This window comes from Miniopterus schreibersii (genome assembly GCF_964146895.1).
Source record: "Miniopterus schreibersii genome assembly, chromosome: 12".
In the NCBI taxonomy this organism is placed as follows: domain Eukaryota; kingdom Metazoa; phylum Chordata; class Mammalia; order Chiroptera; family Miniopteridae; genus Miniopterus; species Miniopterus schreibersii.
Window position 1 is genome coordinate 47,060,477 of NC_138112.1, and position 219,924 is coordinate 47,280,400.

Genomic DNA, 219,924 nt, shown 5'->3' on the forward strand with positions numbered 1-219,924 from the left:
CAACATGTAAATGATAATAAAATGATATGTAAATGAGCACCTGCCATTTCTTGGCTGAGTGCAGGTGTGCTCTCCTGTTTCATGATGCAGATGGAGGACAGCTGTTGTTTTGGTCTCCCCTGTATGGGCCCCAGCATCTCCCAGCCACCACCTGGCTGACTTGTGGTATGCACTGTGCTTTCCCTCTGAAGGGCCACCAGCTCCTACTTCTGAATGCCCCTACATGGGGGATGGAGATGGGGACATGTGATCCAGACCTAGCCAGTCAGTTTGTTCCAACCCTCTGACCACAGTGATGGGGGAGTAGGGATTGTGACCCAAAGTGGTCGATTGAGATTTGCTCCCTAGGTTTTTGCTGGAACTATTAGGAAAGAGCATCTCTTTTTTTAGAGGGATGGGATATAAGCTGGAGCTGCTAGTGGCCATCTCTCATTGGGGAGGGCGAGGAAGATGGAACCCAGAAATGGAGACATACCTCTGATATCAAACACCTGGATCCAAAGTGCTTGAAGGAGTACACCTCCTGCCCTTCTCAGTCACATATGACAATAAACTCCAGTTTTTGTTTAAACCACATGGAATAGGGTTCCTGTTATTTGCAAGGGAAATAGTGCTAATCCAAGATATTTGGGGTCCCACAACTTTCCCAGAAATTAAAGTGAGAAGGAAGGGGACCAAGCTATAAGGAGATCTGCTACCTTACCTGATGAGATAATCACAAAATGCTATAATTCTTGTTATGTGTTGCCTCAAAAATCATATGTTGAAGCCCCCCCAATGTGGCTGTATTTGGAAATAGGTTCTGTGAAGAGGTAATTAGGTTAAATGAAGTCATAGGAATGGGGCCCTAATCCAAGATGACTGGTATCCTAACAAGAAAGGAGAGGAACACCACAGATGAGCATACAGAGGAAAGTCTGTGTGAGGATATAGCTAGATGTAGCTGTCTGCAACCAAGGGGAGAGGTCTCAGAAGAAACCAAATCTGTGACATCTTGATCTTGGACTTCCAGCCTCCGGAACCATCAGAAATAAATTTCTGTCTTTAAGTCATGCAGTCCTTGCTATTTTGTGATGGCAGCTGGAGGACACGAATACAAACCCCATTTCACAGACATGGAAACCCGTTCTGCCCATGCTCACACAGCTTCTTCAGGCCTGCCTGATGCCACAGTCATGCTGGCTCCATTGGACCTACAGTCCACACCTGCCCCTGCCCACAAGAACAAGGCCTCTGGTAGGAAATAACCAGTCTCTTTATTTGCAAGTGATTTACAGTTAGAAAACCCAGGAGGTGGGCCAGGATAGGGCATGGATGGCACTTGGGCTCCAGCAGGTCACTTGTCTGCTCGCACAAAGGAAGCAAAGACACTGTCCTTCCGGCTGAGCAGTTTCTCTGGTGTGTCGAACTCAAGGATGGCACCACGCTTCAGGACAATTACCAGGTCTGCACTCAGGATGGTGTGCACACGGTGCTGAATGGAGCAGAAGGGGGCTGGTTAGGGTGGTGGGGAAAGGGCGGGGCAACTGAAGGCTGGGTACTTCCTGCAGCTTGGAGGAGGCATGTGGCCAGAATGTCCTATTTCTGTGGCAACTGCCCTTTTCTGAGGGGGCTGCGATTCCAAGCCTTCCATCCACTAATGACATCCTCTCCCCTCACCCAGTCTCAGCTCTGCCTAACTATCCCCCATTTCCTATGGAGATGTAACCCTAGCCTAGCTCACAGGGCCTTGGGATGGGGCCCATGGGGTGGGGTGGGTGGAGGGGTGGAGCCTTGGAACTTGAAGAATAAGAGGGGAGGTCTGAGGGACAGGTGGGTACAAATCCTCCCCAAACCAAATCCTGCAATACAGAGTCCCTGCAAGCCCTCCAGACTCCTTGCCCTGCCCTGCTCCAGGGTCCCCTCTTAATTACCAGGCCCCAGTGAGCCCAAGGGCTGCTCTTTCTTTGGGTGTTCCCCCTGTACCCCATCAGTTGGCCCCTTACCGCAATGGTGACCACGGTACGGTCTGCGAAGGCTGTCATCACCACCTTCTGGAGGATGTTTTCCTGCCAGGTTGGAGCAGCAGCTGTTGGCTCACCTGCCCAGTGGATGTGGTCTGGCCTAGCTTTGGGGATGTGGGGCCCAGGGTTGTGGCCCAGCTCCTATCTGACCCAATCCTAGGCCCCCCCCCCCCCCATCTGGCCCTAGTCCACACAGGACTGACCAGGTTCTTCGCATTCAAGGTGCTCAGCTCCGTGCCTGTACATGTGCTATGAGCATATGTGGGGTGTGCTGTGTAGTGGGGGACAGGTGTGAAGTTTCTGTGGATCTGTGTGCAGCTTGTGTGTATATGGGTTGTGAATATGACCTAGGATTAGCTAGAGTCCCCAGTCTTTTGCCTCTTCTGCCACAAATGGCCTTAATGTTCAAGGGGCAACTTGAACTTCAGGGCTACTTTGTGCAAATTTCCCCCTAACACCTCCACCCTCTCCAAGACCCCCATCCTGTGGATGTGCCCAGGACCAACCGTGGCCATGTCGATGGAAGCGGTGGCCTCGTCCATGATGAAGATGCTGGTCTTCCTCACAAAGGCCCGTGCCAGGCAGAACAGCTGCCTCTGGCCCTGGCTGAAATTCTCCCCGCCTTCTGTGATGATGGCATCTGAAATCAGCCCCAAGTAGAGGAGCAGGGCTGAGTCAGTCCTGTGTTGTGAGTAGAGTAGATAGTGTGGCTGGGGGGTGTTGGGAGATGTTTGTACAGGAGCAAGTATGTGGTTGTGTGTGGTGAGTACAGGTATGTAAGGTTGCCATGTCTTACACAACAGGGGTGCCACTTGCGTGCATTACAACGAGAAGGGCACCCTCTGGAGTTGAGTGCTGCCGGGGCCCTGGACAGTTCTGGGAGGGGTGTGTGCATTGAGTGTGTATGTGCTCCACGTGTGGGGGCCTTGGTGGCCTGATTCTCTGAAGCCAAGGCTTGGTCAGCCTCTGCTGTCAAAGGGGCCGCAGCAAATACAGCAAGGCTCCGCCGACCACTGGGGTGGGGCAGAGTCTTCCCAGGAGCCTTGATGAGTGCCCTGTACTTGTGATTTCCAGTCTGGTCTCTCCTTTGTCTTTCTGGCAGAACTGGGCACGCAGTTGGACAGGGAAGGGCAGGGCTGAATCTACCGTCATGGTATCAGGGACTTTCAAGCTCTGTCTCACAGACAGAGGACCCCTACTGACCGCTCTGTGCCAGACCCTGAACTGACCAGTTGTGTGACTTGGGGCAAGTCACTTGACCTCTCTGAGCTCCTGTATGGTGAGAGGTAGGACTAAATGGTCTCTGGGGTCCTGCCAGACCTCAGATTCCAAACTCTGAACAAACCTAAGACATGAGTTTTCCCTCCCTAGCCCTTACAGACGTTCTTTAGTGCCCGACCAGCTGCTCAGCCAGCAGCAGTTACCAAGGCCCCCAGGCAGCGCCTTCACCACCAGCTTCAACTGGGCTATCTCCAGGGCCTCCCACAGGGTGCTGTCAGAGCACTTCTTCTCTGGGTCCAGGTTAAATCTGGAGGGTGACACAGAAAGCCCCCTTAGGGAGGGGAGGAGGTTCTGGTTCCATCCCCAGGGGACTTGCAGAGGGTGAGGCTGGTGAAGGGAGCAGTGATTGAGAACTGATTGACTTGTGGGTCTTGCTGGGAGGTGGGCACTAAGGCGGTGACATCCCAGACCTAAGGGTTGGGGTACCCCTAGGGACCAGTGCCCAGGCCTAATGGGAAAGAGAAGAGCACGAGTGTAAAACTCCTCTGAAGAACCCCTTGTGCCTAGAGCCTGAGCAGGCAGGTGGGTACCCAGCTAAGGGCTCCTGGCCTTGTCCACCCGTCCTCTTTGTGCTCCGGATTGGATGGATGGAGCTGTGAGGCCTGCGCGGGGCGATGGGGCTCACCGGATGGTGCCACTGAAGAGGACAGGGTCCTGCAGGATGATGGAGAGGCGCGAGCGCAGGGTGTGCAGCGGCAGCTTGGCGATGTCGATGCCGTCGATGACGATGCGCCCTGCACGGAGACCACGTTAAGGCGGGGCACCATGGGAGGGAATGGTGGTGCTGGGGACCAGTTCAGCCTGTGACGTGGGTCTCGCTGAGGATGCAGGGGAAGACAGTGACTGCTAGGCCTCCTGTGACATCTGGCCATACACCGGGACTGAGGTTTTGTCTGGGCTGTGGGTACCCGTGGGGCGCCGGCCATCCCACTCACCTTCGAACATGTCCACCATGCGGAAGAAGGCGAGAGAGAAGGAGGACTTCCCACTGCCTGTGCGACCACAGATCCCAATCTGGAAAGAGAGCGGCAGGTATGCTATGGGGGCATTGGGAGCCTCTGGTGTGAGCTATGGGAGTGTGCAGGGCTGGGGGTCACCGTGTAGCTTCTTGTCCTGGCTTTCTCACCAGCTTCTGTTTGGCCAGGTCTGGGCCCTGGGTTTGGGCTTATTTCCTGCAGTGAGTGGGTCCAGAGGGGGCTTCCATGGGGACCCGCAAGCAAGTGAAGGGTGTAGATGTCCATTTGCCTGGGCCTGGGTGTGGGCCTGGTTGTGCCTGGTACTTGGCTGCAGGGTCGTTGGGGGCACTAGTGTGTGTCTATGTGCTTGGGTGTGGCAGGAGGGCCTGGGGTGGCTGAGTGTGGTGTGCAGGGATGTGTCTATGTGTCCCACCTTAAACTGGAGCCATCTCTGTCCGCATCGCTTCCTGGCCCTTGGGTACCAACAGAAATGACAATAAAGAACGAATACAGAGACAGAGATAGTAACAAAGAGATGGAAGGAGAGGGGTAGTGGCAGAGAGAGCAGAGTGGGGGTGAGGAAGAGGGAATCAGTCAGAGAGGCGGGTCAGAGGGCCAGACAGGCTCCCTCCCCAGGACAAGGGTGACCTCACACTCTGCCCCTAGGCCCCTGCTCTGAAGCTCAGGGGGCAGTGCCCTGGGAGAGGCTTGACCATTTGCACTGGGCTAGGGGTGCTGACGAAGCCCCTTTAAGCAGGGATATCCTCCTTGGTCGGCAGGAGGAAAAGGGAAGAGGGAGGGGAGAGGTGGGCTGAGCTGTGTCAGGTGAGGGACCTGGGGGCTCTGAATGGGTGTGAGGCCTGAAGGGCCCTAGAGGGCTATGAGGTGACTTTGGGGGCTGCCAGCCCTGTGCCCTCCTGTCCTGACCTTTTGTCCTGGGGAGATGAGGGCATTGACATGCTTCAGCACAGGCTTCAGGGAGCTGTCGTAGCGCACACTCAGGTTCTGGATCTGGATCTTCCCTTGGTCCGGCCAGTTCTTCGGGATCAGCGAGGGTGCTGGGGGCCGGGCTGGGGGTCAGCCACCAGGCAAGGGCCACAACTGGTGTCCAGGAGTGCACCCTACCCCCAGGTTCCCTCCTGGTCCCCTCAACCCAAACACACCCCTCCTCCTGGCCTTCTCCCCAGAAGCCTTCCTGCACCCCTCACCCAGCAGTCCCTCGTAGCTCTCTGCCTCAGTTTTCAGGAGCCCATGGATGCGCTTCACAGCCCCCAGCTGGATCTCCATGTCTGCCAGGTTCCTCACCATCCAGTTGAGGTAGTTGGACACCTGTGGGGAATGAGGCGGTCACAGTCAGTGACCATTTGGTGTCCTATCCTTGGCCACCAGGATGCTCTTCTTATGGCTGAGGAGGGGTCAGGGCCCCCAAAATCTTCTGCTGCCCACTGGCTGGCTGTTCAGGGTGGCCCCTCCTAGAGACATGGGGAGGGTTACAATGAACACGTTCCTTAACCACCATCCGTCTGGGGCCTGGGCCCTGGGAGAAGAGGCAGGACCCTGCCATCAGCTGTCCTGCCCGCATGGTCCCTCTGGCATCAGTTCAAAGCAGCTTGGGGTAAGGCCTGGGGGGTATCTCATTTGGAAAAGGTGCCCTGGAATTCCCTGAATGCGGTTTCTGTCCCTCCTCTGACATAGCCCACTGCCACTCACCATTAGGGCGTAGGTGAGGCCCAGGCCCACCAGGCCAGCAGAGAGCTCCCTGTGCAGGGAGTTGGAGATGGAGGTCACAGCCGCGATGAGGACCACACATGCACCAATGTACTCCTGTGGAGGGATGGGAGCTGGCCTGGGCCCTCGGGGGTTGAAGCCACAGTGTCCTCCCCACTTCTCCTTCAGGCCAGAGAGTAGCTCAGCTGAGACTCACCCCCAGCCCCCAAACTCACGTAAACGTCAGCACACACAAGAGGCCTGTGAAGGCCAGAGCCCCGGGAGACAATGAGTGCACATAGCATGTGCTCCCTGTGCTCCTTAGTCAGCTGTACACATGCCTCGCCAGCTGGCCCACATGTACACAACGTGTCAAATGACTCACTTCAGACACATACTGGGTATCAGTTAAACACATACCTATTCTGACTGTCCGAATACACCTCAGATACCCAGTCCCCAGGCAATAATAGGGAGAAGGGGGGGCTCTGATCAGACCCTGGGAGGACCACCAGGGCTGGGAGAGGCAGGAGGCCTCGGTGCCCACCCTGTGTGCACACCCGAGCTGGTGGTGTTCCATACCGCTTCCCACCCTCTGGTCCATGTCTGGCCCTTGCTCTGCAGGCTCCACACCCTTTCAGAAGGCCCTGGCCTAGGCACTTGCCATGCGGACTTCTAGCCATCTGTTGGCAGCCGTGAGGAAGAGGGAGGCAATGTTGTTGGAGTCTGTGTATTCGAGGAGCTTCTGCTGGAACCGGGCCTCGTACCTGGAGGGAGGATGAGGATGGTCTGAGGGAATAATCTTGGCCCATGTAGCCTCTGGGAACCTCCCCGACCCTCTGAGGTGAATGAGATCTCTCTGTTCAAGGAACTCTGGAGGCTCCTTTCCCAACCTCGCGCCCTCACGCTCTCCTGCGGCTACTGCACACGGACCTGTCTCCTCTCTCTGACCAGCCTGGGCTCCTTGCATCACTCTCTTGGCCCCCAACTAGACCTGGCTGGCATGGCCAGGCCCAGAGGAGGGGCAGAAGCACTTGTTTGATGATGGATGACGGAATGAATGGCAGCCGTCTCAGCACTGGTCTCAGGGACGCAGCTGAGGGGACTCAGAGGGACTAGAGACAAGCCTTGGTGAGTGGCATTTGCTTTTCACTCCTAGAAGGTGTTTATTCTGCTTTGGTTGGTTATTTCTGGGTGGAGGGCCTGAGACTGAACCGTGTGTAAGGAGAGTAAAGGGAGTCTCTGAGGTGTGAGGGGCGTGCATTTGCACAGCCACTTGGTGGATGTGTGTCTGAGGCGAGTGTGAAACCACATGTCTGAAGGCCTTGATTAAGTGCGTGTAGAAGATGTGTGTGAGAGTGCCCATGTGCTTGACGGGAGAGTCCGCAGGGTATGTGAGTGGTCTGAGGTGTGAGTATGTGAGGGTGTGTGTGAGCTTCTGTGGTGGGTGGGTGTTTGGGGCCATGTGGACCCAGGTTGGAGTCTAGTCCATTACTTACTGGCTGTGTGTCAAGACTGAGACTCGGTTTCCTCATCAGATGGTAATAGTTCCTACATGGACTGCCACAACCTCTGAGCCCAACATTGAGCCCAGTGCTGGGTACTCTTGAAAGTTTTGGGGGGAGAGGCAGGGCCTCCTAGAAAAAAGAAGAGGTCAGGCTTGGGTTCCAGCCCAGCACCAGCTCTCATGACGGTGTAGCCTTGAATTGGTTACTCAGCCTCTCTGGATCTCTGCTCTTCATTTTAGTATGGGGCTGCAGTAACTCTGCTGTGGGGCTCTTGTGAGGATTGATGCAATAGCATACATACAACACTTAGCACAGGGCCTGGCACTTGGCAAGTGCGCAATCAATAAATGCTACTTAGCTTTCAACAGGGTGGGCTGCTGGGCAAAAGCCAGTGAATTAAACACATCCAAGGGATTCTTATGAAGTAGTTCATTCATTTAAAAACCACCCACTGTGTTAGTGCAGTGTGTGGGAAGCCTTGCTGGACAACAGTTCCACTGGCCAACCACAGGCTAAGTCTGGGGCTAGTTACGGGATTCTGGGATTCACTTGGATCCTACCGAGAGGGTCTGGCTGCCCTAGGCCCAGCCTGAAGGCCTCCAGGACACCAGTTATAAGACAGACATCACCAAAAGTTAGAGTAGAGGCTAGGCCCATGGGTGTCGAGGGGTCTGGACCTTGAAGGAGCTGGGGAAGTTCAGGTTTGAGAAGGAGAGGAGACCCTAGAATCACTTGCCAGGCTCCAAGGAGTTTCTGGATAGAAGACAGCACAGGCTTGCAAGGGGGAGGGAGCAGAGCCAAGGCCACTGTGGAGCTCTGCTTTCCTTTTCTTTACTCAGGCAAGTCCCCTAAATGGATCTCCCACTGGTCCCAGATGTCCCAGGGCTGGACACCTTGGACCTGGCACCTCTCCCAGGGCTGCAGCTGGACTTTGGTGGGGAGAAGATGGAAACTTCCCTGGACCCTCTCTGCTGGTCCTTGGGCTCTAGGGTTACTCTTGGACACAGGGCTTGGTGTTACATGGCTCCTGTCACACCCTGCACAGTTGTGCCATCCTAAAAATAACCTGGAATCACTCTCTGGTTGAGGCTTAGATACCAGAGCCCAACTATCTGGGTCAGGGGTTTCTGACCTGTCTTTCTGGAGGAGAGATGCCTTAATACATCTGATGGAGACTAGGGAGGGGAGCAACAGCCCCCTCCACTCCCCAGGCAGCCTCGGATGCTCCCGTCCAGCCTAATATCACAGCTCAGTGTGGCAAGAGGATGGCAGGGGCACTAAAGTTTTCAGGGCATTCCTTCAGCCTCATGAACTCTATCTACCCTTTGAGTCCTAGCTCCATTGCTACCTCCTCTATGAAGCCTTCCATGACTGCTCTCCCCTCATGTACTCCCACAGTTTGTGTCCCCCTTTCTTTCAGAGTACCTGTCACATGGGTTTGTCCTGACTTGCTCAAAGCCTGTACTTAAATGCCTCTAGGGAAAGGGCTCATCTGACTCATCTCTTTTAGTGCCTGGCATGGGGCTTAGCACATGGTGATTGCTCAGTAAAGTTTGTTGGATGAATGAGCATGTTCAATTCTGGGCTCTGTATGGCCTTACACAAAGCAGTTATATAACCTCTCTGAGTCTCAGTTTCCTTATCTGAGAAATGGGAATAGTCATTGTCATCACCTCTGATTGCAGGGCAGAATGAATGAGATTAGCATGGAAAGAACTCAGCATAGTATTTGGCTTATAGGAGATTCTCAATCAAAGATGGCTTCATGCTTGACTATATGATGTAAGGGCCTTTCTAGCATTGATATGTAAGTACTTGCCCCAGCCTTGTTTTTTTTGAAATTCCACCATAGTTCACAGAGGGCTGGCTGTGGGGCTGAGATTTTCCTCTCTGGATCACACAGTGGAGCCCACCTGGCCTGACCCCGCTGGTGGACATCATCTGGGCCTTGAGGTTTGAGAAGGGGCTGGGAGATGTATGTCCTGAGCCTTCCTAAGTGGAGCCCTGAGAATTGAATCTCATAACCTGTGACCCTGCCCACCCTCCTCCCCAGGGTGAATTTGGTACCTGAAGGCCCGAATGGTGATGAGGCCTTCCACGGTTTCAGCAAAGTGCGAGAGCAGTGGGAGCTGGGTGGTGTCGTCCAGTTGCTGCAGGTCCCTGTGCCAGGGGAGAGGAGGGGAATGGTTAGGAGGGCAGGCCAGGGCTCAGCCTGGGTCTGAATCCTAGCTCACCCCTTCGACCATGTGGGCAAATGGCTTCACCCCTCCAGACTCAGTCTCTCACCTGTGAAGAGGGAAGTCAATGGTACCACCCCGTCAAGCAGTTGTGAGGACTGGACAGATTGTTTCTGTAAAGTGCTTGACTAGCCTGCTGGCACAGTTACCGCTATCCTGGGCATCACCTGCCTCTCATCCACATCTCTGTCCCTGCACTTCTGCTGCGCAGCCCCTCTCTGCAGTGAGGCTGGACAGGCAGTGTTAGTTCCTTTCACAGGTGAACAACCTGAACCTTGAGACAGCTGTCAAAAGAATAGGAAGGCGACTAAAGCTTCCAGGCCCCTCCCCAAGAACCACAATAACTTTCAGCAGATCACAGAATCTAAAGAGCTCCTTGAGGGGGCAAGGCCAGCAGTTTCCATGGAAATAGAATTGCTCCTGTTCTCTACAGCTGCACCTTGACAAGTGCATTAGTGCTGGGGAGGCCAGGTTGGGATGCAGGAAGCAGCTTTCCTAGACTAACCATCTCCAGGGCCACAGCGGGTGCCAGGGGAACAGGGCAGTTTCTCTGGCAGAAGAAATGGACTTTGTGGAACAGCTTGTGCAGTGTTTAAAAAGCCACCATGACTGCCCTAGGTCATTCGGCTCAATGTTTAGCACATCGGCCCTGGGACTGAAGGGTGGATGTTTGATTCTGGCCAAGGACACGTACCTCGGTTGCAGGCTCAATCTCTGGCTCTGGCCAGGGCGTGTGCAGGAGGCAACCAATCGATGTGTCTCTCTCACAACCATGTTCCTCTCTCTCTCTCTCCCTCTCCCTCCCGCTCTCTCTCTCTCTCTCTCTCCCCCTTCCACTCTCTCTGAAAACCAATGGAAAAAATATCTCAGGTGAGGATTATAAAAAGAAAAAGCCACTGTGATTTTTGTGACTATTAATGTATTATGGGTACATTGTGGGTACCATTTATACAAATCTGGACCCTTGTGGTCAAGGCAATTGAGGCCAAGATGTACCTAAATTTAATTATTATTGCTAATTAGCATTTTGACTTGGGAAAGGTGCTTAACCTTTCTGACCACAACCTGTAATAAGAAATACATTTTATATCCCAACACACCCCTACACCACCCAAACAAAGCTTTCATGAAGCAAAGCTCACTGGTACTATGTGAATGCAGTCTGATATCTTCCATTCTATTTCTTTTATTTTTAAATGCTGATTGTGATCTATCATACTGATTTCATGACCAATGGCTAGGTTGTAATTGGCAGCTTGAGAAATGCTGGCCTAGAGTTTCTTTAAAACTGTCCCTATAATTCTTTGAATCTAGGAGTTAAATAGAACCACTCCTGGAAAAAAATTCCTAGAGAATGTTCTTAGAAAATTGTGAGGAGAAAAGAGGCATGAGTGTCTCCAAGGCCCCCAAGGGCGAATGTGATCATGAGAACGGCAGTGATAGACTCCCCCGTGGTGCTGAGGCTTACAGCCCTGCTCCGGACCCACGTGGCTGCGAGGTGTGGCTGCCATAACACCCCTCACATCAGGTGCCCTCTGACTTCACCCATCAGCAATCTGCCTGGTCACTGGACTCATACAACCCTCCTGGGAAGCGTTTTGGCAAAATGAATGAAGGGCATAAGCACGCATACACCCTGACCCAGCAGCTCCATTTCTGACCGTCGCTCCCAAGGAAACAGTCCAGATATTAGCTGCAGTGTGCGTGCCGACACTTGGCTACATTAGGATAGTGGGATACGAATATTTCATTTCCTTCACGTCTATCTTCCTTTCGTGGGGAACAGGACTCTACTTCTTTCATGATAAGGACCCTAAGGAGATTAGCAAACAGTCCATTGCAAGCGCCTCCTATCCCCCACCCCACCCCCAACCTCGGAGGCTGGCAAATGATGACAGCACCTGGATGCCACCCGGAAGTACTTCTGGATGAAGTAGCACACGATGGCCAGGGGCAAGAGGGCCACCAGGAACACAGGTGTGACATAGGAGATGACGGCCAGGGCTGAGACACAGAGCAGGGTGGAGCGGCTCAGGCACTCCAGGGTCGATGGGATGTGCTGGGGCGGGGAGAGGGAGAGAGGGAGGTGAACTTCGGTATTGATGATGTTCAGTGTGTCACCTGCTGCCTGGTTTTGCTCCTCACGTTATTACAGGCACATGCTTTATCTCTGCAGCCACACTGTGGGCTCCCTGAGGCAGGAGGCAGGGCTTTGCTTTCTCACTATCTAGTGCGAGGGTAAAGACCACAGGCTGAATCAAAATAAATATTCCCCACGAAACCAGTCACCTTGGTTCAGAATATGCTGGACCCTTACTGGAGTGAGCCAGGGGGCTCCTGGATGGAAGCCAAAGGGATGTGGTTTCCCTCAGCCTTATTTTGAGAGCCTCATGGGGGGCAGGGGGGCACTGAGGCAGCACTATAATCAGATTGGGGCCCACTGAGTTCCTCCCCCAGGGGTCACCTGATCTGGGGAATCCAGCAACAGACAGGGGCCTGGCCTCTCTCTGAACTGGAGAAATGGGTCCCAGTCCTGTACCTGGTCGATGGTATTACAATCAGATGAAAATCTGTTCAGGATGCTTCCAAGGGGTGTAGTCTCAAAAAACCTAAGAGACAACGAGAAGAAGTTACTCATTTGTTTATTGATTTCTTTTCTGTTTATTGAATGAAGATAGTTATTTCTTTCATTTTGGTGTCTCTGGAGTCATCCCTGGGTCTAACTTTCCAGGTGTGGTGGCCTTTGCAGATCTGTAGACATCTGGCCTGAGTGTCTGAGAATTCCCACAGCAGCCCAAACGGGTGCTGGCCCCTCGCTGGCCTCTCTTACTATCAAGTCCATGTGTGACCACTGCCACCTTCCTCAGCTGCTCTCTAGGCCTGACTCACTCAGCAGTTGTCCTCCCAGGGACATAGAGTCCTCTCCAGAGGGACAATCAGTCAGGGGAACAGGGCCCTGGGGACAGACTGTCAGCTGGCTGACCCTGCAAGGCCACTCTGGCTGTCATCACTCTAGCTGTGACACAGAACCAGCCCAACCCCAACCAGAGTATTTCAGAACCACAGATCTGGGACAAACAGAAGGTAAGTAAACATTGAGGCCATGTCTCTGGGCCACAGAGAGCTGAAGAGGCTGACAAATAAATAATGTAGTCAGATGGTGAGGTCTGGCATTGACAAGCGTGGGCCCACATGACCTGTTTGCCTGTTGTGTTTTTAAGCCGAATCGGCCGGCCAGTTGGGCAGTGACTTCTTTTACACCAAGTGGTCTCTGGGGGTTTTATCCATGTCATTACAGATTAGAGCAGCTACACCATGTCCCTAGTGCAGAACCTGCAGGCTGGCTGAGGGAGGACAGAGAGGAGGGGGACAGCTGAACCCGTGGGTGGAGGCGTGCTGATGGTACCTGCTCGGGGAAGAGAAACCAACATTTGCGCAGGGCCTGCGAACGCTCAGTTTGGAAGACCGCTGTGGCAATGAAATGAGTTAGCCATCTAAAATGCCTAGCACTGAGTCTGGCTGAGTAAATGCCAGTTTCCCTCTGCTTTCTGCACTGAGGGGGGCACTTATACACATATCTGAGTCTCCTTGAGTCTTGCCCAGCCGCTTGTGACAGAGATTGTATATCCCCATATTATAGATGGAACAACTGAGGCCCAGATAATACAGACTTGCCAACAGCCCCAGCATGGCGGGGGAGGGGGGGGTACCTCATGGGAGCCAGGATGATCCTGTTCAGCAGGCTGCGGTGCAACCTCTTGGCCACCTTCAGCCCTGTCCACTCTACTGTGACGGATGTGACCAGGCAGAGCACAATGCCCAGGCTGCAGAGCACTGTGAACACCATGGCGTAGACGGTCTGGTCGAGGGAGCATTCCTGGGCCAGGCAGAGAATGAGGCAGGGTCCTGGGGGTGTCCATGGCTCAGCCCTCTCCCCCCGGCCCCTGCCCTGGGGCTGCTGGCCCCACCTGGCTGAGGGAGCAGTTCCTTGCCGTGGGGCTCAGAGTCAGGGCGCTGTCGGTCCACTTGGCCAGCCAATAGTCGATGGCCACCAAGACCATGTGCTTGAGCAGCTGGGAGAAGACGAGCAGCGACAAGAGCAGGATGCCGGCAGATGACAGATACTTGGCGCAGGCTCGCCAGGGGATCTTGGCACGCTGGTGCAGCACTGACGACAGGTTGTCCTCTTCGTCACTCTCGGCTGCCTCCTCTGCAGGCCACAAGAACCCACCCTGTGGCTTCACATATCCCTCTGAGGGTGCACCAGGGGGTATGTTATCCCCACTTACAGATGGGAAGACTGAGGCACACAGAGGGGAAAGGGTAAAATCAAAGGCATACTACCTTAGCACCCTCAAAACCTCAAACCTTAGTCTCCCAGTGAATGGTCAGACCTCAGGCCATGATCTCACTCCCAGTCTCACTGTCTGTCTGTACCTTCCTCCTCTTCCTCATCCTGTAGGAGGCCATCTCTCGAGGACATGGCCCGGGGCAGGCCCTGGGGTGGCTCTGGGAGTTTTCTCTCCATGATGGTCTCCTGGAAGATAAAAGGGGTCTGGCTAATGTCCTCTGGTGTGCAGAGGGGAAGAGAAGATGGGGGCAACCACCCCTGGTAATGAACAGTGTCAGTTTCCAGGCTGCCCCTGCCTATGGGAAGGTCCACATGGACACATGTTTGTATTGCCTCCCCCTGCATCAGTTAACAGCATCCCAATGTCCCTGGGGGAGTCCACCTCTTCCCTATTCTTAGTCTCTTGATTTGGGTGAGCTGGTCATTCTCCCTGGCTCCAGGGGTGGGCATATGACACAGGACTGGTCAATCCTCACATTCCACATCCCTGCCCACAATGATTAGTTCAGAGGTGGGCATATGACTAAATTGGACCAATAAGAGTCAGCCTTGGGACTTTTGCTAAACAAGTCTGAAAGAGGCACTCTCTTTCTGACCGTTGTTGATCGGTGAAGAATGTAAGCCCTGAGACTGCAAATGGCCCTTACTGCTACCATGGGAATGAAGCTGATTTGAGGGGAGCAGAGCCAAGGGATGGGGAGAAACAGATCCATGATGACATTGTTTAACTGCCGGGATCTAGCTCTACCTGAAGCTATGACACCCTGGACTTTCTGGTTTCATGAAACAATAAATCCTTAACTTCCCCATTTTTTTATTTGTTTAGCCAGTTTGAGTTGATTTTCTGAAACTTTGTAAACTAAGGATAAGGGGAAGGCATTCACCTGACTCTGCCCTGGGTAGTGGCTCTCCTCTGATAGGAGCATGTTTATACTCAGCTCTCATATCTGTCCTTTGGGGGGGTTTCCTGGGGCCATTGAGGGCAGGAAGGCCTTTATGAGGTTAGTTCTATCAGAACCTTCCTCTCAGGGGGTTGCCTGGCCATAGGATATACCCACCTTCTCCAGCTCTTGGTCCTGTCGGTTCATGAGGGTCTTCCAATGCTCAAAGAGCTGGCACTCAGACCTCTGGAAGTCCTTGAGCGTGCCTTCCCTCTGGATGGTGCCATCCTTCATAGCGATGATCTGAAAAAGCAGAAACAAACTCTGCTGAGGGCTGGCTGGGGATATGGAGTGGAGGTCACACCCCGCCTGATTGAGGAGTCGGAGGTGGACCTACACACATTCATGCCCCACCACAAATGGCTTCTGATTCGTCCACTGCAGTGAGTTGGTAGTGATAACCTACCCTCACCAACACACTCCCAGAATTTAGAGTTTGGTACATCTGGGGGGTAATTCCCAATGGTTGCCCATGATTGATAGGAGGGTTTGCAGAACAACTTGGTGCATCCTGGTCAAGCTGTCTGGTTATCTGCAAGGCAGCTGTGGCAGCTGGTTTTATACACTTAATGAGCTAATTGAATACTATCCTTAGCTCCTCCTGACAGCAGGTCTGAGAGGTTCCACCAGCTTTTACAAAGCACCTGTTGGTCTAAGTGTGTATGGCCACGCCTCTTTGAAATCGATAAAACTTATTTTATTTGAAACACTCGTATTTCACACTCATGTAGACTCGTGATTAATTCAGACACTCACCCCTGTTTCTCTCACCCTCACAGACCCCATAGGGGGTTTAGGGAGGGGTGCCGGGAGTCCTATCCACTGACATTTCAAAAAACCAGGCACCTCCATGCTTGCCTTCTTTGGATTAGGGATTGTCCTGCACTGTCTTGTCAGGGTCACTATGAAAACTCAGACATGAACCTGCACCTGTTTTAATAACTTTTTCTTTTTAATTTGGATTTTTTCCCCTTTTTCATAGTGGAGGGAAGGTCTTACTACATGTAGAAGGTAGGCTTGTTTGGGGGGAACTAGAAGGGCCATTTGGCACAGGCCTGAAGCTCAGGGAGGACCTCGATTTTCAGGGGCAAATTTAAATAGGGGTCAAGCAAGGCCCAGATTTCAAAAGTCACGATTTCCAACTTAAAAATTAAGTGCTTTCCAATGAATTAAAAAGTAACTATGTCTACATGTTGAAGAGAATGGGGATTTTGTTAATGTGGGGTTTCACAAAATTGCATTCTACTGATAATATAGAAGTTTCTGTTGCTACTGCTATTGTTTGTTTTCATCTTGTCCTAATTTGAATCTGACCCACTGAGTGGCAGGAAGCTGGTTTTCTCATCCAGTGGGTACTCCGCAAAGCCAGAGGGATGAGACATCCAACTGAGCAGGAAACAGAAGGTAGGAATTAAATGTCTGCTTCATTATGAAACTTCTTTGTGCCAGCCCCTGTGGTATTCAGGCCAGGATGGGGAATGTCTGCAGCTCTAGGTGATACCAAACCCTTGGGTTGCGCAGGTCTCCCTGATCTGCCCAGTCTGCACGAAGCCATCTGGCGCTGAGCTCTTCTGCTTGGTGGCCCTCAGCCATTGCTATGAGACATCTGATTAACTCCTTTGAGGATATCAGACTGCCTCTCCTACCTCAGCCCTCCACAGCTTGACCTCCTTGTGGCCCCTCACCCAGTCTGCGTGTGGCAGGTACTGTAGCTTATGGGTCACTAGGACCACTGTCCTCTTATCATCTCTGAGGAGTTCGAGGATCCCGGCCTGCATCAGGTGGTCACTCAGATGGACATCCAGAGCTGAGAAGGGGTCATCCTGGACAGAGGGGAGAAGGCAGGGGCAAGTGTACAGGGAGGGGGTGACAGTGAGTACAAAAACCAGCAGAGTTATATCAGTTCTGGTCTAGGAAATGACACTAATTAGCTGTGTGACCTTGGGCAATATGCCTAAGCTCTCTGAGCCTCAGTTGCCTCATCTTAAAATGGGGCTGTTATCAGTTACCATTCTCAAACAGCTCTTATCACAGTCATTTCCTGATTCCTGCTAAGTTAAGTTTCCCTGGGGAAAAATTCTGTGATCAACTAGCAATGTCTGCTGTGGGCATGAGATGGGAAGTGGCAGCACACATTCCATGTACTAGTCATTCTTATAGTCAGGCTGAGCACATACTGATAAGCTGGGGCTCTCCTACAGGGAGGTGGCCTGTAACTACTACTTGCCTTTCCTCATGGCTACTGCGAAGCTCCGTGTGAAATCCACAGTGTGTCATTTGCACTATCTTTGTCTCAGTTTCCCCGTCAACAAGATGAATAAGTAAACTCTCTGGCAGGAGAAGATTTCCTGAAGGGGGAGGTAGCTGGGTGATTGTATGTGTGTGTGTGTGTGTGTGTGTGTGTGTGGGCAATGAGCCAGGGAGACAAGCCAAACACGAGGGCCCCTAGGGAGGTGCTGGCCGGTGCACTCACCAGGAAGACGACGTTGGTATGCTGGTAGAGGGCGCGGGCCACGCTGATGCGCTGCCGCTGACCACCAGACAGGTTGATGCCCTGTCACCAAAGGGGAGGAAAGTTCATACCCTCATAGCCCTTCAGGAGGGACTCTCCTGGCACCTACTCAACTGTGAGCTTTTTGGGGTAGGGGCCTGGCTCTCTCTGTCTCTTGTTCCCCCTCCCTTTGCAGAGAAAAGGAACTTGTACATGTTTTACTGAATTCACTGGGAAGTGGGGAATATAATCTCCAAGACGTATGGGTGCTAGGGACCATCTGACCAGTGAAAACCAAAACAGAGGATGTCGGGTTTCACTGTATGTGAGGAGGACGGCCACGGGAGGATCCTACTGTCAGGCTTGTGGAGGAGGGGCCCCGCCTGGAGAGCAAACAGGAAGAACATGACCCTAACCCTCCATAGTGCTGGGGGAGCTCCTAGTATATACTCAGGGCATGAATGAAGGGGATGTCAGTCATCTCCAGCCTGGGAAGGTGCTAAGCTGACCTCTGCACCAAGCAGGGCTGGAAACTTGTCAAGGACAGCCACCAGCCTGGGCTCAAGGAGATCATTTTGATCATTTTGACTATAGGAAGCTCTGCAGGCTTCACCCTCTCTCATTTTCCAGGTACCTGCTCTCCCTGAGAAGGATCTTGGGGTCTGGTGGTGGTTGGGTGGGGAGCAAGGTAGGCTGAGGTCCCTGGTTTTGAGAAAACTCCTTGAAGTCTCTACTAACCCGTTCCCCAATCTGGGTCTGGTCTCCATGGGGCAGGATGTCGATGTCTGGCTGCAGAGAGCAGGCTTCGATGACCATCTTGTACCTGGAGTGGGGTGGGGCGGGGACACAGCTGATCAGCCTGGCCAGAGAGGGGCCTGAGCACTTGCAGAGGGTCATTAGCCTCCAGGCAGCTGTGCCAGGGTGAGCAATGGCTTTAATGGGCCTCCTGCTTGGGTGCAAGCAAATACCATGTAAGCTTAAAAAAAGCTGAGGGCAGCACCTTACATGGGCTTAGAGCAAGTTAAATATTTGAAGGATGGAATTAGATGGCAGCAAATATGCCACATAAGTGACAAGAGAGGGCCCATGGACCCTGCGCAGTGGGAAAAGCGACAGTCAGAGCCCATGCTTGGGGCACTGCCAGAGAAAATTACTGCTGGTTGGTTTAGGCAGTAATGATAATGACTGGGCAAATATTTGCCCAGCCTGCTCCTCTCATCTTCACCTGGCAGGTGCCAACCAGGGTGCACAGAGGAGACATCAGAGTGTCTTGGTGACATGCACTTGGCTATCAGGCAGTTTTGGATTTGAGACCCATTTCTGTCACTAGGTGGCTGGGGGGCCTTGGGCAAGTTACCTAAGCTTTCTGAGCCTTAGTTTCCTCATCTGTAAAATGATAATAGTACCTGCCTACTGGGATTGTTGAGCATTAGAGGAAGTCACATGTACAGGGAGTTTGGCACCACACCTGGTAAGGGCTCAATCAATGTTAGTGGTTATTATTCACTGGAGGGAAAATAGTGCACAGGCTGAGGAGCTGGGGATAGGGAATCATGAGCACGAAGAATCCTGGGGAGCTTGGTCGTCCTTCCCACCAGCCACAGGAGAGGGCAGCAGGGCTCCTGCACCTCCCTCACCTCCCACCCTCCCACACAGGAGTTGGGCTGCCTGATGCCCAGGCACATCTGGATTGTTTCCAAATGGACCATATGGAACAGGCTGGAATCCAGATAAACAGGCTGGAGAGTGGACGGCTGGGTGTGGGAGACTGATGGAGGAGCAGGGCAGAGGGCTGGGGCACGGGGACTGGGGCACGGGGACTAATGCTGCCCATGATCAATTTCTCCCCTCCCCCAGCCCACCTCCCTCCAAGAGGCTTTTACCGTTGTTTGTTGAAGGGACTCTCAAAGGTGATGTTCTCCTCCACGGTGGCATTCAGCAGCCACGGTTTCTGAGAAGCATAGGCCACGGGGCCTCTCTTCCTGGGAAAAGCAGGGTGGGAGTAGGGAGGCATTTTCAGGCTCATTCTCAGAGGCAGTGGTCAAGATTATGGCTAGACTAGAGCAAGGGGACGGGGCAGCGCTAGGGTGGGGAGGTACAGTTGACAGAAATCTGCCCTTTTGGTCCCTGGTGGCCTCTCCTTCCCCAGGGCCTGAGGCAGGCTTGGATGTCAGGTCTTAGCAGACGGGGGGACCTCGACCCTTCCCTGCCCTGCACCCCATGTGCCCTACCCCAATAGTCTGTACTCCTTCCTGAGTCTCTACCCAGAGCCCAGGAGGAAACCAAGTAAACACTGCACCCCTGGTTTCCTCCTTCTTTGAGTAGCTCTCAAACCATTCAGCTTTGACGTTAGTAGGTAACTCTCCACATGGAGCTTTTAAAAAAAGCGGAGCCAAGGAAGCAACATTTAGTGTGATGCAATTTTTGGAGACCTCCCCAAGTTAAAAAAGGAAAGGAAAAGATGAGCTCCAGACAAAAATGACCTGGTGGGAAGGAGCCATCTGATGCATAGCGGCTTCCAAACTACCCCTTGGGGGCACAGAACTCCACGGCCTCCTCTCGGCAGCTGCGTGGGGCCTGGGGGCTGCCCTCCACAGCTCGCTGGCTCTCTTGGCCTGAGACCCCTTGAGGAAGCCTGCCCCAGAGGGCAGGTGCTCCCAGGACACAGTACCTGACGTCTGCCTCTGCTGCCGACTCCTTCTCTGGGCTGCAGCAGGGGGAAAAAGACGCACCTTCAGGGTTCACATGAGTGGACTGAGCTCTCCACAGCCATTTTTAGCTCTCTCAAACCCAGCACGAGTGTCTTTATCATCCCTGTGACCAAGCCTGCAGCCACAAATGCTGCATGGAGGGGTGCTGGAGTGGCGTGTGGCCATCCAGGGGGAGCCACCACTGCCCGAATCCCAGTAGTGTCCAGAATCCATGTGAGGTGTGTCAGGAGGGCCCCAGGGACCCAGTTCAGGTAAGAGGGAGAATGGCAGGAAGGCACCATTGGTGTAGGCTCATGAGGGCGGCCATCGGCATCGGAGGAGTAAGAGGACCAACATGTGGCTCCTCCAGACTCAGCCTCTGCATCAGGGCTCAAGTGCACTGGCCGGGGTCTCAGGCTGACACAGCTGCACTAGCAGCTGGGACAGGGAGTGCTGTCTGGCCGGAGCCAGGCATGGCTGGGCAGCCTGACATCATTGCCTACAGTCTGTGGGTGGGAATCTCCAGCTAATAGAAATTGGGTGGCACCCAGAGAGCTGAGAATGGCGTCAGGTGTAATTTGCAGCCCCATGTGGCCCTCTCAGAAGACAAACGAGGAATCCGGGATCTGCCTGGAGAGACCTGGTCAGCTGCGGTACCCACGTGCCCTGCACTGACCTGATCTGCTCCAGTACCAACTATTCTGTCCTGTTATTCTCAGCCACACAAGCATACTTGTCACATACCATAAGGCACGATTTTTGGCTCAAGAACTATGGTTACTGTGGCTAGAGAGGCTGGGCCTATCATCACACTCTGGCACTTGGGGACAAGGTGGAAGAAAGGGCAGAGAAAGGCGGGGACATGAAACCTCTCTGGTGTTAGAGATCGAAGGCCAGAGCTTAAACTGACAAAGTTGAGTCAACCTTTCCAGTCCTAACTTCTCACCACTTCCAGTGTGTTTGAATGTTCTTGGGAGAGGTGAGGTAAGGGAGGGTTTTGAAAGTCTCAGAGCCTCATTAATCTATTTCACTTTGATTTTTTAGACAAGAATATAAAGCTCATTGAACATAAACCAACAAGATCAAATTTTTTGGTCTGGCCTGGGGGATGCCCGCCTCCTCTCCTTACAGCTGCGTTTCTCAACCTTTTTTTTCATGGTCACCCCCTAGGGCCATTTTAGATAATTTTTTTTCTATTGTCCTTTCTATGACACATTTCTTATCCAGTTCAGTGTTTTTGTTTTATATATTCACAAGGATGTGCAACCATCACCCCAATCTAATTCCACAACAGTTTCATTACCCCCCAAATAAACCCCACACTCCCTTCCTTCCCATCACCCTATGGCAACCACAAATCTATCCACCACAAGATTTTAATACCACAGGTAAAATGTATATCTGTCTATATATCATGGCCCTTTGGAGGGCCACAAATGATTGTAATGTCTAAGTTTTTTGTCTCCCCCAGGACCAGATTTTGCCCTCATTGAGAATGCGTGCCTTACTATAAGGCCTCATGCCTCTGAAATTATGTAGGTTTCACACCCCTGAATCCACACCCAGTATCCCCACCACCATAATCATGCTTCCCCCATGGCCCCACACCCAGACCCTTCCCTTTATCGGGACCCACTTCCAACCTAGTTCCAAGGCTGTACCTGGGGTCTTCTCCCGTCTCGCTGTCAGGAAGGCTGCTGGGGCACAAATGGGGGAAACAGCACAGTTACTTCTCACTCCATTGTTTTTTTCTCCATCACACTGGGTCTTTGTGGAGAAGCAATCCCCACAGTCCCCAACCCCCACTCATCCCCAGTGTTCCCAAGTGGCTTCCTTGGGGCAGAAACTGCTGCTCTCAATCTCAGTCTCTCCTGAAGCACCTGGATGGGCACCCTCCAAATAGCAAGGGCTTCACCACTGCTCCTGGCATGACCCAGAGTGGCAGTGAGGCTGGTTGGCACTTAGATCGTTTTATAGTGGGGAAACTAAAGTTCAGTGAGGGAAAGTGACCTTCTCAAGGTCATAATCATTTCCTGCAGTGTTTTCAAACTGTGGAATGGGACCCAGTAAGTGGATCTGAAATAAGTTGATTGCAACTGTACTAAAAACAAACAAATATCATTGTGTACTGCATATGGTCAAGATGTGTATTTTTGTGTGAAATTGTTTCTCTCATTTATCAAAGAATACATGACTGTGATATCAAATGCATTTTACACTGTGGATTACAGTAAATGTGTTTTGTTTTTTAAAAAGTATATCTTTATTGATCTCAGACAGAGGAAGGGAGAGGGAGAGAGAGAGATAGAAACATCAATGATGAGAGAGTCATTGATGGGCCACCTCCCACACGCCCCCTACTGGGGATCAAGCCTGCAACCCGGGCATGCGCCCCAACCAGGAATTGAACCATGATCTCCTGGATCCTAGGTGGATGTTTAACTGCTGAGCCACGCCCGGCCGGGCTTTTTTTTTAAAATCTCTGAGTGAGGTGACCTGAATTTTGATACCAATTTTGCCAGTGCTTTTCCTTCTGCCTCAGGCCACCGCTCAACCTTGCAGAAGCAGCCTCCTGCTGATGAGATGTGTACTTCTGACAGGCACATTGGAGAGAAAACAATCTGCTCTGCTTTCAAATAGATCTTACTGTAACAATACAAAAACCAGCTAACATTTGTTGAAATTTTATAAGCACTGTGATAAGCACTGTAATAGTATCCATTTTAAAGCTCAAAATAACCACATGAAAGAGGTTTATTTTGACTGTCCCCACTTTACAAAGGAAGTGAGGCTCAGAGAGGCTAAGTAACTTGACCAAAGATACACAGCCAGCAAGTAGCAGAGAAAATAGATTTGTTTGACTCCAAAGCTTCATATTCTTAAAGACCCTGCCACATAACTTCACTGTGATTACCCATGACATAGCTCTGATAAATGCCTTCTTGTCAGGAAAACCAGGATGGACAAAAACAGGGATGGGAAGAAGCCTGAGGAAATGAGGAAATTCTTTTATCTCCAGCTGAGGGACAAAACTGAATGGAGACTCTGATGGACATGAAATCACTAGTCTCCGATCTCTTTGGTCTCATTTCATTTCCTCAATCCAACCTAACTTTGTTTTCCTAAACCATCAGATAGCTGTAATTTATGGACAAGCTGGTAAAGTGAGATGGAAAAAAATCCCCAAGCTTACAAATTCCAACTCTGCGCCACAGCCCAGGTAAGCTTATCTGTGGAGTTTCCTGCCTTGACTGCTTCCAGAGTTGCAAATGCTGTTACTTATCTGGAGGAAAGCGCATCTGCTGCCTCTCTGAGGACCCAGGCACACAGTGAGCTCTCTGGGCCCTAATTCAGTTTGCATCATTTCTGGGCTGCTCAATTAGCCCTTATAATGGACTATCTCTCCTTTTAATCAGCTCTGGTGGGAGTCTTTTATCCCAGTGGGATTTTAAGGCAGGAAGAGCATCTTTTTCAACTCCCACAGTGCTGAGCACACGACAGATCTGTAATAAATAGAGGTTGTTAACTGCCATGTTAATCATTCGGGAAGAAGGGAGGGGGCTAGCACACAATGTAGGTGTCCTCATGTCAGGCACCTGTGAAGTTGTTTGTACTCACTTCATCCTCACAACAACCCTATGGAGACGTGTTAGTATCCCCATTTTACAGATGGGGAAACTGAGGCTTAAAGTTTGCATAATGTGCCCAGTGGTGCAGAGTTGGGAAGAGGGTGAAGCTGGGAGTGAACCCAGGTTCATCCTCTCCTCTTTCTAGAGTAGTTCCAGCCTCCCTAGAATAAGCCTCCCAAGACACGCGTGTCTATGTTTTATCTTGAAAAATAAAGAATGGTACATGGGGCACACACCTTCTCTCGTCGGTTGCTGGGCTCTTAACTGAGTGTTGGGGACATTTCATTTTGTCCACACTTGCACTTTGGTCACCAAGCACAGCTCCCTGTCCTTCCCTCCAGCCAGCCATGAGCTGGGCACTTGAGTGCATCAACTTGCCTCAAGGCTCAGAACCTGCCCTCCAGGGGCTCGCAGTCTGGTAGAGTGAATCAGAAAGGCACAGAAAGTTGTAAGGGCCAGAAGAAAAGTAGGAGCAAGAAAATATTATAGAAAAATTGAGGGAAGGTACACACAGACACATATGGGAATACGCAGAGAAAATACTGGAAACCTCTGGTGATGGGGTGTTAAGTGGCTTTTATCTTCTTTATACTTGTGTATCTTTTCTAATTTAATGCACATCCTTTTAGACTCGCAGAAAAATGTAATTTTTAAAAGGACTTTGGAGGAAGAAGAAATCTGAGAAAAAGAGGAAAGGCTGGGAGGAGTTACAGCAGAGCTGAGCCTTGGAGGGGGGAGCATGGAGACACTGGAGTGGGAGGGGGCGCTGGGCCAGGCAGCCAGGAGGGGTGGAAAGGATGTGGGCTCTGAAGCTTATATCCCAGGGACTTCCCTACTCACTGGTTGTGAAATCCTAGGCCAGTCCCTTACGTAAGGGAACCTCCGTTTCCTTATGTCTAAAATGGGGGTAATGGCACAAACCTCACAATGACACTGGGACAATATATGACACATATAGCTCATGGCTGGTTGGAGGGAACCACATGGGGGTGGAGATCTGGGGGGTGTGTGTGTCATCATCTTTTCAGCTCAGTTCTTGGTCCCAAAGGTGCAGGTGGGGGAGGAACTGAATGGCCCAACACTCATTTAAGACCCCAGCAATAAGTAAAAATGGAATAGGTGGAAAGTGAAGTTGGAAGCAGACTTACAGGTCTCCACGTTCTGTTCATCCTGCCCCAGGCAGGCTTGTCATTGCCCTGAAATGTTGCCCTTTGCACCCAGACTGCCCTGTCCACATGATGTCATTGGGTCCTAATGCTCAATTTCTGAGAGAGGAAAGGGTTTTCTCAGTGTCCAGATGAGTAACCTAAGCTTCAGAGAGGTGACGTAACTTGCCCAAGGTCACACAGCTATTGCGTAGCAGAGTCAGGTGTACAACCAGAGACCATCCGATTCCCAAGCTTGGCTCCACACAGTGCCCTTTCTCCTGTCTGCCCACCATCCCACAACATCTGCCTCCTCCAGGAAACCGGGGGCGCACCTGAGCCCCTGGGCCCAACTCCCCAAAGGCTCCAGGAACTAGATGGGCAAATAAGTCCTGAGAGGAGCTTATTTCTCATTCCTGAGGAACCAGGGGCTTTGGGAGGCAGCCTTCACCCCAACCACCACAAAGCAACAATGTTCTGAGGCAGGCCCAGGGCAAGCAGGGCCCAGGCCTCCTGAGTGGTTGACATGTGGAAGCTCTGCAGGTGGTGGGGTCAGGGGGGAGGGGCAGCAGGGAGATCCGGTGAGGCTGGTTTGCATAGGGAGGTAGGACTTTCTTCCCCACCCCATGCTTTCCTCAGGGGCCCAGCTTCCTGCTGGCTCCCTGGGGGCGTTTCAAATCATTCTATGGCAGATATTAATGACCCTATTATTTATTTTCAGGGAAAAGATCTCACTTAAGTATATCTGCTAATATTGCCTTTTTGTCAAAATGTTTTCCTCTTAAAGATTAAGGAGAGAGCTTTCAAATTCCCAGGTTGACAGTGCATTGAAGCAGAAAGTGAATGTTTGGGAGCTACACGGTCCCCCCTGAAAGCTGGACCCAAGTGGCTGGCCTGCCATATCTGCTCAGGGCTGCCACAGTAATTCTCTAACCCAGAATGCCAGACCTCACCCAGTGGACCCTCTGTGCCCACCCTAGGGTCTGTCTGCACACCTTTGTCCACCCAGGACTGGTGAGCTCTCTGAGGGCAGGGGCCAGGTTTTCTCCTTTGTAGTCTGCACAGAGGGGCTCACCAAATACACATCCTATGTCGGGTACCTGGGGTCCAAGATGGAATAATCCTCCAGCCCTGTCCTCAAGGAGCTCACTGTCATGGGGGAGACAGATGCATCAGCAGATAATCCCAATACAGTGAGAGATATGCACTGATAGGACTCACCCATTCCAAATGGTGGAGAAGCTGGGTGGTAAAACTGGGGGTTAGAAGAACAGCTTGAGCAAAGGTATGCAGGAAGGAGAGACTTGTAATACACTTAAAATGACAGTCTCTTGAAGGTCGTAAGTCATTTCTGGTTCACTCATTTAGCAAATAAATTCATTTAGCAAAGCCACTGTGGCTTCAGAGACAAATAAGCTATGGTCTCTGTTCCCAGGGAGCTCATTACAGTCTCTCCTGGGAGACAATTAAAGAGCAATCGGGGAATTTTGTTACTGGTATAGAAGTCGTTATCAAAAAATATTTATAATAGTATTTATAGGGCGGTGCTTCCTACATGCTAGGTTAAGCCTCACATCAGCCCCGTGGGTAATAAGGGAAAACTGACATAGAAAGGTCCCAGAATTTCCTGAAGCACAGAGCCCAGATTTGAACCCAGGCATCCTGACTCCAGAGCTTGCTCAGCCATACTGCTCATTTGTTCATTGAAGAAATAAATGTACAGTTGTACAAACAAACCAATCTCCCCAGAGCATTCTCTGTTCTGCACCTCCTGACCCCCCAACTCCCAGCCTCGTTCCTCCTGGAACTCCTTGCTGCCTGGTCACCAGGCACTAAACTCCTCAACCAGGTTCCTCTTTCCCTTGGCTACTGGGGAGCTCCAAGCCAGGTTGTGTGTTGACTACAGTGGCCAACTTCTGCCCAGGTTTCTGAACACCTTTTCCAACCTCTTCATTTCTTGGTTCCTCTTTTTGTACTTTTAAAAAAGCTTCTATTTTATATGTATCTTTTATCAACTATTCTCAAGTGCTTTTTGGAAATAGGTGGGTATAAATAATAGATCTGTGATGGCCTCCACCTGGGGTTCTGGCTCTTTAATTAAGATAGTGATTTTTCCCCAGAAACCCATATTTGTATGGGTTACTTTTGGCTTCTCAGAACACCCACTGAATGGCCTGCTCCAGCTTTGCAGAAACTAATGTCTGCGTTGCAGTTCCCCACACTGGGAGGCAGTGCCGCTGAGTGAGCATGGCTTTGGAGTGAAACAGAATGAGTTCAAACTTCAGCTCTGCCACTTATTAGGGGGTGAATCAGGGCAAACAGTTTACCCCTCATCTAAAAATGAGAACTGTTACCAGCACCCACCTTGCTGGTTGTCATAAGGATTAAATGGAATAATGCGTGCAGAGGACGTGGCAAAGTACCTGGCCCATAGTAAGGGTTTAGTAAGCAGTAATGACGATGATGAGAATAACAATTCACAGCACTTATTGAGTACTCCCTGAACACACAGTGGGTGCTCAACAAATGCACAATGAATGCATCCTCGGCTGGGTGGGATGGTTGAAAGGAGGGCTGCCCACCTGCCCACTGCTGGTCTCTTGCCACTAACTGAATCCAGAGGATGTGTTTATTACCTGTTCCAGAAGACGACCCCTGAGATCTTCTGCATCTCCCCCAGGGTGGCTAGAAGAAGTGAGGACTTGCCGCAGCCCACCTGCCCCACGATCATGGTCAGCTGGCCTGCAGGGTAGGAGGGCAACAGATGGGGCGAGGGCCAGGAGAGAGTCTGAACAGCCACCACTCAGAAAGACAGACAGTGAGACACGCCCAACCCCGGGGCCCCCGTTTACTTTCCCCCCACCTAGAACCCCCGGGAGTCCTCTCCCCCTTGGCACCTTCCCTTCTGGACACCTACACCCTCCTTTTGGGTCCCCAGGTCCATCCTCACAGATGATTTCTCCCACCCCTTCCAAAGTTCTTGCTTCTTGCTTCCACTGTTCCACAACGTGAGCCCAGCTCCTCATGGCCCCACTAAGGCCACCCTGGGCCCCACCTCCTTCCCACTTTCGTGCTTTGCTCAAGCTGCTGCCCTTCCAGAATGTCCACTCTGCTTATCCTGAGAAGCCCCACCTCTTCCACAAAGCCTTCTCTGGCTACTGGGGTCTGATCTTTCTGCGAAGTGCCCATACTGTCTGCCACCGAGGGTTTGGCATCAAGGCCCCTGCCTTGCCCTGCCCTTGCTGCTGTGCTCCCATCTGGCACATGGACTCCTCGAGGAGAAGCCCGCCCCTTCTCTAGCGTTCAAGCCCTGGAGCACCCCCCATGAGTGCACACAGAGGAGACAATAAATGCTGATTTTTCTCTTTCTCTCCATGTCATTCGGTGGGACGTGGTGAGGGGCACTTCAGACATGACTCTAAGGGGGACATCCCAGACCATGATGGAGGGGTGGGTGGGGCCGTACCTCGGGGGATGCGGATGGTGATGTTGGACAGTGTGGGAATTCCATCGGGGGTCCACGTGAAGAAGCCTCCAATGATCTTCGTTGGCAACACCCCACCGCCCGGAAGAGAACAGAAAGACAGCCGAGTAAGTGTCAAAGTCGCCTGCCTCCCCTCCCCCACAAAAGCCAAAACACCCTGATTCCAGTCCCTGGATAATTTCCAGGAGAGGGGAGTGGGGAAATGGTTTTCTCATGCCCACCCCTGCCCAAGGCCACCTCCCGGAGATGGCAGCCAGGGGTCCACCCACTCGGTGGGGATGAAAGGCTTGTCCCTGGTCTTAGTACTCCTACGGACCCTATGGGCAGGTGGTGTTACCTTGGGGCAGAGGACTCAGCCTTTAAGTGCTGATCTCCCTCTTGGTGATGGTGCTGGGGGCCGGGCGTGGGGTGCAGGGCCTCAGACTCACCTGGACACAGCAATTATCAGCATTCCCATCTACACTGGGGGCCAGACTCTGCAGTGGGCCAGTGAGGCTGTGACAGTCCTCCCGGGCAGGACGCTTTCGGTTCACGACCTTGAGGGGCTAGGGATGGTTAGGAAGAGGTGAGGCCCATGGGGCTGGGAGCTGTGCAAGGAAGGGAGCCCTCGCTTCCTGTGAGGGAAGGCTGAGGCAAGATGCAGCAGGGCTGAGGGGCGAGGGGAGGCCAAGCACTCACCACAGCCTGGTGCTTGCTGGACTGGCCCTGGGGCGCAGGCTCCCGGGGGGCACACTGCTCCTCTCGGATCTCTGCACTGGACAGGAACTCACTCAGCTTTTGTACACTACAGAGGAAGCACAGAGACAGCCCTCACCCCTGCCAGGGGCAGAGGGGAGGGGAGAGGGTGCAGCCTGAGAGGGCAGCTCTGAGAAGGTTCTGGGTCCTTAGGTCAGCCCCCATAAAGCCCCCACTGGAGAGGGATAAAGCAGGGGCATCCGTGGGAAAATAGGTGTTACCAGGATTTGTTAGGGTTGACCAATCCTCTGGAGTGGGTTAGGGTGGATTTGGGTAGTTTTAGGAATAGTTCAATGTTAAGGTTGGTTAGACTAAAAGATGGTTGGTGTTGGACCAACCATCTTTAGAATTAAGGATGGTCAGTGTTAAGGTTAATTAGGATTCGAATTGATTATTAATAGTAGCTAATATTTATTGAGCACAAACTATATGCTGGACACTATATGTCTTATAAGCATATAACTTAATCCTGCTGGGGAGGTGTATTACTCTCAACGCATAAAGGAGAAGCCTTCCCCCCCCCGCACCTCACCCACCCCAGGAGTTTTCCTATGGAGCCAAAGGAGGCTCCAAAAGTTTTGGTTCATTCTCTTTCACCTCTGGGGGCGTGGAAGCTGTCTGGGGAAGCTTGAGAATTGTTTGTATACCTCTTTCCTCCCATTTGCAAAATGTCCAATAGGCCTGGAGCCAGACAAGCCCTCCAGCTTTCATGGCAAGAACAGTCTGAGGCTGTAAACAAACTGTGGCCCCTGGTTTCTGCTCTGTGCATGACTCACCCCTCTCCTGACTAGGAGTAGATTGCCAGCTTCTGCCTCCTGCCCCCCATCTCTCCTCCATCCAGCACTCTCTCAACAGTCATGACTGGGAAGGGTGGAGCTGGCCTTATGTCTGTTCCCACCTTCAACCCAGAGTCTCATCTCCTTCTTGGAAAAGGCCTCAGGTACCCTGATGACAATGAGATCAGGAGTGTCTGCATATGGAAATGCTTCTGAATCAGCACAAGGGATTTCCAACAGGTGCAGCATCCTTGAACCTGTGGCTTCTACGCAGAATCACAGGGCTGGGGTGAGTGTGGGGGAGGAGGGGTGATCATTAGAAGTCACAATGCCCTGGTCAATAAAACTGAGTCAGCACAGCCAGCCCTGGAAATGGGAGCTGATCTTTTCTCAACCTGTTAGACCCTGGTTAGATATGCCTTTGACCACAATTCTGCTGAGTTATACCCCTTCCATCCTCGAACGAACCCCTGCTAGAGCTTCCTTGTGTAAGTTGCTCTTCAATCAGTACTTCAGTCCAATAGCTACTCCTCCCTGCCGGCTGCCTAGGACCTGCCAGGGCCTCATGAGACAGAGGCGTCATTTTCCTCAAGGGTGAAGGGGCTTGGGTATAAGGACATTTGTTATTGCCTGGTCCCATGGGTTAAAAAGGACATAGCCAGCTTTCCCCAGAGATGTGACGGGCCATTGTTTTCCAGGAGCTATTTATCTTTAGTCAAAGCCTCAGCCCTCTACCTTCAGGCTTTCATTCCTAAGAGGGTGATGCCTCTGGGAGAGTGGCATTGTCACCACTGGGCTCTAGAGCCTGGAAGTGGGCCCTCCCAGAGCTGTGGGCTAATTGGGGACAGGACATGCAGGCATGTGGGGGAAGTTGCTTCCCTGATCAGGGCAGGGAAGGCTCTGGGACCCGTTGGAAGAACAGGGGATGCTCAGCCTGGGGAGGAGAAAGATTCAGTGGATACCTTCTGAAATCCAAGGGGCTGTCCTGTGGGGAAGGGATGGTACTCATTCTGGGTGGCTCTGGAGGGTGGAACTAGGACCAACGGGTAGAATTTATGAAGATATACCAATTTTGGCTCAATGTTGAATTTTTTTTTTTTTATAGGTATCTTGGAGGTGAATTTCTTCTCTTTGGAGGTATGCAAGCAAGTTGGCTAGCCCTTTTTCAGGGATGGCGTGGAGGGGAGCCACACAGCGCCCATGTCCCTCTGACCATTACAACCAGCTCAGTGAGACCCAGATCAATGGGGAGGCATATCCTGGGACCAAACAGCTTTGGCTGTAACGGTCAGTCACTGGAGCAAGTGCTGGGGCTGCCACAGGAGCTGCCTCTCCAGTGCCCTTGCTGGAACGTCCTCTCACCTGACTAGTGCTTTGACTGTAGACCGGACCACACTAGACAGCAGGAAGAGCGGGGTCACCAGGATGTGGAAGAGGGAGAGGGAGGCGAAGGCCACAGAGGGCGAGAAGTCAGCCTCTTTGAAGAAGCTGGCGTGGCCCACGAAAGTCTGTGGACAGAGGCACATGTAAGACAGGGGGACTCAGAGCTTGCCCCCCCCGCCCCGAAGCAGTCAGCCCAAGGGAAGGAAAAGGAGAGGTCTGGAACAGGGGCCTCAAGGGGACCTTTCAGTTAGAGACACCTCCACCATCCTCACAGTCATCTCCTGGCAAGGTCTCCAGCAAGTTCAGGACTTCAAGCTGGAGGGCTGGGGCTGCTCCCTCCCTATCCCGCGCCCTCCTTGCCAGGAGTAACCAGGGAGGAGGCCTCAGGCTGGGTCAGCTCTGCCCCCTCTCAGACAGCAGTCCTCAGCTGGCAAAATGGAATCGGGAGAATTATAACCAGCTGGTCGCAGTGCTCGCTCCGGCTACCTGGCTGGCTCAGATGCCTCTGTTACCCAGAATTCCCTGAAGAGCCAGGCCAGAACCGACCCAATAAATCAGGTTGAAAGTGAATTCCCAAGCATGCTTGACAGGCTGTGAACTCGTCATAGATCAGGGACACTGGCCCCGGGCCGGGGGGAGAAATGCATCTTTTTAAAGAACTGCAGCCATCACAGAAGCCAGGGATGGTAGTCCTGGGGGAAGGGACTGCGGACTGGTGGGGGCCCAGGCCTTTGTGGGTGGGCACACCGCTGGCCCTGACTGCTGAGCTCGCATATGGCTTTGGTCAAAATTGCTTTAGAAGAACCTCCACTATAATATTTAATGACGTGGAGGATTGTTCGTACTGTATTCTTTCTTACATTTCAAAGGGCACGTTACAAAACCCCATGTGCAGCACAGTCCTATTTTTGTAAAAAGGTCATATTATGTGCCTTCAAAAGAGACTGGAAAGAAACACATTAAAGATGCTGCCAGCAGGATTATGGGTGATTTAAATTCTCTCTGCCCTTTCCATTCTGAATTTCCCAACATTTCTACAATAAACATGTTCGATGGCTATTTTTAAAAGAAAGTTTAATTTCTTTAAAGACTAAGCCTCAGGTCCTCCCACTTGGAGGCCCAAGGCCCCTGTCTTCCTGGAGTGGGGGAGAGGGTGCCCCAATATAGGCTTTCAGTCCATTGCCCTGTGTTCCCACTGGCAAGTCACCTTCCACAGGCCCAGTGCAGAAAGGCCAAACCCTGGGTGGCCTCTCACTCCAGACATCTTGCCCCCCACACCGCACCCAGAGATAGAGGAAGGAGCCACTTACGATGAGGACAGCTGCGATGGGGATGGCCGTGTTCATGAAAACTGTGGAGGAAGCACAAGTTTAATGGGGGATGAGACAGCCCTTACTGAAGAGGGCTCCATGTCTCCGGGTGCCCACAGCAATGCCACGGCCCTCCCTCAGAGTTTCTGGCAAGGGCAGTATAAACACTATTGGTTTTCGTACAGTAGAAGGGACCCAGGTCTGGGACCAGGACACAGCACGGCCATCACTGGCTGGGAGAGGGAGGAGAAGGACTTCCATGAGGCCTGGGCCCTTGACCATCACCAACTGTATATCTCTAAACACAGGTAGCCTTGCCTCTCCCCTGCAGGCCAGTTATTCCAGCGAGTTCTCTCAGGACAGAGGCCTCCTTCAGTTCCTGTCTTGCCCACCCCAGCAATTACCAAAGGAGGGATTCAAGCTACAAGGCACCTTTGCATCACCCCTTGGCCCCCTGCTCTCCTCAAGCAATCTGAGGCTCAATTCCCAGCTAAAGAATAGGTTCAGAGTTAGACTGTAAATCGGTGCAACTCTGCTTGGAAAGCAATTTGCTGCTCCGTAGCTAGAGCCACACAGAAGTTTAGACCTTCTGATCCTGTAATCCCTCTCCTGGGAATTTATCTTGACTACATAATCACTTGATTATGTTTTTCAAGCAAGAAGCCCTCAGCAAGCTGCCATTAGCTACAGCACTGTGGAAGCAAAACCAAACCACAGCCACAGCAACAAACCACTGGAAATGAAACCAACTGGCAGCATCCTACACAAGGGGCTGTTTTACTAAATGTGGGTCAACTCTCAGGTTGAGTCTGCAGTCACAGAACACACCGTAATTGACATTTGTTCTGTGGCATGTTTGCCCTGCTCATGATTTTTCTTATATTTTTTTCTGTTTTGTTGTCTTTATTCTTATAGCTGCTTGAACTCTTTTAAGGAATGAGACAAACTAAAAATAAATTTATTTTTATTTTTTTAAAAGATTTTACTGATTTCTAGAGATTCTTTTTTTTATTTATTTTTTTATTTTAGAGAGAGAGAGGAAGGGAGAGAGAAACATCAATTGGCCTCCTCCTGTACCCCCTACCGGGGATCGAGCCTGAAACCCAGGCATGTGCCCTGACTGGGAATCAGACTGGCAACCTCTCCGTGCACAGGATGACGCCCAACCAACTAAGCCACACCTGCCAGGGCTAAATAAATTTAAAAATGAGTATTCCAAAGCCAATTCTCTCAAAAGAGAATTCATATGATATAACTAATTTCTACCCTCTCTGGCTGTTGTGTGGAGGCATTAATGAATGAAAACATAATTTTTTATTTCCCTCACCCTCCCTTGCAAGGGTGGCCTTTGTGCAAGGAACTCTGGGTCCCCTTTGGGGCAGGGGATGGGAGATGGAATTACCAGCTGCTTGTATTTTAAAGGCCACTCTGAAGACCACCCTGCTGGGCCCTGGGATGGACAAGGCTGGAACTAGAGATGCCAGTGCCAGAGACTGGGGGGCCTGGGAGGCTCTGCTACCACTCTGAGCTCAGCAGACACCCCTGAACTCTAGTGAGGGTGGGTAGGACAGGGAGCTGGGCGTCCCAGTTGTCATGGAGTGAACGCCTGTGGCTTTGCCTCTATTTTCCTGAACCACATAAAGCCTGAATAGTGTTAAAGGTGACAGAGGGGTAAAAAATGTGACCATGAATAGATTTCTCTCCAGCTCCGGCATGGAGTAAGCTGACTCACTTTGATTTGATGTAGGAAAGAAAAAGAAAAGGAGCACACGACAGTGCTTCAATCCTGCATGTTAGGGAGCAAGAAATCCTGTCATAACACTAAGTGCGAGCAGGAGATTTGAAATGGTGTGTAAGCGTGAAACTGTTGCGAACAAGTTTAGCTGCATGTAGGCGGTGTGACAGGCTCCTTCGAAAGCGAAAGCCTTTCTGTTGTGGTGAGAGGTGAAGGTAGGTGTTGCTTTAATCCTCCCCCAAAGCTATCCTTTAAGAAGTACTTGTTCATCTGGCCAGGCGCTGCTCAGCGGTTGAGGGTCGACCTAAGGTCCAGGCGATCGTGGTTCGATTCCCGGTCAGGGCACATGCCGGCGCTGCGGGCTCGATCCCCACTCAGGGGCGTGCAGGAGGCAGCCGATCAGTGGCTTTCTCTCATCATCGATGTTTCTATCTCTCCCTCTCCCTTCCTCTCTCTCTGAAATCTCTATCTATCTATCTATCTATCTATCTATCTATCTATCTAAGTACTTATTCAAAAATTATTTTTTGAGGGTCTCCTCTGTTCCAGGCCTGATGCTGGGTTCCAGGGGTAGAGCAGTGAACAATGTGTCAGCTTTTCCTAAACCCCTCCCAAATGAAACAAACCCACAAATCAACCGAAACCAAAGCGGGGCTCAGATAACCCCTCCCCTGGCTTTGCCCAAGGAAGGCGGCCTGGCCCTGTGGGTGCCACCAGCACCACAATACCAGCAGCTTTTCATTTCCAAAGATAAATATTTCAGAAGCCACGTGTCAGGGAGGCAGCCAGCCATTGATGCCTCTGCTTAACTGCAGCTTTGTCCCAGGGGTAGGGGGTAAATGAAAGAAATAAAAGAGGTGAGGGCCAGGTAAGCACACAAAAGAGAAGGTGGGACATTTGGAAGTGATCCCCTGGCTCTGACCCCGTGCACGGCCACTGGTCATAGCATGGTCACTCACGAGACTGTGAGGGTGGAGATCATGCCTGCCTCCCCTTAACCTCCAAGGTCTCAGTAGAGTCTGGCACAGAGAGAAAGCTCTGGAATGGGTGCTGCACAAAGTACAGAATGAACTGGCAGCATGTTGGTTGGTTGACTGGTAGGGCCTAGGACCCCTCTGTCACTCTTGCAAAGCTTGTTCTCAAATATATGGTAGGGCTGGATACCTAGAGTTATGCTGCTTCTGCAAGGAAATAAAGATCGAACTGATGTCTAAGGGGAGTGGCCACAGCACTTGCCTCCAGCTTTTTCTCACTTTATCTTCTACTCATTGAAATCCTGCCCATCTTGCAAGATGCCACCCAAGCCTCATCTTGCATGAAGCTCTGTGTGAACTCCCGGTCCACACTCGCTTCCTTCTTCTCTGTTTCCTGTCATTTACTGGCTGAGGACCTCAGTGAGTCATTTCACTTCACTGAGCCTCAGTCTTCTGTAATGTAAAATGGGACAATGGAGCTACACACTTTGACAAGCTGATATGAAGATTAAGTGCAGTCAGGCTTGTTGGCAGCCGGCGCAGAACAGGTCCACATAGTGTAGTGCTCCCTGCCACACTAGTCCATGTGTTAGCTGACTTCTCAGCAGACTACACACCCCTTGAGAATGGGGAGCACATCTTACTGTCTCCTGCATTTCTCCTGATACTTAGCACAGGGCCAAGCACACAGGGATGGGCTTACTCAACACCCACTGGGTAACTTTCATTTGTTTTTCTTTTATTCTAGATTTTGATGGCAGGGAAACTGCACCCATTTCCCTCCCCTGCTGCTCTTCCCTGCACCAAGGCTCCACACACAGGAGCTCTCAGTGAAGCCGAAGGTAAGACCATCTGATAGGGTGTCAGAGGTAACCTGTCTGCCCCACAGCCTGACTGGTGTAGGATGACAGACTGAAAGCCCGGCAGGCAGCACCAGATGGAAACATGACTCCAGGGCTTCTCTGTGGCACCAGGACGCCATGGCTGGCGCCAGGAGTGAGAGTTAAGGATGCCCCATTACCTTAAGCCTAATGACCTGTGTTCTGATCCCTGGTGACAGAGAACAGAAGGCAGGAAGTCTGGGAGGAGATCAATGAAAACACACTCAAAGCTTATACCTGCAGCCAGGAGGTGCCCCACCTAACCCTCCCATATCTCCCCTTCCCACTACCCAACACAAAGAACCCCATTCCAGGAAGGCAAATACTGAGCAAACAGCACTTGGCTTTTAGAGCTCTCCTGGAGGGATAGTCCTTTTCCCTCCCTGTGCCTCTTCCAGGGACCAGCCTGGGCTGCTCTGTTTATCTTTCTAGGTTCCTGAGTCCTGGATAGGTGAGGGGCCCTAGGCAGGCCCCTTCTTGGCTCCAGAGCCATTACTCCTTCCAGAGTTATCTCAGCTCTTGACAACATAGAGTCTCCTTTCCCCATGTCCTCCTGGCTCCAGCCCTTCACAAAGCCCTGGCTGTCTTCTCAGGGCCCCATGGGACAAGAGCACGTACTAGATAGGCTTTAGTGGGTTAGCCTGGGAACCTAAGCATCTTCTGATGTCGTTTACATAGGATGGAATGCAGGAAATGAGCATACATCTCCTAGAAGCAAAGTAGCTGCCACCTGCCCCCACCACTATGACCCGAGGCTGCCCCTACTTTGCTGCCAGTGCCCCCAGTTTCCTTGCTGGTTCCCTTGCATTGCAGCAAGAAATGAGCCTGCCTTACCCCACCCTGCCGTGTTATTGCTGAGAGAGAAAGTCACCTGGCTGTTGGGGTAAGCCTTTCCCTACCTCAGCAGCTGTTTCCCCTGATGAAAGCCTGGAAGGCAGGTGTCTGTAACTCAGGAGGCTGTACACAGGGTGGGGTTACTGTTAACACACGCAGACCCAGGGACAGCCAGATCTGGCAGAGAGATGGAGGAAGAAGGCCAGGGCTTTCAGTGTGGACACTGATTTCTGAGCTCCCTAGATGGTCCTTCCCAATTTCCCTTGTCCTGTGGAGTGCTCAGCCTGAGGGTCAGAGGCCACAGGGTCAGGGTTGAGGGTAAAGGGGTGAGACCAGCAGCCTGGAGTGTCTTGGTGAGGAATCCAGGAGGCAACAGCTGCCTGCCATGCTCACAGCTTCAGTCTGAGAAAATCAGATCCTAGCAGGACATTCTGCAGACAGATGCTGTGGCTGGTGCTGTGTATGGTGATGACCTAGCCACTGCTGACTGGACCAGGGTCCATACCTGAAGCACAGGACACCGGGATCTGGCTGGACAGAGGGAAGCAGGACACTTGGGTGCTCAGGACAAGCCCTGTTCTGTGAGAACCTTTAGGCTGGATGGTGGCCACCTGTCCCCACCAGACCTTCTCTAGGCAGTATGAACACCAGGAATACAGAGATGACCTGAGGGACCATCTCATTCACTGTAAGCCTATCTGTGAGATACATCCAGTGCACTACTGCCTCCCTTTCCCCACACCCAGATGTGTCTCTTCCTTGCACACCAAAAGAAAACAAAGACAAAAGAACAAATTCAGCTGGGAGAGGTGATCAGTTTTGTTCATCTCTTCTAATTTCCTCCTCTATTTTCACTCCCATCAGACCCCATTCTAGGTTGTTTCTCTTCTAAGTAAGAGAAAAATGGTGCCCTATTGTGTCCTAAGTCTTCTTCTCTGCCATCAGATTCCCAGCTCTGTGTGGAAATAGTTCAAGGCCAGAAGTTAGAGACCCCAGAGGACCTAGTCTGAGTCATGCTATTAACCTCAGAAGTGGCCTCAGGAAGGCGTGCCTCTGGATCTCAATTTCCCATCAGAAAATATTTTCTGTTTACCTCCCTTGCCACATTGTGTGTAATTTCAACAGGTTTATCTTTTAATTCACAAATTCTCTCTTTAGCTATGTTATTTCATTTAACCTGTATTCTGATTTTTGTTTGTTTCCATTTTGTTTTCTCCCTCTGAGGATTTCCTCTTGGCCCTTCCTACCATAATGGCTCATAAGCTGAACAGGTCAAGGAACCAGTGTGCGGTGTGCCAGTGGCTAACTATCAACATTCCAATTATGAACTTGGGCACCAACTACCACCGGGTGGGTCCATGGAGCCACTAGACCAACTGAGATAAACTTGAGCCAGGACTCCATTGATCACCTGACCTCATACATTCTGACTCTGACCTGGGAAATATTAACCACCCAATTAATTTCAGTAACTAAATTTTTAATTTCTAGAAGTTCTTTTGGCTTTCTTTTCCCTTGATACTTCCCTGTTTTGCCCTGTAGGTTTTATACCTTCTTTAGCTCTTCAATTATTTTAACACACTTATTTTATTATCTCTTTCAGAGTATTCTGACACCTGCAGATATTGAGGGAGCAATTCTCCTATTTTTTGCATTTGCTGACTCACTCTGGTGGTTCCTTTTTCTCTGGTGGGTTTTTATTTCTTTATTATTAGCTCATTGTTCAACAGGAATGTTCACCACAGGAGCCCCATGTTCTCTGGAAAGTGGTTTTATTATGCGTGTCTGCTGGGATCCTAGCAGTTTTACCAGTTTGGGTTTTTTTTTCTCTATCTCTGGGCTTGGGGTTTCCAAACCAGTGGGTTAATGTAAATTCAGTTAGTGTAGATACACCTGTGAGGACCTCAAACTTGAGCTCCTGTTGTTTAACGAAAATGTTTCTCCTTCTCAGGGCCCCAGATAAATGGAAGTTTCCTGGTAGCTTCTCCAGGGCAGTGGCAGCTCAGTCTGACTTATTGGAAAGGAGTCCTCACACTTAGGAGAATTCAAACTATTATTTGCTCCTTTACTGCCGCCTCTCCGTAATATATCAGCTTGGTAGCATATCAAAGACCTCGTCTCTCTCTTCACTGTATCTTTTTTTTTTTAATATATCTTTATTGATTTCAGAGAGAGGGGGAGAGAGAGAGAAACATCAATGATGAGAGAGTCATTGATCGGCTGCCTCCTGCACGCCCCCTACTGGGGATCGAGCCCGCAACCCGGGCATGTGCCCTGACCGGGAATCGAACCCCGATCTCCTGGATCCTAGGCTGATGCTCAGCCGCTGAGCCACGCCTGGCCGGGCTCATTGTATCTTGAGCCCAGCACAGTACCATATGTAGCAGGCTCTCAATACATGTTTGCTGAATAAATGACTAAAGAACACTGTGATTTCTTGGGGCTCTGCTACATGAGACAGTTGAGGCTCCCCTGGATTGGATGACCCCAAAGCCTCCTGCGTCTGCCACCGCCTCCTGCCCCAAGCCCTGGTACCCTACCCCGGCAGCACGCAGGGCTGGCTCTTTGGGGTGGACTCACTGGAAATTGAGGTGTAGATGGCGAAGGCCCTGAGACTGGTCATCTCCTTCCTGCGGGTCACCTCCACCCGCGTGCGGAAGATGTTCTCCCAGGCGTACAGCTTGAGCAGCTTGATGCCGCGGAGCATCTCGTTGGTCTGCTTCAGCCTCTCGTTAGAATACTCCTGCCAGGGGTCACCGAGTCAGAGAGGGGTTTCTTCTGCCCCCATTCTACCCGAGAGGAAGGAGCCGAGTCAATGTCCTCACCATCCCACAGACAAGGCCCGGCTCCTGTCCCCACAGGGATGCTCCCTGCCTTCTCCATTAATCCCATTTCACAGACAAAGAAATGGGTGGAGCAGACAGGTGAAGCGACCTGCTTAAGGTCAACGATAGTGTGCATGTGTGGTATCTGGGGGAAGACTGAAGGGACCCACGGATGAGAGGGGAGAGGGAGCAGGCAGACACATGGGGAAGGATGGGGGGAGGGGCAGGTGCACACCTGGGGACACTCACCAGGGTGCTCCGCTGCGCCTGGGAGAGCTTGGTGGCCACGAAGTACTGGACAGGGGCCAGCAGAATGATGACAGCTGCCCCAATTAAGGCACTGACTCCAAGGATGTAGTAAAGGAGAAGCACGCCCACGATGATCTGAGGGAGGGCAGGGGCATGGATCCCTCTGACCTGGCGGCTGCCCTGCCAGGGGGCGTTGGCAAAGTCCCCCCCTCCAGTCCCCTAAAGCGAGACAGGTCTTGGTGCCCGGGTTTCCAAACCGTCTTGGGGAAGGGGGCAGAGGAAAAGGTGTGACAAACAATTTCAGAAGGACGAGCTAACACGATGGGCTCACACAAGCAGAGAGCTTGGGCTGGGAACTAACTGCATTTGTCTGCAAGGCCGGTGGAAGCATGATCTCGCCCCAAGTCTGTGATCCAGGCGGAGGTCTCAGAGCTGAGGCTGCACAGTGGGTGTCACAGTGCAACCTTTGCTCTGTGCTGGTTACCAAGGCTGACATTTCTCTCATTGGGAAAAGTGATACATGAGCAAAGGGGCACAACTGCTGCATCCATGCCAGACAAAGCCAGTCCAGGGTCCAAGAATTTACTTTTCATTCTTATGCTCCTGGCATCTTTAATTTTTTAGTGGATCTCACAGATATTCTCTGAAAAGAGAATTCATTCTGTTTCTAACTTTATGTAAATGACTGCCTGCTTCTGAATATTTATGAGAAGTGTGAGTTACTCTTGCCAGTTCCCCAAAGCATCAAGATGACAGGTTCTCAGGTTGCCTTCAAAAGCAGGCACCTCTAAATTTGGGGCTTATTCTAGAGGAACAGATGTGCTGCCTTCCTTAATTGAAAATAAAAGCTGCCTGGGCTGGCCCTGCACTCCCTGAGCCCTGCACCAAATTCACGCTCAGTTCCCTGCACCACCTCAAGACAGGAGTAAGGGGTGGCTCTGTGATTTCCAGTCATCGCAGAATGCCTCCTGCATTAGCAGGTTCCTAAGGTTGGTAAGTGCCCCTTCACCACCTGCTTCCCAGTGTTTAGCGGATGTTAACGGCATGGATGGGCAGAGGAGCTCATTAGGAGATGAAGAACACTCCTGCTCCTGCTGGGCCCTGCCGCCATCACCCTCCGGGAAAATTATCCCTGCATCCAGTCCTTTCATGAGCTCTCCTCATATGGAAGCAATCAGGACGTCATTCAGTAGCTTGGGTAGAGCTGGACCCCAAGGAAGTTCCTAGAGTCACCACCAGCACACAGGCTGGGGGTCTGTGGCTGCGCCCCCACCACCTGCTGGGGCAGGAGCTGGGGAGGCAACATCTGCTGCTCCCAAAGCTCCCCCTCACACTCCACCTACCCCTCTTCGATCTCCTCAGGATTCTCTGTCCACTCTTCTCTTCTGCAGCGGTCTGAATGGACCCCATGGGAGAACATACCAGAAATCAGGGATTCTGAGTGTGCAAAGCAAGTGTGTGTGTGTGTGGGAAAGGCCTATTTTAGCTCCTAGTCACAAGTTAGGAAAGCCAATCTAGGGTAGTAATGGGGAGATCACAGTCCCTGGATTTTACACCCCCGAGTTTGAATGCAGTCTCAGCACTTACTGGCTATGCAATTTTGGGCAAGTTACGTAACCTCTCTGAGTCTCAGCTTCTTCATTTTTAAAATGGTGTTTTTAATGTCCACTTAGCAGGACTGTTGTGAAGATTAAGTGAACATATATGATAAGCACCTAGAATAGCGCCTGGCACATAGTTGCAGATCAATACAAGGTGGCTTATAGGGAATTTAGAAATGCATGAAGAAAATAAAAATCACTGCAACCCCACCATGAGACTTTCCAGTTATTTTTTCTGTGTGAATCTGTGAAAATGTATACATATATATATTCCAACTTAGTAGGGAGTATATTACATACACTATTTTGTAATTTACTCTTTTTTACTTAAAATATATATCAGAACACTTCAGTGTAAGCAGTTTGCTAAAACATAACTTTTAATGTCTGCAAGTGTTCCAACTATTCTGTAGTTAAAAAAATTTTTTTTAAGGTTTAAGCTGCATTTAAAAAGTCTTAATGGCACTACCTTCTCTGATCATCAAGAGAGGTGGCTAGACGCTTGCAGAGTGTGAGACAGTATAGAGACCCAGGGATACACCCCACGGAGACCTGGGGGTGGGGAGGGGTGGAAAGTACCGGCAAACATGGAGAGGAACATGGTGGACTCTTACTCACTGAGCACATACCAGCAGAGTCTGGTTTTGTGTCCCCCTCTCCCACTCTCCACCAGAGCACCATCCCTTACCTGTACTGGCATAGCCCAGAGGTTTGGGCACAAGAAGAAAAACCACATGAGCTGGTTGGTGTCGATGGCAACCAGGTTACAGATCTGTCCAGCAGTCATTTCTCCCATGGATAGGTTGGAGGTGGACAGGTGCATAATTTTATTGTAAATCTTGGTCTAGAAATGAGAGCAGCATGTTTCGCATTTGTCGTCATCATTCTAATCACCACCCCAGATGCCATGCATCTCTAATATGCCAGGGGCTTCTCGGACATTCTCCCTACGGAGCACAGAGCAGCTCTGTGAGGGGCCCTGCATTACTGTTCCACTTTTACAAATGAGGTAACTAAGGTTCAGTGAGGTACAGGGCCTTGGTGACCAATCAGGCAAGTCTGAGAGGCAGCACTCAAGCGAGAAAGCCACGCCAGCATGGTCAGCTACTCTCCCAGCAAGCGAGACTCTCCCTTGGGGACAGGATTTAATTAGCCCTTAAATCTTAGAAGCAGCTCTTCATGTCCAGTTGTATTCTTGATTTACCAGAGGCCCGTAGAAAGCATACTTTGGAGCCATAAAAATGACAAAGTGGGGCAGCCCTCTGATTTAATATGGCCATCTCCAACCGGGGATGGGGTGTGCTCCGGGGCCAAGTCCTGTCTTCATTGAGCTTTGAAACAAGACAAGGGCTCGGCCTGAAATGGTCTTATGTGAGACACAATGTATGAGTGTCGATCAGCCCAGTGCCATCCTGGAGTCCAGCCACCCTGGGGACCTTGCTTTCACCCTCCAGGCAGATGGCAACAGCTGTGGTAATGGCTTTGAACCTAAAAGCTCTATGTGCAGAGTGATTGTGCCTCCCAGGAAGAGGCAATTCTCAGGCTATGTGTTCTTGAAAGAAAGAAAAATGCCTTTCGGTCTTAAATGGCCCGGAGATGCCTGCTCTCAAATGAAATTCTATTACGTGTTCTGTTGTAAGGTGGATCCCCAGCCCTTAATTCATATTTTGTGTAAACCCAGGCTTTCTGTCGGTCCGGTGTGCTTAAAGCATAAGCCTATTCTTTGTCTTATTTGTGAGTTTACATACACCATGACTAAGGTTTAAAATAATGGCAATGACATTTTTGGACAAATCTATGCACATCCTAGGTCATGTGAATTCGGTCTTAAAATAATAATAATAAGCCTAGTTTCGGTGAAGTAGAAACATAGCTTAATCTCTTGAAGAAAGTATTATTAAGTAAAGACCAGGATGCACAGAAGTAAACAGCCGGCCAAGAGCTAGTATGTCAGAAATTCTATATAACACAGGAATTTTGCTTAATGACTTTTAATGCAAGAAATGGGATTACTCTCAAATACATGAAGACAGGACTCTTTGTCTATAATTTTCTGTAAATCTCTGAAAGAAAGAAGTTTTTATCTAATGTGTTTCCATAATTAATGCTAACATCTTCTTCTTGTGACATCTGAATCAATCTCTCTTATTAATGCAAAAATTCAGACAGTTTGATAAAACAATTATATGCTAATATGCTAAAAAACCATTTTGCCTCTTTTAGTGTAATTGGAAAATACTGGGCCGGAGTGTGAGTTATGACATACAAATAGAAAGTAGATTTAATTACAAAACTGTTTGATGACAAAATTGGCTGTTGTTTGTGGTGGTGCATGTCTGCCTGTCACTGGAAGGGTGTGAGCAGAGGCTGGGATTTTCAGAGAGGTTTTCTGAACAGAGCAATAGCTTGGTTCTTGCTAGCTCTAAGCCCCTGTGAGTCTCAGAGGCTTTTGGATTTTCCGGGGCTCTTTCCACCAATCTCACATGATGATATACATCCCTGAGGAATTGGCTCTGCTTCCTCAATGAAAAATCACTGGGGATGGGCAGCATTGTCATGATCAGCTGCTCAGTTGTGCACTGCACAGCTCTAGGGGGGCCATACACATGGACTACACCAAGGTAATCAGAATTTGGACCCTGACACTGTCCCCAGCCCAGGCTACCCCTTTTCCCTTTCAGTCCCTTTCCTACAAAGCCTCTGATCCTGGCTCCCAGAGCACCAGTCAATGTTAAAGATTCTGAGGCTCATTTCTGAAGATTAAGGTGGCTTTGGAGTTTGATGGTACTGACTTCATGGGAATTGCTGGGTATGGCAGAATCTGTAGGTGTCCCCCCATAACCATTCTCTCCTTTTCACCAGAAGAATTTCTAGCAGGGCATACGTCAAGATGAAAGCCCCCACCTCTCTAGGTACGGCCATGTGGGCAATTTCTCACTAATGGGATGGAACAGAATATGGGCAACTTCTGGATTATGGATCTAAAGGAAGGCAGCATTCCATCCTATTGTTCCAGCTTTCCTCCTCCTGGGTTAAATGTAGCCATGATAGTGACAATTTCAGTAGTCATTTTAAACCATAAGATGAAAGTAACTGTAAGAAGGCTGGCAGAGCAACAGTATAAAAGAACCAAGGTCTCTGATGATTGTGTAGCTATCACACCAGCCCTAACTGAAAAACAAACTTCTATCTTATATAAGCCATTATTATACTGGGTCTCTTCATTCCAACACTGAACCAAAATTCTAACAAAAACACTGGAGCTTAGACAACTGTCATCACCAGCTTGCCTAGAGGGGCCCTGAATCCTCCTTGACTTTCATCATCTTTCCAATGGACTCTGAGAAGGAATCCACAGAAGGCAGCGGCAAGAAGCTAGACCAAGGGCCCTATCAGACCAGATAAGTTTCTCTTATGACCCAAGATTTAAGATCTCCAATAGATCTTAGAGACTCTCTAATCCTGGTATGTCAAACATGTTCCCTGTTTTGCACCCAAAGAAGACTCTGGTAGCAGAACTCTGGAATAGTGTCTAGAGAAGGATCCTGGGCTGCATTTGTATTCAGCAGGAAAGAGTGCTGTAATGGATTAGGGATGTTGGTCCCATCCTAGGCTGGAAAATGTGAAGGCCCAAGGGCTAGGCAGACCCCACAGGACAGGAGGGGTCTAGTCCAAAGCAGACCCAGGGCTAGAACTACTACATTTCCTAAGTCCAGCCCAAGGCACTTTTCAGGATCCCACACTGTGTTGTCATGGTTATTGTTTCAAAACACGGGGAAAGAGCCACCAAAAAATAAATTCACAGCAGGATTATCCTTAAGTGTCCATGAGGACAAGTCATGTAGTTCTTACCATGAAGTGAAGAAATAATCATCCAAGTACCTGTATTGCTCCTCGCAAGTTAATTCCGGTTTCGATGGCGACATAGTAGGATGCTTGCAGAAATGTCCTTTGCAGCAGGAGGGCAAGGAACAGAAGCACGGCTAAGACGTAGGCATTGGCAAGAAACTCTTGGGATGAGACAAAGTAAACCCCAAGAAATTGTGTCTGTTGGAAAGAGAAGTTCAGAGGTGGCTATCACTGCTAGCAAAAAGGCCGCCATTAGTACCTGTTACTGTGCCATAGTGGTCATTGTTATAAGTCCCTCCATGCTTGCAAAGCCTTGTGCAATTGTTTATGAGTGAAATATCAGACTGATGGATCCTACTAAACATTCTCCTAACTGCAGGAAGGGATGCCTATATCCTCTTCAACATCCTGCTTAGGGGAACAGATGCGGCCCAGTTCGAACCTCACCCTCATAAATATCACTCACAGCGTTGTGGTCACCAGGCCCAGGGGAGCTCATGCTGAATGGAGCAAGAATAAATAGAGCAAATCACAGAGCAGCCAAAACCAGAACGGCTAGAACAAATCCCACGATGTGTGTACTCTGCTACAAAAATGGATCAGGGGAGGCCTTGTCCCACACTCACCAACAGCCTGCTCTGTAGTAATTTCTGGGCAGAAAGACCAGTGAAAAATATGGCATGGCAGCTCTCCCAGGTGAGAGATAGGAACACATCGCCTAAAATAACTGAAAAGATTTCAGACCCAAGCCCAGCAGACTCATGGGCTCCCAGGACTTCCTTTTAAATTTAAGGCTCTCTTTCTGCACCCTCCAGCAAGATCGCAGATGATAAGCAGTGAAGAGAAAAACCCACAAACATTTTGACTTTGTTGCTAAAGATACCAGGGAACAGCAGCATGTCTGCTTCCAAATTCAGCATCAAGAGCTCCCAGAAAAACTTTGATCTTGGATAAGTTCATTGCTCCCCAGCAGAGCCACATCAATATTTCCATGAAGACAGAACTGTCCCCTTTCTGAGGCTCTGCACTCTACACTGCAAGCTACTTGGAAGGGTGTGGGAGCTGCTGCAGGGGAAAGAGTGCTGGGAACAAAGTGATGAAGAGCAGAGGGCATGTCCCTGACCATGATCAGGCTGAAGGGGGCTGGACTCTGAGTGGAGCCCTTTCCCTAGAGTCAAAAATTACTGGATCCTGGATACAGGGCTTTCTGATGGGAGAAAAGATACTACCTTTTGGTCCAACGGGGCTCTCTAAACCTCACTGCTCTGTGGAGCTGGTCCTGCTCATGATGGTTTCTCCCTTTGTCTGTGGGATAGGGGTCTCTCTCTTTTGGGGACAGCAGGAAGCAGACACAGGGAGACCATTGAGGGACACATGCAGGACTCTTAGAGGAAGGCCAACTGAGGCCTGAAGCCCTCGACTTTCCTTCTCATTTGTCAAAGTACCAGAGGGAGAAGGGAGAAGGTAGTGGGTGGGAGTGGGCAAGAAGCAGCAAATGGACCTTAAAATTAGGCTTCAGGGTGGGGTGGGGGTAAACTTGACCTTACAAGGAGGCAAGGGGCAGGAAACTATTTATCAGGTGCAAAACTCCATCCTCATAAAACTCTAATGAGAAGGGAAGCATTATTAGCCCAATTTTATACATGAGGAAATGGAGTTCTTGCATGGGTAAGTGGCTGGCTCCAAGTCACATGCTGTAAAGGAGTGAACATGAACCTGTGTGTTGCTAAACACTACCCCAGACCTAATGCTTAGGCCACCTAGCCTTTCACCTTGAGGCTTTTATTGTCATCTATAAGCTTGTGACTTGCCAGGGGAAGCATGCCACTTGGCTGGTTCTGAGTCAAAACGGAAGGCATGCAGGGAATTCTTCTGTTCTGTGTTCTCTGCAGAGACCCAGCTCTGGAGAATAGAGCTCATTTTTATTTTATTTTAATTTTTTAAATTATTTTAATTATTATTTTTTAAAATATATCTTTATTGATTTCAGAGAGAGAGGAAGGGAGAGGGAGAGAGAGAATGATAGAAACATCAATGATGAGAGAGTCATCATTGATCGGTTGGTTACCTCCTGCACGCCCCTGACTGGGGATCAAGCCCACAACCCGGGCCTGTGCCCTGACTGGGAATCGAACCATGATCTCCTGGATTCTAAGTCAATGCTCAACTGCTGGGCCACGCCCGGCCGGCTGGAGCTCATTATTTTAAAGCAACAAAGCACACCATGGGAATTCATTCCAAAGGAAATAATTTAACATAAGGAAATAGCTGTATGTGCAAAAACGTCTCTCTGGATTAGAGCAGGGAGATAGTGCAAAAATCCCTTAAATGTCTAACCACAGGGAATTGTCAGGCATATTATGATGCTCACGGAAATGCTATGCATCCAAGAACACTGATCATCATGAAAGCTCTTGAGTAGCACAGAATGCCACACATGTGTTGTGTCACAATGATCAGAAAACACATGGGGTGGAGAATGAGGCCTAGAAAAATGAATGGATCTTAAATGTTGGCTAGGCTCTGGGTAGCATCTGTTAAATGCACCCATCTATATCCGGACATTTTTAACAAGGCAACAAATTCTCTTTTTGCAGCTGTAAAAGTAAAGCCTTTCTCTCTTTCCTCCTGCAACGCACACACTCTCTAGGGTCAGAAACTATACTTCTTTGGATCAAAACTTTTGTGACCTGTTAAAATAAAAATCTCCCTACAGGAATAAGTCATGAGTTCATTATTTCATCTCTCTTCAAAGAGGCAGTTTAAAAAGGGTGAAGTCTAGAAAAGCAATGTTTTAATTAAGAAGTGGGTACTAGATTAGCCAAAGAGGCCTGGGGTGCTGCCCAGGGAAAGCAGGCCCTGGTGGAGTCTAGTGACCAGGGGCCCTGGGAGGCGGTGCATGGGTGTGAGGCCATAGCCGCTGCCCAGCACCCTGAAGGCATCACGGCAGGAGAGAAAAGGCCAAGGACCTACAACTTAACGTTTGGTGGAAGGTAAATGCTTTGGAAGATCAGATGTCTTAGTCTCACATTTTCACAAGCTTTCAGGGAAGAAATTGTGTTTGTTTCCAGGGATTGCCCCAATAGTGCTCAATAAATATTTTTAAAATTAATCAATGCATATGATCTTCATCCCCCATCTGATTTCTACAGAAGTTATTACACATTTCCTCATTTTGCAGTTGAGCCAGTGAAGGCTGTAGAATGTGACTGATGAAGAGCATAAAGAGAGTCTGTAGCGGAGGGGAAACTGGAACCCAGGACTCATGACTCTACAGTGATGACCCCCAGCGCCCCTGCCTGGCCGGAGGTATGAGCAGAAAGGCTTCCTTCCCTTGTTCTCTGGACTGCAAAGGAGAGGGGTCACTTGGGCCCTTGCTTCTGATTTTGGCAGGACTTAAAAGGTGAACTGCCTTTAGGTCCCAGCCCTGGGAGGCTGGGGGTAAAAACAATGAGAACTGCCTTTGACCACTCATGGACCAACATACCCACCCATCTGCACAACCATTTGACATGGTGGTTTAGAGCCTGGACTTTGACGCAGCCATATCTGAGTTAGAGTCCTGACTCATAGTATACTATCCATGTGTCCTTAGGTTAGTTCCTCAACTTCTCTGAGCCTCAATTTTCTCACCTGTACAATGAGGCCATGAAGGGTTTCTACTTCAGAGCATTGTTGTGAGGATTCAATATAGCAATGGAGATTAAAAAATTTAGTAAGTGTAAGCACTCAATCAATATACAGTAACTTCTGTATTATTTGTTGAAGAATCATTTCTCTTGTGCCTCCTGGGTGTCAGGCCTAGAGCTGGGAGCTGGGCACACAGGGGTCAGACAATGCAGTTCCCATCTTAAGGAACTCAGGCTCAAGTCGAGGAAGTAGACAAGGGGTGCTTTGATGGTACAAGCATAGTATGTTACAGGAGCACAGAGGAGGGGCATATAATTCAACCTGGACATTTGTGTTGAGTTTTGGCAGCTGAGAAGGGGTTAATGAGGTGAATGAAGGAAGGTACCTCAGGCCAGAGCAGAGGCATGAGCACTTTCATGAGGAGACCAACCCACACATTGATTTCTCAAAGTCACAAATGCATATAAGTTCACAAAGTCACCCACAGTGATAGCCACACATATGGGCACTCAAATGGGGACACAGACACATGAAGAAAGACATACCAACAGACACAGGGATGAAATGAAAGGCACACAAATAGAAACATAAGCAGTTTCCAGGAAAACTCATTCAGAAACAAGCTCACACACTGTCACAAACCTACATGTTTTCCCACTGAGATTTAGAGGCCATTCAAAGCTTTGGCCCTTAGATTGTACCACCCTGTTCCTTCTTTCTCTGTTCAGCTGACAGCCTAGCGCAGCACTGGAAGGTTTCAGATGCCAGCAGTTCTTTTGAATCCAATTTTCTCACCCTCCAGCCAGAACAGTGGCATCCATGGCAGGTGACAGATTGTGGCTGGGGGTTGGGCGGGAGAGTGGGCTGGAAAGAGATATATAATGGGCTGTGCCCAGCCTGAGTCCCAGCTCTTCCTGGAGAGTGGCAGGGGGGACAGAAGCATCAAAGATTTGGCAGGCCATAGAATCCTTCCAGTAATTAAAGAATAAATAAGAAATGTTTGTCCTTGCAGATGCCAAGGTGGTGCGATTCTTGCCGTCTGTGAGAGTTCTGGAAAGGGAAGAGAGGGCAGGGCAGCCACTGATAATGAAGTAAACAATGGTGCCCGGCCATGCGGACTGCAGCAGGGTGGATACAGGCTAAGCAGAAAGAAGGGCTTTCTCACCGAGAGGGCTGTTAAACATTGCAACATGTGGCTAGAGAGCTTCCCTCTCTGTAGGTTCTTAAAGACCAGAATAGCACCCGTCTCTCTGGGTTAGAGCTGCTGGGAGGCAGGGGATGAACCAAATGACCCCAATAAATGACCCCTTTCCCCATTTTCTGGGCCCAGAAGCCCAAATGAGAGAATTAAGCCATATCCCAGTCAACCACACGATTGAGGATTCTTTGCTGCTGACATCAGAAACTACGCTTACTTTCAACTCTCATTTCTATGTCTGTAATGTGTCGATTGTATTTGGGCCACATGGAACAAATATTAAATCCGTAAGGCCTGCTGCCACTGAGGCAGGGCCATTGGTCTCAGGGATTTACGTGCTGACTGGTAACTGGGACAAGAGCATCCCAATAGAGGGCAGTTAAACCCAGGGTTGTGTATAAATAAAAAAGAGAAAAGCTAGTGTTCAGATGAGCTGATATTCTAAGTGCTGTTCTCACCATCTCTTCAGCACATCCTGCCTCAGAGCTCTCTCCTTAGGAGAATCCCACAAGATTTTGGGGAAACAAGGAAGGAGACGACAATGTGGACAAGCAGATAAGGGCTCTGGCCTGCGTCACTTCCTCCTAATATTAACAACTGGCTCCATGTTGCTGCAGGGTTACCAACGTAGAGTATTCTGGGGCCGCCTATGGTCAGACTTAAGCTAAAAGATAACATTCTTGTGGACAAGAGAAGCAATCTCTTCCCCCTCTCTTTTGGGGCTAAGTAAAGTTCAGAGGCTCAAAAGCCAGAGAAGGCCTCAAGAACCATCAAAGTCTAAATAAACAAAAAGAGTCCTCACGCTTTTGATTGAACAAGAAATCTGTCCATCTTAACGTGACCAACTCCTATTAATCTGTCAAGGCCCCATTCAAATACCCCTTCCTCTATGAAGCTGTCATGACCGCTGGCTGAGTTAGTCACTCCATCTTCTCATAGTTCCCTGTACATGCCTCCTAAGAGTATTATTTAACTCACGGTATAAAAATATTTTATTCAGATTTCTCTCTCTTCCATTGGATTTTACAATCCTTGGAGCCAGAGGTGATAGCTTGATAATAATAATAATTATAATAGTCAATTTAGCATCATAACTGTAAGTGCCCAGGTTATGGAGTGAAAGAGACTTTGATTCAAATCCTGACTCTGTCACTAACTAGTTGAAAGGCCCTAGCGAAAGTTACTTAGCCTTCCTGAGCTTCAAGTTACTCATCTGTAAAATGAGGGTAACAATGCCTACCTCATAAGTTGTGTGGTATGTGAATTATATCTCAATAAAGCTGTTACAAAAAAATACTTACCCTAAAAGGTTGTTTTGGGGTTTCAGTGAGAGAACACATGGATAACCCTGCACATAGCCAGGCATGTGGTAAGCAGTCAGTAAGTGGTTGTTATTATTGTTAATAGTCTTCATCATAACCATTGTCTATTCCCACAGCCTAACCCAGGTCTGACACATAGCAGGGTTCAACAAACATTTGCTGAAGAAATCAGACAAATGGACCGGAAGTGTCTCATATTCCTGACCAAAAGTGCTCAGTTGATTAATTATAGCCCATGAAAAAATTAATATAAATCTCCTAAGAAGTAAATGCTATCTGTGATTTTGGAGCCCTCGAGATGAATAGCATTTCACAAGGGAGTGTCATAAATTACTAAGATCCCTAATTAGTAATTCTCTGCATCATTTTTGGACTATTTGTGGTTAAAAGGTTATAATGATGTTCTTTCTTGGAAAATAAAACACTGAATCTTGTTCAAGGTGAAAAGTTATCCATTTCAAGACCATCTGAACCTAAGTAGCAGTAAATATACAGATGAGACAAGTAAGCACTCCACCTTCCCTCCACCCCATGGCGAATGCTATTGTGCCAAACAGGGAAAATAAGCCCCAAGAAAGACTTTCTGACTCTTTTGTCCAACAAATTTCAGTTTGTAGCATCTTTACAGGGGAAAGGCTGATGGATATCATCTAGTCCAATGGGTTTCAAATATTTTTAAGACATGAAACTTTTTAAAAAAGAAATTCAATGGAAAAGTCCAACATATTAATAAAAGTGGGGCAGCTTTGAATGAACTCTGGAGCAGGGAGAGAAAAAGCCCTATGCATGAGGGTTTGCCACGCTCCTTCCCCCCAAAGCAGCCCTCAAGGCGCCCCAGCAGAACCTCGAGTGCTATGAATATGCAGAACTGAGGAAGACAGATCCCTGAAAAGGTACTGAGAGTCTATTAAGATGACATGAACTAAAAGCCAACAAGTCATAAAAGCTCTTGACAATGAGTGCACAAATGCACTTCCTGCTACTTTCTCAATGATTAAGTAACCGGGAGAGGTGTTCTGGTGGTGATGGCATGGTGAGGAGAGTGGGGCTCCAGAAATCCTCTTGGGGCACAAGCTCGCCTCCTGGCATTTCTGTTGACCAATGTGGAGCATCTTCTGGATGGAGGTTATTGCCAAGTGAGGAGCAATACTGTGCATGTGTGAGGAGTGGTTCTACTGCAGCCACAGCTCACACACATTGGCCTCTGGCACATTCTTACCCACCAGTAAAACCTTCCAAAGGGTGCCCAGCTCTACCCCTAGGTGGCCTACCTTGGGCTGGAAGACACTGTTCTCCTTCCCAAGATGGTCCACGATTCCAAAGATACACAGGGGCCCGGCGAAGCCCAGTAGGTCGGCCAAGATGCGGAAAGTGCTGCTGAGGACCAGGCGTCTCCCGAAGGCATGGCAGAGCGCCCGCCAGATGGCCCGGGCACCCTGTGGGCTCTGCGTGTCCTTCCGCTGCCCAGAGAGACCCATGGCCAGGTCAGAGTGGCCGAGGGCCCATTCACAGCAGGGCCCAGTATCCCAGGAAGCCCCTGGATCCTGCTGCCTGGAGAAGCCTGGTGGCCACATCTGCTGCAAACAGGTGAACTCCGGGAAGAAATCAAGGAACCATCAAATCATGGGTGGGCCCTATCAATACCAACATGGTCCAGATGGGGAAATGCAGCCAGAATATCGATCAAGGTCACACGGCTGGTCAGGGACTATGTGATGAGCACAGCATGGTGATGAGGGAAGGAGCACTAAACTGGGAGTCGGGAGACTGGCTCTGACACTTACCAGCTGTGGGTCAGCTCTGAGGAGGTCATGGCCTTTCTCAGGGCCTCAGTTTCCTCTCCAGTGATATGGGGAGATCCTTATCTGGCCTTACTGATAGGGTTATTCTAAGGATCAGGCCACTAATGACCCTGCTTTCCAAAACCGGTGAAAATTCGTTTTGGCACCCTTTAATCACTGCTCCAGAATGAAGCACAGTGGGTCTCCAGTGGGGTCACTTCCCTTCTCAAGGCTTCGGTTTCCCCACCTGGACAATGAAGGTGTTAGACCAGATGACCTAAACTATAAGGGTCATTCCAGCTGTGACTGCTCTATGAATCTTTGGTCCTAGACTTGCCCCTGGTTCACTGTGTGACTTAGGGCAAGCCTCTTCCTCTCTCTGGGTCTCAATTTCCCCACCTGTCCCACCAGGGGTTTGACCTCATGCTTTCCGAGGTTCCCATTTGTGACTCTAAACCCGAGGGCAGGGAATGGATGGTGTAGCCATGCTCCCACTGACCGCCTGGGCGTCGAAGGCCTCTCGGAGCCGCTGGTAGTTGGTCAGAGCCCTCATGGCGATGGGCAGCTTCCCGATAACTCGGAGATCAATGGGCTTCTTGTGGGCAGTCTTGATGAAGGCATTCATCCACCAATAGGTGCCTTTGGACAGCAGGTTCACGAAGGGCTGCAGGAAGCGCACCCCCAGGTCCTGCAGGTCCTCCGGGGGCTTCACCTCCCTCGGCGTCTTGAAGAAGATGTATCTCTGTGGGGCACACAGGCCACTGGGGATGGGTAAGTGCAACTTCTCACCATTCTCCAGTTTGCCCAACAACAAAGACTTGGGGTTGTGACATCCTACCCTTGACCTCTAACAGATGGGGCCTGTTCCCTCTTGACCACTAATGCCATTGCCTCCTGAATTTTCATTGAGGCCTGCTCTGAATCTTTTGAGCTGGGTTGGGTTGGGTTCAAGTTAGGTTGGGGAAGAGCAGAGATCTCCCATATGTTGTCTTCTTCATAAATCTGAGGATATCACCATGTAGGGTTTCCAGAGTGTGGAGCCATGCAGACCTGGGTTCGAATCCTTACTTACTAGATTTTGGGACAAATCTTGTCTAAAATATTTCCTCATCTAAAACGGGGTGGTACTTGCATCACAGGGGGTGCTGTGAGGGTCAGTTGAGGCAGGGAATGTAGAAAACCTTTGTGCCCTGCAAATCAACTAAAAGCAGAGGAGTTAGAGAAATGCAAACTGAAGTAGCATTTCGCACTCATCAGACTGGCCCAAATTAGAAATGGCTATAACCCCCACTGCTGGTTGGAGGAAGGAAAAGGGTTTTCTTATTTATTAATGGTAGATTACAGCTTTTCTGGAAGGTGATCTGCAATATCAATTAAAATTTAAAATACACAGAGCATATGAACCAGCAACTCAACTCCTTGAACTCTCTCCCATAGATATAAAAGCAGCAATACATAAAGATATAGTTAATACTTTTAATACGCCATTATTTGCAGAGGCAAAAACTTGGCAACAAAGTGAATGCCCATTAAAAGGGTCATGGCTGATAAATTATGGCTCAATCACGATGGAATATTATGCAGCCATTAAGAAGATAGAATTAGCCATACCACACTTGGAGGGAGTCCTAAGAGATATCTGTTGGATGAAAAAAGAAGATGCAGAAAGCTGTATAATATGATCGGATTTTTATAAAATAAATATTGAGAGAAAAAACTATGTATATGAAAAAAACACTCTGAATAGATAGAAGTTTATGTATTATATCAATAAAAACAAAGACTGGAAGGACACGCACTAGGTTCTTAATCCAGGTTACCTGGGGAAGGAACTGTCGGGGAGGGGATACATCCTAGAAAGGGAAAGCGAGGCAAGCAAAAATGATGACAAAACAAGAGACATGTGTGCAGCCGCATTTACTCACGTGTACATGTAACTATATGAACGCATTAAAATAAAAACAAGATCCCTCTCCCCTCAAATCAAATAAACTTGGAGAAGCCAGTACCTGAAGCTTTTATTTCCTCCCTGTGGGATTAAACCCAGAATCCTATAACCTTGCTAACCTTCCTTCCCTCTGGGCAGCTGGGCCAGATGGAATGTTGCTCCTGAAAGTTCTGACACTGGCCTCAAGCTCCCTTTCTGAGGCAGGTAAAACGAGCAGACTTCTAGGACCTGCCTAAGAAGCAGGATGGGGCAGGGCACTGGTCAGAAGCCCCGCCCTTACCCAGGGTATCCTTGGGTGGGTGCCAGCGCAGGAGAGGCCTGCTTACCCTCACCCTGATGACGTTGACCTCCACGAGCAGCAGCATCCCGTAGAGGACCACCAGCAGCCCCGTGAGGCAGAATCGCAGCTGCGAGAAGCCGATGTTGTGGTCGTAGAACTTGACAAACTTGATGGTCTTGGTGATGAAGGCCAGGGTCCAGTAGATAAGCAGGGCTGCGGAGGAGACGGAGCACAGAGGATGTGTGTGCACAGTTTGTGAGTGTGTGCCCTCATGTATGTGCAAGTGTGTGGGAAAGGAGAGAAGTGAGTGTGTCAGAGGAGGTATGTGAACAAGCAAGTGTTACAGATGTGTGTGCACATTTCTGAGTAAAGGGATGTGCATGTGTGAGTATATGAGTGTGCAATTTTGAGATGATGTACATATATTAAAACATTCATGACAGGCATGCTCAAAAACAATAATCTTGGAAGTCAAGCTGGTCACACTTTACAATAAATAATAAGAAGCAAAATAGGAAAATTGTTTCTTTAATTTAAGTTGTTGGTGCTCTGCCAAGTAAGCACTTTATTTATTTATTTATTTATTTATTTATTTATTTATTTATTTATTTATTATTATTATTGTTAATTTAATCCTCACCTGAGGATATTTTTTCCATTGCTTTTCAGAGAGAGTGGAAGGGAGGGAAGGAGATGGGGAGAGAGAGCCCAAGCACAGAGGGAGACCTGTGGACTTATACCGCTGGCCTACCACAGCCTGACGCCCTTAGACATGCAGTCTCAAAAACAGTTAAGAGCCTGCTGGGGCGCCAGACTCCTGGCACCCTCCTGGGCAGGCTAGTGCCAGTCACAAAACCTCTAAGCCTGTTTCCTGATCTATAAAAGGGAAATAATCTTTACCTCACAGAGTTGTTGTAAAGATTAAATGAGTTAATATATGTAAAATGCTTCAGATAGTGTCTGACACATAGTAAGTGCTAAATGAGTGTTCACTGTTAGTATTTTTAACCTCTCACTTTCAATGTCCAGATCCATAAAATGGGAATAGCAATAGTAGCAATAGGAAGATTGTAGGGATTAAGTGTGATAATGCATATAAGGTTTAGCACTGAGCCTGGCATGAAGTACATGCTCAATAAACGTCAACAGTTATCACTTTTGTTTCTGCCTGGGACCCCAGTCACATGGTGTCAGAAACTCTAAGCTGCCACTCCTTCCTGAGTCTCTTTATTATTTTATTATATATTTTTGTTAATCTTCACCCAAGGAGTGAGGATATTTTTTCCATTGATTCTTTAGAAACAGTGGAAGGGAAGAGGGAGGGAGGGAGAAAGGGAAGGAGGGAGGGAGGGAGAGAGAGATAGAGAAAGAGAGAGAGAAACATCAATGTGAGAGAGACACATTGATTGGTTGCTTCCTGCACGTGCCCCAACCAGGGGTGGGGATTGAACCTGCAACCTAGGTACATGCCCTTGACCAGGAATTGAACCTTTGACTTTCCGGTGTGCAGGCTGATGCTCTCTAACCATGCCGGCCAGGGCCCAGAGTCTCTTTAAATGTTGGCAGACCACATGTTCTCTTCTCTCTCTAGGTGACCTCATCCAGGCTCAAGCTTTACATGCTACCTATAAGCCTGTGACTGCTGAATGTATATCTCCAGCCCTGCCTCTGCCCCACTTATCTAATTCTGACTCATTTATCTAATTGCCTATTCGACACCCGAGTTGGCATCTCAATGACATCTCAAGTTCAACATGCAGAGAGAAAAATGAATCCCTTCTCCACCCCAATTCCTGCTCCGTGGCCATGTCAATTATTAATACCCTTATTTGCCTGGGCACTCAGACCCAAAGCCCCTGGCCTCGTCTCTTAACCATTCTCCCCTTTTCCATTTGATTTGCCCACACTGGTCCTTTGCCAAGTTTCTTCCATTCGGAAGGCCTTTGCACTTGCTGTTCCATCTGCATGGAACATTCTTCCCCCAAATATCTGCAAGCTCACTCTTGTCAGAAGCCTCTTGTCACTGCCATCACTCTCTACCACTTACCCAGCTTTATTTCTTCATAGCATCATCACTATCTGTTTATTTACTGTCTTTGCCTGTCTGTAAGCGCCACGATGGCAGGGTTTTTTTCTTCCCCACTTCTGAACCTCTAGCACTTAGAAGAGTGCCTGGCACATGGTTAGTCCTCAGTAAACATGAACTGACAGAATGAATGGAGGTACCTGTCCCTCCCCGGCCCCTTTGCCCCCCCTACCGATCAGCAGCTTGGGGAAGTTGGAGGTCTCGATGTTGTGATAGTAGACCACGGAAGTGACAGCAGCCATGAACGCCATCCCAGCCGGCATGTACAGGTGAAGATGGCGGGATTCTGTCACCCTGAGATGGGGGCAAGAGAGAGAGACAGATAGACAGACAGGATGTGGATATGCTGAGTGCCCCAACAGAGCAGCCCAGGCCTTGGGCTTAGGGCTCAGCACACAGTGGGGCCCCCAGGACACATGCACAGCTCCACACCATATGTTGACAGCTCTGCCCAGCGCATACCCCAAATGTGCCTGTTAACTAAAGGTCCTAGGAGGCCACAGGGAGATGCTACGAAGGCTTGGTGTTCAGTCTTTGGAATTCATGGCCTTCTCTCCTGGGGTTCATGCTCACAGGCCCTGGCAGAGGGAAGCCAGCCTCGGCAGTTACAGCTGCAAAGGCTCTGGCCTGGAACCACTTTTCTGAGAGTGAGCACAGCTGGGTCTCTGTCCTCAGGGTTCTCTGGGCAGTACAGGAGCCTACACACCACAGCTCTCTTAGTGGCAGCCCCATTTAACATGAACAGCATAAGTCAGCATTGGTACTCCTCCCAGGTAGTGTAGTAATAACATCGATAGTCAATATTTATTGAGCATTTACTGTGTACTGGGCACTGTTCTAAGCACTTCGTGTATGTTAACTCATTTCATCTTCATAAAAGTCCATGAAGTTGGTACTCTTAGCCTCCTAATTTTACAGTTGAGAAAACTGAGGCATAGAAAGGTTAAGTAACAAGGCCAAGGTCACTGTTTTTGTTTCCTCCCTTAGGCTGGGGATGAAGGCAGCCAATACCAGCTCATCCCCACTTTAACTCACAGAGGCCTTGGTGGGTGGGCTCTGGTCTGGTGATAAGACCCATAGGGAGCCAGAGCTGTCTCCCAGACCCGAGGCCTCCCCAGGACTGGTGAGAAGGCTCACCTCACTTGGTCCTGATCATGCCCTTCCAAAGCTCTCTCCTATAGATAGCAAGACCCACAGCCAGCACCAAAGGTCAGTGATGTGACCTCAAACCAACTGCCCAGACTGCTCTTTCTACAGAAGCCATGTTGGGATCCCCTCTGTTGCTAGAAGGCCTTCTCTAGTCTTCTGCCTTGGTGCTGCTCTTGCTCGCACTGCTCCCTCTATACAGCATGCCGAGGGTCTCCACCCTCGACAACTGACAGTAGGGAGTGGGCGACAAGCTCAGAGCTGACTGACCAGACAGTCTAAGGAAGTGATACTGCAGATGAACAGAAGGGTGAGAGCGCAAAGGAGCTGGTGGACAAAGGAGCTTCATGGAGGAGGTGGCACCGGACTGGGCTTTGAAGGATGAACAGGAGTTCGGCAGAGAAGGAGAAGGGAACATGAGCAGAGCCACGTTGGAACCCGAAGTGGTCTGGTGGGACTAGGGCATAAGTAGAGAGGCAGGGTGAACTGTTCACCAAATAGCATGCTCCTCTCCTTCCATGCTGAAAGAACTACAAGTCTGCTCCAACAGCGGTGTACTCAGGCCCAGGGAATGGATGGTGATTGGTGCAAGCAGCCATGCAATTCCATAACTGTTTGCCAGTGAGTGCTCTAAGCGTGGTCATATCACCCAATTCTGGCCAATGAGATATAAAGGAAAGCCTGCAGAGGATATCTGCATAAGGAAGAGGCATGTGGGGGAGCCTGACCCCTTCTGTCCTTGCCTGAGTGATACCCGCAGCTGGGCAGCCGTTTTGTGACCACAAGGGAAGATATAGCAGGCACACAGAGGATGGTGTACGAAGATGGGGAGAGCTTGAGTCCCTGATGCCATCACTAAGTCACCAAGCCAACTAAAAAAGGCAACCTTCAGATTTTTTTGTTAAATGAGATGGGGTAAATGTCAGTATTCTTTAATCCTTGATTAGTGGATATTTTCAGCAAAATACTGATATGAGGGGTATAAGACAATCAGTCACTACTGGGGATAGTGAGAGCAACCAACACTCTGCCCAGGGGGCTTCAGAACTCCTGCCTCTGTACTCCTTGAAATAATTTTGGAAAACCATATACTTTCTCACACAATTTTAAAGTGACATCTAAAATGTTGCATCATTAAGTTTAAATAAATTTTTTTTTGCAATAGAAGGTGGAAATGATAAACATTTTATAAGATGATATAAGATGAGGAATAACCATAATTGAAAAAAAAATTCATGACATGATTTTATAAAATAGGTTTCAGAGGCTTTCCTGAATAATATACATGAAATTATGTAAGAAATTAGGTAAAATTTTTTACATACGGGCTTTATGCAGTGTATGGTGGTCTCGGAAAACATTCTACTTATATATTTTTAAAAGTGCTTCCTCATTAACCCATATTGCTCTCTCTGGTTGTCCTGAACCCATTACACACAGAAATAATACCCAAAGGAAGACAGGAAGCCCTGCAGGTTAAGGATGCTTCGATTAATCACTAAATGAGGCTTACCTTAAATTAAAGTCACGTTTGAAGACCACTGCTTTAACCAGCCCCCACCCTACCTGCTCCCTAGACTTCCAGGCATGTCTGCAAACCCAGGCCAGGGTAGACTGGCGGTGCCCCAGGGCAGGGACTGTGGCTTTTCCTCCTGTCTGCTCCTTTCTAATGCTCTTCCCCCAAGCTTGCTTATTCAGGGGTTTGGGGTCACAGGGGGAGGCCAGCAAAGACCAGCAAGTGCCCAGTTCAGGAGCTGACCTGCCTGCTGGGGAGGAGATGGCGGTTTGCACTGAGCTGGAGAGGTTTGGGATACAGGTTTAGCCCACAGAGGAGGAGCTGCTGGACAGCCAAAAGCAGACGTTCTCCACCTGATTCATTCTAGTCTCCCACATTCTGGGGATATGCTATCTGCCCAGGGCACTGCCACTCCTTGCTTGGCACCTTGTTTGTGCTCTCATTTTACCCTCCATGGCCCTGTGAGGCAGGCAAGGCAGGGATTGTGGTGCCCGTTTCATAATAATGAGAGACTGGGTGGTGTGTCCAAAGTCCCTCAGCTGGTATGCACATAGCAGAAGCGCTAGCAGAAGACCCAGGCCTACCTTCTCCATGGGCAGAGTGTCTTCCTCTCCGTCACCGCTAATTATAACCCAGTGAGTATTTCTGGCCTGAAGGCTCACAAGGCATCCCTCCCTTATCTAGCATTTGTGTGCTTTGAAAGCGGTGTTGGCGACTTGTCACCTATTAGTTATGTGGCAGTATGCATTCTGATCTTCTTGCTGGTCTGGGGACTTTGATAATCAGGAGGAACTCCAAGGCAAGCAGTTACAGAGATTACAGCCGAAGCCAGGTTGCAGGGACGTTGAGGGTGGGAGTGTTTGGGGAGGTGGGGGGTCCCATCCTCCTGCCATCCAGATGCAGGAGCCAGGGCTGGCAGAAGTGGAGTCTGGGCACAGTCTGATTCCATCTCAGAGGGGTTGGACCTCAGATATTTAAACCAAATACCCCTACTCATCAACACCCCTCACCCAGGCAGTTGCCGAGTCCTGCTTACTTTTCTATTCTTCCTTAGTGACAGGGCTGAGTCACCTCCTCCTCTTCTACATCCCCAACTGCTGACACACCCTTTTCAGCTGCTGTCATTTCTCACCTAGACTACTGCCATCACTTCTTAAGTGCAGTTTCTACCTCCAGGCTTTCCCTGGTTCCAAACCTGCCTGGACACCCCCTAGGGTTCTCACCTAAAAGTGCCAAGCTCGTCACACTCAGCCTCCATCGCTCCCCTCCCTCACCTGCTGGCTTCATGCTTCAGCCTCGTGCACTTCTCCCACCCTACCCGCTTTTCTAGGTGGTGCGTTTGTTCCTACAGGCACGGAGAGCTGACTGTGAGGACGATGGGTGCCAGGCTGAGGACCTGGGCCATTATATACAATTGGAAACCAAGGAAAGATCTTAAGCAAGAATGCTTTTCCCCCAAGAAGGTAACTCCAGCAGCTTGTAGAAGAGGCTGGGTATCTTCCACGAAGTTGGGGCACTCTAATAGGCTCTAGGATTATTTCACTGGGTTGTGGCATGCACACCTGGGTTCCCTCCACCCTACTTCACTGAGAGCAGGCACTGGGGCTCACTTGTGTTCAGTGCCTGGCACAGAGAGCCTGGCACATGGGACATGTTGCATAAACAGTTGCTGGATTTATTAGCAAATGATACTGGCTCACGGGATACAGGTAAGCTGGGGTCTCCCTGAGCCTTTCAGGAAACACCCTGGAGCAGATCCATTCTCCTGAGTTCTCAGAGTGACTTACCCATCAGACAGGATGCCCTCCGCGATCTCACACACCAGGACAAAGAGCAGCATGAAGGTCAGGATCCAGCGCAGGTTGTGCCCAGGGAAGTGGAGCCACGTGCTGTGGTGGATGTGTACCTTGGAGCTCTGGCTGCCCCATCCTGCAAGGAGAGCCAGGAAGAGGTGGGAAGCCTGGTGAACAGGGAGGAAGGTGCACCAACCCCAGGAAGGTGCTCAGGCATTGGGTCCACCATGGGGGTGAGGAGCGTACCCCTTTGTACACCTGTGCATGAGGATGCCGGAGTCTAGAACACACAAACTAAATATGCAAACATGATGCCTGGACCCACCCAGGCCCACCTATGCAGGTACTCATTTTATGTACTGATCTTTTGTATGACAAGTTATCACATAAATAAACCATTTGGTTGAGAACAGAAGTGTAAATGCTGGTATAATTTTTTATACACATATGAGCATATGTTGCATATGCTTCCTTCTTGTTTCTGTTTGTTTTTGTCAATAACCAGCAGCTCTGCTTCTGCAGCATCCTGCTCTTTTTAATTTTGTTACAATATTTTCTTTCTTCTCAAAAGCTATATATTAATTTTAAGATTTGCTTTTTTTTCTTAGAGTGAATTAACACTTTTTGGGGAGACAGGGGACACCCTATGAGTTGGCAAAGATGGCCAGCTTGGGAAATTCAAGGTCTTGAGGAAGGATGAGGGGGACCCTGTGAATGGGCAAGCATGATTATCAGGGCAGTGGCTCCCAACTTTGCAGCGAGCTTTCAAGCAGGGGCGCTGGGGGCCTCTGGCGTCCAAAGTCAGGGGCTGTTTGGCACAGAGCCGGAGAAGTTGCGCTCGGGAGACAACGCGCCCAGGTGAGGCGGCAGGGGAGGCGATCCCAGCCCCTCGCTCTCCCTCGGCTCTCCCCGTCCAGGCCCAGTGGGTCCTTGGGGCTGTCAGAGACGCACAGGGGTTTGCAGGGCCTCCAGCCCGCCTGCGAGGCGCAGGCTGCCCTTCTCCTGGGCCCAGCCGCGGCTGGCAGGGAGGGTGCCTTGGGGAGGGGTGACCCGGCTCGCTGCAGCCAGAGCCCTCCAGACCTTTCCAGTTTGTGCAGAAACCTCTGTTCTCCCTTTTCTCCATCGCATCTCGGGCTCTGAGGTGGCAAAACTTGGGAGTCCCCTGGGTCAGGAGCGTCCGCCGCGTTCGAGGCCGGTTTGGGGGCGCCCCGGGGAGTGAGGGGACTTGCAGGTGCGCGAGTGCGGGACCTCGGGAGGGGGACCCGCGGCGGTCGCGGGGCGGGAAGGGGCCAGGTGCGGAGCGCGGCGTCCCCTGCTCCTCCCCCCTCCCCGCGCCCCCCCGCCGCCCACGCGCGCTCACCGATGAAGAGGATGGGGAAGGTGATGAAGAGCAGGAAGACGTGCGGCACCACGTTGAGCGCGTCCACGAAGCAGCCGTTGTTGAGGACGCCCTGGTCCACCCGGTAGGCAGCCGAGTGGTTCTCGCTGCCGCAGAAGGCCAGGGGCATGGCGGCGCGGGCGGGCGCGGGCTCCGCTGCGGCTGGCTCCACGCGCCTCCGCGCCTGTGTCCCCGGCGGCTCAGCTGCCCGGCCCGGCCGCCAGGCCCCCGCCCCCCACCCGCGGGCCCCGCCCCGCCCCGCCGCTCTCCCGCTCCCCGCAACCTCGCTCGCGCTGCTCCGCTCTCCGCGGGGCCCCGGGGGCGGCCGGGAGCCCGACCGGCCGGGCCAGGCTGGGCCCGCGGTTCAGCCGCTGCGGCCGCGCGGCGCGCCCAGAAGTGCCCGGGGACGCCCTGTGAGCGCCCCCCGCGCGTGCGCTTGGCGAGGGGGCCCGCAGCTCGGGTGGGTGGGCAAGCTCAAGTCTGGGTGGAAGAGTGGGGCGTGCAGAAGCGAGGCGGAGGGTCCGCGTGGGTCTCGAGTGGGAGCGTTCGGGGTCTTGAGTGGGAGCTCACCTGCGCAGGGCGCCAGCAGGTGTAGTTAGATCGGAGGGTCCTTGCGGGGACAGAGTGACGCAAGTCCCTACCCCATACGGAAAAGAAAAGCAGTGAACATTACCTGGGTTGGGGTGGGGGGCTTGGAATATTTTTAAAAGGGGTCCCAGACGCGGGGCACTCATGGGTGCTTAATGGTGTATCCAGCGCTTTCACAAACAGGATCTCCCAACACTTTTGCTAAGTACAAGTTGTAATCTCACCTCCCACAACCCCTTTTCTGATGAGAAAACTGAGGTTCAGGGAGGTTACATGAGTAACCGAAGGTTTCACTGCCAACAAGTGGGGAAGCATAATTTGAACTCAGCTCTTCAGATTCCCACCGCACCTCCCCATCTTCCTAAGGCACACATCTAATACACTGAAACCTCCCAGCGACTGGCAGGTGAATGGGTACATTGGACCCTGGCCCAAAGCTGAAAAAGAAGCTGCTGGTGGAGTTGTATACAGTGAAAGCAATTGGAGGCAGTCAGGATGGACGGAAAGAGAGAAAGTCGCCCTAGGCTGTATTCTTAATCTGATCCGGACAGGTTTAAGGAGTTAAAGAACCTGGTAAAATTATAGACAATGCTATGTATTCCCGCAGGTTTTAGAGAGATTCTCACAGGTTTATGGCCAAAAAAGTTTGTCTTATGAAGAAAGAAAAGCAAACGGGATTGTAGGTTAGCTTTTAGAATAATTTCCTGAGTTCTCAGGAGGAGCTAGGGGACACCAAGGGAAGCTCTTTTCCCTGTGAGCTTCTCTGAGCCTGTCCTGAAGCTGCTTTGAGGCTCCGAGCCTTGTAAGGACATTGTCAGGCAAGGTCTCAATTCTGCCTCAGGCCCTGGAAGCCACCAGGGCAGGACCAGGCACCAGGGCAGAAGGCAGGTGGGTTTGGGTGAATAGCCTGGGGAGGGCAGGCGCTCAGGGTCCCAAGGTCTCAGACAGTCTTTGACTTTGGGGAATCTCTCTGAAGCTGAAAGATACTGCCTGCAGCATCAGCCAAAACAGCGAATATTTGGTGGCGATAAATGTTTAGCACTAGCGGCAGGAGTTAATTAATCTGGGTGAATGCCGGCTCTGAAAAGGCAGCTGCTGAGTCCATGTAGCCAAGTGAGCAAAGCTTATGAGATAATGTTGGGGGGAAAGGAGGAAACAAAATTGTATTTCCTATGATTATAGCTATATTAAATATGGATGTTTGAATGCAAGCCTGAGGGGGAAGCTCAGACCTGCAAATGGCTATTGCATTAGGGTGGTGGGCAGTGGGCAGTTTTATGTTACCTGCCATTGCTGTGCTTGTGATTGCTGTTACCATTTTCTTTCTGTAAAAATGAGACAACTGAGGTTCAGAGTGATGAGACGATCACCTAACAATATATTTTTTTTAGATCCAAGTTTTTTTCCAAACTTTCTACAGTGTTGCCATTTTGTTTTTGTAGTTACACTTTCAGTTTTTCACACTTTCTGCAATGGTATTTTTCCTTTTAGTATTAACAGTGTATGTATTTTTTAAATAACAAGCCCCCAACATCTGCCACTACTAGTTGTGCGGTGTTGGACAAGTCACCGTTCTGTGCTTCACTTTCCTCCTTTCTAAATGGGAAGATAGTAATACCGACCCCAGAGGATTAAAATGAGATCACGGATTTAAATATGCTCTGTAAGCCAGGAAGATGGTTCAGTCTACTTCATCCCCTGGGACCCCCTAATCATTGAAGGTTACCTAGTGGCTCATCCCTTCCTTGGCACTCAGCATGCAGTTCCTGGCACAACCCACATACTTGCCTCTTCCAGGCCATTTGAAATAAACAAAAAGCCGAATCCAGCCCAAGCTGGACCCAAGTGTAAAGGACTATTAAGGGATCCTCAGCTGGGACTAAGAGAACATTAGGTCTGGGGCCTGGAGTGGGGCACTGTGTTGGTCATCTTTAGCACAAACCACTGTGTGACTGTGGGAAAATGTCACTCTTCCCTACACTGAGCTTTATAGTAAAGATGCCCATCACACTGCCCACCGTGTGGCTGCAGAGTTATTTGAAAGTGTGGAGTCAGGTGCATAAAGGGGCATTAGCGTGGATTGTAATCTTGGAAACAACCCAAATGCTCATCAGTAAGGGGGTGGGTAAAACAAGACAAAACAAACCAAGTAATGTAGTGTTATTCATACTGGGGATGCTGTGAGGCAAGTACAAAGAATAAAGTAGGGTTACATATATAGACATGGAAAGATGTCCCAGGCATGAATGTGGAGCAACCTGTGCTGCAGGAAACCATTTATTTCTACAACAGAAATAGACATGGAGCTCCAAATGTCTCTATGGGGAGGCGCTGGGTCTCATGTTTTCCCACCTCCAGCGACGCCTTCTAGCTTCTGAACACAGCCTGCTGGAGGAAGGGCAGGCTCAAGGAGCTTGCTCAGAGCAGGGGTATTTATTCCCCTGGAGAATTCCCAGCCTTCCTCCCTGCAGGATGGAAAACCCGACCCGGGTTTCTGGGAGCCGGATTCTCCTCACTCACTGGCCCACTGGGTGGGTGTGGCCTAAGGCAGGGCCCCTCCCGTCCTTTGTCAGGCGGTGGGGGGGTGCAGAGCTTCATAAAAGTCTCTTCCAGCTCTGATGTTTGGGCTTGAGTGCCCTGTCTCTGGCTGATCAGGTGTGTGTCAGTGATTAAGTCTGAGAAGGTCATTCGGATGATACTGATGACATGATAGGGTGGGGTGATATTCCAAGAAATTAACTCTTTTAGTAACCCCAATCAGTAGTGGGCTAGTTAAAAACAAAAACAAAAAATCATGATATTATCCATACTGTGGAATACTGTGCAATAAATACAGAGAATAAAGTAGGTCCATCTGTACTCAGAAAAGCTGTCTCCTCCCCTCCCCTCATCCCTCTTTCAGGCAGCTGATTGAAGCTATGGTCAGGTAGAAAGCCGACAATTGCTGTTTCAAAGTGTGTCCTTGGGGGGACTTAGAAGACTATTAAGCCACTAAAGAAGTGGATTGAGTTATAGACAAAATGTCACGGCTGGAATCGGGAGGGAAGAGTGATTTTCCCTTTCATGTCCGTCCTGCCTATGCCAGGAGGCAGGGAGGAGAAGGTGTTGAGAGCAGGGACCTGCGCCCAGCCTCCCTGCCAGCCTGCTGTGTGTGTATGTGTGGGGAGGTGGGGTGGGGTGGGAGGCCAGGGATAGTCACCCAGCAAGCAAAAAGCTGTACATTGTGCCAGAAAATCCACACACGGGCTATTTTGAAGAAAGGTTTCCTTACCCCAAGGCAGGGCCACCAGACTGGCAGAGGCAAGGGACTCTCTGCCATACTTGCATTGGTGGATGATGTAGGAACAAGATGCACCTTTCCAGTATCCTGGCACCACATAACTGGGGAGGTAGGGAAAGAACTTCCAGAAAGCCCAGTGTTAATGTTTTCTGCCAGTGTGGTGGAATGGGGGCTTGAAATAGAAATTAAAGTTCTTAAAAAAAAAAAAAAAAGAAATTAAAGTGCTTGTTCCTGCTCATTTAAGTTTTGGTCCAAGATCATTCTTACTGCAATAACATAACTCAGAAGGCGATTCCATGCATGACCTGGATGCTCTACACACTTGAGGCCACGCAGCCTCCCGTTTCATCCCCAAAAGATCCAGCTCCCCAGTCCATCAATGAAAAACAGAGGCTTTGCTGAACTCTTCAAGGGGAGGTGGAAGGTTGTAATTTTCACACATCACAGCAGAAACTTAGTAAAATCCCCCCATTTCTCTACCCTCAATGGCCTTCTCCCTCATGTGTTATTATGTATCTCCACTTCCTTGCTTCCATACAGCCTCTTTTTAAAAACATGCCCTTTATTCCCCAGAGCTATTCAGCATTTGCATCCAGTTTGCATAGGCACTCAGGGTTTCTCAAGCATGTCTGTTTCCTTCCCAAGCTGCTGACCATCCTCAAATCTGCTCTCTTCCTGGACAGATAAATGGGGGAGTGGGAAGAGATTTTCTCCCTTTTGTTTCACCAACATTTGTTGAATGCTTAGTATGTGCAACACACTTTCCCTGTTTTGAACCTCAGAGTAACTGCTGAGTGGTTACTATTAGAGAAAACTGAGGCTCAGAGGAGTTAGATCTCCCAAGGTCACACAGCTGGGAATGGGTAGAGAAAGGATTCAAAGCCAGTTAGGCCTGGCTCCAAAGCCTGTGCTGTTAACCCTTCCCAAAGGGATGCTGGGCATACTGAGGACTTTTCTGCCTCCGAGACACTCCTGAGAAGGCTGAGAAGGGAGTGCAGGCCCTGAAGAACAGACCTTTGGGGAAACGTGCATATCTGTGCATTTTGAAAGTCCAAGTCACAGCATCTGACACTGGCATCAGCTAGGAGGCCAGATGGGAGTACTTGAGTGAGGAAGCTCTGCTGATAGGGGCCTCACACTGTGGGTAAAGCAGCCACACAAATTACCCTGTGGTGATTTGCTTTGGAAAGAACTCCCATTAGCGACAGAGGGAAATGTGAACTGTATAGGAACCATTCATGATCTGGCCCAGCACTGTGGGATCCCCTTAGGTGTGCTGACCTACCCCTTTCCCCACCTGGGCCTACACTGCAGGAGAACCTCCATGTGGGCTCAGCTAAAGAGCATGCCTCTCTCTGGCACAGCCTGACTGCTGACAGCTGTCTCAGCTGTCTGGGCCTGGAGGGCCCTGCCAGAGCTGGGGCTGAGGCCAGGGAAGATAGGGTGCTCCTGAAAAACCTGCCTTTGCCCCCAGTTCCTGTCCCCTGAGCAGAGGCTGCCTGGACCCACACTCTATGCCGGGGAACTTTAGGTCCCAGAACTACCCGACGAGCCGACCAGCCATGACCTTGGGCAGGTCAATCTCCCTGATCCTATACCACAAAGGAGGAAGAAGGGTCCCTCCCTCCTGGATCATGTGAGTGAGAAAGCCTGGCTCACAGTTCACCTCATGTCAGGCTTTTTATTTCCAGATCAGCTGAGGGCTTCTTGCCTGAAATCCTAAGGCATTTATTGATTTTTGTCCGGTTTTATTGAGATATAACTGACATATAGCATTGTATAAGTTTAAGATGTACAACATAATGCTTTGATATGTGTGTGTATTGGGAAATGATCGCCACAATAAGTTTAGTTACATCCATCACCTCACCTATTTACAATTTTTTTCTTGTCATCAGAACTTTTAAGATCTACTCTTTTAGCAACTTTCAAATATACAATAAAGTATTCTTAACTATATTCACCATGCTGCACATAATATCCCCAGAACTTATTTATCTTATAACTGAAAGTTTATATCTTTCTACTCCCTTTACCCATTTCCCTTCTCGACTCCCCCTCTAAGCCCCCCATCCTCCTGCCTCAGGCAACCACCAGTTTGCTCTCTGTTTCTATGACTTTGGCTGTTTTAGATTCCACATGAGACTATATGGCATCTGTCTCTGTCTGACTTATTTCACTTAGCATAGTGCCCTCAGGGTTCATCCACGTTGTCGCAAATAGCAGGATTTCCTTCTTTTTATAGCTGAATACTATTCCACTTCATTACACATTTTCCTACCCACTCATGCATCGGTGGACACTTAGGTTGTTTCCATGTCTTGACTATTGTAAATAATGCTGCAACACTTACTGATTTTCAGTAATTAATTGAGCTCCTATCTAAAACATAAGTGGACAAGACCAAAGTTCCAAGCCCTTTGTTGCATTATCTGGCTAGACTGTCATCTCCCTTTACGACAGGTGGCATAAGGCAGAGAGGAAAACTCACTTGCCCAAGGTCCCCCAGCAAACTAAGTAGCAGAGCCTGGGAGCTTCCTCTTGAGAAACCGGTTGGCTGGGGCAGGGGCGGGGTAAATGAGGAAGGCAAAAAGAGAGTGGGAGCAAGGGGGGTGGCCTTGTCTGGAAGTGGTGTCTGCAGAGCAAGCCCAGGTCCTTATTTAGACTTGCTGCTTGAGTATACGCGCCTATACGAAACGCATTTAGCTGACTCCCTTGCGCACTGGTGCAAACTCGGTGCATAAATGGGGATAAGTGTGGGTAGCCTGCGACTATGATTCCAAGGGGGAGGAGGGAGGGAGACCCCTTTGGTGCTTGGGCAAAGAAAGACCTCTCCACCCAAGTAAGCTGAAATCTGGAAGGAAGGGAGGGAGGGATAATTGGGGGTGAGAGAGACAGAGACAGTGGGAGACTCATAGCCACTACCTAACATTTACCTGTTTGAAGGAAACATTCCTGAAGTACTCCCCTGATGCCCATGTAGAGTTCAACGTCTATTTTTAGATAAAATGAGTACAATAAAAATTCAAATAGGTAATTATATCCAATATCAAGCTTTTGAATAGCCAGTCTGCTCTTGAGAAGATAATTAATTAATGAAGTGGGTGGTCTGGGGCTTGGGCGAAGGACAGAACTTGGAGTTTTGTCAGGAAGAGTGAGCCCCATGGTTTGGAGAAAAGCATCCCTTTTTCCATTGGGGCTGGAGAATCCAAATCAAATGCCTCCACTGGTCAGGTGGTGGACTTTATATGTCAGGCTGAGGGTTTGGACTTTGTCGTGAGGACAGCATGGGAGGCGTTGAAGAGTTTTAAGGAGAGCCAGGTGGTGGCTGCTTTACTCTGTAGCATGAAGGACACAATGGAGCAGAGAGAAGATAGGTGCAGAGAGAAGGTGTTTTATGGCTGGAGTTTTCCCTGCTGCTCCTGAAAGCATAGTCCACATGCTGTTTCTTTCTCATCTGCTTGAAGCAGCATAGCATGGGGGTTATGCTGTGGATTCTTGGAGCCACCCTGCCTGGGTCTACGTCCTGGCTCTTCCACGTACTGTCTATTTAACTCAGGCATTTACTTAAGTCTTGGTGCATCAGTTTCCTCGATGAACATAACATCATTGTCTCTCTCTTAGTAATGTCTTGAAATGATTAAATGTCACTACATGTTTAAGGCTCAGCACAGTGCTTGACACACAGTAAATACCTAGTAGTTAGCAACCTTACTCCTGCCAAGGCCAGTGAGTGGGCTCCTGGGCTGCAACCTCCAGGCCCCAGGAGGACAGCTGTGGCAGGGCCTCTGGCCCTCTGCCCTCTCCCTGTGTCAGCCCCCACCTGCCTTTCCCAGGGGGCTGTGCCTGGCCTTCCAGTTCTCACAGAGCATGGCCAGCCTGGGCCCCAGGGACTTGGGAAGGATCACTGCAAGGGCAGGAGAGAAAAGGGCTTTCAGCTCTGAAAACAGATTTTTATCCAAATCTCAGGCTTGGGAATTAGGTTGGAATTGGATGAAAACCAGCTTCCTAGCCCCACGCAGGCCTAGAGGGGTGTCTCTGAAGCAGGGAGACCGTATGCCCAGCCCTTGCACTCTGACTTCCAGATGCAGAGGTGAGAGGCTCAAGGCCAACTCAGCAAACCCAGGGACTAGCTATGGGAAACAAGTTCAATGAGATAAAATGCTAAAAGTTCAGAGTCAAAGGGCACCTTGAATTCCCAGCCTTTTTCGGTTTTGTTTCCACAGTGCAATAGAAATGGTAGCTCTGCCACCAAGTTAGGGGGACACTGGATAAGTCACCCCCTCCTTGGCCTCAATTTTCCTGAATACCCAAGGATGGGAGTTCAGTTCAAAGGTATCAAGTAGGGCTCATCTTGTGGGGCAGGTTTGATCAGTAGTTAGTGGCCACCTGTTTGGCTGGTTAGAGAGAGCTCTGAGATTAAAGCAGGGATGTCTGCCACGCGTGTGGGAGCCAGTGGGTGGTGCATGGGCAGCCCTTTGCCTGGATGGGTCTTAGTCCTGAATACTCAGTTTTGGCACTGAAGTGGATTCCCAGGTCTGGCCCAGTGCCCCTAGTGGACTCTCGTCTCAGCAGTGCCTCTGAAGGTCCCCACCGAAGGTCAAAAACTGCTTTAGGCCCTCGATACACATTCTCTAGGCTGTTCCACTTCTTACCTGGTTATTGCCAATGTCTGCTGGGGAGAGCTGTGTACCTTGGGTTCAACACGGGACAACTGTCCAATACATGAGAATTGATGTCCTTGATGCTAGTGAAGAGGCAGTCAGGCTTCATAAAAAAAAAAAGCTGAAGCCCATTGCAGGCCACACACCCTGCCAGCGCTAGGCAACGTCATGGCTCAGGACTTATGTCACCCACATCCCAGCCTCCCCTATTCCCTCTTCCCACCCTGAGCAGGGGCACACTTTCCCTGCCCCTCTGCTCTAACCAGGGGCTCCAAGCCCTCTTTATTGTCTCATTTATCAGCACTGATAAACTCATTCACTCTGAGGTGCCAAGAACTAAGAATAGCTGTAGATAACTTCAAACGGTGAAATTCTCAGCATCCACAAGCAGAAGGCCTCAGCTGCAGTGCTTGTGAATCCCAAGAGCAGGTACCATCGCCGAGCAGAAGAATGTTAGTTGTTCTTCAACTACGGGGAAAATTGTTCTGCCAGAGGTCTGGAACCTGAGACATTCCAGTGAGGCCTGCCCTGCCCTATACAGACAGCATGTAGTGAGAAGGGTGCGGTCTCTGGAGCCAGAGTGCCTGCGCTTCAAATGCCAGCTCCACTACTTTCTCATGTGACCTAGTGAAAGTCACCTATCTCTTTGTACCCCAATCTTCTCTAACAAAATGGGGATGGTGATGAGAGTAGTACCTACTTTGTAGAGTTGTTGAGGGGAGAAGGGGAGCTTAGTGCTTAGAACAGTACCTGGCATGTAGTGAATGCTAAGTGTTGGCTGTTATCACGAGGCTCCTTGGGCGGCCATGCGTCAATCCCAGTCATTGCAGTTTGAGATGGCAGGCACCAGGGTTCAGCCCAGGTCTAGCACACAGTAGGTAGCAGCAAATATGAGCCCCACCCTCCTTTTACCTTTGTTTTGGAATTGTCTCCACAGCCAAATTAGGAGCTAGATGAGAAAACACAGAGAATTCCTCAGCATGGCTGCTGTCTCTGGGAGCCAGCCTTTAGAAGGTCATTGTGGCTTTGTCTGCACTGGGATCAGAAAGTCCAGTAGATTTTCTCTCTCTTTCTTCCCCTGCCCTTCCCATTAATCATGACTTGCTGCCCACAATCCCTACTGCCTCAGCAGCCATGTTGGGTGGGACGTGACCCCACCTTTTGGCCACAGCTGATTGGACCTAGGAATGGCCCCTGACCCCAGGGCTGCCCACTCAGGTGAGTTGGCCCAAACATATTCTGCCTTAGGAATTGGGAATTGGAAAATGGAAACTGAGCCAGGTGGTGGTGATGGAGCTATAGCTGAAAGGTCACCTAGAGTTAGGAAGGAGATTATGATGGCCATGTTCAAGCTGAGCCCTGGGGAGGCAGAGGAAGCTGGTGGCAGAGACAGAGGCCTAAACAGACAGAGCTGCTCCTCTGAGACACAGTAAATCAGAACCACTTTCCACTTCTAATTCTCAGGAGGCCTGGGGACACCATGTCTCCTTGGCTTGGCTTTCCATGAGAGGCCCATATTGACATGACCCCACTCTCTTCCCTGGAGCTAGCCTGAGAACGTCTGTGGGCCCTGTAACCAGGAGGGCCTCAGCTTACTCCCTGGCAACCCTGCCTCCTTGGCTCCTTCCATGAGGTTCTGCTGGATGTAATTTCATGGATGGAGTGGACCTCTACACCTCCCTCACTCACATCCTGCCTTGGTGACCTCAGGGGAAGCTGCTGTAGCCATGCTGGGGCACCCCACAGCTTGAGGTGACCATCTGGGGCTCCTGCCTTCAGCTATGTTTTCTGGAATTGAGCAAAATCCCTACCACAATGGCCTCATTTCCTGCCACCTTTCTGCTGAGAAGTGGCAGTCCAGCTCAGCCCATCTCCTGCTGCCCCAGCCTTGGCTTCAAGCCAGCCCCTGGCCATTTGATCATGTCCTTCATGTCAGACCCAAATCCCAGCACTGGGTTCTGTTTCTCACTCTTGACTAGGAGCCAAAAGCTTATGGTTTTTATTTGACAGTCTCAAATCTACTGCCCAAATCCACACTCTCTCCTGTGAGCTGGAAAAGAAATCTGTTTATTTTATTGATGAGTTCAGAGTAAGGTTTGTGGCAGCAATCTTAGCAGCAATGACAGCAGGAGTGAGAGCAGAGGGGTGGAGAGAGACCTAAGAGTCAGGTCCTATTGGATTTCAAGGGAGGAGTCTCCCAGGGCTGGGAGAGACCAAATTCACAGGGCCGGAGAGAAGACATGAGAGTTTGGTTCCCAGGGGCCCTTTTCAGAACAGTTGGCTGCTCTCTCCCTCCATATTGGCCTTCGAAGGAATGGCCAGAGGTGCTCCTTACGCAGCACTTCTACAGGGCCAACGGGAGTCTGAAACCTCTGGGTGCTGGCTGTGTGTTTCCAGGGTTTCTGCAGGCTGGTGTCTCTCAAGGCTGGTTCCAGGCTTTGTGTTCAGAAGGCTGGGTCCAGGGCTCACTGGCTTCTAGGGGTGAATTTGGTTTCTCCTTCTGGACTTCAAAAGAAGGTCCTGTGGGGAAGATGAAACAGACCAGGAGGGTGCAGGCCTTGTGGGTGCACACTCAGCCCCGGGAAGAGCCTGACAACAGGGAGGACTCCTCAGTGGTACAAGGTCCTGCACCCTCTGGCAGCCCCTCTTGGTGTGGGCCCCGAGGAGCTACACACCAGCCATAGCCACAGCACACAGGAGGCCAGGGAGAAAGCAGGAGGGAAACCTGAGATGAGGTAGGAGGGAACCAGAAAGCAGAGGGGCTGGGCTCCCTCACAAAGAGCAGATGACAAGTGACAGAAAACATAGGGCTACTGAAGCCATCCCAGAAACCACGGCATAGCAGGCCAGTGGTCTGAGAGCATAAGGCCCTTATGTTTTGAGAAACTTGTAACAGAAAAGTCATAAGTCCAGGCCTGGGGCAGCCCTAGATGCTGCCAGCTGTGGGCTTTAGACCACACCAAACACCAGTTTCACAGCCACCTGCCAGCTCTGTCCATGGGCACAGCCCTGTCACAGGGTGGGAAACACATCCCAAAGCTGGGCTCCACAGTGTCCCACAGATAAGAATCCGGAGTCACGGGAGAGAGAAGGCACGGAGGACAGCTTGGTCTGAGCAGGGCTCAGGCCACGACAGGTCACAACAGGACATGAACAACCCCAATAGGCCAACCCTGGTTCTTTGGACCAGCCTTAATTGCCTTTTAATTGCCCTGGCTCTGCCCAAGCACGGGCGTGGTGGTGCAGGGCTCCCAGAAAGTGGCGCCCCCAAGGAAGGGGAAATCCAGGCTGCGCTTCCTTTGGGCAGCCCGTCATGCCTGGTTTGAAGCACTGTCTGTGTCCAGCAGAGAATGGTGCTCACTGCTCCATCCTGCTCACTGGGGTGCTGCAGGGGACCCGTGGCAGGTCCCAAGGGCTGTGGTGAGTCAGGATGCCCAGGTCCTAAGCATGCTACAAAGCGGGCTCTGCTCAGCTCCCCTGAGCGGGAGGGCCTTTGAGTCCAACACAATCCCAGTGTGGCCAACAGCAGGCCTGGGTGGCACTTCAGGGAGGGTGCCTCGTGCGCCCCTCCAGACACCAGTCCAAAGAACCTGCCGACGGCATGGGCAGCAGACGGCCACTGCACGCAGCGCGGACAGACGGGGCCCTGCAGCCCGCCTGCCTATTCACCGTGGGGGGCTGCCAGGCTCCAGCTGCAGGAAGAACCCGTGTCTAAGCACGGGAGCACGGTCTTCAAGGAGCTTTCGGACCGGCTGGGAGTTTTCGGCTGCAGAGGAGGGAAGAGAAGAGCTACATACGCAGAGCGGAGCAGGAAACACAAAACAGGGCTCAGTTATTCCCAGGCAGAGCTCCACCGGACCTCTCCCTTCGCTTGGCTCCTGCCTAGGCCCTGGTTCCAGAATTAGTTGCTACAGGACCTTGATTTCTCTAAGACATACGCAGAACTCAGCAGAGAGGCAGAGAGAGAGAGATAAAGATGGAGACAGAGAAAGACAGAGATAAAAATGAATGCAGAGACTCAGAGCCAGGATAAGGGGAGCCAGCAAAGGAGAGGGTAAGAAAGAAGAGGGAGGGTGATGAAGAGAGAGAAGAGAGGAAGGGGAAAAAGAGGGGCAGGCGGGAGACAGAAAGTGACAGGAAGGATGGGGGGAGACAGAGAGAGGAGGAGATAGAGACCCACACAGGCACAGGGACAGGAACGAAACAGAGAGAAACAGGCACATAGGGAACTGCAGAGAAAGGACGGACACTGGGCCAAGGCTCTTTGGAGATCCTGCAAGTGGGGCCAAAGCCTGTGCTCCTGGCAGCTTGAAGACTCAGCAAGAAGGAAAGCAGTTACCTATCAGGCAGACCTTCCAGAGAATAAAAGACAGACATCTTTAACCTAGCTGATGGTGGTGCAGGGGGTGAAGTTCTGAGTGGGGAATTAGAAGTCCTAAGGCTTTGTACCAACTTCATCATTCACTTGGTCTGAGACCTGAACCTCTCTGGGCCTTAGCTGTCCACATGTAAAGAAGAATTTGGGCAAGATCATCTTGGAGGCAGCTCTGATAATGCTTGAGGACAGTGACTTAGTTCTAGGCTTTCTCTAGCTCGGGTGCTTTCTAGCCATTCCTCCAGGCTGGATGGAGGTTGGGAGTGGGCTGGCAGAAGGCAGCCAAGGTTCTGGAGAAGGAGACAGAGGCGGCAGTGGGCCAGGCTTCCCCCCACACTTACAACTCGTCATCATATTCTTTTGGGGGGCAGGCAGCAATAACAAGGTCGATCCAGTCCTGTGGGGAGAAGGTGTGTGATTCAGGGGCATGCTCAGGGATTGATGGTGGGTCTGCGTTTGACACTCTGTTCCCATTCCTGGGCACCGCAGCCCAGGGTCAACTGGCTAGGACCTTCTTCCCATGGGAAGGTGTGCCCAGGTGGGGCTGGAGGACCTCCTGGTGGGGATGGGCCTCACTGTGCAGTCCCATGGTCTGGGGAAGCTTCCAGTCTCTGAGGCTTCAAAACCACAGAGGCCAGGGTTGCCAGGCCCTTGAATGACACCAAGTTCCCAAATGCTGATCTGTGGACCAGGCCCAGGCAGCAACCTTGGGATCGTGGACGGAATTTCTTAAAACTCTAGACTCATGGACTTGGCCCCGGGAGATCTGGGGTAGGTCCTGGGAAACAGCATTTTTAACAAGGTCCCTTGGTTATTGTGATGCATAGCCAATTAGGGAATTTCTGGCTTAGCTTCCTGATCCCAACACATGAACCCCCTCAATGGATCACTGCCATCCTTGGCTTATCCATCAGTGCCCATCTTTGGCTTGGGTATATTCAATAAAAGGTATGTGAATTATCACTAGGCCCCTATACCATGCAATAGCTCCTAATATTGAACTGAAATTTCTTCCCAGGACCTCCCTCTATCCAGTCCAGTTCTGTTCTAAGAACCACAAAGAACACTTCTGCTCCCTCTACCCTAATGCAGCCCTTCAGATAATCAAAGACAGTCATCATGTTACCCGTAAGTCTTCTCTTCTCCACATCCCTTCATGTGGGTCCCAGTCCCATCTGGTCAGCTTCCTCGGCTCTGAACTTAATACCCCAGGCTCGGCTGCCTGCATACAGTTGCACAGGTTGTGCATTGCACAACATGAGCGGGCACCATTCACACTGTAGCCGGTAGGAGGGCACCCCCTCGAGTTGTGCAGTGCACAGCCCGGGAGACCTTATGTGGTGACTCTGACCCAGGTGGGTGTCTAATGAGCACAGAGCAGGTTACCATCAGCCCCTCCTCCATTCTGGGTCCTCTACTTCTGTTAATATTTTCTGATAGCCTCAGGCACTCTCTTGATTCCTGGTCAGTGTGCACTTAGAGAAGACCTTAAGTTTTTTTCTTGGGTGGGTTGCCTGGTCTTCTGGAGTCTGTATTTGTGTCACCTGCCTTTTGGATTAAAGATCAGGAACTGACATTTATTTTTCTGAATCCCACATTGTCAGATTGAAATCATCAGCTGGATGGGGTATGTGGGCATCACTCAAGAGTTGCCTGGACCCTGGATGCCCACCTGAGATGAGGCACTCTGCTCCCTCTACCCTATAAGGCCTGGCTGCAGAGGCCAGGGTTTGAGGCAAGCAGGCAAAGGAGGGAGGTAGGGAGGAGGTTCACTCTTACCCCTTGATTCCAGGCCTTCTGCAGGGCAGCCTCAGCCTCAGCCAGGGTGTAGTCTGTCACGATTTTGCCATTGATTGCCATGACCTCATCTCCTTTCACAATACCGCCTGCAGGAAGATGAGACTGATTGGCAACTGGGCCATATGTGACATGTGCCTGGCCTAGGGATTGGCTAAGGGGGGGTGGGGGGGTCACTATAGAGCTGCAGAAGCCTGACTCCTGGCTTCTGAAAGCTCACATGGGCTCAGAAAGCATGAGGGGAACAAACCACCAGGCTACTCAAAGGGCACTTCCTTCCCACACCATCCACATGTCCTCACCCTGCTCTGTAGATAGGGATACCAGTGATAAATCTTTGTCACCCCAGCTTTTCTACGGGTCTCTGCTATTTCAGAAGGAGGCAGACCTATATCCCCAGGGAAGTTACCAGAAACATGAGCTAGTTCTGCAAGCCATCCCTCTCTGCTCCAGCCCTGCTGGTCGCTTCAGGCCCCTGAGCTGGCCGAGCTCTTTCCTGCCTCACATGCTTTTCCACCTGAAACCCTGGCCCCCTCTCTCTTTCTTCTCATCTACATCTGAGATGAAATGTCTCCTCCTCAAAGAGGTCTTCTCTGACCCCCACTCTCTCTTTTTAGTTTCTCACAGTATCCTGGTCTTTTCCTGCATAGCATAGTTCACAGTTTGTAATCATATATCTATTTATTGACTGATGGTCTCTTCCCAGCAGCTTCCTTTCCCTTGGTGGGTTAGGGGGCCCCTCAGAGCTCCCACAGCTTCCCTCTCCCCTTTGTCAGCCCTTGGCAGACTACCTGGAAATTCTGAGCATGTTTTCACCACTGGATGGGGAGCCCCTGGAGGGTAGGGTGTCTGGCTTGGCTGTGTACCCACAGGCCCTGGACCACTGTATGCTCTCAGGCAACATGTGGGACTGGGTGGGCGGATGAATTGGAGGGGTATTCTTAAGCAATTGTCAACCAGTCCAAGTGGGCAGCTGTTGGCTTTCCTGCAGAGCCCTGTATAACCATCACACCATCCTCAAACCAGGACATGGCTGGTCCCCACTCACCATGCCGCTCAGCGGCTCCCCCCTCATAAACAGCCGAGACGACCACCTTGCCGATCGGGGAGTCCACACCACCTTCCAAAGCCAGGTCTAAGGCTCCCTCCTGGTTAGAGGAAAATAGGCTTTAGGAAGCCAAGCAGACAGTAGCCTGTGGACACCTGGGTAATGAGCTTCTTGACAGGGCCACACGGAGGACAGGAGAAGTCTTGGGGCTACCAAGCAGGGCCAGGGTTTGGGGGTCGCATCACAGGAGGGGGCACCCTCAGGGGAAGAGAGGAGGATAGTGGGCATCTAGGGGGTCATCTAAGAGTCTCTTGAGAGTAGGAGAAGCAAGGGACCAAGATAGGAGGGGGCAGGGGTAGGGGCAGAGAAGGGTGGTAGTTACCCGACCTCCATGTGCCCAGGTACCTTCTTAATGCGCAGGAGCCGGATATCCTTCCCTAAGATCTGCTCTGGGGTGAACTAGAGGGGAAAAGACAGTGGGGGAGCTTTGAGATTGTCTGAAGGACGAGGGTAGGGAAGGGGTGGGAGGGGAAGCCAGGGACCTGTGGGACATTGGGCCCCACAGAGAACATGGACAAGGGGAGCTTTCCCAGCCCCACCACCATCAGTTTTCAACTGGGGGTCCCAGGCTCCATGGGGGACATATGGGCACACACAAATCCCAGATCTGTTCTTCTGGGGATGTTGCGAGGCTGGTGAGAGAATGCCTTGCAAACACGCAGCACAGTGCCTGGCTTGTAGGCAGTGCTCAGTAAGTGTAACTTGTTATAAACCACACACATGCACACACACCATACACTTCACACTGGAATGTCATTTGTAAGGAGCTTCACAGAAAAGAGCAGTTAGGGTTCTCTTGGGGGTCCTCATGTGTTCATCCCTGGCATCCCCAGGGCCCAGAATGTACCACCACCAAATACATTATAACCCCCTAACCCCCATTCCTAGGGTTTTCCCCAGGGGAGGAGAGTTCACTCTCACCATGGAGTAGGGGTCAAAGCCTTCCTCATATTTCCGGAAATCCTGGAAGCAAAGCAGGGTGTTAGGGCAACAGAGCAGAGGTCTCTGAGGGTCACTGCAAGAAATATGCTTAGGGCAGAGGAAGCCAATGGGGAGCGGGTCAGAGGTAGGGGAGAGACTGAGGGAGGGCAGATGTAGACTGGATGGGGGATGCAGGGAGTAGGCCGGCAGCCCCAACAGCCAGAGCACCCCTGCCCAGGGAGAAGCAGAAAGCTGTGGGAAGCATCAGAACCCAGCCCTGGCCCCTGCACTGTTCCAGCAGGGTGAGCATCTGTGGCTGGCAGGGGCACCAGCTGACAGACATCTAGGTGGCCTAGGCATAGCCAGCCTTGTTGAAGGTCTTCTCTTCCCACATCCACAGGTCCTATGGTCCTACTCAGTTCCTCCAAGTGCCCTGCAAGGCCAGATCCATGCTTCGGGTGGGTGAAGGCCAGCTTTTCTCGTCCCAGGGCTGTGATCCCAAAGAAGGACCAACACTGCTCAGGAGACTGCTCTTCCTGGGGTATCAGCCACAGGATGATGAGGGCGGGGGCAAAGGGATGGTAGGTACCACAAGGGAAAATGGGATGTCTGTGCTTGCCCATGTCCAGTGTTGTTCTTAATGTAATACTTATCTAGAAGGCGACAGGCCTCCTCAGAGCCTTAGCAGGGGAGGAGAGAGGACACCCAGCTCAGGGGACCTGGCTTGGTGGGGGCTGTGGGAACAATATCCCAAAAAAGTAGAAACAAGGGGGTGAGAAGGGAGAAAGGGGCAGAGCCGGAACACACCACTTTCCCAGGAGTCACACAGTGAGCAGGAGTCCAGGGTCCACAGACTGACAGGGCAGACACACCAAGCCTGAGAGCCACAAAGCCTCGGTTAGTCCCCATGGGAAGGTGGGAGCGAATGAGCGGCCTTTCCCAACTGAGTGGAGCCACCCCCAGCACACAGTCCCTTAGGCCACACCAAGTGTCCCCTGGGGCCTGTGGTCAGCATCACCGGGAGGCCAAAGCCACCTCTATGCCCAGCATTCAGCATGCAGTTCTGGGCCGAATATCAGCAGATGGATCCTGGGCATTGGCCTGTCCTCCCTCCTCTCTAGTCTTTATCGCCCAGGCTCAACCTCCAAAAGCCAGGGAGTTTCAAGCCTGGCGCAACTCCGAGGCCACACCCAGGTGGGTCTATGGGTGTCAGGGCAGCCGACAAAGAATGCAGCAAATCCACAGGCAAGAGATTAGTGGGCAGGCTATGAGTCAATGCTCTTTCACAGAGGGCCCTGCCTACTCCTGGCTATTTCTTCTGCAAAACTAGGCAGTGCTGGCTGTGGGCCTGAGAATCTTCCCCCAGGGATTGGCTAGATGGAAGTACTTGTATCTTGTGTAAATTTAGATCAGGGACTTATAAGCCATTATAGCTGGTCAGCCCTTGAAGAGGGAGCCCAACCCTTCATCCAACAGATGGAGAAACTGAGGCCCAGAGAGGTGACATTCATGCCCAAGGTCACCCAGTCAGTGGGCAGTGGGGCAAGGGTTTGACACCCAGTCTGGACCCTTGGACTTCTCACCTTCCTGCCTCTCCCTTTGAGAGCTGTGTGTGTCCTAAACAACAAGGCCCTTAAATGTCTCTTTTACAATCACGGTGCTTTGAGAAGCAGGATTGTGTGACATCTAGGAACCCAACCTCCCGGATTAAAATCTGGGGTCTGACACTGGCTGTGGCATCTCAGGTGTGTTTCCTAATCTCTTTGCTTCAGATTCTCATCTACAAAATGGGGATGATAATAGCACTTCACTGCTAAGTTGCTGTAAAGACTAAATGAGTTAATACACATAAAGTGGTTAGAAACAGTGCTTGGCACAGCACACCAGTCTTGGGCTGGGAGCAGCCTCTTTTGCAGACCCTCATGTCTCACTGTGTAGCTCACACCTCCCCTTAGCTCCCTGCCTGTAATCACATTTGCCTGTGGTTGGGTGGTGGGTAATCAGTGAGGAGGTTGGCTGCAAGATCTCCCTCCATCTGGGGTCTCTCATTGGTGGTGAGGCAGCCGATCCCATGGCTGGTTCTGTGGGTGTGAGCCCCAGGAGGTGGGGAGGGTACCGCTGCCTGCCTGACACCACTCACGGACCAGCTAGGACTTCTGCGGCCCTGTGCACAGGAGTACCCTGGGCAGATGGAGGACCTGGGCCATCACTTCCTCTCTGATGCTGGTTCAGTGCCAGGTGGGGTTGGGTTGAAGCTGTGATCTGCCTTGAAGGGATAAGACAGGGGATGGGGCAGGGAGAAACCTCAGGCACATAGGGCTGGAACAAGGGCCCATCTTGGCCTCTGGAACCCTCTGAGGGTTCCCTCTGCCCTGTTCCTCTTTGAACAAACAGTAGCAAAAGAGTCCAGCCCCCAGGGACCCTGCATGGGGCCCAATAAACCTAACGTTCCAGCCTGATATGAGACCCTTCCCAACCCCTGGCTGTGGCCATGGGGACACAGCTTTAGCCTGAGGCTCCCAGCAGATGGCCCTTGGGGCCACCTGAGAGCTGACCAGCACTGCCAGGGAGAGAAATCAGAATGGGAGACATAGGGGGTGGCAGGGAGGACCACAGACACACAGCGGGTATCATTTTACTTGTCTGAATGCTGTTTGATAAACCACCATCCTCTTCAACATCTCCTGTGGCTGCCAGAAAAAAAAAAAGTTCCATGCTGGATATTACTGATAGGTCTCATCTGCCCCCTGGTGCCAGATCCCGGGCCTGCCAGTCTGGGGCAGCCCTGCCAACATCCCTCCCCAGACAGACACAGCCTGATTTATGTTTCAGCCCCCATGATGTCCCTAGACACAGCAGCTACCCAGGTCTAGTCAAGCAAACACCACCCTTGTCATCAGCCAAAACAAGTGACACAGGTGCACCAGTGACTATCACAGGAGCACAAACTTAGCTCTTCAGGGAGCTGACACGACAGCTAGAGCTCAAAATAAGTATCTGAGCTGCCCCGCCTGACATTGGATAGAGTTTCCTTGAAAGGAGAATTAGAATTCTGGCATGACTCTTCCCAGCATGAGTGGGAGGCCAGTGAGTGGCTGGTGTCCCTGGAGCACCAGCTCGCTCAGCTGCAGGTGACTGAGAGTGGGCAGACCTCCCCACTTCCCCAGGACCACACCTCACACTCCCAGTCCCAGGGAGGAGTGAGATGTGAAATGGAAAAAGGCAGTGGATCTGCTTTGGCCAGTTTCCCATCTGAGGGTGGTCCATGCCATGATGGCCTTAGGGACAGAGGCCAGGCAACTGGAATCACTGTAAGTTTTGGCAAGATGGCAACGTAGATAAGAGCTTGGGCTTTGGATTCTGAATGACTCTGGTGTAAGTAGTAAGTCCTGGTTCTGCTTTGGGTAACCTACTGAATCCCTCTAAGCTTCGGGTTCCTCAAGTATGAAACACGGATAACATCAGGTGCCATGTACTGGATTGTTGTGAGGATTAAGTGAGACCCTGCAGAGTTTGAGCTGTTACTTTTATTACTTCTAGATGAAGCTCCAGCCTGTTTGGTCAACTGAGGAACAGGAATGTCACTGGTCATGTCAACAACTGCTTACACCCATGTAAATTCATCTCTAGGCCAATGAGAAGGTTAGGAGATGGCACCTGATGTGAGTTTGTATTCCACCTCACTCTCCCTCCAGCAGAACCCAGGGAGACAGCCCTGGTCTGCTCCTCTGGATAGGCCCTGGAGGGGACCGGAGAGGCTTACCAGGACCTCGGATTTCACAGCTGGCCTGTAGATGAAATTGGACTCCTGGTGGACCATGACAGGCTTAGAGATGGTGGACACGCCAGGGCCTCGTGGAGGCTGTGGGCTTGGGCAAAATGTCTACAGGGGTTAGTTTAAGAAAGATCCATGTGAGGTCATAGTGAGGATGGCCCAGGCCAACCATGGCACTCTGACACCCGTGCAATTCACACCATGCACATGCTGAGCCAGCCTGGTTCGTTCACCCTGCCAGAGGCCCTGGGGTATGATTATCAGCAGAGAGACAAGAGATCCACTGGCCACAGTGTGCCCTGAAGTCAAAGAAACTATGTGGCTCTGAGGAATCAGGGACTTGAGCCAGAGTCTGGTTCTGGGGTCACCAGCCACTGTCACTCAGAGGATAGGTTTTTCAAGGCTTCCTCTCAGTGGCCTTGGATGTTCAGCCTTCTCTCTTCCTAAAGGTTCTCTCTTCTGGCCATGGTTCCAGTCCCTGGACCGCACAGGAAGAATCCACTCTCCCTGGTAGATGGGCCCAGAGTCTGGAGGCTAGGGGTAAGGAGCAGTAAGAGAGGCATCCTGGAGAGCTGATGTACTCTGTCGGCTTTGCTCTAACCCACTTGATCATCTTGGGCAAGACAAATCAAATTGGGTCACAGCCCTGCTCCTGGCCCTTGATGGGTCCCCACTGACTACTGAGCTCCTTGACTTGACCCCAAGGTCCTTCATGAACTTCTCTACCTTCCTTTACAGACTCATCCCTTCCTCCTTCCCACCCTCCCCTGTGCCCTTTTCAGCACTGCTCCCCTCTCCCCTTCACACAGAGAGGCAAAAGGCAGGCACTTAATGATTTTTGAATCAAATTTGTTGAGGAAAAGCTGCCGCCCACCCTGGTGGAGACCACTCGACGTAAGGATAATTCAGCTGCCTGCAAACCTGTCCTGGCTGGGCTCTGGGGGAAGACATCCCTGGAACAGACAGACATCTCTCTGTCAGAGCTACAGGGCTCAGGACTCCACCAGAGGTTCAGAGGGAGTCCCCCTGAGAGTCCCCTGCTGAAAGCTGCAGCTTTGTCTGCATCTGGTACTTACTCTCACCTCCCTTCCACCAAGCTCTCCTGAGTACTCTGAGATACTTTTTCTGCTCTGGATGCAGGAACTCAAATCCAGGCAGGGAAGGTTAATAAAAACCACCAATCAGGTGCCTGCTGCCTGCCCTTCCCCACAGCCCCACCCCAGCTGACACGAGCTGCATCAGTTCTGACTCAGGCTTGGCCTCACAGCTACGGGAGCAGAGGAATATTTTGTTTTTCTTTCCATGAAATCAAAGCTCCATGTCTTCCTTGAGGATTACCTCTTCTAATATAGTCTTTGGATTATGAACAATTAATAACAAATATATCTTTTTGAGAAAGATCACTGTTCTGCCTCCTGACATCCAAGAAAAAGATCCCTAGTCTTTTAAGAGAAAATTTGGAGATTTCAAGGAATTCTCCATCTTCATCTTTTCTGTAGCTGGAAGATGGCCAGACAATTCTGGGTATTCTGGGTATTAGACTTCAAGCGAACATAGTTGGCTAGTGCCACAGAAAATGGCACTGCAGTGTCATCACGCTGCATTGGTAAGTGTTATTGCTTCATTTACAGAGTCTAAAATCGCTTCCCTTTTCCCTGTTAAACTGGGGATTCATTTCCCACACTCAAGGCTTTCTAGGTTAATATCAAGAAAGGATTAGTTGTGACATAGAGCTCTGGCTAGTCAACACAGCCTTGCAAGTACTACATTGAATGTCACCAGCCCTACTAGCCAAGAGGAAGTGAGGGCCATGAATATCGATACACTGTTGCTCATCCCAACTATCACAGGCATCACCATACAATACAGCACTTCAAAATCAGCAGAAACCATGCACATGCAGGATGTCCACAACATGCAGGTTGGGGAGCTCATTCCTGGAAAACGGGGTAAGGTGATGTTTCTGCCCGTCTCCATGCACAGGAGCAGGGAAGGACCTGGGAAACATCAGCCCAGCCCATCCACCTGCTTCCCAGCGTAGCATGCGGGGCAGGGGTAGTACCTTTGGGGTGGGTGGGAAGCTCCGCTCGGGGACAGGGGAACTGGCGGGCTTCCCGCTGTGGTTCTTTGCCTCCCAGTCCTCTGTAGGATTGCCTGTGTCCCCAGGCCGGAAGGGCTGGTTGCCCAGTGCCTCTTCCAGGGCAGAGGGCAGCGGGCGGGTAGGAGTGAGGTCTTGGGTGGGAATTGATGGTGGGGGAGGGATGGGAATGGGAGGTGGGTTGTGTTGCACCCAGGGTGAGGATGAGGCGCTCACACGGCCTGATGACGGAAGGACAGGGGTTGCAGGGACCTTGAGGGGTGGGTTGGAGGGTGGAGGGTGGGGCATTACAGGCAAGGCAGAGGGAATCTTGGGGGGATAGTAGAACATATCCAAAGGGATGTCATCCAGGTCAGTGGTGTGGAGGTGCAGTCCACCAGCGAAGCGTCTCAGGGGCGGGGCGAGGGGAGACATAGAAGGCGGGGGCCCTGTGGTCATCTGGGGGGTTGCAAGGAAGTTCTGTAATCATCTGACTAGTGCTCCACTTCACAGTACACTGAGTACAAGGCTCTTCTAATCTATCTCTCTTACTGCTGGAGACCCACCACCCTCAAACCAGAGCCATGGAGGTGTCACTTCTCTGCCATCTGAGCTCATACCAGGCGGCTGGTGGGGAATGCCCCATTGCAAGTGTCCCAAGTTATGCCATATGTGGGTGATAGGTAAGGTGACCATATAATTTATCATTTAAACCAAAACACACTTGACAGTGAACAGGGCAGTCTTCGCAATTACACCAGGACAATGGGCATAACTGGAACCATCTCAGACAAGCTGGGACTTAGTGGTCACTCTGGAGATAAGCCCAGGAAGACAGATATGTTCCCCGTCCCCAAGAAAGAAAGGGGGAGTGAGCTTGTAAGGTGGCCCTGGACTGTGGCCAACCTGCCTCCCACTGTCCCCAGGGTGAGTCATTGTGAAGGCAGCAGGAGGGTCCATGTGGAAAGAAGAGCTCTGTTACCTCTGAAATCTCATTATCAGCAGAGGAGATCTGCTCAAGGCGCGTCTGACAGAGCCTTTCCACCCAATACTGAATCTTTTCCGATTCCTCAAGGTCTTCCCGCTCTGTCTCGGACACCTGGGACCAAGGACGGCGCAAAGAGGTGAGGACAAAGGGCACACTTGAGTCATACGTGGCGGCACACTTGAACCAGTAGCACGGAAACATTTCTTAAAAGCCCCAGAGTACTGCTGGGTATGTCAGCTGTCTAGAAAAAGACTCAAGCTTGATTCATCTGGGCCCAGAGGAGGGAGAAACAGGCGAGGAGAGGGTGCTGAAGTGTTGGGTTGACTAACGCTACTTGTAGGAAAAATCAGAGAAGGGGCTCATGCATTGCATGGGATTAGTCCGCCTCCAGGATCCCCAAGAACCCTGAGGCTCTTATGATTCTCCAAAGAATGGTCCTTTTGTAGGCTCCTCCTAGCACATTCTAAGGGTTTTTTTCCCTTCCAGGTTGCCTTGTCCTCAGAAGTACGAGTTCAATTTTTTAAATTTTGTAGCTAATTTGTTTCTAATGCCAGAACTAATGCACTTCATATTTGCCAGGATTTCTCTGGTTTTGTAATGTAATCAGCTTGGCAATATGATTCATGGAATCATTAAAGAGAAGCAGAACCAATTATATGTCAAACAGGGAGTTAAGGTCATCGAACTCACCTAGGAAATAATTACTCAGGTTGGAAGACCACTCTTGGCATGTCTTGAAGGGAAAAGCCTTAGATACATTCCCAGGTTGAAGAGGTCTAGCCTCAGACACCCTGGGAGCAGCTTCAGACTCACAGCCTGATTAATTGATGGATAGCCTGAGACACTCTGCTCGCACAACGGGGTTAGCCCCAGCCCCACACCCTCAGAGCCAAGGCACTTTGGGGAAATCCGGTCTTGAGTGTATAACCTGGGTAGGGGGTCAGACTGATTCAGAGCTAATGGCAGGTGGGTGGAAGGCTAAGTTCAGATCTATATCTAGGGAGAGGGGTGAGCCTCACTCACAGCCACGCCGAGGGAGGAGAGCTTGGTCTCAGACTCATACTCTGACACAGTGGGGGCAGAGGGCACAGACTCAAGCCTCTGGCCAGGTGTGTGGAGGGCTAACCTAAGTCCTACAATCTGGGCAGAGGGTTTAGTCTCGGACCCCTCTGAGCAAGGAGGCCAGTCTCAATCCCAAACACACACCTAAGCCAGAAGCTAGCCTCAGATGACCCTGGGCAGGTGGGCGATCTCACTCTCTGGACTAAGGAGGGGGCAGGGCTCACTCAACCTTTGGACTCCATTTGGTTCCCCAGGAGCACGATTGGGAACAACCAAACCGCATGCCAGCGGTGCTCACCGGGCCTGTGAGCAGGGCACGTACCTCCTGGGCCAGCCGGTTGATCTTCAGTTGCTTTTCCTTCTCCAGCATTTCCTCTTTCTCTTTGTAAAGCTTTTGCTCAAACTCCAATTCCTTCTTATTCTTTCTCAGCTCCTGCAGGCTGTCATACTTGGCTTTCTTATCCTTTCCTTTCTGAGCAGATGCGGCATTTTACACGACAAGGGTTATAAGGTAGTGTTGACACTGGCACAGCACCACAAACAGGGCATTCAGTCCTCAGACAACACCAGGCAACCACCCCCGGTGAGCCCCTCCCCCAGCTCTAACCCTGTGCCTCGGACCTCAGGTTCAGGACAAGCAGGCCTCTGCTACCTATTGCAGAGCAGGAGGTACATTCCCTTTGCCAGCCAGAATGGGCTTACTAACTCACTAACTAGCCCCATTACCTTGGCTAAGTTTCTTAACCTCTCTGGGCCTGATTCACTTATCTCCAAAATGGAGAAAATACCTGCCCCATAAGCTTGCCATCCAGATTCAATGAAATAACATCTATAAGAGCTTTATAAACATTAAAGTACTGTATAAATAAAAGGCATTGTATTTATTTCCTAGTATCTGGACACATGCCTTTTCCATTACTTGGGGAGAAAGGTGTCTCAGGTTCAGACACCACAGATGCATCCTGGGAGATTCTGCAGAAAATCAGGGAGAGCTGGTAAGCCTCATTTGTAGAGATCCTCTGTCCTGAGTCAGAGCCAAGGACATCAGATTTTGCCCTGATGCTTAAGCTCCAGACCATTTCATCCTGGAGAGTCCACCATTCTCTCTGAACTAGGCCCCTGGAATGAAGATTAGTCAGAAACTACAGGACTGGGAGTTGGGGGTAGAGAGAGAGAATGGCCTAACTGCTTTCCGCTAGCTGTCAGGTTCAAGAGGACTTGGGGAGGGAGGTGCAGGGCTAAAGGACTCCTTACAGTTCCTGTTGGAACTGGACCCACAAAGCCTGCTTTCCTGGCTGCTTCTCTCAAGGAGTTGCAGAGAAGCCAAGGAATGAGAAAGGAAGAGAACATTTATGAACTGCCTATGTGTCAAACAAATTACATCGGTTATCTCATATGTAGATATTATCCTCACTCTCTTGATGAAGGAGCTGAGGCTCAGAGAAATAGTAAGTCTCTTGTCCAACATCAAACATCTGGTAAGTGGTGGTGCCGGATTTGGTCCTGAGTCTTCCAAGCCCCACCAATTTTCTACTGTGTCCAGGTGAGCTGGGGGCAAGGGGAGCATGGCAGGAGGGAGTGTCAGCTCCATCACACACAGCTTGGCAGACAAAGCTAGCTCTCCAGAGAGGGGACAGCAGAGAGCCAACATTCTGGGGAATGTCTGGGGAAAGGAGGAAACCCACCTGTGAGCTCACCCCTACCCCCAACAAGTCTTCCTGGGGCCTGCTCTCAGTTCCTCAATCATCCCAGCACTGAAGGCCAGGAATGAAGAACTGAGTTTACCAGCAACGGACACACAACTTCGTCTGCAGCTGGAAGGACTTGGGGGGGTCATTCTGGATCATGACTGAATCATCTTGCCTCCTAAAGACCACCCCCACCTCCATGTAATGTGCTTTGGAGATGACCCTACCCCTCACCATCTGAGGGATGGGATCCATCCCCAGATCAGTCTGTGAGCCACTTGAGAAGATGATTCTCTTAGCTTCAGAGTCCTGCTTGGTTCCTTGCCTACACTGTTGGCTAGACTCTTGGCTCAGTTGACAGATGAACCCTTGATATCATATTATAGATTGAGACTTCAATTCCGCAAGAGGAGCCAGAAACATTCTGCCTGATGGCAGCTTGCTAGGATGAGGGCATGGCCTCCCACAGGGACCACTATGATAGGAATGGCCATTCTGTTGGTTTAAAAACACCACCACCAGTGCTAAGATTTTAGAGCCAGGACTACTAGGTGGGGCAGGCACATGTGACATTTTTTCTGTCCCATCTCAGGAAAGCAGCACCTGCTTACTGATGCAGAAGGGCAAGTGGCCCCATAGCATCACCTACTGATCTCATAACTGTCCACTCCATATCAGTGCTTAGTTGTGTGTGACTCTGCCTCCCTGCTAGAGGGTGGGCTCCTGCAAGTAGGGCTGGTCCACATGATATACTCATGCAGTCCTGGTGAGAGGGTTATTCAGAACCATAAGTCCTTAGGCACTGGCATAGACTCTGTGGGGTCACAGGCCTGGGGGCCCTGAGCCCTGGGCCAAGTTAGGAATCGAAGGCATCAGGTCTTTAGCTTTTCAAATAAGGGGAATGTTGCGCATGGATGGTTATAGCCACAGACAGCCGCTGCATTACCTGGGCCCTGGGTGTTTCTGCTCCTGGGAGACACGGTGTCTCCCATGGCTCTGGAGAAAATGGTGATGGATTTTCAGAGCCAGCAGAACACAATTCTGTTGTCCTTTTAGCTGTCAGTTAAATTTGTGGCAAATATTCCCTTGAGACTGGACTAAGGAGAGGAAGATAGGTGGGTGTGTTCTTGCTGCTACCTAGAAGCAATTTTCCCCTCCTTTGGAAATGAAAAAAAATCAAAATACCAGCTATTTCTGGAATGATTAAACTAATGAGTAGGGGGACACAGGTCCACTGCTTTACCAACAGCACTTTTCAAGCGACACAATCTCTGATGGGAAGTGTGTGTGTGGAGATGTACACACACTACTTTTACCTCGTTATCAGTGCCTGAGAAGAATTGAACCCATCCATCACTTTTAATTAGTTTTTCAAGTAAAATCCCGTGTGTGTGTGTGTCTAAGTTAAATTCTAGTAGAGACAATATAGGTAAGAATTCGAAATCTAACCTAGTGAGACATCCTAAGCCAGAGTCAGCTTATAAAATGAAAGGGACAGTTTTATGAGACCAAGTCCTTTCTGAGACTGCAGAGGTGTAGAAAGGAGTCCCCTGAGGGGCTCTAACCTAGTTTATTCAGTGTCCCAAATCATGATCTGTGCTCCTAGGTGAAGATGTCCGCTCTGTCAGGAATAACAGTGCTGCCTAGTATCTGAACAGTACCATGTTGGAGGAAGGGGTAGATGTTTCTAGCACATCAGAAATTCCCATTTTATAGGCAGGGAGAAGTTATATATTATCAAGTTCACTCTGCTGCCAGGGCTTTGGTTTCTGGAGGCCAGACATCCTGCCAGAAGGAGCCAGTCGAGTGATAACGCCTATATTGGTTCATCCAGATTTATGCTGATGTTTGGATTCCAAATACCAAGTCATCCTAAATGTCCAGTCTATAGATGTTAGCAGCGGCATTTTCATAATCAAATGCCAAAGGGGTTTAGAAGGAAAAGGGTCGAAAAAGGTTTATGGGGCCTGGAGATACAGTAATAAGATTTAGAGAGAAAATTCAAGGCCCCAGAGACCAGCAAATTGCATTATCCTGGGCACATGCAGAGATATTTCCAGGGAGAGCTATGATTGGTGGTGTTGGTCTTTGTCTCAACTGGAGGCAGCAAACTCCCGCTTGGCAGCCAGTCTGTGCCTGGCATAGTCGGTCTCATAGTCTGCACTGTGTACACCCAACCTGACATTTCACTCTGTCTGACCTCGGCTTCTGGTCTTGGTCTCTGGTTCTACTTGACAGAGCAACAAAGAGGCAGCTTCCTGCCAGGCCCCTGCCCGCTGCCCTGGGCCCACTGGGGCTGGGGCTGGCCCAGGTGGTACCCGATAGTGCCTGGGCAGGTTTCACCCCATGAACATTCCCCCCACGATGCCTCTGTGACAGTGCCCTGCCATTTGAGGTCAGCCCCAGAGAGGCACAGATACACTTAAACTTCAAGTGAACAGTCGGGTCACACTACTGAGAGCTGACAGGAAGAGAAACAATGTTTGGAAATGGCCAAAACCCACAGCAAACTCAGTGGCAAACGGCACAGCACACAGCCCTGGCCTACCTTCCGAATGGTTGGGAATTTGCCATCGTAACGATAGAACCACCCAAAGGCTGTAACAACACAGGAACAAAGTGGTGAGACACGGTTCAGCCCAGCCAGTGTCCAGCCAGGACAGAGGCCAGGAGCTGGGTTCCCAAGGAACGAGTGGCTCTGTGAGACGAAGCGCAGCACAGCGGACCAACAGTAAAACTGCACCCTCTGTCTAACTCTCCACTCACCTGCCTCTCCTGGGTTGTAATGCAGACCCAAGACCACCTGAGAAAGACCCCGATTGCCAGGCCCTGGGCCCTGTCATCTGCCTCTGGCTTTAGAAGTCAGTGCCCAGAAAAATCAAAGAGAAAGCTGTCTGTGGGAGGCTGAGCTTTTGCAAATTATAGCCATAGCCCACAAACACAAAGCCCCGCTGAAAGAGTGAGGTTTTTCCCTGGTCCCTCCATCCAAGAAATGGCTCGAGACAAAAGGGAGCCTGGGTCTCTGCCTAGAATTGCTGTCAGCCCGAACAAAAGTCTTGTCTCATGGTCCGGGCCATATCCTCTACTTTCAGTGTTGAAAGAGAAAGCAACGATTGGGGTCAGCTCGGGGAAGGACGACGCAGGCAGCAGTGGGCAGGAGATGGGCTTCCAGAAAAGCATATCCCTACCCAGGCCAGATAAGCAGGGCACCAGCCCCCTGCCCTCCTCAGGCAACAGCACGGTGGGGTGACACTTCAAACCTGAAGCTCCCGGGGCCAGTGGTGAAGGGTAAATAATTACCCACTTTGACCCACCTGGGTTCTAGAACAGACTCTTAAAAGCCCCTCGCTGGACTGAGCACCAACCCCTAGTTGCTGGATCTTGGGGAGATCTGGGGAGTCCTGGGGAGAGGCCAAAGGAAGAACTGGGCCTTGGGCAGTACTTAAATATTGGAGCCAGCGGTTCAGCTGTACTGGTGTGCACAGTTGATGTTTGAGCCTGGCCAGAAGTCCTGTTCTCAAGGTTTTGTGTGCAGTGCTTAGACCAAGCCGGGGCCGGGAGGAGCTTCACAGACTCCAGTGGACCCCACCATATGCTGGCCCCCCAGAACTGAGTGTCTGCAGGGCTGGCGGCGGGGGGGGGGGGGGGCAGAGCAAGCGGAGCAGCAAGGCCAGGGAGCGAAGCGGGGGGCCGCAAACCTGCTCTCCCTGCTTCTCCATGCCTCTGTCCGGGTCGTCAGCAGCCGCAAGCTTGGGCTCCACTCCCTGATTATCTACCCAGGAAAACAGGAGGAAGCTGGTGAACGGAGAGGGGTTCAGGAGACCACAGGGCCAAAGGTGCTTCCCAGGAGCCTGGAGACCTGGGACCAGTTTCTTCTACGGGAACTGTGAGGTTAGGGGCAGGAACAGGGCTCAGGAGCTCAGTGCAAAGTTTTCTTGCCCTGGGATGGGGCATGTTGTGCTTTTATCCCTGGTAGCTTTAATTTCTCTATCTGTAACATGGGCTCACAACAGGGGCCTCTGATCTGACAGCAGGGTGAGAAGCATTTTGCAGGGTGCTCGGCTGCAACTTGGGAGGTGTGGTACAGAGGATGGGAACATCTGAGTATTATACATGCTCACTGCCAGGGCATACAATGGGAGAACAGATCCTCCTGGCTTCTTACCACCTCTGGAGTTCTGGGTCCCCAGGGGACGTCAGAGCTGTGTGGGTGAACTGGGGACCCTGAGGAGGTGAGGAGATTTGCAGGGGTAAAGGGGCACATGTGGTCATGAAAACATGAATTTTGACATAATGTAGAGAATAGCAAACCACCCATTCCAGTGGTTTCCAACCTGGACTCTGGCCTCCCTGGGATGGTACAAGGTAGTGTATAAACTGCTGTGAGCTATTTATTACTATTTGGAGATATTAATTAGAAGAACTTGCCCAGTAACCTATGAAAAGGCTAACGTTAAGAGCCTTTGCTTTTGCCTCCATTTATGGTTACTCAACAGTGGAACACTCATGCTTTGTTGCTAATAAGAACGACTGCCTAATCCAACAATGGGGACACAAATGATTACTTAATAGTTTGGTAGGAAAAAAACTCAACTTCCAAACCACAGGGCCTGTTTGGTGTGGGGACTAATTGATGTAGTCCTTAATGGTGAGAGAAGGCTGGAAATCTTGTTTAAATCTTTTTTTCTCTCCAGGCTTTTTCTAGCTCTGGAATCCTGGATAAAAACCCTCCTCCTCATTGGCTTAGCTAAGACAGTTCTTCTGGGGGACTCTGTGTGCCCGGGACTCAAGGGCTTGGCAGAATGTTGGGCCATGGGTAGGCAGGATGAGCCCCTGGGACAGTGGTGGTGAGGGGAACAGTCAGCTCCATCCACATCACTAGGATGAATGGCTTCATTTTCCAGGCAAGAAATGTTTCACACTCTTTACTCACTGTTCAAAAATGCAAGGTCCACCCCTCATCGGGCACAGACATCTGAGTCAGGTATAACCTGTCAGCTAACTGGGCTCCAGAGCTGAAGAGTGGTCAGGGAGACCCTGAATGAGGCCTGGTCCTGCTGGCCCAGCATGGCTGAGACCACTCCTGGAGAAAGGCAGGAATTGAGCTGCTCAGAGGCCTTCCTGCATTTCCTGACTTATCTCCAAATGAGAATTAATTGCCGGTGCGCATAGAGATGGATGGAGGCAGCAGCTGCCCCAGCTTGGGCTGGCAGACTCTGGTCATCAATCTCATGCTTTGCGGCGTTGCTTTAGGAAACATATCTTGAAAAAGGGAACGTTCTCACTCCTTTTATTCAAGAAGCTTCATTTGGTTTAAAAGCACTAAATAAATAGCTAGTTGGAGAAAGGGTTTTTATTTTCTATCGTTCCTGAAAGAGTGTATTTGCTCTGAAGCCAAGACATAGTTTCAAGGAAGGCACTAAATTGACTGGGATTACTTTCATGAGAAGCAATTAAAATTGATTTCTCTCCTTCTGAAGCTCCTATTTCATGCATTAAGAGCAAATTAACTCTCTGTCTAAAACACAGTTTATTCACTGGGAATTTAGCTCTGGCCCCATCCTTAACTAATACCAAATGTCACAGGGAAGGCTGATGAGAGTGTGCTTTGTCCTTCGGAGAGGACCCTGAGATGACACTGTGCCCACTGCCAGGAAGGAATGTGCTGGGTGGGAGCTGTTTGCCCTGCACCAGGGAGGGGTGAGATGGAACCATCCAGGTGCCTTGAATTTCTTCACTGACCCAAGTTGATGTCCCTCTAGGGCTTGGGCATGATTCAAAGTTGGAGCCAGAGCATCCAGACCCTATCACAGGATCCCAAATGGCTACCACAAAGCAGAAATGGGGAACCTTGGTTCTTGGGTACAGATTCACCCCACATCTGGAGGTTCCCAGGTTGGCTGAGCACAATCAGCTGTAGTAGAACCTGCCCCATGTCAAGTATGATCGAAATAGCTATAAAGAGTAAAGGCCCAACCAGGCATCCTGGACTTGTGATTGCCATGACACCCAAGCTGCCTTGCTCCTGGCTCCCCACCACGAGCCCTCTTAAGAAGCACTGAGGTTGAGGCCTTCCCCTCACTTTGCCCTAGTGCTGTGAGTTGCCCCTTGAAGAGGCATTCTGGGAGTTGGGGTTGAGAGCAGGTGGAAAGGAGAGCAGTTGGTTGAGGCTTGGACCGAAACTAGAGATGAAAACATAGTGCAGATGAAGAAGGGATAAGGGCAGAGGGAGCTAAGGCCACAGGATGGCCATAGTTTGGTGCCTGGGAGTCCTGATTCCATCCTTGGAGTGGAGGAACCTTGCAAGGTCCGTGCACAGGGATGCAGGTGGTAGGGCCACTTCAGGTAAGCTCCTCTCACAGCTGCCCATCAACCTTGGACCACCAGAGTCTTCTCTAATGTGAGCTCCTTGCCCTGTTTCCTGCTGCCCTTTCATGCCAGCCCCAATTCAGAACCAGGCAGGAAGAAGATAGGACACCCAAAAAACTAAAGTAATCCCACAAGCAGTTCATTTCTGCTACAGCTCTCCAATCTTTCTTTAGCAGCCTAAGGGCATGGGGAAGGTCCACCTGACAGTGTCTGTGCTGGGGGGAGAACCTGACAGCAGGTCTCCAGGACAAAGAGGGCAGACAGATCCCTCCCACCCCAATACTCTGTCAGACAGCCCCTGGCACATGACTGCCCCTCCACAAAGGAAACGCAGCCCAGAGAGCCATGGACGATTCACCTGGGGAGGTGTGGTGAGTGAAGGGAGACCAGCATCTCTATCTGGACCCCCCTCAGCCCCTGGTCAGAAGGAATCCCTCTCTCCCACCAGCACATGATACGTACACTTTGGCTTGCGAAGGGACACTGGGTGCACCTCGGAAGCAATGGTCTTGGGCGAAAGCAGCTGTTCCCTTGAGCCCCAGTCTTCTTCCCACTGCTTCTGAAATTTCTCTTCCTCCTCGACAATCCTGAAATAAGACCCCCACACCTGTGACTGGAGTCAGAGCCTCCATGGGCCCACCTTCTGCCTATGGGGAAACCCCAACCAGCCTGGGGAGAGGCCACATGGCTCTAGCTGTGGTGAAGACAGCAAAGTCCTTGGCACTTGTATTCTGAATCGAGGGTGAACGCCACCCTGCAATTATGTAAGACTACGTTCTAGTTACTCCAGTAGGGTGGGCTTTACTGGGATTATGGAATGGCTATAAATAAAGGAGGATCCACCAGGTACGAGAGGGCCAGGTAAACTGGGCCTAGAGGTGGCCTCTGGCTGGCTACACTCCCGCGAGCACACTCACGTCCACACACAGACTTGTGTGTGGACTCCTGGAGCTGAGGCACTCACTGTTCCATTTCCTTCCGGTATCTCTCATTTTCCTCTGCTGCCTTCTGGGCAATTTCCTTTTTCCTTCTGAAACACAAATGCAGATTGGCATGCTCGAGTCTATGCAAGAGAAGTTAACTCTTCCTTGTAGCTAACTCCTGATTTGAAAAAAGTTTTAAGTATTTCTTTCAGGTTCCCTTCCAAGGATGCCTAGACCAGCTTTGCATGCTGGTTGTGTGCTCTTACGTGGTTTTGTTTGACACAACTAAGCAGAGATTCTGTGCTGCAGGAGCTAGAATGCCAGTCAATGTGGGCCACACTCCATGCACCCACCTCCAAACACTTATATAAAGTGACTGATGATAGGCAGGGCCTGGCCTGAGTGAGGTCCTCCTGGAAGAGGGTCCCAGACCCCAGGGGTAAAGGTGGGCCATTACCCAAGGCCAGGGCTGTGGGCGGAGGTACCAGCAGGGGTGGTTCTCCAGGCTAATTCTGTGATGGGAGAGTTGGGAAAATTCTTATGAAGCTCCTAGAATGTACCTGGATTTAAATTTTGACATTATTTTTCATTTATGAATTGCTTGCCCCATTTATTCTCTCAATCCATCATCTCAACTACCCCATGTGGGGTGGGGAGCTCATCACCATAGATGGGGCAGCCAGACTACCTGGGGTGAATCCCAGCTTTGCTACGTGTGACTTTGCACACAAGTGGCTTACCCTCTCTGGGTCTCAGTCTCCTCCCCTGAAAAATGGGTTAGTATCATCCATCTCACAGGGCTATTGTGAGAATGACATTAAGTAACATACATGAGGCCATAATACAATGCCAGCCACATGGTTGGTACAAATGTCAGCTGCTGCTAGTAGCATCCCCGTATTCCTGGGTCTTGGAAATAGGGGACTCTCTCTGGCAAGGAGGGAGGAGCTTGGTGGTCTGGAGGCAGGGGATGCTTAGGCTGACCACCATCGGATCCATCTGCTTTGAGGGCAGGCCTCAGGGGGAGAAGATGAGGTCGACTCAGGACGCAATGAGCGGAAGCAAGGTGGGTAGGGTCGTTCGGTGGTCTGGGAGGGTAGGGAAAGGGCGTCCTAACTGGTTACACTCACTGCCGCTCCATCTCCTGCTGCTCCTGGAGGATCTTGTTGGACTCCATGGCCAGCCGCTTCTGCATGAGAAGCTCCTGCCGCTGCAGCTCGCGCTGCCTCACCTCTTCCAGCCGCTCCCGCTCCGTCATGAACAGCTCCCGGCCCTCAAGGGGAGAAAGAGGCCCCTTGCTCAGTCCCCTGGGGAACCTGTTCTCCCACTGCCACAGCCTTGGGGGCCAAGATGAGGGCTGTCTTCTCATCACCGTGACCCCAGTGTCAGGAGCTGTGGTTCCTACTGTCTCTGACCCAAACATGCCCTGGCTGGACAGAGACCCTCTTCCTCTGCTCTGTCAGAGCTTCAGGGACGGAGACCCCTTGGCCCTTCTCGGGCGTGTGTGGCGGAGATCAGGGCTCTGAGTGGCTGGGCCTGGATGCCAGGGGTCATGGAGCCCCCAGAGGCTCACTGTGCACTTACAGCTCCGGCTACGATGGAGATGGTCAGGCTGCGGCTACTCTTCAGCACGTTCACGGCCTGTGGGGACAGGTGGACAGTCAGTTGAGGCCTAACAGAGCAGAGGAGTCGAGGCCTCTAGAGAGCACAGAAGGTTCAGACACCATGGCAGGGCAAGGGGATGAGAAGTGGACGGTAGAGGTGATAGCCAGCAGGCGAAGATCCCACATCTCACCTCCTTGTGGTCAAGGTTGGAGAAGTCAATGCCATTGACTTCGACAATCTGGTCCCCTGCCTGGTGGAGGAATAGAGAGGTATCAGCATGTTCGCATTATCTGTATCCTCAATTAGCTGCAGGAAAGGTTCACCCTGGGGGCCGAGGGCAGATGTTGGGTCTTCAAGTGCCTGCACCTCAGCTCACCCTGATGAGCAGAGCAGTTAGAAAGCTCTAATGGGGTCCTCCCTGGGCCCCTCTACCTCATATATTTTTCATCAGCTGCCAAATATTATATCATTAAAGGTTCATTCCTTTGGCTTAATTTATGACATTTGCTTTAAAAACTCAGTATGTAGACCTAGGAGACTTTGGGTTTCTCACAGAGCAGAGGTTGTGTTGGGTCATAATAATAATTGGTAGCTAACGTTCATCAGTCCCTTACTATATGCCAGTTCTAAGCATGTGTATTAATTCATTTAATCCACACAATGACTCTAGGAGTAAGGCTATTAATCCATTTTATAGGAAAGGAATCTGATGCGCAAAAAGAGGAAGTAATTTGTCCAAAGTAGAGGTTAAAGTTCTGGCTCTGGCATCAGACCACCTAGGTTTGACCCAGACCTACCATTCTAGGTATGTGATCTTGGAAAGATCACATATTTTTTCTGGGTCTCAGTTTCCTCATCTATAAAATGAGGATAATGATAGTACCTAATTCTCAGAATTTCATAAATTTTAAAGGGCTTAGAACAATATCTGATCCAGTAGACACTCAGTGAACGCCAACTCTTTGATTATTACTACATTCCCAAGCTCGGGACTAAAGGCTCTCAGAGCTGGAGAAGATTGTACAAAGGGTGAAATGCCACCCCTTCCATGGTACTGTCATTTGAGGGGTGGATAGGAATCATCAGCCAGTGACTGATGAGAGAGGGCTGTGTGGGAAGACAGGTGCTTCCATGACTGTGTGATCACAGTCAGGCTCACTCACCTCCAACCCCACCTCAGCAGACAGGGAGCCAGGCTTCACGTTACTGATGAAGATGCCAGGTTTCTGGGTGGGGCCGCTGGAAATGCTGTGGGAGAGATGGGAAATGCTGGTGAGCCTCTGCCTTCAGCGCTTACTCTTTCTCAATGTCTTGCCCCTCTGCCTGTGTGTCCATTGCTCCAGCCCCTCAGGACACAGGTCACTCATGAGCTCAGTACCCAAGGCTCTACCTGTGGCAATAGCCACAGACAACTACTTGTAATCCTCCCTGCCCCTGCCCAACCCCTTACCTAGTACATCACATATGCTGTTTCTTTTTCTAGCACTTTCCTATTCTTTCCTTAGGACTCAAATGACATCTTCTCTCCAAGGTTTTAACTAAACTCCTCTTCTATCCTGAGACTAAGGTAGTTGTCCCCTTCTCAGTGTTCCTAAAACACCTATAGCGAGGGTGGCACTTGTACTATTGCTCTCCTCTCCCAGATCAGTGGCAGACATCACTAATCGATCACAGCACTCTTTCCCACCAAGCCTAGATACCGCCTGAGAGTTTCTTTTCAAAATAGCACACCAAAAAGGGAAATCTGTAATATTTAAAAAAAAAAAAAAAAAACCCAACCCCCCCCCCCCAAAAAAAAAACAAAATAGCACACCAGGCAGCCACCACTAACTGATTAGAGGTAGCACATGATTGGAAACCTATTTGCCATCCATGATGCAGAATACAGTTCCATTAGCATCCTTGTCACTCTATACTATATTTATATGGCTGGCTTTAATATTAGGCTGCAATCTCTTAGAAAGGAGGGACTTTTTATCACTTACTTGGCGGAAAAGTATTGAGTAAATGTGAATGAATGGAAACAATAAGAACGACTTAAATAATAATAGCTAATATTTACCAACTGCTTATTATTTGCCAGGCACTAAGCTTGGTACTTTACTTCTGTCATCTCATTCCTCCTTACAATGTGGATTTTACTATCCTCAATTTATAGAGGGAGAAACTGAGGCTCAGAGTGGTTAAGTAACTAGTCCAAGGTTCTGGAGCTCATAGGTGCCAGAGCAGGGGCTGACCACTGGATTGATGACTGTAGCACCTGCGTGCTTAATAAGGGTATGTTGTGTGACCTAATGCCTGTTTGCAATTCCCTGCCTCTTAAGGAAGCCCACAAGGTCATAAGTGACAAGGGAACAGTGACAGAGATGACCAGCAGGACAGGCTTCCTTTATAGTGACTCGAGGGTCCACCAAAGAAACATGGCTCCTTCTTTGGGCCTCAGTTTCCTCATCTGTAAAATGGGCCTGTTAAGAGCTGTCCCCCTGGCCTTATAGGGCTGTTGTGAAGCTCAGAGGGGAAATTAGGCACCAAGATGTATCATCACCAGTGGATGAAAGTTTCCTCAGAAGCATCAGTGAGAAAAGGGAGAGGTGTTAGGGGCCTACTGCGGTCTGCGGGCGTGAGTGAGCCCTGCCCACCTGCAGCCAAGGCCCCGGGAGCCCACCAGGCTGATGAAGACCTTCTTCTCCTTGTTTTCCCGACTCCCTGGGAAGCCCATGATGTTCCGCCCGCCCTGGAGGAAAGAGAATAAGGGTCACTAGGTGTCACGTGTGTGCAAATGGCCAATTGAGCTCATAAGCACTATTGTCCCCACGTGAGCCAGACGGCCATTCTGTTCCTGGGGAGAGGTGTCTCTGGGCTCAGCTGAGGGCCCATCACCCACAGGAGCTTTCCAGATGTGCTGGGGACCTGTGTGAAGCCACTGAGGGCACATCCCTAGAGAAAGCCCCCTTTCAGGACCGGCTGCTCCTCCCTGAAATTCCAGCCAGACCCCATCACTGGTGGTCCCGGCACTTACCTCAGATCCTGACACAAACTGATCCACATACTGCCATTTGAGGGGCTCATCAGGAGAGCTGATGGGAAGGGAATGGAGAAGGGGGGTCATTAAAGAGAGATGTTTGAGGGACCAGGCCCCAAGTCCAGATCGGCCTCATCTGGAGCCCCAGTCACTGCTGGCCCAGGGGCAGTGCTGGCCTGTGGGAAGGCAGACCCCAGGGCTGATCCCAGGACCCTGAGCCCACAGGGAAGAGTCTGCCTGCAGAGGAGGGTTCTGCTTACCTCTTCACAGGGATCAGGCCGATGTCTGTGGGAGAAAGGCATGGGGGTTAGCATGGCTCCTCTGCCTTCCCTTCCTCCCCCAGGAGCTGATTGCCTGCTGCCTACCCCACCCTACACCACCATCAGCACCACCTCCTGACCCTGCCCTCTGGCCTCACTCACGTCTCACTTTGATGGACACGGTCTTCTTGGTGCGGATGAGGTTGATGACCTCCTCATGGGTGCACGAGGAGATGGAATACCCATTGATCCGGACGATCTCGTCCCCTACCTTGGCCACAGACAGAGGGAACAGGCACCAGGTTGAGGGCGAGTCGGGCAGGTGGGCAGGCTCACTGTCAGATGCCCCGGGCCTGCTCTCCAGGAAAGAGGATGAGGCCCTGCTTCCCTGGGGAGAAACCTTGATATATGCCCTAGGGCCCCATCACAACCAACCCACCCTCAGACAGCCCGAGGGATCCCAGGACGGTGGCACTTCCAAGCAGTTTTTCTGCCACCCCATTTTACAGATGGGGAGACCAAGATGGTGGGGGAGGGCGCAGAGAGTGGGTAGCAGAGCTGGGAGTAAAACTCAAGACTCTGTACCCTCACTCTGGTGTCTCTTTTACTCCATTGGGGCACCAACAGGTTTCAGAATCCATCCAGACGGCGACCTTTCACCCAGATTCAAGCAGCTCTTCCCTGGCCTTTGTCCCATCCCGCCCCAAGGAGCAGGCTTCCCCGCAACACCTGAATGCAGTCTGGGTGGGGCACTTCCTGACTCAAGCGCACATCACTGACACACACGATCTCTCTTTTTCCATTCAATGCAAACTTGATGGACATTTAATCTGCCACAGCCCTGACCTCTGAATTCCCATTCTGGGCGTGAGCAAATAACAGCAACACAAGGCTTTGGCATCAGATATCCTGGGTTCAAACCCCTGCTCTTATTCTTATTAGCTGTGTGACCTTGGGCGAGTCTACTGAACTTTCTGAACATGTTTCCCTCATCTGTAAAATGGGGAAATGCTGTGGTTGCTGTGAAAATATATGTGTAAAGCCAGCCAGCGCCTGGCACCCCACAAATAATAAATACATGGCTGTTATTGTTATTAGCTGAGCCTGAGCTCTAAATATTCTGATTAGATCCCTCTTCTCAGGATTTAAGTCTTGTTAGATTGGGAGAGATGGGGGCTCAGATGCCTGCAGGGCCAGTCCTGGATACAGATCTGTGGTGAGACTGCCCCCCACTGGACACTGCCTTGAACACCTCCAAGTACCTTGGCCCTGGGCATCAGGCCTGAAGCTCCTCGTTTAATAAAGGCAGGGCTAGAAGGAGCCTCAGACATCAACTGAGTCCCAGGGAGTGATGTTTTGTCCAAGGTCACATAGCCATTAGCTATAAAACAGGGACTGGATCCTGGATAGCCCTCTCCAGCCTGAAGCCAGCGCAGGTGAGTTGGGTGCTTAGCTCACACCACATGTGCTGACCCTTTGGAGACTTGCTGACTCTCTAGGGCCTGGGGGCTGGGCAGGCAGACAGCTTTTGAGGGAGTGTCAACTCCTACCTTCTACAGCACCGCCACAGAGACACCTTCTCACTGTTGCCACCTGAACGCTTCTTTTCCACACCTGGAGACACACCCTAACTTTCTTCCGGGCCTGACAGGAGTGGCAAGGGGTTCAAAAAGGTGCCATAATGAAGGATCCACTGAAGAGCTGTCTAGTTTTCTGTGGCCATCTCCTGTAAGAACAGCTACTAGCTCCTGCACCCACTTTATACAATTCTGCATTTCTGTTAACCAGATGAGGAAATGGAGGCTCAGAGAGGTGAAGTCACTTGCTTAAGGTCACCCAGCCAGAAAACAGTGTTGCTGGGATTTGAGTAAGGTTTCCCTGACAGACCACAAGTGTTGTCCCTTGTGCGTGTGGAAGCAGAAAAGCAGGGCGGCCAAGCCTGCTGCAGTTCCCTGTGTTCTTGCCCTCTCTGGATCCTTGCCACTTGTCAGAGCCCTCAAGTCCCACAGAAAAGGCAGGCATTTTTCTGTCCACTTTATAGCTAGGACAACCAAGGCATGCAGAATCATTCTCCAGCCCTGGACCATACAGCGAGTTGTGCAGCACAAGACCACCGTTAAGTTCAAATAGGATACACTTGAAAAAAAGATCTAAAATATCTCCAGTAGGGGGATAAGAACAGAGAGATGGGGTTCCAGGGCTAGGTTCCATTGGTGGGTCCAAGCCCCCCAACCCAGGGGCCCAGCCTCACAGGTCAGATCAGCAGGGCCTTCAGTCCAGCCAGGCTGTGTCTGAACATGCCCCTCCCCTGCTTTCCAGAATCTTCCTCCAGCCCCACTCAGGCATGAGAACTCCTTAGAAACATGAACCCAGACAGGTGAATGGATGGAGACATTTCCCCCAGTGCCTCTGAGTGAAGTTCTCTGTCTTGTTCCTAAAGGGAACCTGCCCAGGACCCCAGTGAGAATGATTCCCACACAGCCTCCGGCTCAGGTTGCTGGATCAGCTTTCCTCTCGCTCTTGCTCCCGCATGGAGCCCTGCAAAAGGCCCTTTGTGCAAAGGTCACAGTGAAATGACGATCTGAGGGACAGCGGCACAATGGAGAGATGAGCCCGTCAGCCCGAGAAAGGGTCGATAATTCATAAGCCTGAGAAATAGGCGGGAAGATAAAGCTCTGCTTCATGAATATGCCCGAATGCCCCCGATCATGGAGGCATCGTTGAGAAGTGCTTGTCCTACAAGGAAAGCTTGCTCTGGAAAAAAGAAGGCCTCTGCTGACGCCAGGAGAGGAGCTCATTATGCTTTCTCTCTGGCTGCATTTCTGGGCTGGAAAATGTGCCACACAGGAGGGGAATAATGAAGTGGCTGAAATTTCAGACGTCCCCGGCGAGCCGTGAGACAGGGATTTAGAACAAAGCGGTGTCTGTCAGCTCCCAATTTTCACCTCCCACTCCACGGTGTCTTGTACCCTTCGCCTGCGGGCCCCTGAAGCCCCTGGCTTGGCCGCCCAGATTGGGGTGTTGATAGCAAAAGTGCTGGAAGTTCTGGGAGGGGGTAGGAGAGCCTCTTTTATCTGGCCATACAAAAACACAGCTCTGGGCTCCAGCAGGAGGAGACCTGGAGGTCTGCCCATCTCTGCTTAGACACTGAGGTGTGGGGATCTGAGGGGAGGGCTGGGGTGCTGAAGAGAGATCCCTGGGCTTGGCAGTCAAGAGACCTGGGTTCAAATCCTGGCTCTGCCACTTGCTGGCTGTGACTCATCAAGACTAAGCCTCTATCAGCTCTGTAAATGGGATGATACAGCCAAGGCCTGTAATGAAGGTTGGTTTGAGCATGTTACCTGGCACATTCTAGGTGTTTATTCAGTCTCCCTCTCTACTTACCTAACAAGCACAGAGCACTATGCGCCAGGCACTGCACTGTTATAAGTACTTTATAATATGAATTCACTTATTCCTCATAACAACCTGATGAGGTGGATAGTATCATCACCACCCGCATTTTACAGATGAGGAAACTGAGGCATGGGGTTAAGTGTCTTCACCAATCACATTGCTAATGGAGAGCAAAGCCAGGAAATCAGGATACTGCACCAGGATTTCCTTTTCCTCCCAGTTAAAGCTACATGCCCGAAGCTTCAGGTGTCAGGACATAACTAGGAAGTAGAGGAGGTGCGGGGCATTGCGGCAGCAGCAGGTGGGAGCCATGGTCCCAACATGACTCAAGAAAACAGGCAATTGCGCCCTGGCCTGTGTGTCTGAGTGGTTAGAGCATTAGCCCGAGCACTGAAGGGTCTTGGGTTCCATTCCTGGTCAAGGGCAAGTACCTGGGTTCCAGGTTTGCTCCCTGGCCCTGGTCAGGGCACGTACGGGAAGCAATCAGTTGATGTGTCTCTCTCACATCGATGTTTCTCTCTCCCTCTCCCTCTCTCTTCCTCTCCCCCCCCCCCACCTCCCTCCTTCCACTCTCTGGAAAGCAATGGAAAAAACACCTGTATGTGATGATTAAGAGAAACAATCAACCAACAAAACAGGCAATTGCCTGAGGAAAATCTATCATCCTCTCCCAAAGTCTCAGAAAGGCGAGGCGACCATGATATGCCACATAGCCTGGTGAGTGAGAGGGAGGCAGGATGCCTGAGGACTCTGCTTGCTCACCTGAAGCCCAACGCTGTCTGCCTGCCCGCCTTTGATGAGGTGGGAGATGAAGAGCCCGCAGCCGAACTCGAGCCCTCCACGCACGCTGAGGCCGAGGCCTTCGGGGTGCAAACGGTCCAGACGCACCTCCTTCAGCTTCCTGCATAGGAGAGGTCAGTGATGGCCCAGCTCTGGCCTGACCACCAGGGCTGCCCCATCCATTGGTGAGTGGTCTTGTCCATCCCAGAGTGACCTCGCCCACCCCCTGCCTTTAGCCTGGGGGCTCCCTCCGCACCTGGATCGCCGCGGTGTCAGCTGGTCATACTCCACCTGGTGCTTCAACGGGATCAGAGGCCTGATGGCGTCAAACAGTGGCAGGCGGCTGGGCTCGTTGATGACCAGCTTGAGGTCTCCCACAAGCACAACCACATCCATGGTCCTGCAGAGACAAGGGGGACACCTGGAGCCTTACCCATGACCATGACTTCCAAGACCCAAAGAGTCCCAGAGAAAGCAGTCCTGGGCTGGGTCCCCAGCTACTGGGCCCAGGAGGTGAACTCTCCTGAGAAGCCCAGTGCCCCTAACTCTGGGCTAGCCAGGATGTCTCAGAAGAGCTTTGTTTTCTCATGTAAGTATCACAAGGAAACTGGGGAGGTAGGGATTATTAACCCATTTTGCAAATGAAATCAAGTCAGGATTCAAACTCCACTCAGATCTGAAGCCCAGGATCTCTCCAGACAGGAAATCTCTGTGAGATGGTGGGGACCCCTCCCCCCAGTCTCCCACTTCTGATCTGTAGCTAAACTCTGTAAATTCTACCTTCACTATATCTCTCACATGCCTTCTCCTCACACTATTCAGGCCCTCAGTGTCTCCAGCCTACATCTCTCCAGTTATCTGCCAACTTGCTCACTCTCATCTAATCTTTTTTTTTTTTTTTTTTAAATATATCTTTATTGATTTCAGAGAGAGGAAAGGAGAGGGAGAGAGAGAGAGAGAGAAACATCAATGATGAGAGAGTCATTGATCGAGCCCGCAACCCGGGCATGTGCCCTGACTGGGAATCGAACCCTGATCTCCTGGATCCTAGGTCTATGCTCAACCCCTGAGCCATGCCCAGCCGGGCACTCTCATCTAATCTTTCCTAAATATAAGTCACTCCTCTTTTCAAAACCCTTTGATGGCTCCCCACTGCCCAGAGGACACAATCCATTCTCCCTGGCAGCCTCAGGGCCTCCCTGACCTTCTCCATGGACCTGCTCCAGGCCCGTGGCTGTTTATGGTCTCCATGAGCCCCTGCTCTACTCCCCCAGGTTACTTGTCACTTCCCAGTCATGCCTGTGCTTTCACATCTTCGTCTCGTGTCTGCTAATGGTGATCCTTCATCCTGGAATGTCCTTCCTTGATATTTCCACCTACCAAAGTCCTTCTTACCCTTCAAACCCATGATTTTTGGTCCTTTCCCCCATGATTAGAAAGGAAAACTCCCTTTCTTCACATCTTGCTTTTAATTATATTTAGAAGTTATTTTACTGTAATTTATATTAGAGTTTTTTGTGTTTGCAGTGTCTGCCCACCTCCCCTCTCTAGGTCATGAGTTAGTTAAGGAGAGAAAGCAGATCTTACTCATTACCAGAGCCTGCATTATGCCCACCAAGTGGCAGGAGCTTATAAATGTATGCTGAATGAATGAAAAAGCAGGTGGGTGATAAGAGACACCTGACGCAGGTGCTGGGACCAGCTGGCATTTCCTGTCCATTTTCAGCAGTCACACCCTATTGAATGTATCTGGCTATTTGACAGCCTCCCCCATCATATTGTGAGCAACCAGTCTGTCATGTTCACATGTGTGCCCCAGCCCCTAGTACAGAGCTACACATAGAGTGTTTGTGCAAATATTTGCCAAGACAAGTGAATGGCATGTCCATTTGGTTCCCAGGAACCTTGAGCATCTGTCCCACCCTTGAGCTCCCCAGGATGGGATGGGGAAGTCCTCCTGTCTCAGAACAACCCATCCCAGGGCTCCCTACAGATAGAACTACCCCAGTGGTCCGCAGGAGCTAGGCTCAGCACACTTACTGGTGGTACATCCGCAGCACATCATAGAGATAGTCCTTCTCGGCGTCATTTTCAATCAGAAAATCCACCTAGAAAACCCAAGAGCAGAATTACAGGCCCAGGCCCAGCACCCCCATAGAAAATACCAGGGAGGGGGAAACCACCACTGGAGACCTCCTCAGCATCTCCTCAGGGCTGGGGTTGTGAGGAGAGGAGGAAAGCCACAGGCCAGGCTGGCCCTCTCACCCCAGCATATCACATGCATGGCCATAGGAGCACCTCTGCACATCCAGATGTGGCAGGCCAAGCCTCGCCCCAGGTGGGTGCACACGCATCTGCACACGAGAACAATACACCCCATGACAGCAGTGCTGCGTGTTCAGTGTCCAGAGTGACAACAGTGTTGGCTCCCTGGTCTTACCTGATGGTGGCTGTAGTGCCGGATGACTGCTTTCAGAAAGGATTTGGGCCATTCGCTCAGGTAGCACATCCCACCCGCTGGAAGCACCCCACCACTGAGTTCTTCCGTGTCATCAATGCCAGGGGCAACTCCACCCTGTCCCTTCCTGGCCTAAGCTTGGTTGGCACTGACTTCTGGCCACTCCTTCCCCTCCCCAGGTCCCTGAGTGCCCCCCCCCCAGGGGTAGAGTCAAGTTACATTATTTCATCTTTGCTGACGTCAATGGCTGGGACTCCAAGGTCAGGGTCAGGAGCTGTTTCATTAGCATCTCAGTCCCAGGGAAGCTGGGGGACCAGGAGCCTTGAACTCCACTCCCTGGGACAGCTCAGTGTGAATCTCTACACACTGTATCCTTGGCTCCTCTTCAGCCCAAGACTGAGTAAGAGAGCAAGGTTAGAGACTCAAGGGATCACTGTTGGTCCAGGGTGGTACTAAATCGTAGGGTGGTAGCCAGGGATCTTGCACATAACACATAAATGGGCACCTCCCAAGCTCATCTCTATGAAGGCACCGCCTGTACTCTCTCTCCGCCTCTGCCTGGGCCTGTATGAGAGGGATGAGAGACCTCCTGAGATAGGCCTGGACTGCCCACATTTCTTTGTGGTGGAGGAATCTAAGCAGAAAACAATTCTAAACTCCCCTAGGATCAAAGGCCAGAATTATCTTGATAAATTGGATCATATCACTGGCTTGCTTAATAGCTTCCCATTTTACTTAAAATAAAATCCAAATTCTTCATCTTGACTTATCAAAGCCCAACTTCATCTCCTGCCACTAGTCCTGGTTACACAGGCCTCCAATTAGTGCCTCCTATGGTCCACACTTGCTTTAGCCTCAAGGCCTTGGCATGTACTGTTCTCTCTGCCTAGATTGCTTCCCCTTTCCCTGCATCGCTGGCTTCCTTCTCAGGAAGGTCTTCCTGCTCACTTACCCAAACAGAACCCATTCCAGCCCCCAGAGATGCTCTAATTCCTTCATTAGAGCAGTCACAATTTGTAATTCAAGGCATCCTTTTTTTGTGAATTGGTTTCTTTCATCAGACAGAAAACCCCATGATGGCAAGCATGAGGTCCATTTGTTCTAAATGCCTTGTGCTTAATGCATCCGTAAGTGGCCAATAAATAAATTTAGAATGGATTTGTCCACCGCTTCCCCCCTTCCCCCTCCTGGTATGCTCACACAGTCAGATGGGAGGAAGGGAATCATGGGAACAGAAGGGGAAGGGCAATAATTTTTGCAGAGCTTTGATTCTGGAGCTTTTCTTGGCTTCCATTTGTTTATCTCACAGCTGTATGAGACCAATAGTCTCACACCATTTTGCAGATGAGGAAACTGAAGGTCAGAGAGGTTAAGTCAACTCACCCAAGGTCCCAGTTAATAAGAGACAGAGCTAAGATTTGAACCCTGGTCTATCTGATTCCAAAGCCCACACTCTTGCTACTGTAGCACTGTGTGAGTGAGTCAGGCCTTCCGGGGGAAAACTCCAGGGCCTCTTTAGGCCAAAATTTTCAAGCCTTTGCTCTCAAGAAGTTCTTCCTTATGTACAATCCCCATCTCTTTCCTCTGCACTGCTGAGAAACCCTTTTGACTTGGTCCATAATGAGCAAGAAAACAAAACATCTATTGAATGACTCTGAACCATGGATGTTCTGCTCTCCAAGGGGAGCATAAAAATTCCATCTGCTCTGGTTGGAGTGAGAACATTATGACCAAAGAAGGGCTTAGCCCCACTCCAGCCATGGGGGCTCATGAGAGAAAGGATAGGAGAGAGAATCTCTTGCTGGCTGAGGCCTTAAGGCTGACCCTCTCTCCCACCCCTCCTTGCAGAAATGCCTCTCGCTGTCCTCAGTAGGCAGCATTTATGCATTGAGTAAAAAGGGGGAGTAGAAGACAAAAGCAATTTCCAACATTACAGCCTAGGATTCTGCCTTCCCAGATAAGCACAGGTCACCTGGAGATGGTCCTTGTGGACAGGAGCCTATTTCTGGGTGTCAGTCCTAATAGGCAACCGTCCAATGCTGACCACTGCATCCAGAGGCCTCCACCCACAAATCACATCCTACCAGTCTCCTGAAGCAGCTGCAAAGTTCAGCTCTTCAGCTTGATGTCCACTCACTTTCACCAGTTAGGTCACTTAAATCCTGGTCTTGAGTTTTGCCCTGACCTGCTTCTCCAGGGTCATCTCCTCCATTTCCTAAGTAGGACTCAGGCTGCTGTGGAAAAGACCCTTTCCCAAAACACTGGAACCTCCCCATCCTCACTCAGAATGATCCATCTACCTCTATCATTTCAATGCATCCATTCAAAAAATTATCCATGTAGCATAACAGCTGGGAAACACATATGGTTTATGTGGAATGCTCTTTAAATACAAATCTAAGTGATAAATCAACATGGAGGTCTTGTCGCTACTCATCTGGAAATGTCTCTGCTTTGTTTTCGGACCACACCCAAGTGACAACACACTCACACCTTACTCTTTGGACTTTAAAAGGCACTGAGAAAGACAACTGAGAAAGATGGAACTTTCTCTGGAAGCCTCTCAGGCAGTAATGTCACCACCATAATTCAAATCTCACTTTTTATTTTTATTTATTTATTTCTTTTTTCTTTCATGTTTACTCTTTAAAAAAAAATTTTTTTTTATTGTTCAAAATATTACAGATGTTCCTTTTTCTTCCCACTGACCCTTTCCACCCCAACCCCACACCCCTCCCCAGTCCCTCACCACACTATTGTCTCTGTCCTTCGGTTATGTATATATGCAAATAAATTCTTTGGTTAATCTCTCTCCACCCACCCACTCACCTTTTAAATAATTAAAAAAAGTTATGTGGTATCCCCTCCTCCTGGAGTCTGGATTCTAGCAAACTCAGGAGGATCTGTCCAGCAGCGGTCCAAAGATCAGCTTCAGAGCATCTGCTCTCGGACACTTTGTGGCATCTCCCGATACCTTGCGCTCAGGTACGTGTAAAATACCTGCACTCGGTGCTGTGCACGCAGGTGCCCAGTGCTCAGTGGTGTTTACTGAATGACAAATGAATTCAGCTGCTTTAGTCTGGAGCTTTCCTTCCAACCTCTTGGCCCAATCCTGGGTGACCACCTCCCCATCACTCCTCAGCACACACCTGCCAAAGCCTTCTGGATCTCTCTCTTCTTAGCTCGTTTCAGTTTGTCACAGAAGAGTAAGTCCCAGACCCACACAAGATGGACTGTCCTCCCTCCTCTCCCATGAACCCTACCTTCATTTAAGGGGGGTGCAAACCCCTTCTTCTAGAGTCTTTCCTGACCATGTACAGCCCAGAGCCTCCTCAAGAGCCTCCCAGCCTGAGGCCCTTTTTGCCCAGCTCCCTCATTCAGGGCAGACTCTATTAACTGACTGCTCACCACATCTGACCGAGAAAGTTTACATGTACTGTCTTTACATATAGACAATGCTTTGAGGTGGATGAACAATATTACATATCCCCATTTCACAGATGAGTAAATAGGGGCTCAGAGAAGTGGCAGAGCTGAGACTTCACCCTATGTCTGTTAGCTTCAAAACCTCTGCTTTTTTAAAACCACCACGTGGCATCCATTTACCAGATACAACCTTTTCTGTATGCATTTGTCTAATACACATTTATTGAGCACCTACTGTGTATAAGACACCATGTTTTCTTTCTCCAGCTAGATTTAAAAAGCTTTTCCTTTCCTTAGAGTCCCTCTTGATAATGGGCACAGAAGTCCTAAAGGAGCCCACCATCTACAAATAACTGTTGGGGGGTCTCTTTATCACATCACACCCCCCCCCCCCACTGACCTTGCATCTGGTCCCCTCTGCCTAACATCAGCATTCTCTACTGGTTCTGTGCTTTAGGCCTATATGGCAGGAAGAAGAGGGAGTCCAGGCCCCTTGTCTGGGGCATGAGAGGAAAATTCTAGGTCTGACCCTGGGCCCTCTTTAGCCTCATCTCCCTGCCTTCCTCTGTGTGGTCTGACCCTTCAGGACAGCCACACAGGGGAAGCACACAACCTTTAGCTCACGCAAATTCAACCCTATGTGTGCACCCAGCCAAACAGGAAAAAAGAGAGCAAGAACAAATTAAATAATGCATATTGTTCCACTCGACCTTGGGCCATGGTGGGGATTAAATGAGTGAATGCATGTAAAGTACTTAGGACAGTGCCCAGGGCTCCAAAATGTGTGCCTTCGACTACCCTGCCCTGTGTCCCAGGAAGCTTTGCTGAGCTCTCCGCCTTCAGCTTCCTGCTGAGTCCAGCAGTGGGGGTGAGGGGCTGAGGAGAAAGGGAGTGCATTCTGTTTCCAGGCTCCCACCATGCTGGATCACCTTAAGGCACATTCCCACCTGAGGCTGCAGATCCTGTCTGGGCCATGGCTGTTTGGATGTTTTAAGTCCCCCCTGTTCTGGGGACCCTCCCTACCCTCGCCTTCAGGAGCACCTGGCTTCCGGCTGCTGCCCCTCCCAGGCTGTGTTAACAAGTCTAGTTGGTTCATGTGTTCCTGCCCTTCCCTCTATGCAGTCCCTTCATAAAACTCTTTTCGGCTTCCCGTTTGGATGAGCCAGCTGCTCCCACCTGACCTTGGCTGGTCTGAAACATTAGCTATTGTTGATGGTGGTGCCAGCGGTATTTCCTCTCTGTGACCTCTTCTTCCACTGCTAAGACTCCGTGGCTCAAATGTCAGCTTCCCTTGGTCAAGCCTTTCCTCAGGCTCCGCCACAAAGCTTGTCTGGTCATTCTCTGAGCACAGGATGGCTCAGAGAGCACCCCTGCCATGGGACTCACCGAGCTGTGTGGTACTTTCTCTCTTACCCACTTGTCTCCCCACTAATGTGTGTGTGACCCAAGCACAGGCCTGGGGGGAGTGCGGAGAGAGAGGCCAACAAGCTCCTTCCCCATCTGGGTCTGCAGCTCTCTGCTTCATCTGTAAAGTGGGTATAAAAGTATCTACTTCATAGGATTTCATCCTTCTATGAAGGGTTAATAATTTTAAAATTATTCATGAGTTATTATTTGTCAAATGCTTAGAACAGTGCTAGGCGAATAGTAAGTTGTAAGTATTTGTTAAATAAAACTAAGTAAGAATAAATGACACGAATTCTATATTCTCGGCAGCTGGCAGAGAGTGGGGCCTCCATAGATGTTGGTGGGAAGAATGGGCCCAGGCACATTCTTCCCAGGCCTTCTGGGCTTGCATCCCAGATAGTATGGGTTTGCTTGTCTCTTGTTTTATTACCCTTCATCTTTTCAAAAGACTCATATCTTGCCAACTAGTTGGTAGCATTTGACCCAGTGCTTGGCACAGCTGACCATGCTCCCTTCTCCTGGTTTTCCTGCCTTATTTGCCGCTCCTTCTCCCCTAAAGGTTGGGGTGTCCTGAGTTCTGTCCTGGGTCTTCTCTCCATCTGCACTGTCTCCCTAAGTGACCTCGTCAGTCTCAGGCCTCGAACTACCACTTATACCCCAAGGACTCACTGAGACTTATGTCCAGCACAGACCTGTCCCCCAGTCTCCACACTCCTACAGCTTCTGGCCTTCTCACTCACCTGTTGAAGATCTAACACTTAAAACTGAAAACATTCAAAACGGAGCTCTCAGTTTCCACCACTTCCCACTCTGTCCCCACCAAATCGCTCCTTCTCCCCAAAAGGAGACTCACCCTTGATGCCTCTCTCTCCGCACCCGCAGCCGAGCCACCAGCAAAGCCCATGAGGCCCAGCTTTAACATGCATCCTGGGCTTGGCCGCTGCTCATCCTAGTCCAAGCCCCTGCCTCTGGCCTGGGCTACTTCAGGAGCCTCCTAACTGGATTCTCCTCTTGGCCCTCTCAGTCTGCTCTCTACCAGCAGTCAGAGCAATTCCTTTTAAAAAAATTTATTTATTTTAAATGACCAGTGTGGTGAGTTTCAACAAATTTCTACGCTCATGTGACCACCACTAGAATCTTTTCATCATCTCAGAGTTTCTTCTTCCGTTAGTCCCGCTCCCAGCCCCTTCACAAAAATGTAATCATACAGAACACACTTCTGTGCTCACTGTTTAGCTCAGGAGAATGTTTCTGAGATTCACCTGTGTCGTTGCGTGCAGTAATAGTGTGCCCCTTCCTGTTACTGGGTAATAGTCCACTGCGTAGATATATTGCAATTTGTTCACCTGTTTATCATAATATCTGAGTCTTGTGGACATATATTTTCATTTCCTTGAGTAAATAACTAGGAGTGGAATTGATGGGTGATACAGTAAATGTATATTTAACTTTTATAAGAAACTGTCCACCTATGTATTTTACAATATGGTTGTATCATTTTGTATTCACAGCAGCAATGCATGAGAGCTCTAGTGGTTCCACATCCTCACCAATACTTGTTATTGTCAGTCTTTTCAATTTTAGCCTCTTCTAGAGGATGTAAAATGTTATCTTGTTTTAATATGCATTTCCTTAATGACTAATGCTGTAGAGCATTCGTTTACATACTTATAGGCCCTTTGTATATCTTTTTTGTGAAGTTCATGTTAAAATCTTAGAGCAATTCCTTTTAAATGTAAATCAGTCATGTCAGTCCCCTGCTGGCTTCTCATCACATAACAAATCCCAAAGTCTTGATCATGGACTACCAGGCTTCCACCACCCCTCTGATCCATCTCCCACCACTCTCTGAATTCTTCTCAGAATTCCATAATTCATCTCAGAAGCACCATTGAGCACTTGCCCTTCAGAAAGAAGGCAAGCATCTCCTTGCCTCAGGGCCTTTGCACTTGCTGTTCCCTATCCTGGAATGTTCTTCCATATATATCCCCAACACTCCTTCCCTCACTTCTTTCAGGTCTCTGCTCAAATATCACCTCTTCAGAGAGGCCTTCCTGACTACCCTATACAGAGAGTACAGCTTCATTACTCTCTATCTCCTTATCCCAGTTTATTTTTTCATAGCCTGTATTACTACTTGGCATTGTTTGATACTTTGATTGGCTTACTTGTTAACTGTCCATCTTCCCTACTAGAATGTGCTCCCTAAGAGAGCAGGGACTCTGTTTTGCTATTCAATGGTTAGAACACTGTCTCGCATATACTATGAGCTCAGCCAATATTTATTGCATTCATAAATGAATGAATGAGGAGGAAATCCCTAGAAGGCAGGACCTCTTTCTGACCTTTTTATGTATCTCACCCCACCCCTAGATGCTTGGCCTGGAGCAGGGTACACCACAGATACCCACAGGCAATAAATACTTTTTGAGCAAATGAGTAACCAACTTCCTGCACCGTGCAGATGAATGAGCAGAGGAGCAGCCTTCTTTGCAGAAGCTGGTTCTCAGGGGGAGAAGCCTTAGTCTTTGCTGCCCCCCTTCCCTCTCCTTGGTATCCTGGCTCAAGGCTGTGACCCAGAAGGCCATGTGAATGTTTCTGGTGCTTTTGGGAACCTGCACCAGCCCAGAGGAACAGATTCCTGTTGCTCTGAAGACATCAGTGGGAACAGGGTGGCCATTTACTAAATGGTTACTATGTGTTCAGAGTAGCCAGCACTTGAGTTCCTATTTCATATATCCCGTCCTTTAAGGGAAGCACTACGAACCTCATAACAGAGGAAACTAACACTTGGAGAGATTATGTGGCTTGCCCAAGGTCTCACTGGCAGTAAATTGACAGGATTGAGATTTGACCCTAGTTCTGCATAACGCAGATAATAGACAACAGTAATGGACATTTGTTGAGGACTCACTAAGTGCCAGGGTCAATTTAAGCTCTCTGTATATGTGTAGATCTCATCCGGCACTCACAATAACATTACTAGTTAGATATTACTGTTATCCTCGTTTAAATAGAGAACTGAGGCACAGAGAGGTTAATAGCTGGCTCAAAGTCACACAGCACTTTCCATGACAACATACTACCTTTAATACACTATGGATTTAGATTACAAATCATCCCCAAGGGGTCAATTTGCTGTGGAACACTAAGGAAGGAACATCCAGAAAGCGATCAACAGCAAGGGGTGGATTTCACAGAATACACCTGTGTGCCCCCATCTCTATCCTCGGCCGTTTCTTCCTTTCTCCCTAGTTCCCAGATGATCTCCAGCCTGGGAGGGGAAGGCTGCCGCTGCTTCCGAAGCTGCAGGGCACAAAGTCCAGCCCAGGCCTTGCCCAGCATGGCGCCTGCCCCGCCTGCACACACGGGGCATTAATAGGTAATGACTTGTGAAGAGGAAGAGCAGGGCAGTGGAAACACAGAGGCCTGAGGCCCTCTGAAGGCTGCAGGGCCTGGTGAAGAGGAACAGGGCTAACCCAGAGGCCCGAGGTGGACACTGGGACCCCAGAGGTAATTCTTTCAAAAGAGGCAAAGACTAATACCCCACAGGGAGAAGACAAAAGAAGATCCAACCTTACTTTCAGCCCAGTGCAGGAAAGTAAAATTCCAGCCTGAGTCTTGGGGTGGGGAACTCAAGGTTGTGATCCTTCAAAGTGGGTTGTCTGAAATCTACACTCACCAAATGTCCTCATTGCCAAAATTTCTCCCCTCACACCCCTTCGCAAGAGGGTACACACACTGGTGAACACTCTCTCATGCTCCCTTAACTATTCACCACCACCCCCAGCTATCTCTCACCCCTGGATGCCCAAGGCCTCATTTTTAAAAGACTTTTGCCAGTATGAGTCACCCACTTTGTGCCCCAAGCAAACCTTGGTCCCAATACTCAGCAGCCAGCTGGGGGTACCTACTAGTGTAGGGTCTGCCTCCCTTCCACATGACCAACAATTTGAGGGCAGAGACTGGGTCTGGCACACAAAAGGTACTCAACACATGTTTATTAACTGAATGATTGACCCCTGGCTCCTGGCACTCAGCCCCTGTTGCCCCTGCTCTGGCTGGCTCCTTGGGCTCCCCTGGGCCTCTCTGTGGGGAGAGAGGGGTTAAGTACCCTGATCTTGCCTATCTGAGCTCTGCCCCTTAGGCCTGAGAAGGGAGTTGGCTTGGTCTAAAGACAGGGACCCTCTGGGCTCTGGGAGGGCTGCAGGGCACACAGTTCCTAGTCCCTCAGGCAGGGCCTGTAGGTAGCTCCAGGCACCCCTGGTTTGACCCTTAGGCTCTGAGTCATCCTAAGGCCTGGTGGGGAGGTCCCCTGGGTCTCCTGAATGGTCTTTTCTGGTCTCAGGGCCTCAGCAGCTCTTGCACATCTCTGGAAACTGTTCTGGAAATTCCCTGGGTGAAATCCAGCAGCCTTCAGTGATGGTCTGAATTCCTGACCACCAATGAAGCCCCTCAGCAGGGCCCAAGGGAAGAGATATGGCTTTGCTGGAAAGGTCTGGCTGACTCTCTGGACCACCTCCCTTCTTCCCACTGCCCCCTGGCCAGCACCAGTTCCTCAAATGCTTCTCTTCTTTGGGACCTAAGAAATGCCCTTAAGCAGAGAAGGTGCGGGGCAGTGGGGCTCCCTGAAGGGTGTTGAAGTCAAAAGACAAAGAGAGACATGCAGTTCCCCTACCTCTGAGACACTACCCCAACCCTCTCCACAAGCTTCAACTGAGCTGGGGGCACTAGGAGCTGGGGGATTTGCCCGCTATGGGGCATCTCAGAGAAGTGTCCTGTCTCAGGACACTTGGAATTCCAACTCCAAAGAGGTCCCAGCCCCTGGAGGGCAGAAGCGGAAAGGACACTGAGATCAGTTTAGCAGTTCCTACACCCAGAGTCCCAGTGCTCCTGCCTCATTTTACTGGCACCATCGGGGGTCCCAGCGTACCCAGAGCCCTCAGGTCCAACTGGAAAAGGGAGGGGTCCCGGGTGCTTGGGGCGCCCCTAGCAGCTCTGACCTTGTGCCGAAATTCTCGGGCCACCTTCCGGTCCATGGCTGGGCCAGATCGCGCCGCGTCTGGGTGCAACTCCCTCCTTCGGGTGCCTGGCTGCGGGCGACGGTGCCCCGCGGGGCCCGGGAGCGGTGGGGGCGGGGCCGGCGGGGGCGGGGGGCGGGGCGCGGGCGGGGGCGGGGCGACACCCGCCTGAGCCTCGTCGCCTCTCCCTGAGGCGCCCCGGGGTAAATGGGCTGCAGTGTGCGTACGCGGTGGTGAAGGTGGGTGGGTGTCGCCATTCCAGTCTGTTGGAATGATCCCCAAACACACACCGTTGAGGGAGAGGATCTCTGCAGGCGTGGGGAGGAGGTTTGGGACATTTTTTGTGTGGGGGCCAGAATGCAGAGGTCTGAGACCCGCACATGGGTGGGTAGGGAGCGGGGCAATCTCGCCAGTATTCTCTGGATACACAACTAGAGGCCCCTTCGCCCTCATGAGGCTGTCACCCCTTGCCACACGTCTCACTGTCTGCCTAGCTTCCAGAATAGCCTCCTTCATGGTTTTTTCCCACTAGGAAAAAAATCTTTGATCTGTGAATTTTTGGAGCTGCGTCTTAGTGTAGCCCACAGAGGCCAGGACCAGTGGATGGGAGTGGCCCTCCTCAACCAGCTTCCCCTTCCACCTCCCCTAGCCCACTCCCTCAAACACACCTACACACTCATTCAGTGAAGCAATGACAGTCCGACTTATGGCTGACCTTCACCCGGTCTGACACCCCACCTGATTCATTTGATTCAATTCAACCAAAGTCTGCTCAACTCCAGGACTATTGCTGGGTGCAGAGACAATGATGAACCAAGCCTGGGGCAGACTGAGAGGAAAGAGGGGGCCAGGGAAGCTGTGAGTGAGAACCTTTAATTATGGAGCTTGTGCCTGGACTTAGAGGGTGGGGGCCTGACCTGTTTGCACCACGTTGGGGAAAGGAACAGGAGATGGACAGCAGCCCAAATCAGTGAACTACTTACAATTGTAACTTCAGGAGCACCTAAAGACCCTCTCCTTTGCATTCCACTCCCAATAGCTGAAGTTTTGCCAGCAGGCTATTTTTATTTGGCCTAAATTATTGCTTAGTTTAAGATGTAAATCCCTCCTGAGGAAGAACCTTAAAATATTATCCAAGATCTTGCCTTAGTATTAACTAATAATGTCAGAGATAAGAGGGAAAGACTTGTGGGATTTTCAAAGGTCCAAAATATATCCCCTTCCAATTTACTTTGCTAATTCTCTACATTTCATTACTATATCATATAGATATATTTAGAATCCAGGCAGAGAGGCAACTGCCCTTACAAGAGGGAATGTAGTCCACTGGCACCCCAACCCTTCTTTTACATGAGTATCCCCCCAAAAATCCTTCTTAAAATGCTTCCCTCTTGGTTTTGAGGATAGCTCAAGTCCTGGTTCTCCTCTCTCACGAATGTTCCTTTTCTTTCTTTTTTTTTTTTTTGAATGTTCCTTTTCAAGCTTCCTCAACACAACCCTGCCTTTCCCTAACCGGGCTCCATCCTTAGCTCGCTCCACTTCACCTTCCTGTGTCTGTGCCCATGACTCACTATGCCCATGATTCCAAATTCCCTGTGTGGGAGATAGCTGTGGGTGCTTTATTTATCACCCTAGTCCCAGAACAATGTGTGGTGAGGAACAGATGTCCAACAACTTAGTTGAATGGATGAATGAATGAATGCATCCCAAATCTATACCCCTGTTCAGGGGTCTACTCTGGCCACCATCATCATCATCTCCAAGGCCTGGCATCTAGTTGATGTTCCAACACTTAGTTGGACAAGTGAATGATGCACAGGTTCCCAAGGCTCCCAGGCCCACATTTCCATTTTCAATTTCCTTCTGGACAGGAAATGTACCTTGTTCACAAAATTAAAAGTTGTTTGTTTTTGTTTTTTGGTCAAAGTCTGGCCTTGATGGGACCAATAATATGAGAGTGTGAGGTACTTCTGTCATTAAGTCAGCATTTCCTAAGCTGCTCAAAACTGGGGGTAGGGTGGAGATTGGGGGACTCAGGAGGCTGTAGTGGGGAGTGGCGGGAGCACAGGCTAGTCCTGAGCCCTGGTTCTGCTACTGACCACTGATCACTGAGTGGCATGTTCCATGACCTCTGTGAAAGGAGAGGGGAGGACCAGATTCATACCAGCATCTCTTATCTCCTGTGTAAGGGGCTTCCAAGACCTAAGTTCCTGAGCCAGAGATCTCTGAAGAGACTGCACAGGCTGCCTCCGAGCCCCCTGGGAGACTTAGGGCTGAGCGATCCGAATCCAGCCTTCCCTGGGGAAGGGCAGCCAGTACTAGAAGGGCGAAGGCTGCACTTTGGTCTGGTACCTAAATTATGGTAATAAGCTGGGCAGGCCTGCCACTCTAGCTTGGGGAGGAGCCAAGCGCCTGGGAGGAGGGGCCAAGGGAACCCTGGAGCAAAGAAAGCAAGAAAAACTGCGGCCACCGAGTGGAGGTGTGCCCCAGCCTTCCCTGGGAGAGGCTCTCGGGACCCAGGCCTGCGCTCGGGCTTCCCCGCCCCCGCGCGCTCCTATGGGGACCCGGTCCCCGTGCGCCCCCGTGCCCGTGCTCTGGCTGCTACTCGCTTGCGCCTGGCCGTCCTGGGGTGAGCCGGCAGGGGAGCCCCTTCAGGTGCTGCCTCTAGGTGAGAGGGGTGTGGACTAGGGGAGGCCGGGGCTGGGGGAACGTTTAGGGGAACTGGCCTGGAGGTTGGAGAGAGGAAAGAAAAGGAGAAGATTTAAGGAAGGCCAGAGGGACAGCCAGGGAGAGGGTCTGAGGAGAGGGGCGCAGAAGGAAAGAGAGGCCGGCGATAGCCAGGGGAATGGGTCCCAAGCTGGGCGGAGTGGAAGAGACCCAGTGTAGGAACTACAGAGAACTGGGCGCAGAGAGGGGGAGGAAAGAGGGAGACCCTTGCTGAAGAGTGCCTCGGAGGGGGAGGAAGGGTGTGAGAAGGTGCCAGGGGAGATGTGGGAGACGCTTCCTAGCAGGTGGGGGACAAGTTGTGGGAGGCCCAACAAAGAAAGGCATAACTTGACTTGAGAGGAATTCCCTGTCCCCAGCCGAAGCACCCACACCTCCCAGCAATGCAAAGCTGCAGCCTGAACCAGCCAAGGATCCCGGGTGAGTAGGTGTGAGCTTGTGGCTACCCCACCCACTGTTCCCATCTTTACTCCTGGTGTGAGCGACCCCAGGAGTTATCGAGGAGGGTGGGATGGGCCTGGAGTGGTGGGGGGGGGCATGGCCTTTTCTTATTACCTTGCCCATGTCAGGTTTGTTTCTCACCTAGCCACAGCCATCAGGAGGGAATCCTTGCCATAGGGGACGCGACAACATTGATGGGAGGCCAGGTAAGGGGAGGCCTGGAGAAGGGGGGCTTCATTGGGCAGGGGCTCATTTCTGTCTGGATCTGAGGCTGGTAGGGAGTTCTTAGGTTTCAGGAAGGCTGTCTCTAATTATTCAGAGGGGAGCAAACAAGGTTTCTGGTATGTGTCTGAAGTATGCAAATTCATAAGTCACTTCTTTTCCCATTCTCCTGATCTCTTAGGGCCCTGCAGCCACCTTAGCTATCTATCTATCACCCATCTATTTTTTAACCAAGGTGCTATTAGGAGACAGCTGAGCTTTCCCTCCTTGGTGAAAAGTGGGAAGGTGAGGGCTTAGGAGAGTGGAGTTCTCTTTTCCCTGCCTGGCCTGCTTAAGCCCTAAACCTTTTCAGAGGCCCCTCTCCATGCCCTGAGCAGTGTCCCAGCAGAACAGCCCGGAAAGGGGAGAAAAACTGGGCCGCCTGGTGCGGTTTGCAAGGAAGGGTTAGTTGAGCAGCAGAGCCCTGAGCTGTCATCCTTTGAGTCTTGACCACTCCCCATTGCCCACCCTCCTGGCGTCCTCCCTGCTTTCAGGAGAGATGCTGGTTTGTTTCCTTCCTTTTCCAGACTTCTTTGGGCTCTGGATCAGGTTCTCTTTCTATTCCTGGCCTGCACTTGTCTCCTTCCTACAACCACAGACATGTTACCACCCCACCCGCAGCCAGGTCCCCCAAGCTTCTTGAGCCTCACCTGGTGTACCTTAGGGATCAGGTCTGGGTAGCTCCTTGTATCAGCAGTTTGGGAGCATCGTTTATAAGAGGAAACAATGTTTCTCAAATTCCTGCCCTTTGGAAATAGATACAAAGACCCCAAGGTAGGAAGGGGCATGCTTATTCTCCAACTTGCGGATGATCTGGGGTTTTTATTTCTTGTGTGCACACTTTTCCAGTTCCCAACTTTTAGAATTATGGTAAGACATAGTTTGAGTTGAAAGGTAATGTCTTTATTGATTTTTAGCTGTGGAAAATAAGACAGGTGGATGACTTGCCAGGGCCCCCAGAGAGCAGGTAGAGCTGGGTCTCCTGGTGTACTGACCTGTTTCCTGGAACCACTAATGCCCCACAGAACTCCAGGAATCCCTCTATTTCAGTGAGGGAAATGATCCTTACCAAGTACCTCTTCCCCTGGTGGGCTTCCTTCCTTGCTGAATTCCAAGGTAGGCCTTCCCCTTTCCTTTGGCAAGCATATGGACCAGGCAACCCCAGTAGGATTCTCACATTATGCCTAAGAGCAAGTAGGGGGTTAGAATGGCCCTCTTTTAAGGCGATGGGCGTGGGGTTGGGGGAATGAGGCCATCACCTAGAAAGTGAACCTGGGGACCCTTTGGGGACTTCTGCCTGGAATGCCCTCATTCATAACAGAGGGGAAGTACCTGACCAACACCTGACCACCCTTCATTTCAATGTTGCCCCACTTCTATAGAGCTCAGCCATTCTCAAAGAATTGATGGTATAGAACAGGGGTCCATGAACTTGGGTGGAGAAAAATATATTATTATTTACAAGAACCTCAATCTAAGTGAAATTTAGAATTCTCTTCAATTATTACTATAGGCTACAAACCACAGGAGTGTTCACAAACTGTCGCCAAAGAAATCACAGATATGTCCTATCACCTTACAGTGGTTGACACCTCCAGATCTCACCTATGCTCACTACTTCAAAATTTTGGCAGTGTTAACCTGCTGCTAGGTCTTGCTATTTAATGTTAATAAAAAGTACAAATATTACTAAGTCATGCATTTTATAAAATATTTTTATAACTATATTGCAATATATTTGATTTCCTTTGTAATCTTATGTTTTATTTTAGGTATTTAGAAACATGATTATGAAAAAGGGCCCATAGGCTTCATTAGATTGTCAAAAGTGTTTATAAAAATGGCATAAAAATGATTGAGAACTCCTGATCTACACTGAAGATTAATCATTTGGACAGGATTTAAAATTTTTCTCCAGAAAATGGCCTTGACTCTGCAGCATAGGCTGCCTTACCCTCATAACACCAATTTCAGAGGCCACATCTGAGGTGGAGGTGAGGAGTGGAGAGACACAAAGACCAAGTTTAATTAAGCTCTTCGGGGTCTAGGGGCCCGTGGTGTTGATTGTTTTCCCTGGCTACTTTCTCCTATTTCTTGTGGCCTCTGAGGCCCTGTGAGATCAATTACAACCAGGGTGGGCAGCCTGATTCCTGGGGCTCTGCCTGGGTCTGCAGGGTAAGGAGAGCTGGAGAGGACCCGGAACCAGCCTGGTCAAGGAGGGGCCAGTGACTTCCCAGAGGTTAGCAGGATAGTGACGAGGGAGGGGATGAGTGCCTGGAGATAAGGTGGAGAGACTCAGCCTGACAAGGAGGGGCAAAGAGTTGGGGTTCAGTTCAGGGACCAAGAGTTCTGAATACTTTCTATGTTCCAAGTCCTTTGCTGGAGGCTGGGGATTCAGCCTGGGGATGCTGACAGTGAGGAAGGAAGAGACGTGAGACAAATACCCACAGTGTCATTTGCGGCTTGTTGGCCCTGTGAAGAAGAACATGAGTCCCTGAAGGCAGGGATTTTGTTTTGTTCATTGCACTTGGCCAGGGACTGGGCATAGAGTTCTGGGAAGTTGTACAAATGAGGAGGCTGAGGCTCTGAGAGGGAAGGAGCTTGCTGTGCTCAGAGTCCCAGTGCCAGGTGACATTAGACACTTCAGACTGGAGTTCTGTGAGGTCAGATGTCCAAGTCAGCTAACCATGTGGTGACTGAACACACATAGTGTTTGGGACAGTCCTATTTCAGGTGATTTATATCTCAAGAGACCAAGTGTTGGGGTTTCTGGTCTGGAAAATAGGATTTCTTAGTGTTATCAGTGGGGAGAGGTCACGTCCCCACCTGTTGCTCCTGGACATGGGCTTCTTGCGATATCCCCAGAAAAGGAAATTTCTGAGACTTGCACAGGAGGATGAGGTATTGTAGAAAGCTTTATTTCTGTGGAATCAAACCCCTGAGTTTCCAAGGTCCCATTTCCCTTTGCCCGGCCATAGAAGAAGTGTAGCTGCAGCTTCAGTAAGGCTAGAATTAGAGCCAGTGTCCAGAAATTTTGCTCCATATTAGAGCAGTGTCCAGTCCAATATCAGGCTAGCTTAGTTTGTGTTCCCTATTGCAGTCCATCAGTTCATTGCATGTAGGGTCTGCATGGCCACATGGTTATGCAGCTATGGAGGTAACACAGGCAGGAGCAAAGCCAAAGGAACCAGAGAGCTGAGAGAGCTACGAGTCTAGAGCCAAGAGAGAGCAAACTCCTTTGTTTGGGGGCATTATGTATCACCAAGTTTTTGTGGGCTTGGTTCTACCTCTTCTAGCCAATGATTTCTGTTCCCAGGTTTGATTGACAAGTACTTTTCTTAGGTCACCCCAACTTCACTGTGCCTGTGTCCATCCTCTCCTTTTCCCGGTCCCTTCCCCCAGTAATCTGCAGGGGGTGGGCTTGTGGTTCCCTGGGGAGTGCAAAGTTGCAGCTTCCTGGTGAAGCTGCCCAAATGACATGCCTATAATGTCTGGAGGCCCTTTTGCTCCTTTCCTATTGTTAATATCTAGTTAATTACAACAATATCTGTAGCTCCGCTTTCCCTGTGTCCTCCTCAGATTTGTGGTATCAGGGAGAGTCCTGACTTGGAGCTGAGTTCCAAGGACGGTGGGTGATAATCAGTGAGGCACTGTTTCTGCTGTTGTTGGAAGATCCCAAAAGGAAGGTTGGGGTGAGGGATGGGATGAGATGTTCTCCCTTCCTGGGGTGAGGAGCCTCGCTCTGCCTCATGTGTTTTCTGCGGAGGAACATGTTTGTTCTCAACACAAGGGGGTTTTATGTTGGGCTGTGAAGACACAAAGGTTTACTAGAGAGGGGAAGAGAGAGGGGAGGCTGGGGGGTATTAGAGCATGGAGGGGAGAAGGTGTATTCAGGCCGCTGAGATGCCACTTTGAAGGGTAAAAAAAAACCCCTTTACTCCTCTGGGCCTATGGCAGGCCTGAAGATTCTCCTTTCCATACCTCTCAGAGGTGGGCCGGGGGAGGTGAAGCTGCTGGGACATGGAAGTGTAGGGGGCCTCCCTCCCTCCAGATGATGGACAGGAAAGGCTGTGACCTCTGGGAAGGCTGCCCTTGATCGCATTCTCTTCTGTTTTTAAAAGGAGGCTGAAGCCCTGGACTCCTTGGCCATGTCTTCCTGGGAAAGGCGGCTCCATCGGGCCAAATGTGCACCGTCTTGTAAGTGGTCCTCTCCCTGCGGTCAGCGGGCATGTGTGGGAGGCCCCAGCTGGCAGAGAGGCCTGTGAGGGCAGGATGGGGCCTCCCTTGGGGACTCCTGTGACCTCTTTTCCTTGCACGGGCTTTCTTCCCACTTTCTCCAGCCCCAGCCCCCAACTTCCCCCTGTGCTCTCCTCCCTGGCTGAGGAGAGCTGCTCTCTAGTGTTTTGTTCTCATGACCATGGCCTTGTGGCTTTCCATCCTCACTATCTGACTCCAATGGGTTTGTGCTTCCCTGTTGGTCATTGCTTCCCCCTCCACTATTTCTGTGGCCTCTTTCTGTGTCCTGTGGCATTGCCCTTCATTCTGTTCTGTGTCCCTGGCCTCTCCCCTTCCTTGTCCTTTGTCCTTGGCCCCACCTGTCCTGTATCTGTGGCCCCTCCTCTTACATCACGGCTCCTCTCCTCATCACACTCTGCTCTGCTTTATCTTGTCCTCTGTGGCCTTTCTCTCTGTTGCAATACAAATGTGAGGCCTCTCCTCCTCCTCTGGTTTATGCTGTGGCCTCTGTGCTTACGGAGCTGGGAGGAAGAGCAGTGCTTGAAGATCTCTGGGCATGATCCCTGTTCACCCCATGTGCTCCATAGTCTCAGTTCTGCCTGCCTTGCCTAGAGGCCAGGAACTTTTGGCTGCCAGAGCTGATGATCCAAGTGGGGCTAGCCTGGGGGCCACATGGTGCAGATACTGAAGGCAGGTACCCCTCCCCATCTGTCTGCCAGGGAAAGGGCTGGGCAGCAGCCTGAGGCACCCTGCTTGTGCCCCCATTAAGATTAGCTACTGAGGAACGTTGGGGCTGCCTGGGATGGGCATCTGAGTTCCATGTAGCTCTGGGAGGGCTGAGACTGGGTGCATGAAGGACGTGCTCCATCCTTGGGTCCTGCCAGTCTTGGCTCGAGGGGGAGGTCGGTGCCTTCTGTGTCTCCCTTGTAGACTTGTTCTCCTGCTTCAATGGGGGCGAGTGTGTGCACCCAGCCTTCTGTGACTGCAGACGCTTCAATGCCACTGGGCCACGCTGCCAGATGGGTAGGTCCTGGCTCCATCCTACCCTGCGGGAACCATGGGTACAGGAAAAGTCTGGGGGTCCTGGGCTGTGGAGGAAATGAGGGTGACCCTAACAGGGCTGGAACCCACCAGCCTTTGGCTTGGTACCCACTGCAGCTACACAGAGAGTTCTCTTTTCCTGGCTCAGTGTACAATGCTGGCCCTGAGAGGGATAGCATCTGCCGGGCGTGGGGACAGCACCATGTGGAAACATTTGATGGCCTCTACTACTACCTCTCTGGGAAGGGCAGCTACACACTGGTGGGGCGCCATGAACCTGAGGGACAGACCTTCTCAGTCCAGGTGAGGCCTCCCTTGCCCTGCCTGTCTAGGAAGGCTCCAGGAGGCCCTGGAGGCTAGTGCTCCTTCTGTCTCAGACCTGCAAAGAGGCTGCCCTGGGGGCCATGTCCTGGATGGGCTGGGGTCCTTGACCAATCCTGCCCTCTCTGCCTTGAGGTGTCACACATCAGAGTATTTCATAACTGTCATTTCATGATGGATATGTTATAATTACTTAGACTGATGGGGTGCCACTCATTCATGGATCATGAAATCAACTGTATGAGTCACAAACAGCATAAAAAACCCCAAAGAGAACAAAAAATATAAAAATGCATTACATATTAATGGGGTAAATATTATTTGGTAAAGTTTTCATTTAATTTTATATGTATATAATTTTATTTCTTACTGTGGGTCATGGTCTAAAATGTTTAAGAATTTTTAATTAGACTAAGGTGGCTTTCACAGGTCCTGCTTTTGGTTGAAGTAGTTCAGTCTGCTTAACCACATTTAACATAAACTAGTGGAAGATTCAGGAAGAGTTTCCACTCTTGGAAGGGAAACATTTTCAGACTTTCCTATAATCTCTGGAAGCCTTGGTGTCCCCCACCCCCAAGCCTTAGTTTCTATGGCCTTGAAGGTGTGGATTCTGCCTGAGCAGGGGGAAGAGGAAATGTCTATGTGACAGGCACAGGAGTGACCTCTGGGCCTGTGTGTGCAGGGGAGGGCTAGACTGTGCTCACCAGGGTCGTGGTAGAACTGTATGTTTGTAGTGTGTGCATTGAGAGTACCCTATGAGTAGATCCATGAGGGGTGTGTGTGTGTGTGTGTGTGTGTGTGTGTGTGTGTATGTTTGTTCTGTATGCATGTGAAATGGTATGAGTGTATAACCTTGGCTTTCAATCTGTTGGGATAACCTGGATGGATCAACAAAGAACCCAGAAATGGGGAGACAGCATAATATACTGAAAGAGCCCTGAAATTTGAGCCAGCAGCCCTGGGTTAGAATCCAGGCTGTGAGTGTGACTTTTGTAACTTCACCTCTCTGAGCACCAGTTGCGTCCTCTCTGAAATTCAGATAATCATAGCTCTGACCTCCCTGTGATGTTGTGGGGACTGAGAAAGATCACAGAGGAAAGGTGCCTGGCATGCAGTAGGCAAGCAATCAGCATTTAGCGGAGGCTCAACGGGGGTCACTGGGCCCAGAACTGAAGTTCCTGGCAAGAACACCGCACTCAGGCCTCTGAATCCCCAATCAGGTGCACAATGACCCGCAGTGCGGCTCCTCCCCCTACGCCTGCTCCAGGTCTGTCAGCCTCTTCTTTGCGGGTGAGCAGGAGCTCCGTCTGGCCAAGGAGGTCACCCACGGCGGAGTGAGGTAACCAGAACACCTTCTGCCCTGACCTCTTCTACTCCTGGGAAGTGCTGGTGGGGGGTGGGTGAGCACCTGCCGTTCTCAGGCCTAAAGGAAATTGTTCTCTGGGGCAAACAGCAGAATTTCCACCATGAAGGCAGGAACACACTGGCAGGCCAGCTGGGTGTCCAGTCAGCTGGGTTTGCAAAAAGATGAGTCCCTCGTGATTTTCTGGGACTCTCAGGCCCTGCGGGTTTCCAGGCAGTGGGTTTTTAGGCAAATAGAATTTTCCAGATAGCTTGGAGTGTACTACTAAAGCATGTTTATTTTTCTTCACAATTTGAAGAAAATCTGCCCAGGTGGATAATAATACATAGTTCAAGCCTCCTCAAAGAAGAAACGGCACACTTTCACCCTTTTCTGATGACATAGGGTCCTTTTTCTGGGACATCAGGGGACCACACAAGGAATGAAGACTCTGTTTCCACACTAAATGGGCTGTGGTTCTTTCTGAAATCTTTGTCACTGTCCCTTCCTTACCTTGCTGTCTGCTGTCACTTTGTTGCTAAATGGGCTGTGGTTCTTTCTGAAATCTTTGTCACCATCCTTTCCTTCCCTTGCTGTCTGCTGTCACTTTGTTGCTTAAGGAGAGGTGAGGGTCTTCCTGCAATGACCCTTCACCCCTCTCTCTTTTCTGGCTTCAGACCTGGAAACTGGGTAACCAAGATTTCTGGGCTGAGTATAAACTGAAAGGGCCAGGGCTTTCTCTTGTGGATAAGGGTTGGGTTATGGGTCTTTTGGTACCATTTTGGTTGGTTAGACACTTTTTTGTTTTCCTTTCCTGATTTTCAAGTGGATTGAAAGTTGCCAAATCCCAGATGGGCTAGGAGACCCTATACCAGCAAAACTGGGGAAAGTGGTCCCTGCCTCTTTTCTTCCTTTCCCAGTTGCCTTCTCCCCCAGCTTTTGCTTTTCCCGCTCCTTTCTTGTGCCCCACTAACAGAAAACAAAGTTGCTGGCTGCTTATACCATCTCTCCTGTCTAGGAGAGAGGAGCTAGCAAGTTCAGATTTATCCCTTCCAAGAAAATTGCAGTTTTAAAAAACAATTTTAAAACTCTGGAGACAAAAGAATCTCTCTCTAATGGTGGACTTCCAGGCAGCTGAGGAGTCGAGGAAGGAAAGGGGGACCTCCGATCCCATGGTACCAGTGGCCATGTGAATGAGACAGGTGCTGTGTACATGATGGGCCCTGCAAGTGGATCCTTTGGTGAAGGGACTGGGCTAGTGGAGGTGGTGTGGACACCCTGGAGCTCTGGGCTGTCCCTTGCAGGGTCCAGCTGCCACACGTGATGGGGAGCTTGCATCTGCAGAGGCTTGCTGGCTATGTCCTCGTGCGGCATCAGTCCGCCTTCACGCTGGCCTGGGATGGCGCCTCCGCTGTCTACATCAAGATGAGCCCCGAGTTCCTGGGCTGGACCCATGGGCTGTGTGGGAACAACAATGCCGACCCCCAGGATGACCTGGTGACAAGCTATGGTGAGGTGCAGGGTGGGCGGCCTCCAGTGGATTTTGGTGGAGGACAGGTCAGCCTGAGAGGCGTGGGAGGGCCTTAAGGAAGAACCCTGGGTCATGATACTAAAGACGAGTGGGAGGCCAGGGGCCCCTTCCTCCCAAGTGTGTGACCTCGGGCATGTTCTTAATCACTCAACCTCAGTTTCCTCAGTTTCTCATAGTTATAATGAAAATTCTTACTAGGGCTGTGTGAGGGTTTACTGGGCACTTTGCTGGGTGGGATTAACCCTGTAAGGCATGTGTAGGGGGCTGGGATGGAAGGCCAGACCTCCAAGAAGAGAAAGGGCCCAGCTAGAGCTGAAGATCCCTATGGAGGAGGTGTAAGGGTAAAAGTGAAAAGTGCAGGGCCAAGTCCTGGCCTCCCTGGCCACCCTGGCCCGAAGAAGGGAAGAGACACCCTTGAGCACCTGCAGCACATTGAACACTTTATGTGCATCACCCCATATAGTCTATTAAATGATTTCATGGGTGGATTATTTGCCCTCTTTCCCATATGGGGAAACTGAGTCTCCTTGTCCAGGCTTACATACTGTTATCTCTCCATTTCCTCCCCTGAGTTTGGAGCAGCAGAGACCCACTAGAGGATCTTGAGCCTTCTTGACTATTGTCACCAAACAGCTTTCTCAGGAGAGTGGCTCTGTTGGAAATGCAGATTAGGATGTTTTGTGTTTTCTTTAATCCTTACCTGAGGATATTTTTCCATTGATTTTTTTCTTTTTTAGAGAGAGTGGAAGGGAGGGAGAGGGGGAAAGAGAGAGAAACATCGATGTGAGAGAGACACATCGATTGGTTGCCTCCCACATGCATCCTGACCAGGGCCTTGGATCGAGCCTGCAACCGAGGCACGTGCCCTGGACCAGGAATTGAACCCGAGACCCTTGTATCACTGGCCGACGCTCTGACCACTAAGCAAAACAGGCCAGGGCAGGAGGCTGGATTCTTCAACTCCTTGACCACCTCTGGGCATCTCTTTGGCTCCACCTGCCTTCCCTCAGAGCCCTCTGTGACTCCTGCCCTTGCCCCCACCTGTGGTCATGCTAGTTCTCCCTACAGGGAAGCTGACGGATGATGTGGCTGAGTTTGTGCACAGCTGGCAAGAGCAGGCCCCCAACCAGCCTCCAGGGCCCACAACTTCCTCCCTGCCTCGCCCTCCGTGCCTGCAGCAGAGCCCGGGAACTATGCAGGTCGGGATCCTGGGGAGATACCCCAATCCTGGCTCCTTACCTCCCATCCTCATGCCTGGCTTAAATTGGCTTCCCATCTACCTCTTGAAAAGTCACTGGCTGCAGGTGCCCAGGGTTGTTGGTGCCCATGGGACCTTTCCTCTCCTCCCCCTTCCCTGGGCCTAAGTTGGGGTTCCATGTGGGGCTGGTAAAGTTAGAGGGCTGTGCGTGGTCCTGCTGGCGCCCTGTTCCAGCTCCTGGCCTTTGCCGCAGAGTGTGTATGACAGGTGTGAGGTGCTGCTGAGGCCCCCTTTTGATGCCTGCCACGCCTACGTCAGCCCTCTGCCCTTCGCGGCCAGCTGTACCAGCGATCTCTGCCAGTGAGTGGGATGCCAGGACTGGGGGTAGTATTGGGTGGTGGGGAGATGCCTCCTAGTATTGGGATGGGGCACATGGGTCACTGAGACTGACAATCCCAGGGACCGACAGATAGGCCTCCCTAAGCTCTGAAATTTTTATCTGTGTAGATGGGACAGAGCTTCCCAGTCACCGAGGCTCAGAAATGGAGGCTGACCCCCTCATTGTCCTGCCTGCAGCCTAGGGTTCTGTACACCTAGATGCCCTCCCTGTTACTTTCCCAGCTGTGTGTGCCCTGAGCTCTGCAGTCTCTATAGAATGCTAGAGGGCTGGTGGCAGATTGGATCTTGCTCCTGTATTACCCTCGATTTTCCTGCACAGGTCAGTGGGTGATGAAGCCACCTGGTGCCGGGCACTGGCGGAGTATGCTCGGGCATGTGCCCAGGCGGGGCGGCCCCTGCAGGGCTGGAGGACCCAGCTCCAGCAATGCAGTAGGTGCAGCCTGATGGTAGGCAGGGAGGGGTTTAGACAAGCTCTGTCCTAGGGTTGTGGGTGGCATTCTCAGGTCTCAGCTCAATGTCCTATACTGCTCAGAACCTGCAGTGAGTGCTTTAAGCCCTAAGGTCCCATTCTCCTGTGACAGATGTGAAACTGAGGCTTAGAGCGAGATGGACTGGCCTAGGGCCATAGATTGGGGTGAGGGTGGTTCTCGCCCATTTCCTGGTCGCCCAGTGTTCCCATTGGGACTAAAGGATCAGGAAAATCAAAACCTTCCCACTGCTGCCCCAGGGCCCGGGGTAGGGGCTAGGTGGGTCTTGGCAGAGTCGGGCGAGTAAGGAGCTGACAGGCCACACTGCTCCCTTCCTCCCAAGCCGTGCACTGTAAGGAGAAGGCCTTTACCTACAATGAGTGCATCGCCTGCTGCCCCACCTCCTGCCAGCCCCGGGCGGCCTGCGTGGACAGCGAGATCGCCTGTGTGGACGGCTGCTACTGCCCCAATGGTATGCTGGGGATGGAGTGGGTGCCTGACCTGGCTTGGCATGGATGAGCGTGAAGCAGGGACTTGGAGGATGCCTGTTTGTGGGTGAATGAAGGAGCAAACAACTAATAAGTGAACAAATGAGTGAATGGGTTAAGGGAGGTGAGGCTGGAGGCGGGACTGGGGCTTTTGAGAGGTATTTCATTTTTTGGTGTTTGAGCTTTTTAAGGTGTAGATGAGGACAAGTCATTCATTCATTCATTCATTCATTCATTCATTCATTCATCACACATGCATTTGTTTCAACATTTATCCACATACTGTTTTTCACCGTGTATAACTTTGCTGCACATCTATAGTGTGCAGGTCACTCAGCTAGGCAGGGCGTGGGATAAAAATTATAAAGATACGTCATTGACTTCAGGGATCAGAATCTGGTAGCAGTGATAAGACACTTACACATGTGACCACACTCTTAGGTACATGTGGTGAGGACCAGCTCAGGGGTTCACACAGAAGAAATACAAGAAGTCAGTGGTGGGAGAGATTGTCAGGGAAGGCTTCCTGGAGGAGGTGGTACCTATGCTGGTTCTACATACAGTGACAGGCTTTTGAGAGGTGGAAAGGAGAAGCTAGAACGTATGCAGGTTGTTTTGGGTGGGTGATCTCTGAGCAAAGTTCTGGAGGTGGGATTATTTACTCAGAGGGGGTTCAGATCTGGCTTGAGCCAAGGATTTATATAGGAGAAAGTTTGAGAGTGGGCTCAGTGATGCAGGAGCTTGGATGTGGGAATCTTTCTCACAGGCCCTGGGGGGCCATGAAAGGTTTAGAACAGGAGCAGAGGTGAGTTAAGTGGGCCTTTGCTGTCACCCTAGGGTTGATCTTCGAGGATGGAGGCTGTGTGGCACCAGCTGATTGTCCCTGTGAGTTCCACGGGACCCTGTACCCAACTGGCTCTGTGGTGAAAGAAGACTGCAATGCCTGGTCTGTGTCCACTGCTGGGGGCAGGAGGAGGTGGTAAATTCCAGGGCCTCCCATCAGGGCTGCCCATCTGGAGTCTGGGGGCCCTGATGACATGAGGGCACTCACTCAGCATCTCCAAGTCACAGATGTCTTTAGATCTAATCTGTGGGTGAATCTCTACTACCCATTTTAGAGATGGGAAGACTGAGGGCTGGGGGCAGGAGCTCTGTGGGCCCTGCCACCCCCCAGCATCTCTTCCAGGCCTGAAAGGGTGAGCCTCTGCCTTTTTGATCTCTGTGTTTCAGCACATGCGCTGCAGGCAAGTGGGTATGCAGCACATCTGTCTGCCCAGGTACACCTGACCCCCCACCTTGGACTCCACCCCCTTCCTCTAAACTCACAACTTTTGGGGTAGGGAAGCTCTGGGCCTGCTGTTGGGGCCAGGGTGGAGGATTGGGGGGTCACTCAGGTTTTTTGGCTCAACCACCCTCCCCTCTGTTTCTTCAGAGTGCTTTGCCTGATTAAGCGATTGCCCCATCCCACCAGGGATGGTTTTTCATGGGATTCTATCTATCTAAGGACCTTCTTGAGCTTGAACGGCTTGGACCAAAACTGGCCTTCAAGCTCAAAGCCTGGTCTCCTGTCAGAGGGAGTTGCCCAGGGCAGGGCTGCGTCTCCCCAGGGACCAGGGCTCTCAAAGGGCAGGCCAGGGCCCCAGACACTGTCCTGATTCCTGAGGACAGGGGGCTGTCCCCTCCTTCTGCTCAGAGCCTGCAGGGCAGAGGCTGTCCCCATGGGGCAGCCACATTTCTCTGTTCCTCAGCCGAGTGTTCAGTGACTGGCGACATCCACTTCACCACCTTTGATGGCCGCCGGTACACGTTCCCTGCCACGTGTCAGTACATCCTGGCCAAGAGCCGTTCCTCGGGAACCTTCACAGTGACACTGCAGAATGCCCCATGTGGTCTGGTAAGGACTGGGGGATTTAGGGCAGGGCCCCAGGTCTTTCTACAGCCCACTGAACCTTCTGTTTATTGGTCTTGGGCAGAGCAATGCACAGGAGACTGGGTTCTGGCTCTAGAACATCTGAGGGTCACTTCCTGTTCTTGGGCCTCAGTGTTTAAAAAAAAATCTATAACATGGCTCTAATTCAACCTAACCTTCTCTGCTTCCTTGGATTGTATCTTCAACATCTCTGTATTCATTCAACATTCCTTCCTTCCTTCCTTCCTTCCTTCCTTCCTTCCTTCCTTCCTTCCTTCCTTCCTTCCTTCCTTCCTTCCTTCCTTCCTTCCTTCCTTCCGCAAATACTGAACAACTACTTGAGCCAGAAGCTGTGTTAGGTCTTGGAGACTGGAACGAATTAAGCCTGGCTCTGCCCTTCTGGGCCTTATACTTTGGTGGGTGAGGCAGACAAGTGACCCCATAACCCACTCTGTTATAGGAGCTGTGACAGTGTGGAGAGTACAGGGTAGATCTCCATGGAGGAAATTTTCCTTGTTGCTATTTTACCTGGGCATCAAGGATGGGTCAAGGAAGGCTTCCTAGAGGAGGTGACCCCTGAGCTGTGTCCGCTGTGCCTAAGCTAGCCCCTGTCTACCTCTTGAACCTTATCTTAAAACACTTTACCCAGTGGGCTCTGCCCCTCTAGTCTCCTTTTATGTCCTCGAATGCATTAAATGCCTTCCCATGTCAGGGCACTTTGCTCAAGCTATTCTCTCTGACTGGTTGTCTCCCTCCTCCCCTTCTACCTTTGCCCAACTAGTTTATGCATCCTGTAGACCTCAGCTCAAACGTCACTTTTCCCCCATGACTCAGTTTTTTGAGGAGCCTGCTTTTGGCTTCAAAATGCACTAGAATCTCTGCTCCTGGAGGGCTCTATGGGGACCAGCAGGACAGATGGACTAATTCTTCCCCATTGGCCTTCCTGTCTCTCCAGAATCAGGATGGAGTCTGTGTCCAGTCAGTGTCAGTGATTCTGCACCAGGACCCTCGGAGGCAGGTGACCCTGACCCGAGCGGGGGATGTCCTTCTGTTTGACCAGTACAAAGTCACTCCACCCTACACAGACGGTACGGCTTTGGGAAACGGGAGCTGGCTGGGAGCTGGCTGCCCAGGCTTCTTCCAGGCTCCTCTGGCCAGAGGCACTGCCACACGGGCAAGAGCTCAAATTCTAATACTGGGTGAATCAGGTCAGGGACCACGTTGGTCCCAAGAACATGGACTCTGGACTCGTAAAATGATCTTTCTTCCCACCCCAACATGACAGGCTTCATAGCAGTCTGATGGCTTCACTTAACATTAGGATATGAATGGGGCTGTTTTCCATCCCTACGCTCACTATTTGTCTACTAATTACCCACTCTTCTGTCTGATTCCACAAGGGATTCATGGTAGCTCATAGGAGGCATATCCAACAAAAATGGCAAAACTATTAAGGAATAAAATAGCACCAGAGAAAATTCAAAAGAAAAAAGAACAGGGGTTCAAGATTGAGAGGAGTGGGGACACAGAGATAAAGAAGCCAAAGAAGTATGAGCCACAAAGGGCATAAAATTCACTACAATTGCATCTAAAATTTAAAATTGCTACGATTAAATCTAAAGTCATACTGCGAGCTTCCTAGTGGCCATTGTGAAAAGAATGGGCAGGTAGGAAATTCTCCTTTGCTAGAGAAGGAAGCATACCAGTTACCTAGGGAGGCAAAGCTTTCATAGGCACTTGAAGCTAAAAGACACTTCTCAGCTGGGGCTGCCACAGTAGGTTATCCCTGGGTCCTGATTTCATCATTGAACAGGATTCCTCGAGGGTCCCCACACCAACCCCCTGGCAGGGTTTCACTGTGTGTAAGATCTGGGCTGGGCCTGGAGATCCAGGGGCGTCACACAGGTGTGGTGGTGGGTGGGCTGCATATTGGCCCAGCTTCCCACACCCCCTTCTGGTCCTGTGCCCAGATGCCTTTGAGGTCCGGAGGCTGGCCTCCGTGTTCCTGCGGGTGAGGACCAACGTGGGCGTGCGGGTGCTTTACGATCGCGAGGGCCTGCGCCTCTACCTGCAGGTGGACCAGCGATGGGCGGAGGACACAGTGGGCCTCTGTGGCACCTTCAACGGCAACACGCAGGACGACTTTTTGTACGTGCCCCTGCCCTGGGACAGGAGGGCGGGGGGAGAAGGACCCCATAGGGTCGAGTATCCTATCTCCCAAACTCCCGTGGGCTCTTGCTGTGCCTGACATTCACCACTGATCATTTATTTCTCTACATTTAAATTTAAGTGTGTTTCTTTAAGGCAGTGATTTGGTCTTCTCTGTGCAGAAGATTCACCTGCAGAGCTTGTTAAAATGCTAATTCCTGAGTCCTGATCCTTAACAATCTGCTTTAGGTTGGGGCCCAAGAATCTCATTTTTAATAAGCACCCCTGTGATTCTAGTAGATGAGGCCTATGGGCCGTACGTACTTCGAGAAACACAGTTTTACAGTGAACTCTTAAAAATGGTAGACCTGAGTCGGGGTTTGAGTTAGCTCATGGTTGTTTGCTTTGATTGACTGTGAACACCTTGAGATGAGTGTAATCCCCAGTGAGCCAATGATGCCCAAACCCCTGCTTTCTGTCCCACCAGGCCAGTCTAACCCTTTAACTTTCTGCCTGGTGCTTGAGGTTCGCACCCTGTGAGCCTTCCAGTGTTCAGGGGAAGGCTGGTTCCCATGGGCTGACTGAGAGTTTAGAGAAGGACTCTCTGGGAGTGGACACAGTTTAGGAAGTTGGGAGGGAACAGGAGTCAAGCTTTCCAGAAATAAGAACAAAGGGCTGATTTTGAAGACTGGAGGTTCGGGTCGGTCCAGCATTAGGCGATACAGAAGGAAACATAAGAGGCTTTCTTTAGTCAGAAATAAGAATTCAGATTTGTTTGGGAAAACCAGTACAGGAAAAAGCTGAGAGCTTCTCAATGTCTGCACACCTAAAAATGCAGCGTTCTTCTCTGTCTTGCCTGGTGGGGCTGATGTTAGGGCAGCTGGCCAGGTGGCGGGGGCAGACTTTGGTTTACTGTGTGAGCTGCTCCACCCTCCTAAGCGTGCACTCCACGCGGAGATACTGCTCTTCATAACCGGAGCACGCTCCCTGCCCGGAGCAGTAATGTGGGCGAAGCCTGCCCCCTATGGACGCTGGGAGCGCTCTTCCTTCTCCCGGGTTTGGTGGCTTGGAGACTGGTGATGTTTAGAAAACATGCTTCTCCCCCTTCCTTTTTCTCTTCCCCCTCCTGTGACTGTCTCTTACTAGAGAGAAAGGGAGGGCAGAGGAGTTTTCAGGAACTTCCCATGGGGAAGGAGGAAGAAGTCTTCACCCAGTGAAGTTTGGTTCATAGTGTTCCTGTTTGTCTTTCTGGCATGAAGAGCTGGGGGAGGGGGTGGGGGGTGGAGAAGGTAGGGCAGTGTGTGGCCCCAAGCCCATTTTGAGTCCTGTGGAACCTGTTAAATGTGGTGGGTGTGTGCACACAGAGTCATAATTGTTTGAATGTGGTGGTGTGGACCCTGTTGGCTGCTCACATGCCTGGCATGTATCTGTGCTCTGTGTGTGTATGTGTGTATGTGTGTGAAAGGTGTGTCCAAGTGGTAGACATGGGCCTATGGTGTTACTGGGTTATGTGTGTGTGTACACGATCAGGTGGGTGCTTCCCTGGGTGTATGCTGGATGTTCACCTGGGTCCACATGACCAAGTGTGTGAGTGTGCCTATGTCATGGCCGCAGGTCCCCGGTGGGTGTGCCTGAGAGCACCCCACAACTGTTTGGCAATTCTTGGAAAACACTGTCTGCCTGTTCCCCGCTGGTCCCTGGTTCCCCACTGGACCCCTGTGATGTGCACCTGCAAGCTGGTGAGTTGGGGGGAAGAGGGAGTGGGGTGGAGTGGGACTGGTTTGAGAGAGAGGAGATGGGAACTCTGGGCATGAGGCCGCTGGTCCAATTGGGCAGGAGTGCTGAGAAACTGAGGTTCCCTTCTGGGGAGGATTCACAGACAGGAAGCTTCACGTTCTACTACTGTCAGGTACACACACATTTGTACTGGCGCCTCAGTCTCAGGGCAAAAGCCCGAGTCTCACAGTGGCCCCACCAGGCTCTGTACCCTCTGTCTATCCCCTTATCTCACCTCTTCCTCCCCCTGCCCTCCGCTGCTCCAGCCCCACTGCCTCCTTGCTGCTCTCCCCACACAGCCAGGTCTGCTTTCCTCTCCAGGCCTTGCACCTCCACCTGGAATGCTCTTCCCTCAGTAAACACCTTTCTTACCTCTTCCAAGTTTTTGCTCAAACATTATCTCTCCACTGAGGCCTTCCTGACTATCTGATTTAAAATTGCAATTTTCCCTCCTGACCCACCTTGCAGTCTCTCTCCTCCTTCCCTGCTTTCTCTCTCCTTAGAGTCTTCACTTTCTACTTTTCTATATAAATTGTTTAGTGATGATCTTCTCTGACCAGAATGTATGTTCCATGAGGGCAGCAATTTTGTTGGTTTTGTTCACTCCTGTTTCTCCCTCCAGCGTATGGATTCATACCTGGTGGAATGCATTGCATGAGTACATGTACACATGCGTAACTCGCGTACACACACACACTACTTTACAGTTATTTATACTCATGCGCATGGCCACATATTCACATCCAAACTTACTAAACCATACCCACACATTTCCTACCAGATATGCACACAAGTATACACACACACAGTCCCCTGGGCTGTGGGGAGGGAGGGAGGAAGGGGCTGGGCCTGGGCCCCAGGCAAACCAGACCCTGACCCTCACCCCTGTGCCTCCTGTCTGCAGCCTCCTACGCGGTGCAGTCCTGCAGCGTGCTCACAGAGGAGCTGTTTGCGCCCTGCTCCCCGTATCTGAGCCCCGTGCCCTACTTTGAGCAGTGCCGTCGGGATGCCTGCCGCTGTGGGCAGCCCTGCTTGTGTGCTGCTCTGGCCCACTACGCCCACCTGTGCCAGCGCCATGGGCTCCCCGTCAACTTCCGGACCCACTTGCCAGCCTGTGGTGAGTGTGCCACACTTGTGTGCCCACGTGAAGGGGCTGGAGGAGCGTGAGCTCCAGACTTGAGTGTCCACCTGCCCCCCCACTCTCCAGTCTTGGGTGTCCCACAGCCTTCTTCAGTCTAACATCCGCACCTCACAAACTGCTTTTCCTCTCCCTCTCTGCCAAGGGCCCCCATACCCTTGGTCACCCAGGCCTGACACCTGGGACACGTGACACATAACTCCTGTCTTACCCTCACCTCCAGCCCATCTCCAAGTCCTGTCAGTCTTGTCAACCCCAAACCCACCCACTTCTTAGCACCTGCATTGCCACCACTCTGGTCAGAGCTAGAGCAAGCTTTTGAAAGACCACCAGCTCTGTGGCCCTCAGGTGCACATGTGGCTCAATGGGCATGAACTGGCCCCGACCCTGGCCACACACTTCCCCATGTCTTAGTTGTCTTTGTGCCCCAGCCCCAGTACAGGGCCCCACTCTCCATACTATTGAGGAAGATGTTTGTTGAGTAAATGAAAAAGTAACGGTACTGAGAGTCAGGAGGCCTGAGTTCTACTCCAGCCCTGTAGATAATTGCTGTGTGTCCCTGGTAAGGCCCTGCCCCTCTCTGAGCTAAAGTTTCTCTAGAGGTGATTGGATAGGACCAGTGGTTCTTAACATTGGGGCACATTAGATTTACCATGGGAACTTTTTAAAAATGCACATATCTGGGCTACATTCAATATCAATAAAAACAACATATCTGCCAGGTGGGTTGGGCATCAGCATTCAAAAAACTCCCCAGGTGCTTTGCTGTGCAGCCTCAGTGAGAACACCTGAGCTTGACAGTCTCAGTGGGTCTACTTGCCCTGACAGGAGGTCGGAGACCCGGGAGGAGTGGGACAGCAGTCAGATAGAAAGGGCAGTCTGGACAAAGGGCCGTCTGGGTGAGAGGCTTCAGAGGGGGCATAATTGCTCTTCGCAGCCCGAGTATATTACAGGCATGGAAATGAGAGGGGCAGAAATGTGTGTATGCTTACACACCTGTGCATGTGTGTCTAGTGTGAGTGATGGGGCGGGTATGTGGCTATCAGGGGGCAGTGATTTCCATGCCCCCCCAATTTCATTGAGAGGAATGCCCTGCAAAGAGAAAGAAATACCAATGGCAAGGTCAAGGCTGAACTTGGAGGGGGAGCCCAGCCCTGCTGCTCTGCCATTCTGAATAGTGGGAGGCAGTGGGACTCTGGAGTCAGACTGGATTTAAATCCCAACTCTGACCTTGACCTGATATGTGAACTTGAGTGTCTTAACTTCTGTGGTTCTCAGTTCTCCTCATCAGGATGATGACCCCACCCTCCACAGTTGGGACAAGGAAGACAGACAAAGCACAGTTCTGTTTTCTACTACAGCATTGTCCTGTGAGGCCACCAAGGAGTACAGCCCCTGTGTGGCCCCATGTGGACAAACCTGCCAAGACCTGGCTGGACCTGAGGCCTGTGGTGGTGACCTCAGTGAGGATGAGTGTGTGGAAGGCTGTGCCTGCCCACCGGACACCTACCTGGACACCCAGGCTGATCTCTGTGTCCCCAGGTGAGCAGGTTGGCTTGACCTCTATCAGTCAGGGAGGAGGCCATGGTCTTCAGGGCATCTGAGTCTGGGAATCTGCCTGGGCCTCTCATGTCCCTACTTCATCTCAGTCACAGGGCAGACCTTGGTGGGTAAGGTGGGTGGGTGGGCTCCATCCTCCAGACCCCCCTCCAGACCTCTCCCTTCTGCTCGGGCTCTTCAGGCCACTCCAGCCTGGCTTCCCCACGAGACAGAACTACTGCACAGAGCCAAGAGGGTCTCTCTGCCCTCCCCTCCCTGCTCTATCCACAAATATTTATTGACCCCCTAGTGTGTTCCTGACATTTCTAGGTCCTGGAATTCAGCAGTGAACAAAACAGAACGCTGTCCTCATGGCGCGCATGTTCTAGGTGGTGAGACAAGTAACAAACAAACACTTTACAGGTCTGGTGGTAATAAGAGCTATAAGCCAAATAAATGGAGTGAGAATAGGAGTCTTTGGGTGGGAGGGGTCACTGTATGTCACCTAGATGAGCATGGAAGGAAGGCCTTTCTGATGAGGTGACGTTTGAGCAGAGACCTGAGGGAAGTGAGGGAAGAATGCTCCAAGCAGAGGGATGGGATGGCCCTGAGGCTGGCCGTAGACATGGTCTCAGTGTGGACCGAAGGCAGAACTGGAGGTGGTGACCTCCTAGGATCCCAGGGCTGACAGGCAAGGCCCTTGATCCCCTCCAGGCCTATTTCTCCATCTGTAAAATGGTTTCGTATTCGACTGAGTGATGGGAGCTGGAGAGAGATCTCTTCTGGGGGAATACTGGAATCGCTCAGAGGCCTTTTTAAACTACAGAATCCTCCCTGGGATCCAGGCATGCCCTGCCCTCTCATCCCCCATTGATGTTAGTATTACCAGCAAGGGGAGCCTCTGTAGGTTATATGGAAGGAGGGGCTGGGAGAGAAGGTGATTGAGAAGCCCTGGGGTTGGATGAGTTCACTTTCCTTCCATCCCTCAACTGCTCTGCTCCAAGGCCTGCATTTGGCTATAACCCACAGATGCTGCATTTGGCTATAACCCACAGAAACAGTCTTTGCCCTCAGGTGACCTACAACAAGGAACTGAAAGACAGTGCGAGGATCCCTACCTTACAGGATCCCTGTGAGGAGCAGATGACACAACATATTTGGAGGGCCTAGCCTGGCGTTCAAATTATGTGACAACCTATATGGCATAGGCCTGGGTGATTAGAACAGATGCTGAGTGTGAATGACCAGTACAAGAATGTGGGCCTGTCCCCAACACAGCATGGGCACAGGAAGTGTGGCCTTGTTTTTACATCCAAGTGAGATTGGCTTTGGGAGTATATGGAGACCAGTGAGGCTGCTCTCGTCCAAGCTTGGTGGCTAGGCCTCAAATCTGGGGCCCAGCTCTGACCCCTGTCCCTGGTGCCAGGCTGGCTTCCTCACTCCCTGGAGATGTATCACATGTCACAGTAGATATCATTACTTCTCTATGTCCTCATGCCTCTGACTGGCTGAGGAGTGGGTCCCTGTCCTTGGCAGTTCTTGCCTCAGCTCCTGAATTGGCTCACTTTTCTCTGTTCCTGGGTTTAATAGGAACCAATGCTCCTGCCACTTCCAAGGAGTGGACTATCCCCCTGGAGACAGCGACATTCCTTCTCTGGGCCACTGGTGAGCTCCCTACGCAGCAGGGTTATTGTCTTCTCTTTACGTGGAAATTGCTAACTGAAGAAAGTGCATCTGAGCAGAACGTTCCATGGATGACACCCACCCTCTACACAGGGAGCCAGGGACCGGGAGCGGGGATATCTGTCTGAGCCCACAGACCTGAGTGCAGTGACTCAGGGTCTCTGGGTCCTGGAGTGACTGGGGATCCGTGTCTGGGCTGTGCCGTGACTGGGTCAGCTAACTCCAGCGCCTCTCTTTCCCTGCAGCCACTGCAAAGATGGAGTCATGAGCTGTGACAGCAGAGCCCCAGGTATGGGGAACTGGAAGGGAGGGGGCTCTTCTGGCTCTTTCATGGTGGTGAGATTATGCAGACAAGAGTGGGGAGCTGAAGGACAGGTCAGGACGGGGAGAGGCCACCCCCTACACTGAGCCTTCTGTTTTCCTTGCCCTCTTGGGAAAGACTCCATCTTGGAGGGTGGCATCCAGAAATCCTGTGCCAGCCTCAGCCCCATCCTAGTGGCTGTCCTTCCTGCTTCTCCAGGAGAGGCTGAGACAGTCTCTCCCAGGGGCAACCAGCTGAGTGTCTGGACAGTCCCCGGATATCCCCTAGGTCCTGTATTTCCTTGGTCTGAGCAATCACATGTCTACTGAAGCTGACTCTGCCCAGTTGAGTGCTGAATGTGGGGGTCACAGAGATGGGGAGGACAGCCTGGGCCTTTGAGATGGAGTGCCACCTCCCAGGCAATAGAGGTGGGGTGAGGTGGCACCGTGGTGGGTCAGCCTGTGAGGGGCTTGGAGGTGATAGAACAGAGGGCTGGAGTTCAGGGAGGGCCTCTTGGGGCAGAGGAGGCCACTAAGGATGGAGATCAGCACAGAGGGGACCAGAGAATAATCATGGCAGATGGCAAAGAGCAGGGCCTTCAGATTCAGGCAGCCTGGGTTCAAATCCTGCCCAACACTCACTAGCTATGCAGTCCTGGATAACTCACTCCACCTCTCTGAGCCTTTGTTAACTCTTTTGTACATAACCCAGATTCCTACATTCTCCCATGTTTCACGTATATTCCTGAAAGTGTTTTCCTTTTACTGCTTCTGGCTTCCCATTGCCACCTCTTTGGGACTTTCATTTCATCTCCTGTGGCTATCCCTTTCTCTTGGTTCCATCACAGGCAGGGCATGAAACTTGGCTTCCTTTCATTGATTTTCCCAAAGATCACTCTCACAGGTGTGAGTGTGCATGGCCAACTTGCCTAAAGGCCCAGCGAGAGAGAGTGGGTTTATGTCACAGAAACAGGGGTAATGCACAACTGACTTCCTGTTGGTAAAAGTCCTCTGGCCACCCTGCCACATGCATGGCTACCCGATTTTGGACTCCTCTCCTGGTGCCTCTAGGACACTTCCTCTCACTTTTATCATGCCTTTTGAAAGCAGAAGTGGCTTCTCTCCATTATATGGGGAAACGGGGGATAAGAATACCTCATGGAATTGTTGCAGGATTAAATAAGAAAATGCACGTGAAGTGCCCGGGGCAGTGCCTGGTGGGGAGAATATGCTCAGTAACTGGAACTGGTAGCTGTGGTGGTTGTCCTGTTGTGTGACACCACACATCCCTCCCTCTTCCTGTGATGTGCTTCTGGGAACCCAAGGAGTCCCTCAGGAGCAACCAGGGCACAAAATGCACCAGCGTCCCATCTGTCCCTGCAGCTCCCAGATGCTGGGTCCCCTTGTCTCTCTGGCCAACCCTGCTGCCCAGGAGCCCACACCAGGCCCAGGTGTTCCAAGCATGCTGCTGAATGTCCAAGCTCTTTCCAGAACCCGCCCTCTCTTCTTTCAGCCGCTGCCTGTCCTGCAGGCCAGGTCTTCGTGAACTGCAGTGACCTACACACTGACCCCAAGCTGAGCAGAGAGAGGACGTGTGAGCAGCAGCTGCTGAACCTGAGCGTGCCAGCCCGGGGCCCCTGCCTCTCAGGCTGCGCCTGTCCCCAAGGGTATGTATCTGTGTTGCCATGGTCTCTCACTCTGCGACCGCGAGGTGGAATGAGGGTCAGGGAAAACCTCACACAGCCTTGCAGGCAGACACTAGCCCAGGGCTGGCCTGTGACAACGCAAAGGCCAGTGAGGAGTCTGAAAGAGAGCAGAAGCATGGGAGAGCCAACCCGAAGTGGATTCTACCCGTCCCTGCTTATTACCACGAGATCTTGGATAAGGAAGGGCCTAGCCTCTCTGAGGCTCAGTTTTTCATCTGTAGAATGGGAATAATAGTATACCTAGTACCTCAACAGGTTGTTGTGAGGATTAAACAAGGTCTCAAAGTTGAAGCACTGAGTGGGGTGTGTGGCAGGTTCTGGAGGTCCAGTGGGTTCAAGACCATGAGAGAGGAAACCCTTGTTTCAACTCCCAACCTCTTTCCCTGCAAAAGTCTGACCAGAGCCCTCAGGTGACAGGCTGGTACCCCTGTAAAAGAAAGGCCCATCGAGTGTCCCTCCAGTGCCATGAAAGCTGTGAGGTCCACACGAGCTGGGTTTGGTGGGTTGCCTCGTGGGTGCTCTGTACACTGAGGTGGCTGCAGGGGCCCAATGCCCAGCTCTGCCAAGTCTCATTCCTGATGCTAGTCTTGCTTCAGGTCTGGGTTGAGAAGAGAGTTAGTCCCATAACTTGGCATTGCTGGGACGTGTCCTTCAGCCCATGCAGAGGTCAGTGGTCAGCTGGAAGTCCTGGGCCAGGCCTGGCAGCCAAAGGAAGTGATGGGGGTGGGAGATCAGGGCTGCTAGGGTGGGAAAGGGAAGAGGTAGTCAGTTGGAGCTTTACTGGTTATGAAACACCTTGATATTATTATCCCCTTCAATCTCAGAACATCCCTGGAAGAAAGGAGGGAAGGACCATTATTCCCATTTTGCAGACCAAGAAACTGAGGCAAGGGGCAGGATGGAGGGAAATGGTCTGTCCTGGGAACCATGACTCAAACCCAGCTCTGTTTACTCCAAACCCTGCTCATTGACTAGAGTGTGCTGGCTCTGTGAAGCCCAAGTCCTTGTCTACTACACAGAGGTCACAGTGTTAGTATGAGCCTGCCCCTTCCCAGGCAAAGGCATCCACAAGAGACCCCATGAGATCTTAAGAACCTGCACAGGATCCTAGGCCCAACTACCACCTGCTGTCACTCAGGCCCTAGAGGAAATTGGGAAGAGTGCTTGTCACTGAAGGCCCCTGTGGCACGGTCCTGGTGTGCACAAGCCTGAGAACAGGGAGAGGCAGGGCCTCTGGGGTCAGGAGTGGGGAGTCATTCCCTGCCAAGCATGGTGGCAAGGCTGCAGGCCAGGCGGAACTGGGAGAGGTGGACTGGGATGGGAGGATTGGCTCGGTTCTGCCAGTGACTCTTCACGTGACCGCTCTGAGCAGGTCCTCATCTGTAAAGTGAGGGTTGAGGCTTCCCTCACAGAGGGGATTGGGGATGGAGGATTCAGCGAGAACCCTCTTTGGGGACCTTTGGGGGTCTCTAGGGCTATATGTGCTCCTGAAATGTTAGCTTGCATATGAATCTCCACCTGAGACTCTGCATTTCCAACAAGCTCCTGGGAGACGCTGGTGCTGCTGGTCTGGCAACCACACTTTGGGTAACAAGAGTCTAAAGCCCTGTCCAACACTAGGGGCTCATTTAATCTAGATCTCAGAAGCCAGAGTGGGGTTCCTTTTTCAATTCCCAGGCTCCAAAGAGGAGGACAAGATAGGAAGATATCTAATGGCCTGGGTCACTTTTGACAAGTTACATGGCCACTTGGGCATCAGTTTTCTTGTCTGCAAGGCTAGGCTGCCTTTTGGCAGGACAGGTCTGAGAAGGCAGTACCCAGGCCCTCCCTGATCCAGGCCTTTCACAGGTCACGCCAGGTCCTGGCTCTGTGCCAAGAGCACCAACAGTCTGGAGGGCTTAATGTTTGTAACTAGCTATGTGACACTTAATTTTTCTGAGTCTGGGTTTGCTCATCTGTGAATTGAGGGTAGTAACACTCACCATGCAAGGTTCTCGTGAGATTTAAATGGGACAGTGGCTGCAAGGAGCCGGCACTGCACAGTAGTGCTCCATGAAGACTCGTTCCCTTACCCTTTCCAGTGTTCAACCCCCATCACCTCCTGGGGTATTTGCCCTAGTGGCTCATGGACTGTATCAAATGCCCTGTGAGGAGCTTCTACACCTCCCACAGGGGCTTGTCGAAGGGAAATTATCACAGTCTCAACTTGTAAAGAAAGGGCAGGCATTTCCTAACGTCATGGAGAATCCTTCTGAGAGCTGGGATAAGGTTCCCAGTGATGCCCGAGTACTGTCCTAACAACCCCTGTTGGGGACCCTCTGGCCTCTGCCCCCCATGACTCTTCCCATAGTGTTTCTAAGAATTTCTGGATGCTGTGTATTGCTGCAGGTTCCACTGAGGCTGTCTGTGCCATTCCAGGGCCCTGGGGCCACTAGGCATCTCGCACAATGGTTATGAGCACAGACTCGAGTTAGGCTTGAACCCTGATTTCACCACTTACTGGGTGAGTTAGTTAACCCCCGAACCTCAGTTTCCTCATCTGTATAGCGGAACAAAATAAGCACTAAATGTAAGCAGACAGTGTTGTCTTCTTTCATTTGGATCCCATGCATTTGCAGTTGTCCCCTGAGGGGGGCTCAGAACAAGAGGGTCCTTTCACAGTTAAGGAAAGGGTGCTCCACAGGTTGAGGACACCTAGAGGACAGAGGCCAAAGCTCTAAGTCTTTGCATACTCCTCTCTGTGGTGGGCACAACGCAGGTGCTTAAGGATGTAGGTAGGTCTGCAGAGGGTGGGGAGGGAGCAATGGATGGTGGGTGGCAGGGAAGACCTCCAAGGAAGCATCGAGAGCCTGGGCCTGGGGCTGAAAGTGGAAGGCAATGAGTCAGCCCACTGCTGGTGTCTGATGCAATTATGGGGAAAGGAGGAGCAGGAAAACAATATTATTGTGTATCTACCCAGCAGTAGGCAGTGTGCCCAAGCCTATAATTAAATTCCCATAATAACCTTGAGAGGAAGGTGGTGTTATTTCCATTTTACACATAAAAATATAGAGGCTTAGAAAGGTTAAGTGGCTTTAAGGAAAACATAGTGGATTAAGCACATGTTTCTTTTCCTGCTTCCTCCCACAATCACAGTGAAATGTTGGTAATGGAGTAAAGTAAGTATAAGTCCCCAGGGACAGAGACTGACAGTGGGATGACAGTGGCACAAGATGGGTCAATAGTTTTTGAAGAAGGGGTGAGGGTGGATGTGTAGAAATTGACCTTGCAGAGCAGAGGTTGGCAGCTGATACTTGCACATCAAGAACAGCCCGCTTCCTATTGACAACTTTAGGGGTGGTGGGAGGGAGACAGGAGGAGTTGCAAGTCTGTGTAAGGAGTAGTTAAACCAATGGCTACCTTCCCCACCCCCTGGGGTCCTGAGACTGCCCTAGTGCCACCCAGCAGGAGAAAGGAGAAAGGTAAGAGTTTCTAGAGAAATCAAATCAGAGGCTTTGATCTTGGGGGGACCAGGAGGGATGAGAGACAGAGTGGAAACAGGGAAATTAAATGAAAGCCTACTGGGCCCCCAGCCTCTCCCCCAGCCTGTTTCCCAGGTTGGTGGCATCAAAGTTTTTGCCTCCCAGACCAGAGATGAAAGAGAATTCTTCTCTTGATAATTGGCTGGGGCAAGAGAAAAAACAACAACACAAAACCCTAAAGAAATTGACGTTTGGGGGATTCCTCAAGAAAATGGTGGGCCCCCCTTAAATATGGAGCTTCCAGTCAGCTTTTGGTGCCTCACTGTGGTGTTTTTTTTTTTCCTTTTAATTTTTAAAAAGTGAGGCACAATTTACATGCAGTAAAATGCACAGATTCTAAGTGTACAGTTTACTAAGCTTTGACAAATGTGTACCCTCTTGTAACCCACACCCCTCTCAAAATATCGAACACTTCTGTCACTTTAAAAAATTCCCTCATGCCCTATGGCTTTTCCCAGGTGGTTCTTCCCCCACCCCCTTCACCAGAGTCTTCATTTCGGCGTGGATGGACCCTGCCTGTTCTAGGCCTTCACAGCCACAGAATCATCTAGTATGATATCTGGCTTCCTTTCCTTAGCGCCTGTATTCAAGGTTGATCCACACCGTTGCATTTTCCAGTAGTTTGTTTCTTTTTATTGCTCAGCAGTATTCCATTGTATAAATATACAGTAATTCATTTATCCGCTCAAATGTCGATGGCTTATTTGGGTTATTTTCAGTTTGGGGCTATTTTGAATAAGGCCACTATGTCTTTCTCTTGGATGAACATGTCAGCATGGAATTGGGCCCTAGGGTAGATTTATGTTTAACTATGTAAGAAACTGCCACACTATTTTCCAAAGCATTGGTATAATTTTACACTCTCGCTGCACGCGGGTGCTGGCTGCAGCAAATTCGCACTAACACCTGGTGTTTTCAGTCATTTTCCTTCCTGTTATTTTAGTGAGAACATAGTCATAGCTCATTATGGTTTTAATTTGTGTTTCCCTAATGGCTAACGATGAGAACTGTTTCATGTGCTTTTTGTGTATCTTCCTTTGTAGTGTCCATTCAAGTCTTTTGCCCCTTTTTTGTTTGGTGGATTTTTAAAATTGAGTTGTAGAAGTTCTTTATGCATTCTGGATGCAAGCCCTTTGTCAGATATATGTATTGCAAATATTTCTTCCAGTCTGTGGTATGCCTGTTTATTTACTTAATATGTTTTAATAGTCTAAAGACTTCTGATGAGCAGAAGTTTTAAATTTTGATGTCTAATTTGTCATTTCTTTCTTTATCAGTAGTGCTCTTTGTGTCCTAAGAAATCTTGGCCAACTCCAAGGTTGCAAAGATATTCTCCTATGTTTCCCTCTAGGAGCTTTATAACTTTAGCTTTTACATTCGGGTCTATAAGCTATCTAAAATGATTATATTTTGTATATGTTGAAAAATGGAGTCAAGTTTTATTTTATTTTTCTCTGATGAATATCTAGTGGTTCTAGCCTCATTAAAAAGCACACACAAAAAAAACACCAGCCCGGCTGGCGTGGCTCAGTGGTTGAGCATAGACCTGTGATCTAGGAGAACGTGGTTCGATTCCCGGTCAGAGCACATGCCCCGGTTGCAGGCTCGATTCCCAATAGGGGGTGTGCATGAGGAGGCTCATCAATGACTCTCTCATCATTGATGTTTCTCTCTCTCTCCCTCTCTCTCTCTCTCCTTTTCCCTCTATGAAATCAATTAAAAATATATGTTTAAAAAACAAACAAAAACACCCAAAAGACTTTCTTCTCCTTATTAAATTGCTTTGGCACCTTTGTAAAAAATCAATTGCCTGATAAAATATGGGTCTATTTCAGGACTCTCTATTTGGTTTCATTGATCTATTTTTCTATCTTTAGGCCAATATCACACTGTCTTGATTTCTAAAGCTTTATAGTAAATCTTGAAATCAGAAAGTGATAGTGCTCCAACTTTGTTGTTTTTCAAAGTTTTTTTTGCACTTCTAGGTCTTTGCATTTCCCTGTAAATTTAGGATCAGCTTGTTAATTTCTACAAAAAAGCCTCTGGCATTTTGATTGGGATAGTGTTAAATCTATAGATCAATTTGGGAAGATCTGACATCTTCATACTAGTGAGTCTTCCAATGCACAAATATGGTATTATCGATTTATTTATAGGATCTTTAATTTCTCTCAGCGTGTTTCAGTTTTCACATAAAGGTTTTTGCACATTTGTTACTGAATTTATTCATAAGCATTGATTTTTTTTTTTTTTTTGTCCATTGCATCTAAGTTGTCAAATTTATTGGCTTAACATTGTACAAATATTCTCTTATTTTCCTTTTAATATCTGTAGGGTCTGCAGTGCTGTCTCCTCTTTAGTCCTGATATTAGTGTTTGAATCTTTTATTTATTTATTTGTTTTTTACCATCCAGTTTAACCAGAAGTTTGTCAATTTTATTGATCTTATCCAAGAATCAACTTCTGGTTACATTGATTTTCTGTTTTCTATTTTATTTATTTCTGCTCTTATCTTTATTATTTCCTTTTCATTACTTACTTTGAATTTAACTTGAGCTTCTATTCTAGTTTAGATATTTTATTTTAATTCTTTCTTATTTTCAATAGAAGAATTTAAAGCTAAAATTTTTCCTGTAAACATTCCTTTAGCTGCACTCTACAAATTTTGATACAATGTGTTTTGTTATTTATGTTGTAATATTTTCTAATTTCCTCTGATTTCTTCTTTGATTCATAGGTTATTTAGAAATGTTACTAAAGTTTGGAATATTTGGAGGTTTCCTTATATCTGTTCTTGGCTTCTAATTTAATTTCATTGTTGTCAGAGAATATACTTTGTATGATTTCAAGTCTTTGAAATTTACTGTGTTTTTTTTTAGGTACAGAATATAGTTTTCTTGGTGAACTTCCCATGTATGCTTGAAAATAAAGTGCATTCTGCTGTTATCAGATAGAGAGCTCTTTAATTGTCAATTAGGTTGAGAGCATTGTTAGAGTTGTTCAGATCTTTTACATCTCTGATAATTTTTTTTTTTTTTTCCTATTTGTTCTATCATCAATGGAGCAGAGTCTTGAAATCTCCAACTATAATTGTGGACTTGTCTCTTTCTCCTGTTAGTTCTGTGAGTTTTTGCTTCTGATTTTTTGAGGCTTTGTTACTTAGTACATGCCCATTTAAGGTTGTTATGGCCTCTTGATAAATTGACTCTTTTATTATCATGAAATATCCCTCTTTATTGCTGTTAATGCTACTTGTCTTGAAGTCTATTTTGTCTGATGTTGATATAGCTACTCTGTCTTTCTTATGACTGGAGTTCCCATGGTATTTCCCCCACCATTTTATATTTCAATTGTGTCTTTTGTAAACAGAATATAGTTGGTCTTGTTTTTTAAGCTAGTGTTACAGTTTCTCTCTTTTAATTGGAGGGCTTATGCATTTGCATTTAATGTAATTTGATTAGATTTAATACTACAATCTTGTTATTATCTATTTATTCTGTTTTTCTTGTTTTTTCTACTTTTCCACCTTCTTTTAGGTTAAGTACTTTCCAGTATTTTATTTTATCTCCTTTATTAATTTTAAACTATATACCTTGGTATTTTTGCAGTTTTTCTAGAGATTATATGTATCTTTCATTTTTCAGTTTACTACAAATTAATATTTTACCACTCTATGTAGAGCACTTGCAACAGTATACTTTCATTTACTTCCTTCTCATTCTTGTTATTGTCATACATTTTACTTCTATATGTGTTGTAAACCTCATAACTCATCTACATAAATTGTGCTCTTAAAGAAATTAAGAAATAATGTTTTATGTTTACCAACATATTTTCCATTTTTCGAACTCTTCATTACTTCATGTGGAGTTGAATTTCCATCTTCCTGAAAAACTCCATTTAACATTTCCTTTAGTACAGGTCCACTGAGCAATATGGTCTGGTTATTAGTATACAGCTAGTGCCTGAGGGGACAACTGGCATCTAGCCTGTCTGGGGGATGTGGCTGGTAGAGCTTAGCCTTGCTTCCTGATGAATGGCAGAGACTTCCAAGCTGGACCAAATCTGTGTCTGGTATTTCCAATTATCAAGGTACCTCTGAACCCCACTGGGCAGGGTGACAGTGGGTACATGGTCAGTCTCTTCTAAGGTAAATACTGAGGGCCACAGCAGAGTATCCATGTGGTTGCAGGATCCTCCACAGATGGCAGGGTCCTGACCACCTGCTTTTTGTGTCCCCACAGCTTACTCAGACATGGGGATGCTTGTTTCCTGCCAGAGGAGTGCCCATGCACTTGGAAGGGGAAGGAGTATTTCCCTGGGGACCAGGTCATGTCTCCTTGCCATACCTGGTAAGTAAGGGCCTCATCCAGACTCTAGCTTTTACTGGGGGTGGGATGGGAGTGGATATGGGATACAAGATCATGAGCATAGTCTAGCATGCCCCTTCCACCATGTCCATACTCATGTTGCGTGTTTGTGTGTGTTATGTAGGGGTTTGCCTACATGGACAAGTAAATGCATAGAAATAACCTTTGGGGGGGTATTTTTTGTGAGTATTTACATGAATGTGGTTTGTTCAGACATGTATATGAATATGTGCATGCATATTTGTAACCATGATGATGTGTTTGCTTATTTATATAAATGTGTGTGTGCAGAAATCCAAAATGCATAGAGTGCATATTTGAATGTATATGCATGTGCATGTATATCAATAATTGGGCATTCATAAACCTGAATATGTTAGTGAATATATACAATTATGAATTTGTATATGTATACAGGTGTGTTTATATATATTTGTAAACACATGCATCTATTTAGTATGTGGGAATATGCATGCACAAAGTATGTGAATGTCTGTGTGCATTGTGTATACAAATTTGTATTTACATGTGATAAATGTATAAATGTGCATTTGTGCTTTCCTATGAATACTTACATGCCTATATATGCAAGTGAATATACATGTAAATATATTTTCATACAATATGTACATTAATAATGTAAGTATACATTTGTGAGAGTGTGTGCACCTGGATTGGATTCTATGGGAACAGATAGGTGGACCAGTTCTGTAGGACCTGCGCTGGGCCAAGCAGTAGGAGGTAGGAAGTGGGTAGAGACTCAACCTCTTAAACAGCCCCCCAGGCTTTCACGGCTGCTGGACTAACTCACGTTAACTCATCTTCCAAAGATTTGGATCCTAGAGGTGTCTTTGGTGATTCTTTCTTAAGCAACTTATTTTTCTAATCTCTACATAGCCTCTGCTTCTGGGAGAGCTGAGAATCTCTCCAGCTTTGTAAATTGTTTAAATGTGGAAATTATGCCAATGACCCCTCCAAAGCTCTTACAACTACTCTGACAATCAATGAGGCCTCTCAACTGGTGTCCCCAGGCTGGGCAGCTCCTACTGCGGCCACCTCTGCCAGATGCCTCAGATGTTACTGGCGGAGAGAGCATCTCTGAAGGGCACATGGAACCTCCCTGACACTCCCCCTGTGGCCTCGCAGCCCTGCAGAGGGCCCACTTAGCCTTTCCAGGGCTCTGAGCGTCCTGGTGCTCCTCCAGCCTTCAATGTGTCTGCAGGATGGAGGCAACCCTGCCACTGCCCTAGGGGGCCAGGGGACATCTCAGGGACTCCTGAACCCTGGCTTCTGCAACCCTCTGGTCAATGACCAAAGCCTATCAGCTAGAACAATGGGGCTATGATGGGGAGGGAAGGAGACAGGACCAGGAAGCCTCAGCTCATTCCAATGGAGCCTCCTGTCCAGTGGAACCCATATCCTGTCCTGGTCACATCACGTTCCAGTGACTGTCCAAAGAGGTCAGTCTGCGTACAAGACCCTGTGTAAAGTAGCTTTGGGTCAGGCTGGGTGCAGTGGCTCCTGGTCTGGTGTTTCAGAAATTAGTGTGTTCTGTATGAGCCCTTCCCAACCTCTCAGCTCTCCTGAACTCTATGTCTCTTGTAGGCCGAGAAGAGTCTCCTAGACTCAGGAGTTCCTCTCACCTCAATGAGTGTGTGCACATGTGAGTGTACACAGGTTGTGTGCTCCAATGGCCATGTCTCCTACATGAAGTAGGGACCCACAATCCTACCCTTCAGGCTTCTGTGGGAAGCTAATGATGTTTGTTGAACCCCCGACCAGGGGCACACAGTGAGAGTTAAGTAGGCAATGTCCCTGTCAAGGATATTCAGAGTAGGGATGTGTGTGCCTGTGAGCTGGTCCGGGTGCATGTGTTTCAGCGTGTGCCAGCAAGGCTCATTCCAGTGCGCCCTCCACCCCTGTGCCGCCACCTGCACCGCCTACGGTGACCGGCATTACCGCACGTTTGACGGGCTCCCATTTGACTTCGTGGGCGCATGCAAGGTGCACCTGGTCAAGGTGAGCTCCTGGATGTGTCTGCTTGGCTGGCTCCATGGGGACCCACAGCAGCTGAGGCTGCAGACCTGTCAGGGCGTGGTGATGCTCTTGACTCCAGTCTGACGCTAACTGAGCAGGTGAGGAATCTAAGCCCCGAGGTGTGGCTTTCCAGAGACAGAAAGAAATGCTGAAGAGCAAGCTAGAGGCTGGACAGAGCTCACCAGTCATAAAATACCCCACTGCCTGTCCACCATTATAACCTTGTCCTATTGGGTTCCCATGATTTTCTGTCTGTAGTAAGAGCAATTGCTTTTTGAGCTTTTATTATATGCATGGTGGTCTACTGAGCAATTTTTTTGTGGATTATTTTATTTAATTCTCACAGCAACTCCATGAGGTCGAGTTGTTGACCCCATGTTATAGATGCAGCAACTTAGGCGTAAGGAGGTTAGTGATGTTTCTCAAGGTCACACAGCTAGACAGCGGCAGAGCTGGGTCAGGTTTGAACCAAGAAATCTGACTGGAGAGTTGGTGTGCTTAAGGGGTCACGTGTAAGCCTTCAGCTCACCAGAGGGAAGAGGAATGGCAATGAGGGTGGGGCACAACAAAAGCAGGATCCCCCCAGAAGGAGAAAAAGGTTCCAGCAGGGCAGGTGGGAAAGTGCCAGAGACACATCAGGGACCTTGGCTTTGCTGAGGGCCTGTCTCATTATGTAAGAGTAATAATAATAATAATAATAATGACAAACCTTTTATAGAATGAGTCCTATCTATGGGGCAGGCACATAATTTCAAAACCCCACAGACCCCACTTTATTTTTTAAATTCCAAAGCTAATACATGCTCCTCACTAGCATTTAAAACAATATAATAGCACATATTAAAAACAAATACTCCTCTTTACGTCTCTTCTGTTCTCATTCTCTGTTCCTAATAGTCAGGTATGGATCCTTCAAGATCATTTGCCATCACACACACACACACACACACACACACACACACACACACACACACTTTGTTTAGTTTATATGGATAGGTTTCTACAATTTGCCTTTTCCCACTTAACAGTGTACCTCGAACATTATTTCATACAGTCAGTACATGCCTTTTTCTGCCTCTTCCTGCTGAATTCTACAGGAAGGACGTGCTCTACTTTCTTCTGTTATTCCTCCATTGATGGATACTTAAGTTGTTGCCAATATTTAAATGCTCAGTGAATACTTTTGTGAATGTATCTCTAGACTTTTTAGAAGTGGAATGGCTATAAAAAGCATGTACATGTAAAATGTTGTTTAATGTCTATAAATTGCCCCGCAGAAAGGCTTCCACTACCGTTCTACCATTATCATTGTATATAAGACAGTGTCCCTTCCCATCCTTATTATATATTCATTCATTCACTCATTTATCAGATACTTTTTGGAGAGTCACTACATGCTAAACACTGCACTAGGTGCCCCCAAAAGGAAACTGAGCTTCAGAGAACTGAAGTGGGTTGCCCAAAGTCACACAGCTAATAAGAAGTAGAAGTGGATTGAAAAAAACTTCAGAATTTGTGTCCCTCTACCTCTGTGCCTCTCAGCAGACCTCTTCTCTCCTTGTTTTCACTAAACTAACTGGTTTTCTCCTCAGAGCACATCAGAGTTCAGCTTCTCTGTGATTGTAGAAAATGTAAACTGCTACAGCTCAGGCATCATCTGCAGGAAATTTATTTCCATCAACGTTGGGAACTCACTCATCATCTTTGATGACGACTCAGGAAATCCTGTAAGGCCCGGTGCAGGTGAAGGTTGTAAGGACAGTTTGCAGGTTAACAGGGGCCGGGGGCAGAAGAGGGCTAAGGACTGGTTTCTTTATCACAGAAGTTTCTCTGGGAGCCATTGAATCAGCAGCTCAGATTGAATTCCTTGCCAGGGTCAGGAACACAGAGGTCAATGTCAGGGTATGAGGGAGGCATAAGAGTTGGTGAGGTCCTGGGGCTGGGCAGTGACTTGTAGCCAGGCCCAGCTGCCCCAGGTGTTGGGGGACACTCTTGCCTCAGGGATGACCATCTCTGTCCCCCTAGAGTCCTGAGAGCTTCCTGGACGAGAAGCAGGAGGTCCACACATGGCGAGCAGGGTTTTTCACTCTGGTGCATTTCCCACGGGAGCACATCACTCTCTTATGGGACCAGAGGACCACGGTGCACATCCAGGCTGGGCCACAGTGGCAGGTAGTCACATGAGTAGTGTCCCTCAAGGGGCCCTCTGCTCCTGCCTGGGTCTGAGCCAAGCCACTAGGTGTCTGTGGGGGAGCTGTACCCTTATGGGGGAGCCAGCTGCATCATGCCTTCTGTCTTGTCCTTCTCCACCCCTTATCCTCTGACCCTTCTCCTCATGCTGTGACCCCAGTAGTTGCTTCTGGGTTCATGACAGAATCCTGGGCTCATGGCGAACACTCTGCCCATGGTTCACCCCTGGCGAGCCTGCAACTGACATGGTGTCCTCTCTTCTTTCAGGGACTGCTGGCGGGACTCTGTGGGAACTTTGACTTAAAAACCATCAATGAGATGAGGACCCCGGAGAACTTAGAGTTAACTAACCCCCAGGAATTTGGCAGCAGCTGGGCTGCAGTTGAGGTAAAGCCTCCTCCAACTGGGTGACTACCTCCCCCAGCTAAGCCCTGGCCAGCACTGAGAGAACCTGGCCCAGGTCAGGGAAAAGGGACATTGGTGTGAGGCTGCTCCTGCAACTGTTCCCTCAGCCTCTGAGCTTCATCTCCAGCCCTAGACCATCCTATAGCCCAAGGAAACTCACCATCCCATTTCACAAATTGGTCTGCACACCTGCCCTGGACCAGGCTCTGGGGGAAGGGGAGGGACTGGGAAGGAGACAAAGTCTCTGTCTTAGGAGAGATGACCACTTAGCAGGAAGGTGAAACATGGCCATCTTATCCGCCTCTGTTCGAGGCAATCGGAGAAGGCTTCCTGAAGGAGGTGAGACTAGTGTGGTACTTAAAAGATAGGACAAATTTGGAAGGATGAATGTATCAGAGAGAAGAGCTCTGAAAAGGGAGAGCAATGTTAGGAGAGGCAGGAATAAGGGGGGTGTCCCAAAGGTTTGGGAAATGTCTGACTGAGGCTGCCAAGCTGTAAGCACTAAACTTGGGTCCTTGTCTTGGTTCATCCCGTGACTTGTTGGGTAACCTTAAGTCTCATTTTCTCTGGTCCTCTGTGAAGGGGCTGTGCCAGGAGAGGTATGATGAATTGACTTCAACTCATGTGACAATGCTGATCAGTGAGAAGAAGCTGCCAGGGATGTTGTGCTGAGAAATATCTAAGACTTGTGTCTGGCTCAGCTGGAAGGAAACCTGTGATTGATTAGTTATGTCTGCCATGGTGCAGTGGTGGAGAGTGGTGATGAGTGTTTCATATTTGCCTTTCCTGAACTGAGCAATCACAGGTCCTTAAATCTCTGCTAGGGGGCAGACAGAAATGAGCCTGTGCAGACTGGGGTCAGGAGAGCTGTTAGTCATGGCCTGGAGCTCAGAGTGATCCTAAGATGGAACACGGCTGTTCTCACAGCCTCAGAAAGGTGTACTCTGCCCCATTCTCATTCTGGAGAAGCTGAGTGAGTGGGTGACTAACCTTTAGTGCTCCCCACCTTTCACCCCCACTACTGCTCTTTCTCTCTTGCTAAGCCCCTTGTGCATTCCCTGGGGGGCTGTAGTGAAAATGTAGGCCTGAGGGAGGAGGTTCAGCAGATATCAGGAAATTGTATTAATTATCTATAGCTGTGCAGCAACATTACCACAGACTCAACAGCACTCAGCCATCTGTGATTAGGATCTGTTTCTGTGGTCAGGAGTCAGGGCTTGACTGGTCTTCTGCCTCAGGCACCGTCAGCCCCAACCAGGCTTTCATTCATTTTGAGAGTGGGCTGGGAGGATCTGCTTCCTGCCCACTCACGTGGTTGTTGAAAGCATTCAGTTCCTTGCAACCATAGAACTGAGAGCTTCCGTTTTTTGCTGGCTGTTGCCTGGAAAGACTTCAAGATAGGTTCTACAAATAACACAACCATGCAATCACCAGCACATAACCACATCCATCCATCACCTATGCTGTCTTCTGTTGGTTTAAATCAAATTCTAGGTCCCTCCCACTCTCAAGGGGATGAGATTATACTAGGACATGAACACCAGGAGGTGGGGATCAGGGGGCCACTCTAACAGTCTGTCGCCCACACCAGGCCACAGGCATTTGGCGGATAGGGAGGTCAATAGCCCTGCCTTTGCCCTCAGTGTGCAGATACCCTCGATCCCCGGGACACATGTGTCCTGAATCCTCTCCGAGAACCATTTGCCAAAAAGGAGTGCAGCATCCTGCTCAGCGAAGTGTTTGAGACCTGCCACCCTGTGGTGAGTGGACCCCAGCCAAGGCCACTCCTGAGCCCCACCCTTCTCCTTGGGATCCCTTCTGCTCTCAGACCCCCACGCCCATCACGCCTCAGGAGAGACACCTCAGGTCTAGAGGGGAGACCCGTCTCTGCCATACCCCTGCCTCCAGCCTGCTCGGGTGAAACAGTCTGTCCCGTTTCCCCAGACAACCCAGGATAGAGTCAGACAAACAGGGCTTCTGTGCCCTTTCAAGCCTGTCTCAGCCTGGCTCTCCCTCCCTGTCAGGAAGGCCTTCTGAACAGTGGTCCCAAACCCTCACGCTGTGGCATCAGCTGCCACCTGTTCTGCGTGCAGTGGAGAGAGGAGAGCTGGTGCTCAGCTCTGCACTGCAGCCTCCAGGGCCTTGAAGGCAGCTGTCAGACTGGCCTTGGCTGTCTTTGGGCCTGGCTGGCAGTTCATACCCCACGTCTGTTCCTCAGCCACGCCTCCAGCCCCTGGATCCAATGGCTTAGGCCCTGACCCTGCTCGGGCACTCTCTCCATCTGGTGGTCCCTTCGTGTTTCTGCTGCTCCCTGAGGCTAATTGGCATCAGTCAAGACGCTTCAGGATGAATATTCAGGATCTGTCCTCTGACCTCTGACTTCTGACCTCCTCTAGGTTGATGTCACTTGGTTTTACTCAAACTGCCTGACAGACACATGTGGGTGCAGCCGGGGTGGTGACTGTGAGTGCTTCTGTGCCAGCGTGTCCGCCTATGCCCACCAGTGCTGCCAGCACGGGGTGGCCATCGACTGGCGGACCCCACGCCTCTGCCGTGAGTGTCCAGTCACCCAAGGGGGAGAGTGGGGCTCTCTGTGGCCAGGTCTGTGGGGGACCATCCCTCTGGCTAGCGTTTATTGAGTACTTACCATATGCCAGGCACCAACTGCTCTGTGTGTATCACTGATTTCTTTACCACCTGCCCTATGAAAAGGGCTGTTTACTCCTGTTTTAGAGTTGAAGAAACAGGGTGGAGAGAGATGAAGTAAAATGCTCAGGGCCACACAGGTCAGGGGTGGAGCCTGGCAGCAAACCTGTGCTGTTAACCACTTTGCTAGAGAAGTCAGGGGCCCTGGGTTCCAGACCCAGAGATGCCATTTGTGAGCTATGTGACCTCAAGTCACCCATCCTCTCTGGGGCTCAGTTTTCTCATCTGAAAAAGAACAGACTTGTCCCACCAGGTTTTTTGTGAGGATCAAATGGGATAGTGAATGTAAAAGCCCTTTGTCAGCTGAGACCTGCTGTCAGAGGCAGCCCAAGACATCAGTATATTTAGGGCAATGGTGGTCTGCGAATGCTTTTGGTTGCAGACTCTAATCAAGTAAAAATATTTAGAGCACACACACATGCATACATAGGTACATGCACATGTGTATATAATTAGTATAAATGCATATCACAAAATAGATACAAAAGGAAATATTTGAAAGATGAAATAAAATATGCAGAAATTTAAATAAGTAATTACTATTTCTTTCTGCATACCAATGATCTTTCTGGTGCGAGCACACCTCACTTTGCAGTGCTATGGTTATTACACAGGCTCTGGGGCCAGACTCTCTAGGTTCAAACCCAAGCTCCACCAAGAGGGGTGACCTGGGGCATGTTGTTTACAATGAGTTTAATCCAGGGTTAGAAGAATGTATCTACCTTGCAGGGTGCTGTGAGATTTAAATGAGATAACCCATGTAAAGCGCTTGGCACAGTGCTCTAGCTATTTTTCATAGGGATATGGGTGCTGGCATGTCCTGAGCCCTGGGGCTCTGGGCGGGATGACCTCAGGAAGGAGGTAGAGCAGTAGTGGCCTTTGGCTTCCCTCTTCTCTGCCTGTTTTTCCCTGAGACCCTCCCACCGCAGATGCCCTGGGTCCTCATGCAGTCTGCTTCTCCCTCTACTTCTCTGATACAAATGCTCCAGGAAGGAGAAGGGAACACACATTGAATGAGGATCTGCTGTGTGCCAGGCCCTGGGCCTTCTGTGCACTAACTCATTAACATTCAGGTCCAGGAGTAGGGCGAGGCAAGTGAGGCACTAACTGGGGCACAACATAAATCATGTTAAAACAATATCTTTTAAAAATAAAAAATAATGCAAAAATAACTTTGATGAACAAAAGAGCAACATTTTAAGTAATAACAACATTAATATTATTGATTTTTCCTTTCGCCTCAACCTGGATCCAATGTGATCTGGCAAGGCGCTATCACTGATCCTGTCTTTATTTTTAAATTTTGATATTTTATTCATCATGGATATTTTGCATTAATTTTGAAATTTAAGAAATATTGATTAAAATATTATATATCTTGGCTACTGAAATTTTTGATGCCTCCTTAAATTTTGCATCAAGGTGAGCACTAGCCTTACCCTAGTCCAGGATTCACAAATCTGAGGCAGATACTAGAGTGGTCCCATCTTATAAAAGATGGCACAGAGAGGTTGAGTAACATGTCCCAGTATGCACAGCTGATGAGTGAGAGAGATGGGATTAACTCAGGCCTGACTTTAGAGAGCTGGCTCTTGATGACTCTTCTGGGTGACCTGCCGTTAACCTGGTACACACTTGAAACCAGAGGCTTGGAGATCTTCTAATTTTCTAGTTCAGTTTTCTGAGCCCACAGATGAGGAGAGACAGGTACTTGCCCATAGCAACATAGCAGGTCGATCTTCTGACCCTAGTGCTGCTCTTTCCAGAGGGCAACACCAAATGCAAAGGAACAGTGTTGATTAGGGGGTTTGAGCTGTGAGGTGGAGTTGGTGGCTCTCTTCAGACCATACTTATGAATAGAGAAGCCTATCCTCAGCCTTTATCCCAGTTCTATCCAACTGGCTCCTCATAGCCCTGATCCTGGACTTAGGTGCCCTCTTCAAGGTCCTCCAGCCTACCCAAAGGGCTGAGGACTCTGAGGCTGGGGAACAGGCTGTGTTTCTAGGCTGGGCCACTAGAGGGAGCGCTGAGCACATGCTTGGAGGAGCTTGTGCCAGCCTAATGGAAACTGCACCCAGGGACCTTGGACCTTGGAGGCCCCTTCCCACCCAAGGCTCTTGGCAGACTGACTTCTGTCTCGTGCTTGCGTTCCTCTGGGACCTTCCACAACATTTCTGATAGGAACTTCCACCCCTTGATTCTAATCTTGCCCTTTGGGACCACATAAAACATACCCTTCTGCCCAACATTCATTCCTTTATCCTTTTGATAAGTGCTGAGTGCCTCCTCTTGGCCAGGCTTTGAGCTTTGTGCTAGGGGCACAGAGAGGAGCCATTGTATTTCCTACACCTCAAAACATCTGAATCTAATGTTCTTGCCTGAATCTTAGAGTTTGGGAGGCAGGCCTGATCCTTGGGGAAGGAGGAAGTGCTGGGATGCAAGGGGCCTTAGCTCTACCCATCTGTTCCAGCTTCCTAAGAAGTCTCTGTTCTCTCTTTCAGCATATGACTGTGACTTCTTTAACAAAGGTAAGCCCGTCCTCCCCAGCTGGAGTCTTGGGGTCTGGGGCACTGCCAGCCCTGTCCTGATGCCACAGCAGCATCGGTCATCTTGAGACCCTGCTGGTCCAGAAGAGCTGTGATATGGGACAAGGAGGGACCCCATCATGCAGAGAGAGCCCTCACAGTGCAGGGCCCAGGGATGCCCCAGAACTGTCCCTAGGAGCCTATCTGGAGTCCAGGGCAGGTCAGCTTCCTGGGGATTGTGCTCACCCAGGACAGCTTCAGTAGGAAGTAAAAACCAGTGGGTCACCCCATGACCTTCATAATCAAGCTCATCAGGCCCACGGAACATCATCTGGGGTTTACCAAAGTTTTGAGTTGGCAATGGCAAATTCAAACTGCTCTCCCCAAGGATGGCCTGGCTCAGCCCATCAGATTTGTCATCAAATTTAGCCAGGGTTTCAGGGTACCAGGGTATGCTCCCACCTCTGCATTAACTAGGGTGAAAACACAGGTCATGACTAAAGACCCCAGGGAAACTAATGTCCAGCAATTTAATCACTGGGGTCGGGTGGGCAGTGGGGGGAGGGCTGCCCAGGGGTGGTTTTCAGCACTGATCTCTGTCCAGCTGGGCCAAGGTCAGACCTTGACAGAGCTAGATGCTCAGCAGGTCCTTGGTGTCATTCACTTTTGACTTCCAAACTCCCCATCTGTCACTGTCCCTTCCAGGCACCATCCTGCCAGGAGCAGGCCTATGTGGGTACAGGCCCAGGGCTTTGTCCTCTTGTCCAGTTATCTGCATTCTCAGATTTTGGGTTGAGAAACATCCCCCTGGAAAGAGTATAGCAGGTGAAATGATAGGGGACCGATTAGAGACAAAGGTACCAGTTAGGGGGTCTGAATGACGAAGGCAGGGCCAGAGTATAGCATAATTCAGATTCTGCAGCCCCACCTAAATGTTAGCCCCTTGGGGACTCCCAATGGGCAAAAACCTTTAACCCCTAAAGGAAGAAATCTGTAATGGGAGAATTGTGGCCCCTGGGACAGGCGGTATCCGTCTGACATCAGGCAAGACATTTCAGCAAGACAGCTCTGAGAGTTTCCTCCCTTCTGTGGCATTTTGGGTAGCAGTAACTGGCAAAGGACAAGCTGTTTCTAGCATCCTCCACCCACCCACCCACCCACCCATCCATTCCTTGCTTTGCTTTTCTACCCACATTTTCTCTGGTCCAGGCCCTTGCAAGGTTCTGGGGAGTTGATGGTCAACGAGAGCTCTCACAGTGATGTGCTGGAGCTGACCCACACCGGCTCTCTAGAGCCAGTTGTGTGTCCCTAACTCCGAATTCAGTTGGTAGTTTGAAATTGACCACTGGTGGGAGTATTTACAGCATGGAAATCCGCAAACACTACAAATTGGGGTTTGTTCAATTTTTGAGGGCTGATTATTAACTATTTACCGGCATAGTACTGCCTGTCTCCTGTCTAGTAGAGGAGGCACATGTGGACCCCGACTGAGATCCTCATGAGAGCTGCAGTGTGCCCTGCTCCGAGGGCTGGTGCAGTGCAGAGGGGAGGGGTGATGTTTGTGTGTGGCAGGAGGGGGTGCAGGGAGAGCTTCACCAAGGAGGTGATATTTGAGCTGGGCCCCAAAGATCCAGTAGGCGTTTGCCAGGCACAAAATGGGAGGACTACTCTGACGGGCAGTGGAGACACGAGGTAGGACAAAGAGCAGCTCTTTTGAGGAAGAACAAGAGAATTATAGTGCGGCAGGGGTAAAGGTGTGGGGAAGTGGGGGCGGTAGGCAGGGGTTGGGGCATGAAAGGCCCCTAACTCAAGCTGGGCTCTTGGATTCCATCCTGAGGGCAATGGGGAGCTGTTGATGTGTCCCTGCAGGGAGTGTGGCTAGGAAGGTGACTCGGCACCTTGGGGAGGAGGCACTGGAGGTAGGAGCACCCCAGAGGCAGGGAGGTCAGTTACAAGGCTGTTATAATTGTCTAGGAAACCAGCCTATACTGACAACTTCGGGAGCCCAAGAGACATGAAAGCAACACATGTTTAGAATAAAGAAACACTAATGTTGAGCCCAAGCTTTCCTGGCCTTCATCCCTCAGGCTAGGGTGGGCAGAAACCACGTCTGATATCTCCTCCAAGTGGGGACCCTGAATAGAGCAGTGGCTGGCATTGTAGGGTCTCAGGCAGTGGGACAGGCTCATGGAGAGATGTTGGGGGGCCCAAGTGACCCCTATGGGTGACCTTGTTCCCAGGCTTCCTGTGAAATGATTCAGGTGCTATGCAGAGGGCCAGTCACCATCAAGGGCTGACAGCCTGGGGTTTCTGCCCTTCCTTCCTTATGGAAATCAAGGACCCTAGGGCTTGGGGTGAGGGAAGTGACCAAGAGCCTCTCCTTGGCACCCTCCCTCATCCTCACCTCTGCCAGGGGTGGGCAGGTAAGGATGGGAGGTGGGCAGAGGCCCAAGGAGGCAGGGCTCATGACTGACCCTTTCTCTCCAGCACTAGGTAAGGGTCCCTACCAGCTGGCCAGCCAAGTGGCCAGAGGCGCCCTGGTGGCCACGAAGGCAGCAGGTGGTGCCATAGTCCTAGTAAGTGCAGAGGATGTGGCCCCAGGGGACATTGTGAACTTCCTGCTGACAACTGCACTGTACAAGGCCAAGGCCCACGGTAAGGCCCACCTCTGGGGAAGACAGTTGCCAGAGGAGGGAAGGTGCTGAGGGTCTAAACCATCAGCAGTAGCTGAAGAAATGTGGGGCTCTAACAGGTGTCCCTTTCCCAGCTGAGACAGGGTTCGACGTCAACCTCTTAGCTTCTTTGAAGAGACACCTTCCATCTTCTTCCTAAATAAACCAGGGAGGCCGAGGTCCAGAGGCACCTTTGAACCTGGCTTTACACAATAGCTGTGTTCCGGAAAAGCAGGTGCCTGCGCCTGCTACTTCTCCCTCTGCCCACTCCCCTCCTTGCTCTCCCTTCTCCCCTTCCTTCTCCCCGCCTTCTCTGCCCTTCCCCCATTTTTAAGACTGGAGAGACTGTAAATGCCAAGGGGGAACTGGCCGGTGTCCTGACCCCAGCAGGGCCTCCCCCTGTGAATGGAGGAGCGGACTCCTGATTGACTCAGGTTATGGTCCTGAGCTCCGGGCAGGTGGGATACACGGGCTGGAGCTCACCTGGAACCAGCCACAGCCTCCTGGGTCTCAGACCACCAGCAACCCTGAGGGCTTAGCGTTAGAGGGCATTAGTCCTCTCTTCAGAGTTTAGTAGTGCTTGAGTGGTGACAGATCCCTGCCCAGAGGGGACTTACCCCTGTGTGGTGTTTGTGCTGGGCCCTGGGCCAGCCAAGGGCTCAGTTCACCAGTCCCAAGAAGCCTTCTCTTCTGGGCCATTTGTGCGTGTCCCAGGGTGTGGTCACTGTGACCAGGGTTTCTCCCTGCAAATCCTGCTGGCTCCATCTAGTCAGTATCTTCCTAATCCCAGGGATGGTCTCTACAGCCAGTCCCGGCATGCACTAGAACCCTGAACCCAGACAGAGTTCATCACAATCTAAGAACTGAAGTTCTCAGATTCCCAGGGCCTGCCATTTATCTAGCTCTGAGGATCTACCCCCTTTCTCCTCCCCTCCCTCTCCCCTTCTCCTCTCATCTTACCTCCTTCCCTTCACTGAGCTCTAATCCCATGCTAGGCACAAAGCTGGGCTCCGGAAAATCAGGGATGTAAGAGGCACCATCCCTGCCCACCAGAAACCCACAGTCTCATCCAGGAGACAGACATGGTCCAAGGCAGTCACAATGCCTGTGGGGACACTTAGGAGGAGCCCCTGACTCAGTCCTCGGGAGTCAGGACAGGCTTCTTAGAATAAGTGATGTTCCCCTGTAGGGCAGGAAGGAAGCCAAGCTCAGAAGGTGGATTCTTATGCTGAAGACAGTGGGGAGCCATGGAAAGGCTTTAAGGAAGCAAGGGTCACCCCAGCTCCAGGCACAGCCAGAGTTCCCAGCTATGGGTGTTGTTCATGGTGGTGTGAGCCAGGGATGCAGTAGGAGGTACCAGGAGGAATCATGTCACTGCAGGAGGAGACCTGGGGGTGAGGAGCCAGGCACTGAGCCACAAGGTCCAGGAGTACCCCCCCCAAGAATACTTCCTTCCCAGACCTGTGTGGCCCTGTTTGAAGAAGAATGTCTCACAACCCTTCAGATGTGATAGGCCATCTGTTAGTGCAAATTTCCTGTTCTCCATTCAAAATTTTAGTCTAGTAAGTAAGGTCTAGTCCAGAGGAAGTGTTGATTTTCCAGTGGTTTTATGGGCATATTAAGCAGAGTAGCCTGGCCTTGGAGAGCATTCCTGTGGAGAGGATCTCCAGCCTCCATCGCAGTCAGGCCTGGGTTTCATGGGCAGCTGGGAGCAGGGTGAAGACCCAGTGAGGACCCAGGCTCCCACCCTCACTCTATCCTGTGCTCCTTCCCCCCTGTACTGTGTCCAAGGTACTGGATAGCAAAAGAGAAAGTGCCTTCCAGGTGACATCTGGGGTGGCTGCATGGAGGAGGTATCCCTTGAAGTAGGCCTTGAAGGATGGGAAAAAGTGTGATGGGGAAAAATGGAGAGTAGAGAATGTCCTGGGTAAGGAGGGGGGATATCCAGCCAGTGGTGGGCCCCACTCTCTAGAAATGGGCCCTGTGGATATAAGAGAAAGAGTAGGGGAAACAGACTGTGGGGCTCTGGGCAAGTCCCTTCCTCTCTCTGGGATACTGTTTTCCTATCTGTGGGCCCCTCCGTGTGCTAACTTTACCCACGTGGCTCTTTGCAGACCTGGATGTGGTGTCCCTGGAGGCAGCAGACAGACCCAACTTTTTCCTCCACGTCACAGCCAATGGGTCTCTGGAACTGGCCAAGTGGCAGGGCAGCGATGCCTTCCACCACCATGCCTCCTTCTCCCTGCACCAGGGGACATGGCGGGCAGGCCTGGTGGCTCTGGAGTCCCTGGCGGAGCCTGGCTCTTTCCTGTATGTGTCAGGCCCTGCGTTGGCCCTTCGCCCATATGAACACACGGAGGTGTTCCGCCGGGGCACACTCTTCCGCCTCCTGGGTAGGTGTCCACCCTGCCATCACCCCGTCCCCTCTGCCCCTTGCTCAGCTGCCCTTCCTGCCCTCTCCCCACTCACCTTTCCAGTTGCCCCCGAGAGATGGAATCCTTACTCCCCTGGCACGGGGAGGCCACGTGGGTGCCACCCCTGGGATGAGAGGTGTCCTGGCCTCCATGTTGGTGGCCTAGGGAGCTGTAGGCATTGTGCTTGGGGCCCAGCCAGCTTCCTGGGTCTCACCTACTCCCACAGGCCATTTACACAGTCTAAAAATAGGGCAGCCTTTGTGGAAACGAGGGAGAAGTGATCGCGGCCACTGCTTACGTAGCCCTCTGGCTCAGGTTTCGTGCTGATGGGGGCACATGCCTCCCCTGTGAGCCAGCAGCCTCTCCCTGGTCCCCTTGGAGGCCCAGGACCCTGGGTAGTGATGGGCAACACGTGTCTTTTCCAGCCAAGACTGGAAAGGCTTTGCCATCCCCCTGCCCGTGTGTCTGCCCCCAGACTACTTATTCTCTGCCTGAACCCTGGAGGAAGTGATCAAGATTTCTTTACCACTCCAGGGCGGCCACTCTGTCCCACATGTGCGCATGTGTGTTCATGCCTGTGAAGGCACCTAGTACTGTATGAATGGATCCACACATGTGTACACATGTCTCCAGCCAGGCTTGTCACTTATCACCCCCTCACCCCTCCCTACCCCCCCCCCCACACACACACACACCAGGCTGGGCCAGCTCACTCTTACATTCAGTGGTTATCTATCCAATCCACCAGAACCCCACCTAGGACAGATTCATCACTGGCTATGATGGCAGGACTGTCCCTTTCTAGAAGACACTGAACTGAGGCAGAGTAGAATGAGCCCAGACTTTGGAGCCAGACAGCTTTGGGTTTGAATCCTGACCTTCGTCCTTGGCACTTGGAGGAGAGCCCTGATCTCCCTGTTTCTTCACCTGAACAATGGGGATGTTTGCCTCAGAGAGTTATTTTGGGATGACTGATTGTGTCTCTTAGACTTTGCTTTGGGCCTGACTTAGATAAGTTCTCAGTCTGGTCCCAAGGATCTTGGAAAAGTAGGTTTCTTCATAGTCAGCAGTAGTGAGGGGATTAGAAAGTCAGGAAGTGGCTGCCAGGGTGGGGCTGCCAGGGTGGGCTGCTCTCTCCAGCCTTCTGTGGAGCAGGGACCGGTCACTTGTGCCAAGGAGGTCTAGAGTTTTGTCTGTCTTGAAGTCCCCCCATAGGCTACATACTCTTTCCCTGAGGATCTCTCATTTGCCAAGGCACTGGTCACAGGCCCTTTTATGAGGAACTCTCTCCTGGGAGAATTGAATTTTCCCAGCATCTTTTGTGCCTCAGTTTTTTCATCTATGAAATGGGAATAATAATAATGCTACTTCATAAGATTGTTGCAAGGATTAATGAGTACATACTTTTGAAATGTTAAGTGTTGTACTTGGTGCTATTTAGGAGTTGGATGTTGCTATTAGTAGCCCAAGTTACTAGGGGCAACAAATATAGTGCTCCGGCAAACTCCAGCCTCCAGTTCTGAGACTGGCTACTTCAGGGAGGCTACTTAGGGTAGGCCCTCTGGGAACAGAGAGGGTAGGGTTTGTAAAGAACAGCTCTCTCGTCTGGCACCAGATGCCCCAGAGGGCCTTGGGCTGAGAGGAGAACTGATTCCCCCAACATCTCCCCTACCCTTCAGGGGAAAGCCTCTTGCCGCCATGGAGGTCTGCAGTGGCCTGGCCAGAAGCAGGGCAGGGAGGGAGGGATTGTATCCTGGGGTGCGGGGCAAGCCTGACCACCAAGGTCCAAGAGGGGTAGGGTGACCGGCAGCCTTATAGAAAGATCAGGGGTCGCAGCCTCCTCTCGGCCACCCCTCAAAGCTCAACTCCAACTGCCTGCTCCACAGCGCCCCCATGCTCAGCCCCTACACCAAGTTCCCTGAGCCCCCTCCCAAGGATCCTCTAGGCACTGACCCCAACTCTCAGGGATACAGTCTCGCCAAGATTGGGCTTTTGGTGTACTTGTCTCCACTTTTCCCACATGAGCCCATTTGTCTCTTGCACGGGGCAGGGTGGGTGTGGGCTGAGCTGGGTCACCTCTGCGCTCTGGCACCTCCTCAGAGCTGATGCCCAGTCCTTGGACTCTGGGGCGGGTTGCCTTTCCAGATGCCAGGCCACCGGGGGCCGCCTACCCCACCTGTGAGTGGCGCTACGATGCCTGTGCCAGCCCTTGCTTCCAAACCTGCCGGGACCCCAGGGCAGCCAGCTGCCAGGATGTGCCCAGGTGAGATGGCATGGCATCAAGGTGTGTGCCTTAGCATGTAGAGCATACATGTGTGGGACTGGGCTTGTGCATCATCTGTGGGAGGAGGCATGAGCATACATCATGGTGTGTGTATACTCACATATAGTTACATACGCTTGTTCTATGTGCTGTGTATGTGAGGGGTGTGTACTGGGGTGAATGTGCATCGTGTGGGCATGTGTGACTATCTGCACACAACATGCGTATAGCTGAGCCCGGTGTGTTTGTGTGTGTACAGGTGTGCCTGGGCTTGTATAGCTGTGTGCACATGCATGTGTCTGAGCTGCATGTGTTTGGGTGCTGGTGCAGCTGTGTGCAGGAGTGTGTGTGATGTTTGTAGTGGTCTGCGTGGACGTGGACGTGTGTCTGTATGAATAGTTTTGAGTCCTGCAGGCGTGGAAGGGGTGTATGTGAGAATGTGCCTGAATAGAGACATGTGTGCACAGTGTGTGCATAGCTGGTCCTTGTTTGTGTTTCCCTCTCAGTCTGAGGGCAGGAGTATGCAACATGCATGTTGAGGTATGTGTGCTCCTGTGTGACATGTGACAGTTTATGGAGGTTCATGGGAGAGTGTGCATGATAAGAACACACACACAAGAAAGGATGAGTCCTGTGCTCAATCCAGGAGGAAAGAGGCAGCCCTCCCCGCATCCCAGACCACTAACCACTGCCTGCTCTGTCCTCAGGGTGGAGGGCTGTGTGCCTGCATGCCCCACCCCCAAGGTCCTGGATGAAGTCACACAGAGATGCGTCTACTTGGAGGACTGTGAGTGGCCTGCGTTTCTCATCCCTCCCTCAGATTGGCTGTAAGCCCCCAGGGTCTCATGGACCCATCATGCCCAGAACCCCCAGGACCCTGGAGGAGCGGGGTCAGCAGAGGGGCCTCCTGAATGAGACCACTGTAGAACAGGCTGATACCTCACCCAGCCCATTCTCCTGGTTTCACAGAGAGACAGAATGAGGCCCAGAGTAAGGAAGTGACTGACTTGGAGTCACATGAGGATATGGTGCAGCCAGACTTAGACTGGGGTCTCTTGGCTCAGGGCTCAGGGTTTGAAGTATGGGCTGAGTTCTCTGAGTCATCCACATGGCAGAGGCCTAGAGATTGGTCAGGCAGCCTAACTGGCTGTGGGAAGCTGTTTTCTCTTCCCTGGAGGACACTTTGGGAGCCTAATATCCCAGCCCTGCACAGTGGTGACCCCTGGGGCAGCAGCCAACCCGCCACCTGAGCCTCTTCTCTCATCTGCCCCAGGTGTGGAGCCCACGGTTTTGTTTCCCACGGAGGCCCTTGGCAATGAGACCTCGCCTCCCAGTCAAGAACGGCCCACCCCCAGTGACCAGGAGCTACAGCTTCCACAGGACCCTGGGGCCCCCTCCCATAAGCCAGCGCTCACCCCAGCCACCCCACTCACCACAGCCCTGAACCCACCCACGGCAGCCACTGAGGGGTCAATGCTGCCTCCGGCCCCCACGCCGGAGCCGCCGGGGGTCGCTGCATCTAACCTCCCTGCCCACTCCACAGAGGCCCCGGCCAGCAAGGGCGTGATCGCCAGGCCCCTGACCACCCACACCCCAAGGTCCTCGTCCCTCCCCCATTCGCGGCAGATGTCCACACCCGTCATGGGGTTGGGTGCCATGGAGACGACCAGGGTAACCGTGACCTTTGCAGGGAGCCCCAACATTACAGTCTCCTCCCAGTCACCCCTTGCACCTCGCTTCCCACTCATGACCAAAGCGGTGACGGTCCCAGGCCCAGGCCCAGGCTCCTTGCCTGTTAAGACAACACCCTTACAGGCTTCACCGAGCCTGGGTATGCCTGTAGTTCCCTCCTCCAGGCCTGTGGCTTCCCCTGCAGTGACCTCCAGGCCCCCCACTTCCTCAGAATCCCATGAGGCTTTGCTGACACCTGCAGTGACGAAGGTCACGAACAGGACAGGGACCCCCCAGCCCATACAGACCCAAAGCATTCCCAGTCCCAGCAGCGCCCCAGCTGAGGCTGAGACAGCAGCAGAACAGGCTCTTGTCAGTCCTGTGGTGACCCAGGACATGGACATGGTGCTACCCACAGAGAAGGTCCACCCTGGGCCGGGCCAGCCCACTGGCCTGCCACCATCCCCACTTCCCAGCCCACTCCCCACTGCCCCACCCTACCCCACCTCTCATACTACCACAGCCACCAGGCCTCCAGCGTCACCCGCAGGGACTCCGGCTGCCACCAGCCTGTCCACGGTTGCTCATGGGCTGGGGGCCACACCTTTCGTGTCTCTGGAGTCAACTCGGCCACCCCAGCTCCTCTCTGGCTTACCCGCCGACACCAGCCTACCCCTGGCCAAGGTGGGCACATCTGCTCCAGTGGCCACTCCTGGTCCTGAGGGCCCTGTCATCACCCCTCCACTCCAGCAACAGGCCACATCTCTCGTCATGGCTACAACTCCATCTGCTCGGACACTTGACCCAGTCCTGCCTCTCACCCATGTGGCCCAAGTGCACCCACCCAGTCACACAGTCCCTCAGGCAGCAGGCACAGTGCCAGGCCCACTTCTTGGAGCCACATTGCCAACCTCCGTTGTGGCTGTGGCTGAGGGGGTGGCCTCCACAGTATCTGTTGCCCCACGAAAGAGCACCACGGAGAAGATGGACATCCTGTCCAAGCAAGTGTCTGTGCCCACCGTGGTACATGGCTCTGCCCAGGAGGTGCCCATAGAGCTCACGCCTGCTGTGGCCCACATTCTTGCTACCTTGGTGACCGAGGCCAAGGGCCCCTGGGCTGGCACAGTGCCACTAGTGCCCACATCCTATCCCCTGAGCCCTGTCTCGGCCAGGACCGCCTCCCGGGAGAGCTCACTGGTTCTGCTCCCTCAGCTCGCTGAGGCCCATGGAACCTCGGCAGGACCTCGGCCCCCGGCAGAACCAGTGGGAGAGGCCACCACCGAGCAGTCTGGGCGCTCGGTCTCAGTCCAGAGTGTCTCATCGGGTTCAGCCATGGCCTTGGCAACCACCACTGAGGCCAATGCATCTGCCGTGTGTGTTGTGAGTGACTTATCAGGTTCTGGCCTCCTGTATGTGGACCCTCCATGCCTTCCCTCCTCCCATGCCCCTGGGCTTGGGCACCACCCCACTCACATTCCTGGGCTAGGGGAATCCTGCTGCAGCTTCTTAACCGGCTGCTAGGCTACAAGATGGGGTGTAGTCACTGTCTTCACCTCTGCCCCAAGCCCCCCTGGAGCCTGAAAGATTCTCCAGGCTCCTCTGGGTCCCTGATACCATAGAAGGGTCACACTGTGCCCCACGGGGGGCCCAGGGGCTAATCGAATGGCTTGGTGTGATGTCCAGAGTGTGACAACATGGATGTGTCAGTGTGCATATTTGTGTCTAGGTACCTGCGTGGGACTGTGTGTGCACACAATTGTGTTCGTGTGTGTTGGACTCTAAGCACTCATATCTGTGTGTGTGACACATGATTCTGAGAGACTGTGTTTGTGCATTTGTGAGATAGATAGATCGATAGAATGTGTATGGGAGGGGTGCTTGGGTTTCTATGAGTCTGAGCTAGTGTGTCTGCACATCTGTGTACCTGGGGATCTCAGCACAGACTTGGCAGATATGCAGTGATCTCAGGGAGTCAGTCCCCTGACCTTCAATCTCATGCTCAGTGCAGCCCCAAGTCCCCAATGGGTTGGGTAGCTAGAGAATGACAGGACCACTCCCTGGTAATTTTACTCAGGGTCTCCTCCTGCTAGAACCTGCATCTGGACGGATTCCCTGCCCTCATGGCTTCGTGTGTGGGGGGTGAGGGTGAGTGGCTGTGGCTCCTAGGACGGGCACTCACACTGTCCCTCCATACTGTGCCCCAGCCAATCGCGGAGGAGGACTGCATCCGCCACATCTGCCTGGAGGGCCAGCTGATCCGTCTGAACCTGTCCCAACACTGTCCCCAGGGTGCTGCACCCCTTCACTGTGGGGTCCTGGGCCTCTCAGTGAGAGTGGGCGGGGACCACTGCTGCCCCCTCTGGGAATGTGCCTGTGAGTCCTGGGGTCCACTGGAGCCTCCAGTATCCTCCTCTTACTGTGTCCTCCTTGTACCCCTGCTCCAGCGTGGCCTCTGCCTCTGACCTGGTGCTCCCTAGCCTTAGGGTAACCCTGACCTGAATATGACCTCCTGTGGGACCTCTTGCCTCAGTGTGACCTTGACCTGGCAGATTTCCTACCTTTGCAACCTCTGATCTCTGCGTGACCCTTCAGCACCAAGGACCTCTGAAACACCCAGAAAAAGACCCAGGCACCTGTTCCATGTCCCTAAGCAGCCTTGTCCTCGAAGACATCTGTTTATTGTTGTCCCCTGCCCTCCCCCAGGCCGATGTTCCATCTTCCCTGACCTGAGCTTTGTGACCTTTGATGGGAGCCATGCATCCCTGTTCAAGGAGGCCATCTACACCCTCAGCCGGAGCCCGGACGAAATGGTCACCGTCCATGTCCTCGACTGCAAAAGCGCCAACCTGGTGACTGCCCCCTGCCTCTCTTTCTGCCAGCATTGGGGGTTTGATTAGGCTTGGAGGGGAGACTGAGCAGTGAGTTGGATTTGAGGGGTGTTGGAGGTGAAGACAGATGGGGAAAGGGTCAGTGGAGTCTGCCACCTCCAGTGGAGTCTAGCCTTTCCTGGGGCCTGTGCCACCCCCAGCTTGTCCCAGCTTCCTAAGCACGGGTGTCCCGGCACTTAAGTGCAAAGGATCTGAGATGCCATTCCAGGGGTGTGGCCTGGTCAAGGGTGCCAGCTACAGAGAATCACTACTAGGATGCCCCTATGAGCCAGGTGGAGGAGGCAAGGGTTTTGGTGGTTTGTGGCTGAGCTTACATGAGGTCAGGTAGAGTCAAAATGTTCCATGGGATTCTGCACTGTTGCAGAACCCTAGTGGTTGCCCTTAGCATGTTGTTGGGAGAGAGGGTCAGGGATGGGGGATGGGAAGAGTGTGCTCACACTTGCTCACCAGGATAGGAGGCAGGACTGGGCTCTGAGTTGATGAGGGCTGGGCTGTCTCTGCAGGGGCACCTGAACTGGCCCCCGTTTTGTCTGGTGATGCTGAATGTGACTCACCTGACCCATCAGGTCACCATTGATCGCTTCAACCGGAAGGTGAGTACATCAGAGAGTCTGTCCTCTGGGCAGAGCAGCAGTCTGTGGAGGGACGGGGTGCCCAGGGGTGGAGGAGCCTGAGGCTTATTCATGATTCAGAACAGGTGTGGGGAAGGACCCTCTTTTAAAAATAATGTGAAATTAAGTATATTTGGAAGTGATTTTAATTAGAATACTTGTAGCCACCCTACCATCAAGCAAGGAGGAGTACCAGGAGGAACACTGTGACGGAGAGGAAGTTAGAATGGCAAGAGACAGTGGCCTTAAATGATTGTGGTTAAAATATCTGACTTCTGCACTTTTGCTCTGAGGGACTCTGTCTTAATGGCTGGCACAGACATGGGGAGACCCCAGAGAAGGAGCACCCAATCTGAGGCTGGGGATTCAGGGAAGATTTCCCAGAAGAAATGATCTGAGCAGAACCAGGAAAGAATAGAGTGATTAGAGGGGCTCAGAACATGTGCTACTTTGGGCACAGAGCTGCAGCCTGCCTCCAGATATTGAATTGCTTGTTTATTTTTTACTCATAAAAATGTTTCCAGAGCTCTTCCATGCCACCCTGGACTGTGTCTTGGCTGCCTGTGCCTGAAACAGAGCCTGGCACATAGAGGGTGCTTAATAACTCTTTGCTGGATAAATGGATGGATGAATGGGTGGATGGATGAATGGACAAGCTGTGCTCACATTGAACACCCCCCCCCCCCTTCAAGGTGATTGTGGACTCACAGCCTGTGTGGCCCCCCATGAGCAGGTATGGGTTCAGAATTGAGGACACAGGCCATATGTATGTGATCCGGACACCGTCACACATCCTGATCCAGTGGCTCCACAGCTCAGGACTCATGATCCTGGAGGCCAGCAAGGCCAGCGAGGTCCAGGGCCGTGGCCTGTGTGGTGAGATGGGACCCAGCTGGGGGCAAGGGGATGCTTCCTGGGCCCACCTCTGCTCCCAGACTCAGGTTCCCCTGTACCAGGGAAAGCTGGGACAGAGGGCCAGGACAGAGGGGGACCAGTGGAGCTGCCAGGGCAGAGACCTAATGCCTTGTGTTTTGGTGCTGAAGCTGCCGGCAGGGTGATGGCATAGGGCTCTGGCCTCAGCCAGTTGTCATTTCAGGCAGGATTGTCTGTCAGCTTCCCTGATAGCTTCCTAATACCAGATAATCCCTCCAGTCTGCATATGCCTGAGCACTTCACAAAGCTCTTCTACTCTCTGATCTCACTTATACTAGGACATCCACACAATAACCCTAAGAGGTGGTCATTGAACTAAAGAAGAAGGGCTCAGAGAGGTTAAGTGGCTGGCTTAAGGTCACACAGCAGGGCAGCCACAACACATAAAACTAGTATTCTTCAGACCACAGCATGATTGCCCTTAACCCATGCCCAGAGGGACTGGATGTATTTTGATAAGCAAACAGTGTACAGGAGGAATCCGAGTGTGGACTGCTGTTCCTTGTAGGGGCAGAAGGACTCCGTGACAGACTGCCATGATTATGATGATGGATAACAGAGGAATACTTACACACACATGCTGGCATGGCCCCCATCCATAAACCCGCACCCATTTTGTTCATTCACAGTCACTCCCCTGTATTCAAAATGCCCTCTAACATGTGCAAGTCAGCTTCATGTTTGTTCTTTCATTTGTGCAACATAGTTACCAGCTACCAGTCACTGGGGACAGACCAGAAGGCAAAAAAGACAAAACCCCTGCTGGATAAAGCTTCTATTTTTACTGAGCCAAGCACCCCTCCTTGCACACACACCATCGCCAGCACCACCAGCACCACCCCCCTTTCCTCACCACTTTCTTTTACTGGTTACACCTGGCAGAGGATGCTCAGGTCAGCAGCGACCTGGTGGGCCAACTTCTCCCTAGGATCCCTTTGTGACATCCTTTCGGTGACTCAATGCCAAGACCAAAAATGTGACCATAGCGACCATTGCTAAAATTGTATCAATTCATGCTTTACATTCACGAAAACTGGTGGCAGGAGGTGTCAGAGCAGAAGACAGCAGATTTATCTCTGTTTTATCCAAACTAACGCTCGGTCTCCTGGGCACTGTGCTAGGCAACGTAGGGGATACTGAGGGAGTGAGCATCTAAAGGAAAAAGAGTCTTTGTGCTCAGAGAGCACGACCAAGGCCTGTTACGCAGAATTGGGAAAGTCACAGATGGTACACCCGAGGGGCCCTTGAAGGAAGGACCTCTGAGGAAGTGTTTCAGGCAGAGGGAGCAGCCTCAGCAAAGTGAAGAACAGGGAAGTGTGTGTCTGGCGCCCAGAGTGTGAGAGATGAAGCTGGAAGCTCAGGTCATGCTAGAAGCTGTGATAGGTAAACTTCAGCACCCTGCCCGCTCATTGTCTTAACATGACAGAAGCTTATTTCTTGCATCATAAATTCCCAAATGGAGATTCCTTCCATCTCTGCCATTTCAATGCGAGCTTCCAACTCCACAGAAGGAAAGAGCTGGGAAACGTTTATGGATCAGGTCTGGACGTGGTGCCTGTCACCTTCACTCATGTCCCATTGGCTGGGACTCAGTCACATGGTCCCACCCAACTGCAAGGGAGCCTAGGAAAAATAGGCTAGCAGATTCCCCAGGAAGAAGAGGAAATGGGTGTGATAATTAGCTAGCCATCTCTGTTAAAGCAGAGTTTTTGGAGTAACTTTTTATTTCAATATAATGTTAAACTTCAAGGCTACAAAAATAGTATAAGGAACTCCCATGTACTATTTACGCTGGTTTACCAAGTGTTCACAGTTTGCCCCATTTGCTTCTCTCTATATAAAGATATAGATATACTGTATATATACATACATATATAGACATTTATATCTATGCACTTTTCTATGCATATGCAATTTAAATACATTTAAATGCATTTTTTCTGAACCATTTGTATCCCTAGATACTTGGGTGTGTATTTAGAGCAAAAGCATTTTCTTACACAGCAGGTTTCTGAGCTTCTCTCTGCCTCCTTTCCCCCACCTATAAAATGGGATAATACTAATACCAGCCTCAAAGAACTGTTTTGAGGAATATGCAAAGTGCCTAGGAGCGGTGGTGATTATTGTGGCTATCGGGTAATTCTGCCCAGGTATCTGTGATGGGGATGCGGCCAACGACCTCACCCTGGAGGACGGCTCTGTGGTCAGCGAGGACGAGGACCCGGCCCCCTTCCTGGACAGCTGGCAGGTGCCCAGCTCGCTGACCTCGGTGGGCCAGACCCGCTTCCGCCCGGACAGCTGCTCCACGGCCGACTGCTCCCCCTGCCTCCGCATGGTGTCCAACCGCACCTTCAGCGCCTGCCACAACTTTGTAGGTGCCCGCTGGCTTCACCGGCAGGGGCCCCCCTCGGCTGGGAATGGCAGGACCTACCTGCAGAGGAGCCAATGGCCAGGGCAGGGAGGGTCAGATCTGGGTGAGCTCCCCAGAGGTGTTGAATTTGGGACTGGATGGGGAACCTGCAGAGGCTCATTTTTGCCCCCTGGCAGGGCTGGGGAGAGCTGGGCCCTGGGATATGGGGAATCCCAGGTGGCAGCCCTGCCTAATACATGTACCCAGGTCCCCCCAGAGTCGTTCTGTGAGCTGTGGATCCGGGACACCAAGTACGTGCAGCAGCCCTGCGTGGCACTGACTGTGTATGTGGCTATGTGCCACAAGTTCCACGTGTGCATCGAGTGGCGGCGCTCTGACTACTGCCGTGAGTGGGGGGGCAGGGCAGGGGCAGGACATCTCCTCCATTGCTTCTTTGCTCCCACAGGTAGAGTGGGAAAAGGCTTTTATAGACCTGACTCCAAGTCAAGGCTTTCCAGATTTAATTATTCATTCATTAAATTACATTAATTAATAAATTTATATATACTTTATAAATCTATAAATTTTAAAATAAATTAACAAATTTATTTTTATTATATTTTATATTAATAAGCCAAGTAAATCTTATTATTTATTATTTAATTTCTCTGAGTATCCTTGCCTCAGCTGTAGAATGGGGACAATAATAATAGCTCCCTCTAGTATTGTTTTGAAGATGATGTGAGATACTGTGTTTAGACTGCTTCACACAAATGGTTATGGTCCAGCAAATACTAGTTCCTTTCTCTTTACTGTTGGTCATCTTTCTCTTCTTTCGGTCTCTCCTCTCCTTCCTTAAAGAGAATTGAGATCCACCTTGTCCCACCTCCACTAGCTTTGCCTTAGTGGGGTAAGCAGGAGTGGAGTGGCCTCAAGTAGTTTGAACTCATCCAGAAAAGCTGGAAACAGCTCGCAGGAAGACCACACCTTTAATATGACAGATAAATGAAAAGACAATGCCATCTAGACCAGTGTTTTTCAAACTGCGGATCTCAACTCAGTGGGTATAAAACCAACTTTGGGGGGTCAGCATCAGCATTTGAAAAATGCAATAGAATATAAATACTAGAATGTATTGTACCTGGAAAGGTTAAATATTATTTCATGAACAAGTCTTTTTGTCTTTTTTTAAAATTTATCTTTATTGTTAAAAGTATTACCTATGTTCCCTTTTTTCCCCCTTGGCCCCCTCCACCCTACAACACCCCCCCCCCCAGGCCTTCACCACATTATTTGTCTGTGTTATGCATATATGCATATAAATTCTTTGGTTAATCTCTTCCCACCCCACCCCTAAACTGATGAACAAAATAGGTCCAGAGACATGAACAGGTTTTTTTGTTTCAATATATCAGTGATTCTCAGTTGGGGCTACCCTTTGAAATCGCCCAGCAAACTTCAAAAAGGAGTGATGCTTGGGCCCCACAGAGATTCTAATTCCACTGACCTGGGATGGGTCCCGATAGTGGCATTTCAAAAGCTGCTAGGTGATTCTTTGGCTATCAGGTTTGAGGACTGTTGTTCTACATGCACGTGTGCATTGGACCACAATGTAAAGTCTAGTTTTTACAGTCAAGAGAGTTTGAAACCACTGATCTAGAACAAGGGGTTGGCAAATGTTTTCTGTAAAGGACCAGATAAATATTTGAGGCTTTGAGGGCTGTATGGCCTCTGTCATCCACTCAGCTCTGCCCTTGTACACAAGCAGCCAGATTCAATAGGTAAATGAATGGACGTGGCCGAGTTTCAATAAAACTTCATTTGCTGACTCCTGATCTAGAGGAAAGAGGCAGTGAAACCCCTTTGCACTCTCTGCTGAGTCACAGATGAGGCTCTGAGCCCCCTCCTCACCCTGCCCGGTACCCACTGTGCCCCTGCAGCCTTCCTGTGCTCCAGCGACTCCACATACCAGGCCTGTGTATTGGCCTGTGAGCCTCCTGAGTCGTGCCAGGATGGGATGCTGGGCCCCCTGGACCCGGAGCAGTGCCAGGTGCTGGGTGAGGGCTGCGTCTGCTCTGAGGGCACCATCTTGCACCGTCGCCACTCAGCGCTCTGCATCCCTGAGGAGAAGTGCGGTAGGTTCCTCCCATCCCAGGGTGGGACCCTCCAAAGCTGGCTTCACCCTGGTGTCGCCCCTTTCACCCTCCTGCTGCCCATGGCCGAGGCCCATCTGTATCCCTCCAGGTCTGCTTTGGGGTGGTGTTTGTCCCAGGGAGGGTCTAACCTGGGGCAGCCTGGGCCTCCCGCCCTGCTGAGTCCCCTGTGCCCCTCACGCTCCCCACTGCAGCCTGCACGGACAGCACTGGGGTACCTCGCGCCCTGGGGGAGACCTGGAACAGCTCCCTCAGCGGATGCTGCCAGCAGCAGTGCCAGGCTCAGGACACCATTGTCCCAGTGGACCTGGACTGCCCAGTCACCCGCCCTGAGACCTGTCCCCGATTTGGGGAGGTGCCCTTGCTCCAGCCCACCGAGGATCCCTGCTGCCTGGGGGCTGTTTGTGGTGAGTACCACTGTTCACTTCCCCAGGCCTTAACTCTAAGCCAGTTAGAAGGCTCCAGCTCTGACCTTGATGGATAGGACAAGGCCTGGGAAAATGAGTGCCTGGGGGTGGGGTGGGGTTGAGGGGAGTGGAGAACCCTGCCTGGGGGACAGGAGCCACGCCTGAGGGTGGGCAGGGTTTAAAGGCACTGCACAGGCCCTGGAGCCAGGCAGCCTGGTGGACTCTCCCTCCACCACCTCGCAGCCTGTGACATTGGCAGATCATTTCACATCCTCTGTGCTTCAGTTGATTCTCTTGTAACATGAGGCTGATAATAGTACCCACCTTCTGGGTTGTAAGAATTACAGAAGTTAATACTGATCCAGAACAGCGGCTGTCTGTCACACGGTCTATTGTATTGAATGTTAACTCTTATTGCTCTTTTGTCCCAGTCCTGGAGCCACTGTGTGACCTTCAGAGGCTCCTTTTAGGAATATGGGTCCTAGGGACTGGGAGGCATCATGAGGACCAGGTGTCCAGGGGCTGGGCAGTGCTGGAGGCTGGGGAAGTCCTGGCCTCCAGGTGACAGGCCCTGTGGCCCCCGGGCCAGTGTGTAACCAGACTCTGTGCGAGGGCCTCGCCCCCACCTGCAGCCCAGGCCACCGACTCATCACCCACTTCCAGGAGGACTCCTGCTGCCCCAGCTACAGCTGTGGTGAGAGGTCCTGGGGAAGAGAGAGTGGGATACCAACAACCTGGGGGAGGTGGGGAGCCCTGCAGCTGGGGTAGGCGAGCAAGGACAGCTCTGGGGACTGGGTTCTGGATGGAGATTAGGGCACAGCCAGGGCAGGGAGCCCAGCGTGGCCAGGCAGGGTCTCTGCTCCTGGTGCCTAAATTCTGTCTTTTCCCCAGAGTGTGACCCAGACCAGTGTGAGGCCGTTGTGATCCCCAGCTGCCGCCAGGACCAGATCCTGATCTCTGGCCGCCTAGGGGATTCATGCTGCATCTACTACTTCTGCGGTAGGTGGACATGCCCTCAGATGTCAGCGTGCACACCTGGACCACAGCCGCCCCTTCCTCACCCCAGTTTCCTTGGGCAGTTAGGAGGAAAGGGTGGGGGTCATCAGGTGGGGTGGCCACAGAGGGAAGGTGAGATCCCTGTTCAGAGGGAAGTGTGGGAGAAAAAGGAAACCGATCCCCGCTCCACCCCGTGGATTACTGAGCACCAGGAAATAGGTGCCCATTCAGTGTAAGACTTTAGGGGAACACAAGGGAGAACTTCCAAATTCTGACTCCAGGTCAGGCCACATGAGACCGTGAAACACTGCTATTAGTCTAGCCCCTGTCACACCTCGAGGTATCCCCACCCAGCAACCTGTTCTCTCCCAAGTCCCCCGGTGAGAGGGACTTCCTGTCACAGCAGTGGCCCCTATCCCCTCAGTTTGTGGCGACTGTCCAGATCCGATTCCCGAGTGTCAGGAAGGGGAGGCGCTCACCGTGGACAGCAACACCACGGAGCTCTGCTGCCCTCTGTACCAGTGTGGTGAGTCCTGGCTGGGCATGCGCCACAGCCGGAGGGGCTCCTGGGACCTTTATGTGCCAGCGGGCCCTTCACAAAGTCCTCACCCTAAGACCATTGACATTATTACCTTGTCCCAGTTTTCATTACACTTTTATAACAAAAACACTACATATGCCTTGTAGAAAGTACAAAAGCCAAGTAAATACAAGAAAGTGGAAATACTATCTGCCTACCTCCCAGGTATCCCTACCAGATATTCTCTATGCCTTTAGGTATGTGCGTTTTACCAAAATGAGGTCACCTGGTCATATTCCTTTTTTAACCAGCTGTGAAAATGTGACCTTCATCTTTCTATGTTAATAACTTTTAAAAATTGTATCATGCCCAGTCCACAGTTCTCCTGGCTTGTCTAACCCAAGATCCAATCCAGAACCACACATTAATATTAAAATCTCTTCAATATCTTTTAATTCAGCACAGGGTTCCTTCTTCTGTGTGACACTAAATTGCAGAGCTTGGGCTGTGGTCCTGCAGAAAGTCCCACCCTCTGGATTTATCCACGTGTTTCCTCTCAGAACTGCTTATCTTGCTCCTCTGTCCTGTGCACTGCCTGTAAACCAGAAGTTAGATGGATTCAACTAAAACACTCTTGACTGGACGGTACATGAGCTTCAGAGTACATCCCATCAGGAGACACATACTATGTGGCTGAGCCACTGTAACTGATGTTAACATAGACCCTGGATTAGGATGGCGACTGTCACATTCCTCCATCTGACATTTATAGTTTTCCTCTTTCAACCAGAAAGTAACCCATTACTTTGATATTGTACGAATATCCTTCTCTGCCTCCACTTCATTCATAATTCTTTGAAGTAGAGATTTCTTACTCGTGCCAATAATTTTTTTAATAAATTGGATAAGTCTTATAGTCTTTCTTCTTCAGCGTTGACTCTCATACCTTCCCACCAAAAAGTTGTGCCTAGAGATGCCCTCACTCCTCGCCTTGGTCTCTCCATACATGAGAATGGCTGGGGAGAATGGCCTAATCTAAGGGGGACCTGCCTGCAGAACAGGAGTAAGAGGAATGTGAGCCTTACAGTGTGGCTGAAGCAAAGCAGGCTCGGGTGGGCTACAAGTGGGTGATTTCCACAGGGGGGAAGGGTGTGCTCTCCTACAGAGAGAAATGTTCCGGGCCTGTGGTGCTTGTCCTGATCACTGGCTCCCCTCTGATCGCTGCTCTCAGGGTGACCCAGAATCCAGAGGGGGGAGGCCCAGTTGAGTGACATTAAGGTTCTGCCATTGCCATGTCGTAATATTTCCCAGAGCAGAAGTAGGGCCTCCTGATGTAGTTCTACAGGGAGACTTTGGGATCCCAGGCTTCTCCCCTGAACTTTAGCCCAGGAGGGTGCTGAGTAAATTGGGGGGACCTAAGGAGAAGCTGGGAGATACCTCTTCTTTAGCCAGTGTTGCATTTCTGAGAATTCACACTCCAAGTTGCCTGTGGCTGATGTGTCCCCTGCTTCCCCTCTGCGCAGTGTGTGAGAACTTCCGTTGCCCCCAAGTGCAGTGTGGCATGGGCACTGCCCTGGTGGAGGTGTGGAGCCCAGACCGCTGCTGCCCCTACAAGTCCTGTGGTAAGTCCCTGGACAGAGAGGCTTCTCCCTAAAGGCGGAGATCCAGGGCCCCTGTGAGGAGGGAGGGCAGGGGAAGAAGGAGCCGCCACTATCATTTTGCTCAGATTCTGTCTCTCCAGAGTCACCAGAGGGAAGCCTCCAAAATCACCTTCCTCCCCCTCTGCATCTGCTCTCTGAGTGCAGAGAATTCCTGGATCTTTTTCTCTCCTCGGGAAAAGAAGGGATAAAAGCAATTTCTTGTTTCAGAAAGGTTTTTCCATCTAAAACGATCTGATAGTAAAAACAATTTTGTTAGATTCACCTCCAATCCTTTGGGGAAGCAGGTGGTAGTGTCAATGATCGATAATGAACACCAGTGAGCTTTATATAAAATGTTATTTTAGAAAGAGTAGAGAAACTATTTTGCACCTAGATATTTTACTTGTCTTTTTCCAGTCCTAGATGTAAACTTCTTGCGGGCAGGGGTTTAGTCTGTCTTAGTCATTGCTTTGTTCCCAGAGCACAGAATAAAACTTGGCGTAGAGTAGGCCCTTAAAGCCATTTGCTGTGTGAGTTTCCCAGAGGAGCGTTTCACAGCCACCCTTCCCTGGAGCTCCTCGCCCCGAAGCTAGAGCTGCTGCCTCCCTTAAGTTTGCTAGTGGTGCCTCAGCAGTCGGCTCCCTTGCAGCTTAGAACTGGACCTTCTCATGGGCAGAGGCTCGGAGTAGTGAGACTGAGCTTGCTAGAACATAGATTTGGGAAATGCAGATGGCCAGAAGTCTCACTTTCGTCTGGTTGTTCCTGGAGAGGCCCCACATCTGCTCTGGAATGGGCCCTGGGTCTCAGGGAAGAAAGATACTAGATGACGAAAGGGCACCTGTGATAGGTCCATCTGCCCGTTTGTTCTCACTCCACATCTGGCGTGGAGCTTGACTTTAGGACCCATCACTGACTGTCCAACCAGCAGAACTGCAGCCCCCATGGAGGGATGGAGGCAGACTGGAGGAGGGGCTGTGCCTGCAGTGAGCTGTCTGGAAACCCAGGGGGATTTCCTCCTGGACATCTTTGGTGAGGTGGGTCCTGGACCTTCCTGTTTTTCAGAGTGTGACTGTGACACGATCCCAGTGCCCCGGTGCCATCTGGTATGTAGACACTGCCCCTCCCCATTCTCCCTGGTCTGCCTCCCTTTCCTTTCCTCTCTATTCCTTTCTTCCCCTGGAGACCCTATTCCTTTAAGCTAGTACAAGGAGCCTTGGATTGCAGGTCAGCATTCTTGGCCCCAGCTCTGCTCTCTGGGCATATTGCCCTTATTTGTAAAGTGGGCGTGATCCTGCTTCAGAGTTGTGGTGAGGATTGATTAAGTTCAACGATGATGATGGTGATGATGAAGATGCTGGTGGTGATGCTGGTGGGGATGGAGGTGATGGTGAAGATAATGATGATGATGATGATGATGATGCCAGTGATGATGATGGTGGGGATGGGGATGATGGTGAAGATGATGATGACAGTGATGATGAAGATGCTGGTGATGATGATGGTGGGGATGGGGGTGATGGTGAAGATGATGGTGATGATAAAGGTGCTGGTGATGATGCTGGTGGGGATGGGGGTGATGGTGAAGATGATGGTGACAGTGGTGATGATTCTTATGACAGCAGCTAATATTAATTGAGAGCTAACTATATGCCAGGAACTCATCCTAAGGCTCTTATGTATATTATCACATTAACTCTCACACAACCCAATGATTCTATGATTAACTCAATTATAGAAACAAGAAAACTAAGGTTAAGGTCATGTAGCTAGTAAATCACAGTGCTAGGATTGGAAGCCAGGAAATCTGACCCCAGAGACTGTGCCATTAACCACCACACTGCATAGCCCCTGAGGGAAGTGAAAATACCTGGAGAAATGGAACAGTATGTTTAAAGTTATCTTTTTCACATAATTTTCTGGATTATATGTATCCCCCCCAAGCCCCGGCATGCATCTCCTCTCATTTTGTCCCCTGTCCCATCCTTAGAAGGGAAGTAGTATGCGCTGAGCCAGATTCGGTGCCACAGCCAGGCATTAGTCCTCCATTGATGGGGCCAGTGGGTGCGCAGAATGACAGGACAGGCCCGGGGCCCAGGAGAGGACACTGGGGAGTGTTCCTCAGCGGAGAGGCTCAGAAGCCACACTGGGCATTCCTTCTTTGGCGGGAGGGTGACTGAGTTCACAGGGTGCCAAGGGTCTCCAGGCCTGCCAGTCCCTTCTCCAGCACTGCAAGGAAAGAGAGGGGTGCCCAGGTGGCAGACTGCTCCCCGAGGGCAGGGCAGGGCCTCCCCACACGGGGTGCTGACAAGCTCTGTCCCACCCAGTGGGAGAAGTCCCAGCTGGACAAGGAGTTCATGCACAGCGTGGAGAACGTGTGTGGCTGCGCCAAATACGAGTGCGGTGAGTGGGGAGGTAGAGCCAGGGTGGGTGAGCCACGGGTGGGGCTGGTGTGGGTGCTGGGCTCTCGGTGACTGTGGCCACCCTGCACACCCATCCAGTGAAGGCTGCCGTGTGTCTGAGCCGAGAGCTGGGGGTGATGCAGCCAGGCCAGACAGTGGTGGAGCTCTCGGCAGATGGCGTGTGCCACACCTCGCGCTGCACCGACCTGCTGGACCCTCTCACTGGCTTCTACCAGATCAACACCACCTCCGTGCTGTGTGATGTCCACTGCGAGGCGGTAGGGGGCAGCACGGGTCAGGGGTGGTGTCAGGAGGGCTGGCCTGGCAGAGCCTAGGTGCTCCAGGAACCAGAGGGGCCCTCCATTTGTCCAAGCTCTCTAGACAAGTCTAGAGCGTGGGCACAGGGGCCCTCGGAGACCTCTGTGGAAAGTGCTGGGAATGGGACTGGGTTGGGCGAGGCCAGGAGGGGAACAGTGAGAGTGAAGGCCTGGCAAGGGTGGGGATTTGACAGAATACATTTATGAAGCACCTTCTATGGCTAGCACATCCCCTAATTTTTCGGTTTCTGTTTGCGTTGCTACCATTTGTCGAACATGTCTACATGCCCGATACCTAGGACAGTGACTGGCTTCTAGTAAGGGCTAAATAAATATTAACTGAATAAAAGGGGTTAGAATTGTTCCTATTTTTCAGATGAGAAAACTGAGGTTTAGGGAGGTTTAGTCCTTTGTCAAAAGTCCCACAAGGACTGGGACTCAGACTGAGGTCTAGCTGGAAACAAAACTGGCACCTGTAATTCCCAGCCGTGCTGTCTCCGAAAGGGGTGGAATGGCTGTTTGTCCACTGGGGCTGAGCCTAGGAACTGAAGCAAAGGAGTCATAGGGTAGACATAAGAATGGCCTTCCTGCCTGAGATAGGAGCCCGGGAATCCCCTTCCTGAGCACCCACCGGGGGCCTGCTCTGGGCTCAGAGCCAGGAGAGTGGGAGAGGCAGGAGGGTGGAGGTGGGCGTGTGCTGAGCCCATCTCGGCCCTCCCCTCCCTGTCCTGCAGAACCAGGAGTATGAGCACCCACGGGATCTGGCGGCCTGCTGCGGCTCCTGCAGGAACGTGTCCTGCCTCTTCACTTTCCCCAATGGCACCACCTCCCTGTTCTTGGTAGGCAGCCCCTTAAATGCCCACCTAGGAAGGGGCCCCGGACACCTAGGACCGGGACCCAGGGCTGGGTACAGACAGGGTCCTGAGCAGTGCTGTGTTTTGGGCTGCACCTGCCTTTGGAGCTATACCCTATCGGTTCACTTGGGCCATCCATCTGCCTGCAAGCCCCCATCTCTCACCTCTGTGCCCTCCAGCCTGGGGCGTCCTGGATCGCAGAATGCGCCCGCCACCACTGCAGCAGCACTCCCCTGGGTGCCGTGCTTGTCCGCTCGCCCATCAGCTGCCCACCTCTCAATGAGACTGAATGTGCCAAGGTCAGTGCCAGCCTCCTGCCACTGTAGCATGGCCTGAGGCCCGGGACATGGGCTCTCTTCCTAGCGGAAAGGGAGAGGTCCTGTGTGCAGGAGTGTGGGGGGAGAGGTTCCCTGGAGCCTGTGCCTGCCTCACCACCCCAATTCCACATCTCTCTATGCTTTTTCGCTCTGACCACCTCACACCCCACATCCTCACACATCACAGGGCCACACACAGATACATGCAGACATATACTGTTACAGACACACCAACACAGGCAGTCAGCTGCTCACACACACCACACACTCCACGGGGACATTAACACCTCAGTGCACCAGCACACACCATGCACCATCACACACCAAAGCATGTTTGCACTAGCATGGACAACTGTCACTATGGGCACACCTCAAGGACAAGGATTTCCAGGAGGGTTGGGAGTTATTGTTAAATTATTTAAGCTCCTGAGATGAATATTGGACATTTAAAGATTTCTGATCTTACCTAGAAAACAAACACACACACAATCACACTCTCATCCACATAGTCACTCATACAAAATCACATATGTACACACATATGTTCATACACATATATGCTCACAAAACACACACAGATAGAAACCCACACTCACACACACACTTATTTACAAAGAACTGTCGCATCCTTTGTGTTATCCATTTCACAGTAGAGGAGGGGGCTCTAAGGGAGAATTGCTCCCATTTTAGAAATGGAAAAATTAAGCCCAAAAGAAAGGGGCAACTTATCCAGGGCTGAGATAGAGCCCAGGCCGCTCACCCAATTGGGGCAGCCCCTGTGCCCCTCCTTGCCTGCCCCTCCATTTGGGGAGCTTCCGCTGGAAAACTGGGAGGTCCTGTACCCTCTTAACCCAGGCTCCAGCCTCACTGGGGCCCTAGGGCAGTCTGAGTGCCACTGTCACACCCAATCAGTCAGCTCACACTGTGGCTGTCTCATGGCCAACCCAGGGACCCCTTCTTCCTCTGGCCAAGGCCTGATGGTCAGCACGGCCTGGAGGTCCTGCCCAGGGCATCATGAGAGGAAAGGAGTCAAGTCTCTTGGACTCTTTGCCTCTTGCTGGGATTGTGGCTTCTGATCTGGATGGGATCTCTCACCCACCTCCCCTCCACTCCCTCCAGGTTGGGGGTTCGGTGGTTCCTTCCTTGGAAGGATGCTGCAGGACATGTGAGTGAACATGGTGGAGACCCAGGGGTGAAGGGCTCTGGTGGGGAAAACGGTGTCATGTTGGGGATCAGAGGGCTGGGATCCTGGCCTGGCACCTCTGGTGGTGACTCTTGAGGGGTGAGTAGATATAGGGATAATCCCCCGACCACAACGTCAGGCACTGGCACAGATATGCAGGTGGGCAGAGGCCATGCTCACATTCCTGTCCCAACACAAGATCTCTGCTTCCTGTTGGAGACGGGGGACATTGGGATATTGGGTCCAAGCAGTCAGTAGCTGTTCTGCCTCCTCCTGTCCCTATCAAGACACACAACCCAGATGCCCCCCCACACACACACACATGAATTCTCCCTGTGGCCAGGAGCCCTGTCTTGGAGGGGCCTCCTGGGTGGTACTCAGGCCCACAGATTCCCTAATGAGTCTGAGTGAAAAGTCTGTGCAACTGTCCTCACACCCAGCCCCTGGGCCCTGTAGCCCCCAAAACATATGTGCATGCACTGCCCACTCAGCCTTAGTGCCTTTGCCTACATGCTTCCCCACCCCCTAGCACCCCAGACCCTTCCTTGGAGGACTATAGAATTTGGGACCTTTTTATGCTCACCTCACATACCCCAAGGAAATTGGGCTCAATGCCTCATTGACTGATTTCTGACCCACAACTCATGTTCCCTGAACGTCCCGCGTGCTCCCATGTGACCTGCAACCCATGTCCCTCTCCCCAGGTTCCCCGGGGACCCTGTTTCCCGTGGTCCCCGTTAACCCTGCCTCTCCTCCACGGGTTAGTGTCCACTGCCACCCAGGTACTCCTCTCGGAAACCCACGGAACTGGAGGCGGGCAGCCACGTTGCTATTTCCAACAATGTCCCTTCTGCTAGGTGGCCCCTGCTCTGGGGGTGGGGGAGGGGACGGTGGGGCCGCTGCTCCCTGCCTCTGGTGAAGGCCTTTTGGCCAACAGTGCATGCCGGGTAGCAATCTGTGCCCCCTGGGCTTGCATGGGAATGCTTCAGCGGTGCCTGCTTACCGGGCGCCCACAGTGCCCATTGCTGCCACCGCTTCGCTCCCGCTGGTCACTCAGCCAATCTCAGTCCAGACCCAGAGGGCCATGGCCAGGACAGCACTCAGTTCTCCTGCCTCTGGGAGCAGAGAGGGAAGATGAAGTCAGCTTAGCTCGGCTGGGGGTCCTCCTGCCGGGGTGGTGGGAAACCTACTGTGGTGAGGCCCAGAGGCCAGAAGGAAGGGTGGTGGGAAACCTACTGTGGTGAGGCCCAGAGGCCAGAAGGAAGGATTCCCTCCATTTCCGGCAGGTGCCCTTGGGTCACAGAGCAAGTCCATGCATCTGGCGAATATTTACTGAGCACCAGTGTACCAGGCCCTGTAAACACAGCATAAAGCAGGCCTCACAGAGCTGCCGTCTTAGTGCGAGAGAGAATGCTGGGTAGAATATGGTGCAGAATAGAGCGGACGCAGCTGGCTTGATAGGGACTGAATCTTATGCAGCTTGGAGGCCCTCATTCAGAAAAGAGACACAAACTTACAGACCCACACTAGGTGCAAAAGTGACTATTTATGCAGAGTAGGACAGAACTCACAACCAACTGTGGAAGGGGCTGTGCAAAAGAAGGCTCTCAGGCTTCTGCTTCAACAGCATAACCAGAAGGGTGCTCTGACTGGTGGTGACGCTGTTCTGGATGGAAATCGGCTGCAGAGGGGTCAGGGAGGGAGGACTGGTGCAGGGAGAGAGTTGCTGTTTCAAGAAGGGGTTCAGGATAGGCCTTGGTGAGGAGATACTTGAGCAGGTGAGGCATGAATGAGCCACGTGGTCATTGTCTATGGGAGGCATGGTCCAGGCAGAGGAAAGTGCACTCTTATCAGTTTCCATCCCTGTAACAGCTGGGTGACTGACCAGCCCTGTTGGACAGATATGAAAACCGAGTGAACTTACTGTGTGCAAGCAGGATGCTCGGGACTGGGGTTGCCATTCATTTAAGAAATTGCAGAATCTTAAGGCTAGAAGCCCTCTTGAGTAGAAAAGCTGAAAATCAGACAGGGGTGAGGTCACCAACAGGGGTTAGAGACAGATGTTGGGCCTCGGGCGGGAGGCAGCCTGCCTGTCCTCAAACCCTTCCCTTCCCTAGCCTTGAGCCAGAGCCCAAGACCATCCCAGGAACCTTCCTCTGTCTCCTCTGCCTTCCGTGCCACCACCTCCTTCCAGGGCACTGAGTTAAAAGCTTTCTCTCTGATGGGGCGGGGCTCTAATGCATGGGCACTAACGCTGGTAGAGGGACCCTCCAGCATGACACTAACTGCCCCAGTCTGGCCCATCCTGCTGCCCCTGGGAGCACTTCTCAGCTATGGCCCCCTCACCCACCCTGTCCCCCTAGGTAAAGAGGATGGGCGCTCCTGCAAGAAAGTGACCATCCGCATGACCATCCGCAAGAATGAATGCAGGAGCAACACCCCTGTGCGTGACACCCATAAGGCGGTGGGGGGGGGGCAACCCAAGATGGGGGTGGAGGGAGCTTTTGGGGGGATGGAGCTACACAGGCCACCTCATGGGCCCGCCCATCTCCAGGTGAACCTAGTGTCCTGTGATGGGAGGTGCCCATCCGCCAGCATCTACAACTACAACATCAACACCTATGCCCGCTTCTGCAAGTGCTGCCGAGAGGTGGGCCTGCAGCGACGCTCCGTGCAGCTCTTCTGCGCCACCAACGCCACCTGGGTGCCCTATACAGTGCAGGAGCCCACCGACTGTGCCTGCCAGTGGTCCTGAGGCCTGGAGGCTGGCGCTGGGGCTGGCTGGGCCACCTCTGCCACCCCCACTTCTGTTTCCAGCTGGCCTGTGTGTGTGTGAGTGGGGGGAGAGCACTACAGGTGTGGAGAGCTGGTTGGTGCTGAGCATGGAAGGACGAGCGGAGGCACAGTGACCGGAACAGGCCGCATCTGCCCATCCCAGCTCCCTCTCTAGGCTGCCCTTCCTCCACACTTGGGAACTCAACTCTCTCCCTGCCTTCAGGTCTGGAATGGGCCCTAGGTCAGGGCAGCAGCCCCTGCACACCTGCGAGTGGCTGCAGTGCTTTTGGGGGGGGGGGGTGCGAGCTTTCCTAGGAAGCTGGGATCAGAGCTGGACCTAAGACCAAGTGCAATGTCAGGATGTGGGGACCATTCTCTTCCTTGGCCCTGGAGAACCACAGACACAGTAAAAGGAAAAGGGGTTTTCATCGCAACACAGAGGCCTGCATACAGCCACCCAGAAGGAATTCCCAAAAGCAAGAAGGGTGGGTTCCTGGGTCCATTCTCACCAACATCTGTGAGGTCAGCCCAGAGACTGAGCGGTGGGCTCGGTGACATTCAAGTCCTCTGAGCATCAAGAGATGCCCTGGTATTCTGTTATTGATACTGTGATTCAGGAGAGGTTTAGAAGAGCAGGTCCATGCCTGCTCCGTAGCACCCCTACCCCCACCCACCAACCCTGGCCTTCCTGGCAGGTGGGCTGGCTCCTATGGGTGGTGATGGGAGGGAATGGCTTCCTCAGCAAGGGCCCAGCACAGTTCCTCTTGGTGTTGGTGGAGAGCCCACAGTCCAAGAGCCTTAGGTGATCCATGGGTCCCTTTAGCCTACAAGGGCAGCTCCTAGCTTTGCAGTGGCCATTTCTTCAAGGACATACAGATGTGGTGTCTAAAGGGGCTTCGGTGTGGGTTTTGTGGTTCAGTCAGTTCTTAGCTCACTACTTCCTAAGACTATTTAGCAGGAGAGCACCTATGGGTAGAAAATGCAGGCCCTGTGTGTGCACAGCCTGAGTCTCTGAGCATCTGTCAGACCCTTGTCTCTGAACCAGAGTGTTTTCCCTCAAACCAGGGCCAGGGCCCCCTCCACACCGTACTCTGCAGGCCCCCCCCCCCCCGCCTCATGCGACTTAGTCGACTTAGTACTGCTGGGTCTAAACAGCATGAACATGAGGTTGTTCAGGCCCCAGCACTGTCCTATATACCAGGATATGTGTGGTTGCCCTATGCCCCCAGGGTTGGGGTTAGGATTCTATGCCAGAATGGTCCCAGCCGTTCCTGCAGCCTCTTTGTTCTGTACCTGTATTCTGTTTATATATATCCAATAAACCATGGGAAGACACCAGATCTCTGAACATCTCTGAGGGTGTCAGGTTTGCTTTGAATCTGAAGGAGTTTCAGATGTGAATATAAGGCCCTATTTTATGGCCCTGAAGGTCACCCTGACTTCTGCCCCACCCATGCCCAGCACCGTGCCCCACACAGGACAGGCCCTTAGTGGGTATCTACTGGTTAGAATTGAACTGATAGAAGACTGGCTCCTAGGGGAAGGGGTGGGAATAAGGAAGGGGACATTGGGTGCTGGGGAGCTGGCACCCAGGTGAGAGACCTGCGGAATGGCCCCAGCTCTGTGGGGCCAGGGACAGATGCTTCTCACATAGGATGTGAACGGGGCAGGCCCTGAGGGTAGGTGTCATGTTGTCCTCTCAATGTTTCTGTATCTATTTTCCCGTTGTTCTCTCTTAGAGCTCAGTGAGTTTTTGCAACCATTGTTGACTGTGCTAGGATTAAGGAGAATTCAGGGATGGGGTTCTTAGTGGTCTTTCAGCTTTAAGGAACATTGGCACATCTAAGGGGCAAGTGGGAGAATGCTTTGCTGGTTGTCCCATGTGGGTAGGGGTAGGAGAGGGGAGGTCTGAGGAAGTACCTACCAATAAGAGGGGGACACCCTAGGGCCCGAGTCAGTGCTTAAGGAGCTTTACCCTGACTGGAGGGGTTGAACATCCCCTGTGAAGCTAAAACTTGGAAGCCTTGGCTATTATTTCACAAGTAAGTGCCTCCCCTCATGGAACATCTGTCTGCTATCACATACCCTGGGACTTTTCCTAATGAAAAGAGAGCTTTTTAGCCTCTTAAGAAGCACACTTCTAAATAAGCAGTGGCTCAAACAAGAAATCAGAGCAGAAACTGGACAATGTTTTGATCTGTGTGATTATGAAATTATGACACATCAAACTTGTGAGATGCAGTTAAAGCAGTACTTAAAGGAACATTTAGAGCCTTAAATGCATACTTCATAACTTCTTAATTTCCCATTATGTGGCCAAAAATGGGGTGAAACAGGACTTCCATGCTTCTTTATGATGACCAAAGGCTCATAATCAGGCATTTTCTCAACACAACTCAAGTCATCTAAGTCACATATCAATAGCTTTCAGAGATAGTTTCAAACCCTGAGCTCAAAAGAACATGACTTTAAACATACCTTCAAAAAGAACAGATTCTAAAATACTGATTCCATTATACAGCAAGATGTTTAGATTAAGACAAGGTGATTGTTCAGTCATTGCCGGAATGCCAGTGTTCCTGGCTGTTCACCCCTCACTTCACTGCCACCCCCATCCGTTTACATCCAGGGACAAGCAGGCAGGGCTGCTCCTGGTCAGCCATTGTGTACAGAGATGGAGGACATCAGGATGATCCAGCCTTGGCCTGAACATCTTTCTGCAGCCTCTATTTGGAAGGGTGGCCTCAGGCTTTGGGTTGCCTGTTCTCATATCCTGTCGCCAGTGACCCAGCTTTGCTGATTTGGCCCTCCCGGGCTCCAGTTGGCACCAGTTTCCAGGCCACCTGCTCCACCCCCACCCTATACTTACAGGTGGCCTTGGCCTTGATGGTGACACCCCATCGGTAGAATCACAGTGCTCCATGCTTTTCATCCCCCAACTCATCTTCACTCTAACCTGGCACCCCCTCTTATCTGCTCCTCCTGGAAGCAAACCTTCCACCCCAACCCTTTGGCCCAAACTCCCAGTCCTGCTCCTTCATCTCCTGCCTAGGAAACCAGTTCTTTTAGGCTAAGACATTTAGTGAAAGATTAACAATCAAACCACCAATCAGCATGATATCTTGCTCAGCACTGTGGGGAAGAGAGGGGAGGGTAAGGATTTTAACCTTTCTCAGTGGTGCCCAATTGCCCTCATAAAGCCAGAACCAGCAATGTTGATGTGAGTGTTCGCTGATACAGTTTGGAGATGTTGATTTACATTAAGAATACATGTACCCTTTGACTAAGCCATCCTATTTCCAGGCAGATGGGGTGGGCAGAATGATGGCCCATCAAGTATGTCCATGTGCTAGTGCCAGGAACCTCTGAATACGTTACCTTACACAGTTAAAGGGACTTTGTGGATATGAATAAGTTAAGGACCCTTGATTATCCAGGAGGGCTCAGTGTAATTACAAGGGTCCTTATATGAGAGAAGCAGGAGTCAGAGACGAGATGTGATGACAGAAGCTGAGGTTGGAGTGATACGCTTTGAAGTTGGTGGAAAGGGCTACTGGCCAAGGTGTAGGCAGTCTTTAGAATCTGGAAAAGGCAGGGAACTGGATTCTCTCCTGGACCCTCTAGAAGGGACGCAGACCTGCTGGCACCTTGATTTTTAACCCAAGACTTCTGACCTCTGGAACTGTAAGAGAATAAATCTGTGTTGTTTTTAAGACTTAAGTTAGTGGTAATTTGTTACAGCAGCCATAGGAAACTAATACAGCATCTAAAGAATAATTCATACATGTGCCAGTCAGGATGATTATTGCAGCATTGTTTTAAGTTTTGAAAATTGATAACAACTTTAAATGCTTACCAATAGGAAAATATTAAATAACTGGTACAGCCATACCATAAAATACTATAAAATCCTTTTGTATATGGACATGATGGGATTTCCAGGGTATGCTAAATGGAAAAAGGAAATTGTGGGTCAGTTCCCACAGAATGACCCACCTCTGTACCTATGTGGACACACACACACACACACACACACACACACACACACACACACACCCCCTATATTCACCTCTTCCCCTTGAAGGTTTTCAGGGCTGAGGAAGGCCCTTCCTAGCAGTGTGGGCCAGCTGGTTCAATCGCAGCACTGGTCCTGGAACAGCCTGTTTTGTTCTAAGGATCCCAAGGGGTGTCATTGTGGACTGGGGATGAAGTGACCACCCCAGAATAGCCTCAAGGTTCAAGGGGTATCTATAGCATCTCTCCCAACCCTTGTTTCCTCCCACTCTCTGTGCATGACTTAAAGCTTAAGAAAACCCAAGAGGCCACCCACCAGACAGGTGAGAAATAGAAGCCCATGGTGGGAGGGTGAAAGGGTGAAGGGGTCAGATACACAGTGACAGGAGGCTAGACCTTGGGTGGTGAGTGCAATGCAATATGCAAATGATGTACTATAGAGGTGTACACTTGAAACATATAATGTTATTAACCAATGTCACCCCAATAAATTTAATTTTCTTTTTTTTAAAAAAGGGAGAAACAGAAGCCCAAGACCCAGCCACTCAGAGAGCTGGTATGGAGCTGGGCGGCTGCCTAGCCTGCAGCCCCCTGTGACGTATTTGCAAACACGAGGGGTTTTGAGCCCCAGAACCATCCCATTTTCCTCGCTTCGGGCTCAGGTTCCAGCCCCGATTTTCTGGGCCTAATCCTCTTCCTGTGGAAATCAATAAGGACATTGTGATGGAATGATTCACGTTCAAGGTCAGGCCGCAGCGAATTGGAGGCGACATGCTGACTTTACTGCCTCGCAGAACGGAGAGCCAATCCCGCTCTCAGGCCCCTTAACCCTGTCCTCGCCACGCCACCCGACCTGCCCGCACCTCCCTGCTCCCGCCTGCTCCCCAAGGCCTGGGTCCCCAGGGCCTGTTCTCCCGTGTGCGCCCCGCCTTTCACATTTCCCTGAGGAGCCTCACACACTTGTCATGGTGGTTTGGGGAAGGCAGATGGCAGCCGCAGGCAGAATCAAACAGGAACACCTTCAAGTTGAATATCGAACGCTATTTGTGTCGGTTCATTGGCCACATCTTGCCCCAGAAAATCTCTCTCCCAGAAGCGGGAGGTTTTCCCTTCCAATCCTCTTTTCAGAGTTCCAGGTCCCCTCTTCCCTGCTTTCCTGGGCTGTCCCATTTGGGGAAATGGAGGAGAAATTCCTCATTTTTTAAAATGGACAGCAAGTCAGATCTTTTCTGTGGTTCAAATACAGTATAATAGTTTATTTTTTTCTTCCCAATAAAAGAGGGGGGAGACAGGGAGAGCAAGACAGGCATTCCTGAGTAGCCGGAACCTTGCATGCAAAATGATTCAGAGACCCTGACTCCTCTGTCTTGGGAATCTACCATCATCATCAAGAGCCTTCCAAAGGCCCCATGCACATCTACATCACGCCAGCCCAGGGAGGAGTGCTGGGAATCAGCTCTGGAGGTTTGGGGTGCTGACTGAGAGCGCCTTGCTTTTATCCCACTGGCCAGAACTCAGGTACACGGCCACACCTGACTGCAAAGGAGGCTGGGAAATGTAGTCCAGCTGTGTGCCCAGGAAGAAGAGATGAGTCTGGAGGACAGTGCCGGCAGTGAGGAAGTGGAGATAGCGCAGACAACTTGACCATATGTCCTAGAAGGAGCTAGCAGAGAGAAAGGCTTTGCTGGGGGAGAGATCAAAGGTCTCAGAGGGCCTGGGGCTGGCATGAGGAGGGACAGTGATGGATAAAGGCACCTCTGGCTGGGCAGTCCCTGCCCTAGACCTTTATTCATCTCTATGGCCCCAGTGTCTAACACAGAGCACTGAAAAATGAGTAGGAACATGCCTTTAAACATGAAAGTGAGGAGCCCAGGCAGCCAAAAGTTAAAGGGCATAGGGGTGGGCAGCCCCAGAGAGCCAGGTGTCCCCTTCCACACATACTGTGGTGGTGCCAGCTAATCCCCTGCAGCAGGCAGGAGGCCTGCACAGCTGTCTCTCCCGCCCGGCCCTTTGCCCAGAGGTCCTGGCAGCCCAGGGAATTGGGGGAGAGGGGATAAAGTGGGTAAAAGGGTGGGTTCAACCCCTGCATCCTTGGAGAGAGCTGAGCCATTCTCTAGGTTTGCCCCTCAGCCCCCACTTGCCATGAAGACCCACCTTCCTGTGGGCCAGTTTCCCGCATCCTGGACCCAGACTCCATCCCTGCTCCTCCCACACAGTATCTATTCTTGCCTCTGCACCTTTGCCTGAGGCCTTTGCCTCGTCTGGAATGCCCCTTTCCTCCATCTTCCTAGGTAGTTTCTGCCTAAGCTTCACACCAGCCTGGAGTCCCACCTCACCGCAAACCCCAGCCACAGGAACCTTCTCAGCCTCTAGCCCCCCTCCCCCCACGCCCCTAGGTTCTGCTCACCTGGGGCATTACTTGCTGGCCCATGTCTGTGCTCTGCTCAGAGCAGGGGGATGTAGGCCTGGCTCCTGCCTTCATTTATTCTTCGTCTACATTTTGTTCACAACAGATGAAGAAGCTAAGGCCCAGAGAGGTTAAGTGACTGCACAGCTGGAGAGTAGAGGAGTCAGGACATGAGCCCCATGCTTGTTTAACTCCAGAGCCCACACTCATACTTTCCTTTGCAGTCAGGAGAGAGCATGAAGAGGATTGGTGGGGGCCCAGTAGCTCATTCTCCAGGACCCTTCCTCCAGGAAGCCAGAAGGGGCAATGAAAAGAGGGTTCTAGTCCCTCTTCAGCCAATTACCAGTTAGAGGACTTTGGCAAACTTCAAGCTTCAGTCCTCTGTTGTGAGGAGGAGTGACAGGTTCTACATCCCAGGGTTGGCATGAGGGTCAAGTGAGATCATAAATGGCAACGGGCTGGACAACTGCAGAGGCTGTGGCCATGTGTGAGGCTGCCCGGCTGAGCCAGGAGATCCCAGCCCGGTTGTGCCCAGGGAAGAAGAAAAGCAGGAGCAAAGAGCCTGACCCAGCCCTAGCCCACCCTTCATCCGGGGCCTCTGGGGCTCACCGGTAAGCCTTTGTCTCTGCTGTGCCCCAGCCAACTGGGTCTCCTGCCTCTGTTCTACCTGAACTAAGTCATCATTTACAGATAGTTGGAGCTGAAAAAGGAGCACGATGCAGTGCAGGAGCCTCAATTATGGGGTCAGACTCTGTCTCCGAACAGCCTTCACTGTCCGATTTGATTCATGCTCCCCAAATCTCAGTTTCCTCACCACTAAAATGGGAATGAGAACCTGGCAAAGTGATGGTGAGAATGTTTAATATAGATAAAGCCCCTGGCCAATGGTAGGCATTTAATGAATGGAGCTATTGTTACCACTATGCACAGCACCTTGAAGATCATCTTCTTCCAACTCCACATTTCCAGGAGCGAGAAACTGATTCTAGAGAGAGAATGACTCACCCAAGCTCTCACTGCAAAGTGAGCAATGGTGAAGGCAGCACCAGACTCCAAACCCAGTGTCCCTTTCATTGCTTCTTCCAGGGAGTCTTCCCTGTGCTCCAACCCAGGCTGGGCCTCCCTGCTCTGACCTCACAGCCTTCACTGTCTGAATCACCGGCTGGGCCTTGCAAGACCTCTGTCTCCTACCAAGACAGGAAGCTCACCAGAGAGGGCCCAGGCCTCTTGCTCTTGCCCTCGCTTCCCCAACAGTAACTATCTCAAGGCTGGATCCTCTGCAAGGTGTTCAGACCCCTCTGGGATCATTCCTGGGACTTGGCTGAGCTGGGTGACACATTAACTCCCAGGATGGAGGGGAGAGAAGTAAGAGAAGGAAGGGTTAAAGGCTCGGCAGCTGGGGAGGGCAGCCTGCAGACGGCCCAGCCCAGCGCTGGGAGGCCTGGGCCATTCCATTCCTTTGCAGATCAGTTACACCCAGCTGTCTCCCTCCCCACCTCAGTGCCCCTCGGATTAGGCGGGAAAGGATCCCCGGCCTGCAGCCTGCACACGGCCCGTGGGGAACAGCGCCTGCAGCCCACGCCTCCACGACAGCTGCTGAGTGTCAGGCAAGAACATAGATCAGCAGGATCCTGGCAGAGGTGCCCCCAGCCCAGGCCCTGCCCCCAACATGTGCAGGAGAGGCCCCCTGAGGAGAAAGGGGGTCTGTAAGGGATTTGAGAGGTACAGGGAAAGAACTGCTCCCAAAAATATCTCCTCTGCCCATATGTCACTGTGCCTCAAATTCCACCATTAGATATCTTAGAAACTTTGGATCTTCCAAAGACGCCAATTAAAATGACACTGCTTGAAGGGAATGGCTTGGTAAAATTTATGAACATTTAATTTACAAAGTATATATGAAGTCCCTCAAAAATGTCTATTCCTTTGTCCAGTAGTTTCACTGAGGGCTTTAACCCAAAGAAGAGTTTAACTTAGTTTATAATATGGAAAAAATGTTTTGGGCCATAGTTTCATGATTTGAAAAAACACCTAAAGTCATGAATATTCTTAAAATACTCAAGAAGTCACATGAAATATACAGGAAAATTTAAAACTAGAAAATATCTGTACCTGTAATGAAAAGCATGGTACAGTTCCATCAATAAGCCAGATATATGAAATTTCTGGAAGCTGTATAGCAAAAAAATAAAATAAAAGTGTATGGGTTGGACAGGCTGCTTGGGATCTAATCCTGGCTGCTTGACTCACTAGTTCTGTGACCTCAGCAAGGTACTGAACTTCAGTTTCCTCAACTGTAAAATTGGAATAATAATTACAATAGTTGTGAGAATTATCCAAATATTTGAAAAGATCGTGTGTGGGAAATATCTTTGTGATCCCATTCATCACTTAATGAGTGAATGGTCATGGTATGTCTCCCGCTCCCTAGCCAACCATTTACGTAGTTGTTGATTAACCCTACACGGTACCAGTTCTGACTAATCTGGACTTACATTATAAATATTATTAGTCAATTAAAACTCTCTAGCTATTTGAAAATGGTAGACAAACCCCAAATGGTGTCTAAGTTGAGATGGCAGTGGAAATTTCCCTCAATGAAATACCATCAATTTAAGAAACAGAAAGGACATGAACAGTATTCTAATTGACATTCCCAGGATGATTCATGAAGATATTTAAGTATCCATAAAATAGGAGACTTATATGTAAAAGCACAATCAGAAAACAAAAAAGAGTTTTTAGAAATGAAAAACATACATGACTTCACAACAGAGTACCCGGCAATTGCAGACCTAACCTACAATGATAAACAACTAGAAAGGTGGACAACATACATGAAATATGTGTTTTAGACATTAGACACCAGGCAGTGCAGGGCTGGGATCCCCAAGAGAAGGGAAACAAATGAAATGAGTCTTACTATCTGGAAGCATTTTCTGGAACAAGGCAGAAAGGAAGAAGCCCAGCAGTGATGGTGGTCTCACTGAGTTGAAGAGACAGAGATCAAATTCAGGAAGGCTGACACAACTGGAATTTGTGTGGCTGGCGGAAGACCAGAGTAGAGGGAGCTGTGCAGAAAAAGGGCTCCAGGAATCGGCGTAGATTAAGGCTGTTGCTGAATACTAAGGAGCACGTGTGCGGGGTAGAAATCCATGAGGCTGGGCAAAGAACTATTGAATCATTGTAAACTGAGCAATTCCTGGAGCTACACAGGGCTGAGGGACAGTCAAGTTCTTGCCAGACACAGTGGAGGGACCTCACTGAACACCCAGGGCACTTCATTGACCCTCTAGAAAGGGCCACGCCTTAGAAATAGGACTAAACTAGACCTAGAGTAAATCTTACCCTAAACGTGCCCTAATTAAGCTTTGAAACAAGCCCTGTATTTTGAGGGAATAGCTGGCACTGTTTTTCAGTTCACTGATTCTGTCTTCAGTGTGTCCATCAGGTCTTCAACGACCTCCACCCCCCAATGAGGTTTTTACTTTCAAGAAAACATGAGAGTTTTTAAAAATCTATTTTAATGTATTATATAAGATTATTTATGCATGCTCTTGAAACAGTCCCCAAATCACAATGACTTATCACAAGAAAGGTTTGATTCCTCATTTGTCTAATAGTCTGAGCAGTCTGATGCATGCCGGGTAACTCCCTTCAGAGTTTCTCCTCCAAGTGGTCCAGCAAAGATCCGAGCTCCTCCCATCTTATGATGCCACCATCCTCATGTTTGGCTGCCAGGTCAATACAAAAGGGGAAGAGAAAGCATTAAAAAAAAACACACATCGAGTTTTTCAAGGCCAGCCCTAGAGGTGCTGCATATTACTCTTGCCAACTTACCAGTGACTGAAACCCAGTTACATGGTCCCAACCTAACTGCAAAGGGGCTAGAGATGTAGTTTCCTGGTGGGCACAGAGAGGGGATTCGTTGGCATGTGTGATTCAGTCTCTGCCATGTACTATTTTACACATGAATCTTCTTAAATTTCTCTAAATATAGTAATTAGAATCTCAAGTTCTTTTCTACTGCCATCAAGAATTGTGCTTTTTTGGAGGGGTTTCTTGCACTTGTTCAGTTTAATGACTTATTTCAAGCTGTTGTATCAATCCAATCTAATCTGTTTTATATCTTCCAGAAAATTCTTAGGACTTAAAGAATTGCTATCCCTTTTTTTTGGGTGTCCAGAGCTATTGTGGTTTTGTCCTTAATTTTTACATTTCTTCTGTTAGTGCAATAATATTTTGGCAATAAGATGAACAAAAGGTAGTCATTTTTATAACCTCCTAATGGTCTATAAGTAATTTCATGTTTTGGAGGTGCTCCAGAACTTGTAATGGTGCTTCTTTGCAATGAACTCAAAGATTTCCTCAGTCACAGAAGAACATGATAGATCTTAGATAGTAGCTTAGACATCGATTTTTTTTTCCTTTAGAGAAACTTCAGCTCAGCCCTCTAGCTCAGTGGTCATAAAATATAAACTATAAAGTGTGAGCAATAAAGCTTTATCAGGATGTTCACAGAGCTTAGTTTGAGCCTGGTATTTAGATAAGAACTTCTCTGTTAATCTTGGAGTAGAGAGGGAGCCAGGGGCAAGACTGGGACCAGGTAAGTCCAGACTAGAGATCCTTGCCCAGTAGAGATTAGTTTAACCAAACTAATCAAAGCATCTCTCTTAGAATTTGAATACAAAATGGAGCAGACTGCTAGTTTGGTGGTAGGAGCAGAAAGTGGAAGGGGAAAAAAAGTCTGGTATGCAGCAGAGGCACAGTAAGCAGTGCCGTGAGTCAGCGGGCCATGAGTGAGTAGAACCACGAGTCAGCAGAAGCCGAGAGTCACCAGGCATGCTAGTAAACAGAAGGTATGAATAACTGACATATGATAAAAGACATACAGACTAGACTAGAGATGTCTGTATGTGGTAGTGGCTGGCATGGAAAAAGCAACAAATTTGTGGTGCTGAAAAAGGTTACTAGACAGGCTTTGAGGGCTAAGAGGCAATATAAAAGCTATTACATGGGTGCTTACATAAATGTAGCATTTGATAATCTAAAACCATTCTTAGTTTAATAAATAAACAAGTGGTTAGCTGGGTTTGGGCCATGAGCTATGGTTTGGTAACTGCCATTGTTGGTCCAGGAATGGGCATTTGACCAAAAATTACCCAGTCAGACTCAAGAGAAAGACTTAATTCTATGGTTGGGGAGAGATCATTTTTCTTTTTTCCATTAAACTGAATAAAAGGGGGAAACCCCCCTTTCTTCTGGCAGCTATCTTGTAACTAGGAGGCAACTATCGTACGACATGGAGCAAGGTAAAGCTGGAAAACAAAGAACCCGAATCCTCGATGGCGTGGCTAAGCTGCTGGGTCTACCAGTCTTGAGGCCTACTTTATTGCTGAACTTCTTGTTATGAGTTAATAAATGCTCTTGTTATTTGATTCACTTTGAGTTGTGTTTTCTGTTATATGGAGAAAGCCCATCCTGCACCCATATCATCAGTCTTCCATTCGTGAATGAATCTCTACTTCATGAAAACAGAAAGAAACAGACTCGCATAGGCAAGAACCTAATAAAAGTGGGCTCCCATTGGCCTTGCCTTTTAGCCTTAGCCACTTATCCTCCCTCAATGATCTTACAAACTGGTCCTAGACTTTGGCTCTGACTCACTCCTCATCTCTAATCTGTGGAACCCAGATCTGTCAGGACAACCCCGGTTCCATTGACTATGAGTCCAACTCAGCCCCTAACTTACGACCAGTAAAGCATCTTATGCCTAATGTAGGACCCCACACTAGGCAGACCCATAAGTGAGAACCTCACTGCCATGTTCTCACCCTGGCCCCTTGTGGTCACTTTCCTCTCTCTGGGCCTCTATGTACAATAACTGGGTTGGACTATATGTCTCATGGTCTCTCCTAGCTCTGATATTCCATGGTCCTGAACTCTGAGATATATCAACTCTACCTATTTTGGTTAGCCCAATACCATTTTGCATTTGGCACACAGCCATTCAGCACTAGCTTCCTGCTCTGTATGACAAATGCAGAAAGAGGAAGATAGAAGACCAAGTTCCCAAAGTCCCTGGCTCATGACCCTGGAAGTTCCTGCCCTCAGGCAGCTGATAACAGGGCAGTCTTTGCTGGGACTCACTTCCTGACGGCCAAGAGGGCTGTCCCTCATCTCTAAAGACAGCCAGTGGAGGACTAGAAGTGCCAGGTAATGGTTTCCAGGGATGTAGGACAAGGAGAAGGACTGGGGTGATGGATGGACACCTGGTATGAGATGGGAAGGAAAGATTGTAGATTCTGAGGGGCCAGAACTGGTCACTTGAGCGATTTCTGTTGTCTCCCCCTTCCTTGGAAACCCTGTTGGCCATTTCCCCCTCCAACCCCTCCCCACAAACTACATCAACTCCCCCACCCCCTATCCTGGACCTTCCTCCAATTTCCAAGCTTTCTCCAGTCCCAGCTGGACTAGAAACCAGGGAAGGGAGAAGGCATAATTTTTAGCCCTGTTTTGAGAAGGGGTGTAAAGAAGGGGTTGGTGGAAGAGAGAAAAGAAACGGATGCTTTTGAAATGAAAGCCGGGCCAAGCTCATCAGAGATTAATGTAGGAAAAGCCCAGCTTGTATGATAGGGTCCAGATGGTGGGCAGACTTGCAGAGGCAGCTGACAGATCCTGATGGTCCACAGCCTGCCTCCCACTTCTCATCCTCATCTTGGAGGAAAAGACACAGGCCCACGCCTTCTTGGGCTGCTTGGGGCTGCCCCAGGGCTGTCTCCAGAGCCACCTAGTAGCTCTTTACTCTTGCTATCTGTATACATGGGTGTATTCATGCCCACAGACACACTCACACAGAGACAGGGGAGGAGAACAGACATTTGACCCAGGCCCTTTCTTCCATGGGAAGCCTGGCCCAGAGTAGAAATGCCCAAGGCACATTCTGATCTTGTTCACTAGCTGTAGGTTGGTAGAAAGAGTGTTGTGACCACCATCAAGCTTCAAACCCGCCCTCAACCTCCCCACATACTGTATGGTCCCATCTTTTTCCTTCTCTTTCTAGCCAAGCTCCTCAAAAAGGTTGTCTCTATGTGCTGTCCTCTACCCATCACTCCTCAACTCCTTGCCATGGAAGCCATCCTGTTCTGATCACTTTGTTGCTAAATTTAATAGGCACATCTCAGTCCTTAACTGTCTGGACCTCTTTGCATTATAAGACATATTCACATGCCCGGGTTTCAGGTTTCGGGCTGGATCCCTAGCAGGGAGTGTGCAGGAAGCAGCCGATCAATGACTCTCTCTCATCATTGATGTTTCTCTCTCTCTCTCCCCCTTCCTCTCTCTGAAATCAATAAAATAAAATAAAATAAAATAAAAAAATAAAATAAAACAAAATAAAATAAAAAGACATTGGTAGCTCTCCTTCCTTCCTTCCTTGAACACTGCACTCTCCTTGTCTCCTCCGACTGCTCCTCCTCTGTCTCCTTCATTAGTTTTTCTTTCTTTTGTCTTTCCATTGCCTTTCTTGCCTTAAAGGTAGGGGCTGCTCTCCACACTGTCCTCAGTTCCCTTCTCTCAATACACTCTTTCTGACACATCTTCTCTTCCAAAGTCTTTACACACCAACTCTAGGCTGATGAGGCCCAAGACAACATCGCCAACATCACGAGCCCCTGATTTATCCACACATCTGCCTCCTGACAGCCCTTCCTAGGCACCTAAATTCAACACAGCCCAGAACACAGTCCTTGTCTTCTCCGAAATTCTCTGGGGTTTCCTGACTCCAGATAGGATACATCATCCATGTAGTTGCCAGAGTCAGAAACCTAAGACTCATCACACCTCCCATATCCTCTCAGCACAGGGCCTGTTGATTCTACCTCCTAAATACACTGGGACCCTGCTTCTCTTCATCTTCAGTGACCTTAGGCCTCCACGCCTCTTTCTCTCCTGAAAAATTGAAGGCAGTTCCCATCTGAGCATCCCACCTCCATTCTTGCCCTTCTCCAGTCCAGCTTTCAAAAGCATCACCTGATCATCATTCCATTGTTATTCTATTCTCCACCTACCCTACCCCAACTCATGGGGTGCAGCCAACACTGCTTACCCTGGCATTCAAGGCCTCCATAATTGACTCTAGTCTTCTGTTCTGATTGATATCCTACCTCTCCTTTATGTTGCCCCTTATGCCACTCTCATGCACCCTACAATCTAACTACAGAGATGTACTACCTCCTCTATTCCTTTGCTCACACTGTCTGAAATTACTTTCTAGCTTCTCATCTGGAAAACCCAGATGCCACCTCCTCCAAGAAGTCTTCCCTTATTCCGTTTTCTTTCTTCTCTGGGCTTTCATGGTACCTTTCACATGCCCCTAATGCAGCATTTACATTGGCTTTTACTTTACCCCTTAGATTTCTGCTTCCTTGGCTAAACTGTGAGCTCCTTGAGGGCAGAAATAGTGTCTGAGTCATTTTCATACAGCCATTCCTTAGCACAGGGCATAATGAGTGATCAAAATATTTGATGTTTAACTAAGTGATTCTATATCAAGTGCTGTGACTGCCTTCTTGAAACCAAGTCAACATTCAATTTCTCTGTGCTGAATCTAAGATCCTGAGGACCAGTCTGGAGCATAAAGCAGAGCAATTATTTCCAAACTGAGTGTTTCCACTGGTATAAGCAATGTTGTGGTGAACATCTTCGTGCATCAAGCTATTTCCATATTCTGGATTCTTTCCTTTGGACAGATAAGAAAGAGGAACAATCAGACTACCTGGCTCTTATATGAGAAAGGATAGGCTCTGAAAGTGGGGTGACCTCCTCGTAGCTCTTCTGATAACCTACCGAGGAACTTACCATAAACTGGGGCTTATTGGTATCACATCTCATTAAGAAGTTACAGAATATGAGTGCTGAGGAGACAAGATGGAATGATTCCACCCCATCATGGGTGAGAATCTAAGGCTCAGGGAAGGGGAGCAGCTTGTCTGACATTGTCCAAGTGTATGAACTACACTGCCAAGCCCAAGAACCAAGGTTTCCTGACTGCCACACCTTGCTCTTGCTTCTGCATCCAGGCCTGTGTTGCACTTAAATTCCCCAGTGGGGAGGCTAGAGATGGTCTCAGGAAAGAGCAGAGGCTCTGGGTAAAGCAGAGCCTGAGGATAGGAAGCAATGGGCTCCCACTAGGACCTTCAAAACTTTTTTCATTGCCCTGTCCCTCAAGGATGTTACCTTAGGGGCTTCCCCAGGAAAAATAGGAATTACCGTGGATGGGGAATTAAGGCACTTTCAGGATGTAGTGGAATCACCCTGTTCTCCTCCTCCTCATTCTCAAGATAATAGATAGTAACAATCATCACAATAATATACATTTAATTGTCTAAGCCTCTCAAGTACCATACTACAATGGTATTCTTAGCTTCATTTTACACACATGGAAACAGGCTACACCAACTTGTTCAAAGTCATACAACAAAGACTACAGTGCAGCTCTGTTGCACTTCAAAGCCTACAGAATTCACTCCAAAGACAGCAATATCCCAACTTCCATCCAGTCTCAGGCCAGGTCCCTGCTGAGCAGCTCTACAAGGCAGGAGTCCTGAGGGCAGACTCTTGGAGAGTTGTAAGAGGTGCAAGAGCTCAACTCTTACAAAGAGCTGTGGTGAAGAATAAAATAGGTGCACACGCGCACACACACACACACACACACACACACACACACACACACACACACACACACCTGATTCATGACTAAGATGCCACTGCAGTGCCATGGGGAAATGGCTGTATTTCCAGTAAATGGTGCTAAGCCAATAGGATATCCATGGAAAGAAAAAAAGAAAGTCAACCTCCACCTCACACCATACACAGAAATAAATTCCATTTGTATTATAAATCTAAATTTGAAAGGTAAAACACAAAAGCTTTTAGAGTAAAATATAAAATGTTTTTGTGACTTTGGGATAAGCAAATTTTCCAAAATATAACATAAGAAGCACTAACCAAAAAGGGAATTTTAAGAAATAAATTAGACCATATTAAGATTAAGAATGTCTGTTCATGAAAAAGATGCCATTAAGAGAAGAAAAAAGTAACACATCAAAAGAATGAGAAGCTAAGCCTCAGACTGGGAGAAAACATTCATGTAACAAATATTTAATGAAAAAAAAAAAACTGTTCCCAAAATATCCAAAGAACTCTTAAAACTCAACAATAAGAAAAAAGATGATTCAATTTATTTTTATTTATTTATTTAAAAAATATATCTTTATTAATTTCAGAGAGAAGAAGGGAGAGGAAGAGAAAGAGAGAGAAACATCAATGATGAGAGTCATTGATCAGCTGCCTCCTGCACGCCCCCACCCGCTGGGGATCGAGCCCGCAACCCGGGCCTGTGCCCTGACCAGGAATCAGAGATCTCCTGGATCCTAGGTTGATGCTCAACCGCTGAGCCATGCCTGGCTGGGCAGGACAATTCAATTTAAAAATAGGCAAAGGATTTGAATAGACACCTCACCAAAGAAGATATATAGATGGCAAGTAAGCATATGAAAAGTTGCTTAACATCATATGCCATTAGGGAATTTTCAAATTCAAACAATAAGATACCACTACACACCTGTTAGAATGCCCCAGCTACAAAACACTGACAACATCAAACATTTGAGGAAACGTGGAACAACAGGAATTCTCGTTCCTTGCTGCTAAGAGTGGAAAATGGTACAGCCACTTCGGTAGACAGTTTGGCAGTTTCTTACAAAGCTAAACATATTCTTACCATACAATCAGCAATCACACTTCTTGGTATGTACCCAAAGGAATTGAAAATTTATGTCCACACCAAAAAACTGTACATGGATGTTGTAGCAGCTTTACTCATTTGTCAAAATGTGGAAGCAACCAAGATGTCCATCAGTAGGTAAGGAGATAAATAACTGTGGTACATCTAGACAATGGAATATTATTCATCGCTAAAAAGAATGAGCTACCAAGCCATGAAAAGACATGGAAGAAACTTAAATGCATATTACTAAATAAAAGAAGCCAATCTGAAGATGTTACTGCATAACATCTGGGGGGGAAAAATTATGGAGACATAAAAATACTAGTAGTGGCCAAGGTTATGGGGGAGGGAGGAATGAATAGGTAGAGTACAGAGGGATTTTAGGGCAGTGAAACTATTCTGTATGAAACTATAATGATGGTTACATGTATTATACAGTTGTCCAAACCCACAGACTGTGCCACACCAAGAGTGAACCCTAAGATAAACTATGGGCTTTGGATGGTAATGATGTGCCAGTGTAGGTTCACCAGTTGTGACAAATGTGTCACTCTGGGTCAGGATGTTGACAGTGAGGAGGCTGTGAATGTGTAGGTGTATGGGTATATAGTGCACTTTCCATTCAATTTTGCTCTGAACCTAAAACTTCTCTAAAAAAATAAAGCTTTCTTTCTTAAAAAAGGCAACCAGAGTGGGAGACAGTATTGCAATACACGTATCCAACAAAGCACTTATACCCAAAGCAGCAAGAGAAAAAAAGGCAACGCAATAAGATAGAAGTCAAAAGACTTGAAGGGGCACTTGTCAAAAAATAACATCCAAGTGGCCAATAAATGTAGGGAATGGTGTTCAACCTCACTAGTCACCAGGGGAATGCAAGTTAAGCCCACCACAATCCCACGTGTACATCACTGCATGGCTAAACTGAAAAAGGCAGAAACAAACCCGGACTTTGTGATCTGCTAACGGAATATAAACTGGTAGAACAACCTTGGAAAACAGATTTTCAGTATGTCTCAACCATAAACCCATGCACTCCCAAAGACCCAGCAGTCCCACTCCTCAGTATGTACCCGACAGAAATGCTTACATATAGTCAGAATGTTCATAACATATAAAAATCAAAACTAGCAAAATGTACACCAGCAGTCAAACAGGCAAATAAGTTATGAGATATGCACAGTGGAATGCAAAAATAAAAATAAACCAATTACAACCACATACAGCAATAGGAATAAATCTTACAAACATAATCTTCAATGAAAGAAGCCAGAAATAAAAGTACATTGTATGGTGCCATTTAGATAAAGTTCAGTACTAGGTAAAACTCTTTGTGGTGATGGAACATTTCTGTACCCTGATTGTGGTGGTGAGTACATGAATCTATGTATGTGATAAAACTTCATAGAACTATATGCCAAAAAAACAAAGCAAAACGAAAGCATGCAAAAACTGGTGAAAGCTGCAGAAGGCCTGTAGCTGTTACTATCATTGTATGACATCAATTTCCTGGTTTGGATAATGTATTGTGGTAACATATCCTTGGGGGAAGCTGGGTAAAGGGTATGGGGTATGCAGGAACTCTCTGTATATTTTTGAAGCTTCTTATGAGTCTAAAATTATTTAAAAATAAAAAATTTCTAAAAAACAAACAAAATTAATCTATGGTGCTGGAAGTCAGAATATAATTAGCCCTGGAAGAGTCATATGTGACTGGGAGGGGACAGGAGGAGGCTTCTGAGGTGCTGTCACAGTCTGTTTCTCAATTTGGGGGCTACCTACCCAGATGTGTTCATTTTATGGAAATTCATCCAGCTGTACATTTCTGGGCATTTTTCTCTATGTATATTATACTCCAATAGAAAGGTTTTTTTTTTTTTTGAAAAAGCAATGATATTCTCATAAGAGCTTGGCCCAGTGCCCAGCACACTGTAAGGGCCCAGGAAGAGGGCGTCTCCATTTCTGTTTCTCCTACCTTACTCTCCTGTCAGGTTCTCTCTTTTGTTGTCCCCCAACCCAGGTGAGCACATTTCATAAAGCAGATGCCTTAGCCCCAGGACTAAAGGGTGGGCATTCCAGGCAGATATTTGGGGAATAATAGACCGCCTAGTAGAAAAAATAGGCCTCAGTATGAAGTTTAATGTGCCTCCTGCCAGCACCAGACACAATAAAAAAGGATTATTGTAATTACTGGCAAATAACTTTACTAATAATTAGCCAATAATTTATTGGTTTATTGGTTAAAACAAAAATACTCTTCATTGGAAAAAAAACACACAAAACCCTGAAAATGTTTAACGGTCCTTGGCAATATAACAATTAAATAATATCCTGTTGCTATGAAGAACTTTATACAAATTACAAAGGGTATTAGGCTCTGATTTTGCAACACCTGAGCAAAAAAGCTATTTGAGCCTTTTTGATAAGCCATGCTACCCTCACAAAGGGTGCTGTCTCTCATAGTTCCTTAAAGGGCCTTGAATCATTTTTAATTTGGAGAAAGACCAATCTGTCCAAGTCAAAAGTGAAAGGAATTGTTCAAACTGCTGCAGACACTACAGAAAAGCAGGCAGGTGAGTTGTAATATTTCATAGTAACCAGCCCAGCAAATTCAGTCTTAAATTTTTGCCAGTTTGGCATTTCACGATTTTACATAAAGCAGCACTGATAATTCCTCTGAAGGGTCACTTGAGAACTGCTTTTACACCTTTGGTGTGTCTGCTGCATGGAGTTTTTCACCCATTTTTAAGTTTGGGGTGTAAGCCATGCAAACAAAGCCAGTAGCTGTACTTCAGCTCTGAAATCTTGAGTCTCGATAGGCAGTTAGTGTATCAATTACAGGATGAAAAATGGTGAAGTATAATCCTTTTCCCTAAAGAATCTGCAGATCAGAGAACCATCACATGCTCTGGAGCAGATGACACAAAAATCTTTTAAGTATTACCCTTTCAACCAAGAATACAATATGGGAAATGTGATTTAAAACAGTTGGTTCAGCATAGCCTTTGGGACAGTGGCACTGGCCACTGTATACTTTGGTAACTGGATTACAGTTTATGCATTACAATTCAGACATGCAAGAAAATATACTTTTTTGTTCTCTAGATATTTTTTAAACTTGTTTCAAGGTCTAAAAGAATGAAGGTGGGGGAAAAATTAGGCTCCAAGTCTTCTATTTAAAATAGCCTCTGAGTAAAGCCACTCCATGGCAGCTCCTCGGCCCTTCAAGGAGCCCTGTACTCACCCCTTCCTCTCTGACCCCTGCACGCGGCAGGAACACAGGGAGGGAGAAGCACCTCTGGTCTGAGCCATGTGGCTTCTGCTCATCTAGGGGAAAGGGGAGCTCAACCCACCTGATCTCTGGACATGAGCCTCTGTCTTCCCTCCTCCGTGGCTGAGGACTCTGTGACTGAGTATCTTGCAGCCTGAGTTGGCAGCGCAATCACTTGGTGGCTGTTTTCTGGGAGATGGCCTTCTCACCCTGCTATTGGGCTCCTGCCCCAGCTGCTGATGCTCTGAGACTCAGCTACAACACCACCTGAACACCCAGCTTTGGGCTGCCTACCTGCATCCTCTCGTTATGGGAATACTTCTATCTCCATGTGATGGGGGGGGGGGGTCCCTGTACCTCCACGTGTGGCAACCTTTGGGCAGGCCTACTGATTCTCAATTCTCAGCCACCTTGTCCATTTGCCATAGTAGTGTAGATGCTTCTGGATCTCTTCCAAACACAGGAAAGCTACTTCAGGCTACCAGCCTAGACACATCTCGCAGCTTGAGGGTGGGGTTGGGAGAAAATGCAACATGGCATGAATGCTTGCAGCATTTCCCTGAACCTGTTGAGGGGCTGCGTTCCTCTCGGGTGCCTATTGTCTTCCCTCTCCCTGAGCTAAGGCCGCAGCAGCACCCTGATCTTATTTCATCCTTGCCTAGCAGCTGAAGAGCTCTCTGTTTCCCTTTCCTGTACAGTGAGGCTTCTCTTACATTGCCTCCTTCCCCTTCTCCACCCCACCCCACAGCCTGAAGGTTGATGGTAGAGATGCTGTAGGGCACAAAATCAAAACTTAGAATAGAAAAATACATCAGGAGGTATTAAAATATATATTACCCCTGACACATGATTCAGACAAAGATTTCTATATGCTTTCAGCTAACAAACAGCCAAGTCTCAAAGGGCCAGCAACTACTCACAGGGTAGTTTGTCCACGTGATGCTCACACAAATGTCCAGATTCTTCTGTCAAAGGGCAGGCAGTGGCCAGTTTACATAGGGCCTCCCAAGATACTGACCAGACATATGTATATTATTTTTGCACATGAAAATTATCCAGGCACTGTACAGCCTAATCCTGAAATTTTAAGATAAGGAATGCAAGTGAAACATCCTTTGACAAAATCAAGTCTACATTTCAAAGCTGAATTTGAACAATACAGTAACTCCTTGTGCCCTTTTTAAAAACCCATGGGTGCTTTTATTTTTACCAGCACAATGTATTTTGCTCTTGTAACTGCTTAACCAATTAAAGACTAAGAGGATGGTTATTAAGTGTTATTGGGCAACTGGCAGAAAACTGTATCAATGGGAGACTTTAATATGCCTCAGTTCTTACCTCCTCTGCTGTCTTAAGTGTTGTACATCATGATACTGTAGTTGTGTGTTTGAATCCAAATCCTTTATCATATACTTGAATCCTATTCAGCATGCATTTTTTTCTTTGCTAGTATGTTTATGCTCATTTTAAAATACTTCAGCATATTTAATAGCCACAACCAATACTCTTGCCACCTCTGACTCACATGGTCTCTCAGAGCCACTGATCTAAAAGAAACATTCTAGCTCTTCCTGGACCTCTGGCTCACTCTGGAAGCCTCTGCCTGCACCTCATGAGGGACAGCCCCAGGCAGGACCAGACTCTGAGCTTGTCCTCAGCCAGGAAGTTAAGAGCTGCATCCGTAAGATCACTGAGCATCACCCAGGTCTGCATACTGGCCGATCTTGGACTCAATCCTTAGCCACTCCAGAAGAAGGCTAGGGCTCCCTTTTTCTGAAAGTTCCCTTCCCTCTAAACACACAATAGCAATAGCTAACATTTACTGAGAACTTATTATGTACCAAATACTTAACATTTATTATTTCATTTAATTCTCATAGCGTCTTTGAAGTATGTGCTACTAACATCCCTATTTTATAGCTGAGGAAAGTAAGGCTCAGAGAAGTTAAGTAGCCCATTGGAAATCACACAGCCAGCAAACATTGAAGCTGTGATTTGTACCCATCTGACTCTAGGGCTCTTAGCTATTAAAATTGAGGCATACAAAAGTTAAATCGCTTGTCTACAGTTTTATAAAGCTAATAAGTGGCTGGGGTGGGATTCAAATCCAGATCCCATCCAACTCCAAACCTTTGTTCTTCACCCTACTAGACAGAGAAGAGGTTTGAAGCAGAAAGTAGGCCTATGAGAGCAGCATCAATTCACCTGGCCAAAGCAGGAATTAGCCTTTGAATAGAAATTGGTTGGAAGGTGTGTGAGAGCCAACCAACCAGATACATACCAATCTGAGAACAAGATCTTTGGAGAACATATGGTGTAATTGGCCAATGAGAGCTGCATATGGTGGGAGACTGGCCAATCAGAAACTTCCAAAAGGGTATTAGTCCGTGAAACTGTCCAATCAAGGCGTCACTGTGAGGTCTAAGGCTCTGAGTTGGAGAGGTAATCTGACTTCCTAATGGCCAAGGGCCACTCTGGGCTCTCACTGGCGCCAGGGTTCCGGGAAACAGGTCTGAGGCTGTTCCCTCGCCAGTAGTCACTGCCAGCGTGCTTTTGCTCATAGATTAGCCATGAGGTCAACCATTTTAGTGACTCACCTCATGAAAATGAGATGGCAGTATCAGGCCTTACTGTTTCTCTGTAAGCATTTAAATTGATTTTTCCAGTTGGATAAATTCCCCTTTGTTTTTATATAGAGGCTTAGGATGTGGTTGGGTATCAGGTCCAAAGATATTGCCAGGTAAAAGAACCCCCCACCCCAAACCACCCATGCAAGATCCATGAAACTGGCATTGAAACTGTGGTCAAGAGCCACTGCCTGAGACAATCCCACTAGTCATAGCCTGGGGAAGCCAACACCAAGGGCTGAGGGGCATCCATGACGAGAGACAGAGACAGCCCCATCCTGAAACACCCCCACTGAATGATGACCACACCCATTGCCACAAACGTCCAGCCATCACCCATCTCTGCTGGCTCCTGTAAACCATGTGGTGTCTTCGTTTTGGTCAGAAACTTCAGGCGCTCCAGGAATTTTATGTGTGGAGAATCTCTAGGGAAGGGAAGGAGGTCCTGGCTGCTGTATCCCTGTGTCCCTGGGATTTTACTTTCTATCCTACTCTGTCCCCAGGGTCCCTGCCCACACAGCCATCCATCAGGCTGCTCCCAGGTCACACAGTGTCCCAGGTGCAGGCACACCACCGTGGTTCGGGTCACTCTGAAAGCAGAGCCCAGGGCATGGATTTGATGGAGGTGGTCTACTCAGAAAGTGACCCCAAGAAGCAGAAGTGTGGAGTTGGAAGAGGGAGTCAGGAAAATAGGAAAAGCCAAGACTAGGGTGTGTTTCCGTGAGGTCATGTCTGCAGGCACAGGGGATCGATTTTGCTGGAACCTCAGAGGAGTGTACAGGAGGCCTCCCGACGTATCCACATGACAGATGATGGCGAGAGTCTTTCCCCTCCATCTCCCTCCCTCACCGATTGAAATGTGTTCCTGGGGCAGTTAACTCCCTTGTGCTTGCAGGAGGCATCTGCTGGCTGTGAGCAAGCGCCTGTGCTGCGGGAGAACCCCGAATCAGAATTTGGAAAGACTCTGGTTCCAGCTTAGAGTGGGACATTGAGAAGGCGTCTGGGCCCACGTAGAGCTGTCCTCCACGGCTGTGGCTGAAATTAGCGGCGGGCTGGGGCTTACGGCGCAGACACCACAGGCTGCGCACACTGACCGAACCTTCCTGAACCATTTTATAAAGTCTGATAGGGGGCAATAGGGAAGTAAACGCAAAAGGAGATGGAAATGTGAATGAGCTGACCTCATCTAAACGGAAGTATTTAGTATTCCACACTTGTACCCAGAAGGCATTGGGGAAGAAGGTACTGACTTCTGAGTCCTACAAATCTGGGTTCAAATCCTGGCTCTGCCACATAGAAAGTTAGTAACCTCAGGCGTGCCACCTGACTGCTCTAGGTCTCAGTTTCCTCAAGTGTATTATAGGGATACAAACACTTGCTTTGTATTTTTATACTACGCAAAGCCCTTGGGACACGGTAAGCCCTTTGTCAACATATGGCAGCTCTTACTAAGGACGCATTTTCCATACCCTCAGTCACCTCTGAGCTCCAGGCTGTCTCTGAGGGAAGGTGGCTCTTGCACCTTCTCTGGACCAGAGCTGCCTGACATTCTGACAACCCAAGGCCAATCCAGATTACCATGTGGCCTCTGCTGTCCTCACCCTCAGAACCTTAAAGAACCACTTCTTTTCTTGGAGATTTGGTTCCCATCATTTAGGAGCACAAAAGAAGCAGCTTTGAGTGGGATATGTAAAATTCAGGTATTAAAAGAACTTGAACAATGTGGGAAAGATCAGTCTTTGGAGAACTATCTTGGCCTTTCCCTCAACCCCCGAAGACAAAAATGCAAGCTTTCCTCTGTGAATTTTCCTGTTTCATAGTCTCATTTCCATATCTTTGGGTGAAGCAATACCTTCAGGTGAACACTGTAATAAGCAAACTCAGATTCGGGGGCGGGGGGCTGAGTGTCTCTATGTGTCAAATCCAGTGATCTGTGCTCCTCAATTGGGCTAGAAGAGGTGCTATGCCTATAAAAGACATTTTACAAACTTATTTATCATACTTATTTCAATTATTCCTATATTTTTATCCCTGTTACTCCTCAAATATTCAATTTTAAATGACCTAAAATTTGACTTCTTTAATCTAGGTTAAAAGGATCATGTGCTTCCTTTCAAAAACTTCCTTCCCCTGGTCTGATTTGACCTGGGGGGCTGAGGTTGGATGTGAGCCCCCATTTTGGACCCTATTACCCAGACAATAGGTCTGCAGAAGAACTTCCCCGTGGAGAGCCAAGGAAAGAGCCTGGACTGGAAGTGGGGAGATCATAGTTCTAGAGCCAGTTCTGCTGTGAACAGGCTGTGCGACCTTGGGCAGGTGCCTCACCTCTCTGGGCGCCAGTTTCCTGTTCTTTAAGGTGAGGAGCTTAGACAGGAGGTGCTCTGAAAATCCGTGGATGTGATCCTTCGGGGCTTAGGCAGAGGTCCCTGGATAGCTAGGATTTTCTGAGCCCCGCCATGGCGTCCCTGGCCTGGCGAGGGGCTCCCGCAGGGCAGGATCACATTGCCCCAGATTCCAGGACTTGCTGCGGCACAGACCCAGGATCGGGTGACAGATCCATCCAGCCTGGACTGGCTCAAGCTCTCAGCTATAGCCGCAACCGTGGGGGCTGAAAAACCAGAGCTAATGCAAGCCAGCTGGAGGCTAGGACAAGATTGATGAAGGACAGGGAGAGGATTTGGCCAGGGGGTTGGTGGGGCTAGAGCATAATTAGTCCTGCCTGCTTCCCAGAGGCCCCCAAGCTGGGTAAACCTCATTAATTGGGAACCCCCAGTGGGGAATTCCTGCTCATGACCCAGAAAAGGAAGGGCTCCTTAGGAGTTAATTAGTAGTGAAAGTGCCAATCGGGGAAAGTGTTTAAACTATTAAATGGCTGAGCACCTGTTTACCTACAAACAACTGATATGTCAATTATCTGACCATCAATGCCCACTGGTCCCGTAAGAAAGTGATTACCAACCTCTGTGATCCCAAAGGTCACCTAGGAACCTTGTTAAGCATCAGTCTCCAAAGCAGTGATCCTGATTGGTCAGCCAGGGGTGAGAACTATTGCCCCAAGCTATCTACTAGCCCAGAGTTTCTCGGTCCAATCTCAGTGGTTATGTGTATCAGCAAGCAAGAAGCAACACCTAACAACTAACTACTACTGCTATTGCTTTTTCTATAATGATTTAGCATTTACTATGCACCAAGAATAATGGTTGGCTTTTAGAATGCATTGTCTCTTTTAATCCACATAATAGCCATTTGCATTAAGGTAATTCAAAGAATTCAAAGAGGGAGGGAAACTAACTAGAAATAATAGTGACAAAGATTATATTTGGCCCAGATATTTTGATCTTTGGGCCCAAATCTTAATTTTTTTAATGATCCCAAAAGTCTTCCCTGTCTTTTGGCTGGCTAAGGCCATACTGTTAGGCTTTTTGGGATAGTCACCATGCTATTAAATGTATTATCCATTACACAGATAGGAAAACCAGGTCCCCAAAAGGAGACATTAATTGATTCAAAGAGTCCAGGTTTATGCCTTTCACACGTGGGCCATTTTCCATTAGACAAGGCTATCACCTGGAATTGTGGCCTAGAAGAAAGGAGAGAGGCCGGTTTCCAAAGCTAAATGGCAACATGTGTACCCTGATATTTAAGATGCAGAGTGATTCAGTTAGGAGCACTGGGCTGCAATCACAGCCACACCACTGGCTCCAGTGTGGCAGGTCTCAGTTTCCCCATCTGTCAGATGGAAATCTGCTGCCAGGTTTACTTCTGCCTTGTGAAGAATAAATGAGTGGAGATGAGTGAGAGAAAAGAGTGTTGTAATGATGTAAAGACTGCTCCAAGTGATGTGGGGCAGCCTTGACTTTAGGGAGCCTCTCGCACAATTATGTGGCAACTTAGGGATTGATGAGTTAGCTTTTTTTTTTTTTAACTTTCCATACAAGTATTTATAATTAAGAAAAAATGTGTCTGACAGTAGAAATTTGGGTTTTGCTTAGCTTTAGTTAGCCAAGAGAAACTAATTATGTCCAAGATTATCCTGAATCTATTATGTAGAAATGCAGAAATATCACTAATTTACTTGGGCTTCCACTGGCAATGTAATGAGTTAGCTTTATAGGCCTTTGTTCCCAGAGCCAATCTTCCCCTCACAGGGTTGCAGGAAGCTAAAGAAAACACTTCCTGATTTTCTCCAGAAAACTGGCAAGATGGTTGACCAGATGGCTCCCTTGGCCTTTGCTGTGTAGCTCCTAGATCTGACCCTATTGGTTAGGCAAACTTTGTAGCCCTACTCCTCAGACTAAGGGTAGATTCTTTCAAAGCCAACCTCACCTAGGGGCCCCATCCGGATGCCCGCCTAGTTCCCTTCCGGGCCTGGTGAAGGCATGAGCCTCCCCCGCCTCCTGCTCACTCC

At 50.3% G+C, this 219,924-nt stretch overlaps 3 protein-coding genes across 6 annotated transcripts; 1 reads left to right on the top strand and 2 right to left on the bottom strand.

Annotated features, from left to right (window-relative positions):
* Positions 1 to 1,238: 1,238 nt before the first annotated feature.
* ABCC8 (ATP binding cassette subfamily C member 8) lies at positions 1,239 to 63,849 on the bottom strand. The gene is made up of 39 exons (XM_081152762.1): positions 63,636 to 63,849; positions 62,270 to 62,411; positions 57,993 to 58,114; positions 55,781 to 55,947; positions 54,006 to 54,248; positions 52,997 to 53,185; positions 45,609 to 45,773; positions 42,415 to 42,570; positions 40,126 to 40,260; positions 39,632 to 39,794; positions 32,628 to 32,668; positions 31,297 to 31,442; positions 29,102 to 29,207; positions 28,852 to 28,968; positions 28,406 to 28,481; positions 27,576 to 27,681; positions 21,827 to 21,862; positions 20,147 to 20,182; positions 19,359 to 19,457; positions 18,214 to 18,298; positions 17,458 to 17,538; positions 16,670 to 16,807; positions 15,102 to 15,227; positions 14,130 to 14,229; positions 13,661 to 13,902; positions 13,403 to 13,569; positions 12,232 to 12,301; positions 11,594 to 11,751; positions 9,523 to 9,615; positions 6,612 to 6,714; positions 5,951 to 6,064; positions 5,449 to 5,569; positions 5,168 to 5,298; positions 4,220 to 4,298; positions 3,910 to 4,018; positions 3,428 to 3,531; positions 2,510 to 2,643; positions 1,986 to 2,048; positions 1,239 to 1,474 (listed from the first exon to the last, which is right to left on the bottom strand). Exons 1-39 carry the CDS (start codon positions 63,781 to 63,783, stop codon positions 1,337 to 1,339), a joined length of 4,749 nt encoding a protein of 1,582 aa, XP_081008888.1. The 5' UTR covers positions 63,784 to 63,849; the 3' UTR covers positions 1,239 to 1,336.
* Positions 63,850 to 74,162: 10,313 nt separating this feature from the next.
* USH1C (USH1 protein network component harmonin) lies at positions 74,163 to 118,717 on the bottom strand (the record flags this gene model as incomplete). Of its 4 annotated transcripts, XM_081155055.1 has the most annotated exons (27): positions 118,626 to 118,716; positions 108,372 to 108,439; positions 106,588 to 106,731; positions 106,314 to 106,452; positions 102,318 to 102,426; positions 102,156 to 102,180; positions 101,893 to 101,950; positions 101,513 to 101,607; positions 100,037 to 100,121; positions 99,064 to 99,123; positions 98,853 to 98,909; positions 98,399 to 98,541; positions 97,310 to 97,375; positions 96,808 to 96,932; positions 92,525 to 92,574; positions 88,611 to 88,760; positions 87,221 to 87,337; positions 86,224 to 86,697; positions 84,150 to 84,269; positions 83,026 to 83,076; positions 80,387 to 80,428; positions 79,811 to 79,864; positions 79,406 to 79,505; positions 78,340 to 78,446; positions 76,902 to 76,957; positions 75,855 to 75,974; positions 74,239 to 74,705 (listed from the first exon to the last, which is right to left on the bottom strand). In XM_081155055.1, exons 1-27 carry the CDS (start codon positions 118,659 to 118,661, stop codon positions 74,693 to 74,695), a joined length of 2,664 nt encoding a protein of 887 aa, XP_081011181.1. In that variant the 5' UTR covers positions 118,662 to 118,716. The 4 variants fall into 4 exon arrangements, with proteins under 4 accessions (XP_081011183.1, XP_081011181.1, XP_081011182.1 ...); XM_081155056.1 differs by lacking the exons at positions 74,239 to 74,705; positions 75,855 to 75,974; positions 92,525 to 92,574 and adding an exon at positions 93,675 to 93,748 and having other exon boundaries at positions 76,898 to 76,957; XM_081155057.1 differs by lacking the exons at positions 75,855 to 75,974; positions 83,026 to 83,076; positions 84,150 to 84,269; ... (2 more) ...; positions 88,611 to 88,760; positions 92,525 to 92,574 and adding an exon at positions 93,675 to 93,748 and having other exon boundaries at positions 74,163 to 74,705; positions 118,626 to 118,717.
* A 2,482-nt stretch (positions 118,718 to 121,199) lies between these two features.
* OTOG (otogelin) lies at positions 121,200 to 192,388 on the top strand (the record flags this gene model as incomplete). Its single annotated transcript, XM_081154863.1, has 56 exons — positions 121,200 to 121,311; positions 121,727 to 121,787; positions 121,954 to 122,014; positions 126,191 to 126,266; positions 127,236 to 127,328; positions 127,495 to 127,649; positions 128,888 to 129,006; positions 130,314 to 130,519; positions 131,609 to 131,739; positions 131,992 to 132,098; positions 132,457 to 132,566; positions 132,948 to 133,076; positions 133,930 to 134,038; positions 134,323 to 134,369; positions 134,841 to 134,986; positions 135,957 to 136,089; positions 136,972 to 137,149; positions 138,764 to 138,888; positions 139,830 to 140,042; positions 141,425 to 141,605; positions 143,193 to 143,267; positions 143,531 to 143,574; positions 145,099 to 145,252; positions 153,057 to 153,164; positions 155,063 to 155,201; positions 156,812 to 156,946; positions 157,245 to 157,391; positions 157,677 to 157,796; positions 159,458 to 159,574; positions 160,211 to 160,367; positions 163,022 to 163,048; positions 165,533 to 165,700; positions 167,832 to 168,110; positions 170,277 to 170,394; positions 171,102 to 171,181; positions 171,668 to 173,445; positions 174,270 to 174,438; positions 174,769 to 174,914; positions 175,457 to 175,546; positions 176,257 to 176,440; positions 178,648 to 178,868; positions 179,115 to 179,253; positions 180,788 to 180,982; positions 181,195 to 181,407; positions 181,997 to 182,101; positions 182,299 to 182,406; positions 182,828 to 182,929; positions 184,447 to 184,545; positions 185,626 to 185,666; positions 186,888 to 186,963; positions 187,062 to 187,240; positions 188,014 to 188,118; positions 188,313 to 188,432; positions 189,570 to 189,615; positions 191,997 to 192,076; positions 192,188 to 192,388. The coding sequence occupies 56 exons, from the start codon at positions 121,200 to 121,202 to the stop codon at positions 192,386 to 192,388; spliced, it is 8,757 nt and encodes a 2,918-aa protein (XP_081010989.1).
* Positions 192,389 to 219,924: the final 27,536 nt, after the last annotated feature.

What these genes read in the sequence shown, in the direction of transcription:
- ABCC8 (XM_081152762.1), bottom strand. Translation starts at nt 63,783, where the DNA reads ATGCCCCTGGCCTTCTGCGGCAGCGAGAACCACTCGGCTGCCTACCGG. An exon ending in AGGACCAAGAGCTGGAGAAG is followed by an intron (nt 14,230 to 15,101) that starts GTGGGTATATCC and finishes TTTATCTTCCAG; the next exon opens with GAGACCATCATGGAGAGAAA. An exon ending in GGCGCTGCCTGGGGGCCTTG is followed by an intron (nt 2,644 to 3,427) that starts GTAACTGCTGCT and finishes GGCTGATTTCAG; the next exon opens with ATGCCATCATCACAGAAGGC.